This window comes from Pristiophorus japonicus, chromosome 5, assembly GCF_044704955.1.
Source record: "Pristiophorus japonicus isolate sPriJap1 chromosome 5, sPriJap1.hap1, whole genome shotgun sequence".
Lineage (NCBI taxonomy): Eukaryota > Metazoa > Chordata > Chondrichthyes > Pristiophoridae > Pristiophorus > Pristiophorus japonicus.
Window position 1 is genome coordinate 24,487,709 of NC_091981.1, and position 288,358 is coordinate 24,776,066.

The 288,358-nt window shown below is 45.8% G+C and overlaps 4 protein-coding genes and 2 pseudogenes across 9 annotated transcripts; all 6 read left to right on the top strand.

Moving 5' to 3' along the window:
• Positions 1 to 7,953: 7,953 nt before the first annotated feature.
• Positions 7,954 to 78,476, top strand: LOC139264058 (serpin B6-like; annotated as a pseudogene).
• A 20,756-nt stretch (positions 78,477 to 99,232) lies between these two features.
• LOC139264254 (leukocyte elastase inhibitor-like) lies at positions 99,233 to 123,193 on the top strand (annotated as a pseudogene).
• Positions 123,194 to 132,971: 9,778 nt separating this feature from the next.
• LOC139264253 (leukocyte elastase inhibitor-like) lies at positions 132,972 to 182,731 on the top strand. 3 transcript variants are annotated; one of them, XM_070880418.1, is made up of 7 exons: positions 132,972 to 133,012; positions 160,571 to 160,747; positions 162,752 to 162,889; positions 163,145 to 163,262; positions 174,487 to 174,629; positions 178,637 to 178,804; positions 182,165 to 182,731. In XM_070880418.1, exons 2-7 carry the CDS (start codon positions 160,580 to 160,582, stop codon positions 182,588 to 182,590), a joined length of 1,161 nt encoding a protein of 386 aa, XP_070736519.1. In that variant the 5' UTR covers positions 132,972 to 133,012; positions 160,571 to 160,579; the 3' UTR covers positions 182,591 to 182,731. The 3 variants fall into 3 exon arrangements, with proteins under 3 accessions (XP_070736519.1, XP_070736518.1, XP_070736520.1); XM_070880417.1 differs by lacking the exon at positions 132,972 to 133,012 and adding an exon at positions 154,932 to 155,012; XM_070880419.1 differs by lacking the exon at positions 132,972 to 133,012 and adding an exon at positions 154,975 to 155,023.
• Positions 182,732 to 212,085: 29,354 nt separating this feature from the next.
• On the top strand, positions 212,086 to 230,707 carry LOC139264256 (interferon-induced protein with tetratricopeptide repeats 5-like). Of its 2 annotated transcripts, none has more exons than XM_070880422.1 (2): positions 212,086 to 213,852; positions 230,687 to 230,707. In XM_070880422.1, exon 1 carries the CDS (start codon positions 212,109 to 212,111, stop codon positions 213,465 to 213,467), a length of 1,359 nt encoding a protein of 452 aa, XP_070736523.1. In that variant the 5' UTR covers positions 212,086 to 212,108; the 3' UTR covers positions 213,468 to 213,852; positions 230,687 to 230,707. The 2 variants fall into 2 exon arrangements, with proteins under 2 accessions (XP_070736523.1, XP_070736522.1); XM_070880421.1 differs by lacking the exon at positions 230,687 to 230,707 and adding an exon at positions 229,397 to 229,706.
• On the top strand, positions 214,309 to 237,530 carry LOC139264255 (interferon-induced protein with tetratricopeptide repeats 5-like). Its single transcript, XM_070880420.1, has 3 exons — positions 214,309 to 214,681; positions 230,675 to 230,811; positions 235,359 to 237,530. The coding sequence occupies exons 2-3, from the start codon at positions 230,807 to 230,809 to the stop codon at positions 236,809 to 236,811; spliced, it is 1,458 nt and encodes a 485-aa protein (XP_070736521.1). The 5' UTR covers positions 214,309 to 214,681; positions 230,675 to 230,806; the 3' UTR covers positions 236,812 to 237,530.
• A 27,815-nt stretch (positions 237,531 to 265,345) lies between these two features.
• LOC139264257 (interferon-induced protein with tetratricopeptide repeats 5-like) lies at positions 265,346 to 286,216 on the top strand. Of its 3 annotated transcripts, none has more exons than XM_070880424.1 (4): positions 265,346 to 265,480; positions 275,529 to 275,705; positions 279,374 to 279,498; positions 284,045 to 286,216. In XM_070880424.1, exons 3-4 carry the CDS (start codon positions 279,494 to 279,496, stop codon positions 285,495 to 285,497), a joined length of 1,458 nt encoding a protein of 485 aa, XP_070736525.1. In that variant the 5' UTR covers positions 265,346 to 265,480; positions 275,529 to 275,705; positions 279,374 to 279,493; the 3' UTR covers positions 285,498 to 286,216. The 3 variants fall into 3 exon arrangements, with proteins under 3 accessions (XP_070736525.1, XP_070736526.1, XP_070736527.1); XM_070880425.1 differs by lacking the exon at positions 265,346 to 265,480 and adding an exon at positions 265,817 to 265,881; XM_070880426.1 differs by lacking the exon at positions 265,346 to 265,480 and having other exon boundaries at positions 275,666 to 275,705; positions 279,362 to 279,498.
• Positions 286,217 to 288,358: the final 2,142 nt, after the last annotated feature.

A 288,358-nucleotide genomic window follows, 5' to 3' on the forward strand; every position in this document is an offset into this window, starting at 1 on the left:
CTTGTTTCCCCCTTTGCATAGAATCATAGAAACATAGAAAATATTGCAGGAGTAGGCCATTCGGCCCTTCTAGCCTGCACCGCCATTCAATGAGTTCATGGCTGAACATGCAACTTCAGTACCCCATTCCTGCTTTCTCACCATACTCCTTGATTCCCCAAGTAGTAAGGACTTCATCTAACTCCTTTTTGAATATATTTAGTGAATTGGCCTCAACAACTTTCTGTGGTAGAGAATTGCGGGAGAAGAGAGCACAGAACACCTGCAAGATGCAGCGAACCAGTGGTGACACTCCAATCACAACACCGCTCACTTCAGCAGAGGAGCTGAGCCGCGTTGCGGAGCTGCTGGAGGTGGGAGATGGAGAGAGGGGGACCTCCCAGCTACCTGGTGACAGAATTAAATATCACACAGCCACATGGCATACAACCATCGCTCATGTTGACTTGATGTCAGCAGCCTTTCAGATATGATCATGTACATAATGGTCACTTAAAACATTATCAATGGTTCTAATTCATGTCTTTACTCTCTATCAGGCAGAGTGTGGGGAGTTGGGGTGACAGGCACATCAGAATGTAGGGCAATGTGGCATTGTACTCAGCTTTCCTGACCTCATGAGATCATTAAAGCATTTCTGACACTGAATCCATGCTCTACCAACAGAACTTCTGCTGCTCACTTCTTCAGCCATGCAATCTCCAGCCATGCATTTTTCATCTGAGCAGCTGACCTCTTCCTCCCATCAGCAGCGAAGAGAATAGCCCTGAAATTGCGGTGTCTGTGATGGTGTACTCTCAGTAGGATACCCTTCATATTCACTTTGAAATGCCCCGCAACTTCCGCTGCACCTCGACAGATCATCCGAACCACCTGAAAACTTAGTATTGCGGGCGCAATTTGGGTTATTTGCTCAACAATTACCCAGCAATACCGCACGCAACTTTTATGGCTTGGGCCGAATCCGAGGACTGCTGTCTGCCTTTATTAAATTGGTAGAGCATGACCAATTCACTTCTCTCATAACTTGGCTTTCATCTCCTCCAGCCTTCAAGTGACATCTGTGCACTGCTCCTTTAAATAACTCAGCTGAAGTAGCGTCATCCACGTTGTCATCGGAGTCGCTCCAGTTAATTGGTCAGGAAACTCGAAGTTTGATTCAATGGTAGTGACTTTGTTAAAAAGCCACACCAAACGCGCCTCTCCAACTTCTGCGTCCCCGACATGATCCACGCCATGCCCCACCCCGCGCCGCTGCCATCCACACGCAGAGGTCAAAATTCTGCCCAATGTTTCAGGTCTGTGACTTTTCGTCAGAACACAGGTGCTACCCGACCTGCTGAGCATTTCCAGCATTTTCTGCTCATATTTCAGAATTCAAGCATCCGCAGAATTTTGCCTTACGTCGTGGTACAGCAGGTTTGCTCAGCATTAAGGTTCGAGCTTCAATGACGATGAAACCCCAAGAAGAGCACAGGCAGAAAGGCTGAAATCGATCTCCCACAGAAACAGACACTAATCCGGAAAAGACTTAGTCTAATTATTGTGTAGTGCCCTGTCTCTGTTCTCTTCTGCAAATTAAAAATTACAAATGCAATGCAGGATCAAACAAACTTCTGCATTTAGGTATACTATTTTAATCTGGCAGACACATACATTGTCTCTTTATTTCTAAGTTTTAGTACAGCACGATGCAATGGATTTATTTCGCTGAATACCCAATTTTGTTTAGCTTCGATAGTTGGGGTGAGGACTGGGCGATAGTCCGGTGATCCTGAAAAATAAAACTACCACTAACGCCGAAAATATAAAGTCTAGCCCTCAGGCTCATTCCCGACTCTGCTCTCTCCAAAGCTCAGGCTCCCCCTGCATACAGTCCCAGTTTACAGATATTTTCAATATTTCAGTTAAATAAAAAGTTATTTGCCTTCTGTTCGTACTGCTGTGCAGCATAAATTTCTTCTTGAAATGCTCACTGAATCCTGCCATAGAAAAATAAATAGCAAATCGGTGCCACACCCGACTCTGCTTAAAAACAGCTTGCGTTTATATAGCGCCTTTAACGTAGTAAAACATCCCCAGTTACTTCACAGGAGCGCAAAGCAGACAAAAATTGACACTGAGACAAAGGAGGAGACACTAGGACAGGTGACAAAATTGGTCAAAAGAGGTAGGTTTTAAACAAAGTCATAAAGGGGCAAGGGAGAGATGGCGAGGTGAAAGGTTTGGGAAGGAAATTCCAACTTTTAGACCTAAACGGCTAAAGGTATGGACACCAATGGTCGGATGAAGTCAGGGATGCACAGGAGACCAGAATTGGAGGAACGCAGATTTCGGTGGGTTGTGGGGCTGGAGGAGGTTACATAGATAGTTGGGGTAAGGAGGGGAATTTTAAGTTTCAAGCGTTGGTGGACCGAGATAATGTAGGTCAGTGAGACTGGGAGAGATTTAGAATACGGGCAGCAGAGTTTTGGATGATCTCAAGTTTATGGAGTGTGGAAGATGGGAGGCCGGCCAGGAGAGCATTGGAATAGTCGAGTCTGGAGGTAAAAAAAAGCATGAATGAGGTTTCAGTAGCAAATGTGCAGAGACAGGGTGGAGACGGGCGATATTACAGAATTAGAAGTAGACCCTCTTTGTGATGGAGAAGATTATGGGGTCACAAGCCAAGGTTGGTCAGTGAGCACAGGGGTACTCCATTAGCGACACTTGGGAGAGCACTTGAATACGGCCAGCAGAGTTTTTGATGATCTCAAGTTTATGGAGAGCGAAGGTGGGAGGATGGCCAGGAGAGCATTGGAATCGTTGAGTCTGGAGGTAACAAATGAAGGTTTCAGTAGCAGGTAGGCTGAGAAGGGGTGGGGATGGGCAAGGTTACAGAGGTGGAAATAGGCCCTCTTTGTGATGGAGAAGATTATGGGGCCGGAAGCTCAACGCAGAGTCAAATAGGACAAGGAGATTATGAACACTCTGATTTAGAACATAACATAAGAAATAGGAGCAGGAGTAGGCCATTAGGCCCCTCAAGCCTGCTCCGCCATTCAATAAGATCATGGCTGATCTGATCATGGACTCAGCTCCACTTCGCTGACCGCTCCCCATAACCCTTTACTCCCTTATCGCTCAAAAATCTGTCTATCTCCGCTTTAATTATATTCAATGACCCAGCCTCCACAGCTCTCTGGGGCAGAGAATTCCATAGATTGACAACCCTCTGAGAGAAGAAATTTCTCCTCATCTCAGTTTTAAATGGGCGACCCCTTATTCTAAGACTATAATCCCCTAGTTTTAGTTTCCCTATGAGTGGAAATATCCTCTCTGCCTTGTCAAGCCCCCTCATTATCTTCTAAGTTTCAATAAGATTGTTATGTATGTAACTATGTAATACTTGCCACCAGAGGGCTTGATTGTTGGAGTCCTAATGGTCACCTGCACACATGTGCAGGGCCAGTATAAAAGGTTGGCTGCCATGTTCTTTAGGCACTCTGCAGTTGTAATAAAGAAGACTACGGTCACACTAAGTTTAGTTCACAGTACTCAGCCTCGTGGAGTTCCTCTATACACAACAACTGGCGACGAGTAATAGAATACGAACCTTCATGCAACCATGGCTGCCATTGGAATATTAGAGAGATTCATAGAGGGTGATGATTGGGAAGCCTTCATTGAGCGTCTCGACCAGTACTTCGTGGCCAACGAGCTGGAAGGAGACACTAACGCGGCCAAGCGCAGGGCGGTTCTCCTCACCGTCTGTGGGTCTAAAATATACGGCCTCATCAAGAATCTGCTCGCACTGACAAAACCAACGGAGAAGGAATATACAGAGTTGTGCACGCTGGTTCGGGACCACCTCAAGCCGAAGGAGAGTATCCTCATGGCCAGATATCGTTTTTACATGCACCATCGCTCCGGGGGCCAGGACGTGGCGGATTATGTCACCAACCTGAGATGCCTCGTGGGACCTTGCGATTTTGGAGCTGCGTTGGGGCAAATGCTGCAGGACTTTTTCGTGCTGGGCATCAGCCATGAGGTCATTCTTCGAAAGCTGTTGGCTGTTGAAATCCTAGACTTGAGCGGGGCCATCGCGATCGCCCAGGTCTGCATGGCCATGAACAATAACATCAACAGATATCTTCTCAACATCGAAGCTCACCAACAAGTACTGTGCATAAAATGACATCACTAGCAGGCTGAACTGCACTTGGCAGGGCCTATACGTCTGCAAGACCTGTGATGACTCAGAGTCTGCCATTGGGGGTGAATGTGAATCCATTAGCACCGTGTTGGCACTGCTGGGGTAATCATTGGGCCCCATCAATGTCAATTCAAGCACTATGTGTGCAAAGGCTGCACGATGATGGGGCACCTCCAGCGAATGTGCAAACGTGCTGCGACATACCACGTGGCAGAGGATGATCGATCCAGCACGGATCAGATAGCACAGGCAATTCAACCTGAGGAAGAAGTGTATGGGGTACATACCTTCACCACCAAGAGCCCTCCTATAATGTTGAAAGTCAAATTAAATGGAGTTCCAGTATCCATGGAGTTGGACACGGGTGCGAGTCAGTCAATAATGAGCCAGAAGGCTTTCGAGAAACTGTGGGGCAATAAGGCACAAAAGCCCAAACTGAGCCCGATTAATGTAAAGCTGCGTACCTACACCAAACGGCTTATACCAGTCATTGGAAGTGTGGCAGTGAAGGTATCATATGATGGAGCTGTGCATGACCTATCATTGTGGATTGTTCCAGCCAATGGCCCAACGCTGTTCGGCAGAAGCTGGCTAGAAAAGATTAGATGGAATTGCAATGACATCAAAGCACTATCTTCAGTGGATGACGCCTCGTGTGCTCAAGTGCTGAGCAAGTTTCCCTCGCTATTCGAACTAGGCATCGGTAACTTCACAGGCACCAAGGTACAGATCCATCTAGGCTCTGATGCACGGCCCGTCCATCACAAGGCTCGGGCGGTTCCGCACATGATGAGGGAGAAAGTCGAGATCGAACTGGACAGACTCCAACGCGAAGGAATCATATCGCCAGTCGAGTTCAACGAGTGGGCCAGACCAATTGTTCTAGTGTTGAAAAGTGATGACACGGTCAGAATCTGCGGAGACTACAAGGTAACGATTAACTGAGTCTCACTACAGGACCAGTACCCGCTGCCCAAGGCGGATGACATGTTTGCAGTGTTAGCGGGGGGGAGGAAGTCGTTCACCAAGTTGGAGCTAACCTCCGCGTACATGACACAGGAGCTGGCTGAATCTTCGAAAAGACTGATGTGGATCAACACACACAAAGGGCTGTTTAAATACCACAGGTGCCCTTTCGAGATTCGCTCGGCCACAGCCATTTTCCAGAGAAACATGGAGAGTTTGCTGAGATCTGTTCCGCGCACCGTTGTGTTTCAAGATGACATCCTAATCACTGGTCGTGTCACCATTGAACATCTACACAACCTGGAAGAGGTTCTAAGTCGCCAGACAGAGTGGGACTCAGGTTGAAACACACTAAGTATGTTTTCCTGGCGCCAGAAGTCGAATACTTGGGGAGAAAGATTGCAGCAGACGGCATCAGGCCCACGGACTCAAAGACAGAGGCCATCAAGAATGCACCCAGACACAGAATGTGACGGAGCTGCATTCATTCCTGGAACTCCTCAACTATTTCGATAACTTTCTACTCGGGTTGAGCATGTTGTTAGAGCCTTTGCACATGTTGCTACGTAAGGGTTTGGGGCAAATCTCAAGACACAGCCTTTGAGAAGGCCAGGAATCTGCTATGTTCAAATAAGTTACTTGTACACTATGACCCATGTAAACGTTTAGTGCTAGCTTGTGATGCCTCATCGTACGGGATTGTCTGTGTGTTACAGCAAACCAATGTATCAGGCAACCTCCAAGTGGTTGCATGCGTGTCTAGAAGTCTATCTAAGGCTGAGTGAGAACATAATAAGAACATAAGAATTAGGAACAGGAGTAGGCCATCTAGCCCCTCGAGCCTGCTCCGCCATTCAACACGATCATGGCTGATCTGGCCGTGGACTCAGCTCCACTTACCCGCCCGCTCCCTGTAACCCTTAGTTCCCTTATTGGTTAAAAATGTATCTATCTGTGATTTGAATACATTCAATGAGCTAGCCTCAACTGCTTCCTTGGGCAGAGAATTCTACAGAATCACAACCTTCTTGGAGAAGAAATTCCTTCTCCACTCGGTTCTAAATTGGCTCCCCGTATTTTGAGGCTGTGCCCCCTAGTTCTAGTCTACCCGACCAGTGGAAACAACCTCTCTGCCTCTATCTTGTCTATCCCTTTCATTATTTTAAATGTTTCTATAAGATCACCACTCATCCTTCTGAACTCCAACGAGTAAAGACCCAGTCTACTCAATCTATCATCACAAGGTAACCCTCTCATCTCTGGAATCAGTCTAGTGAATCGTCTCTGTACCCCCTCCAAAGCTAGTATATCCTTCCTTAAGTAAGGTGACCAAAACTGCACGCAGTACTCCATGTGCGGCCTCACCAATACCCTGTACAGTTGCAGCAGGACCTCCCTGCTTTTGTACTCCATCCCTCTCGCAATGAAGGCCAACATTCCATTCGCTTTCCTGATTACCTGCTGCACCTGCAAACTAACTTTTTGGGATTCATGCACAAGGACCCCCAGGTCCCTCTGCACCGCAGCATGTTGTATTTTCTCCCCATTCAAATAATATTCCCTTTTACTGTTTTTTTTTTCCAAGGTGGATGACCTCACATTTTCTGACATTGTATTCCATCTGCCAAACCTTAGCTCATTTGCTTAACCTATCTAAATCTCTTTGCAGCCTCTCTGTGTCCTCTACACAACCCACTTTCCCACTAATCTTTGTATCATCTGCAAATTTTGTAGCACTACACTCTGTCCCCTCTTCCAGGTCATCTATGTATATTGTAAACAGTTGTGGTCCTAGCACCGATCCCTGTGGCACACCACTAACCACCGATTGCCAACCCGAAAAGGACCCATTTATCCTTGCTCTCTGCTTTCTGTTAGCCAGCCAATTCTCTATCCATGCTAATACATTTCCTCTGACTCCGCGTACCTTTATCTTCTGCAGTAACCTTTTGTATTGCACCTTTTCGAATGCCTTTTGGAAATCTAAATACACCACATCCATCGGTACACCTCTATTCACCATGCTCGTTATATGAGAGAGCATCGACCGCCTGAAAGACTCAATCTTTGACTCAAAGATGTTGGGGGGAGGTGATGTCATGTTGTAACCTTAACATAACTGTAACCTTTATGTAACAACACTGTACACTGTATACACCTGAGTAATGCACACAGGGGTTGAACTTGTGGGAGACACTCCTCACCTGGTCATCCAGGTATATAAAGGTCCCACGCAGGGTCAGAACTTCTTGGTCCTGGGAATAAAGGTTCAGGTCACGTAGTGACTTTGTCTGCAGTTCATGTCTCATGTGATTCTGTAGTAAGGTGTAAGGACACCACACAACCACTGTCTGTCCCACCTGTGACGGAGACTGTGGTTCTCGTATTGGACTGCACAGCCACCTAAGAACTCATGCTAAGAGTGGAAACAAGTCTTCCTCGATTCCGAGGGACTGCCTACGATGATGAGTGAGAAATGGTAGTGGGTCAGAAGATCATGATGTAGAATCAGTTTGGGTGGAGATAAGAATTAATAAGGGAAAGAGGTCACTGGTGGGATTGGTCTACAGGCCCCCTAGCTTAGCCACACTGTAGGACAGAGTACAATTTACGAAATAATGGAGGCTTGTAAGAAAGGTAATAATCATGAGCGATTTTAATCTTCATATTGACTGGGCAAATCAAATTGACAAAGGTAGCCTTGAGGAAGAGTTCATAGAGTGTACACGGGATGGTTATTGGAACAATACGTTGTGGAACCAACCAGGGATCAGACTATTTTAGATCTGGTAATGTGTAATGAGTCTGGATTAATTAATGATCTTGTAGTGAAGGAACTTCTTGGGAAGAGCGATCATAGCGTGGTAGAATTTCAAATTCAGTTTGAGGGCGAGGAAGCTAGATCTCAAACTAGTGTCCCAAACTTAAATAAAGGCAATTACAAAGGAATGAAGGCAGAATTGGCTAAAGTTGACTGGGAAAATAGATTAAAGGGTAAGACGGTGGAAAAGCAGTGGCGAACATTTAAGAAGATATTTCATAACTCTCAGCAAAGATATATTCCAGTGAGAAAAAAAGACTCTAAGAGAAGGACCATCTGTGGCTATCTAAGGAAGTAAAGGATGGTATCAAATTGAAAACAAAGGCATACAATGTTGCAAAGAATAGTGGAAGGCCAGAAGATTGGGAAATGTTTAGAAACCAGCAACAACTAAAAAATTGATAAACAGAGTGAAGATAGCTTATGAGAGTAAACTAGCAAAAAATATAAAAACAAACAGTAAGAGTTTCTACAAGTATATAAAAAGGAAGAGAGTAGCTAAAGTAAATGTTGATCCCTTAGAGGATGAGACTGGGGAATTAATAATGGGAAACAGGGAAATGGCAGAGTCATTGAACAAATATTTCGTATCAGTCTTCATGGTAGAAGACACTAAAAGCATCCCAATAATTGATAATCATGGGGCCATTAGGGGAGGGGAACTTAAAGCAATTACTATCACTAGAGAAAAAGTACTCGGCAAACTAATGGGACTAAAGGTGGACAAGTCCCCTGGACCTGATGGCCTGCATCCTAGGGTCTTAAAGAATTGGCTGCAGAGATAGTGGATGCATTGGTTGTAATCTACCAAAATTCCCTGAATTCTGGAGAGGTCCCAGCAGATTGGAAAACTGCAAATGTAACGCCCCCTATTTAAGAAAGGAGGAGACAGAAAGCAGGAAGCTATAGACCAGTTAGCCTAACATCTATCATTGACTAAATGCTGGAGTCCATTATTAAGGAAGTAGTAGCAGGACATTTAGAAAATCATAATGTAGTCAAGCAGAGTCAGCATGGTTTTATGAAAGGGAAATCATGTTTAACAAATTTTCTGGAGTTCTTTGAGAATGTAACAAGCAGGGTGGATAAAGGGGAACCAGTAGATGTAGTGTATTTGGATTTCCAGAAGGCATTCGATAAGGTGTCACATAAAAGATTACTACACAAGATAAGACTTCACTGTGTTGGAGATACTATGGGCCCAAGTTTCCACACGATAAAAAACGGGCGATTCTGGAGCGCCCTGCAGCTCCATGTCTGCTTGGCGCACCGCCCAGGGGGGCGGAGCCTACCACTCGCGCCAATTTTGTAAGTGGGAGGGGGCGGGTACCATTTAAATTAGTTTTTTTCCTGCCGGCAACCCTGCGCGTGCGCATTGGAGCGTTCGCGCACGCGCAGTGTGAAGGAAACATTGTCACTCGGCCATTTTTGTAGTTCTTTGTAGCTGTTTAATTTTTGAACATTTTTTAATAAAGGCACATTGCCATCAGCACTGAGGCTTCTTGCAGCAGTGAGAAGGCTGCAGGAAGCCTCAGAAAGTTGAGGCAGCCGTTTCCCGACGGCCTCCCCCCCTGCCATCGGGAATGGCTGCTCAACTTCTGAGGCTTCCTTCAGCCTTCTCACTGTCTCCTTCCCCCCCCACCGCCCGCCGTCTGGAACGGCTTCCTCCTCCCCCGCTGCGTTCGGTCGGTCGGTCGGTCGGGCCCGCACTCCCTCCCTCCCCCCCCCCCCCTCCCACGGGAACGGCTGCCTCAAATTGTGAGGCTGACTGCAGCATTCTCCGTGCCTGAAGCACTTTCACACAGGTAGGAAGATGGTTTATTTAATCTTTTCTTTGCTTATAAATTTTTATTCAGGTTGGATTTATTTGTATAATATTTGTATAAGTATAAATAAGGATTTATTATAGAATTTAATGACTTCCCTTCCCCCCCCCCACCTCGTTCTGGACGCCTAATTTGTAACCTGCGCCTGATTTTTTAATGTGTCGACAAGGTTTTTTCAGTTCCACAAAAATCTTCACTTGCTCCATTCTAAGTTAGTTTGGAGTACGTTTTCACTGTGGAAACTTTGAAATCAGGCTGCCTTTTGAAGAAAAAATTCTGTTCCAAAGTGAAACTGTTTTAACTGACCAGAACTGCAGAAAAAAAAATGTGGAGAATTGCGATTTCTAAGATAGTCCATTCTCCACCAGTTGCTCCTAAAAATCAGGTGCAAATCATGTGGAAACTTGGGGCCTATATTAGCATTGATAGAGGATTGGCTAACTAACAGAAAACAGAGAGTCAGGATAAATGGGTCATTTTCAGATTGGCAAACTGATTGGTAAATAGTGGGGTGCCATAGGGATCAGTGCTGGGGCCTCAATTATTTACAATTTATATTAATGATTTGGATGAAACATGTGAGTAAGAGCAGATGCTGGAGACAGGGACAACAGTGGAGAGTCCTCGTATGAGGATGCAGAGATGTAACAAAATCTTACTACGGTTTATTAAGAATGTGGTTATGATTTTGCTTCAAATAGTGCCCAGAGGAAACCTTTCCCTTCTATGTGTGTCAGCTGTTCATTTAGTACTGCGCATGTGCCAAAACACTGAGGTGCTCCAGGGGACCTGTAGTGTTTTAAGAACATAAGAACATAAGAAGTAGGAGCAGGAGTAGGCTATCTGGCTCCTCGATTCTGCTCCGCCATTCAATAAGATCATGGCTGATCTGATCTTGGCCTCAACTCCACTTCCCTGCTCTCTCCCCATAGCCCTTGATGCCCTTATTGTTCAGAAATCTGTCTATCTCTACCTTAGATATATTCACTGTCCCAGCCTCCATAGCTCTCTGGGATAGAGAATTCCAAAGATTCACAAGCCTCTGAGAGAAGAAATTCTTCCTCATTTCTGTTTTAAATCGGCGACCCCTTATTCTGTAACTATGCCCCCTAGTTTTAGATTCCCCCACAAGGGGAAACATCCTCTCCGCATCCACCCTGTCAAGCCCCCTCAGAATCTTAAACGTTTCAGTAAGATCACCTCTCAGTCTTCTGAACTCCAATGAATATAGGCCCAACCTGCTTAACCTTTCTTCCTATGACAAGCTCTTCATCTCAGGAATCAACCTCATGAACCTTCTCTGAACGGCATCCAATGCAAGTACATCCCTCTTTAAATAAGGAGACCAACACTGTATGCAGTACTCCAGGTGTGGTCTCACCAACGCCCTGTACAGTTGTCAGAGGACGTCCCTACTTTTATACTCCATCCCCCTTGCAATAAAGGACAACATTCTATTTGCCTTCCTAATTACTTGCTGTACCTGCATGCTAACTTTTTGTGTTTCACATACAAGGACCAACAGATCCCTCAGTACCGCAGCATTTGGTAATCTCTCCCCACTTAATAATAATTTGCTTTTTTATTTTTCCTGCCAAAGTGGATAACCTCACATTTTCCGACATTATACTCCATCTGTAAAATTTCTCCCACTTCTTAGCCTATCCATATCACTTTGCAGATTCTTTGCGTCCTCCTGACAGCTTATGTTCCCACTCATCTTTGTATTGTCAGCAAATTTGGCTACATTACACTTGTTCCCTTCATCTAAATCATTAATATAGATTGTAAATAGTTGAGGACCTAGCACTGATCCCTATGGCACCCCACTAGTTATAGTTTGCCAACATGAAAATGACCAATTTATCCCGACTCTCTGTTTTCTGTTCGTTAGCCAATCCTCTATCCATGCTAATATAGTACCTCCAACCCCGTGAACTCTTATCTCATGTAGTAACCTTTTATGTGGCACCTTATCGAATGTCTTCTGGAAATCCAAATACAATACATCCACTGGTTTTCCTGTATCCACTCTGCTTGTTACATTCTCAAAGAACTCCAGCTCTCTGGGGTAGAGAATTCCAAAGATTCACAAGCCTCTGAGCGAAGAAATTCTTCCTCATTTCTGTTTTAAATCGGCGACCCCTTATTCTGTAACTATGCCCCCTAGTTTTAGATTCCCCCACGAGGGGAAACATCCTCTCCGCATCCACCCTGTCAAGCCCCCTCAGAATCTTAAATGTTTCAGTAAGATCACCTCTCAGTCTTCTGAACTCCAATGAATATAGGCCCAACCTGCTTAACCTTTCTTCCTATGACAAGCTCTTCATCTCAGGAATCAACCTCATGAACCTTCTCTGAACGGCATCCAATGTCGTTGTTAAACATGATTTCCCTTTCATAAAACCATGCTGACTCTGCTTGACTACATTATGACTTTCTAATTGTCCTGCTACTACTCCCTTAATAATGGACTCCAGCATTTTGTCAATGATAGATGTTAGGCTAACTGGTCTATAGCTTCCTGCTTTCTGTCTCCCTCCTTTCTTAAATAGATGTGTTACATTTGAAGTTTTCCAGTCTGCTGGGACCTCTCCAGAATTCAGGACATTTTGGTAGATTAAAACCAATGCATCCATTCTCTCCGCAGCCACTTCTTTAAGACCCTAGGATGTAGGCCATCAGGTCCAGAGGACTTGTCCACCTTTAGTCCCATTAGTTTGCCGAGTACTTTTTCTCCAGCGATAGTGGTTGTTTTAAGTTCCCCTCCCCTAATAGCGCCTTGATTATCAATTATTGGGATGCTTTTAGTGTCTTCTACCGTGAAGACTGATACAAAATATTTGTTCAAAGTCTCTGCCATTTCCCTGTTTCCCATTATCAGTTCCCCAGTCTCATCCTCTAAGGGATCAACATTTACTTTAGTTGCTCTCTTCCTTTTTATATGCCTATATATAAAGAAGCTCTTACTGTTTATTTTTATATTTTTTGCTAGTTTACTCTCCTAAGCTATCTTCACTCTCTTTATCATTTTTGTAGCTGTTGCTGGATTCTAACAATTTCCCAATCTTCTGGCCTTCCACTATTCGCAACATTGTATGCCTTTGTTTTCAATTTGATACCATCCTTTACTTCCTTAGTTAGCCACAGATGGTCCTTCTCTTAGAGTCTTTCTTTCTCACTGGAATATATCTTTGCTGAGAGTTATGAAGTATCTTCTTAAATGTTCACCACTGCTTTTCCACCGTCTTACCCTTTAATATATTTTCCCAGTCAACTTTAGCCAACTCTGCCTTCATACCTTTGTAATTGCCTTTATTTATGTTCAGGACACTAGTTTGAGACCGAGCTTCCTCACCCTCAAACTGAATTTGAAATTCTACCATGCTATGATCACTCTTCCCAAGAGGTTCCTTGACTACAATATCATTAATTAATCCAGACTCATTACACATTACCAGATCTAAAATAGTCTGATCCCTGGTTGGTTCCACAATGTATTGTTCCAAGAAACCATCCCGTGTACACTCGATGAACTCTTCCTTAAGGCTACCTTTGCCAATTTGATTTGTCCAGTCAATATGAAGATTAAAATCGCTCATGATTATTACCGTACCTTTCTTACAAGCCTCCATTATTTCTTGATTTATACTCTGTCCTATAGTGTGGCTAAGCTAGGAGGCCTTAGACTACTCCCCCCAGTGAATTATTTCCCTTAATATTTCTTATCTCCACCCAAATTGATTCTGCATCATGATCTTCTGAGCTAATATGATTTCTCACTACTGCACTGATCTCATACTTTATTAACAGAGCTACCCCACCTCCTTTCCTTTCTGCCTATCCTTTGGAAAAGGCAAATACGCTTGAGTATCCAGTTCCCAGCCTTGGTCACCTCGCAAGCACTTCTCTGCAATGGCTATCAGATCATAACCATTTATTTCTGTTTGTGATATCAATTCATTCTTGTTACGAATGCTATGTGCATTCCGAAAAAGAGCTTTTAATGTTGTCTTTTTACCATTTTTCCCTAATCTGACCCAAATTTCTGATGCATTCATGGATATTTGCTCTGTCCCTTCCTGTCACACTCTGGTTCTCATTACCCCTATCGCTACACTGCACTTTTGCCTTCTCCTTTCTCTTTGACTTTTTTAATTTCCGCTCACCGGTTCCCTCCCCTGCACTATTTAGTTTAAAGCCTTATCTACAGCCCTAGTTATTCAATTTGCCAGAACACTCGTCCCAGCTTGGTTCAAGTGAAGCCTGTCCCAATGGAACAGCTCCCTCGTATCCCAGTACTGGTGCCAGTGCCCAATGAGTTGAAACCCATTTCTCCCACGACAATCTCTGAGCCACCCGTTCATCTCTCTGATCTGATTTACCCTTTGCAAATTTGCTCATGATTCAGGTAGTAATCGAGAGATTATTACATTTGTGGTTCTGCTTTTTAATTGAGCATCTATTTCATTAGCAGAATCTGTTTTTTTGTCCTACCTATGTCATTGATACCACGTGGACCACTACAACTGGATCTTTCCTCTCTCCTCCAAGTTCCTCTTCAGCCCAGAGGAGATGTCCTTAACCCTGGCACCGGGCGGGCAACACAGGCTTCAGGACTCACGCTGTCGGCTGCAGAGAACAGTATCTATAACAGAACTAACTATAATGTCCCCTACCACATTCTGTTTTATTACCCCAATTTGAATGGCCCCCTGTACCACACTGCTGTGGTCAGTTTGCTCATCCTTCCTGCAATCCCTGCTCTTGTCCACACAGGGAGTAAGAACCTCGTACCTGTTAGATAATTGCAAGAGCTCAGGCTTCTTTATCACTACATCCTGATTCCCCATACCTGCCTCACTCGTAGTCACACCTTTCTGTCTCTGACCACGGACCAGATTTGAATTATTTATCCTAAGGGGTGTGACTCTCTGCTGGAACGCAGTGTCCTGGTAACTCTCCCTCTCCCTGATGTGTCACAGTGTTTGAAGCTCGGACACCAGCTCATCAGCTCGGAGCCGAAGTTCCTCGACCAGCCAACACTTACTGCAGATCTGGTCGCCGTGGATCATACTGGTGGCCACCAGCTCCCACATGCTACAGCTGCATTGCCTGGCCTACCATCTCTAATGTATTTAATTTCATTAATTAAGTTTTCATGTTTTGAATGTTTCGTTTTTAATCCCGGCTCTTAATTTAAACCAATGCCCAAGAAAAATAGAAAGGCTTGGCTTGGCTTGGAGGTAGGAAGCAAAGGGTAATAATTGATGGATGCTTTTGTGACTGGAAGGATCTTTCCAGTGGGGTTCCGCAGAGCTCAGTACTGGGTCCCTTGCTTTTTGTGGTATATGTCAACGATTTAGATTTGAATACAGGGAGTATGATTAAGAAGTTTGCAGACGACACTAAAATTGGTTGTGTGGTTGATAATGAAGAGGAAAGTCATGGGCTGCAGGAGGATATCAATCTACTGGTCAGGTGGGCAGAGCAGTGGCAAATGGAATTTAATTCCGAGAAGTGTGAGGTGTTGCACTTTGGGAGGACTAATAAGGAAAGGGTATACACATTAAGAGGAAGGCCACTTAATAGATGAACAAAGGGACCTTGGAGTGCTTGGCCACAGATCCCTGAAAGAAGTAGGCCAGGTGGATAAGGTGGTTAAGAAGGCATTCAGAATGCTTGCCTTTATTGGCCGAGGCATAGAATATAAGAGCAGGGAGGTTATGCTTAAATTGTATAATACTTTGGTTAGGCCACAGCTGGAGTACTGCGTGCAGTTCTGGTCACTGTATTATAGGAAGGACGTGATTGCACTAGAGAGGGTGCAGAGGAGATTTACTAGGAAGCTGCCTGGGATGGAGAATCTTAGTTATGAGGACAGATTGGATAGGTTGGGTTTGTTCTCATTGGAACAGAGGAGGTTGAGAGGAGACCTTGTTGATATTGAGGGGTTTGGACATAGTGGATAGTAAGGGTCTATTTCCATTGGTGATGGGGTCTATTACAAGGGGGCATAGTTTAAGGTGATTGGTGGAAGATTTAGAGGGGATTTGAGGGGGGGCTTCTTTACGCAGAGGGTTGTGTGGATCTGGAACTTGCTGCCTGGAAGAGTGGTGGATGCAGAAACCCTCACCACTTTTAAGAGATGGTTGGATGGGCACTTAATATGCAGTAACCTGCAGGGTTTTGGACCTAGAGCTGGTAATTGAGATTGGACTGGATGAGCTTTCGTTGGACGCGCAGATATAATGGTAAGTACTGCAGGAATATTGTGTTCAGTTTTGGTCTCCTAATCTGAGGAAGGACATTCTTGCTATTGAGGGAGTGCAGCGAAGGTTCAACAGACTGATTCCTGGGATGGCAGGACTGATATATGAGGAGAGACTGGATCAACTGAGCCTTTATACATTGGAGTTTAGAAGGATGACAGGGGATCTCATAGAAACATATAAGATTCTGATGGGACGGGATAGGTTAGATGCGAGTAGAATGTTCCCTATGTTGGGGAAGTCCAGAACCAGGGGACACAGTCTTAGGATAAGGGGTAGGCCATTTAGGACTGAGATAAGGAGAAACTTCTTCACTCAGAGAGTTGTTAACCTGTGGAATTCCCTGCTGCAGAGAGTTGTTGATGCCAGTTCATTGGCTGTATTCAAGAGGGAGTTAGATATGGCCCTTACGGCTAAGGGGATCATGGGGTTTGGAGAGAAAGCAGGAAAGTGATACTGAGGGAATGATCAGCCATGATCTTATTGAATGATGGTGCAGTCTCGAAGGGCCGAATGGTCTACTCCTGCACCTATTTTCTATATTTCTACGTTTCTATGTAATATGGCCAGGGTGATCTCCTGGACTAGTTTCGATTGCCTGGATGGGTTGGAGAGGAATTTTCCCAGATTTTTTCTCCCAAAATTGGCCTGGGTTTTTATCTGTTTTTTGCCTTTCCCAGGAGATCACATGGCTCCGGTTGGGGTGGAGTGTCGAATGCTTCAGCATAAGGGGTGTCGCAGTTGTGTGAGGCGGATTGGTTGGGCTGGGTGCTCTTTGCCTTTCCGTCATTGTTCATAGGTTTATATGTAACCTTTAGGGCTGCTGACCATGGGCCATGCGGCTCTTTGTCGGCCAGTGCGGACACGATGGACCGAAATGGCCTCCTTCTGCGCTGTAAATTTCTATGTTTCTACTGACCAACCAATCACTTCCCTGCAGTGTCACACTTTGATTTCTTTTTACTTCTTAAACTCCCAGATTGGTTGGTGCTGCTCGCAGATAACTCCTTTAGCCCCTCTCTCCAATCTGCTCTCATGCTGTTTTCAGCTGCTCCTTTCATTTCCCACTCCGATCTGGTCACGAAAGGCGCTATATAAATGCAATTTTTCTCTCAATTTTCTCTGTTAGAGATCCCGTTGAATACTATAACTCCCATATTCCCCCACAACTAAATTCCATCATAAGTGGTATAATGGGCAACGTTTTTTTTAGAAAGAGAGCATGATTTTGTGTATTGGAACAAAAAACCACTGTATTGTTGGTGAAAACACACACAGCTTGCATTAATTTCAAAATTCAAATTTTAAAATGTCCTGGTCAGCATTTAACGGTCAATCACATTATTTTTTTGTATTATTTGGTCATTATCACATTGCTATTCGTGGGAGCTTGCTGTGTGCTAATTGGTGCTGTGTTACCCACATTATAACAGTGACTACAATTCAAAAGTACTTCATTGACTGTAAAGTGCTTTGGGACGTCCTGAGGTCACGAAAGTCGCTATATAAATGCAAGTCTATCTTTTCCTTTCAATACAAAATCTAAGTAGTTCAAAATAAATTTTCCAGACAGGTGCACAACACAGGCTAATACAGTAAATGTTGAAGTGACAGTTTTTAAAGGAGGGATATTTATCTATTCCCTCTAAACATCACGGGGGCCCAAGAGTTCAATAGGACATCGATGTAGGGACAAAAAAAGCATAGGCTCTGCAGTGTTGTAGAACTCTCGCCGCTGATTCCATCCCCCTCCCCGGCTACTGTCTCTGACTAAACCAGACTATTCATAACTTCTTGGTAGTGTTTGATCCCGAGCTCAGCTTCCGACGCCATAATCTTCTCCATCACATAGAAGGCCTACTTCCACCTCTGTAATATCGCCCACTTCAGCCCATCTGCTACTGAAACCGCATTCATGCTTTTGTTACCTCCTGACTCAACTATTCCAATGCTCTCCTGGCCGGCCTCCATTCTTCCACCCTCCATAAGATCATCCAAAACTCTGCTGCCCATATTCTAAATCTCTCTAAGTCTCGCTGATCTACATTCGCTCTCGGTCCACCAATGATTGAAATTTAAAATTCCCCTCCTCACCCCATCCTATCTCTGTAACCTCCCCCAGCCCCACAACCCACTGAAATCTGTGTTCCTCTAATTCTGAACATTTGTGCATCCCTGACTTCCTTCATCTCATTGTTGGCGTCTGTATCTTTAGCCATCTAGGCCTAAACCCTGGGATTTCTTCCCCAAATCTTTCACCTCTCCATCTCTCTCTTGCCCCTTTATGACTTTGTTCAAAACCTATCTCTTGTGACCAAGTGTTTTGTCACCTGTCGTAATGTCTCCTCCTTTGGCTTGGTGTCAACTTTTGATTGCTTTGTGCTCCTGTGAAGTGCCTTGGGGTGTTTTACTAGGCGCTATATAAATGCTGTTGTTTTTAAGCAGAGCCGGGAGGGGCATCAACTTGTTGTTTATTGATCTATGGCAGGGCTCAGTGAACATGATGAAGAAATTAATACCGTACAACAGTGCCAACAGAAGGCAATTAACATTTTATTTAACTGAAATATTGAACGTATCTGTAAACTGGGACTGTTGCAGGGGTAGCCTGAGCTTTGCAGAGAGCAGAGTCGGGAATGAGCCTAAAATGTATGTGTCCGTCAGATGAAATAGTAAACCTCCATTATAATCTGTAAATCCAGAAGTTTGTGTGATCCTGCATTGCATTTGTAATTTTTAATTTTCAGAAGAGAACAGAAGCAGAGCACGACACAATAATTAGACTAATTCTTTTCCGGATTAGTGTCTGTTTCTGTGGGATGTCGATTTAAGTGTCTCTACCAGTGATCTTCCTGAAGTTTCATTGTCACAGGTGGGGCAGATAGTCGTTGAGGGAAGGGGTGGGTGGGACTAGTTTGCCACACGCTCTTTCCGCTGCCTGCGCTTGATTTCTGCATGCTCTCGGCGATGAGACTCGAGGTGCTCAGCGCCCTCCCAGATCTACTACCTCCACTTAGGGCGGTCTTTGGCCAGGGACTCCCAGGTGTCAGTGGGGATGTTGCATTTTAGCAGGGAGGCTTTGAGGATGTCCTTGTAACGTTTCCTTTGCCCACCTTTGGGTCGTTTGCAGTGAAGGAGTTCCGAGCAGAGCGCTTGTTTTGGGAGTCTCATGTCTGGCATGCGAACAAGGTGACCTGCCCAGCAGAGCTGATCAAGTGTGGTCAGTGCTTCAATGCTGGGGTTGTTAGCCGGTTCGAGGACGCTAATGTCGATGCATCTGTTCTGCCAGGGGATTTGTAGGATCTTGCGGAGACATCGTTGGTGGGTATTTCTCCAGCAACTTGATGTGTCTACTGTACATAGTCCATGTCTCTGAGCCATACAGGAGGGTGGGTATTACTACAGCCCTGTAGACCATGAGCTTGGTGGCAGTTTTGAGGACCTGGTTTTCAAACACTCTTTTCCTCAGGCCGCCGAAGGCTGCACTGGCGCACTGGAGACGGTGCTGAATCTCGTCGTCAATGTCTGCTCTTGTTGATAAGAGGCTCCCGAGGTATAGGAAATGGTCCACGTTGTCCAGAGCCACGCCGTGGATCTTGATTACTTGGGGGCAGTGCTGTGTGGCGAGGAATGGCTGGTAGAGGACCTTTTCCTTACGGATGTTTAGTGTAAAGCCCATGCTTTCGTACGCCTCAGTAAATACCACTACGTAAGGCAAAATTCTGTGGATGCTGGAATTCTGAAATAAGAACAGAAAATGCTGGAAATGCTCATCAGGTCAGATAGCATCTGTGTTCTGACGAAAGTTCACAGACCTAAAACATGAGGCAGAATTTTGACCTCGGCGTGTGGATCGCGCGGGAATGCATAAGTTGGAGAGGCGCATTTGGAGTGGCTTTTTAACAAAGTCACTACCATTGAATCAAACTCCGAGTTTCCTGACCAATTAACTGGAACGATTCCGATGACAACATGGATGACACTACTTCAGCTAAGCTATTTAAAAGAGCAGTGTGCACATGTCACTTGAAGGCTGGTGAAATTGGGAGCCAGGTTGTGAGAGAAGTGAATTGGTCATGCTCTATCAATTTAATAAAACTTAGTCCTTAATTATGCAGGCTCAAAAGCAGAAAGCGGACCTCGGATTTACCCCAAGCCGTAAAAGTTGTTGGGCAAATAGCCCAAATTGCGTCCGCAATACTAAGTTTTCAGGTGGTTCTGGATGATCTGTCGAGGCGCACCGGAACCTGTGGGGCATTTCAAAGGGAATACGAAGGCATACTCCTGAGAGTACACCATCACAGACACCACAATTACAGGGCCATTCTCTTCCCTGCTGATGGGAGGAAGAGGCCAGCTGCTCAGATGAAAAATGCATGGCTGGAGATTGCATGGCCAAAGAAGTGAGCAGCAGCAGTGCTGTTGGTAAGACAACACTCAACAACCTCATGAGGTCAGGAAAGGTGAGTACAATGCCACATTGCCCTACATTCTGATTTGCGTGTCACCCCAACCCCCCTCACTCTGCCTTCCCAAGCCTATGCCTGCACAACACTCCTCACACTAACCTACCTTGCAGACGCACGCATCCCTCACTGTCTATGCACTTACTCACATCCCCATCTGACTATCCACCACTGACACTCATCCTCATCTTAATACAATGTAATGCCTCCACCTCATAGTCACTCTCAACAGATGCAGCCCGTCCATCCTTTCCACTCATTCCATGATCTCATCCAAAGGTTTCTTGTTTCCCTCTTTGCGGGAGAAGAGAGCACAGAACACCTGGAAGATGCAGCGAACCAGTGGTGACCCTCCAATCACAACACCGCTCACTTACCGTTACGGAGCTGCTGGAGGTGGGAGATGGAGAGAGGGGGACCTCCCAGCTACCTGGTGGCAGAATTAAATATCACACAGCCACATGGCATACAACCATCGCTCATGTTGACTTGATGTCAGCAGCCTTTCAGATATGATCATGTACATAATGGTCACTTAAAACATTATCAACGGTTCTAATTCATGTCTTTACTCTCCATCAGGCCCATCACGTGTACCCCTCCCCCAATGTCCAGCCATGGAAGAAGAGGACGACTCAGAGGAGGTCATGGTTTCTGAGGGTGCACTGTCACATGATCCACGCACACCAAGCACCAGCGCAAATACACACACCTCGGTGAGTCCAGTAAGTGAGAAAGTAGTGTTGTCACCTGGTGGCTCTCGGATCACATGTGAGTAAGAGCAGATGCTGGAGACAGTGACAGCAGTGGAGGGTCCTCGTATGAGGATGCAGAGATGTAACAAAACCTTACTACAGTTTATAAAGAATGTGATTATGATTTTGCTTCAAATAGTGCCCAGAGGAAACCTTTCCCTTCTACGTGTGTTGGCTGTTCCTTTAGTACTGCACATGTGCCAAAACACTGAGGTGCTCCAGGGGACCTGTAGTGTTTTAAGAACATAAGAACATAAGAAATAGGAGCAGGAGTAGGCCATCTGGCTCCTCGATTCTGCTCCGCCATTCAATAAGATCATGGCTGATCTGATCTTGGCCTCAACTCCACTTCCCTGCTCTCTCCCCATAACCCTTGACTCCCTTGTCGTTCAGAAATCTGTCTATCTCTATCTTAGATATATTCAATGACCCAGCCTCCATAGCTCTCTGGAGTAGAGAATTCCAAAGATTCACATCCTTCTGAGAGAAGAAATTCTTCGTTATTTCTGTTTTAAATCAGCGACCCCTTATTCTGTAACTATGCCCCCTAGTTCTAGATTCCCCACGAGGGGAAACATCCTCTCCGCATCTACCCTGTCAAGCCCCCTCAGAATTTTATACGTTTCAATAAGATCACCTCTCAGTCTTCAAAACTCCGAAGAATATAGGCCCAACCTGCTTAACCTTTCTTCATATGACAACCTCTTCATCTCAGGAATCCACCTCATGAACCTTCTCTGAACAGCCTCCAATGCAAGTATATTCCTCCTTAAATAAGGAGACCAACACTGTACGCAGCACTCCAGGTGTGGTCTCACCAACACCCTGTACAGTTGTCGGAGGACGACCCTATTTTTATACTCCATGCCCCTTGCAATAAAGGTCAACATTCCAGTTGCTTTCCTAATTACTTGCTGTACCTGCATGCTAACGTTTTGTGTTTCATGTACAAAGACCAACAGATCCCTCTGTCCCGCAGCATTTTGTAATCTCTCCCCACTCAATAATAATTTGCTTTTTTATTTTTCCAGCCAAAGTGGATAACCTCACATTTTCCGACATTATACTCCATCTGTAAAATTTTTCCCACTTCTTAGCCTATCCATATCACTTTGCAGATTCTTTGCGTCCTCCTGACAGCTTATGCTCTCACTCATCTTTGTATTGTCAGCAAATTTGGCTACATTACACTTGGTCCCTTCATCCAAATCATTAATATAAATTGTAAATAGTTGAGGTCCCAGCACTGATCCCTATGACACCCCACTATTTACCAATCAGTTTGCCAATCTGAAAATGACCCATTTATCCTGACTCTCTGTTTTCTGTTAGTTAGCCAATCCTCTATCAATGGTAATATAGTATCTCCAACCCCGTGAACTCTTATCTTGTGTAGTAATCTTTTATTTGGCACCTTATCGAATGCCTTCTGGAAATCCAAATACACTACATCTACTGGTTTCCCTATATCCACCCTGCTTGTTACATTCTCAAAGAACTCCAGAAAATTTGTTAAACATGATTTCCCTTTCATAAAACCATGCTGACTCTGCTTGACTGCATTATGATTTTCTAATTGTCCTGCTACTACTTCCTTAATAATGGACTCCAGCATTTAGTCAATGATAGATGTTAGGCTAACTGGTCTATAGCTTCCTGCTTTCTGTCTCCTCCTTTCTTAAATAGGGGCGTTACATTTGCAGTTTTCCAATCTGCTGGGACCTCTCCAGAATCCAGGGAATTTTGGTAGATTACAACCAATGCATCCACTATCTCTGCAGCCAATTCTTTAAGACCCTAGGATGCAGCCCATCAGGTCCAGGGGACTTGTCCACCTTTAGTCCCATTAGTTTGCCGAGTACTTTTTCCCTAGTGATAGTAATTGCTTTAAGTTCCCCTCCCCTAATAGCCCCTTGATTATCAATTATTGGGATGCTTTTAGTGTCTTCTACCATGAAGACGGATACAAAATATTTGTTCAATGACTCTGCCATTTCCCTGTTTCCCATTATTAATTCCCCAGTCTCATCCTCTAAGGGATCAACATTTACTTTAGCTACTCTCTTCCTTTTTATATACTTGTAGAAACGCTTACTGTTTTTTTTAATATTTTTTGCTAGTTTACTCTCATAAGCTATCTTCACTCTCTTTATCATTTTTTTAGTTGTTGCTGGTTTCTAAACATTTCCCAATCTTCTGGCCTTCCACTATTCTTTGCAACATTGTATGCCTTTGTTTTCAATTTGATACCATCCTTTACTTCCTTAGATAGCCACAGATGGTCCTTCTCTTAGAGTCTTTTTTTCTCACTGGAATATATCTTTGCTGAGAGTTATGAAATATCTTCTTAAATGTTCGCCACTGCTTTTCCACCGTCTTACCCTTTAATCTATTTTCCCAGTCAACTTTAGCCAATTCTGCCTTCATACCTTTGTAATTGCCTTTATTTAAGTTCGGGACATTAGTTTGAGATCTAGCTTCCTCGCCCTCAAACTGAATTTGAAATTCAACCACGCTATGATCGCTCTTCCCAAGAGGTTCCTTCACTACAAGATCATTAATTAATCCAGACTCATTACACATTACCAGATCTAAAATAGTCTGATCCCTGGTTGGTTCCACAACGCATTGTTCCAATAACCATCCCGTGTACACTCTATGAACTCTTCCTCAAGGCTACCTTTGTCAATTTGATTTGTCCAGTCAATATGAAGATTAAAATCGCTCATGATTATTACTGTACCTTTCTTACAAGCCTCCATTATTTCGTAAATTGTACTCTGTCCTACAGTGTGGCTAAGCTAGGGGATCTGTAGACCAATCCCACCAGTGACCTCTTTCCCTTATTATTTCTTATCTCCACCCAAACTGATTCTACATCATGATCTTCTGACCCACTACCATTTGTCAATCATCATCGTAGGTAGTCCCTCGGAATCGAGGAAGACTTGCTTCCACTCTTAGCATGAGTTCTTAGGTGGCTGTACAGTCCAATACGAGAACCACAGTCTCTGTCACAGGTGGGACAGACAGTGGTTGTGTGGTGTCCTTACACCTTACTACAGAGTCACATGAGGCATGAAGTGCAGACAAAGTCACTACCTGAACCTTTATTCCCAGGACCAAGAAGTCCTGACTCTGTGTGGGACCTTTATATACCTGGATGACCAGGTGAGGAGTGTCTCCCACAAGTTCAACCCCTGTGTGCATTACTCAGGTGTATACAGTGTACAGTGTTGTTACATAAAGGTTACAGTTATGTTAAGGTTACAACATGACATCACCTCCCCCCAACATCTTTGAGTCAAAGATTGAGTCTTTCAGGCGGTCGACGCTCTCTCATGGAGTGCCGCAGTTGGGGCTCTGGTGGTTGGGCCTTGGCATGCGTCTCTGTCGCCTGAGGTGATTCTGGCCTATCCGGGCTGGCCGCAGGGACTGTGCATGCTGGTGAATGTCATTGTTGCTCGTTCACTGGCAGTGGTGTGGGTGACATCTCATGATCTTCCTCAGGTTCCTCAGTGTCCATGCTGAACCTTTTCTTTACTTGGTCCAGATGTTTGCGGCATATCTGCCCATTGTTAAGTCTGACCACTATGACCCTATTCCCCTCTTTGCCAATTACAGTACCCTCAAGCCACTTGGGTCCGAAAGCATGATTGAGAACAAATACAGGGTCATCGATTTCTATGCATCTCCCCACTGAGTTGCGATCATGGCACTCGATTTGTGACTGGCGCCTGCCCTCAACAATGTCTGACAGAGCTGGATGAATGAGGGACAGCCGCATTTTAAGCGTGCGTTTTATGAGTAGTTCCGCGGGCGGGACTCCCGTAAGCGAATGCGGCCGGGACCTGTAGGCCAGCAGGAGGCGCGATAGGCGGTACTAAAGGGAGGGTCCTTGAATCCAGAGCATGCCCTGTTTTATGATTTGAACCGCACGTTCCGCCTGGCCATTGGAAGCCGGCTTGAACGGTGCTGTCCTGACGCATTTGATCCCATTACCCGACATAAACTCCTGGAATTCATAGCTAGTGAAACACGGGCCGTTGTCGCTAACCAGGATGTCCGGCAAGCCGTGGGTCGCAAAGATCGTATGCAGACTCTCCACAGTGGTGGATGTCGTGCACGAATTCAATATGATGCACTCGATCCATTTCGAGTATGCATCGACAACGATCAGGAAAATTTTTCCCATGAAATGGGCCCGCGTAGTCTACGTGAATACGTGACCATGGACTGGTGGGCCAGGGCCACGGGCTAAGTGGGGCCTCCCTGGGGGCATTTCCCAGCTGAGCACATGTCGTACACCTGTGAACCCAGTGTCCCAGTGAGTCAATTCCTGGCCACCATACATGTGACCGGGCAATGGCCTTCATTAGCAAGATGCCTGGGTGCTCGCTGCGGAGTTCCCTGATGAATGCTTCCCTTCCTTTCTGGGGCATGACTACCCGGCTGCCCCATAGCAGGCAATCGGCTTTGATGGAGAGCTCGTCCATCCATCTGTGAAATGGCCTGACCTCCTCGGGGCACGCTCCGTGTGCGGGCGCCCAATCCCTGGTTAGGACACATTTCTTTATCAGGGATAGGAGGGGATCTCTGTTGGTCCAGATTTGATCTGGCGGGCTGTGGTGGGGGAGCCTGCGGTGTCGAAAGCCTCAACGGCCATGACCATCTCCGCGCTTTGCTTCGACGCCCCCTCGGTGGTCGCCAGTGAGCGCAATTTTTTGTGCCTGGCCGGTGCTGTAAGGTGTCGTCATATGCAGCCAGCATGAGGGCCCACCACTGTATGCAAGCTGACGCATTGGCATTGACAGCCTTGCTGTGGGACAACAGGGATGTTAATGGTTTGTGATCCGTCTCTAACTCGAACCTTCTACCGAAAAGGTACTGGTGCATCTTTTTCACCCCGTAGACACATGCGAATGCTTCCTTTTCAACCATCCCATATCCCCGTTCTGCCTGGGAGAGCGACCTGGAGGCATAAGCCATAGGTTGGAGTTGGCCCTCATCATTACTCTGCTGCAACATACCCAAGCATCACACGTTAAAACCAGTTTCTTACAGGGGTTGTACAAGGTCAACAGCTTGTTAGAACAAAGCCGATTCCGCGCCCGATTGAAAGCCCGTTCTTGACAGTCTCCCCAAAACCATTCACAACTCTTACGCAGGAGCACGTGCAGCGGCTCCAACAATGTGCTTAAGTTCGACAGAAAGTTCCCGAAATAGTTCAATAGTCCCAGAAATGACTGCAACTCCGATGTGTTGCCGGGCCTGGGCGCACGACGGATCACCTCCGTTTTGGATTCGGTAGGCCGGATCCCATCTGTGGCAACCCTCCTGCCCAAAAACTCGACCTCTGGGGCCAAAAACATACACTTGGATTTCTTCAGTCGCAAGCCTACCTGGTCCAGTCACCGTTGGACCTCCTCCAGGTTGTGGAGGTGTTCTTCGGTGTCTCGATCCGTGATTAGGAAGTCATCTTGGAATACGATTGTTCCAGGGATGGATTTAGGCAAGCTTTCCATGTTCCTCTGGAAGATAGTGGCCACTGAACGAATGCCAAACGGACACCTGTTGTAAACGAATAGCCCCTTGTGCGTAGTGATGGTGGTCAGAAGCTTGGATTCTTCAGCCAGTTCCTGAGTCATGTAGGCTGAAGTGAGGTCCAACTTGGTGAACAGCTTGCCACCTGCCAGCGTGGCAAAAAGGTCCTCCGCTCTCAGAAGCAGGTATTGGTCCTGTAGTGACACTCGGTTGATGGTGGCCTTGTAGTCGTCACAAATCCTGACTGAGCCATCTGCTTTAAGGACATGAACGATGGGGCTTGCCCAGTCACTGAATTCAACTGCTGAGATTATGCCCTCTCTTAGCAGCCTGTCCAACTCACTCTCAATTCTCTCACACATCACATACGGCACAGCTCTGGCTTTGTGGTGCATGGTCTGGCATCCGGGGTGATGCGTATCACTACTTTGGTGCCCTTAAAAGCCCCAACACCTGGTTGAAAAAGTGGCTCGAATTTCTGTAGGACCTGTGAGCATGAACTTCGCTCCACAGATGAAATGGCGTGCACATCCTCCCATTTCCAGTTCATCTCGGCCAACCCAAGAGTCCTCCCCAAGAGTGCGCGACCATTCCCCGGGACAATCCAGAGTGGCAGCCGGTTCTCCGATCCATTGTGTGTGACCACCAAGTTTGCACTGCCTAGCACTGGGATGATCTCTCTGGTGTACGTCCGTAACTGCATGTCAATGCGTTCTAGTTTGGGCCTGTTAGCTTTGAGTGGCCATAGTTTTCAAATTGTTGGGCACTCATAAGTGACTGGCAGGCTCCTGTGTCCAGCTCCATGCGTACCGGGATGCCATTTAATAGAACTTTCATCATCATAGGTGGTGTTTCAGCGTCCATAGCTTTGCCCCAAGCATCACCCTGCCTTGCAGACCCCTCGTCTGGTTCCTCTGCCTCGTAAACTAGCCTCACTATGGGCTTTCTGCACATTCTGGCCAAATGTCCATTGAAGTTACAGTTTCTGCAGATAAATTGCTGAAACCTACAGGTTCTCGCAGCATGTCTGCCACCGCACCTCCAGCATGAGCTGAGATTGTTGTGGACAAAGGGACTGTTAACAGGCATTACTCTCTGATTGTCTCTTTGATTACTACTGAGCACTCTGTTGCAGAGTGTCAGTGGTCCCTTGTGATGGCGTGAATTGCCGATCCCCCTGCCATTGTCTCTGTTGCTGGCCCACCCTCGAACTTGTTGCTGCCTGGGCGGTGTCGAATTGCCCTTGCCTGCCTGCGGGGTTCTGAATCCCGTTTACAATGTTAACTCTCTGGTCCATCGCCACGTTGGAACCAGGGCTGCACGCATAAATTATCTTGGTCTCCTCTTCCCCTGCCATGAAGGTCTGAGCTATCAATGTTGTCCTTTCCAAAGTCAAGTCCTTGGTCTCAATGAGCTTCCTGAAAATCCCGGCATGACCAATGCCCTCAATGAAGAAATCCCTTAACATCTCCCCCCTGCAGACGTCTGTGAACTTACAGAGGCTGGCCAAACGCCGAAGGTCCGCAACGAAGTCCGATATGCTTTGTCCCTCCCGACGCCAGTGTGTGTAGAACCGGTGCCATGTGTATACTGCTCGGCGGTTTGAGGTGCTCACCGATCAGAGTGCTGAGTTCTTCAAAAGACTTGTCCGCCGGCTTCTCGGGTGCGAGCATGTCTTTCATCAGCGCATATGTCTTGGATCCACAGCTGGTCAGTAGATGCGCCCTCCATTTGCCAGCTGCTTCCTCTCCCAGCCAGTCCTTCGTGACAAAGCTCTGCTGGAACCTCTCAACGAAACCGTCCCAGTCCTCATCAACACAGTACCGTTCCTCTGTGCTACTGGTGGCCATCCTCGTGGGTCGTTGATTCCCGTTTCTCGTCACCAAATGTTGTGTCCTTACACCTTACTATAGAATCACACGAGGCATGTACTGCAGGCAAAGTCACTACATGACCTGAACTTTTATTCCCAGGACCAAGAAGTCCTGACCCTGCGTGGGACCTCCCTTTATATACCTGGATGACCAGGTGAGGAGTGTCTCCCACAAGTTCACCCCCTGTGGTCAAGGTGTGCATTACTCAGGTGTACACAGTGTACAGTGTTGTTACATAAAGGTTACAATTATGTGAAGGTTACAAACATGACAGGTTGAGGAAGGGTGGGCGGGGAGTCGGGTTTGCCGCACGCTCCTTCCACTACCTGCGCTCGATTTCTGCAAGCTCTCGGCGACGAGACTCGAGGAGCTCAGCGCCCTCCCGGATGCACTTTCTCCACTTAGGGCAGTCTTTGGCCAGGGACTCCCAGGTGTCAGTTGGGATGTCGCACTTTATCAGGGAGGCTTTGAGGGTGTCCTTGTAACATTTCCGCTGCCCACCTTTGGCTCAGTTGCCGTGGGCGAGTTCCGAGTAGAGCGCTTGCTTTGGGAGTCTCGTGTCTGGCATGCGAACAATGTGGCCTGCCCAGCGGAGCTGATCAAGTGTGGTCAGTGCTTCAATGTTGGGGATGTTGGCTTGGACAAGGACACTAATGTTGGTGCATCTGTCCTCCCAGGGGATTTGTAGGATCTTGCAGAAACATCGTTGGGGTATTTCTCCAGCAACTCGAGGTGTCTACTATACATGGTCCACGTCTCTGAGCCATACAGGAGGGCGGGTATTACTACAGCCCTGTAGACCATGAGCTTGATGACAGCTTTGAGGGCCTGGTCATCAAACACTCTTGTCTTCAGGCAGCCAAAGGTTGAACTGGTGCACTGGATGCGATGTTGGATCTCGTCGTTAATGCCTGCTCTTGTTGATAGGAGGCTCCCGAGATCAGGGAAGTTGTCCCTGTTGTCCAGGGCTGCGCCGTGGATCTTGATGTCTGGGGGGCAGTGCTGTGAGGTGAGGACAGGCTGGTGGAGGACCTTTGTCTTACTGATGTTTAGCGTAAGCTCCATGCTTTCGTACGCCTCAGTAAATACGTCGACTATGTCCTGGAGTTCAGCCTCTGCGTGTGCACAGACGCAGGCGTCGTCAGTGTACTGTAGCTCGACGACAGAGGTTGGGGTGATCTTGGACTTGGTCTGGAGACGGCGAAGTTTGAACAGCTTCCCACTGGTTCTGTAGTTTAATTCCACTCCAGCGAGGAGCTTGTCAAATGTGAGGTGGAGCATGGCAGCGAGGAAGATTGAGAAGAGGGTTGGGACGATGGCACAGCCCTGCTTGACCCTGGTCCGGACATAGATTGGGTCTGTGATGGATCCGTTGGTAAGGATCATGGCCTGCATGTCGTCGTGGAGCAGGCGGAGGATGGTGACGTACTTTTGAGGGATCCGAAACGGAGGAGGATGCTCCATAGACCCTCGCGGTTGACAGTATCAAAGGCCTTTGTAAGGTCGAAGAAGGCCATGTGTAAGGGCTGGCGCTGTTCCCTGCATTTCTCCTGCAGCTGTCGCGCTGCAAAAATCATGTCCGTTGTGCCCCGGAGGGAACGAAATCCGCACTGCAACTCCGGGAGGAGCTCCTCGGCCATGGGGAGAAGACGGTTGAGCAGGACTCTAGCGACGACTTTCCCAGTGGCTGATAGCAGGGAGATTCCTCTGTAATTGCCGCAGTTGGACGTGTCCCCTTTTTAATCCATCTAATCCTATTGCTCATTGACATCAATATAGCCCCAAAGCAAAGGGCCAGCAGAAGCAATGTCGTAAAAATGTCAATGCCGGGGCACTTAAGGTCCCAGCTAAGAGAGCCCTTTACAGTCAGCGCCTCACAGCTAATCTGACGTGCCTTGATGACCCCGAGACGCAGAATGCCCACAGCGCTTGATCTGCCTTCCAGGCCTCCATAACCAGCGCCTACAAAATGACACTCGGTCACTCAACCAGGAAACACTCGGCCTGGTTTGATGAGAATGATTAGGAGATTCAAGAGCTAATAGATTGCAAGCACAGGACATTTCTGAGCCTTAAGCAACAACCAAACCCGGGAGCAGCAAAGCAGCATTACAGACGGCTCAAGGCTAAGGTCCAATGAAAAACCCGGGACCTAAAGAACAGGTGGTGGGATGGAGAAAGCACAGTAAATACAGCAGCTGGCCGACAGCCATGATGTGCGAGGATTCTTCATCGCAGTCAAGGTCACCTACGGTCCAAACACCCAAGGCCCCACCCCGCCGTTGGCCAAGAACGGGGAAACACTCATCAAGGACACCGAGGCAGTCAGGGCCGTCTGGAAGGAGCACTTCGAAGATCTCCTCAATCGAGACTCTGCCTTTTACTCGAGTGTTCTCGACTCCATTCCGCAGCATGCTATCTGCCACCACCTCAGTGAGACTCCAACACTGCACGAGGTAGAATAAACCATAAGACAGCTAAAAAACAAGGCTACGGGAGCGGATGGAATCCCTGCTGAGGCACTGAAGTATGGCGGAGAGTGCGAATACATGACCTCATCTCTCTCATCTGGAGGGAAGAGAGCATGCCAGGAGACCTTAGAGATGCAGTGACCATCTTTAAAAAAGGGGACAGGTCTGGCTGCAGCAACTACAGAGGATTTGTCACTACTGCACTGATCTCATACTTTATTAACAGAGCTACCCCACCTCCTTTCCTTTCTGCCTATCCTTTGGAAAAGGCAAATACCCTTGAATATTCAGTTCCCAGCCTTGGTCACCTCGCAAGCACTTCTCTGCAATGGCTATCAGATCATCATCATTTATTTCTATTTGTGACATCAATTCATTCTTGTTACGAATGCTGAGTACATTCTGATAAAGAGATTTTAATGTTGTCTTTTTACCATTTTTCCCTACTCTGACCCCACTTTCTGATGCACTCATGGGTATTTGCACTGTCCCTTCCTGTCACACTCTAGTTATCATTACCCCTATCGTTACCCTGCACTTTTTCCTTCTCCTTTCTCTTTGACTTTTTAAATTTCCGCTCACCAGATCCCTCCCCACCACTATTTAGTTTAAAGCCCAATCTACAGCCCTCGTTATTCGATTTGTCAGGACACTTTTCCCTGCCTGTTTCAAGTGAAGCCCGTCCCGATGGAACAGCTCTCTCGTATCCCAGTACTGGTGCCAGTGCCCAATGAGTTGAAACCCATTTCTCCCACGACAATCTCTGAGCCACGCATTCATCTCCCTGATCTTATTTACCTTATGCAACTTTGCTCGTGGCTCAGGTAGTAATCGGGAGATTATTACATTTGTGGTTCTGCGTTTTAATTTAGCCCCGAGCTGCTCATACTCCATCAGCAGAACCTCTTTTTTTGTCCTACCTATGTCGTTGGTACCACGTGGACCACTATAATTGGATCTTTCCCCTCCCCTCCAAGTTCCTCTCCAGCCCAGAGGAGATGTCCTTAACCCTGGCACCGTGCAGGCAACACAGGCTCAGGACTCTCGCTCTCGGCTGTAGAGAACAGTATCTATAATAGAATTAACTATAATGTCCTCTACCACATTCTGTTTTATTACCCCAATTTGAATGGCCCCGTGTACCACACTGCTGTGGTCAGTTTGCTCATCCTTCCTGCAATCCCTGCTCTTGTCCACACAGGGAGTAAGAACCTCGTACCTGTTAGATAATTGCAAGTGCTGAGGCTTCTTCATCACTACATCCTGATTCCCCATACCTGCCTCACTCGTAGTCACACCTTTCTGTCTCTGACCACGGACCAGATTTGAATTATTTATCCTAAGGGGTGTGACTCTCTGCTGGAACACAGTGTCCTGGTAACTCTCCCTCTCCCTGATGTGTCACAGTGTTTGAAGCTCGGACACCAGCTCATCAGCTCGGAGCCGAAGTTCCTCGACCAGCCAACACTTACTGCAGATCTGGTCGCCGTGGATCATACTGGTGGCCACCAGCTCCCACATGCCACAGCTGCATTGCCTGGCCTACCATCTCTAATGTATTTAATTTCATTAAGTTTTCACTTTTTGAATGTAGGCCACTTAATAGATGAACAAAGGGACCTTGGAGTGCTTGGCCACAGATCCCTGAAAGAAGCAGACCAGGTGGATAAGGTGGTTAAGAAGGCATTCGGAATGATTGCCTTTATTGGCCGAGGCATAGAATATAAGAGCAGGGAGGTTATGCTTAAATTGTATAATACTTTGGTTAGGCCACAGCTGGAGTACTGCGTGCAGTTCTGGTCACTGTATTGTAGGAAGGACGTGATTGCACTAGAGAGGGTGCAGAGGAGATTTACTAGGAAGCTGCCTGGAATGGAGAATCTTAGTTATGAGGACAGATTGGATAGGTTGGGTTTGTTCTCATTGGAACAGAGGAGGTTGAGAGGAGACCTTGTTGATATTAAAGGGCCTAGACATAGTGGATAGTAAGGGTCTATTTCCATTGATGATGGGGTCTATTACGAGGGGGCATAGTTTTAAGGTGGTTGGTGGAAGGTTTAGAGGGGATTTGAGGGGGGGCTTCTTTACGCTGAGGGTTGTGTGGATCTGGAACTCGCTGCCTGGAGGAGTGGTGGATGCAGAAACCCTCATCACTTTTAAGAGATGGTTGGATGGGCACTTAGAGGGCAATAACCTGCAGGTTTATGGACCTAGAGCTGGTAATTGGGATTAGACTGGATGACCTTTCATTGGACGCGCAGATATAATGGTAAGTACTGCAGGAATATTGTGTTCAGTTTTGATCTCCTAATCTGAGGAAGGACGTTCTTGCGATTGAGGGAGTGCAGCGAAGGTTCACCAGACTGATTCCCGGCATGGCAGGACTGACATATGAGGAGAGACTGGATCAACTGAGCCTTTATACATTGGAGTTTAGAAGGATGAGATGGGATCTCATAGAAACATATAAGATTCTGATGGGACGGGACAGGTTAGATGCGAGTAGAATGTTCCCTATGTTGGGGAAGTCCAGAACCAGGGGACACAGTCTTAGGATAAGGGGTAGGCCATTTAGGACTGAGATGAGGAAAAACTTCTTCACTCAGAGAGTTGTTAACCTGTGGAATTCCCTGCTGCAGAGAGTTGTTGATGCCAGTTCATTGGCTGTATTCAAGAGGGAGTTAGATATGGCCCTTACGGCAAGGGGATCAAGGGGTAAGGAGAGAAAGCAGGAAAGGGATACTGAGGGAATGATCAGCCATGATCTTATTGAATGGTGGTGCAGGCTCGAAGGGCCGAATGGCCTACTAGTGCACCTATTTTCTATGTTTCTATGTAATACGGCCAGGGTGATCTCCTGGATTAGTTTCGATCACCTGGATGGGTTGGAGAGGAATTTTCCCAGATTTTTTCTCCCGAAATTGGCCTGGGTTTTTATCTTTTTGCCTTTCCCAGGAGATCACATGGCTCCGGTTGGTGTGAAGTGTAGAATGCTTCAGCATAAGGGGTGTCGCAGTTGTGTGAGGCGGATTGGTTGGGCTGGTGCTCTTTGCCTTTCCGTCATTGTTCATGGGTTTATATGTAACCTTTAGGGCTGCTGACCACGGGCCATGCGGCTCTTTGTCGGCCGGCGCGGACACGATGGGCAGAAATGGCCTCCTTCTGCGCTGTAAATTTCTATGTTTCTACTGACCAACCAATCACTTCCCTGCAGTGTCACACTTTGATTTCTTTTTACTTCTTAAACTCCCATGTTGGTTGGTGCTGCTCGCAGATTGCTCCTTTATCCCCCCTCTCCGATCTGCTCTCATGCTGTTTTCGGCTGCTCCTTTCATTTCCCACTCTGATCTGGTCACGAAAGGCGCTATATAAACGCAATTTTTCTCTCAATTTTCTGTTAGAGATCCCATTGAATACTATAACTCCCATATTCCCCCACAACTAAATCCCATCATAAGTGTGATAATGGGCAACATTTTTTTTAGAAAAAGAGCATGATTGTAGAAAAAACACTATATCGTTGGTGAAAACACACACAGCTTGCATTAATTTCAAAATTCAAATTTTAAAATGTCCTGGTTAGTATTTAGCGGTCAATCAACATTATTTTTTTGTATTATTTGGTCAGTATCACATTGCTGTGTTTCCCACATTACAACAGTGACTTCAATTCAAAAGTACTTCATTGACTGTAAAGTGCTTTTGGACGTTCTGAGGTCACGAAAGTCGCTATATAAATGCAAGTCTATCTTTTCCTTTCAATACAAAATGTAAGTAGGGCAAAATAAACTTTTCCAGATAGGTGCACAGCACAGGCTATGTTGAGGTGACAGTTTTTAAAGGAGGGATATTTATCTATTCCCTCTAAACATCATGGAGGCCCAAAGGCTCAATAGGACATCGATGTAGGAACAAAAAAAGTATAAGCTTTGCAGTGCTGTAGAACTCTGGGTCAAAGTTCCCTTGCCACTGATTCCATCTCCCTCCCTGGCTACTGTCTCCGGCTAAACCAGACTATTCATAACTTCTTCGTCGTGTTTGACCCCGAGCTGAGCTTCCGACCCCATAATCTTCTCCATCACATAGAAGGCCTACTTCCACCTCTGTAATAGTGCCCACTTTAGCCCATCTCCTACTGAAACTGCATTTGTGCTTTTGTTACCTCCTGGCTCAACTATTCCAATGCTCTCCTGGCCGGCCTCCCATCTTCCACCCTCCATAAGATCATCCAAAACTCTGCTGCCCATATTCTAAATCTCTCCAAGTCTCCCTGATCTACATTCGCTATTGGTCCACCAACGATTGAAATTTAAAATTCCCCTCCTCGCCCCATCCTATCTCTGTAACCTCCCCCAGCCCCAGCGAAATCTATTTTCCTCCAATTCTGAACACTTGTGCATCCCTGACTTCCTTTATTCCACCATTGGCGTCTGTATCTTTAGCCATATAGGCCTAAACGCTGGGATTTCCTCAGCAAATCTTTCACCTCTCCATCTCTCTCTTGCCCCTTTATGACTGTTTAAAATCTATCTCTTTTGACCAAGTGTTTTGTCACCTGTCCTAGTGTCTCCTCCTTTGGCTTGGTGTAAATTTTTGTCTGCTTTGCGCTCCTGTGAAGTGCTTTGCGATGTTTTACTAGGCACTATATAAATGCAAGTTGTTTTTAAGCAGAGCCGGGAGGGGCATCGACTTGTTATTTATTGTTCTATGGCAGGGCTCAGTGAACACGATGAAGAAATTAATGCTGTTCAGCTGTGCCAACAGAAGGCAATTAACATTTTATTTAACTGAAATATTGAACATATATGTAAAGTGGGACTGTTGCATGGGGAGCCTGAGCTTTGGAGAGAGCAGAGTCAGGAATGAGCCTGAGTTTGGGCTCTTACAGCGCCACCACTTGAGAAAATACATATTGCAGGCATTGCCTGTTGGTGATTATAGCTCGCACCCTCCATGTCCCCCGATCACCTCGTTGCGCCCTCCAGTTTGGGAAACTCTGCTCTCGAACATATACTTGAACTCTAGCAGCACGTGCATTGGACGATCAAATTTAATTTTTCAGACTGCTTTGCTTTGAAGAAACCTGATGACGTACAGGAGCTCTGCTCAAGCCTACTAGCACAAAAATGAAATTATTGTAGTAAATCAAAGGGAAAAGCAACAAATGTAGCACTACCTGACGCAGGTTTATCGACCCGAAACATTAACTCTGTTTTTCTCTCCACAGATGCTGCCTGACCCGCTGAGATTTCCAGCATTTTATGTTTTTATTTCAGATTCCAGCATCCGCTGTATTTTGCTTTTGTATTAATGTATTTTGACAGGAAATCAACCAATGCCAATTTGGTGAACATCTTTGTACAATTCCCCACAAAATAGCTGGTATGCTTTTCCCCAGTTGAGAATTGGGATTCTAAATCTAAAATTGGATTCATTTCTATTGATGACTTTTAATTTTATCTCTCTCAGGTGCTTGTTTTTGATGGCATACCAGACCTCCATTCTGAATTTTAGACACTGCAAGCTGCGATCAACAAGCCGAACACAAACTATCTGTTGAAACTAGCCAATCAGTAAGATTTTAACTGGTTGGGGTATTAAGTATAATAGGGCTGAATTGCACAGACCAGGAAAATACCAAGTTTGGTGTCAGATTTTGTCTTGAGTGCTAGTAGGAACCGTACACTTAGCCTGATGACCTTGGGATTTGGAAGGGAAAGTCAACCAAGTTCCTGCTCCCTATTATCTTGTTGAAATTGGCTGCGTGTGTAGGTGTCTGGGAATGGGCTTATGATTTCCTCTTTTCCCTTAGCATGGTTTGAACAGCCTGCTATGCTGTCTGCCTTACCCACGAAGAATTGGTACTTGGGCGAAGTACTGTCGGCAGAGTATTGAGGAGTCAAACATTTCAGGATTAAAGCATTAAGCCTTTCTGAGTCCTCAACTAAGGATGCAAGGAGAATATATTGTAGTAACTTAATGCAGCAATATTTGGAGTATTGGATTTGCAGTACTGATTTTCAAAAGGGCAGTATCATGGTAGGTACAATGAGTAGCAAGTTCAAAGGTGGCCCTGTTGTAGAGGCTTGATCTTGCACCAGATATAGTAGACATTTGGATGAATATAAAAATTATGCCCAGTTACAGGCTGAATTTTTAGAAAACAAGGAACTAGAAATGGTGTATTATGTGTTTGAAGATTAACTTTCACGGAATTACTACAATGTCAGAATGATTAATTAAATGCCCATCATTGCCATAAACCTATAAACACCATGTACAATAAATAACTTAGCTTCTGTGTATTTTGGGGATATTCTGAAAGCCATCCAATCGCCTGACAAAAATGATGTGCCTCAAACACTTTTTCATGCTGCAAATGTTACTTAGGATGAAATTGTGTAATTTAAAATGCTGTTGTCATTTTAATTTGATGATCGGTAAAAGTAACTAAAATAATGGGAGGCATAAATTCTCAATGCATAAGGTTAGCTCTCTGCACCTTGTAAACTGTGCTTTTTTTTAAAGACTGCACAGAATCACTTCTGGATAAGAGTTACTCTGAAAAATAGAGATTGGTGTGCATATATATGACCAGCATTCAGTTGGTGGTGAGCACTTGGAGATGGTGAGCTTGTAGAGTGCTACAAGTCTAGACCCACACTAAACTTTAATAACATCGCATGTGCTGTAAATCCACAGAGATATAACTTGGGAGAAAGGGTGGAAATCTTCCCTCTCTCCCCCCGCCCCCCCCCCCACCCAAAGAAAAAGAAATACTATATTATCACTCTATTCTAGTTGTGAAATGAATATCCTGCAATCCTTCAGCATTTCCTTGGGTCTAATCAGGCAGAGCTAGCCACTGTTGAGTTTGTAGATGGATGGTTCGAATCGCCCCCGCCATACGAAAGTTCTAGACCCGGGAATTATTATTCAGAGTGTATATGAAATGAGTCACGGATAGGAATGCTTCGGTGAAAAATCGTACTTATATTTATTTGGTCTAACATACACTGGCTAAACCATGCACTACTAAACGAAATCACCGTCTCGGTAGAGAATAAAATCCAGGTTACAAACATACATACGGTACAGAAATGAAACATACAGTAATTCCCTGGTGAATTCTAACTTCACCCCTACCAATGAATTGCCCAGTCGAAGCTTCCTCCCCAGAATAGCCGTGAAAAGCTTCACCTCTGAGAAAACCCTGAGCCCGTACACCTCACCCAGCTCGCCTGGGATATCTGGTTACTGGCTTGGGACACTCGCAACCATGCTCACCACCACCAGCAGCCGGTCTCGATCGCTCTTCTCCTGCGGAATTGTGGCTTCCTCCTTGGTGGCACGAGAGAGAGAGGGAGAAGAAGAAGCTCTCTCTCTCTTCCTTCCTTTCTTCTCGTACATCGATCTTGGTGGAGCGAGAGCGAGGGTGGGGGAAGAGAACTCTCTCTAGATACAAGCTGCAAGCTGCCAGCTACAAGCTTGACGCTTCACTCCAAGCTCAAAATAAAGTGGAAAGACCCTGTCTTTATGGGAATCTTGCTACCCCTATCTTTCCTGCCAATCTTTAAAATCCCTTTGTTTCTAAGCACTGGTACTTAGTCAGTGATGGGCCATCCAACCCATGTGTATTGGGCTGATGGCCCTTAATCTGAGCATCTCTCTCAGTCTTGTGTTGGGAAAGACCCAGCTCCTATTTGGCTGGCCAGGCTAGTGGGTTTATTGTTCTGCTCTTCTTCTGAGGTGGAGGTGAGAGGTGCTTTTGCATATTAGAGTGGCTTTGTCAAAGGCCCTCCTTCCTGGCCGACAGCTCTTTTGTCAATGGATGACTGACAGTTCTTTTGTCACAGCTAACTGCCATGCGGTCTCTGGAGTTTTAACAAAAAAGCAGCACAGGGAAAATGCACTCAGAAAAATGAAATCCACGAAATATTCGACTGAGTCCATTCTTTAAACAGAAACTTTGCGATCTCTTCAAGTTTGTCAATGCACCAGGTGAAGCCTGACACCAGATCAACTCTGGACAGCACAGACTAAAGGCAAGTGCTGCTGAATAATTCTTTCAATAATATATACAGAAACTCTGCTGCTTAGCTACCTGCCTAGAGTGGCTAATGCTTCCCAAAAGTGACTAGCAGAATTGTTAGTGCAGTAAGTGTTGTGCTAACTAGTCAATTGTGCCTTCTAAAAGTTGTATAAGGCTAGATCTAGGTTAAATGTCAGGAGGTGGTTCTTTTCACAGAGAATAGTAGACCTCTGGAACAAGCTGCCCTCTCATGTGGTGGATGCAGACTCACTGAACTCCTTCAAGCAAAAGCTGGATTTGTTTCTGGTAGTGGTGGAGATGAACTCTTATAGAAGGTAGGTACTGCAGGGAACGCAAGGGCAAGAGTGATCTCCTGGCCTAGTTTCAATCGCCTAGATGGATCAGAGAGGAATTTCCCCAATTTTTTTCCCCCCAATTTTCTCATTGGCCTTGGTTTTTTAATGTTTTTTTGCTTCTCCCAGGAGATCACATGGTTTGGGGTGGGGTGGAGTGTATATGTTGTGATGCACAAGGTATCGCAATTGGGTAGGACAGGCTCGATGGACCAGATCGTCTTTACCTGTCTGTCATTGTTCGTAAATTGTAATTAGTCCCATTTGAAATCTAGTTCCATCCATAGTTGTAAAGCATGAGGCTGTAAATAATATGCCAAATAACCTGTTTCAGAAACACAAATATCCTCGTCGTGAAGCTCCACACATTGTTGTGTCACGTGACATAAATACTTTTTGGTTCACAACTTTGTGGCCATTGCCATTCATTGGTTGTGTTTACTTTTTAATTGATCGTTGACCTGTTGTTGATGTAAGTAGTTCTCTAATTTTTCTCTTCAGGCAAGATCAAGAACTTAGTGGCTGAAGGAACTGTTGTCCTTGTGAACACCATTTATTTTAAAGAAAACTGGGACAAGAAATTTAAAGACTAACATATACGAGATGGACAATTCAGAATAAACCAGGTAATGTGGGAGTGGGAGAAAAACTGTTAGAGTGAGTGATGACTTGGCTACTATTTGATCAACATGGATTTTAATTGAAAGTTGAGCAGAATACTGCGCTTCTGCTGAGTACCCAAAATAAATTCCTGTCCTTCATGGCATAAATTTAGGTATTCTGGAAGAGTGTATTTGTCCTCGTCAGCTGGGTAGTTAAATGGAACAATGAGACCCGTTCATTATCAATGATGGTCGCCGTAACTGGTATAAAGTGCCTGCTTACTTTAATGAGATAAAGGGTTACAAATTCCAACTCTGTTCATCAGCACACGCTATTCTGGCCATTAAAATGATTGGATGAAAAATGTCAAGAGTGCTGAATTGGAATTTCTACCTCAAGACATTTTGATCAAAATGAAGCATTTTAAATGCTCAATCGAGATCCCGAGAGTTTGTTACGACATTTCATCACCACACCAACTTGTGTATCACAGACCTTCCCTTTTGTTCTTTCTTCTCCTCCTCCTTTCAGTGCTTGTTAAGAATCTGTTCTTTTCAAACACGCTCCAGTTCGGGTGAAAGGTCATCGACCCGAAACGTTAACTCTGCTTCCTCTCCACAGATGCTGCCTGACCCGCTGAGATTTCCAGCATTTTCTGTTTTTATTCCAGATTCCAGCATCCGCGGTATTTTGCTTTTATATCGAGCCTTTTAATGCAGTGAAACATCCCAAGGCGCTTCAAAGGAGCATTGTCAGACAAAATTTGATGCCGAGCCTTTCACAGCTTTGATTTACTCTGCTGGTTTCATAAATGCAGCACAGTGACTTCATTGGAAGAAGTGCAGTGCAGAATCACCAGAATGTTACCAAGGCTTCAAGAGTTAAATTACAAGATTACATTAACTAGGCTTGTATTCCCTAGAATATAGAAGGTTAAAGGGTGATTTGATTGAGATTTTTAGGAGTTTTAAAGGAATTGATATGGTCGATGTAGAGAAACTTTTTCCGTTGATGGGGGAGTCTCAGACAAATGCACATAACCTTAAAATCAGAGTCAGACTATTCAGGAGAGCAGTTTAGTGTCAGCTGTGGCTCAGTGGGTAGTACACGTGCCTCTGAGTCAGAAGGTTATGGGTTCAAATCCCACTCCAGGGACTGGAGCACATAAATCTGGCTGACACCAGTGCAGTGCCGAGGGAGTGCTGCACTGTCGGAGGTGCCATCTTTCAGATGAAACATTAAACTGAGGCCCCGTCTGTTCTCTCAGGTGGACATAAAAGATCCCATGGCACTATTTCAAAGAAGAGCAGGGGAGCTATCCCCAGTGTCCTGGCCAATATTTATCCCTCAATCAACATAACAAAACAGATTATTGGTCATTATTGATACGCTCATAATAAAGGATAAAACTGAGTACTGTGAACAATGAGTAAGTGTGACCTTAGCTCCTTTAATAAGACTCCAGGGTGCAGGTACCTCGTGGGTGGCCTGCTTATATACAGTGCTCCCAAAGGATGTTGGGATCCCTTGGGACTCCAACAGGTAGGCCCTCTGGTGCTGGTGTGATACAGGTTGCCAAGGGTTAAATACATAACAATGATCACATTGCTGTTTGTGGGAGCTTGCTGTGCGCAAATTAGCTGCCACATTTCCCACATCACAACAGTGACTACACTCCAAAAGGATTCATTAGCTGTAAAGCACTTTGAGATGTTCGGTGGTCGTGAAGGGCCCTATATAAATGCAAGTCTTTATTTCTTTTAGGAAACACTTATTTATATAAAGTGTGTGTGGAACTCTCTCCCAGAGATTGGTAGACCTTTTTCTAGCCAAGGGTACGAATATGCTGTAATTCTATATAATTCAATGTAATGGATATAGAGTCAAGGTGGGTGGATGGAGTTTGGATGTAGATCAGCCATGATCTCATTGAATGGCTGAATAGTTAATTAGTTAATGAAAAATTATTCATTCAGCTCTCCTCTCTCAAAAATGAATCCACACAATTAACTCCAATCTCATGAGAAAATGGGACTAAAATTCAGACAGAATCTATCGGAATGGTTTAGGATTAAGCTTAAAATGGGTTTGACTGAATTATTTGCATAAAAAGGGAAGTTGACCAACATTTTGCTTGACTTGATTTGTTTTCACAGATGTAATGTACATACATTCAAAACCATCCATCACTTGGGGTCCGAGAGTTATGAAGTTGCTGGGTGGTTTTGCTTTTAACAGGTTTAACTTGCTATAGTCCAGCAACAGCACTCTGACAGGGCTAGAAATTCATTATAATTTAGAAATGGGCGGTATAATTTTAAAAGTTGATGAATTAGTGGCAAACCGGAGAATTAGACTGCACGCAAAATTCGTGCTCACTGCTCAAAAGAAATGACTGGAGTCCTAATTCATTGGTGTTACATTCAAAGGGTGGACCAATATCAGGTGCAGTCTAATTGCAATTCATAATTGTTACAGGCTTTTTCCAGTTCTTAAAGGGGAGGTTCATTGAGGCTGCAGAACTTCATTCTCAGCATTGCTGGCTGTGATGTTGCCTCAGCAAGCAGTTACATCCAAGCAGGCCAAGGAGAAGGAGCCCGAGGAATGAAGCAGCTGTACTCATGGCAGATCCATGCCCCAGGGAGAGAGCCAGCAGGTTCTGCAATCAAGCATTGGCGATGTTGGTGTTTGCTGTGGAGAGACGGAGGGCGGTGCTCTACCCGGCAAGTGACCGGAGGCCCTCACCGCAAATCTCGTCACCATGTGGAGGGAAGTAGTGTAGCACGTCTCAGGCAGTGCTGTGGTTTCCAGGACCTACACACTGTGCCGGAAGAAATTTAACAACCTCACTCGGGTGGTTAGGGTGAGTGAATACTTCTACAAATGTTACGTACCATAATCTGAACCTTCACACACTGCCCAAAGCACCAGATGCCCAGCACTCACCCAACAATTTCTACTTACTAACACTCACACCCACAACTCACACATTGCACACAATGACAGCTATTCAACTACAGCAGGCACATCACCCAAACACACTGTTCCACACTCACTCACACACTTTCCTTTCTCTTGCAGGCCAAGGTAGCTCATATAAGGAGGGAGCAGGAGCACACATACAGAGGACAAGCCAACACACAACCACTGGCTGCACTAGAAAATAAAGTGCCGCAGATTATTGGGCGCCAGGTGGTGGGCAACGTGACTCCATAGGGGGCAACAACTGTATGTTCATCCCTACTTTTTCACACATCGCACTTCCCCCCTCACCCCAAAAGCTTTTTGCATTTTCCAGCTAATCATGCTGTATGCCCATTTCTCCCTTCCTGCCACTCTCCCCTCACCTTAACCAAACTCTTGTGCTTTTTTCAGATAATGCGCAAGCACCTGAGCAGCCTGTGCCCGAGAGCAAAGTAGAGTGCGAGGCAGGAGGAGGAGGACGAGGAGGAGGAGGAGGAGGAAAAACATACTGCATCATTGCATATCTCACCCGCAGGCATCAGCTCAGATACTGGCACTACGTGTTCTTTAGAGGCTAGATCTTCACGGGGTGAGACACCGGGTACGAATGGGCTGCAGCAAGGCCATGGAGAGGCGTTTATAAGAAGGGTGATGGGCATGCACATGGAGATGATAGGTGCAATGACAAGGATGCACGAGAGCCACTCGGCTTTGATAAGGAGCGTGAAGGAGTCCGCCTCCAACATTTACAAGGCTCTGCGCACACCATGGAGTCCATTATTTCCAGTCTGCAAAGGATGGTAGACTCCCAGAGACTGTGGTGACCCAGACCTGATGCCGCGTGTGATGGGCGATCTGGCAGCTTCCAGTGCAGCACAGGTGGAAGTGACGCAAAGTCTTAGTGCTGTAATGCAGTCTATGCTTGGTGGCATCCAATCTCAGACTGCTCTCATGCAGTCTCAGATGCACGCCACGCAAGCTCTGACTGCTGGCATAATGACAGGGTCTACCACCATTGACCAGGGCTTTCACAGCGTCTCAGCAGGCCAGAAATCTGTGCTCCAACAGATTTCTAGGGATGCTCAGGTGCTGCCCCGGGATAGTGGCAGTGGGTCAGCGGAGCAGGAACCTGCTGTCCTCTCTCAGATTGACAGCATTCCTGCTCCCACCACTGCCACTCTGCTATTGTTCTTGTCGCGGCCTGTTATTCAGCCGTCCATGCTGAGGTGGTGCCGTCTACAGCCGGGCCTTCCACAACTAGTCGAGGATACCCTGCGAGGCCATCTGAAGTCTCCAGCACAGAAACTCAGCAGTCTTCCACCAGCCCGACTGCAGCCACTCGGCCAACACTTCGTAGGAGCCCTAGAGTAGGCACAGTAACAGTATTTGTTGTAAATATATGTTCACTCATTGATAAATGTATTAATTCAGTTTGAATTCTTTTGTGGTGTCTCTTATTTTCACTTTGCGCTGTGATATGGCCTGTGACAGGGATGGAATCATGGGGATGTGGTGAGCAACAAGGATCTGGGGTTTAATTCATTCGAATTGCAGTTGGATGAGGCGATCACGAACCGCTCTTCCAGAAGGCCGATTGAGTGGCTACCTCCTCCCTCGCTCCTGTTCCTCCTCGTCTTCCTTTTGTCCTCCTCTCTCTCTTCCTCTTCCTGAGGTGATCCCGCAATCCCTGGTGGCAAGGGCTGGGCCCTCGAGATGCCAAGTTGTGGAGCATATAGCAGTCCACCACGATAAGAGATACCCACTCAGCCGAGTACTGGAGGACTCCTCCTGAGCAGTTAAGGCAACGGAACCGTTGCTTGAGCACCCCAATGGTCTGCTCGATGATATTCCTGGTGGCAGCGTGGCTCTCATTATATGATTGCTGGGCAGGAGTGTTGGGGTTGCGGAGGGGAGTCATGAGCCAGGTGGAGAGTGGATAGCCCTCATCTCCGACCAGCCAGCCACGAGCTTTACGTGATGGCTGGAAGAGAGTTGGCACACCTATCTGGCGCAGGATGAAGGTACTGTGGCTGCTGCCAGGATAGCAGGCATTGACATTGAGGATTCGGCTGTCTGTGGTCAAACACCGTCTGCACATTAAGTAAGCGATGGCCATTGCGTTTACGGAAGATCTCAGGATTGTTATGTGGCGCCCGCAAAGCCATGTAGGTACAGTTAATGGCGCCCTGCACCATGGGGAATCCCGCTATCCTGACAAAGCCAAATGCACACTCGTCCTGCTTCTCTCTGGTGTTGGGTAAGGAGATGTAGTCCCTTCTCCTACTGTAGAGAGCCTCTGTGACCTCTCGGATGCAGCAATGAGCGGCAAACTGCGAGATGTTAGCTATGCTTCCTGTTGCAGACCGGAAGGATCCACGAGTGAAGAAATTGAGGGCAATGGTGATCTTGGGGGGCTATTGGGAGAGCCGTGATCGCGCTGATCTGAGGCTGGAGGTCTGGTTGCAGGAGGTGGCAGAGTTCAGTGACCACCTCCTTGGTGAAGCAGAGCCTTCTATACATTGATACTCATTTAATTCGAGGTGGGAAAAGTGCTTTTGGAATACCCTCGGTGGGTAAGGCCTCCTGTTGAGCTCTCCTCCTCTCTCTGGCCACATGATCCAATCTTTCTCGCTCCCTCCACTGTAGGGAGGGTGAGATCGACTGCAAGTACAGCCTCCATTAAGGTAACCAAATGTAGCAGTTTGATTTTTTTCAAACAATAAATGTAGCTACTTTTTAGTTGCCTAAACACTCCAGATACTAAATAACCTTGAAATCACAGATTGAGACTGTTGTACTATGTGAAACTGACAAGAAATCACTGAAACTCCACTACCCTACAGCTGCGATTCATTACTGATGATCCCTTTAAACAATGTCCCTAGAAGCGGCTTCCTGGTGTTTCACGCCAGCTCTTCCTGTTGCTATTCCTCCAGGCTCTAAGGTAGGTGGAACAATAATTTTCATAACTGTGAGCGTTGCATACTCACGGACGTCACGATCCACCTGGTGTTGAGGCTCCTGGCGCAAACTGTTAGCGGATTCACCTCACCCTGGCAATCATGCTCCAGCATCCCATTAGCGCCATCTGCTGGCACTGAATTTTTCTCCCTGAATGTTCTCTTGTGTGTCCTTTCTACCATCCAACAGTTGTTAATAATCTCTATCTTCTTTCAAACCTCTTTGAAGAATGTGAATGTTGCCTCCATTTCTCCAGAAGAGCTTCTGAAGAGTATAAAATCTTGGGAAATGATTCTTTAATATAAAAAGTTTCCTCTGCTTGGTACAAGTCTGTATTACAAATGAAGAGTGTGCTCCAATTTTAAAATGTTGCAAAAAAACCTCCAGATCAGGCTTTCGTGGAACATGAGAATACTCTAGCTCAGGGGTTCACAACCATTTTTGCTTCTGAGGCCGCCCTCTCATGTTGTAATAATTCCACGGACTCCCTGTAACACAACACAAGTATTTTTCAGTATAACAATTAGTTATACAATTAACTATATATTTATTATTTTATTTACTCAATGTGAAACTTGTTGCTGGTGCTGAGCAACAATGATGCATTTTAAAATGAATGATATTCAGTGCAAAATTGGACAGACTACAGGGAAAATTCTGCAGCCGACCAGTCATGCCTGTAACTATTTAAAGAGCGTCCACTGCATTTTTTAAGGTGGAAATAACGCCATAAACAATAAAGTAAAGGAGGACACAAGGTTTTGGGGATAACTGATGCAATTTTGTATTACTCTACCAAAGCGCCAACACAGACACGATGAGCAGAACGTCCTCATTCTGTGCTGTTCTAAATTAAAGGGCAGCCATGCTAATTTACATTGCACATCAGCCATGCTGATTTTCCCAGGGGCAAGGCATCAGGACACTCCTGTTCAACTGCAAAAACTCCCCATCCAATTGTCTTATTGAAGGAGGCGAGGAGCTACCCTTCACATTCACCACATATCAGCTTCCTTAGAAATCCACCACAAATCACTGAATTCATTGACGTTCGAGGGTAACCAGTTTAAAAACTCTTCCATTGCACTTTAAAACCAACAGATTTGCTTGTTTAAATTTATCAGAAAAAATAAATGAGTGAACGGGAACTGCAGCAAATACTGTGAATAGTGGAGGGGTTAAATTATTATGGCAGGGGGATGGGAGCCTATGCAGGGAGACAGAGGGAAGTAAAATGGGGCAAAAGCAAAAGATAGAAAGAAGAAAAATAAAAATGGAGGGCAGAGAAACCCAAGGCAAAAATCAAAAAGGGCTACATTACAGCAAAATTCTAAAGGGACAAAGTGTGTTAAAAAGACAAGCCTGAAGACTCTATACCTCAATGCGAGGAGTATTCGTAATAAGGTGGACGAATTAATTGCGCAGGCAGCTATTAATGAATATATAATTGGGATTACAGAGACATGGCTCCAGGGTGACCAAGGCTGGAAACTCATCATCCAAGAGTATTCAACATTCAGGAAGGATCGACAGAAAGGAAAAGGAGGTAGGGTAACGTTGCCGGTTAAAGAGGAAATTAACGCAATAGTAAGGAAGGACATTAGCTTGGATGATGTGGAATCTGTATGGGTAGAGCTGTGGAATACCAAAGGGCAGAAAACGCTAGTGGGAGTTGTGTACAGACCACCAAACAGTAGTAGTGAGGGTTGTGGGGACAGTGGGGACAGCATCAACAAGAAATTAGGGATGCGTGCAATAAAGGTACAGCAGTTATCATGGGCGACTTTAATCTACATATAGATTGGGCTAACCAAACTGGTAGCAATATGGTGGAGGAGGATTTCCTGGAGTGTATTGGGGATGGTTTTCTAGACCAATATGTCGAGGAACCAACTAGAGGGCTGGCCATCCTAGACTGGGTGATGAGTAATGAGAAAGGACTAATTAGCAATCTTGTTGTGCGGAGCACCTTGGGGAAGAGTGACCATAATATGGTAGAATTCTTTATTAAGATGGAGAGTGACACAGTTAATTCAGGGACTAGGGTCCTGAACTTAAGGAAAGGTAATTTCGATGGTATGAGACGTGAATTGGCTAGAATAGACTGGTGAATGATACTTAAAGGGTTGACAGTGGATAGGCAATGGCAAACATTTAAAGATCACATGGATGAACTTCAACAATTGTACATCCTTGTCTGGAGTAAAAAATAAAACAGGGAAGGTGGCTCAACCGTGGCTAACAAGGGAAATTAGGGATAATGTTAAATCCAAGAAAGAGGCATATAAATTGTCCAGAAAAAGCAGCAAACCTGAGGACTGGGACAAATTAAAAATTCAGCAGGAGGAGGACAAAGGGTTTAATTAGGAGGGGGAAAATAGAGTATGAGAGGGAACTTAAAAACTGACTGCAAAAGCTTCTATAGATATGTGAAGAGAAAAAGATTAGTGAAGACAAATGTAGGTCCCTTGCAGTCAGAATCAGGTGAATTTATAATGGGGAACAAAGAAATGGCAGACCAATTGAACAAATACTTTGGTTCTGTTTTCGAAGGAAGACGCAAATAACTATCTGGATATACTAGGGGGTCGAGGGTCTAGCGAGAAGGAGGAACTGAAGGAAATCCTTATTAGTCAGGAAATTGTAATAGGGAAATTGATGGAAACTGAAGGCCGATAAAACCCCAGGGCCTGATAGTCTGCATCCCAGAGTACTTAAGGAAGTGGCCTAGAAATAGTGGATGCATTGATGATCATTTTCCAACAGTCTATCAACTCTGGATCAGTTCCTATGGACTGGAGGATAGCTAATGTAACACCATCTTTTAAAAAAGGAGAGAGAAAACAGGGAATTATAGACTGGTTAGCCTGACATTAGTAGTGGGGAAAATGTTGGAATCAATTATTAAAGATGAAATAGCAGAGCATTTGGAAAGCAGTGACGGGATCGGTCCAAGTCAGCAAGGATATATGAAAAGGAAATCATGCTTGACAAATCTTCTAGAATTTTTTGAGGATGTAACGAGCGGATAAGGGAGAACCAGTGGATGTGGTGTATTTGGACTTTCAAAAGGCTTTTAACAAGGTCCCACACAAGAGATTGGTGTGCACATGATATTGGGGGTAATGTATTGATGTGGATAGAGCACTGGTTGGCAGACAGGAAACAGAGAGTCGGGATAAACGGGTCCTTCTCAGAATGGCAGGCAGTGACTAGTGGGGTGCCGCAGGGCTCAGTGCCGGGACCCCAGCTATTTACAATATACATCAATGATTTAGATGAAGGAATTGAGTGTAATATCTCCAAGTTTGCAGATGACACTAAGCTGGGTGGTGGTGTGAGCTGTGAGGAGGATGCTAAGAGGTTGCAGGCTGACTTGGACAGGTTAGGTGAGTGGGCAAATGCATGGATGATGCAGTATAATGTGGATAAATGTGAGGTTATCCACTTTGATGGCAAAAACACGAAGGCAGAATATTAGCTGAATGGCGGCAGATTAGGAAAAGGGGAGGTGCAACAAGACCTGGGTGTCATGGTACATCAGTCATTGAAGATTGGCATGTAGGTACAGCAGGTGGTGAAGAAGGCAAATGGCATGTTGGCCGTCATAGCTAGGGGATTTGAGTGTAGGAGCAGGGAGGTCTTACTGCAGTTGTACAGGGCCTTGGTGAGGCCTCACCTGGAATATTGTGTTCAGTTTTGGTGTCCTAATCTGAGGAAGGACGTTCTTGCTATTGAGGGAGTGCAGCGAAGGTTCACCAGACTGATTCCTGGGATGGCAGGACTGACATATGAGGAGAGACTGGATCAACTGGGCCTGTATTCACTGGAGTTTAGATGAATGAGAGGGGATCTCATAGAAACATATAAAATTCTGACGGGACTGGACAGTTTAGATGTAGGAAGAATGTTCCCGATGTTGGGGAAGTCCAGAACCAGGGGTCACAGTCTAAGGATAAGGGGTAAGCCATTTAGGACCAAGATGAGGAGAAACTTCTTCACTCAGAGAGTTGTTAATCTGTGGAATTGTCTACCGCCGAGAGTTGTCGATGCCAGTTCGTTAGATATTTTCAAGAGGGATTTAGATATGGCCCTTATGGCTAAAGGGATAAAGGGGTATGGAGAGCAAGCAGGAAAGGGGTACTGAGGTGAATGATCAGCCATGATCTTATTGAATGGTGGTGCAGGCTCAAAGGGCTGAATGGCCTACTCCTGCACCTATTTTCTATGTTTCTATGAAACGATTTCCAATAAAAGTAGTTCAATATCAGGGCACCCTTGCACGGCATCCCACAAATAGCTTTAGAACATGTCCGTATGTTTGTTGAATCAGTTTGGATGGAGATAAGGAATAATAAGGGGGAAAAGTCACGGGTGGGCATAGTTTATAGTCCCCCAAACAGGAGCTATACTGTTGGATGGAGTATACATCAAGAAATAATGGAGGCTTGTAAAAAAGGAACGGCAATAATCATGGGTGATTTTTAACCTTCATATTGATTGGACAAAGCAAATTGGTCACGGTGGCTTTGAGGAAGAGTTCATAGAGTGTATCCGGGAAAGTTTCCTTGAATAGCACATTGCGGATCCAATCAGGGAGCAGGCTATCTTAGATCTGGTGCTGTGTAATGAGACAGGATTAATAAATGATCTCCTAGTAAAGGATCCACTAGGAATGAGTGACCATAGCATGGTTGAATTTCAAATTCAGTTGGAGGGTGAAAAAGTTGGCTCTCAAACCAGTGTCCTAAGCTTAAATAAAGACTACAAAGGTGTGAAGGTAGAGTTGGCTAAAGTGGACTGGGAAAATAGATATAAGTGAGGGATGGTTGATGAGCAGTGGTAGACATTTAAGGAGATATTTCATAACTCTCAACAAATATATATTCCAATGAGAAGGAAAGACTGTAAGAGAAGGGCTAACCCTCCGTGGCTAACTAAGGAAATAAGGGGTGGTATCAAATTGAAAACAAGGGCATACAAAGTGGCCAAGACTAGTGGGAGGCCAGAGGATTGGGAAACTTTTAAAAGACAGCAAAGAAGGACTAAAAAAAAATAAAGATGGGGGAAGATAGATTATGAAGGTAAATTAGCACGAAATATAAAAACAGATAGTAAGTATTTCCACAGGTACATAAAAAGGAAAAGAGTGGCTAAAGTAAATGTTGGCCCCTTAGAGGATGAGACTGGGGAATTAATAATGGAGAACAGGGAAATAGAGACGTTGAACAAATATTTTGTATCGGTCTTCACGGTAGAAGACACTAAAAACATCCCAATAGTGGATAATCAAGGGGCTATAGGGAGAGAGGAACTTAATAGAATCACTATCATTAAAGAAGTAGTACTCGGTAAAATACTGGGACTAAAGGCGGACAAGTCCCCTGGACCTGATGGCTTGCATCCTAGGGTCTTAAAAGAAGTGGCTGCAGAGATAGTGGATGCATTGGTTGTAATCTACCAAAATTCCCTGGATTCTGGGCAGGTCCAGCGGATTGGAAAACCACAAACGTTCCTATTTAAAAAAAGGAGGCAGACAGAAAGCAGGAAACTATAGACCAGTTAGATTAACATCTGTCGTTGGGAAAATGCTGAAGTCCATTATTAAGGAAGCAGTAGCAAGACATTTGGAAAAGCATAATTCAATCAAGCAGAATCAGCATGGTTTTATGAACAGGAAATTTTTGACAAATTTGCTGGAGTTCTTTGAGGATATAACGAGCAGGTTGGATCAGGGGGAACCAGTGGATGTGGTGTATTTGGATTTCCAGAAGGCATTCGATAAGGTGCCACATAAAAGGTTACTGCACAAGATAAAAGTTCATGGGGTTGGGGGTAATATATTAGCATGGATAGAGGATTGACTAACTAACAGAAAACAGAGAGTCGGGATAAATGGGTCATTTTCTGGTTGGCAAACAGTGACTAGTGGGGTGCCGCAGGGATCAGTGCTTGGGCCTCAACTATTTACAATCTATATTAATGACTTAGATGAAGGTACCGAGTGTAATGTTGCCAAGTTTGCTGATGATACAAAAATGAGTGGGAAAGCAAATTGTGAGGACACAAAAAATTTGCAAAGGGATATAGACAGGTTAAGTGAGTGAGCAAACATTTGGCAGATGGAGTATAATGTGGGAAAATGTGAGGTATCTACTTTCGCAGAAAAAATAGAAAAGCAAATTATAATTTAAATGGAGAAATATTTGCAGCACAGAGGGACCTGGGGGTCCTTGTGCATGAAACACAAAAAGTTAGTATGAAGGTACAGCAAGTAATCAGGAAGGCAAATGGAATGTTGGCCTTTATTGCAAGGGGGATGGAGTATAAAAGCAGAGAAGTCCTGCTACAACTGTGAAGGGTATTGGTGAGGCCACACCTAGAGTACTGCGTACAGTTTTGGTCTCCGTATTTAAGGAAGTATACACTTGCATTGGAGGCTGTTCAGAGAACATTCACTAGGTTGATTCCGGAGATGAGGGGGTTGACTTATGAAGATAAGTTGAGTAGGTTGGGCCTATACTCATTGGAGTTCAGAGAGTGAGAGGTGATCTTATCGAAACAGATAAGAAAATGAGGGGACTCGACAAGGTGGATGCAGAGAGGATGTTTCCACTCATAGGGAAAACTAAAACTAGGGGGCATAGTTTCAGAATAAGGGGCTGCCCATTTAAAACTGAGATGAGGAGGAATTTCTTCTCTCAGATGGTTGTAAATCTGTGCAATTCTCTGCCCTAGAGAGCTGTGGAGGCTTGGTCATTGAATATTTTTAAGGTGGAGATAGACAGATTTTTGAGCAATAAGGGAATAAAGGGTTATGGCGAGCGGGCAGGGAAGTGGAGCTGAGTCCATGATCAGATCAGCCATGATCTTATTAAATGGCAGCCTACTCCTGTTCCTATTTCTTATGTATATAACCTTCATGATTCACTCACCTCTAAATCAAAGTTATAAACATGACATGTTCCCAGCACCTCATTGCTTGGGAGGTTTATACAATTGGAATAGCTCGCAGCACATTTTAATAAAGATCCAGTGTTTGTCTGTATCTGTGCCTGACTTGGCATCAGCACTCCCTTTCAACTGAGCAAAAACTCTCCGTCCAATTGTCTTATTGGAGGAGATAAAAAACTACCCTTGAATTCACCACATATCAGCTTCCTTGGAAATCTTTGACCATTCACTGAATTCATTGAAGTTTGGTGCTAACAAAGTCTAAATTTATCAGAAAAAATAAACGAGTGAACGGAAACGGCAGCAAATACTGTGAAATGATTTCCAATAAAAGTAGCTCAATATCAGGGCACTCTTGCACAACATTACGTAAATAACTTCAGAACATGTCCATATATGACCCTTCATGATTCACTCACCTCTAAATCAAAATTATAAATTTGACAGGCTCCCAGCACCTCATTGGTTTGTATGGGTGGTTTATACAATTGGAATAGCTCGCAGCACATTTTAATAAAGATTATGGGCTAGATTTCCATTATTGTGCAGATCGCCCAAAAGTGGGCAATATTTCCAACGTTAGCATTTATATTGGTTTTTGAGATCGCCAGAATATCACCCATTTTCAAACTTGCTAGTTTCCACTTTTTAATTTGGCCATTAGTGAGAGCGATGTAAAATGGGCATTAGCAGTTTTTTCAGTTTTTTTCTGTTGTAAAAGGCCGGTGTCCATAGCAACAGTCTTTTCCCGCATTTCAGGTGGTCAGGGGTCATCAGCACATGTGCAGAACATAGAGAGAGGAGAGAGAGAAAGAGAAAGCTTGAGGAGATTGTCGTGGTGGTGACTTATAGTTGGAGTTTTTTTGTGAAAACTATCAACAGTTAGTGAATGAGAGTGATTACCAACATATCTAACAGAAAAATCAAAAGAATGGAGAGCATGGTGGAGGTGGAGGCAGTTGTTGTGGGCAGTGATATGGGTGAGGTGGGAGAGGAGATGGGTGGAAGAAAGAGAGCCAGGTGCTTTTCGGATGAGGCCAATGCTGCCCTCCTCCAAGAAGTTGAATCTTGTTGGGCCAAATTGACCCAGGGTGGGCGCGGCAAGCCAACCCCAAACATTTACCAGAAAATCTGGAAAGAGATCGCCGAAGTGGTGTCGTCGGCGACACACGAGGTCCGTGAGGCCAACCAGTGCCACAAGTGCTAGAACGACTTTGTTGGTTCCGGAAGAGTAAGTATTTCATTTATTTATATTGTAAGAATAAAAGTGTTTATTAATTGATTCTGTGTATGTATACATGTTAAAAGTGTAGGTTATACGGAAAGGCCTGTTTGTGTTGAGATAAAATGGAAGCCCACAGATTGCCTCCATGGGCTAAGTTTTGTAAGAAACAAAATGAAAGCCCCCACAGGTTGCCGCATGGGTTTTGTGTATTGGAAAGCCATTTAAACTAATCAGAGGCGGCTGAGTCAGACCAGACAGCCACATGTGTGAGGAGAGCCAATAAGGAGCTGCCCTGGAGCCAAGATCCAATCGGGAGGCTTTCTGAGGAGAATGGCCTTGAGGAATATAAAAAACGCAAGTCAGGAACTTTTCTCTCTCTCTTCTCTCTCTTGGACACACGGCACGAGACATCCTTGATGACCAGCTAAAACAGCAAGCCGTGTGTCCAAACCAGCCAGCAAAAGGGACGTAACATATATCACTCGTTATTATAACCTCATTGTGGCTCTGTTATAACATAATTGACAACTGTTGGTAATGTGCATATGTGTGTGTCTTTTTAAGATAACTGATTACTGCTACTAATGTGCATGTGTGTATGTTTTTAATAAACGCTTCTAATTGTTTGGAAAGAATCGTCTCACTATCAAATGTAAGCCCAGAGAGATTCAGAAATCTTACAAAATTGGTGGAGAATGCCGGCAGCTGGCGAGACAGCTTTTTGATGATTCTTTTGAACAATTGGAAATCTCGGGAGTTGCGATTCTAACCTGTGTTGCGATTATAATTGAAACAATTAAATGGATCGGGAGTTGCGTCTTAGGGGAGCAGTCGTCTCGATAGTTGTAACTGTTTAAGTGGGGTGGGTTGGAACTGTTTAAATGAGGACCCGCCAGTAGTTATATTCAAAAGACACAGGATGAAGGGATCAGTCATGGACAATAAAAAGTAATGTTGAGCTAGTTTATCAAGAGAGGTTGTCCAAAAAGCTCCCGATACAAGATGCAGAAGAGATAAGGGCACAGGCACAGCCTGAGGATAGACCTGCATCATTTGGGGAGATGGTGAAACTCATCCAGGAGAGAATAGATAAGAGAGAGCTGAGATCAAAATGGGCAAACAGTCTTGTGACGTTTAGCGCTTTTTATTGTGCCAGGAGGGATGAGGAATTAATGAGGCTGGACGCCAAAGTGATACAAGATTTGAAAGAATTGCAAGTAAAAGAGATTCAGTTAAAAGAAAGAGAGATTGAAGGTATAAAACAGCAAAAGGAAGAAGGCCTCCAACTTGTGAAGCAGTTAAAAGAAGGAGAAATACAGCATTTGAGATAAGAAATTGGCCATTTAAACCACAGTATTAAGCAATTAGAAAGAGGGGCCGAACAGGCAGCTTCACTGCTACAGCAACAAAGCCTTTCAAACTTAAATGCCACCGCAGCCGTTGTTGAAGCCAATGAAAACAAATTAGAGTTAAAAAAATATAAATTGGAAAACTTGAGGCTCCAGCAAGAGATAGAAGATGCTAGAGCTGCATTAAGAGAAGTCATTAAGAAGTCACATAGGGAAGCAGATCACTCCCAGTGCCAACTAGAAATAGTGAGGCTAAAAAGTAAGTTAGGGGAGCAGCAGGCCCTGGTATCCACAGTAACACGGGGAGCCATAACAGAGACAGCAGAAGGGGAAAAGGGAGAAACAGATTGGGAAAAGGAAGGAAGTCAATATAATCCCCAGGAGAGTGGTGTAGAATGGGATACCTTGGAGACACAAGAGCCAATCGTAGCCGTAGTAACTGTTTCTTCATGACGTAATGCGCGCGGCAACATCACCAGTAACTATACCAACTCACGGCCCATATCTGGTGCTGATGCCACCGCGTGTAGCCACGAGTTGGAGCCCATTAATGATGGGGACGACCCACTGAAAGTTAATAGGAAGTGGGCAAATTTCAGGAGGGGTCACCCCGAGTTGGAAGAGAGAGAGACTTAACACAAGTCCTCTTCTTGGCCTGTTCCACTTCCCTAAAAGATAATCTGCCAGAAGCAGTCCTCCAGGTTGCCGCAGCGGCCGATGCACTCATGACTGAGATCCTAAACTTGAACTTAGTGGCTCTGATTAATCAGACTAAGCAGCGCCCAGAAGAGACCCTAGAGCTTTCAGTAATCACCTATATGATATCTTATCAACATACGCAGAACCAGGCACCCGCAAATGCTACAGCAGGAAAGAATCAAACAATTTAAATCCATGTTCCTGACCCAACTCCACTCTTTAGTTAAAACCACCCTGGGACTAACCAATCAGTGGACAGATATAGAGACCAATGCTCAAATAGCCTGGGAGATGGTAAAAGACCAGTTAAAGGAGAAGTCACCACCCACTGCAAATAAACCAGTGTCAATGGTAGAAGGATCTCAAAACTACCCCTTTAAGGGACAGTGCTTTAATTGTAAGAAGATAGGCCACCTAGCAAAAGACTGCAGGAGACCGAGACCTGCACCGAACCATGATGCAATGCATAGATACCTCCCGAGGGATGAATCCAAGCACTCTGGGACAGATCAAAGATTGGGTAAATTGACAACCCTTATACAAACCCAAATTGCCACAGGGAGGATGAAAAGTTATTTACCGGTGCACATAAATCGACAATGCACACTCATTAGAGAGACCCATTCCAAGATCGACCCTATGACCCTATGACCCCAAAGATTGGTCGGAACTGGAGTTCCAACGTGATTCTAGCGGGAGACCAGTAGTCCTTGTTGTCTTAAAAGGGGGCAGACAGCAGATTACATTTATCGATACTAGCTCAGCCGTTGCCATCATCCACCACCCATATCCTGAACGCTATGCGGCGGCGGGCAAGGGTTGTCTGACCCTTAAAGGGTTTAACGGTGATACAACTACTGCATATACAGGGAAGGCCACTGAACTTCAGTTGGGAGGCCTCACCTGCAAGGTCCCAGCACCTATGCTGATGACCACCCCCGACGGAAGGTGATAGATTATAGTCAGGACTGTGTTTGGATGGGATTGAGAGATAAGGCAGGAGTGATAGAAATTTCAGAATCTCACTTGGTTTTTGCTATTAAAAAACCATCTGAGTATGACGCTCCAGGGAGCGAAAATGAAGCTATGGCGAAATTAATTCGGGAACACCTCGCGGTGTTTGCCACGTGCAAGCATGACCGTGATAAAATGGCAGGCGAGGAATCTATTGAGGGACCTCCCCCACTCATTCACTAAACAGTACCCCATCCCAAGGGAGTGTCACCCTTTCATCCGAGACACCATAAAATCCCTAGTCGAGCAGGGTGTTCTTAGGACAGGCACTTTCACAACCAATTCCCCCACATGGCCAGTTAAAAAGCCTGATAGCAGCTGGCGACTGACTATTGATTACAGAAAGTTAAATTCTGTAACACCAACCTGCTCACCGGTAGTAAGAGAAACTCCTACCATATTATCTCAAATTCCTGCTGGTTCCAAGTACTTCTCGACCCTCAACATCGCCAATGGATTCTGGAGTATCCCTGTTAAAGGGGAAGACCAGTACAAATTTGCATTCACATTTGAGGACCAGAGCGACACCTGGGCATGTTTGCCTCAGAGGTTCCACAATGCTCCCATGATATTCCACAAAAGAATGGCTGCAATTTTAAAAGACTTTTCCCGCCCTACCTGCTTGCTGCAGTACATAGATGACTTACTGCTGGCAACCGACAGCATGGAGGAGCATCTGTCCCTTTTGCACAAACTTTTGACATTGTTGGCTTCGGTGGGACCAAAGGTGAATCCCCGTAAGGCTCAATTAGTAAAATAACGGGTCACCTTTCTAGGAGTATCCATTTCTCCAGCGGGATCATCCCCCGACTCTCACAAGGTGGAGATAATACAGCGACTGCCACTTCGAAAACAGCCCTTCTTGGGTTTGGTGGGGTACCAAAGGAACTTTACCCCAGGCTTTGCAGAGTGTGCAAAGCCGCTGTATGATTTAATAAAACTGCAGGGTGATGACATACGCCCGGCATGGACTGATACCCACACCCAATCTGTGGCTAAATTTAAAAACTGCAGTGATACAGGCCGCAAGTCTGGTCCCTCCTGATCCCACGCAGCCCCTCCATTTGGAGGTCGGGGCCACAGAGCAAAGCCTCACTGCAGTTCTGTGCCAAATGCGAGCTGATCGACTGCAGCCCATTGCATATGCGTCTCGAATCCTGCAGGGGGCAGAAAAGACATATACTGCATGCGAGTGCCACCTACTGGCCGTCTCCTGGTCGGTACATTACTTTACCTTTATTACTGGGTTACAGGCTACAATCCTGCACAGCGGACACACACCTCTGAAACTACTGATGAAACCTCGCAGCGCCTCAGCAAATGGACATTGGAATTTATGGAAAGAGACATTGATACCATTTCCAAACCAAACTTGCTGCCACAATTTCTGATCTATGAGGGGGACCCGCATGAATGTCCGTTACCCCTGATTAACTTTGAGACTCATCCTGTGCAGAAAGAGCCCATACAGGGTGCCCCAGATGTCTACATCGATGGGTCCTCATATCACATTGAAGGATTCCCTCACACCGGATGTGCTGTGGTATTGCCAGAAAGAACCATCCAGTGAAGATGCAACAGACAGTCTTCACAATCTGCAGAAATTGCCGCACTTCCAATTGCTGTAAAGGAAACCTCAGATAGACTGAATATTTGGTCTGATAGTGCCTATGCTATACTCACCTTGCTCTCCTTGCCCCTATACCACAAAAATGACTATTGTACGATAGACGGTGAGGCCCTGGTCCATGGGCCGTGGTTACACCTGCTCTGGTCATACCTCAAACAGCGATCCCAGCTCTGCTTCATAGGAAAGGTAGCAGCCCATAGAAAAGGGGGTCCACAGAGTGAGGGAAATTCCAGAGCTGACAAAGCAGCCAAGGATGCTGCGATTGAAGGGGAGATAGAGGATATAGTTGTTGAGCCCTGCAATGCTGTTAGCAAGGCCTCCCCAACAGATCACCTAGATTTAAACACACTGCAACAGCAATACTGGCCATATGCTGTTGTAAGTGCCTGGCACGAGGAAGGCAGACCCCTTCCTCAATCAAAAGCCGGGCCTCCCAATACCATACTAGCCACTGCCCCTGGCTCAGATGAGCAGTTGCTGATGTTCAAAAGAAAGCCAAATGCCTGCCCGGTGGTGTGTGTTCCATCAGAGGTGGGTCAGGAACTGCTTTCCCTCCTTCACTCCCACCTCACAGCAGGGCACTATTCGGTTCTGGTAACCTTCTACAAGGTAGCATCCACAGCTTGGTGGCCTTCCATGAGGGAAACAATCGACCAATACGTGGCACGATGCCTACTGTGCCTGCAACACAATCCTTCCGCATGCACTAACCGAGCCTTTCTTCAAAGCGCACCCCCACTTCTAGGGCCATGGACTCACCTCCAGACAGACTTCATTGGGCCACTTCCACAGGTGCAAGGCAATTTTTAGCATGCCCTAGTGGTGGTGGATCAATTCATTAAATGGATCGAAGCAGTCCCCTGCCGTTCCAACACTGCAATCACAGCAGCCAAAACACTATTGAATCATGTGTTTTGTAGGTGGGGAGTACCAGTACAAATAGACAGCGATCAAGGTTCACACTATACCGGTAAAATTTTTGCCCACCTGCAGGAAATGTTGGGTATAAAACACAAATTACATATTGCTCACCACTCCCAGTTGTCCGGAGGATTCGAAAGGGGGAACAGGACCCACAAATTAATGTTAAAAAAATTGTGCGCGGACCATTCCACTCAATGGGCTAACATGCTGCCAATGTACTTAATGGCAATGAGGTCCGCACCTCATAGAACAACAGGGGTCTCCCCATATCAGGCCACGACGGGGAGGCTCATGAGAACACCAGGCCAGCTAACACTAACAGGGATGAGTCCCCTGACAATGAAAACATGTAGTTCCAAGTGGCTGGAACAAGTGCAAGTGATCGATTAATCTGATCGGAGTAATCTATTTGTGGCTGGCAAATTGGGGAAGTCAAAAAGACAAATTTAAAGGTACTTTGACAAGAAAGTACGTCCCTTTGAATATGAGGTGGGAGACTCAGTAATGATTCCAAATTATGGGAAAAAGAAGCTGCCTTTGAGCCCGGGTGGTGGGGACCACATACGATTATAGACCGATTGAACCCCACAGTTTATTTGATTCAGTCATCAGGGCAGAAGGGTATTAAGTACAAGAAGTAGTTTCACATTAATCTGTTAAAAACTGCCAAAGAGTAAATACTGCACTGATCTTGTTTCCCATAGACCATGTTACGGATCCTCACGATTGTCACGATGACACTGGCCAAAACCGAAGCCGAGGGAAAATGGAGAAGCAGGAGCTGCAGCATGGCTCACGAACATCATCAATCATCAATGTGCTTTGAGAAGCGACGATGCACTGACGATACGGGAAGGGGAGAGACTCCGCTGGAGATGTTATCGGACTTTTATTAAATCCCCTACACCTTACGAGGTGGGGACCAAGTCAAGCCATCCACTTTTCTTCCTCTCCCCCTCAGTGCTTACGATATATGAGGGGTCAATAAAGATATTTCCCCCTCAAGGTGGGGAGTTTGTAAGAATAAGTGTGTTTATTAATTGATTCTGTGTATGTATACATGTTAAAAGTGTAGAGTATACGGAAAGGCCTGTTTGTGTTGAGATAAAATGGAAGCCCACAGATTGCCTCCATGGGCTAAGTTTTGTAAGCAACAAAATGAAAGCCCCCACAGGTTGCCGCATGGGTTTTGACTATTGGAAAGCCATTTAAACTAATCAGAGATGGCTGAGCCAGACCAGACAGCCACATGTGTGAGGAGAGCCAATAAGGAGCTGCCCTGGAGCCAAGATCCAATCGGGAGGCTTTCTGAGGAGAATGGCCTTGAGGAATATAAAAAACGCAAGTCAGGAACTTTTCTCTCTCTTGGACACACGGCACGAGACATCCCTGAAGACCAGCTAAAACAGCAAGCCATGCTAGCAAAAGGGACGTAACCTTTATCACTCGTTATTATAACCTCATTGTAGCTCCGTTATAACATAATTGAGAACTGTTGGTAATGTGCATATGTGTGTCTTTTTAAGATAACTGATTACTGCTGCTAATGTGCATGTGTGTATGTTTTTAATAAACTCTTCTAATTGTTTGGAAAGAATCGTCTCACTGTCAAATGTAAGCCCAGAGAGATTCAGAAATCTTACAATATATATTTATATAATTGTAAGTGTAATGAGGCAATGATGAATTTAAATTCAGATCTGATGTATTGCAGTTAGACCGGTAATCATTTAATCCAAACCTACGTTTGCGGTGGACTACCATGTGTGTTGTGTAGCGTAATAATAGTAATAATATTAATAATAATTATAACATGATATCTGTCAGTAATGTGCTATGTATTGTATCAGTATCTGTAACAATACCGAGCAATGATCTTATGCCATGCTGTTGTCACCTTTTGCAGAAGAAACTTTCGAAGGATAGGGCCGAGCAGCAGTGCAAGGGTGACGGCCCACCGGTCCTTTGTGAGCTCACCGATATCGAGGAATGGGCATTGGCACTCGTGGGCATCCACAACCGATCGGCCACCCATGCAGCATCGGAACCTGTCCTCATGCCATGTGAGTAACGTATAAACCATTGGGTGATGTAAATTAAATTAATGCCACACCCACTCATATCCATATACTATATGATTGATGATATGATGTATTTTATTGATGCAATGTTATGTAATTAATGATGGGCTCATGAAAATCATAGTACAAACTCTGCATTACAAGCATGATGTTCATTAAATGTAATGCCTGTGATTATTTTTATAGCGGTAGTGCTGCTCTCGTGCATATACTGTGTGTAGCATTTGCATTCCCCTGTGACCCTAGCACCCCCTTCTCCTCTAATTTATGTTTTCTAGCTCAGCTAAGAGCGCAAGCCCTTCAAATTGAACCGAGGCAATCTATTGATCCGGCAGAGGTGGATTGTATTTCTGGGGGTGAGGAGCTCCGAATCTCGCCCGTCATACTACAGGTCCTCCTCTCCACTGACAACAGTGAAGAGGTGGAGGAGGAGCCTGCAGCAGCAACACCAGTACTTGCAATGCTCCTGCGGCCATGTCTTCCTCGACCGTGGAGGTAGTGGGCCCCAAGCACTTTGCCACAGGGCACCCCAAGGGACTCCATGCCGACAGTGACCCCGCGGAGGTTGGTTCGGCACAGTAGGACTGCTCCACAATCGGCAGATATGAGCGTGGACATGGTAAATTTGTCCAGAGGAGCGTTGAAATTGATCAGCAGCTCCTCCTGGCAATGGGCAGAATATCTGAACAGATGGCCACCCTATTCGCGAACATGAACGAAAGAATGACACAGATAGCGGTGGTAATAGCCAGGAACACTGGTACCAGAGGGCTATCAGCGTTCCCGGAATCCAGCACCGCATCCCAAGGTGCCGCAACCCCATTGCCAGAGACACATGCGAGCCAGGAAGAAGCTGTTGATTCTGGCTCAGAGAACGTGTCCTCAGAAACCTCCTCTCCATCATCGGGCCAAATAACGGATCTGCCGTCATCCCCCCCAATGAAGCAGCACTTGAGAAGCACTGCAGCAAAGTGGCTTGGAGTTGGTAGGGGAAGGGGAAGAGGTGGGGTAAAGATCCGGGGTGGGGGGGGGGGGGAGAGAAGGAGGGGCATGGCCGCAGGTAGGGATGGAGGGACGAAGGAAGTTGTAACACGTTTGCTTTAAAAAATTGTTTGTTGTTGTTGTCATCAAGTTTTTTAATGTTGGGATGGTTTGGGGGAGGGTAATTTTTATAATTCTTGTTGCATTTGTTATTGTTAAAATGTTCTAAATTTGTTGTGGGATGGGCGAGGGGGTACTGTTGTGTTCTATGTTTTTTGAATATGAAAAAATTCCGTGTTAGCATGAAAAAAAAATTATTTAACATAGCATTGTTGTGCAGTTTCTCAGATAGTGTAACATTAAACACTGGCGAGTCCATACCATGAAAGGGGATCATTAAATGCAATGTAAATCAACTTTAACTTTAACTGTCACCAAGGTAATGTACACCATTCATATACAACCTGCAGACACAACAGTCTTGCAGCTATGTAACTACCACCAACATTATTTCAAGCAAAGCGCTCCTTTATGAGCGCTGACGTAAGTCTTACAGCGGTGCAGCCACCACAGGCCCTTTCCTGCGGTCTAGAGTGGGGTGGGGGCCTGGTTTCAATGTCAGCCTGATTGTCTGCCCCGAGGTCATCGCCCATCTCATCTTCTTCCTCTTCTCCGCTCTCCTGAGGTGGACCGGCAGTCCCTTCTGGCAATTCTTGTCCCCTCCTGATAGCCAAGTTATGTAGCATGCAGCACATCACCATGAATTGAGTTACCAGCTCAGGGTGGTATGGTAACTCGCCTTGAGTGGTCCAGGCATCTAAAGCACTGCTTAAGCACTCCAATTGTCTTTTTCACGATATTGTGTGTGGCTATGTGGCTTTCATTGTATTGCTTCTCGGCTTCTGTCTGGATCTTACGCAAGGGGGTCATCAGCCAGGTGGTGAGGCCATATCCTTTGAAACCAAGCATCCAGCATCGACCTTGTGGCTGACTCTTAAACAGGTCCGATATAGTGCTCTCATGCAAGATGTGCGCATCATAGATGATGCCTGGAAATTTTGCATTTACTGCCATGATTATTTGCTTGTGGTCGACAACGAGTTGCACATTCAGGGAGTGGAATCCCTTTCGGTTCTGAAAAACCTCTGCATCCTGAAAAGGTGCTCGCATGGCGATGTGCGTACAGTCTATTGTTCCCTGCACCTTGGGGAAGTTTGCTATTCTCGAGAATCCTAGAGCCCTCTCAATCTGTGCCTCCCTGGTCATAGGGGAGTTTCTAAAGTTCATCCTGCGTGCGTAAAGGGCTTCAGTCATCTGTCGAATGCAGGAATGTGTGGCATGCTGAGAGATAGCGCAAAAGTCACCAGCTGAGGCCTGAAAGGAGCCCGATGCATAGAAGGAAAGTGCCGCAGTTACCTTGGCCTTAATGGACAGTGCGGTCCTGATGGTGCTGTTAGGCTGCAGATCTCCCTTACTGAGCTGGCATATCTCACTGATGACCTCCTTTCGGAAGCGCAGTTTCCAAGGCACGTGTTCTTGGACAAGTTCAGGGAAGACCGCTTCTCCCTGTAAGTACGTCGGATGTAAGTTCTCCTCCTCCTCAGTCTGCCACCTCTTTGATTGGGCACATAATGCTCTTCAATATACCTTCTCCCATCTCTAGTTTGTAGCATGTGAGTAGTCATCAATACAGGCTGAGAAATTACAGGCCCCATTACAATAACAATCATTATTATATCTAGTCTTCACAAACAATAAATTTTCCTATTAAAATTCATAAAATAAATTAAATTTGTCCACAATATAAGATGTTTGTTCAGATTTTCAAATCAACTTAAAAAAACTCACAGATTAAATCAAAACTCTGCAGAACTTGAAGCAGCCTTTTATATGAAAAGTCCTCCAATTTACAAAATGGCATCCATACCTGCTGGGTTAAGGTCAGGCGAGTGAAGCTTTTTTTCAGCATTTTTTTGGGCAAGCGATATTTTTGGCGATATATGGGTATTATGCCGAAAGTAACGCTCGCCGATATTATGGGCGATTTCTGAGTATTAGTTTCATTTATAAACTGTATTCTAAGCCTTTACGGAAAAAAAATATGGGCAGGCGGTTTAATTATTTCTCGCCGTTACCTAGATGCTGAAAGTAACGCTGGACGATAAATAAGTGATAAATGGGCGTTAGTTTCCATTTTTGGGTGAAATGGGCAATAAATGGGCGTTATATTTCATCTCAGCATTAAAATGGACGGTAAGTGGGCAGTAGTGAAACAAAACTGATGGAAAGACTAGCCCCTAGTGCCTGCCTGTGCCTGACTTGTCTTTATCATGTCAAGAGTTCTACGGAAATGTTGTGCTGGTAAAGGATCGGGGCCATCCAAAGCGCATCCGCTCTTAATATGGACAGTTTTAATAACCAAGTAAGAATTTAAATGAAAACTGACCCTATTTAGCACACAGATTTATTGAATGAGAATACAGTCCCAGACTGACTGTCTCCCAGACATGCTCAATGCTCACACTCATCAGTCTTGCCATTGTTATTTTCTTTCTGCTTGCCACGTGTCATCGGGCACTACCGATTGATTTGATTGTGCGCCGTTCTGTAGTTGGAGGCGGTGAAGTCACTTGCTGTTTCTCTGGAACTGAAATAAACATGATTTGTGAACATTGTATTCAAGTGTGCATTTTGCCTCAGCGTCTTCTGTCAAATAAAAGCGGACGATTTGTAGCCACAAAGAGCACTGCGGGGATGGTGGAGGCTTATTTCCAATCGGATTATTTTTGGCGGACCCCTTTAAGCCTTCTCACAGACCCCTAGGGCAGTTCAAAAACTTTTTTGGTCGAAGGACCCTTTTCAAATGGATTAGTAATCATGGACCCCCCCATCTAAGTTATAATATGTTCAACTCCTTGTATATTTACATTTATGAATGTAAAGATCATCAGTGTCCCTTTAAAGGGACTTGCATGACATTTCGCCAGGGCTGTCCGACATAGTGAACTATTGTGTATGAACAAAGAGTCTGACCAGATACTGTGAGCTCAAAGTAAAGTGTGACCTTAGTCTTTTATTGCAGGTCTCCAGAGTGCCTCTCCAGCCTGTGAGGCCTCCTTAAGTACAGGTGCTCCCAAGGGATTGTGGGATCCCTTGGGACTCCAGGGGATGAACCCTCTGCTGGTTAAACAAGATATTTACAGGTTTACATATATAACAACACTCACCCCCAAAGTCAATAGTGTAACTATTTACAAGGTGAATCGATCTGGAGCCTTTCTTTCCCTGGTTGATCGTCTTGGTGCAAATTATGGTTTTGGTGAATCGTTTGTTGGGCCATCGCTGGGCTGCTGTGCAGCTGGCCTTGCTGGGCTGCCTGGTGTGGTGAGTCCTGCTGGGCTGCTGCGGTTGATGGGTTCTGCTTCGTGGTCAACCGCTGTGTCAGTTGCCACTGGTGTGTGTGTTGGGGGGTCAAAAAAGGTAGGGTCTAATGTGGGTTGCTCTGGATAGTCCGTGAATCTGAGTTTTGTTTGGTCCAAGTGTTTCCTGTAGATGAGTCCATTTGAAAGTTTGACCCGAAACACCCTACTCCCCTCTTTAGCCACGACAGTGCCGGGAAGCCACTTGGGACCTTGTCCATAGTTCAACACAAATACAGGATCATTAATCTCAATTTCGCATGACACATTTGCGCTATCATGATATGTACTTTATTGAAGCCGCCTACTCTCTACCTGTTCGTGTAGATCAGCGTTGACTAACGAGAGCCTTGTCTTAAGTGCCCTTTTCATGAGCAGTTCAGTGGGTGGAATCCCAGTGAGCAAGTGGGGTCTCGTGCGGTAGCTAAGCAGGACTCGGGATAGGCGAGGCTGCAGTGAGCCTTCAGTTACCCTCTTCAAGCTCTGCTTGATTGTTTGTATTGCTCTCTCTGCCTGACCATTGGATGCTGGTTTGAACGGGGCAGATGTGACATGTTTGATCCCATTGCGGGTCATGAACTCTTTGAATTCGGCACTGGTGAATCACGGCCCGTTGTCACTCACAAGGACATCAGGCAGGCCGTGCGTAGCAAACATGGCCCGCCCATTTGGAGTACGCATCTACAACCACTAGGAACATTTTTCCCAAAAAGGGGCCAACATAGTCGACATGGACCCTAGACCACGGTTTGGCAGGCCAAGACCATAAACTTAGTGGTGCCTCCCTGGGTGCATTGCTTAACTGTGAACATGTGTTACATTTGTGCACGCAGGACTCTCTAAGTCCACATCGATACCGGCCACCACACATGGGATCTGGCTATCACTTTCATCATTACAATGCCTGGGTGGGTATTGTGGAGATCACTAATGAAAGTGTCCCTAACCTTTTTTGGTACCACTACCCAATTACCCCACAGAAGACAGTCTGCCTATATGGACATTTCATCTTTGCACCGCTGGTATGGCTTTATTTCTTCCTGCATTTCAAATGGAACACTGGACCAGCTCCCGTGAAGCACACAGTTTTTTTACTAAGGACAGTAAGGGGTCCTGGCTCCTCCAGGTTCTAATCTGTCAGGCGGTAACGGATGATTGCTCACTCTCGAATGCTTCCATTATCATCACTAAATCTGCGGGCTGTGCCATTTCAACCCGTGGTGGGCAATGGCAGCCTACTGAGAGCATCGGTATAGTTTTCTGTGCCTGGCTTGTGGCGGATGGCATAGTTGTATTCGGACAACATGAGCGCCCATCTCTGGATGCGGGCCGATGCATTTGTATTTATCCCCTTTCAGAAAAAAGGGATATCAGTGGCTTATGGTCAATTTTCAATCCAAATTTGAGCCCAAACAGATATTGATGCATTTTCTTAACCCCATAAACACACACACTAATGCTTCTTTTTCAATCATGCTGTAGACCCTCTCAGCCTTAGACAGACTTCTGGATGCATAAGCAACCGGTTGCAATTTCCCAGATTCATTAGCTTGTTGCAATACACACCCGATACCGTATGACGACGCATCACATGCTAGTACCAAGCACTTACATGGATCATACAACACAAGCAATTTGTTTGAGCATAACAGTTTTCTAGCTTTTGCAAAGGCATTTTCTTGGATTTTACCCCATACCCATTCTTCTCCTTTATGCAGTAAGGCGTGCAGTGGTTCTAACAGTGTGTTGAGACCCGGTAAGAAGTTATCAAAGTAGTTCAGGAGTCCTAGAAACGACCGCAGCTCCGTCACATTCTGTGGCCTCGGTGTGTTCTCGATTGCCTCCGTCTTCGAATCGGTGGGCCTGATGCCATCCGCCATGACTCTTCTCCCCAGGAACTCCACTTCAGGCGCCAGGAAAATGCACTTCGAGCATTTTAACCTGAGCCCCACATGATTAAGCCGACTAAGAACCTCCTCCAGGTTCTGCAGATGCTCGACTGTGTCCTGACCTGTAACCAAGATGTCGTCCTGGAAGACCACTGTGTGCGGGACCGATTACAGCAAGCTTTCCATGTTTCTCTGGAATATCGCCACCGCTGATCGAATCCCAAACGGGCATCTGTTGTAAATGAGGAGACCTTTGTGCATGTTGATGCAGGTGAGGCCCTTCGATGATTCCTCCAGCTCCTGCGTCATGTAGGCCGAGGTCAAGTCCAGCTTCGTGAACGTCTTTCCTCCCGCCAGCATCGCAAAAAGGTCGGTCTGCCTTTGGTAGTGGGTATTGATCCTGCAGGGAAAAATGATTGATAGTTACTTTGTAATCATCACAGATTCTGACGATGCCGTCTCCCTTGAGGGCTGGAACAATCGGACCGGCCCACTCGTTGAATTCGATCGGCGAAATGATGCCCTCTCTTTGCAGCCAGACCAGCTCAATCTCCACCCTTTCTCTCATCATGTACGGTACAGCTCTCGCCTTGTGATGGATGGGTTGCGCCCCCGGAATTAGGTGGATCTGCACTTTTGCTCCTTGGAACTTCCTGAAGCCTGGTTCGAACTGCAAGGGGTACTTGTTTAAGACCTGGACACACGAAGTGTCGTCGACGGGCGAGTGCGCTCGGACGTCGTCCAAATTCCAAGGTATCTTCCCCAGCCAGCTCCTGTCGAGCAGTGTGGGGCATCGCCCAGTACCACCCAGAGTGGCAACTTATACACCGCTCTATTGTAGGAGACCTTTACAGTAGCACTGCCGATTACGGGAATCAATTCCTTTGTGTAAGTTCTCAGTTTAGTGTGAATGGGAGTCAGGACTGGCCTTGAGGCCTTGCTGCACCACAATTTAATCGAAAGTCTTTTTGCTCATAATGGACTGGGTTGCGCCTGTGCCCAGCTCCATTGACACCGGGAGTCCATTTAATTCAACCTTCAGCATTATCGGGGGACACTTTGTGGTAAATGTGTGCACCCCATGTACCTCTGCCTCCTCGGTCTGAGGCTCTGGTTCGTCGTGATCCACCATGGATCTGTCCTCCTCTACAACATGGTGGTTTGCAGGATTAGCAGGGTTTGCAGCTCACCTGCACATATGTTGGAGATGTCCCATTGTTCCACAGCCCTTGCAAATGTATCCTTTGAAGCGGCATGAATGGAAATAATGATCATCCCCGCAGCGTCAAAAAGGTGTTAATGGCGTAGCATTCATCACCCTTGATGGTGGACTCAGACACCTGCGGACGTGCAGCTTCAGGCATGTGAGGCCTGCCCTGTACGTTACGATTCGAAAACAACATTACTTTGTTCACAGTACTTGTAAAATCACTCAATTGCTGAGAGATTTGCTTGGTATTGTCACTGGTGGCGATGAACGCCTGGGCTATCGCTATGGCTTTACTCAAGGTTGGGGTCTCTATAGTCAAAAGTTTGCGAAGTATTACTTCACGGCCAATGCCAAGTACAAAGAAGTCCCTGAGCATGTGCTCCAAATGTCCTTCAAATTCGCAATGTCCTGCAAGGCATCTTAGCTTGGTGACATAGCTCGCCACTTCCTGGCCTTCAGTCCTCTTGCATGTATGTGTAGAACCGGTACCTCGCCATAAGAACGTTTTCCTTTGGGTTAAGGTGCTCCCGGACCAGTGTGCACAAATTATCATACGATTTTTCTGTGGGTTTCGCTGGAGCAAGCAGATTTTTCATGAGGCCATACGTTGGTGCCCCGCAAATGGTGAGGAGAATCGCCCTTCGTTTGTTAGCGTTTGTTTCTCCTTCCAGCTCGTTGGCCACGAAATATTGGTCGAGTCACTCCACAAAGGTTTCCCAATCATCTCCCTCCGAAAATTTCTCCAGGATGCCACTCTTCTCTGCATCATTGCGGTGGGGCTCGTCTCTGTATCTCGTCGCCAGTTGTAGTGTATGAACAAAGTGTCTGACCAGATACTGTGAGCTCAAAGTAAAGTGTAGAATCCCTTAGGACTCCAGGGGATGAGCCCTCTGGTGGTTAAACAAGTTATTTACAGGTTTACATGTAACATGAACCTTGCTGTGAAAAATGTTATCTTCCCTTCAGCTGAAAGGTAACCCTAACCTGCCTGTTAAATACTTCACCACATGGCACCTCCCTGCTCTTCCTGGAGTGGAATTGGGCTCGGAGGTTCCTGTTGGGTTTCAGGTGAAACCCTCCACCGCCTGCCTACTCACTGCACAGCTGCAGAATGTTTCAGGGTTTTTCCCCTCCCTCTGTCTGTGCTGTAATATCGCTGACATGTGGCCTGGTGTACGGTAATTCTACCATCAGGACACCGCCAGGAACGAGGACTGGGGCTTTAGTCCGGGTCCACTCACAGGCCCAGCTGCCGTACTCAGTGAACAGAAGCTCAGCTTGATCATCATTCCAGACCCTTGGACAAGGTTGCCGTGGTGTTTCCTTCCTACCCTCCCCCAGCCCCAGCCCTGCCAATCCATTCCCGGTGTCTCTGGGGCTTCTCGTCTCCTCTCTTGGTATTCTCAGTCAGTCCGACACTAATCTGTGTACATGTCCCTTTCCAGAGTGGCCTCGTCCCCAGCGCCCGCCTGGCGATCGCTGCTTACCAGTGTCTCGGTGGGCCTGACATCGAACTCCCGGGGCGCGAGCTCTCGGCCGCCCAGCTCGAGCGTATGAAGGAAAGCAAAATAACGGTGAACAGCGCAGTGCCCCAATATAACGGCCAACGGCGCACGCGCCCCAAAATAACTTCCACAGCGCGTGCCCCAAAATAATGACCAACAGCGTGCGCCCCAAAATAACGGCCACCAGCGCGCGCCGCAAATAACAGCTAACAGCGCGCGCGCCTCAAAATAATGGCCAACGGCGGCACATGCGGCTCAAAATGACGGCCAACCGGCCCGCACCACAGCAGCAACCGGTCTTGTTCGCAATATTTCGTGGACCTACTGGAAAGTCTCTCTGAACCCGCCATGGGTCCGCAGTTATCCACTTTGGATCAGATAAATCTGCTTGTTTCCTTAATGGTAATACATTAGGTACCACGGATGAATAATGGGATTTAGGTGGCCATGTGTACTAGGGTTGCTAACACTGTTTGGAGGTATTCCCGGAGGTTTGACCATGTGACGACTGACCATGTTATTGCATTTACCTTGTAAAGTTTGGGTCCCTTGTAGTTGAGTAGCTTTGGTCATGGTTTCACACTAGGAGCTGTTGTGTGAGAAGTTACAAGGACCAAGAGGCCACCTGCAAACAGGTGAAGAAGGGAAACTGAGGGCAGTGAAGAGAGGAAACCAAAGGTGGAGTAGCGAGCAGGGGGGAAACCAAAGTTGGAAAGAAGTTTGATTCCACCAGTAACTAATAATAACTGCAGGGGTATCAAATAGAAATACTGGTAACATTCCAATCCCCCCTCATAACCAACAGTAATGCAATACTCAGTCTACATGTAAATGGTAGTAATAGATGTAAATGGTAGTAATACCTGTATCTAGTAGTAATCCTATAACATGTTGATATTCATGCTGCGGCTAAAGCTAGAATCTCCCCACACTGTCAGAACAAGGAGGCATAATCCTTAAATTAGAACTAGGCTATTTAGGAGAGGAAACACTTTTTTCATGCAAAGGGTAGTGGACAATCTGGAACTTTCCAAAAGGTTGCGGCTGCTGAATCAAGTTAAAAATTTCAAGACTGCAGTCGTTTATCTTTTAAATAGAGCTGGGGTATGGATCAGCCACGTTCCAATAGAATGGTGGAACAGGCTCAAGTGGTTGAATTGTCTACTCTTGTTCCTATGTACAGTTGCTGATGACATTTAGCCCGTGTGTCAGGCCTTTAAAACACATTGGGCTGGATTTTCAGTTTTTGGGACGCATCAGTAAAGTCGGCATAGCATGAGGATACGCGGCGCAAGCTGCGTGTTTTGGCAACGTTAGACTGGGGCCAATAGTGCTGTGAGAGAGGCCTTGATAGGGCGGGGGGAAACAAAACAAAAAAAAATTTGCAAAAAACATTCAAAAAAACCTTGCCTACTCAATCGCTGAAGAATAATTTAAAAAAATAAAAACTTTAACTTACCTTTTTGCAGGTCGTCATACTTACGGCTGCTGGCAGGTGCCTGAGGATCTCGCCGGCTGGGTTTTCACCGCAGAGAGTGAAATTGCGGCGAAAATCCATCCCTGCAGCTCAGTCTGTGCTCTTGAGACACTAACAAAGCTGCTTCCTCACTGGGGAGTGAATGTGTGCTATGTGAAAATGAGCTTTCTTTCAATTGAAATCACTGTTTTAGCCTCAAGTGTTGAAACTTTATCTTCATTGGCTGCTTAAGTGCATACCATGGAGCCTTGTGATCACATATCCAGTTTAATTCAACATTCACCTTAACTTGCATATATTTCAAGCTCGTGGTGAATAAATCCCAAATGAAACACCAGTGTGGCATAAGTGCTAAGAAGAACACTTCCCATATAGTCCTGCCCAAAAAAAGTTAAATGGACATCAGTCAGTGAGGAAAGCCTAAATGCAAACAGAGCATTAGTGGCTGGATTGATGGGGTTCAAGGGCCAGTTTTTACACTCCAGGACTAGAGCATGATTGCTTTATGATAATCCAGTGAATTTTGGTACAGCTGCGAGCTGTAATATTTGATTTTTGTTTTCAAACATTACCGGTAAATGTAAATGTGCATCCAGTTTGATTCCATCATACATGGAAATACTGTGGTTGTTTATTTTAAATTCTCTGCATTGCAACCTTGGTGTTATATTTGACCCCGAGATTAGCTTCCTACCACATCCGCGCCATCACTAATACCATCTATTTCCACCTCAGTGACATCGCCTGACTCCGCCCTTGCCTCAGCTTATCTGCTGCTGAAACCCTCATCCATGCCTTTGTTACGAGAGGTTGCAGCAGTTGGCGAGAGGTGGGAGCAGCGTCGGAGCGGCCTATAAAAGGCCCAGCGGGAGCTCGAGTACCAGCGGAAGTTGGCGAGAGGTGGGAGCAGCGTCGGAGCGGCCTATAAAAGGCCCAGCGGGAGCTCGAGTACCAGCGGCAGTTGGCGAGAGGCGGGAGCAGCGTCGGAGCGGCCTATAAAGGCCCAGCGGGAGCTCGAGAGCCAGCGGCAGTTGGTGAGAGGCGGGAGCGGCGTCGGAGCGGCCTATAAAAGGCCCAGCGGGAGCTCGAGTACCAGCGGCAGTTGGTGAGAGGCGGGAGCGGCCTATAAAAGGCGTACCGGTGCAGCTACAGCGGGAGAGAAAGCAAAATAGAAGTAGAAAGGAATCAAAAGGTGACGTCACAGCCAATGGGGTAAGTGATTGGCTGGTGATTGGTGAGTAGCTTTTCTTTTTATTTTTTATATCAGTAAGTGAACTGTAACATTGTTATTACCAATTTAAGTGTATCTAAGGGTTAAGGCATGGCAGGAGAGCTCGGTCACGTGATATGCTCCTCCTGTACCATGTGGGAACTCGGACACTTCCGGTGTCCCTGACGACTACGTGTGTGAGAAGTGTGTCCGCCTCGAGCTCCTGACGGTCCGTGTTGCGGAATTGGAGCTGAGGGTGGATTCACTCTGGAGCATCCACGATGCTGAGAATGACGTGAGTATCACGTGTAGTGAGTTGGTCTTACCGCAGGAGAAGGGTCCACAGCCAAATAGGGAATGGAAGACCAGCAGGAAGAGTAGTGCAAGGAAGGTAGTGCAGGGGTCCCCTGTGGTCATCCCCCTGCAAAACAGATACACCGCTTTGAGTACTATTGGGGGGGGATGACTCATCGGGGAGGGCAGCAGCAGCCAAGTTCATGGCACCGTGGCTGGCTCTGCTGCACAGGAGGGCAGGAAAAAGAGTGGGAGCGCGATAGTGATAGGGGATTCAATGGTGAGGGGAATAGATAGGCGTTTCTGCGGCCGCAACCGAGACTCCAGGATGGTATGTTGCCTCCCTGGTGCAAGGGTCAAGGATGTCTCGGAGCGGGTGCAGGACATTCTGAAATGGGAGGGTGAACAGCCAGTTGTCATGGTGCACATTGGTACCAACGACATAGGTAAAAAAAGGGATGAGGTCCTACGAAACGAATTTAAGGAGCTAGGAGCTAAATTAAAAAGTAGGACCTCAAAAGTAGTAATCTCGGGATTGCTACCAGTGCCACGTGCTAGTCAGAGTAGGAATCGCAGGATAGCGCAGATGAATACGTGGCTTGAGCAGTGGTGCAGCAGGGAGGGATTCAAATTCCTGGGGCATTGGAACCGGTTCTGGGGGAGGTGGGACCAGTACAAACTGGACGGTCTGCACCTGGGCAGGACCGGAACCAATGTCCTCGGGGGAGTGTTTGCTAGTGCTGTTGGGGAGGAGTTAAACTAATACTGCAGGGGGATGGGAACCAATGCAGGGAGACAGAGGGAGACAAAAAGGAGGCAAAAGCAAAAGACAGAAAGGAGATGAGGAAAAGTGGAGGGCAGAGAAACCCAAGGCAAAGAACAAAAAGGGCCACTGTACAGCAAAATTCTAAAAGGACAAAGGGTGTTAAAAAAACAAGCCTAAAGGCTTTGTGTCTTAATGCAAGGAGTATCTGCAATAAGGTGGATGAATTAACTGTGCAAATAGATGTTAACAAATATGATGTGATTGGGATTACAGAGACGTGGCTCCAGGATGATCAGGGCTGGGAACTCAACATCCAGGGGTATTCAACATTCAGGAAGGATAGAATAAAAGGAAAAGGAGGTGGGGTAGCATTGCTGGTTAAAGAGGAGATTAATGCAATAGTTAGGAAAGACATTAGCTTGGATGATGTGGAATCTATATGGGTAGAGCTGCAGAACACCAAAGGGCAAAAAACATTAGTGGGAGTTGTGTACAGACCTCCAAACAGTAGTAGTGATGTCGGGGAGGGCATAAAACAGGAAATTAGGGGTGCATGCAATAAAGGTGCAGCAGGTATAATGGGTGACTTTAATATGCACATAGATTGGGCTAGCCAAACTGGAAGCAATATGGTGGAGGAGGATTTCCTGGAGTGCATAAGGGATGGTTTTCTAGACCAGTATGTCGAGGAACCAACTAGGGGGGAGGCCATCTTAGACTGGGTGTTGTGTAATGAGAGAGGACTAATTAGCAATCTCATTGTGCGAGGCCCCTTGGGGAAGAGTGACCATAATATGGTGGAATTCTGCATTAGGATGGAGAATGATACAGTTAATTCAGAGACCATGGTCCAGAACTTAAAGAAGGGTAACTTTGAAGGTATGAGGCGTGAATTGGCTAGGATAGATTGGCGAATGATACTTAAGGGGTTGACTGTGGATGGGCAATGGCAGACATTTAGAGACCGCATGGATGAATTACAACAATTGTACATTCCTGTCTGGCGAAAAAATAAAAAAGGGAAGGTGGCTCAACCGTGGCTATCTAGGGAAATCAGGGATAGTATTAAAGCCAAGGAAGTGGCATACAAATTGGCCAGAAATAGCAGCGATCCTGGGGACTGGGAGAAATTTAGAACTCAGCAGAGGAGGACAAAGGGTTTGATTAGGGCAAGGAAAATGGAGTACGAGAAGAAGCTTGCAGGGAACATTAAGGCGGATTGCAAAAGTTTCTATAGGTATGTAAAGAGAAAAAGGTTAGTAAAGACAAACGTGGGTCCCCTGCAGTCAGAATCAGGGGAAGTCATAACGGGGAACAAAGAAATGGCAGACCAATTGAACAAGTATTTTGGTTCAGTATTCACTAAGGAGGACACAAACAACCTTCCGGATATAAAAGGGGTCAGAGGGTCTAGTAAGGAGGAGGAACTGAGGGAAATCTTTATTAGTCGGGAAATTGTGTTGGGGAAATTGTTGGGATTGAAGGCCGATAAATCCCCAGGGCCTGATGGACTGCATCCCAGAGTACTTAAGGAGGTGGCCTTGGAAATAGCGGATGCATTGACAGTCATTTTCCAACATTCCATTGACTCTGGATTAGTTCCTATCGAGTGGAGGGTAGCCAATGTAACCCCACTTTTTAAAAAAGGAGGGAGAGAGAAAGCAGGGAATTATAGACCGGTCAGCCTGACCTCAGTAGTGGGTAAAATGATGGAATCAATTATTAAGGATGTCATAGCAGCGCATTTGGAAAATGGTGACATGATAGGCCCAAGTCAGCATGGATTTGTGAAAGGAAAATCATGCTTGACAAATCTTCTGGAATTTTTTGAGGATGTTTCCAGTAAAGTGGACAAAGGAGAACCAGTTGATGTGGTATATTTGGACTTTCAGAAGGCTTTCGACAAGGTCCCACACAAGAGATTAATGTGCAAAGTTAAAGCACATGGGATTGGGGGTAGTGTGCTGACGTGGATTGAGAACTGGTTGTCAGACAGGAAGCAAAGAGTAGGAGTAAATGGGTACTTTTCAGAATGGCAGGCATTGACTAGTGGGTTACCGCAAGGTTCTGTGCTGGGGCCCCAGCTGTTTACATTGTACATTAATGATTTAGACGAGGGGATTAAATGTAGTATCTCCAAATTTGCGGATGACTAAGTTGGGTGGCAGTGTGAGCTGCGAGAAGGATGCTATGAGGCTGCAGAGTGACTTGGATAGGTTAGGTGAGTGGGCAAATGCATGGCAGATGAAGTATAATGTGGATAAATATGAGGTTATCCACTTTGGTAGTAAAAACAGAGAGACAGACTATTATCTGAATGGTAACAGATTAGGAAAAGGGAAGGTGCAACGAGACCTGGGTGTCATGGTACATCAGTCATTGAAGGTTGGCATGCAGGTACAGCCGGCGGTTAAGAAAGCAAATGGCATGTTGGCCTTCATAGCGAGGGAATTTGAGTACAGGGGCAGGAAGGTGTTGCTACAGTTGTACAGGGCCTTGGTGAGGCCACACCTGGAGTATTGTGTACAGTTTTGGTCTCCTAACTTGAGGAAGGACATTCTTGCTATTGAGTGAGTGCAGCGAAGATTCACCAGACTGATTCCCGGGATGGTGGGACTGACCTATCAAGAAAGACTGGATCAACTGGGCTTGTATTCACTGGAGTTCAGAAGAATGAGAGGGGACCTCATAGAAACGTTTAAAATTCTGACGGGTTTAGACAGGTTAGATGCAGGAAGAATGTTCCCGATGTTGGGGAAGTCCAGAACCAGGGGTCACAGTCTAAAGATAAGGGGTAAGCCATTTAGGACCGAGATGAGGAGAGACTTCTTCACCCAGAGAGTGGTGAACCTGTGGAATTCTCTGCCACAGAAAGTAGTTGAGGCCAATTCACTAAATATATTCAAAAGGGAGTTAGATGAAGTCCTTACTACTCGTGGAATCAAGGGGTATGGCGAGAAAGCAGGAAGGGGGTACTGAAGTTTCATGTTCAGCCATGAACTCATTAAATGGCGGTGCAGACTAGAAGGGCTGAATGGCCTGCTCCTGCACCTATTTTCTATGTTTCTATGTTTCTATGTTACCTCTAGTCTCGACTATTCCAATGCACTCCTGACTAGCCTCCCTCGTTCTACCCTCTGTAAACTTGAGGTCATTCAAAACACTGCTGCTCGTGTCCTAAATCACAGAAAGTCCAGCTCACCCATCTCCCCTCTGCTCGCTAACCTACATTTGCTCATGGTTAAGCAATGCCTCAGTTTTAAAATTCTCCAGGATAATATATAATCAATAAAATGCATGTTGTTGATGGTTTTTTAACATTAGATTCATTTTTATTTTCAGCTTCAAAATCAGCTCTCTTTTGATAATCTGATAGGCTGGACCAACCCAGATATAATGGATAATATGGAGGTTAATGTCGAACTGTGAAAATTCAAGCTGGAGGAGAAATATAACCTGAACTCAACCCTCACCCTAATGGGATGGTAGATGCTTTTAGTGATTCGCAAGCTAACTTCTCTGGAATGACTGAGAAAAATGATCTGCTTTTGTCAAAAGTTGTTCATAAATCCTTTGTAGAAGTGAATGAAGAAGGCACAGAAGCCGCTGCTGCCACAGCACCAATCCTTTTACTGCGAAGTGCAAGGAGAACAGCTGACTTTGTGGCTGATCACCCGTTCATGTTCTTCATCAGGCACAACAAAAGGCGCAACATTTTGTTTTTTGGAAGACTCTTCTCTCCTTAAACACAATGGCCGGGCCTGCAGCTACTGCAATCCAACCCCGGTTACGTCAGTTGGGTAATGTCTACACACGTGGTTTTCAAAGTGGAGTTAACAGACCCTGTGATAATCTGAGAGATTTCCAGGGGTCTGCAAGGTACCTACGAGAGTGGGGTTTAGTGGCAGTTGAGAGAAATGGGGTAGAATGAAATAAAATGCATGTATTGATTTTTTTTAAATGATTGTGAACACTTATTTATAAAATGATTGTAGTTTTATTTAATACTCTTCTATAAATTAAAACTTACTGGAGGGGCTCGGGTTGCAAATCACATTGTTTCAGTCCTATGGGAATGGGGGAGGAGGGGGGGGTCTCAAATATAAAAGCTTAAACTCTAGTCTGGACTTTTTTTTAAAGTCCTTTTATTTTTAAATATTTCCATTTATTTGATGTAATAAGGGGGCCAGAGTAACATGATCTTGGATAATCTGATCTTCGTTTTAGGTGCTATCCTATCTTGTTTAATAATGGTTTATGCCAAAATGGATTACAACATCTTAATTCATCCAGTCTAAGACAATACCCTTCCCCTCCACCCCCCATTTAACTGTTTCCTCAATGATTTGAGTTGTTATCTTCACTACTGTATCTAAAGCCTACTTTAAATGTTGATCAGTTTGTGAATAACTTGATAAATTTAGTCCTTTTATCAGTTTGGACCTGTGCCCGCTTATCTGAAATTAAAGTAGTATTCTGGATTAACCTCTTCTTGCATTCTCTTAACTATCTTCTACTTTTCTAAGATCACCTCAGATTCCTTATATCCAGGCTAAAATCTCCAACGATCAATGTGCTTCACAATGAATTATTTTTGAAGTGCGGTGATGTATATAGGCAAACAAGGTTTTACTGCAAGGAGTGTTCAAACTTTGAAGGAAAATCTGTTGAAAAATTAAAATCAAAGAGTTTTAATAATGTGTTTTTTGCAGTTTACCGTGCCGTTGTTTAGGCTTGACCTGTGTGTTAGAGGCTGCAATTTTTTTTGTTAATCAATAATGACCTATTTTAGTTCGATGCTGAAATAAAATGGTTTGCACTTGCCTCATGTTTTCTTCATTTGTTCACAACTATTGGGTATAGGAATCTATAAGACACCCTTTTAAGACATTTTGTTATTGTTCATGTTGTCTTACTCACAGCAAAAAAAGGTCGGTGTTCAGGAATTTCCTTAGTTCCCCATCAGGAGTTGTCAGCTACTTGCGAACCAGCAGCAAGAGTCTGCGGATAACGTTTCATTTGCTTTCAATAAACTTTTCACTCTTTCACAGTGGAGGAAATGAACAAAATACTAGTAGTACAAGGAAACCTAAAAATAAGTCAAGAGTAGGAACTTAATTGGATTTAATACAAGTGGAAAAAAAATCAAGAAAACAAAGGGACTTAAGAGAAACAATTCTTCAGGACCTGATGGATTCCACCCTACAGTATTAAAAAAAAATGGATGAGGAAATTGCAGATGTGTTAGTCATGTTCCAAAGTGCTCTAGTTTTAAGAATTGTGCCTTTTCAATTGGAAAATTACAAATGTTACTCCATTATTAAGAAGGGGTGGGGGAAAAACCAGGAAACTACAGACCTGTCAGTTTAAGATAATTCAATAGGGAAATTGCTGGCCCTATCATGGACGGTGAACATTTGGACAAGCTGTCACCTCGTCAAAGTATGGGTTTGTGAAAGATCAGGCAGGACTGACAAATCTAGAATTTCTTTGAGAGGTCACGCAAGGTGGATAGGGGAGTATCTATAGGGACTTCCAGTAGCTATTTGACATGGATATGCACGAGAGATTACTAGCAAAAGTGAGAGTGCAGGAAATTGTACGCAACCTTGTGAAATGGGTTGGTAATTGGCTGGGACATAGGAGACAGAGTAGGGATGAAGAGTTTGTTCTCTGGTGGGATGTGACAAGTGTTGTTCCCCAGGGAGATAGATATATTTATATATTATGGGGTTTAGAATTCTTTCCCCATTACCCCACCCTCTTTTCCCCTCTTCCCCTGCCCTCAGTTTCCCCTCACCGCATGCTCATGGGTGGCCTCCTGGTTCTTGGAACTTCTTGCACAACAACTGCTGGTGCAAAACCATGAGCAAAAATACTCAACTATAAATATAATATATTTGTAGAAGTCGTGATCAGATGTTATGTTAGACTGTCACGTGACTAGGAATGCCTCCACCGAGAGTTGGTAATGATACGATATGGGGTTTGATGTTGCGTTTAGCGCTGAACTGGACGGTAAGGTTATACAATGGTCCAGAATTTACGGTGAATAATATCAGTGAACGAACAACGTTTGCTGTCATTACCCCTTTGAAACAGACCGCATCTTCAGGATGTAGTGTATGGGCATCCTAATGGGGAAATCCTGAATTTACAGTCAATCATTCACTGCTCTGACACAGGCTGTGCTGTCCCACAGAGGCAGGAATCAGTGTAATCTGTCAAAACATAGAAACTGATGAAAGCTTCAGCTCTTCCGCTGTAATAACATTGTTAAATACCCCATTAAATGTTAGACCTTTTTTGGGTCAGGTGTAACCAGGGCTTTACCAACGTATTGACTGCTAAACAAAGCTTCTGGACTGGAAAAACTTAATTTAATTTTGTGGAGTGTAAAATGTATCCATTTTAACAAAAATTAAAATTCGTAAAACTTTAAAAATATGTAATGTTTGTTGATCTTTATTTCAGGTTTGCCTTTTCCCCATGAGAAAGCCCCAATCTTTGTTTTGCTCTCTAACATTTTTTAAAGTTCGAATTAAAAGAGCTTGCCCACTTCCTGGTTTGCTGCCAGTGAGAATTCTTCATTTTGATTGGCTGTTTAGACCGCTTGTTGACGTCACAGCAGCTCGCACGAGGGGCTCCCCATTAACATGCGATGATTTCAATTACACGTCGAAAAAAAACGAACTGCTCGCCACAGAGATCACGAGATCTTTGTGGGCCGCTTAATTCGGGGCCAGCGGCAAATACCTTTACTTCACCACTGACCACAAATTCCCGGCCATTGTCTGCTTCAACCTGAGTGAGCAGGCAGTAAGAGAGTTGGAGTCAGGAGCGAGGGTAATGAAGGATGAATTTCCACAGGGGTTCTCCTGCTCCTCCGCTCTAACTCTGGCGGCGGATCTGCAGAATCCTCAGGAAATGGCGTAACAGGTGTTTATACTGTTTTCTCTGGAGTTTCTGCTGCTCTTGAGTTGAGGCCCTTCAGGAGATACCCACAGCAATTCACCCCCTTAGTCTTTCAGCAGGTACCGATCAACATGATCGTGATTTTCGCTTTCAAAACAATTTAAGAACCAGGTTCAGCAAGAGAACAGCAATAGATATTCCCAATATTGAGCCCATTTGCATTCGGGGAAATCCCAACAATATTTACCAAAATCTTCAGCTACACAAGTGATGGAATGCTGGGTGTACCCAGGGCCGATTAACCCATAGGCTAATTAAGGCCTTAGGCCCTCACATTTTTTAGGCCCGCGACTTTGGGCCCTAATTTTTATATCATTAACCTTGTCATGTATGTAACCTTCATGTAACTGTAACCTTCATGTAACAACACTGCATACTGTATACACCTAAGAAATGCACACCTTGACCACAGGGGGTGAACTTGTGGGAGACATCCTCACCTGGTCATCCAGGTACATAAAGGGAGGTCCCACACAGGGTCATCACTTCTTGGTCCTGTGAATAAAGGTTCGGGTCACAGAGTGACCTCTGCAGAATGTGCCTCATGTGAATTTATAGTTGAGAGGGTCCAGCAGAGCTTTGTCACGAAGGACTGGCTGGGAGATGCAGCGGCTGACAAACGAAGCACGCATCTACTGACCAGCTGTGGACCTAAGACGTACGCGCTGATGAAAGACCTGCTCGCACCCGAGAAGCCGGCGGACAAAACCTTTGAAGAGCTCAGCAAACTGATCGGTGAGCACCTCAAACCGGCGAGCAGTATACACATAGCCCGACACCGATTCTATACACACCGACGTCGGGAAGGACAGAGCATACCGGACTTCGTTGCGGACCTTCGGCGCTTGGCCAGCCTCTGTAAGTTCACAGACGCCTGCAGAGGGAAGATGTTAAGGGATTTCTTTATTGAGGGCATTGGTCATGCCGGGATTTTCAGAAAGCTAATTGAGACCAAGGACTTGACTTTGGAAGCGGTGGCGTTGATGGCTCAGACCTTCATGGCGGGGGAGGAGGAAACCAAGATAATATACGCGCGCAACTCTGCTTCCAACGTGGCGATGGATCAGAGAGTTAACATTGTAAACGCGACTCAGAAACCCGCAGGCAGGCAAGGGCAATTCGACACCACCCAGGCAGCAACAGACTCTACAATGGGTCCTCAACAGAGACAATGGCAGGTTGAACGGACATTTACGCCATCACGGTGGACAATGCGTCCCGGGATGGGGCCATTGACACCCACTAACAGAGTGCTCAAGAGTAATCAAAGAGACAATCAGAGAGGAATGCCTGGTAACAGCCCTTTTGTTCACAACAATCTCAGCTAATGCGGAGGTGCGGGGGCAGACATGCTGCAAAAACCTGTAGGTTTCAACAATTTATCTGTAGAAATTGTAACTTCAGTGGACATTTAGCTAGAATGTGCAGGAAGCCCGCAGCGAGGCTAATTTACGAGGCAGATGAACCAGAAGAGGGGTCTGCAAGGCAGGTTGATGCTTGGGACAAAGCAATAGACGCTGAAGTTCAGCGGGTTCATGTGGCAAACATCCACAGCTCATATACCAAAACGCCACCTATGGTGATGAAAGTCCTATTAAACGGCATCCCGGTATGCATGGAGCTTGACACAGTGGCCAGCCAGTCACTTATGAGTGTCTAATAATTAGAGAAACTATGGCCACTCAGAGCTAGCAAACCCAAACTAGAACGCATTGACACGCAATTATGGACGTACACCAAAGAGATCATCCCAGTGCTCGGCAGTGCAATGTCGGTGGTCACACATAATGGATCAGAGAACCGGCAGCCACTCTGGATTGTCCTGGGAAATGGTCCCGCGCTTTTGGGGAGGAGCTGGCTAGCCGAGATGAACTGGAAATGGGGGGATGTGCACGCCATTTCATCTGTGGAGCGAAGTTCATGCTCACAGGTCCTACAGAAATTTGAGTCACTATTTCAACCTGGTGTTGGGACTTTCAAAGGTACCAAAGTAGTGATACGCATCACCCCGGATGCCAGACCAGTGCACCACAAAGCCAGAGCTGTGCCGTATGTGATGCAGGAGAAAACTGAGAGTGAGTTGGACAGGCTGCTAAGAGAGGGCATAATTTAGCCCATTGAATTCAGCGACTGGGCAAGCCCCATCGTACCTGTCCTAAAAACGGATGGCTCAGTCAGGATCTGTGGCGACTGCAAGGCCACCATCAACCGAGTGTCACTACAAGACCAATACCCGCTTCCAAGAGCGGAGGATCTTTTTGCCACGCTGGCAGGTGGCAAGCTGTTCACCAAGTTGGACCTCACTTCAGCCTACATGAACCAGGAACTGGCCTCAGAATCCAAGCTACTGACCACCATCACCACGCACAAGGGGCTGTTTGTCTACAACAGGTGTCCATTTGGCATTCGATCAGCGGCCGCTATCTTTCAAAGGAACATGGAAAGCCTGCTCAAATCCATCCCTGGAACAATTGTATTTCAGGACGACATCCTTATCACGGGTCGAGACACCGGCGTAGCACCTCCTCCACAATCTGGAGGAGGTGCTACGCCGACTGGACCGGGTAGGCCTGCGACTAAAGAAGTCCAAGTGTGTGTTTTTGGCCCCAGAGGTCGAGTTTTTGGGCAGTAGGGTTGCCGCAGACGGGATCCGGCCTACCGAATCCAAAATGGAGGCGATTCGTCGTGCGCCCAGGCCCGGCAGCACATCGGAGTTGCGTTAATTTCTGGGACTATTGAACTATTTTGGGAACTTTCTGCTGAACTTAAGCACATTGTTGGAGCTGCTACATGTGCTCCTGCATAAGGGTTGCGATTGGGTTTGAGGCGACTGTCAGGAACGGGCTTTCAATCGGGCGCGGAACCTGCTTTGTTCTAATAAGCTGTTGACCCTGTACAATCCCTGTAAGAAATTGGTTTTGACATGTAATGCATCATCCTATGGGGTTGGTTGCGTGTTGCAGCAGAGTAATGATGAGGGCCAACTCCAACCTGTGGCTTATGCCTCCAGGTCGCTCTCCCAAGCAGAACGGAAATATGGGATGGTTGAAAAGGAAGCACTCGCATGTGTCTACGGGGTGAAAAAGATGCACCAGTACCTTTTTGGCAGAAGGTTTGAGTTAGAAACAGACCACAAGCCGTTAACATCCCTGTTGTCAGACAGCAAAGCTGTCAATGCCAATGCATCAGCTCGCATACAGCGATGGGCTCTCACGCTGGCTACGTACGATTACATCATACGGAACCGGCCAGGCATCGAAAATTGCGCTGACACGCTCAGCAGGCTTCCACTGGCCACCACTGAGGGGGCAGCGGAGCAAAGTGCTGAGATGGTCATGGCCGTTGAAGCCTTTGACAGCGCAGGCTCCCCCATCACAGCCCGCCAGATCAAAATCTGGACCAACAGAGATCCCCTCCTATCCTTGATTAAGAAATGTGTCCTGACTGGGGATTGGGCGCCCGCACACGGGCTGTGCCCCGAGGAGGTCAGACCGTTTCACAGACGGATGGATGAGCTCTCCATCCAAGCCGACTGCCTACTATGGGGCAGTCGGGTAGTCATGCCCCAGAAGGGAAGGGAAGCATTCATCAGGGAACTCCACAGCGAGCACCCAGGCATCGTGCTAATGAAGGCCATTGCCCAGTCACATGTATGGTGGCCGGGAATTGACTCAGACCTGGAACACTGTGTTCGCAGGTGCACGACATGTGCCCAGCTGGGCAATGCCCCCAGGGAGGCCCCACTAAGCCCGTGGCCCTGGCCCATCAGGCCATGGTCACGTATTCACATAGACTACGCGGGCCCGTTCATGGGAAAAATGTTCCTCATTGTTGTCGATGCGTACTCAAAATGGATCGTGTGCATCATATTGAACTCGTGCATGACATCCACCACTGTGGAGAGTCTGCGTGCGGTCTTTGCGACCCACGGCTTGCCGGACATCCTGGTCAGTGTCAACGGCCAGTGTTTCACTCGCTATGAATTCCGGGAGTCGGGTAATGACATCAAACATGTCAGGACGGCACTGTTCAAGCCGGCTTCCAATGGCCAGGTGGAACGTGCGGTCCAAATCATAAAACAGGGCATACTCCGGATTCAAGGACCCTCCCTTCAATGCCGCCTATCGCGCCTCCTGCTGGCCTATAGGTCCCGACCGCATTCGCTCACGGGAGTCCCGCCCGCGGAACTACTCATGAAACGTACACTTAAAGCTCGGCTGTCCCTCATTCATCCAGTCCTGTCAGACATTGTTGAGGGCAAGCGCCAGTCCCAAAATGAGTGCCATAACTGTAACTCAAAGGGGAGATGTATAGAAATCGATGACCCTGTATTTGTTCTTAATCACGCTTTGGGGCCCAAGTGGCTTGAGGGTACTGTAATTAGCAAAGAGGGGAATAGAGTCATAGTGGTCAGACTTAACAATGGACAGAAATGCCGCAAGTATCTGGACCACGTAAAAAAAAGGTTCAGCATGGACACTGAGGAACCTGAGGAAGATCATGAGATGTTGCCTACACCACTGCCAGTGAACGAGCAACAGGAACATTCAGCAGCATGCACAGTCCCTGCGGCCAGCCCGGACAAGCCGGAATCACCATAGGTGACAGAGGCGCATGCCAAGGCTCAACAACCAGACCCCCAACTCGAGATAGCATCGACCGCCTGAAAGACTTAATCTTTGACCCCATAAGACATTGGGAGGGGGCAGGTGATGTCATGTATGTAACCTTCATGTAACTGTAACCTTCATGTAACAACACTGCATACTGTATACACCTAAGAAATGTACACCTTGACCACGGGGGGGTGAACTTGTGGGAGACACTCCTCACCTGGTCATCCAGGTACATAAAGGTAGGTCCCACGCAGGGTCATCACTTCTTGGTCCTGTGAATAAAGGTTCGGGTCACAGAGTGACCTTGTCTGCAGAATGTGCCTCGTGTGAATTTATAGTTGTGTGTAAGGACATTACAAACCCTAAATTGTTTTCTGAAGGCAAAAAGTGTGTCATGTTCTATGCAGGCTTCAATGATTGGAAGAATACTGCATACATAGATAATCATGCAATGAGTGAGCAGCATATATTGTCAGTGGGTGTATATAATGGCCGAAAGAATGTCAGTGGCACAAGTGATTATCAAATGGAAAAACATTTATTGGAAGCTCGATTGCATTGGAAGAATCTCCTGAGACGCGTAATTGAAACCATTGTTTTCCTTCCTGAGCATGGTCTGCCATTCTGTAGCTCAGATGAGACTATTCGATCGAAACACAATGGCAACTATCCTGGCATTCTGGAACTGATTGCTAAATTCGACCCTTTTTTGGTTCAGCACATCAATGAGCACAGAAATTCTGAAAAAAAAGTCCTTACATTATATTTATCAAAGACAATTTCTGATTAATTCATTGCACTTCTAACAAAGAAGACCCTATCAGCCATTGTTGATGAGATCAAGGATGCAGGGTACATGTCAATGCAGACTCAACACAGGTGTCACACACACATCAGCTCCCAGTCACCTTGCGTTATGTGCTACCCAGCGGACCAATGGAACGTTTCACGACCTTCATAAGCATCACTAGCCACATGGGAGAAACTTGCCTCATACCTACTTAACTTTCTCACCGAAAATGGTATTGATTCAGTCTTTGTCGTGGCCAAGCTACGATAATGCCTCCAATATGAGAGGTAAATATTCAGGGATGCAGCAAAGATAAAAAAAGCACAACTCTTTGATTGATTACATATCATGCGCAGCACATTCACTAAATCACGTTGGCCAGTCTGCTGTGGGCTGTTGCGTTGAAGCAGTTTCATTTTTTGGATTTGTCCAAGAATCATATATTTTTTTCACTGCATCAACCAGCGGTTGGAAGATTCTTACAGATTCACTACCAAAGGGATGTGTAGTGCCCAAATCACTCTCCAGGACATGGTGGAGTGCCAACCCTGAAGCTGTGAAGGCACTCATTCTGGGATATTGCAACATCCTCGAGTCCCTAGAAAGAATCAGATGATGAATCTCAAAAGTCAACAACAAGAAAAGATGCAAAGATACTGAGCGATGCAATGCATAACTTGGAGACTGGTATTTTGTGTGAAGTCTGGAGTGATATACTTCAACCACTCAACAGATGCAGTCTAAGTTTGCAAAGTAGCCAAATTGACCTGTCCACTGCTGTAAACTTAGTGAGGAGTCTTGGAACTGTTCTTCACCAAATGTGGGACAATTTTGATGAGTACGAGGCTCAGGGGGTTGCAAGGACAGCGAACCAGGAGTATAAATCAGGATGTCAACCCCTCCCCCCACCCCTCCTCCAGCCCACAGCAGCAGCCCTTGATGTGTTCTGCTGCAAGATGTCTTGGTCCTGTTACTCGGGGATTATGTGGGAAACTGGGGGTTACAACAAGGGGGGTTCATATTAGAGGAGGGAAGCATGGCCGCAGGTATGGGGGGGAGGGGGCGGGCAGCGTATATTTTTTTTTGTTTCTATTAAAATAAAATTGTTGAAAGTTGACTGTTGGGGATGGTGGGAGAGTGTTCTTGTTATATTGTGTTAAAAATGTTGTTCTCTGTTGGGGGTTGAGGAGGTTATATATGTTGGTTAAAAAAAATTAAAAGCAGCTGTTAAATTATAATTTTTAAAAATTTAACTTTACATTTCTTGTGAAGTGTCTTATAATAATGTAAGGTAAAACATCAATACAAGGGTTACAAACAATGGCCATGGCCAGGCCAGACAAAGATGAAATGTAACTGTCACCAACGTAACGTCACACAAAGCGTTCATTTATGAGCTACTAACGCAAGAGTTTTGCAACTGCATAACTACCACAAGGCTTTTCCAGTGGTGTGGAGGAGCATGGGAGCATTGGTTCATCGCCAGGCTGATTATCCTCCCCGAGGTCCTCGTCCTCCTCCTTGTCCTCCCCTTCCGCCTCCCCTCTCTCCTAAGATGGACCGCCAGTCCCCATCTGGCAATTGTTATCCTCGCCTGATAGCTAGGTTACGCAACATGCAGCATACCACAATGAACTCAGGGTGCTCAGGTTACTATTGTAGGTTGCCTCCTGAGTGGTCTAGACATCTGAAGCGCTGCTTTAGAACTGCATTTCACTTTTCGATGATATTGAATGTGGCTATATGGCTTTCATTGTCGCGCTTCCCGGCTTCTATCTGGGGCTTACGCAGGGGGGGCCTTGAGCCAGTTTGCAAGACCATATCCTTTATTCCGCAGCATCCAACTGTGACCTTGTGGCTGACTCTTAAACATGTCAGAGACAGTGCTCTCATGCAAGCTGTGTGCATCATGGATGCTCCCTGGAAAATTTGCATTTACTGCCATGATTATTTGCTTGTGGTCAACAACGAGCTGCACATCTATAGGTATGTGAAGAGAAAAAGATTAGTGAAGACAAATAAATGTAGGTCGCTTGCAGTCAGAATCAGGTGAATTTATAATGGGGAACAAAGAAATGGCAGACCAATTGAACAAATACTTTGGTTCTGTCTTCGCTAAGGAATAGCCTTCCGGAAATACTGGGGACCGAGGGTTGAGCGAGAAGGAGGAACTGAAGAAAATCCTTATTAGTCAGGAAATTGTGTTAGGCAAATTGATGGGATTGAAGGCCGATAAATCCCCAGGGCCTGATAGTCTGCATCCCAGAGTACTTAAGAAAGTAGCCCTAGAAATAGTGGATGCATTGGTGGTCATTTTTCAACTTTCTTTTGACTCTGGATCAGTTCCTATAGATTGGAGGGTAGCTAATGTAACCCCACTTTTTAAAAAAGGAGGGAGAGAGAAATCAGGGAATTATAGACCGGTTCGCCTGATATCGGTAGTGGGGAAAATGTTGGAATCAATTATTTAAGATGTAATAGCAGTGCATTTGGAAAGCAGGGACAGGATCGGTCCAAGTCAGCATGGATTTATGAAAGGGAAATCCTGCTTGACAAATCTTCTAGAATTTTTTGAGGATGTAACTACTAGAGCGGTCAAGGGAGAGCCAGTGGATGTGGTGTATTTAGACTTTCAAAAGGCTTTCGACAAGGTCCCACACAAGAGATAACTATGCAAAATTAAAGCACATGGTATTGAGGGTATTGTATTGACGTGGATAGAGACCTGGTTGGCAGGCAGGAAGCAAAGAGTAGGAATTAACGCGTCCTTTTCAGAATGGCAGGCAGTGACTAGTGGGGTACCGCAAGGTTCAGTGCTGGGACCCCAGCTATTTACAATACACATTAATTATTTAGACGAAGGAATTGAATGTAATATCTCCAGCTGGGTGGCAGTGTGAGCTGTGAGGAGGATGCTAAGAGGCTGCATGGTGACTTGGACAAGTTAGGTGAGTGGGCAAATGCATGGCAGATGCAGTATAATGTAGATAAATGTGAGGTTATCCACTTTGGTGACAAAAACAGGAAGGCAGATTATTATCTAAATGGTGACAGATTAGTAAAAGGGGAGGTGCAACGAGACCTGGGTGTCATGGTACATCAGTCATTGAAAGTTGGCATACAGGTACAGCAGTAGGTGAAGAAGGCAAATGGCATGTTGACCTTCATAGCAAGAGGATTTGAGTACAGGAGCAAGGAGGTGTTACTGCAGTTGTACAGGGCCTTGGTGAGGCCACACCCTTGAATACTGTGTACAGTTCTGGTCTCCTAATCTGAGGAAGGACATTCTTGCTATTGAGGGAGTGCAGCGAAGGTTCACCAGACTGATTCCCGGGATGACAGGACTGACATATAGAATGACTGGATCCACTAGGCTTATATTCACTGGAAATTAGAAGAATGAGAGGGGATCTCATAGAAATGTATAAAATTCTGACCGGATTGGACAGGTTAGATGCAAGAAAAAAGTTCCCGATGTTGGGGAAGTCCAGAACCAGGGGTCACAGTCGAAAGATAAGGGGTAAGCCATTTAGGACCGCGATGAGGAGAAACTTCTTCACTCAGAGAATTGTGAACCTGTGGAATTCTGTACCACAGAAAGTTGTTGAGGCCAGTTCGTTAGAAATATTCAAAAGGGAGTTAGATGTGGCCCTTACAGCAAAAGGGATTAAGGGGTATGGAGAGAAAGCAGGAATGGAGTACTGAAGTTGCATGATCAGCCATGATCATATTGAAGGGCCGAATGGCCTACTCCTGCACCCATTTTCTATGTTTCTATGTTTCATTCAGGGAGTGGCATCCTTTTCGGTTACGAAACACCTCTGCATCCTGTAAACGTGCTCGCAGGGCAATGTGCGTACAGTCTGTTGCTCCCTGCACCTTGGGGAAATTTGCTATTCTCGAGAACCCCAAAGTCCTCTCACTCTGTGCCTCCCTGGTCATAGGGAAGATAATAAAGTCCACCTGTCGAATGCAGCAATTTGTGGCGTGCTGAGAGATACCGCAAATGTTGCCAGCTGAGGCCTGAAAGGAGCGTAGAAAGTGCGGCAGTAACCTTAACCTCAATGGACAGTGCAATCCTGATGGTGCTGGTAGGGTGCAGATCTCCCTTAATTAGCTGGCATATTCCACAGATGACCTCCTTTTGGAATGGCAGCCTTCTAACACTCGTGTTATTGGACAAGTCCAGATATGATCGCTTATCCCTGTAAATGCGTTGAGTGAAAGGTTTTCTCCTTGTGAGCAGTCTGCCACCTCTTTGATTGGGCACATAATGCTCTTCAATAAACCTTCTTCCATCTCTATTCTGCAGCATGTGATTTGTCATCAATACTGGTTGAGAAATTACAAGCCCCATCACTTTCTTACTGCATTTGTACAGGGCCTTAGTGAGGCCTCTCCTGGAATATTGTGTTCAGTTTTGGTCTCCTAATCTGAGGAAGGATGTTCTTGCTATTGAGGGAGTGCAACGAAGGCTCACCAGACTGATTCCAGGGATGGCTGGACTGTCATATGAGGAGAGACTGGATCAGCTGGGCCTTTATTCACTGGAGTTTAGAAGGATGAGAGGGGATCTCATAGAAACGTATAAGATTCTGATGGGACTGGACAGGTTAGATGTGGGAAGAATGTTCCCGATGTTGGGGAAGTCCAGAACCAGGAGACATAGCCTTAGGATAAAGGGGTAGGCCATTTAGGACTGAGATGAGGAGAAACTTCTTCACTCAGAGAGTTGTTAACCTATGGAATTCCCTGCCGCAGAGAGTTGTTGATGCCAGTTCATTGGATATATTCAAGAGGGAGTTAGCTATGGCCCTTACGACTAAGGGAATCAGAGAGAGAAAGCAGGAAAGGGGTACTGAGGGAATGATCAGCCATGATCTTATTGAATGGCGATGCAGGCTCGAAGGGCCAAATGGCCGACTCCTGCACCTATTTTCTATGTTTTTATGTTTCTATGTTTCTACAAATCAATATAAATGCCCTACTCTCTCTTCTTAATTTGTCCTCAACAAATACAAATGTGATTAGATGATTGGCTAGATTCAAAAATGCCCTTAAAATCACACACAAATTGCTTCTCCTCCCAACCACGTCAAGCAGCCTTTTATTAAAGATCCTCTGAGTCACAAAATGTCATCCATAGTGCTGAGTTAAGGTCAGGTGATTGCAGCTTTTCTTGAGCATTTTTTTGGGCGAGCGATCATTTGGCAAATTATGGGCAAAATGCCGACAGTAGCGCTCAGCGATAATCTGGGCGATAACTGGCCGCTAGTTTCCATTATAAACTATTTTTGGGCTTGCATGAGGATGACATTTTTTTCAAAATAGGTCCGCCGATGCAACTCATTCCTGTATACCGAAAGTTGCGCCGACGATAAATGGGCGATAATCGGGCGTTAGTTTCCATTTTTCATCAAATATGGGCTATAGCCTGAATCTCAGCACTTATATGGCCCAACTAGTTATTTTTTCTGTCTTTCTGCAACTGCGTCTGTCGGGACTCCGCCCCCGATGCCTCCTGCCCGAACCTGAATCATTCCGACCACCCGCTGAGCGATCCCGACCCGAGCGGCCCCGAGCGCTGAGCGATCCCGACCCGAGCGGCCCCGAGCGCTGAGCGATCCCGACCCGAGCGGCCCCGAGCGCTGAGCGATCCCGACCCGAACGGCCCCGACACGGTGGGCGGCCAAGAGGGGGGGGGGGGAGAGAGAGAGAGAGCGCGTGAGCCGAGAGGGAGAGAGCATGTGGGGGGAGAGAGAGCGTGGGAGTTCGGGGGAGAGAGAGCGTGTTGGGGGGGGGGGGGGGGGGTTCGGGGGAGAGAGAGCGTGTTGGGGGAGAGAGAGTGCGAGCGTGGAGGGGGGGAGGGGTGGGAGAAGTGAGAGAACGTGTTGGGAGGGGAGAGAGCGCGTTGGGGGGAGAGAGATTGTGTTGGGGTGACTGGGGAGAGAGAATGTGTTAAGTGGCGGGAGATAGAGAGCGTGGGGGGCGTGAGGAAGAGAGCCTGGGGAGGGGAGAGAGGGGGTGGGGAGCGAGAGCGTGGGGGTGGGGGGGGGGGCGAGAGAGTGCCTAGGGGTGAGGGCGAGAGTGTTGGCAGGGGGGGGTGGGAGAGGGAGAGCCTGGGGAGGAGAGCCTGGGGAGGGGGGAAGAGCGTGTTGCGGGGGGAGAAAGAGAGAGTGTCAGGGTTGGGGAGGGGGTGAGCCGGGGGGTGGAGTGGGGGGAGGTGGCGGGGTGGGGATAGAGAGTCTGGGGGGACAAAGAGAGAGAGAGACACGGGTGGGGTGATCGAGGGGTGGAGTGGGGGGAATCGGAGGGGAGAGAGGGAACTTGGGGAAGAAGGATCACGTTGTTAAAACCCCCTACAAGGGACATCATTGGAGTGGATGAAATCCAGAAGTCACTACACTGTCACTATTCCCTTGATACCCAATAAACCTGTTAGTAATCTGTACACAATGCCCCATCCATGGTGGGGGGGTTTAAGGTCATGCACTTGCGATGGTGTAAGGGAGTTCAGCTGGGGGAGGCAGCACTTGCACTGTGGGGGCAAGGGTTTTGGCTGGGAGAGGGACACGCTTGCACTAGGGTAAGGGACTTTGGCTGGCATTTGGTGGCTTCTAGGGAGATGTGTCCTCTGTGGCTTCTGGATGTCAAAGTGGATCGAGTTGCAATTTGCGATGTCAGTGAGAACTTGGGACGGGCTGTTCCAGTTACACATTCCAGCGAAACTTCAGGATGTGGCTTATCCGCCCAGGGAAATCAGTGAAAAAGGGCGGCCATTTTTACAGTACAAATAAATTTTTGTTTGATATCGTAGTTTAAGCAAGGAAGAAACCAATCTGCTTGAATTGTATGCAATTTTTTTTATCTTCATACTTAGATTTTTGTAATTTGTTTGCCACAGTCAAGGCCACTGTAAAGTCCTGACTCTGCAGTACAGACTTACACGAGGCACATGCTGAAGTCAAGGTCACTCTGGACCTGCACTTTTATTTCACAGCTCTCGAGTGCCACACTTGCCTGAGACCTGCCTTTATGTACCTGTGTGGGACAGGTATGCAGTGTCTCCTGTAAGTGCACCCCTGGTGGTAAAGTAAGCTTGTGGTTACAGGTCATATCTAGTTACAGTCATGTATAGCATGGTAAGATACAGTTATATACAGTAGTGTGAGATACATGACATCACCCTCCCCCAAGGTCTTATTGTCTTTATAGATTCAGTCTCTCAGGTGGTCTACACTCTCGCGTGGAGCGTCTTAGTTGTGGTTCAGTTGTTTGCCTTGGTGCCTGTTTTCCTTCCGGTGTTATTGCTGGTATCTCGCCTGGGCTGTCTGTTTCGTTCAGTATGATTGCTGGTGTCTCGCCTCGGCTGTCTGTTGAAACTGCCCTTTCCTCAGTTTGTTCCCTCTGTCTGTCCACCAGGTGTGAGTTCCACATTGTAGTCAGTCTGCCTCTGGTTCTTCAGGGTTGTTGATGAATCTACTTTTTACTTGGTCTACATGCCTCCGGCAGGTTTGGCCATTGTCCATTTGTACAACCAGTAGCCTGTTTCCTTTCTTGCCTATTACTGTCCCTGCAAGCCATTTGGGACCCCTGCCATAGTTTAGCACAAACACTTTGTCCCCTATGCCATTCCACCTCCCCCTGGAATTTCGGTCATGGTACTCAGTTAGCTTCCGGCGCTTTGCCTCAACAATTTCATGCATGTCTGGGAGAATTAACGAGAGCCTAGTCTTTAAGGTCCGTTTCATCAATAGTTGCGTGGGGGGAACCCCAGTCAACGAATGCGGACAAGGTCTGTACGCCAGCAGCAATCGCGACAGGTGGCTCTGCAGTGTGGGACCTTGGATTTTTAGCATGCCTTGTTTAACAATTTGCATTGCTCGCTCCGCCTGGCTGTTGGAGGTCGGCTTGAACGGTACCATCTTAACGTGATTTATGCCGTGGTCAACTATAAAATCTTAAAATTCTGTGCTGGTGAAGCACGGACCATTATCACTGACCAATATTTCAGGAATTCCGTTCCGTTGCAAACATGGTTCTAAGGCTCTCTACAGCGGTAGAGGTGGTGCTCGAGTTTAAAATGGTGCACTCGATCCACTTTGAAAATGCATCGATGACTACGAGGAACATTTTGCCCATGAATGGGCCCGCATAGTCTCCATGCACCCATGACCATGGTTTGGTGGGCCAGGGGCTTAGGGGAGCCTCCCTGGGGGCATTACTAAGTTGGGCACAAATGGTGTACTGCCGGACGCAGAGCTCCAAGTCCGCGTCAGTGCCAGGCCACCAGACGTGGGATCTGGCTATGGCCTTCCTAAGGACGATCCCCGGGTGTTCGCGGTGGAGCTCCCGAACAAATGCCTCTCTGCCTTGCAAGGGCATAACTACTCGGCTGCCCCACATCAGGCAGTCTGCCTGTAGTGATAGTTCATGCATGCGTCTATGGAAAGGTTTGATTTCCTCAGGGCAGGCATCGCGAGCCTCTGCCCAATCACCAGTTAAAACACATCTTTTGATTAAGGATAACGTGGGGTCGCTGGCTGTCCAGGCTCTGATTTGGCGAGCCGTCATGGGCGAACCTGTGGATTCAAAGGTATTGATTGCCATGACCATCACACAGTCCTGTTCGTCGGACCCTTCCGTGGTCGCCAGGGGTAGCCTGCTAAGCGCGTCGGCACAGTTGTCTGTGCCTCGTCTGTGCCTTATTGTGTAGTCGTAAGACGCCAGCATGAGTGCCCACCGCTGAATGCGCGCCGAGGCGTTGGCGTTTATTGCCTTGCACTCTGATAGCTGGGACGTGAGGGGTTTGTGGTTGGTTTCTAACGCGAACTTGGCCCCGAAAAGGTATTGGTGCATCTTTTTGACACCGTACACGCACGCGAGCGTCTCCTTCTCAACCATACCGTACCCGCGCTCCACCCGCATCACATGTGAGAACTAGCTTTTTACCTGAGTCAAAAAAGGCTAAAACACTGTTGGAACATAGAAAGTTGCGTGCCTTATTAACGGCGGGTTCTTTTGCGTCCCCCCAAAACCAATCGCACCCCTTTCTGAGTAGCACGTGGAGAGGCTCCAGCAGCGTGCTCAAGTTCTGCATAAAGTTCCCAAAGTAATTGAGTAGCCCGAGAAAGGCGTGCAGTTCCGAGACATTCCGGGGGCCTGGGTGCCAGACGAATTGCTTCAGTTTTGGATTCTGTTGGGCGGATTCCATCAGCGGCAATCCTTCTGCCCAAAAAGTCAACCTCAGTCGCGAGAAACAGACACTTGGATTTCTTAACTCTTAGGCCTACCCAATCCAATCGACTTAGTACTTCCTCTAAATTGCGGAGATGGGAGTCGGTGTCCCTGCCCGTGATGAGTATGTCATCTTGAAACACAACCGTCCGCGGGATGGACTTAAGCAGACTCTCCATGTTGCGCTGGAATATAGCAGCTGCCGACCTGATGCCGAATGGGCATCGATTGTACACAAAAAGGCCTCGATGTGTGTTGATGGTGGCGAGTAGCTTAGACTCTTCGGTCAGTTCTTGCATCATATACACAGATGTGAGATCTAGTTTTGAGAAAAACTTTCCTCCAGCCAACGTGGCAAATAGGTCCTCCGCTCTGGGCAGCGGGTATTGGTCCTGTAGGGAGACTCTGTTTATGGTAGACTTGTAATCTCCACAGATTCGTATGGATTCATCAGGCTTCATGACGGGGACAATGGGACTTGCCCAGTCACTAAATTCCATGGGTGAGATAATGCCTTCCCGCTGAAGCCGGTCCAGTTCGTGTTCAATCTTTTCCCTCATTACATAAGGCACAGCTCTAGCCTTGTGATGGACTGGTCTGGCATCCTGTGTGATGTAGATTTTAACTTTAGCCCCTTTGAAGGTGCCCACACCTGGCTGAAAGAGATGTTCAAAACGATTTAGAGCTGTTGAGCAGGAGGTCCGTTCCTCTGACGACATGGCGTGAACATCATCCCATTTCCAATTTAGTTTTGCCAGCCAGCTTCTCCCCAACAGTGCTGGGAGATCTCCGGGGATAATCCACAGGGGAAGTCGGTTCACCGTCCCTTTGTGTGTGACTGAGAGCATGGCACTGCCAAGGACTGGGACGATTTCTTTGGTATAGGTCCTTAGTTTGGTGTCGATCCTTGTGAGTTTTGGTCTGTTGCTTTTGTGCGGCCACAGCTGTTCAAATTGTTGGACGCTCATGAGAGATTGACTAGCTTCCGTGTCCAGTTCCATGTTGACTGGTATCCCATTGAGTAGGACCCTCATCATTATTGGAGGCGTCTTGGTGTAAGAACAGTGGACATTGATTGTTTTGATCCGCTGTACCTCGGCATCCCGGGCACTGTCACCACCGTCTTCTGGTCCGCTTTCCGACCCTTCCGATTCGTATACCAGCCGAGCTGCTGTTTTTCTGCACGTGAGTTAGATGCCCTGTATAGTTACAGTTTCTGCAAACAGCATGCTGAAATCAACACCCCCTTGTTGAGTGCCTTCCACCACATCTCCAGCACAGACCGCTTCCATTGTTTCCGAAGGATGAGCTGCGTCTGTCTGATCTCCTTGAGCTTCTCTCAGTCTGTAGTTGATTATTCGCATTGTGGGTTGATGAGGTGTGAACGGCCGTTCATGTGGCCTTTGATGGCTTCTGCCTGCCTGCTGTTGGAGGCCTGCTCTCCTGCCTTTGTCTGTGTGTGGGGGTAGTGGCTTGTTTCACACTGTGAACCCCTTGTTCCGATGTTTCGTTAGTTGTCATACCCGCAGTATAGATCAACTTCATTTCTTCTTCTCCTGCCAAGAATGTCTGTCCGACCAGTGCTGTTGCCTCTAGGGTCAAGTTCTTGGTCTCTATAAGCTTTTGGAATATGCCTGCGTGGCCTATTCCTTCAATAAAAAAGTCTCTCAGTACTTCTCTCCTTAGTTCATCGGAGAACTCACATAAACTATCCAGCCTCTGAAGTTCCGCCACAAAGTTGGGTATGCTCTGGCCCACACTGCATCTGCAGTTATAGAACCTGTGTCTGACCATGTGTAGGCTGCTTGCTGGCTTCAGGTGATCTCTCACCAGTGTGCTCAACTCCTCAAACGACTTGCTTGCTGGTTTCTCGGGTGCCAACAGGTCCTTCATTAAAGCATATGTTTTCGAGCCACAGCTGGTCAAGAGATGGGCTCTTCTCTTGTCTGCCATATCGCGCCGAACCAGTCTTTGGTTACAAAGCATTGCTGGAGCCTTTCTATAAAGTCCTCCCAATTGTCTCCAGCATTGTATTTCTCATCTGAGCCGTTGGTAGCCATTCTGTGGATTTTGTGATCCCGTAACTCGTCGCCACTGTTAAGTCCTGACTCTGCAGACTTACACGAGGCACATGCTGAAGTCAAGGTCACTCTGGACCTGCACCTTTATTTCACAGCTCTCGAGTGCCACACTTGCCTGAGACCTGCCTTTATATACCTGTGTGGGACAGGTATGCAGTGTCTCCTGCAAGTGCACCCCTGGTGGTAAAGTATGCTTGTGGTTACAGGTCATATCTAGTTACAGTCATGTATAGCATGGTAAGATACAGTTATATACAGTAGTGTGAGATACATGACAGCCATGAACTTACCAGTATTTGTTTGAAAATATGTATTCAGCGAGTTTTGTTTGCTATCATAGTTTAAAGCCAGGAAGAAACCATTCTCTGTCTGAATTGTATGCTGTTTTTAATATACATAGCTTTGATTTTAGTTAGTTATTAAATTTGGATAAATACACAATTATATTTGTTTGATGATTTTATAAATTGTATGCAATATACAGTATATATATAGGGTCCTTCCCTCCTCGTAACCTTAGCCCCTCACAGCCTTAATCCGGCTCTTGGTGCACCTGCAGCTTTGGCGAGAACAAAGCTATGGCCTACTACACATCTGTCTGTCACAGGCTGGATTTGCGGTGTTACAGTTTTGGGGCTGTGTCAGCTTTTGGTAGTTTTCTAATTTCGCATGTACACTTCTCACAAGCTCTGCTGGTTTTAATTCCGCATCAACTTTTTAAAAATGAGGAAACCCCTTGGGTCCCCAGTAATAGGACCGCCTCCGCTGTGATGGATAACAGTCCAATCAATCCGGGGGTGGAAGGGCGGCTATTCCGGGTTAAAAGGCGACGCACAGAGCAAAGTGAAGACAGTGTTGGATGCTGAACGATAGCAGCGAATAAGGTTTTTATATCTCTGCCAGGGGTTTTAGTGGCACTACATTTCCGTGTCAGCGCTGCAAACCTTCGCTAACTTCCTTTTAGTGCAGCGGATAAACACCGTCCACTCCCCCCATGTGTAATCTGTCCTTTCTCTCTTGTACTGTACTGTGAACAAGCGCTACCGGGGAGAGTGAAATACACATGGTTCCGCTTTCGGAATTGTGATCGGGCTGTTCATTTCCGAGATGGGATAGATCATGTAAATTTGCAAACCTAAATTTGCCTGAGGATTCACAATACTTTTATAGTCCAGCAAAAGACTTGTCTTTTTTGAGGTTTCAGTCCCGTACTTTTTAGGAAAAGTGCAAAATGTTTCCTGGACAGCAAGGCACAGCATTGAAACTTGAGTCAGCTGAACGTAGATGGGCAGGAAGGAAGCCGGATCCACCATGAGACAAGATTATGGTTGAGGAACTAGTCAACAAGTAGGTCCCGACTGTGAGGCACACATGAACTGGAGACCAGGAATAAGTAGGCACTGGGGATACTTGAAAGGTCGCAGATTTATATTAACATATACATACATGATTAGGTATAAGATGGTAGAACGGTTGTGCAGGAATGTGGGGGAGGAGGAAGGATAACGCTGATTGTTTGCATAGCCAAATTGCATTCTGTATGGATGGGCCACATCCAGGTATGGTGACTTCTCTCTTCTCTTTCCCCCCATTGCAGTCTTGTGCCTAGTGCAGCAGCCTTCCGATTGGCACCTCCCTGCCCAGGTTCAGTGCAGCAGCCTTCCGATTGGCACCTCCCTCCCCAGGCTCAGTGCAGCAGCCTTCCGATTGGCACCTCCCTCCCCAGGCTCAGTGCAGCAGCCTTCCGATTGGCACCTCTCTCCCCGGGCTCAGTGCAGCAGCCTTCCGATTGGCACCTCCCTGCCCAGGTTCAGTGCAGCAGCCTTCCGATTGGCACCTCTCTCCCCGGGCTCAGTGCAGCAGCCTTCTGATTGGCACCTCTTCTCTTTCCCCCGCCCCGCCGGGCTTGTTTTCCAACTGAGCCCCTGTGTCCGGGCACGGGACCGATTCTGACAGCCGACGCTACGAGCTCCCCTCCAGCCCTGTTTGAAGACATTTTGTGGTGGCGTGTGAGTAAAAAAAATGAATATTTCAGAAATCCAAGAAACTTCCATGTAGTCCGTTGAAAGGTAAAAAAAGTTGAACTTTATTATGGATATTTCAAGTGTTAGAGACTCCCTCCAAAAACTTCGATGAAAAACAATAGCGTCTTTCAGTGCCAATTTTGCAATGTGCGCTGGTTTCTGTTAACTCACCTGAAGGTTTTTCGGGCATGACCAGATATGGCAACCTAGAATAAAATTTTTGGGGGCAAACTGCGAAAAGTGCTAAAACCTAGTGCGGATATGATGTCAAAAAAACTTAACGTAGAAAAATCGTAGCTAAAGGAGTTACGCCGGCGCAGATTCCAGGGGGAAACTTTGAATTAAATAATTACGCCAGAAAAACTGGATGCACGCCAAAAAATGGGCGCAAATGACCCGGGAAAATTGCACCTTGTGTCACTGGCCCTGAATTTGTGGTCGGCGGCGTAGCTAAGGAGCACACCGCCAACATCTGAATAAAATCCACACTTATCTGGTGCGAACTCCCCTTCCAGAACTTGCGCTGTGTCACTGCGGAGTTGGGCGCTGCGTCGTGGCCCACGGATCCCAGGGGCGCACTGTTGTGCGTAAGCGTACCTGGGATCACGTGGGGCAGTGCTCCTTTCACTAGCCAATCAGGAAACACATGTATTGTTATATAGTTACAACTTGTTTATTTAAACGGTGTGATACTAAGGGCTGAAAGTTCGGGTGTGCCCTGTTTGGGGGTGGTAATTCTCACAAGGTTACAGCCCCCAAACCTTGCGAGTGAAATTGGGGTTACCATCCCTGAAAGGAAGTGGTGCGCTAAATCAAGCACTCCACTTCCTTTCTGGGGCGGGAGTGGGACGCACAGCTCAGCAGCGCTCTGCCCTAGGCCGCGTAGAAGGGGCTCCTCCCTGAATTAAAGCGAACGGCCCAAACTCTGCATTAATGAAAGGGTCCTACCTGGACCACCAGGGAGTGGGTTCTTGAACTTTGAATGTGAACTGACTGTATTTTCTGAGGTTGGTGTTAAAACACTGAAATGGCACAGAGCAGAGAAAGCTTTACTCTCCATCTGACCTATTTAGCTGAACTAAATGGACTTGTGCTGAGAGTGAATGCCTGTAATTGGAAATTGCTCCATTCCCTCGCACTAACATGAAATATTCAATGTGAATATTTGCATATACTTGGATATACAGGGTATAATTTCCAAGTTTGCAGATGACACGAAATACAGAAATATCATCATAGGCAGTCCCTCGGAATCGAGGAAGACTTGCTTCCACTCTAAAAATGAGTCCTTAGGTGGCTGAACAGTCAAATATGAGAACCACAGTCCCTGTCACAGGTGGGACAGATAGTCGTTGAGGGAAAGGGAGGGTGGGACAGGTTTGTCGCACGCTCTTTTCACTGCCTGCGCTTGATTTCTGCATGCTCTCGGTGATGAGATTTGAGGTGCTCAGCGCCCTCCCAGATGCACTTCCTCCACTTAGGACGGTCTTTGGCCAGGCACTCCCAGGTGTCAGTGGGGATGTTGCACTTTATCAGGGAGGCTTTGAGGGTATGCTTGTAACGTTTCCTCTGCCCACCTTTGGCTCGTTTGCTGTGAAGGAGTTCCGAGTAGAGCGTTTGCTTTGGGAGTCTCGTGTCTGGTATGCGAACAGTGTGGCCTGCTCAGCGAAGCTGATCAAGTTTGGTCAGTGCTGGGGATGTTGGCCTGGTCGAGGACGCTAACGTGGTGCCTGTCCTCCCAGGGGATTTGTAGGATCTTGCGGCGACATCATTGCTGGTATTTCTCCAGCGACTTGAGGTGTCTACTGTACATGGTCCATGTCTCTCACCCGTACAGGAGGGCGGGTATTACTACAGCCCTGTAGACCATGAGCTTGGTGGCAGATTTGAGGGCCTGGTCTTCAAACACTCTTTTCCTCAGGCGGCCGATGGCTGCACTGGCGCACTGGAGGCGCTGTTGAATCTCGTTGTCAATATCTGTTCCTGTTGATAAGAGGCCCCCGAGGTATGGCAAATGGTCCACGTTGTCCAGGGCCATGTAGTAAACAATGAGGAGGATAGTAACAGACTTTAGGAGGACACTGACAGCCTGGTGAAATGGGCAGACACATGGCAGATGCAATTTAATCCAGAGCAATGTAAAGTGATATATTTTTGAAGGAAGAATGTGGAGAGGCAATATAAACTGAATTGTACAATTTTAAAGGGGGTACAGGGACAGAGACTCCTCGGAATATATGTACACAAATCTTAGAAGGTGGCATTACAAGTTGAGAAAGCTGTTTTTCGAAAAAGAAAAGCCTATGGGATCCTTGGTTTTATTAATAGAAGCATAGGGTACAAAAGCAAGGTAGTTATTCTAAACCATTATAAAACACTGGTTAGACCTCAACTGGAGCTTTGTGTTCAACTCTGGGTTCTGGGAATCACACTTTAGGAAGGATGCCAAGGCATTGGAGAAGGGGCAGGGATTTACTAGAATTGTACCAGGGAGGAGCGACCTCAGTTATGTGGAGAAGCTGAGGGTGTTCTCCTTGGAGTAGATGAGGTTAAGAGAAGATTTGATAGAGTTGTTGAAGGGTTTTGATAAAGTAAATAAGGAGAAATAATGGGGTCTTGCCTCTTATTTCATAAATGTTTCCAAATATTCAAATATTTTAGTGACGTATTATCTGATTTATTGGTAGTTAAGCAATTTCACTGGAATATACGGATTTAAAAGCTGGCTTTGCAAGATGAGCCTTGACACAGAAGTCACTGACCATCAATCAACTGTGTTGCTTTAGCACGTTGGTTAATGAGAAACAATAATATTTCAATCTTAGACATGTAGATAATAAAAACCTGAGTCCAATTCTACACAGGTTATAATTGTTTCATTGCAGACCATTGCATTTCTTCTTAAGGCAGTTCCTATCTTCAGTTGCAAACCCTGGTAATTCATTAAGTTTCTTGAGAACCTTATTGTACTAAAATCCTTCTGAAAATATTCATTTTTCTTGCAGTTTTAAACAATGGAGGACCTGAGCAAAGCAAATTGCCATTTCACCCTTGACCTATTCAGAAAGCTGGTTGAAAAGAATCAAGCTGGCAACATCTTTTTTTCTCCATTCAGCATCTCCAGTGCGTTGGCCATGGTTTATCTTGGAGCAAAAAATAATACTGCATCTCAAATGGCAAAGGTATGTATGAAATTACTCTGAGCAAAAGACATAGCTGAAATCATTTTTAACTGTCTTGAGTGTGCAATGTGTTTAAGTCCTTGCTTTTGCCAAACTCCTAATACGTGTAACTCCGTGGTAGCTATCGATGATTCCGATATTTGTCAGGATAAAATAGATTAAACGTAGCTTGTGTGTGCATTATGAATATCCAAAGTCCATCATTGTAGTTATATTAAAGGAGAATTCAACCCTATTTTATAACATTAACTGCATTCTGATCCAAGCACAGGAATGTTGTGGAGTTTATAACGAGCCATTCTTCTTTACACTGAGGAAGACTACCTTCCTTATTCATTGCATTCAGGGTGACAATCCACAGGGACCTCACTGCAACATGAAGCTTGTAGTTTTGCTTTACAACAGGGTTCAATATTGTGTTTGGTTCCTCCCCAGCCGCCTACTACAGGTGACTGACAATAGGATTGGGAAACCTGTGATTAATCAATTAACTAGTTGGCACAAAATATATTGCTGCCTTGTGACTGTAGGTAAGCATGACAAATGAATATCTAAGGTTTTCTACCTGTTTGGATAAAGCTTTTCCGTTTCCTTTCTATTTAGCTATAAATGCCCATAGGTAAGAGTTACATTTATATAGTGCCTTTCAGGGTCACCCAGACGTCTCAAAGTGCTTTACAGCCAAAGAAGTACTTTTTGAAATATAGTCACTGTTGTAATGTCAGAAACGCGGCAGCCAATTTGCGCACAGCAAGCTCCCACAAACAGCAATGCGATAATGACCAACGAATCTGTTTTAGTGATGTTGTTTAGGGATAAATATTGTCCAGGATAACTCTCCTGCTCTTCTTCAAAATAGTGCCATGGAATCTTTAAGTCCACCTGAGAGGTCAGAAGAAGCATTGGTTTAATGTCTCATCTGAAAGACAGCACCTGCGACAATGCACTGCTTCCTCAGCACTGCACTGGAGTGTCAGACTAGACTTTTGTGCTCAAATCTCTGGAGTGGGACTTCGTTATTTGGCAAATGGAGTTTATGATGTGTAAAATGGTTAGCCAGGTAGATGTGCACTATCACTGAGGCCTTTGAGCATACATTCAATTCACTTCACAGATTGATAATGCTGCATTGCTATGCTATGTCTGTACATTACGATGAGAGTGAACCCAACTTGAAAGTGCCTCCCAACAGTGTTAACTAAGATAATCAAATCTAGCAACTGTGATTTATGTCTATATCAAAATCGTCTTTATAATTTGAGTGACTTTTACACAGCAACATTTAAAATTGTGAAATACAATGAGCAGAACACGTGATTAAACAGCAGTAATGGACTCTAGCACAGAAGGGAACCAGGTTGATTTGGCAGACTCGAGTCAGCAGTGTTAACTTTAGACTGACCGACCCAGCCTCAATTCCCCAGTACACTGCAAATTATTCAGTGACCTCTGTTGTTCATGTGTGGATGTGCTGACAGCAGAATCTGGCTTAACAAACCTGCCCCTGTGGTGGAATAAGCTATTGACACTCACTCTCTAGGGTTAGACCTGAAGAATTGCTTTTTGGGTGAGATACTGGAGGATGATCATAATGTGTTGAATGGTATCCTAGCTACAGAATAAAAGACTTTTGGGAAGGGGATCAAAGATAATTGGGTTGAAAAAGAAATGACGGACATTTGAAACATGGATGATTATGACATGTAGCTCCCTTTTTCACTTTGTTGCTTGATGATTGTTGTGTCCATGTATTCTGATAACAGGCTCTCCACTTTGATCAAGTGGGAGATCTCCATTCTGGATTCCAGAAAATGCAATTAGACATTAACCGAGCTGATGTTTCATACCTGTTGAGAGTGGCCAATCGACTATACGGAGAGAAGACCTATAACTTCCTAGAAGTAAGTTGTGAGTAGGTCACCTACTCCCAGATTGTTCCAGTTACCAGAAACCAAGCTGGAAGACTCATGTCAGTTATATTGTTCTTGGATCCTATGTTGTTCTTGTATCTTCACCATAATCCGTTCAAAGGGCAGAAGTATACCTAATGCCATTGTTTTGACATTGCTGGTATATTCCCTTTTAACAATTCTGGTGATCCACTAATCATTTTTAAATAAGGTCTTCCAAACTGGACATTATAACTAATTTTCCCTGTATCCATTGTGCAGCAATTCTGTACATCCTCCATGCAATACTACAGGGCAGACATGTCTGGAGTTGATTTCCGAACTGCTGCAGATGAAACAAGACAGGAGATCAATAAATAGGTGGAGGCGCAGACTGAGGGTAAGTTGTCCTTCACATTCAGTTTCTCACACACTGGTGACGATGCACAAATTAATGTTTTTAAAAATGCAAAGAAAGCATAAATCTTTGCAGCAGCAATTTGCCCAGTGTATTAAACATAGTGTAGAATTTATGAATTAGCCCCCCAGCAACAGCAATGTGAACTTGTAAATATAGAATGAAACTGGATTCAGAAACCTAGAGTGGGGACCAAAAATAAATTAATCGTCTCAGACTTTAGCCAGAGCAGCCGTGTACCAATGTACTAGGGAGCCTTTATTGTTCCTAACCTGATGTACCAGCTCGGTACAGGTTATGCGGGCTGTACACAGTTGAGTGTTCTGGCTTTACCTAAACTTTAGATCACTTCTGTTCATGTACAAAAACATGCTCGATACATCCTGCGATAAGGGAGTCAAGGGTTATGGAGATTGAGCAGGGAAGTGGAGTTGAGGCCAAGATCATATTGAATGGTGGAGCAGGCTTTTGTGTTCTGCGCTGCCTGAATGTGAGTCTTCCTGCGCACAATGATGCTCTTTGTTGAAGAAAGCCCCGCCCTCCCCATGCATAAGCGCAGCAGACGCAAAATTCCTGAATTGATGTCAGTTGTGAACGAGCTGTAAATGGATCCATAAAATCTTATGCGCAACAGGATGCAAGGCCATTTTCCTGATGTTTTATTGCATTTTTTTCCTTTTCCGGTCTCTCTTCACAGAGACTGACAATGCATTTTCTTTGAATGCATCAGAAAGATTTGCATTCAAAATCTACCACAATTGCATTTTCTGAAAAATGTTGTGCCTAATGTGCAGAAATGAACACTTGATGACTTAAAGAAGGAATATGGCATAAGTTCTGTGCTTTCCTCAGGCCCTGATTGTTTACACGGATTGTTTTGCTCCGCTTTTTATATTTTGCCATATGCTAATGAGATACTCAGAATTTCAGCGTAATTCACCGATGGAAAGAGCAGAGTAAAATTGGGCGAAACTGACCATTTCAGGAAATGCCAGGCATTCATGTCTGGAGACTAGAGGAGTCAGACCTGTACTTGCAAGTCCAATGCTTGTCATAATAACAAGAAACAATGCCTTGTCTGATATTTGGCTCAGTTCCAGCTGTTACACAGAAACCAAGACCATTACGGCACTGCCTAGCTTGTGAATCTGACTAACACACTGGGTTAGCACATTGTCCTTCCACCACTGGGACCCGAGGTTTGAATCTGGCACAGACTAATGAGGTGAAATTCGCCACTTTTTGACCCAAAATCTCCTTGGGCTATCTCCAATCTAATGGGCATAGGCTCACAATGCAAACCTTGCCCCTAATTTGACAACATGGGGAAAAATTTCTGCAACAGTTCATCTGCTCGTTCACCATAACCTTGGAAAGACAGTGTTGATGCTATGTTTGTGGCAGTTTTCACGTTTTACCAGCTTTCCCGCTGAAGTTATGGCAGATGGGTGGGAGAACCTCTGCGGAAATTCACCCCCTATGTTGGTAATCTCACTAAGAAGCCATGGATATGGCTAATGTAAGAAAGGTATATTGTGCGGTAAAGGTTGTTCTTCTTCTGAGGTGAGGGGTTCAAGCACACTGTCGGGCACAATACAGGAAACTTGCCTCTCATCGAACCATGCTGACAGTGAATGGGGGATTGTCTTAAGGACAGATTGAGTAGACCAGGCCTATATTCACTAGATTTTAGAAAAATAAGAGGCGATCTCATTGAAATATTAAAAATTCTTCCAGGGCTTGACAGGGAGGATATGTCCTCTGGCTGAGGAGTCTACAACCAGGCATCACTGTCTCAGAATACGTGGTCGGCCATTTAGGACGGCGATGGTGGTGAATCTTTGGAATTCTCTACCCCAGAGGGTTAAGAAGGCTCAGTCTTTGAGTATATTCAAGACAGAGATCAGTAGATTTTTGGATATTAAGGGAATCCAGGGATATAGGGATAGTGCAGGAAAGTGGAGTTGAGGTAGAAGATCAGCCATGATCTCATTGAATGGCGGGGCAGACTCGAGGGGCCGAATGGCCTACTTCTGCTCCTAATTCTTATGCTGTTATAAATGCCTGAAGAGAAAATATTCGATTTCCCAACACTGAAGACCAATATATTAATGGAAGAAACCATCCCATCACCAGTGTCAACTCCAACACCAAAACATTAGCAACTGCATTTAATTTGATCGGCCTGTATTGGAATTTTCATTGGAGTTAAATTGGATAATGCTGTAAAACCCACGCAGGCACTGCATTCCGCCCATGCCCGTTGAATTCATGCTGCCTGCTATTTTACAGCATTGTAGCGCACAGCCCAGTGTGTTGTAGACAGGCTGTGTGCTCAGCAGGGGGCTGAACTTGTCGATGTTTGTGGGAAGCTTGCTTTACTTAAAACTGGCCTGCACTGTTTAAATGTAGTTTTCACCTAATTAAAGGTAAGCTGCCTTCTGGTGATGCAAAATGTTCAAAGTGTTTCAGCATTAACCCAAACAGTACAACAGGCCAGGGAAAGGCACCCAGGTCTCTGATGCAGCCCGAGGTCTTTCTGCAGGGGGTGAACACTGGAAGAGAGGTCCTCTAGCCACAGAGGTCCAGGAAGCCCTCCAGAAAGAAAGATCTGGGACCAGATTGTTGAGGTAGTCAATGGTAGCAGTGGCGTCCCCAGCACTTGGCTGCAGTGCCCGAAAAGTTTCATGACCTTAGATGAGTGGTCAAGGTCAGTGAATGCATCTTCAAAAGCCGTCTCCTATCAACTGCACCACTAGCCTCACACACACTTCCCCTCCCCACCCCACCAGCACTCACCTCGCAATAGTCTCCATCAAACACAAAGCACACCACATTCCTAGCTTCCCGACCAGAAAGGGTCTATCTGGTTTGCCGCCTTCCTGCTGCTTCCTCCTCCTCTTGCTCCTCATCATTCTGCGAGCAGCTTGTCCCCTTTGCTGCCTTTGCTCCATCTCCATATCATGCTGCATCCCAAGGAGGACTGCAACTAGAACCCTGAGGACTGGGAGCAAGTGGTGTTCTCAAAGGCCTTCCTTTAAAGGCCAAAGCCTTGCAAAAATCCAGCAGCACTCCTTGCACTCCCCACACACACTCTTTTTTTAACAACTTTTTTAATGTCTTGCACCAAGCCACTACTCCAATAAAATGTAAAGAAACCAGTACAATAGCAATAATCTAAACTTGCCTCAAGAAGCGCTGGTGGAGGTGTTCGCCAAGCAGCTGAACACACGGTCATTTGTGCGTGCTTCGGAGAGGACGTAAAGTCAAGCGGCGACGTCAACTCAGTGTTTCACGCTGATTGATTCACAATCTGACTGCCATTTTTGCAGCAAGTGTAGGCGGCGTCATCACTGCCAACCTGCCCGGAATAGCGGCCGTCACATTCCACACTTGAAGTGAGGTGGCCGCCATTTGTTTCTCCGAAACTGACCTCATCAGACACAGCTAAGGTGCCGAATTTCACGGCCAAAATCTTTTGAAACTGCTGGTTCGATCTTATCTAAGAGATTGACATCATGAATATTTTATCCAGTACATTTCATAATCATTAATCCTGCGGACGAATCCCTTTGCCCAAACTGGAGGAACAGCATCCGGGAAAGCGCTGAGCACCTCTAGTATTGTCGCCGAGAGCAAGCTGAAGCTAAGCGTAGACAGCGGAAGGAGCGGCGGCACCCCAGGCACCCACCCACCTGTTCCTTCAACCACCGTCTGCCCCATCTGTGACAGAGGCTGTGGGTCCCGCATTGGACTGTTCAGTCACCTGAGAACTCATTTTTAATGTGGAAGTAAGTCATCCTCGACTCCGAGGGACTGCCTAAGAAGAAGAAATTAACCCTATGTGACACCACATTTTTGGGTATGTTTCATTGTTGATCAGGGCCTTGAAGGTAAAGTGTAATTACTGCTCATCAACATGCTTCATTTCAGTGGTTTTGTTTGTAACCACTGAAAGTTTAGCAGCAAATGGTATTAAAAGAAAAATAAAGATAAGGAGGACAGGAAAAAGAAACACCGTTCATCTGGCCAGTCCGATCATTGGTACCTACTCCTAGGTCTTGGTCCAGTGGCAAGGGGTCCAAGACAACTGGAGACCAGGCACTGCTGTATGAGCCTAATTGCCTATGGCGAGATGTTGGCCGCAAGCTCGGCGCCAAGTAGCACCCTTGATGGTAGGTGACTCGAGGCTTGGTTGGGGGCAGGCATTAGGAAGGTCAGTTGTCTGCTGGAGTTCTGAGTGGGAAGTCAGCAAGGAGTGGGAGGGTGGAAGAGTCATAGCCGTGATGCTCACCAGTAGAAGAGGCCAGGTCACCAGTGGGGAAAAAGAGGTCCAGCCGTCGACGAGGAGAAGGATGTAGGCCCGCCACTGGAAGGATGAGAGTCTGCCGCTGGAGGAATATAGGCCCGCCGTAGGAGGGGCGGGGGCGGTGGTGATGTCCTGGTCGCCTGATCGGCGGCACACCTGCTCGCCGGACGTCGTCGTGAATAACTCTAGTTAGATTGGGGTACAGTATTCAATTCCTTAATAAAAAATTTTTTTTAAAGTCCTTGCTCAGCTAAACCCGTGCGGTGGCCGGTGTGCAATGGCCACCCCTCGTTAAAAGAACTCACTCACAGGTATCTTTCACTCTGTTAATTTGAAGTTCAGGAACTCGAACGTCAGGACCCTCATGGACAACTCCAACAACAGGCCGGAACGCCATATCGCCATAGTTGCCCGGGAACTTAAAGACGCTTTGACATCGACATCGCCGCCCGAAGTGAGACCCAGCAGGCAGGAGAAGACCAGCTCAAGGAACAAGGTGGAGGTTACATCTTTTTCTGGAAAGGAAAACCAGAGGAAGAACGGCGCCTTCACGGAGTCGGCTTCGCCATCAAAAATGAGCTGGTTGACCGCCTCAAAGACTCCCCATACGGGGTTAATAAAGGCCTTATGACTCTTCGACACATCCTATCCCGGAACCAATGCGCCACAGTCATCAGTGCGTACGTCCCAACACTCGATGCAATGGATAAGACCAAAGATGGTTTTTATTCCAATCTCTCAACATCCCTGTCCCGCGCCCCCGCGGGCGACAAATTGATCCTGCTAGGTGACTTCAAAGCCAGGTCAGCAAAGACACAGCCCTCTGGGGAGGCATGATTAGCAGAGAGGGGCTAGGGAAAGCCAACTCCAGTGGTACCCTATTCCTGACAAAATGTCTAGAACATGAACTTCTCATCACCAACACCCTGTTTCGCCAGAGGGACAAATACAAGGCATCGTGGCAGCACCCTCGCTCCAAACACTTGCACCTGCTCGACTATGTCATTATCCGAGCCAGAGATCGCAAGGTTGTGCGCATCACCCGCGCCAAGACAGGGGCTGACGACTGCTGGATGGACCACCTAATCCGATCCATCATCGACATTAACATAGGCCCAAAGCGGAGGGGACAGCAGAAGCAGTGCCGCAAAAAAGTCAATGCCGGGGCACTTAAAGACCCAGCTGAGAGAGCCCTATACAGCCAGCGCCTCACAGCTAACCTGGCATGCCTTGATGACCCTGAGATGCTAAATGTCCACAGCGCATGATCTGCCCTTCAGGCCTCCATAACCAGTGCCTGCGAAGAGACACTTGGTCACTCAACCAAAACACCAGGACTGGTTGGATAAGAATGATCAGGAGATCCAAGAACTAATAGATGGAAAACGCAGAGCATTTCTGAGCCTCAAGCAACAACCCAACTCGGGAGCTGCAAAGTAATATTACAGGCGGCTCAAGGCTGAGGCCCAACGAAAAACCCAAGACCTAAAGAACAGGTGGTGAATGGAGAAAGCACAGTAGATACAACAACTGACTGACAGCCATGATGTGCAAGGATTCTTCATCGCAGTCAAGACCAGTTACGGTCCAAACTCCCAAGGCCCCACCCCACTGCTGGCCAAGAACGGGGAAACACTCAAAGGACACCGAGGCAGTCAGGGCCCACTGGAAGGAGCACTATGAAGATCTCCTCAATCGAGACTCTGCCTTTGACTCGAGTGTTCTTGACTCCATCTTGAAGCATGCGACGTGCCACCACCTCAGTGAAACCCCAACGTTGCAAGGGGTAGGAAAAGCCATGAGACAGCTCAAGAACAACAAGGCTACGGGAGGGTATGGAATCCCTGCTGAGGTGCTAAAGTATGGCAGAGAGGCGCTGTTGGCGCGGATACATGACCTCATCTCTCTCTCTCCTGGAGGGAGTAGAGCATGCCAGGAGATCTCAGAGATGCAGTGATTGTGACCATCTTTAAAAAAGGGCACAGGTCCGACTGCGGCAATTACAGGGGAACCTCGTGCCATCAGCCACTGGGAAAGCTGTCGCTAGAGTCCTCCTCAGCCATCTTCTCCCTGTGGCCGAGGAGCTCCTCCTGGAGTCACAGTGCAGATTTCGCACCCCACAGGGCACAACAGACATGATCTTTGCAGCGCGACAGCTGCAGGAAAAATGCAGGGAGCAGAGGCAGCCCTTGTACATGGCCTTTTTCGACCTTACAAAGGTCTTTGACACTGTCAACTACGAGGGTCTATGGAGCGCCCTCCTCCATTTGGATGCCCCCAAAAGTTTGTCAACATCCTTCGCCTGCTCCACAACATGCAGGCCGTGATCCTTACCAACGGATCCATTACAGACCCAATCCACGTCCGGACTGGGGTCAAACAGAGCTGCTTCATCGCTCCAACTCTCTTCTCAATCTTCCTCGTTGCCATGCCCCACCTCAGTCAACCAGCTCCCTGCTGGAATGGAACTAAACTACAGAACCAGTGGGAAGCTGTTTAACCTTCGCCGCTTCCAGGCCAGGTCCAAGATCACCCCAACCTTTGTCGTCGAGCTACTGTACACGATCGCGCTTGCGTTTGCGCACATTCTGAGACTGAACTCCAGGATATAGTCGACATATTTACTGAGGCATAGGAAAGCATAGGCCTTACGCTAAACATTTGTAAGACAAAGTTCCTCCACCAGCCTGTCATCATCGCACAGCACTGCCCCGCGCTCCCCCCCCCCCCCCCCAATCATCAAGATCCACAGTGCGGCCCTCGACAATGTTGACCATTTCCAATACCTCTTATCAACAAAAGCAGACATTGATGCGGAGATTCAACACCACCTCCAGTGCGCCAGTGCAGCCTTCGGCCGCCTAAGGAAAAGAATGTTCAAAGTCCAGGCCCTCAAATCTACCACCAAGCTCATGGTCTACAGGGCTGTAGTAATACCCGCCCTCCTGTATGGCTCAGAGACATGGACCATGCATAGTTGACACCTCAAGTCGCTGGAGATATATCACCAACGATGTCTCTGCAAGATCCTACAAATCCCCTGCGAGGACAGGTGCACCAACATCAGCGTCCTCGTCCAGGCTGACATCCCCAGCATTGAAGCACTGACCACACTCGATCAGCTCCACTGGGCAGACCACATAGTTCGCATGTCAGACACGAAACTCACAAACCAAGTACTCTAAGCGGAGCTCCTTCATGGCAAATGAGCTAAAGGTGGGCAGCGGAAGCATTACAAGGACACCCTCAAAGCCTCCCTGATAAAGTGCGACATCCCCACTGATATCTGGGAGTCCCTGGCCAAAGACCGCCCTCAGTGGAGAAAGTGCATCTGGAAGGGCGCTGAGCACCTCGAGTCTCAACGCCGAGAGCGTGCAGAAATCAAGCGCAGGCAGCGGAAAGACCGTGCGGCAAACCAGTCCCACCCGCCCCTTCCCTAGACAACTATCTGTCCCACCTGTGACAGAGTCTGTGGCTCTTGTATTGGACTGTTCAGCCAGCAAAGAACTCACTTCAGGAGTGGAAGCAAGTCTTCCTCGATTGCGAGGGACTGCCTATGATGATGATGACCTGCTACTAAAATATAACTTGGAGATTGCTGAGGCTTTGTAAAATGATTTATTAGAACAAAATAATCTAATTTTAAGAATAACTGGGTGTATTATATTCCAACTCACATAGGATATACAGCGCAGAAACAGGCCATTCAACCCAACCAGTCCATGCCAGTGTTTATGCTCTAGTCAAGCCTCCTCCCAACTTTCTTCATATAACTGTCAGCATAACCCTCTATACCCTTCTCCCTCATATGCTTATCTAGCCTCCCCTTGCATCCATCTACGCTATTTGCCTCAACCATTCCCTGTGGTAGCGAGTTCCATATTCTCACCACTTTCTGGGTAAATAAGTTTCTTCTGAATTGCCTATTTGATTTCTTGGTGACTATCTTATATTGATGGCGTCTAGTGTTGGTCTTTCCTGCAAGTGGGAACATTCTTGCTGTAACTACTCTATCAAAACCTTTCATAATCTTAAGGACCTTCTACTAGGTTACCCCTTCAGGTTGGCATGCAGGTACAGCAGGCGGTTAAGAAAGCAAATGGCATGTTGGCCTTCATAGCGAGGGGATTTGAGTACAGGGGCAGGGAGGTGTTGCTACAGTTGTACAGGGCCTTGGTGAGGCCACACCTGGAGTATTGTGTACAGTTTTGGTCTCCTAACTTGAGGAAGGACATTCTTGCTATTGAGGGAGTGCAGCGAAGATTTACCAGACTGATTCCCGGGATGATGGGACTGACCTATCAAGAAAGACTGGATCAACTGGGCTGTATTCACTGGAGTTCAGAAGAATGAGAGGGGACCTCATAGAAACGTTTAAAATTCTGACAGGTTTAGACAGGTTAGATGCAGGAAGAATGTTCCCAATGTTGGGGAAGTCCAGAACCAGGGGTCACAGTCTAAGGATAAGGGGTAAGCCATTTAGGACCGAGATGAGGAGAAACTTCTTCACCCAGAGAGTGGTGAACCTGTGGAATTCTCTACCACAGAAAGTAGTTGAGGCCAATTCACTAAATATATTCAAAAGGGAGTTAGATGAAGTCCTTACTACTCGGGGGATCAAGGGGTATGGCGAGAAAGCAGGAAGGGGGTACTGAAGTTTTATGTTCAGCCATGAACTCATTGAATGGCGGTGCAGGCTAGAAGGGCTGAATGGCCTGCTCCTACACCTATTTTCTATGTTTCTATGTTTTCAGCCTTCTCTTTTCAAGAGTAAAAAGACAGAGTCTGTTCATCCTTTCCTGATCGGTATACCCTCGCATTTCTCGAATCATCCTTGTAAATCTTTTTTATACCCTCTCCAATGCCTCTATATCTTTTTCTTAATATGGTGACCAGTATCGTATGCAGTACTAAGTGTGGTCTAACCAAGGTTTGATACATGTTTGTCATAACTTCATTACTTTTCAATTCGATCCCAGTAGAAATAAACCCTAGTGGTTGGTTTCCTTTTTTAATGGCCTTGTTAACCTGTGGTGTTTGTAGAGATTTGTGTATTTGTACTCCCAGATCCCTTTGCACCTCTTCTCCATTTAGATTCTTATTTTCCAAGTAATATGTGACCTCCTTATTTTTCTTACCAAAATGTAATACCTCACATTTATCTGTGTTGAACTTCATTTACCAATTATATGCCCATTCTGGAAGTTTATTAATAATATCTTGTAATTTGTTGCAACCCTCCGCATTCTCTGACCATATTCATTAGTCTATTCTGCGGTACCTTATCGAAGGCCTTTTGGAAAACTAGATAAATTACATCTACTACATTACCCTTCTCTACTCTGTTACCAAATTCTTCAAAGAATTCAATGAGGTTGGTCAAGCAAGACGTTCCCTTTTGAAATCCATGCTGGCTATTCATTATATTTTTTGGTTTCTGGAGTTTTTTTTCCCCTTTCATAGGCATTCCAATATTTTCCTACCACTGGTGTTAAGATAGAAGTATTACGTCAGCTATTCGCCAGTCCTCTGCACTGCATCTTTTAACATTTTTTTTTAGTAATGTTTTGATACAAACTAATCCTTAACTGTACTAATTTAACATGGATATTAATCTATTTGGGAAATTGGAACATACACCCCAGTGAGTTGATGTTCTGTGGGAAAGACTCCTGCTTTATAACTAGTCCAAGGTAAAAAAATTTTAAAAGATGTAACCAAAAATGTTTTGCAACTATGAGTTTGATTATTTTTCTCTCTCCTTTATGAAGTTTAAATTTAGAATATAAATTACTGAAGATTAAGCCTTTCTTAACCTTTTTGCTGCTGTTGTGTACTATACAAATATCTTGAATCTATTTCCATTCAGGTAAGATCCAAAACCTGTTGGCTCCAGGTTTGGTTAGCAGTGCTACCACACTCGTGTTGGTGAATGCCATCTACTTCAAAGGAAGCTGGGCTGAGAAGTTTAATGAACAATTCACAAAGGAGATGCCATTCAGACTGAATAAGATATTTGAAGCAAAGTACCAGTACTGAACCCAGTTACTTTTCTCTTTTTAATTTTTCCCCATAAGGAAACATTCAAGTTTTGGTCCTGATTATTTGAATAGTAATATTAAATGACATTTGGAAATGTTACTGAACTTGGATCAACAGCAAATCAGCTAAACTGGAAACAAAATCATAGAATGGTTATAGTACAGAAGGAGGCTATTTGGCCTAATATCTACAAGTATATATAAAGGAAAACAAAGGACGAGAGTAGCTAAATTAAATATTGGACCTTTTAGAGGACGAGACAAGGGAATTAATAATGAGAAACCAGGAAATGGCAGAGACTCTGAACAAATAATTTGTATCTGTCTTCGTGGTAGACACAAAGCATCCTAATAATAGTAGAAAGTCAGGGGGCAAAAGGGAGGGAGGAAATGACAACAATCACTGTCACGAGAGGAATAAGTACTAGTCAAACTAATGGGAGTAAAGGCTGACAAGTTCTGATGGCCTGCAGAAATAGTGGATGCATTGGTTGTAATCTTCCAAAATTCCCTAGATTCTGGAAAGGTCCCAGCAGATTGGAAAATTGCAAATGTAACGATCCTATTCAAGAAAGGAGGGAAATAGAAAGCGGGAAACTATAGGCCAGTTAGCCTAACATCTGTCATTGGGAAAATGCTGGAATCCATTATTAAGGAAGCGGTAGCAGGATATTTAGAAAATCATAATGCAATCATACAGAGTCAACATGGTTTTATGAAAGGGAAATTGTGTTTGACAAATTTATTAGTTCTTCAAGGATGTAACGAGCAGGTTGGATAAAAGGAACCAGTATATGTACTATGTTTGGATTTCCAAAAGGCATTTGATAAGGTGTCACATAAAAGGTTACTACACAAGATAAGACCTCATGCTGTTAGGGGTAATATATTAGCATGGATAGAGGATTGGCTAACTAACAGAAAACAGAGAGTAGGGATAAATAGGTCATTTTCAGGTTGGCAAAATAACTAGCCATGTGCCACAGGGATCAGTACTATTTACAATCTATATTAATCACTTAGATGAAGGGACAGAGTGTATTGTAGCCAAATTTGCTGCCAATACAAAAATAGGGGGCAAAGCAAGTTGTGAGGACGCAAAGAGTCTGCAAAGGGATATAGATAGGTGAAGTGAGTGGGCAAACATTTGGCAGATGGGGTATAATGTGGGAAAATGTGAGGTTATCCACTTTGGTTGGAACAATAGAAAAGCAAAATAATATTTAAATGGAGAAAGACTACCAAATGCTGCTATACAGAGGGATCTGGGTGTCCTCGTACATGAAACACAAAAAGTTAGCATGCAGGTAGAGCAAGCAATTAGGAAAGCAAATGGAATGTTGGCCTTTATTGCAAGGGGGATGAAGCTTAAAAGTAGGGAAGTCTTGCTACAACTGTACAGGGCATTGGTGAGACCACACCTGGAGTACTGTGTAGAGTTTTAATCTCTTTATTTAAGGAGGGATATACTTGCATTGGAGGCAGTTCAGAGTACGCTCACTAGGTTGATTCCTGGGATGAAGGGGTTGTCTTATGAGGAAAGCTTGAGCAGGTTGGGCCTGTACTCATTGGAGTTTAGAAGAATGAGAGGTAATTTTATTGAATCATAAGATTCTGAGGGGGCTTGACAGGGTAGATGCTGGGAGGATGTTTTCCCTCATAGGGGAATCTAGAACTAGAGGGCATAGTTTCAGAATAAGGGGTCACCCATTTAAGACGGAGATGAGGAGGAATTTCTTCTCTCAGGGTCATGAATCTTTGGAATTCTCTGCCCCAGAGAGTTGTGTAGGCTAGGTCATTGAATATATTCAAGGCTGAGATAGACAGATTCTTAACTATTGGGGAGTCGAGGGTTACGGGTAACAGGCAGGAAAGTGGAGCTGAGGCCAAGATCAGATCAGCCATGATCTTATTGAATGGCAGAGCAGAACCGTATGGTCTACTCCTGCTCCTATTTCTTGTTCTTATGGCCCATCAAGCTTGTGCCAGCTCTCTGCAAGAGCACTTCAGCTAGTTCCACTCCCCCACCCTTTCCCTGTAGCCCTGTCATTTATTCTCCTTCAGGTACTTATAATATTCCCTTTTGAAAGCCACGATTGAGTCTGACTCCACCACCCTTTCAGGCAGTGCATTCCAGATCCTAACTTACTCGCTGCGCAAAAGGTTTTTCCTCATGACGCCTTTGGTACTTTTGACTGTCACCTTAATTCTGTGTCCTCTGGTTCACGACCCTTCTGCCAATGGCAACATTTGCTCTCTTTCTACTCTGTCTAGACCCCTCATGATTTTGAACGCCTCTGTCAAATCTCCTTTAAGGAGAACATCCCCAGCTTCTCCAGTCTATCCAGGTAGCTCAATCTATTTCCATTCAGGTAAGATCCAAGGCTTGTTGCCTTCAACAAGTAAGTTTGTTTTGAAGGATATGGGGCATGGCAGCATTTCTCTCAGTGTGAGACATGAGATGGTGACAGTCTGAAACAAAGACCGTCAGATAACATTGTGTATTTCAAGCCCGGAGACTTGTCAATCCACAGTGACGTGTCTAGATAACAACATTCTACGTTTAGGGAATTTAGAAGAATCACATTTGTTTTTTGATATAATGATTGATTTTAAGTGACCTAATGCCAGGATACCAGAATAAAGATAACCATATTTTAGAACCAGGAAATGTTCTGAACTACAAGTGGGCCTTCTCCCACAGTGTTTTGTTTATTCAAAGCCAACAATGAATTTTGATCAGTCGAGAGATGTAAATTAATAACATGGTTCAGTGACTAAATGATCTACAGACTATATTTTGTTGCATCTTTCAGAAGAGTGAACACCACACACACAAGCATATGTACAGTAAGGAGTAAACTTGATTGTTTGTAGAGCATCCTTACTGCTTACAGCAATATAGCAGTGAGTACTCTTGTCAACCTTTGCGCAATTCTGATGGTCTCTTTCGGACTAGTGCACGAAAACATGATACAACATAGTGTCTATTTTGCAGGTTACAGCATCATACTTTTATCTTGTGCCTTGTTTTGTTTCTTTTAAATAATTCCCGTACATGTCTCCTTCGACGCTATCTTTGAATAGTTTAAATTACAAAAGAATTACATGCAATGAATGTTACTGTTTATAGAATGAAAGCAGGCCAGTGAAAATAATGTACCAAAAGGAGGAGTTCCTTATCCGTCACGTACCTGAAGTTAAGATTCAAGTTCTTGAGCTTCCATACGTTGATGAAGAACTAAGTATGATCATCTTGTTACCAGATGACATCATGGATGATTCCACAGGTCTCCAAAAGGTATTGTATCTTTTTAGGCTGTAACTATTTGTAACACCAGAGTTCTGATTGGTCCCCTTCGAGGACAAGACACACCGAGCAGTTTGTCTGTAATGTGCAATTAGATCCTGCCTGCCTGAATAATCGAGATCTTTGCAATGTGTGATTTGATCCATTATACAACTGCTAACACTACTCGGAGAACAGACTTGGCTCACCCTCCCGGGATAGGTACACTCGCATTGTCGAGTTCAGATAGGTAGGGGTGAGGCCATGGACAGATTTTATCATGAGGTTGAGAATTTTAAATTCAAGGTGTTGGTGGACAGTGTTCCCCCTAATTTATTTTTGTTAAACGGGCTGCAGAGGATCTCCAGACAGCTGCACAAGGATGATGGGTGAATGGGACATGCTGCGTGTTAGGATGCGTGCAGCAGAGTTTTGGATGAGTTCCCATTGAGGGTGGAAGGGGGGCGGAGGGGAGGAGAGTGATAATGTGGTGCAGGTGTAAAGGGGGTGGGGGAGGAAGAACGTGATTCAGGCCTAACAAAGGGCGGGAGAATGCGATCTATCTTCCCATCTGGATCATGTTCTTGCTCTCATCCCCTCTTCTCCCTCCCCCCCCCCGCCCATCCCCAGCCCCATTTGGTCCTGGATCATGTTCTTCTCCCACCCAGGTCCCCACTGTGCTCTCTTTCCTCCGCAATCCCCCTCCCCCACAAAATGTTCCTGACCTTCTCTCCCCTAGTTCCTGACCTTCTCGCCCCCACCCGATCCCCTGACCTTCTCACCTCCCCTCCCCCTGAGCTCCTGACATTCTCGCCCCCACCCAAGCCTTCTCGCCGCCCCCATTTTGTTCGTGGCCTTCTCCCTCCCCCCTCTCCGATCTCTCCCCACCCTTTGTTTCCCCCTTCGATTCTCTCTCTCTCTTTCCCCCTTCGATGCTGTCTCTCCCTACCTTCGATCCTCTCTGCCGCCTGGCCACCAATGAATCCCCTGACCGTCTCCACACTGAGCCGAGGGAAGTGTGGCGGTGCCGGCTGCAGCTGCCACACCGTTTGGGGCTGTGCATGTGTGACTGGATCAAGTGCACAAGTGTGACCGGATCGAGTCCGCATGCAGATTACGAAACAGGTGCACATGCACAGAGAGAGTCAAAAATGCATTGCAAATAATCACTTTGGTCTTTTTATGATTAAAAGTGTTGACATACATTTACGTAGAGTGAGAGAGTTCACATGTAGATGCAGAAACTCCTTACTCTGTGAATTGCTTGAAGCTTGACTGCTCTTGAATTTGCAACAGTTCTCAGATATTCTTGGAAATGAGAGTATTTATAGAGTCACTGAATGGTTTCTGCTGTTAAATCATTGGTTACAGAGATCTGGTTCACAGATGTCCACAGACATTTACTGGGATGCCCCCACTCATTTCTTGGTCCATTTGTGAACAAGCATCACTACTTTACAGTCCCAGCCTGGCAAAATGGCAAATTGGTGAGGCAGTGACCCAGAGCAGTTAGGATTCCTCTTTATCCACAGTCCTATATTTTAAACTGCCTTTGATCACACAATTTATTGGCATTATCTATGGTAGCTCCGATGTGCTCTGCTTTCTAAAACTGGGCACTTTGGCAGAATATAAACATGGATTGAGGAGCTAATAACCACGATCACTTGTAATTCACACTGGATTTTATTGTAAGAGATGAATTTCATACCTGAAGGGAGTGCTCCAGTATAAACTTTACACTGCTTTTACACTCATTATCTGCCAGTTTCAGTCTTGTATTTAGAATAAATGTATTTATATTATTTTGAGGTTCACCACAGCAAATGCTTCAATGGCTGAACAAGTTAATCCATTGAGTAGTTATACCATACAGACCAGGACTAATCTCTGCTGCATGTGCTAATTGCAACCAAGGTCAAATAAGTACACTAGAATTCACCGACACCCTGTTACTGTATAATGCACTATTTTTATAGAATGCCTTTCTGTGAAATGATAACTCAACCCTGGACTAGGAAAGGAAAATCAGGCAGGAATTCTACCTGTGATTGATATCCAGCACACCCTCAAAGCACGTGTGGATACCAATCAAAGTCCCAATCTGACTTGGCTGAGATGCTTTCCAGTCAGTTTGCCCACACTTGATGTTCAGGCTTGCATGTGAATAATGGCTGTATAGCCAGTGTGAAACCAGCACTAGGAACATTGCCCAGCACAGAAGCAGCACCTTCAGGAGAGGAGGGCGGAAAAAAATTAAACCACAAGATGGCTGGCTTCCCATTCAGGGACACAACCTTTTGTCATGTATCCTACATAGAAAATAGGTGCAGGAGTAGGCCATTCGGCCCTTCGAGCCTGCACCGCCATTCAATGAGTTCATGGCTGAACATGCAACTTCAGTACCCCATTCCTACATGGTTACTGCTTGTATTATTACAAGGTGTGCCACCAGAGGGCAATGCAGTGAGAGACTTGTAGGTTACCTGTACAGGTGTGCCAGGCCCAGCATAAAATCCTCACTCTGGAGTTACATTAAGTGGACTAAGGTCACTACAGTTCAAGCACAACACATTGTCTCGTGGAGTCATTATTAGAGCATCTGAAGACATAACACCTTTCAACACTTCTGACAGACTGGAAAGGACTCTTTGGTCCATCCAGCCTGTCCCACACAATTGTGGCACCTTGTATCTCACAATATATACACTCTCCACCAGTGTTCCTGTGCATCAGTCTGGAACTCCTGTGTAGGCCACTCACCGGCTTTTAAATGGAAAAATTGTGCATGCACGGAAATGTGAATGGGCCGCACAGCACGATGAAGGGGCCATGCACCTAATAAAAATTTAGAGGGAACATTGCTCTCCATCCCACCCAAAAATCATGTGATTTCCTGGGGGAGGCTAAAAAACAGATTTAAAACCCAGGCCAATTTGGTGGAAGAATCTGCAAAATTGCTCTCTGATCTTCCCATGCAATCAAACCCAGTCCAGATCACTCCTGGCCTTTTCTATGTAACTGCGCTTTTCTTGTTTTGGCCTCTAACTGATGTTTGCTGTTTTGGTCTATCAGCTGGAGCAGGAACTTACATTAGAAAAGCTGCAAGAATGGACACTTCAAGACCGTATGGAAAAAATGGATGTTCAGGTTCGTCTGCCCAAATTTAAACTGGAAGATGACTATGAGCTCAACTCACCTTTGTCCAGTTTAGGCATGCGAGATCAATGGTTCGAAGGCAGATCTATCTGGAATGTCTGAGGCTCATGACTTATTTGTGACCAAAGTTATTCATAAGTCTTTTGTAGAAGTGAATGATGAAGGAACTGAAGCAGCAGCTACAGCGGGGTTGGTAATGCTGGGCTCAAGCATGTACTCACAGCCCGAGAAGATTTTCACTGCTGATCATCCCTTCCTCTTTTTCATTCGACACAACAAAACAAATAGCATTCTGTTCTTTGGTAGATACACTTCTCCCAAACCCGACACTTCTCCCAAACCTGGGACTAAGTAACGCTGCATGACAAAAAGCTCAAAAGCAAAATGTTGAAATCAGCTTCATGGTATTTTAAAGATCTGTTAGATTAATGTATTTTACTTTTTTAATGTCCTTTAGCACAAAAATTTTAAATAAAAAAAAAACATTAAAATGAATACAAAATATGATTCAGTGATTATTGTTTTAGAATCTTTAAGGTTAGATTTATCACTTTCTGTTAACTTTTATCTGAAAATAGTATATGAACTGGTAATGAAAACCGATAATAAATTAACAAAATGCAACTGCATTTGTATTAATGGTGTGTTTCAGTAACTCACTGGTCAGTTACCGTAACTCCAGATTACGATTGAAAAAACCACCGATGTAAAATGTACTGCAAAGCCTGGCACTTAGGACCTACCTTCAATCCTGACTTTATGCCCTAAGTATTGGACTACGAGTCGTTTATCAACAGGTATAGCGTCTAATGTTTCTTTTTTTCTGCAATGACAATTACAAATAGCTTAAATGTGGATTTTTACAGTGTGCAAATTTTTTTTAGCCAATCCAATTTTGCCAGTTCTCTGTCCTAAAAAATAGCAAAGGTGGGGTGAAGGGTTGGAAATAAAAGATGTAATTCTCTTTCTTTTTTTTATAAAGGTTATCTGCTCTATTTCCAATATAGACCAACATTCCTGCTTTTGAGTTTTAAGTTTCAAAGGAACTTTTATTTTGGGAATAAAGAATAGAAAATAGTAGATCATTAAATGCAAAAGAATAACCTTAATGTTGATTAAAGATATGTTAGATGAACATATTTTACTTGTTATATCTTCTGTATCCCCAAAAAATGCTTTCAAATAAAAATATTGATTAAATCAATACAACATGTGGTTGTGATTTATTGTTTTGGAATCTTTAAAGATAGATTGATTGCTTTCTGATTTTAAAGATTTAAATCTTTTTGCTTATTTTATATAAAGCTCTATTTGCAATGTAGACCAAAATCCCTGCTTTGGGGTTTTCAATTTCAAAGGAACTTTTTTTTTGGAATAAAAATAGAAAATACTGGAAATAAATAGTAGTTTAGATTTATCAATTTCAGACGTAAGAATGGTGCTACAGATTGGAAACACTGTTTTAAATGCTGATTGACGCACTAACCTAAAGACAGGTTAATTTCATCAGAATTTACATGGGAATAGGAGTAGGCCACTCAGCCCCTCGAGCCTCTTCCACCATTCAATTAGATCTGTATCTTAACTCCATCTACCCACCTTGGTTCCGTAACCCTTAATACCCTTGCCTAACAAAAATCTATTAATCTCACTTGAGAAATTTTCAATTGACTTCGTCTCAATAGCTTTTTGGAGATAAGTGTTCCATATTTCCAGTACCCTGTGTGTGAAGAAGTGCTTTCTGACATCACTCCTGAACAGCCTCGCTCTAATTTTAAGGCAATGCCCCCTTGTGGACTCTCCCACGAGGGGAAATAGTTTCTCTCTGTCTACCCTATCAAATCCTTTAATCATCTTAAACACTTCAGTTAGATCACCCGAAACCTTCGATATTCAAGGGAATACAAGTCTAGTCCATGCAACCTGTCCTCATAATTTAACCATTTAGCCGCAATATCATTTGGTGAACCTGTGCTGCAACACCTCCAAGGCCAAGATATCCTTCCTGAAGTGCAGTGCCCAGAACTGAATGCAGTGTCCAGATGGGGTCTAACCAGAGCTCTGTACAGCTGTAACATAACTTTGTATCCAGCCCTCTTGCGATAAAGGCCAACATTCCATTAACCTTTAAAATTATTTTTTCGTACCTGTCCTATATCTTGTAGTGATTTCTGTACGTAGACCCCTAAATCTCTCTGCTCATCCACTGTACCTAGCTTCTCACCATTTAGCAAATACTCTGATCTTTCTCTCTTGGGTCCAAAGTGGACGACTTCACACTTTTCCACATTGAACTCTATCTGCTATAATTTTGTGCACTCACTTAATCTCTCAATGTCCCTTTGCAACTTTCTGCTCCCATCTACACTATTTATTGTGCAACCTGACTGAGTGTCATCACCAAACTTAGATATACGGCTCTGTATTCCTTCATCCAAGTCATTTGTAAATATAGTGTAAAGCTGTAGCCCCAGTACAGATCCCTGGGGGACACCACATCCTGCCAATTTGAGTACATACCCATTTCCCTACTCTCTGCCTCCTATCTCTGAACCAATTCCCGATCAAATAAGGTGCCATGAATTCCATGCGATTTCATTTTTATTAAATGTGGAACCTTATCAAATGCCTTCTGGAAGTCCATATAAATAACATCCATAAGCACTTCCATAACTACGTTAGTTATCTCCTCAAAAAATTCAACTAGGTTCATTAGACCTGACTTACTCTTACCCTCATGTTGCCTCTGGTTCTTTTGCCAATCACCTTAAACCTGTGCGCTCTCGTTATCGACCCTTCAGCCATTGGAAACACTTTCTCTTTATTTACTCTATCCAAACCCTTCATGATTTTAAACACCTCTATCAAATTTCCTCTTAGCCTTCTCTGCTCTAAGGAGAACAACCCCAGCTTCTCCAATCTATCCACATAACTGTAATCCCTCATCCCTGGAATTCTAGTAAATCTCTTCTGTACCCTCTCAAAAGCCTTCACTTCTCTCCTAAAGTGTGATGCCCAAAATTGAACACAATGCTCCAGCTGGGCTGAAATAGTGTATTATATTGGTTTAGCCTAACTTAGAACATAAGAAATAGGAGCACGAGTAGGCCATACGGCCCTCGAGCCTGCTCTGTCATTCAATAAGATCATGGCTGATCATCGATCTCAACTCCACTTTCCCGCCTGATCTCCATATCCCTCGATTCCCCTCGAGAATCTATCTATCACAGCCTTGAATATATTCAGAGACTCAGCATCCACAGCCCTCTGGGGCAGAGAATTCCAAAGATTCATAACCATCTGAGTGAAGAAATTTTCCTCATCTTGGTCATAAATGGCCTACCCCTTATCCTGATACTGTGCCACCTAGTTCTAGACACTCCAGCCAGGGGAAACAACCTCTCAGCATCTACCCTGTCAATCCCCTTCAGAATCTTGTATGTTTCAATGAGATCACTGCTCATTCTTCTAAATTCCAGAGAGTATAGGCCCACTCTACACAATCTCTCATCATAGGACAGCTCTCTCATCTCCGGAATCATTCCAGTGAACCTTCGTTGTATCGCCTCCAAGGCAAATGTATCCTGTGCACCGTACTCCAGGTGTGGTCTCCTGTACAATTGTAGCAAGACCTTTTTACTTTTATACTCCAAACCCCTCACAATAAAGAACAACATGCCATTTGCCTTCCTTATTGCTTGCTGTACCTGCATTCTAGCTTTCTGTGTTTCTTGGACGAGGACAACCAAATCTCTCTGAACACCAACATTTTTAAGTTTCTCACCGTTTAAAAAATATTCTGTTTTTCTATTCTTCCGACAAAGTGAATAACCTCACATTTCTCTCCAATATACCCGATTTGCCACCTTTCTGCCCACTTAGTCTATCCAATTCGTTTTGCAGATTCTGTGTTCTTCTCACAGCTTACTGTCCCACCTAGCTTTGTATTGTCAGCAAACATGGATACATTACACTTGGTCCCTTCATCTAGGTCATTAATATAGATTATAAATACCTGAGGCCTCAGTGCTGATCCTTGCGGCACCCCACTAGTTACAACAGCCTGCCAACCTGAAAAAGACCAGTTTATTCCTACTCTCTGTTTTCTGTCCGTTAACCAATCCTCTATCCATACTAATTCATTACCTACAATCACATGAGTCCTTAGCCTTTAGGATTAAAGCAAGTATTGTCTTCATTTTATTTAGATCTGTTTTCCCCTTTTCCTTTTTTTAAATCGCAGCCATTTTGACCAAAGCATCATCTTCAGCCAACAGATTAGGTAGATGATCGCTTCCCAGGACTTTTCCATAAATGCTGCTCTGAAACAGGTTCCCACAGGGGAGCATTGGAGTGACCTTGGACATCCCTCCATCCAGTCTCCCATCTTTCACAGCAAGCAGTACTGTCTAGGCTCCATTCAGCATCACCCCACCTATCCTCAGCCATGGCAAAAATTGAACTTGCATCCTTCCATTCTGTGATATAGCATCAGCTTTGGCTCAGTGGGTAGCACACATGCCTCTGAGTCAGAAGTTTGTGGGTTCAAGTCTCTCTCAGGGTCTTGAGCACATGAATCTAGGCTGACACTCCATTGCAGTGCTGAGGGAGTGCTACACTGTTGGAGGTGCCATCTTTCGGATGTGACGCTAAGCCGAAGTCCGGTTTGCTCTCTCAGGTGGATGTAAAAGATCCCATGGTACTATTTCGAAGAAGAGCAGAGAAGTTCTCCTCGGTATCCTGGCCAATATTTATCCTCAATCAACATAGCAAAAACAGATTATCTGGTCATTATCACATTGCTGTTTGTGGGAGCTTGCTGTGCACAAATTGGCTGCCACGTTCTCCACATTACCACAGTGGCTACACCATTAAAAAAAAGTACTTCATTGGCTGGAAAGCGCTTGGAGATGTCCGGTGGTCATGAAAGGCACTATATAAATGTAAGTTTTTCTTTAGCTTGTGTAATAAGCTTTTTATGTGGCACATTATCGAATGCTTTTTGGAAATCCAAATATACTGCATCCACTACTTCTTGGCTTTTGTAGACTATGGGGTTGAAATTTGGAACTGCCATTTTTGAGGCGTTGTGACCGGCTGAGAGAAATTTTTAACACCAGGCATTATTACGAAATTCAGTTTTGCCGCCTAAAGAGTGGATAGCAGTGTTAAATCGTGGCGTTGCACAATTACTCTGGAGGCGATAAGTGGGCCGTTAAGTGTGTGCTCAACATTCGGGCATTGGGCAGTATTTGGAGCTGTATCACAGACATAGTGGCTCCACCTAGATTGCATTGAGTTATTGCTTGGGTGCCTCAATGCCTCGTGGTTATATTTGCTTCCTACGTACTCAGTCAAAATGGCAGACCTTGCAGCAGCAGCTTGTCAGCGTGCCCATCAATTCTCGGATACCGAGCTGGATGCGCTCCTTGATGCAATGTAGAGGTTCGGCAGGTGCTCAGGACAGAGACTGGGAGGAGACCACAATCCCAAACGTACCGAATGCTATGGAGGGAAATAGCAGACGAGCGTCTGCAAGTGACATGGTGCCCAGGACAGCAATGCAATGTAGAAAAAAGTGGAACGACCTGACGCAGCTAGTGAGGGTGAGTATCTTTATTTTAAAACTTCAATATGCTATCCTCTGACCTCAATGTGCAGTCTCTGCTCAATGTAGTGTCTCGGAATCCATGCTCTAAGTTGATGAGGCCATAGTCAAGGTTCCCATTTGCAGCCTCACCCACTGCAAGGGCCTACATGCGCTGTTGATCTTACGACTCGGTGTTGACCCACCTCTCATGTTGTTAACTCCTCAGTCTTCATATGTGTCCCCATTACTGTTAGATCCTGCCCCCCTAATTCAAGCATTGGCACAGCAAGTCCACACCGCGAATGGTAGTTACTCGAGCCGTGAAGACTATTATTGAGTGAAATATACTAAAAATCGATCTGTGAGGACTCTCATCGAGTAGCATGTGCTAAATATGTAAGGCACTTGGGACACACTGAAAGAAGGCCTTTAACTCCGACGTGCTCTTTAATGTTACAGGCGAAGCTCGCACACAAAGGGAGCAAATGCGGACCGGTGGAGGGGAGCCAGACCTCCCAAGTGCACAGTCAGTTAGAGGAACGGATAGCTGCGCTGATGGGTGTTCAAGTTGGTGCGATGGCAGTGAGCTCAGCCAACGCCCCTCGGGATCGTGACGGTATGTTGAGTTCCTTTGCAGCAAACTGCAGGACACATGGCCCTCACACCATCATCAATCTGCTCTTTCAATGAGACTAGCATTCACGAATGCCTTTTCCGCTCCTGGCCCTCTCCCCTGCAGGTAACCGCTCTTGTGCTTTTAGATGATCAACCAGATCCACCGGGGCTTTTTCAGGTGCCTTCCACGGGTACAGATGGTGGTGAGGACAAAGGAGCAGGAGGACATCGCCTTGTTCGACCTCACACAGGAGGGTGCGTGGTCTGAGAATGGGGCCAGCAGCGCTGTTGACGAAGGGCTGTTGGGGAGGCAGAGGTAGGTGATGCTACAGGACCCAGTGGCCTCCAGCAATGCCACAGCAGGGTGGGGGGCGGGGGGGGCGGAAGGCCAGGGGCCAGCTCCCCAGAGGGTGAGTGCGTGTCTGAGTGATGTTCAGCAGCACTCTGACGATGGGCCCAACCTAGAGGTTGAAGCAAGACAATCCCTGCAGTTGCACAGCGATCTGCTGGGTGCACGAGCAAGCATGTCACTGAGTCTTGATGCACTACCTGTGAGGATGGAGGAGTCCATCTCAACTATTGCTCATGCCTCTCGGAAGCCCATTAAGCCCATCCTTGGTAGATGCCAATGGACGCTGGATGCAAACAGTGACCATGCGGTCCCAGACATGGTGGCACAGGCTTTGGGTGACGTTGCAGTGGCCATCAAGCACCAGGCCAATGATATTGTAGGCCTGAATACTCAAATGTCATCAGTCCGTTGTGTTCTGAGTCAGCTCTCTGGTGTACTGCAGTCGCAGTCACTCTTAATGCAGAGGCAAATAGATTCAACGGACGCACTGACTGCTGCCATCTCGTCTGGGGCCCCATCAATTCAACGGGGACCTAACCTAGCCGAACCAGGGCAGCAATCTGACCTCACCCAGATTGTTGCAGATGATGATGCTCTGCCCCAGGGGAGTAGCAGCCTGTTGGAACGTGATGTCATTTCTCAGCATATCATTCCGCCTTCACAGCTGCCGCTTTCCGCAACCCATCCACAACAGAGTGCTGCTGCCTATGTTGAGGTTATGCAGTCCGCAGTTGGGTCTTCCAAGGCCCGAGCTGGTCCTGCTGGGCTATCATGTGTGGCTGCGGCTCCAAGTCAGCAACCAACTATCAGTCTTGCTCAAAGTCCTGAGACTCTATTGAGGAGGAGCAGTAGGCGGGAGGGGAGAGAAGGGAAAAGGTGGTAAAGCACTCTTCAAGACAAAGTAAAGACCTGTGGGAAGGTGGCCACATATGCTGACCTTGTTTAGGTATGAACTTTTATAACTAATTGCACTTGTATGACCCACCAAACACTTGCTTGATAATTAACAGACCTGAGATACGAGTACTGAATCTGATGAGTCAACAGCAGTACGACGCCAACTCCCTACTGTCTGTGCGAGCATCAAACACAGCACCGACCGAGACCTCTGAGCCCTGGCTGCAACTCCCTTTAAATAACGCCCCGGATTCGTTTCTCCACCTTGTGCAGTTCAACTTTTTCGTCATCAACGCCAGCCATTAAGGTGGCAAAAGTGAATGTGGTGAGAAGGGCGCCAGGGAGACGTTGTACGCATACTGACGTCATGATTTCCATGGCCTTAGCCAGCAGTACATTATGTTTTAACGCCCTTAAAAACGAACACCGAATTCTGCAACGGGCGTTAGCAGCATCCAGCGCCAGTCTGAACCACCTGACGCCCAGTTAACACCTAACACGGTGTTATCAGCAAGTGTTAGCAATCGAATTTCGACCCCATGCTTCTATTTATAAAGCACAGGATCCCATATGCTTTATTAACTGCTGTGTTAGCCTGTCCTGCCACATTCAGAGATTTGTGCACAAACAACCCCAGGACTCTCTATTCTTACACCCCCTTTAAAATTGTACCATATATCTTGTATTGTCTCTCCTCATTCTCCGTACCAAAATGCATCACCTTACTTTTCTGTGTTGAATTTCATTTGCCATATATCTGTCCATTCCACCATCCTGTCTATGTCCTCTTGAAGTCTATTACTATCTTCCTCAGTGTTTACTACACTTTCAAGTTTTGTCAGAATGTCACATAAAGAAACCTCCAGGAAAGCCTCTACCCAGAGTTGCCGTCCGTTGCTCTGGGTGACGGATAGGCTATGGGGTTTGAAGTTGAGTTCAACATCCAACTGGATGGCAAGGTTATATATTGCCGAATTCAACCTGAGTCAGCAGCCAGGGAGAGAGTTGAAGTCAGAGGTGAGGGTGACAAAGGGTGAATTTATGCAGGAGTAACTCTGCTCTAACTTTGGCGGAGGAGCTGCAGCAACCTTTGAAAATGCCCTAAAGGATGTTTATGCTGTTTCCCTGGGGTTTCTGCTGCTCTTGTGTTGAGCTGGACCTTCAGGATAAGAATGATCTCATTGAATCAAATAAGATTCTGAGGAGGGTTGACGGGGTAGATGCTGAGAGGTTGCTTCCCCTGGCTGGAGAGTCGAAAACTAGGGGTATAGTCTCAGGATAAGAGGTCGGCCATTTAAGACGGAGATGAGGAGGAATTTCATCGCTCAGAGGGTTGTCTTTGGAATTCTCTACCCCAAAAGGGTGTGGATGTTGAGTCATGGAGCATATTCAAGGCCAAGATAGAAAGACTTTTGCAATCTAAGGGAGTCAAAGGATATAAGGATCGGGTGGAAAAGTGTTGAGTTCGAAGATCTGCCCTGATCTTATTGAAGGGGACCGTATGGCCTACTCCTGCTCCTAATTCTTATGCTCTTATTAAACGCCGCAGCAATTCATCCCCTTAGTCTTTCAGCAGGTGCTGAACAAGATGATTTTGATTTTCCTTCCAGTACAAAAGAAGAATCAGATTTAGCAAGAGAATAACAATACATCATTCACAATATTGAGCTTATTTGCATGAGGCGAAATCGCCACAATGTTTGCTACAATCTCCAGCTACACGTGTTGGAATGCTAGGTGCACCTGCAGCTTTGGCTGTAACCAAGCCATGCACACTCAGTGTAACTACCTGTCACAGGTCTATATTCGGGTGGGGGGGAAGGGGCGGGAATTACATTTTTTGGGGCTATGTCAGCTTCTGCTATAACAAAGCCAGGCCCTACTACGGGGGTTCTCAGCTGGGGGTCCGCCAAATTGGACTCGGAACTCCAGAGCAAAAGTGCCCAGCCGCAGCGCCCCAGAAGTGCTGACAGTTGAACTGAAAATCAATCACCGAGGCAACATGACTGGTGCACCCGCAGATGGCAGCCTTGATAGGTCTGCCTCGCTAGGTCTCTGGGTCCGCCACCCGGCTTCCTGGTGACCAGCTGGGTTGGTTCCGGTATCACTGGGCGCACCTTCGCTTGGTACTGCCCTCCCCATCTCAGCAAGCCCTCTCACCCGACACAGTACTGGAGTCGCCGTTTCACCCTCTTCCCTTACTCGGAGTCAGTGCGGCCAAACAGCACGCACAGCTGTGGGCTACAGACCCCTTCAGTGACAATATTGAAGTTATACTGCCACCCTCTGTCCCATCAAACCTATTAGCTGTGTCATTGACAAGTTTCACATGAAGTAAAACAAAAATAATAATAAATATATATGTTTAATTGTATAATTCATTTTTATACAGAAAGAATACTTGTGTTGTGTTATAGGCAGTGGGTGGAATTTTTATAACACAGAGGGGCCTCAGAAGTTGAAAGGTTCAAAACCCTGCCCTACTGCACACTCAGTGTAACCACCTGTCACAGGCTGTATTCAGGGGGTTACAGTTCTTGGGGCTATGTCAGCTTTTGGTAGTTTTCTAATTTGACATGTACACATTTCACAAGCGCTGCAGGTTTTAATTCCGCATCAACTTTTTGAAAAATGAGGAAACGCCTTGTGTCCCCAGTAAGAGGACCGCCTCCGCTGTGATGGATAACAGAGCAGTCCTGTCAATCCGGGGTTGGAGGGTTGGCTGCTCCGGGTTAAAAGCCGCCTCACAGGCAACGCACAGAGCAAAGTGAAGACAGTGAGAGGAAGTGTTGGATGCTGAATGATAGCAGCGCATAAGGTAATTGTCTTTATATCTCTGCCAGGGGTTTTAGTGACACTACATTTCCGTGTCAGCGCTGCAAACCTTCGCTAACTTCATGATCAATTCCCTTTTAGTACAGCGGATAAACACCGTCCACTTCCCCCATGTGTAATCTGTCCTTTCTCTCTTGTACTGTACTGTGAACAAGCGCTACCGGGGAGAGTGAAATACACATGGTTCCGCTTTCGGAATTGTGATCGGGTTGTTAATTTCCGTTATGGGCATTCTTGCACGACATTATGTAAATAACTTCAGAACATGTCCGTATATAACACTTCATGATTCACTCACCTCTAATTCAAAATAAGTGACAGGTTCCCAGCACCTCATTGGTATGTATGGGCGGTTTATACAATTGGAATAGCTCGCAGCACATTTTAATAAAGATTATAGAGCTAGACTTTCCATTATTGTGCGGATTGCCCAAAAGTGGGCGATATTTCCAGCGTTAGCGTTTATATTGGTTTTTGAGATCGCCGGAATATCGCCCATTTTCAAACCCACTAGTTTCCACTTTTTAATTTGGGCGTTAGCCAGAGCGATATGAAATGGGCGTTAGCAGTTTTTTCAATTTTTTTCTGTCGTAAATGGCCGGCGTCAGTAGCAACGGTCTTTTCCAGCATTTCAGGTCAGCGGTCATCAGCACATGCGCAGAACATAGAGAGAGAAGGGAGATAGAGGAGAAAGCTTGTAGCGGTAGTGACTTATATTTGGAGTTTTTTTGTGAAAAATATCTATAGTTAGTGAGTGAGTGATTGATTACCAACATATCTAACAGAAAAAACAAAAGAATGGAGAGCATGGAGGAGATGCGTGTTGAGGTTGTGGAGGTGGAGGAGATTGGTGAGGGCAGTGATATGGGTGAGGTGGGAGAGGAGATGGGTGGAAGAAAGAGACCCAGGCGCTTTTCAGATGAGGCCAACGCTGCCCAGTACCTTGCAGTGCTCCTGCGGCCATGTCTTCCTCAACAGTGGAGGTAGTGGGCCCAAGCACTTTGCCGCAGGGCACCCGAAGGAACTCCATGCCGGCGCCGACCCCGTGGAGGTTGGTTTGGCGCAGTAGGACTGCTCCACAATCGGCAGATCTGAGCGTGGACATGGTAAATTTGTCGAGGAGGAGCGTTGAAATTGGTCAGCAGCTCCTCCAGGCAATGGGCAGAATATCTGAACAGATGGCCAACCTATCCGCGAACATAAAAGAAAAAATGACGCGGATAGCGGTGGCCCCGGAGGTAATAGCCGGGATAGCCAGAGGGCTATCAGTGTTCCTGGAATCCGGCATTCCACCCAATGTGCCGCACCCCCATTGCCAGAGACACATGTGAGCCAGGAGAAAGCTGTTGCTTCTGGCTCGGAGGACGTTTCCTCGGAAACACCTCTCTAGCATCGGGCCAAATAACGGATCTGCTGTTATCCCCCCCCCCCCCCCCCAATGAAGCAGTGCTTGAGGAGCACTGTGGCAAAGCGACTTGGAGTTGGTAGGGGAAGAGGTGGGGTAAAGACCCACGGGGGTTGTTGTCATCATCAAGTTTTTCAACATGGGATGGAAGGGGGGAGATACTTTTTATAATCTTTGTTGTATTTGTTATTGTTAAAATGTTCTAAATTTGTAGTGGGGTGGGGGAGGGGGTACTGTTGTGTTCTTTTATGTTTTTTGAATAAGAAAAAATTCCATGTTAGCATTCAAAAAAAATTATTTAACATAACATTGTTGTGCATTTTCTCAGATAGCTGTAAAGCTAAACACTGGCGCGTTCATACCCTGAAAGGGGATTAAATGTTATGTAAATCAACTGTAACTTTCACCAAGGTAATGTACGCCATTCACGTATGAGCTGCAGACACAATAGTCTTACAGCTGTGTAACTACCACTAACGCTATTTCAAGCAAAGCGCTCATTTATGAGCTGCTGACGTAACAGTCTTGCAGCTGTGTAGCCACCACGGGCCCTTTCCTGCAGTCTAGAGGCGGGTGGGGACATGGTTTCAACGTCAGCCTGATTGTCTGCCCGAGGTCATCATCCATCTCATTTTCTTCCTCTTTTCCTCTCTGCTGAGGTGGACCAGCAGTCCCTTCTGGCAATTCTTGTCCCCTCCTGATAGCCAAGTTATGCAGCATGCAGCACACCACCATGAATTGAGCTACCTGCACAGGGTGGTATTGCAACTCGCCTCCCGAGTGGTCCAGGCATCTAAAGCACTGCCTAAGCACTCCAATTGTCTTTTTGACAATATTGTGTGCGGCTATGTGACTTTCATTGTATTGCTTCTTGGCTTCTGTCTGGGTATTACGCAGGGGGTTCACCAGCCAGGTGGCGAGGCCATATCCTTTGTCACCAAGAATCCAACATTGACCATGTGGCTGACTCTTAAAACAGGTCAGATATAGTGCTCTCATGCAAGATGTGCGCATCGTTGATGTTGCCTGGAAATTTTGCATTTACTGCCATGATTATTTGCTTGTGGTCAACAACGAGTTGCACATTCAGGGAGTGGAATCCCTTTCAGTTCCGAAAAACCTCTGCATCCTGAAAAGGTGCTCGCATGGCGATGTGCGTACAGTCTATTGTTCCCTGCACCTTGGGGAAGTTTGCTATTCTCGAGAATCCTAGAGCCCTCTCAGTCTGTGCCTTCCTGGTCATAGGGAAGCTTATAAAGTCCATCCAGCGTGTGTAAAGGGCTTCAGTCACCTGTCGAATGCAGCAATGTCTGGCATGCTGTGAGATAGCACAAATGTCGCCACCTGAGGTCTGAAAGAAGCCCGATACATAGAAGGAAAGTGTCGCAGTTACCTTGACCTTAACGGACAGTGCGGCATGAATGGTGCTGTTAGGCTGCAGATCTCCCCTTATGAGCTGGCATATCTCACTGATGACCTCCTTTCAGAAGCGCCATCTCCTAGGGCACATGTTCTCAGACAAGTTCAGGTAAGACCGCTTATCCCTATAAGTATGTTGGATGTAAGTTCTCCTCCTCCTCAGTCTGCCACCTCTTTGATTGGGCACATAATGCTCTTCAATATACCTTCTCCCATCTCTAGTTTGTAGCATGTGAGTAGTCATCAATACAGTCTGAGAAATTACAGGCCCCATTACAATAACAATCACTATTCACAAACAATAAATTTTCCAACTAAAACTCATAAAATAAATTACATTTGTCCACAATATGATAAGATGTTTGTTCAGATTTTCAAATCAACTTAAAAGAACGCGCAGATTAAATCAAAACATCCCAGAACAGCCTTTTATATGAAAAGTCCTCCGATTTACAAAATGGCGTCCATATCGCTGGGTTAAGGTCAGGTGAGTGCAGCTTTTTTACAGCGTTTTTTTTGGCGAGCGATATTTTCGGCGAAATATGGATAATATGCTGAAAGTAACGCTCGCCGATATTATGGGCGGTTTCTGAGCGTTAGTTTCGTTTATAAACTGTATTGAGTCTTTATGGCAAAATAATATGGGCGGACGGTTTAATTATTTCTCGGCATTACCCAGATGCCAAAAGTAAGGCTGGGTGATAAATGGGTGTTAGTTTCCATTTTTGGGTGAAATGGGCGATAAATAAGCATTATACTTCATCTCAGCGTTAAAATGGACAGTAAGTGGGCGGTAGTGAAACAAAACTGATGGAAAGTCTAGACCCTAGTGTCTGACTTGTCTTGTCATGTTAAGAGTTCGCCGGTAATGTTGTGTTGGTAAAGGATCGGGGCCATCCAAAGCGCATCCGCTCTTAGTATGGGCAGTTTTAATAACCAGTTTTAATAACCCAGACTGACTGTCTCCCAGACATGCTGAATGCTCACAGTTTGCCATCAGTCTTTCTGCTTGCCACGTGTCATCGGGCACTACTGATTGATTTGATTGTGCGGCGTTCTGTAGTTGGAGGCGGTGAAGTCACTTTCTGTTTCTCTGGAACTGGAATAAACATAGAAACATAGAAAATAGGTGCAAGAGTAGGCCATTCGGCCCTTCGAGCCTACACCACCATTCAATAAGATCATGGCTGATCATTCACCTCAGTACCCCTTTCCTGCTTTCTCTCCATACCCCTTGATCCCTTTAGCCATAAGGGCCAAATCTAACTCCCTCTTGAATATATCCAACGAACTGGCATCAAAAACTCTCTGCGGTAGGGAATTCCACAGGTTAACAACTCTCTGAGTGAAGAAGTTTCTCCTCATCTCAGTCTTAAATGGCTTACCCCTTATCCTTAGAGATTTGTGAACATTGCATTCTAGTGTACGGTTTGCCTCAACGACTTCTGTCAAATAAAAGCGGACGATTCGTAGCAGCAAAGAGCAGTGCAGGGACGGTGGAGGCTTATTTCCAATTGGGTTATTTTTGGCGGACCCCTTCATGCATTCTCGCAGAACCCTAGGGCAGTTCACAAACTTTTTTGGTCTTAGGACCCTTTTCAAATGAATTAGTAATCATGGACACCCCATCTAAGTTATAATACATTCAACTCCTTGCATATTTACATTTCTGAATGTAAAGATCATCAGTGTCCTGTTAAAGTGACTTGCATGACATTTCACCAGGGCTGTCCGATGTGAACCCTGCTGTGAAAAATGTTATCTTCCCTTCAGCTGAAAGGTAACCCTAACCTGCCGATTAAATACTTCACCACAAGGCACCTCCCTGCTCTTCCTGGAGTGGAATTGGGCTCGGTGGCTTCTGTTGGGAACACGGCACCGTTTCAGGTGAAACCCTCCACCGCCTGCCTACTCACTGCCGAATGTTTCAGGGTGTTTTCCCTCTTCCTGTCTGCGCTGGAATATCACCGACATGTGGCCTGGTGTACGGTAATTCTACCACCAGGACACCGCCAGTAACTGCAACCAGGGCTTCAGTCCGGGTCCACTCACAGGCCCAGCTGCCATACTCAGTGAACAGGAGCTCACAGCAGTTTGATCATTGGACAAGGCTGCCGTGGTGTCTCCTTCCTACCCTCCCCCAGCCCCGCCAATCCATTCCCGGTGTCTCTGGGGCCTCTCGTCTCCTCTCTTGGCATTCTCAGTCAGTCCGACACTAATCTGGGTACGTGTCCCTTTCCAGAGCGGCCTCGTCTCCAGTGCCCGCTCGGCGATCGCTGCTTACCAGTGTCTCGGTGGGCCTGACATCGAACTCCCGGGGCGCGAGCTCTCAGCCGCCCTGCTCGAGCGCATGAAGGAAACCAAAATAACGGCCAACGGCGCAGCGCGCCCCAAAATAACGGCTAACAGTGCGCGCGCCCCAAAATAATGGCCAACGGCGCAGCGCGCCCCAAAATAACGGCTAACAGCGCGCGCGCCCCAAAGTAATAGCTAACAGCGTGCGCGCCCCAAAATAACGGCTAACAGCGCGCGCGCCCCAAAGTAACAGCTAACAGCGTGCGCGCCCCAAAATAACGGCCAACCGGCCCGCGCCACAGCAGCAACCGGTCTTCTTCGTATTATTTCGTGGACCTCCTGGAAAGTTTCTCTGGACCCGCCGGAGGTCCGCGGTTATCCATTTCGGATCAGATAAGTCAGCTTGTTTCCTTAATGACGCTAGATTAGGCACCGCGGATGAATAATGGGATTTGGGTGGTCATGTGTACTATGGTTGCTAACACTGTTTGGAGGTATTCCCGGAGGTTTGACCATGTGACGACTGACCATGTTATTGCATTTACCTTGTAAAGTTTGGGTCCCCTGTAGTTGAGTAGCTTTGGTCATGGTTTCACACTAGGAGCTGTGTGTGAGAAGTTACAAGGACCAAGAGGCCACCTGCAAATAGGTGAAGAAGGGAAACTGAGGGCAGTGAAGAGAGGAAACCAAAGATGGAGTAGCGAGCAGGGGAAAACCGAAGTTGGAAAGAAGTTTGATTCCACCAACAACTAATAATAACTGCAGGGGTATCAAATAGAAATACTGGTAACATTCCAATCCCCCCTCATAACCAACAGTAATGCAATACTCAGTCTACATGTAAATGGTAGTAATAGATGTAAATGGTAGTAATACCTGTATCTAGTAGTAATCCTATAACATGTTGATATTCATGCTGCGGCTAAAGCTAGAATCTCCCCACACTGTCAGAACAAGGAGGCATAATCCTTAAATTAGAACTAAGCTATTTAGGAGAGGAAACACTTTTTCATGCAAAGAGTAGTGGAAAATCTAGAACTCTCCAAAAGTCTGTGGCTACTGAGTTAATTTAAAATTTCAAGACTGCACTTGTTTATCTTTTAAATAGAGCTGGGGTATGGATCAGCCACGTTCTAATAGAATGGTGGAACAGGCTCAAGTGGTTGAATTATCTACTCTTGTTCCTATGTACAGTTGCTGATGACATTTAGCCCGTGTGTCAGGCCTTTAAAACACATTGGGCTGGATTTTCAGTTTTCGGGGCGCATCAGTAAAGTCGGCATTGCACGAGGATTCACGGTCAAACCGCGAGTTTTGGCAACGTTAGTCCGGGGCCGGTAGCCTTTTGAGAGAGGCCTTGAGATGGGGGGGGGGGGGGGGTAAACAAAACAAAAAAAATTGCAAAAAAACATTCAAAAAACCCTTGCCTACTAAATCGCTGAAAAATAATTAAAAATAAAAACTTTAACTTATCTTTTTGCAGGTCTTCATACTTACGGCTGCTGGCAGGACTACACTGACCGGTTTGACCCTGTCAGTATTCTGGGCATGGCGTAAGGGTCGGGAGAGAGTCGCAAGTCCGACAGTAACGCAATCTGCGTCGTTGCACACCGGCGCACCTCTCCCCGGCGGTACTTGGAAGTGCCGCCGCAAAGAGATGCCCGAGGATCCCGCCGGCTGGGTTTTCACCGCGGAGGGTCAAAGTGCGGCGAAAACCTGGTCGCAAAGTCAGTGAAAGTCCATCCCTGCAGCACCGTTTGTGCTCTTGAGACACTAACAAAGCTGCTTCCTCACTGAGGAGTGAATGTGTGCTATGTGAAAATGAGCTTTCTTTCAATTGAAATCACTGTTTTAGCCTTAAGTGTTCAAACTTTATTGTCATTGGCTGCTTAAGTGCATACTATGGAGCCTCGTGATCACATATCCAGTTTAAATCAACATTCACCTTAACTTGCATATATTTCAAGCTCGTGGTGAATAAATTCCAAATGAAACACTAGTGTGGCAGAAGTGCGAAGAAGAACACTTCCCATATAGTCCTGCCCAAAAAAAGTCAAACGGGACATCAGTCAGTAAGGAAAACTTAAATGCAAATAGAGTATTAATGACTGGATTGACGGGGTTTAAGGGCCAGTTTTTACAGCCCGGGGCCAGAGCATGACTGCTTTATGATAATCCAGTGGATTTTGGTACAGCTGCGAGCTGTAATTTTTGACTTTTTTCAAACATTACCGGTAAATGTAAAAGTGCATCCAGTTTGATTCCGTTATACTTGGAAATACTGTGGTTATTTATTTTAAATTCTCTGCATTGCAACCGTGGTGTTATATTTGACCCCGAGATTAGTTTCTGACCACATCCGTGCCATCACTAAGACCGTCTATTTCCACCTCAGTGACATCGCCTGACTCCGCCCTTGCCTCAGCTTATTGCTGCTGAAACCCTCATCCATGCCTTTGTTACCTCTAGTCTCGACTATTCCAATGCACTCCTGACAAGTGTAGCGGGTGGTGGATCTGTCAAGCTTCACCGTCTGACCTTGAGCGGTTCGAATCGCTCCCACTCCCAGGTTCTAGACCCTGGACTTATTAGTCAGGATGTAATAAAGAGCAGCAGACAATTGTTTTGGTGCAAAAAAGAATCCTTATGTTTATTTTAGGATGACAACATGGCACTTCAAGATTATATAGAAACTTCAATACTTAGAGTAGAAGGGGAAATATTACAGGTGGAAAAACACACACCCAGTCTTGCCTCCCACCTCCCACTTCTAACTATCTAAGCTGGAACTCTGGGATTACAGGGATTATGCTCACCAAATGATCCCTTGACAGTTGAGCTGGTTCGTGGTTTCGGGGTTCGCGGGATGTGGTGGTTGGTGCCTGCTGTACCCTGGACATGGTAGAGGACTTCCAACTGCGCACCTGGTCAGTCTTCGTGAGTCTGCTGATGTGGTTGGGCGCGTTTTGGAAATGTACTTGATGAGTACCTGATTTCCCTGCTCTAGCTGTAGTTTCTGGCCCCTTTAGGTAAATTTGACCCCATTGGTCGTTAGGAATCGGTTGTGGTAGTCGGGTTTTGGTCGGACCTCGGTTTTTCCTTTGGTCTTTTCCCTCCTGCGTCGATTTGTTGCTCGTGGTGTCCCTGTTGCCTCGTGGTTGCTGGGATGGAAGATGGTGGCTTCTTCTCAAGTTTCTTAGTTTCCTAGCTTCTCAGCTTCTGTTCTTTTTCTTCCTTTATTTTCTTTTCGCTTTGTACGGCCTCTAGTTATACTACTGAGGGGCGTGCTAATCTTGGCGCCAGATCTCAAGACTCCTTTGTTCTGTCTTCGTTGGCCCATTGATTCTGATGTGTGTCCTTTGTTAAATTTGGTGTGCTCGTTACCTTTTGATTAGAGTTAAATGGTTGGACTAGGCGTCAATGGAACTCAGAATTTCTGCATTTATTTTAGATGGGCTGCCGAGCCCTTGTCATTGTCATATTTCTCTGTTGGTTCCAGGAGGTCTGGCTGAGGCCAGAGATTTCTATGGGCTTGCCTCAGTATCACTGTGGGGTGTGGGCACTCTGCTGTGGGCTGGTTGTTTAAGATGCTAATGTACTTCTGGGAGCTGACTAGGTTAACAGCTTCCAAAACAGCCTTTGATCAATACAATATCCAAAGTCCAAATTACAGAGGTAATCCCACCACCCTTCTTGCAGCTTTTCATTTCACAGGCCTAACATCTTAGAGAAACACTGGGATTTTGTGACCCTTACACTAGCCTCCCTCGTTCTACCCTCTGTAAACTTGAGGTCATTCAAAACACTGCTGCCCGTGTCCTAAATCGCAGAAAGTCCAGCTTACCTATCTCCCCTCTGCTCGCTAACCTACATTTGCTCACGGTTAAGCAATGCCTCAGTTTTAAAATTCCCCATGATAATATATAATCAATAAAAGGCATGTTGTTGATGGTGTTTTAACATTAGATTCATTTTTATTTTTAGCTTCAAAATCAGCTCACTTTTGATAATCTGATGGACTGGACCAACCCAGATATGATGGATAATATGGAGGTTAATGTTGAACTGCCCAAATTCAAGCTGGAGGAGAAATATGACCTTAAAACAACCCTCACCCTTATGGGGATGGTAGATGCTTTGAGTGATTCGCAAGCTATCCTCTCTGGAATGACTGAGAAAAATGATCTGCTTTTGTCAAAATTTGTTCATAAATCCTTTGTAGAAGTGAATGAAGAAGGCACAGAAGCCGCTGCTGCTGACTTTGTGGCTGATCACCCGTTCTTGTTCTTCATCAGGCACAACAAAAGTCGCAACATTTTGCTTTTTGGAAGACTCTTCTCTCCTTAAACACAATGGCCGGGCCTGCAGCTACTGCAATCCAACCCCGGTTAGATCAGTTGGGTAATGTCTACACACGTGGTTTTCAACGTGGAGTCAACAGACCCTGTGATAATCTGAGGGATTTCCAGGGGTCTGCAAGGTACCTACGATAGTGGGGTTTAGTGGCAGTTGAGAGAAATGGGGTAGAATGAAATAAAATGCATATTGATTTTTTTTTAAATGATTGTGAACAATTATTTATAAAATGACTGTAGTTTTATTTAATACTCTTCTATAAATGAAAACTTACTGGAGGGGCTCGGGTTGCAAATCACATTATTTCAGTCCTATGGGGATGGGGAGGAGGGGGGTCTCAAATATAAAAGCTTAAACTCTAATCTGGACTTTTTTTTAAAGTCCTTTATTTTTAAATATTTCCATTTATTTGATGTAATAAGGGGGCCAGAGTAACATGATCTTGGACAATCTGATCTTCGTTTTAGGTGCTATCCTATCTTGTTTAATAATGGTTTGTGCCAAAATGGATTACAACATCTTAATTCATCCAGTCTGAGACAATACCCTTCCCCTCCACCCCCCATTATAGCATTTAACTGTTTCTTCAATGATTTGAGTTATTATCTTCACTACTGTATCTAAAGCCTACTTTAAATGTTGATCAGTTTGTGAATAACTTGATAAATTTAGTCCTTTTATCAGTTTGGACCTGTGCCCGCTTATCCGACTCACATGTTAAAAAAAATTAAAGTAGTATTCTTCATTAATCTCCTCTTGCATTCTCTTAACTATCTTCTACTCTTCTAAGATCACCTCAGATTCCTTCTTTCCAGGCTAAAATCTCCAAAGATCAATGTGCTTCATGATGAATTATTTAGGCAAACAAGGTTTTACTGCAAGGAGTGTTCAAACTTTGGAGGAAAATGTGTTGAAAAATTAAAATCAAAGAGTTTTTTGCTGTGTACCGTGCCGTTGTTTAGGCTTGACCTGTGTGTTAGAGGCTGCAATTTTTTTTGTTAATCAATAATGACCTATTTTAGTTTGATGCTGAAATACAATGGTTTGCACTTGCCTCATGTTTTCTTCATTTGTTCACAACTATTGGGTATAGGAATCTATAAGACACCCTTTTAAGACATTTGGTTATTGTTCATGTTGTCTTACTCACAGCAAAAAAAGGTCGGTGTTCAGGAATTTCCTTAGTTCCCCATCAGGAGTTGTCAGCTACTTCCGAACCAGCAGCAAGAGTCTGTGGATAACGTTTCATTTGCTTTCAATAAACTTTTCACTCTTTCACAGTGGAGGAAATGAACAAAATACCAGTAGTACAAGGAAACCTAAAAATAAGTCAAGGGGAGGAACTTAATTGGATTTAATACAAGTGGAAAAAAATCAAGAAAACAAAGAGACTTAAGAGAGACAATTCTTCAGGACCTGATGGATTCCACCCTATGATATTAAAAAAAATGGATGAGGAAATTGCAGATGTGTTAGTCATGTTCCAAAGTGCTCTAGTTTTCATAATTACAAATGTTACTCCATTATCAAGAAGGGGTGGGGAAAAACCAGGAAACTACAGACCTGTCAGTTTAAGATAATTCAATAGGGAAATTGCTGGCCCTATCATGGACGGTGAACATTTGGACAAGCTGTCACCTCGTCAAAGTATGGGTTTGTGAAAGATCAGGCAGGGCTGACAAATCTAGAATTTCTTTGAGGAGGTCATGCAAGGTGGATAGGGGAGTTTCTATAGGGACTTCCAGTAGGTATTTGACACGGATATGCACGAGAGATTACTAGTAAAAGTGAGAGTGCAGGGAATTGTACGCAACCTTGTGAAATGGGTTGGTAATAGGAGACCGAGTAAGGATGAAGCGTTTGTTCACTGGTGGGATGTGACAAGTGGTGTTCCCCAGGGAGATATATATATTTATGTATTATGAGGTTTGGAATTCTTCCCCGCCCCCACTTTCCCCATTACCCCACCCTCTGTTCCTCTCTTCCCCTGCCCTCAGTTTCCCCTCACCGCATGCTCATGGGTGGCCTCCTGGTTCTTGGAACTTCTTGCACAACAACTGCTGGTGCAAAACCATGAGCAAAAATACTCAACTATAAATATAATATATTTGTAGAAGTCGTGATCAGATGTTATGTTAGACTGTCACGTGACTAGGAATGCCTCCACCGAGAGTTGGCAATGATACGATATGGGGTTTGATGTTGCGTTTAGCGCTGAACTGGATGGTAAGGTTATACAATGGTCCAGAATTTACGGTGCATAATATCAGTGAACGAACAACGTTTGCTGTCATTACCCCTTTGAAACAGACCGCATCTTCAGGATGTAGTGTATGGGCATCCTAATGGGGAAATCCTGAATTTACAGTCAATCATTCACTGCTCTGACACAGGCTGTGCTGTCCCACAGAGGCAGGAATCAGTGTAATCTGTCAAATCATAGAAACTGATGAAAACTTCAGCTCTTCCGCTGTAATAACATTGTTAAATACCCCATTAAATGTTAGACCTTTTTTGGATTAGGTGTAACCAGGGTTTTACCAACGTATTGACTGCTAAACAAAGCTTCTGGACTGGAAAAACTTAATTTAATTTTGTGGAGTGTAAAATGTATCCATTTTAACAAAATTAAAATTTGTAAAACTTTAAAAAAAATTTAATGTTTGTTGATCTTTATTTCAGGTTTGCCTTTTCCCCATGAGAAAGCCCCAATCTTTGCTTTGCTCTCTAACATTTTTTAAAGTTCGAATTAAAAGTGCTTGCCCACTTCCTGGTTTGCTGCCAGTGAGAATTCTTCATTTTGATTGGCTGTTTAGACCACTTGTTGACGTCACAGCAGCTCGCACGAGGGGCTCCCCATTAACATGCGATGATTTCAATTACACGTCGAAAAAAACCGAAATGCTCGCCACAGAGATCACGAGATCTTTGTGGGCCGCTTAATTCGGGGCCAGCGGCAAATACCTTTACTTCACCACTGACCACAAATTCCCGGCCATTGTCTGCTTCAACCTGAGTGAGCAGGCAGTAAGAGAGTTGGAGTCAGGAGTGAGGGTAATGAAGGATGAATTTCCACAGGGGTTCTCCTGCTCCTCCGCTCTAACTCTGGCGGCGGATCTGCAGAATCCTCAGGAAATGGCGTAACAGGTGTTTATACTGTTTTCCCTGGAGTTTCTGCTGCCCTTGAGTTGAGGACCTTCAGGAGATACCCGCAGCAATTCACCCCCTTAGTCTTTCAGCAGGTACCGAACAACATGATCGTGATTTTCCCTTTCAAAACAATTTAAGAACCAGGTTCAGCAAGAGAACAGCAATAGATATTCCCAATATTGAGCCATTCGCATTAGGGAAAATCCCAACAATATTTACCAAAATCTTCAGATACACAAGTGATGGAATGCTGGGTGTACCCAGGGCTGGATTAACCCATAGGCTAATTAAGGCCTTAGGCCCTCACATTTTTTAGGCCCGCGACTTTAGGCCCTAATATTTATATCATTAACCCTAAATTGTTTTCTGAAGGCAAAAAGTGTGTCATGTTCTATGCAGGCTTCAATGATTGGAAGAATACTGCATCCATAGATAATCTTGCAATGATTGTCAGTGGGTGTATATCATGGCCGAAAGAATGTCAGTGGCACAAGTGATTATCAAGTGGAAAAACATTTATTGGAAGCTCGATTGTATTGGAAGAATCTCCTGAGATGCGTAATTGAAACCATTGTTTTCTTTCCTGAGCGTGTTCTGCTATTCCGTAGCTCAGATGAGACTATTGGATCGAAACACAACGGCAACTATCCTGGCATTCTGGAACTGATTGCTAAATTCTACCCTTTTTTGGTTCAGTACATCAATGAGCACAGAAATTCTGGAAAAGTCCTTACCTTATATTTATCAAAGACAATTTCTGATTAATTCATTGCACTTCTAACAAAGAAGACCCTATCAGCCATTGTTGATGAGATCAAGGATGCAGGGTACGTGTCAATGCAGACTCAACACCAGATGTGTCACACACACATCAGCTCCCAGTCACCTTGCGTTATGTGCTACCCAGCGGACCAATGGAACGTTTCATGACCTTCATAAGCATCACTAGCCACACGGGAGAAACTTGCCTCATACCTACTTAACTTTCTCACCGAAAATGGTATTGATTTCAGTCTTTGTCATGGCCAAAGCTACGATAATGCCTCCAATATGAGGGGTAAATATTCAGGGATGCAGGCAAAGATAAAAGAGCACAACGATTTGATTGATTACATATAATGCGCAGCACATTCACTAAATCATGTTGGCCAGTCTGCTGTGGGCTGTTGCGTTGAAGCAGTTTAATTTTTTGGATTTGTCCAAGAATCATATATTTTTTTCACTGCACAGCAGTTGGAAGATTCTTACAGATTCACTACCAAAGGGATGTGTAGTGCCCAAATCACTCTCCAGGACACGGTGGAGTGCCAATGCTGAAGCTGTGAAGGCACTCATTCTGGGATATTGCAACATCCTTGAGTCCCTAGAGAGAATCAGATGATGAATCTCAAAAGTCAACAACAAGAAAAGATGCAAAGGTACTGAGTGATGCAATGCATTACTTGGAGACTGGTATTTTGTGTGAAGTCTTGAGTGATATACTCCAACCACTCAACAGATGCAATCTAAGTTTGCAAAGTAGCTAAATTGAACTGTCCACTGCTGTAAACTTAGTGAGGAGTCTTAGAACTGTTCTTCACCAAATGTGGGACAATTTTGATGAGCACGAGGCTCAGGGGATTGCAAGGACAGCGAACCAGGAGTATAAATCAGGACGTCACCCCCGCCCCTCCCCCCCCCCCCCCACCCCGCGCCCCCTCCAGCCCACAGCAGCAGCCCTTGATGTGTTCTGCTGCAAGATGTCTTGGTCCTGTTACTCGTGGATTATGTGGGAAACTGGGGGTTACAACAAGGGGGGTTCATATTAGAGGAGGGAAGCATGGCCGCAGGTATGGGGGGGAGGGGGCGGGCAGCGTATATTATTTTTTTGTTCCTATTAAAAAAAAATTTTGAATGTTGACTTTTGGGGATGGTGGGAGAGTGTTCTTGTTATATTGTGTTAAAAATGTTGTTCTCTGTTGGGGATTGAGGAGGTTATATATGTTGGTTAAAAAAAATTAAAAGCAGCTGTTAAATTATAATTTTTTAAAAATTTAACTTTATAATTGTTGTGAAGTGTCTTCTAATAATGTAAGGTAAAACATCAATACAAGGGTTACAAACAATGGCCATGGCCAGGCCAGGTCAGACAAGGATGAAACGTAACGCAAATGTAACTGTCACCATCGTAACTTCACACAAAGCGTTCATTTATGAGCTACTAACGCAAGAGTTTTGCAACTGCATAACTACCACAAGGCTTTTCCAGTGGTGTGGAGGAGCATGGGAGCATTGGTTCATCGCCAGGCTGATTGACCTCCCCGAGGTCCTCGTCCTCCTCTTCCGCCTCCCCTCTCTCCTAAGATGGACCGGCAGTCCCATTTGGCAATTGTTATCCTCGCCTGATAGCTAGGTTATGCAAAATGAAGCACATGACAATGAACTCAGGGTACTCAGGGTAATATTTTAGGTTGCCTCCTGAGTGGTTCAGACATCTGAAGCGCTGCTTTAGAACTCCATTTTGACTTTTCGATGATATTGCATGTGGCTATATGGCTTTCATTGTCGCGCTTCTGTCTGGGGCTTACGCAGGGGGTCATGAGCCAGCTTGCAAGACCATATCCTTTATCCCGCATCTGTGGCTGTTGTGGCTGACTCTTAAACATGTCAGAGACAGTGCTCTCATGCAAGATGTGTGCATCATGGATGCTCCCTGGAAAATTTGCATTTACTGCCATGATTATTTGCTTGTGGTCGACAACGAGCTGCACATCTATAGATATGTGAAGAGAAAAAGATTAGTGAAGACAAATGTAGGTCCCTTGCAGTCAGAATCAGGTGAATTTATAATGGGGAACAAAGAAATGGCGGACCAATTGAACAAATGCTTTGGTCCTGTCTTCACTAAGGAAGACACAAATAACCTTCCAGAAATATTAGGGGACCGAGGGTTGAGCGAGAAGGAGAACTGAAGAAAATCCTCATTAGTCAAGAAATTGTGTTAGGGAAATTGATGGGATTGAAGGCTGATAAATCCCCAGGGCCTGATCGTCTGCATCGCAGAGTACTTTAGAAAGTAGCCCTAGAAATAGTGGATGCATTGGTGGTCATTTTCCAACATTCTATAGACTCTGGATCAGTTTCTATGGATTGGGGATTGCTAATGTAGCCCACTTTTAAAAAAAGGAGGGAGAGAGAAAACAGGGAATTATAGACCTGTTAGCCTGATATCGGTAGTGGGAAAAATGTTGGAATCAATTATTTAAGATGAAATAGCAATGCATTTGGAAAGCAGTGACAGGTTCGGTCCAAGTCAGCATGGAATTATGAAAGGGAAATCCTGCTTGACAAATCTTCTAGAATTTTTTGAGGATGTAACTAGTAGAGTGGACAAGGGAGAACCAGTGGATGTGGTGTATTTGGAATTTCAAAAGGCTTTTGACAAGGTCCCACACAAGAGATTGGTGTGCAAAATTAAAGCACATGGTATTGAGGGCAATGTATTGACGTGGATAGAGAACTGGTTGGCAGAGTGGAAGCAAAGAGTAGGAATAAACGGGTCCTTTTCAGAATGGCAGGCAGTGACTAGTGGGGTACAGCAAGGTTCAGTGCTGGGACCCCAGCTATTTACAATACACATTAATGATTTAGATGAAGGAATTGAATGTAATATCTCCAAGTTTGCAGATGACACTAAGCTGGGTGGCAGTGTGAGCTGTGAGGAGGATGCTAACAGGCTGCAAGGTGACTTGGACAAGTTAGGTGAGTGGGCAAATGCATGGCAGATGCAGTATAATGTAGATAAATGTGAGCTTATCCACTTTGGTGACAAAAACAGGAAGGCAGATTATTATCTGAATGGTGACAGATTTGTAAAAGGGGAGGTGCAACGAGACCCGGTGTCGTGGTACATCAGTCATTGAAAGTTGGCATGCAGGTACAGCAGGTGGTGAAGAAGGCAAATGGCATGTTGGCCTTCATAGCAAGAGGATTTGAGTATAGGAGCAGGGAGGTCTTACTGCAGTTGTACAGGGCCTTGGTGAGGCCACACCCTTGAATATAGTGTACAGTTTTGGTCTCCTAATCTGAGGAAGGACATTCTTGCTATTGAGTGAGTGCAGCGAAGGTTCACCAGAATGATTCCCGGGATGGCAGGACTGACATATGAAGAATGACTGGATTGACTAAGCTTATATACACTGGAATTTAGAAGAATGAGAGGGGATCTCATAGAAACGTATAAAATTCTAATGGGATTGGAGAGGTTAGATGCAAGAAGAATGTTCCTGATGTTGGGGAAGTCCAGAACCAGGGGTCACAGTCTAAAGATAAGGGGTAAGCCATTTAGGACCGCGATGAGTTGAAACTTCTTCACTCACAGAATTGTGAACCTGTGGAATTCTGTATCACAAAAAGTTGTTGAGGCCAGATCGTTAGATATATTCAAAAGGGAGTTAGATATGGCCCTTACGGCTAAAGGGATCAAGGGGTATGGAGAGAAAGCAGGAATGGGGTATTGAAGTTGCATGATCAGCCATGATCATATTGAAGGGCCGAATGGCCCACTCTTGCACCTATTTTCTATGTTTCTATGTTTCATTCAGGGAGTGGCATCCCTTTCGGTTCCGAAACACCTCTGCATCCTGTAAAGGTGCTCGCAGGGTAATGTACATATAGTCTGTTGCTCCCTGCACCTTGGAGAAGTTTGCTATTCTCGAGAACCCCAAAGCCCTCTCACTCTGTGCCTCCCTGGTCATAGGGAAGTTTATAAAGTCCAATTGTCGAATGTAGCAATGTGTGGCTTGCTGAGAGATACCGCAAATGTTGTCAGCTGAGGCCTGAAAGGAGCGTAGAAAGAAAGTGCCGCAATAACCTTAATCTCAATGGACAGTGCGATCGTGATGGTGCTGGTAGGGTGCAGATCTCCCTTAATTAGCTGGCATACCTCATAGATGACCTCCTTTCGGAATGGCAGCCTTCTAACACTCGTGTTATTGGACAAGTCCAGGTATGATTGCTTATCGCTGTAAATGCGTTGGGCGTAAGGTTTTCTCCTCGTGAACAATCTGCCACCTCTTTGGGCACATAATGCTCTTCAATAAACCTTCTTCCATCTCTATTCTGCAGCATGTGATTTGTCATCAATACTAGTTGAGAAATTACAGGCCCCATCATTTTCTTACTGCAGTTGTACAGGGCTTTAGTGAGGTCTCACTTCACTTGGAATATTGTGTTCAGTTTTGGTCTCCTAATCTGAGGAAGGACGTTCTTGCTATTGAGGGAGTGCAGCGAAGGTTCACCAGACTGATTCCAGGGATGGCTGGACTGTCATATGAGGAGAGACTGGATCAACTGGGCCTTTATTCACTGGAGTTTAAAAGGATGAGAGGGGATCTCATAGAAATGTATAAGATTCTGACGGGACTGGACAGGTTAGATGTGGGAAGAATGTTCCCGATGTTGGGGAAGTCCAGAACCAGGGGACAGTCTTAAGGGGTAGGCCATTTAGGATTGAGATGAAGAGAAACTTCTTCACTCAGAGAGTTGTTAACCTGTGGAATTCCCTACCGCAGAGAGTTGTTGATGCCAGTTCATTGGATATATTCAAGAGGGAATTAGATATGGCCCTTACGGCTAAGGGGATCAAGGGGTATGGAGAGAAAGCAGGAAAGGGGTACTGAGGGAATGATCAGCCATGATCTTATGGAATGGCGGTGCAGGCTCGAAGGGCCGAATGGCCTACTCCTGCACCTATTTTCTATGATTCTATGTTTCTATAAATCAATATAAATGCCCTAATCTCTCTTCTTAATTTGTCCTCAACAAATACAAATGTGATTTGGATGATCGGCAAGATTCAAAAAGGCCCTTAAAATCACCCACAAATTACTTTTCCTCCCAACCACATCAAGCAGCCTTTTATTAAAGATCCTCCGAGTTACAAAATGTCGTCCATAGTGTCGAGTTAAGGTCAGATGATTGCAGCTTTTCTTGAGCATTTTTTTGGGCGAGCGATCATTTGGCCGAATTCTGGGCAAAATGCCAACAGTAGCGCTTGCCGATAATCGTGCGCTAGTTTCCATTATAAACAGTATTCTGGGCCTTGCATGAGGATGACATTTTTTTCAAAATACGTCCGCCGATGCAACTCATTCCTGAATGCCGAAAGTTGCGCTGGCGAAAATCAGGCACTAGTTTCCATTTTTCATCAAATATGGGCTATAGCCTGTATCTCAGCACTTATATGGCCCAACTAGTTATTTTTTCTGTCATTCTGCAACTGTGTCTGTCGAGATTCCGCCCCCGATGCCTCCTGCCCGAACCTGAATCAATCCGACCACTCGCTGAGCGCCCCGACCCGAGCAGCCCCGAGCGCTGAGCGCCCCGACCCGAGCGGCCCCGAGCGCTGAGCGCCTCGGCCTGAGCAGCCCCGAATGCTGAGCGCCCCGACCCGAGCAGCCCCGAGCGCTGAGCGATTCTGACCCGAACGGCCCCGACACGGCGGGAAGAGGGGGGAAGAGAGAGAGAGCAAGCAAGCGGGGGGAGAGAGCATGTGGGGGGAAGAGAGAGCGTGTTGGGGGGAGCAGGGGAGAGAGAGCGCGTGTTGGGGGAGAGAGCTTGTGGGGGGGGGGAGTGGGGGAGAGAGAGCATGTTGGGGGAGAGAGTGTGTTGGGGGGGTGGGGGAGAGAGAGTGTGTTGGGGGAGACAGCGTGTGGGGGGTGGGGAGAGAGAGCATGTTGGGGGAGAGCATGTGGGGGGAGGAGCGGGTAGAGCCTGGGGAGGGGAGAGAGTGTGTGGGGGGGGGGGTGAGCGGGGGAGAGCATGAGGGGGGGGGTTGAACGGGTAGAGCCTGGGGAGGGGAGAGAGTGCGAGCGTGGGGGGCGGGGGGAGAGAGAGAGAGAGAGAGAGCGGGGGAGGGGAAGTGAGAGCGCGTGTTGCAGGGGGGGAGAGAGCCTGTGGGGGGGGAGGGAGAGAGAGCATGGGGGTGGGGGAAGAGAGAGAGAGCGTTTGGGGGGAAGAGAGAGAGAGCGTTTTGGGGGGGAGAGAGAGACCGTGTTGGGGGGCGGGGGAAGAGAGAGAGAGTGTTTTGGGGGGGAGAGAGAGCATGTTGGGAGGGGAGAGAGAGCATTGGCGGGGAGAGAGAGTGTGTTGGGGGGCTGGGGAGAGATAGCGTTGGGGGAAGGGGGAGAGAACGTGGGTGGGTGGGAGGAAGAGAGCCTGGGGAGGGAGGTGAGAGCGTGGGGGTGGCGAGATAGAGCCTGGGGGTTGGGGGGAGAGAGAGCATTGCGGGCCGGAATGTGTTGGGGATGGGGGAGAGGGAGCGTGTTACAGGGGGAGAAAGAGAGAGCGTCGGGGGTGGGGGGAGAGAGAGTCTTGGAGGGGGGAGAAGAGGGAGCCGGGGGCGGGGTGGTGGGGAGTAAGAGTCCAGGGGGACAAAGAGAGAGAGTCCGGGGGAGGGGAAGAGAGAGAGAGAGAGAGAGAGAGAGACAGAGGGGGTGGGGGGGGGGGGGATCGGAGGAGAGAGAGGGAACTCGGGGAAGAAGGATCACGTTGTTAAAACCCCCTATAAGGGACATCATTGGAGTGGATGAAATCCAGAAGTCACTACACGGTCACTATTCCCTTGATACCCAATAAACTTGTTAGTAATCTGTACACAATACCCCATCTATGGTGTGGGGGGGTTTAAGGTCATGCACTTCATTGCGAGAGGGATGGAGTACAAAAGCAGGGAGGTCCTTCTGTAACTGTATAGGGTATTGGTGAGACCGCACCTGGAGTACTGCATGCAGTTTTGGTCACCTTACTTAAGGAAGGATATACTAGCTTTGGAGGGGGTACAGAGACGATTCACTAGGCTGATTCCGGAGATGAGGGGGTTACCTTATGATGATAGATTGAGTAGACTGGGTCTTTACTCGTTGGAGTTCAGAAGGATGAGGGGTGATCTTATAGAAACATTTAAAATAATGAAAGGGATAGACAAGATAGAGGCAGAGAGGTTGTTTCCACTGGTCGGGGAGACTAGAACTAGGGGGCATAGCCTCAAAATACAGGGGAGCCAATTTAAAATCGAGTTGAGAAGGAATTTCTTCTCCCAGAGGGTTGTGAATCTCTGGAATTCTCTGCCCAAGGAAGCAGTTGAGGCTAGCTCATTGAATGTATTCAAGTCACAGATAGATAGATTTTTAACCAATAAGGGAATTAAGGGTTATGGGGAGCGGGCGGGTAAGTGGAGCTGAGTCCACGGCCAGATCAGCCATGATCTTGTTGAATGGCGGAGCAGGCTCGAGGGGCTAGATAGCCTACTCCTGTTCCTAATTCTTATGTTCTTATGTTCACTTGCGATGGTGTAAGGGAGTTCATCTGGGGGAGGCAGCACTTGAACTGGGGGGGGCAACGGCTTTGGCTGGGGGAGGGACGCACTTGCACTAGGGTAAGGGACTTTGGCTGGCATTTGGTGGCTTCTAGGGAGATGTATCCTCTGTAACTTCTGGATGTCAAAGTGGATCGAGTTACAATTTGCGATGTCAGTGAGAACTTGAGACGGGCTGTTCCCGTTACACATTCCAGGGAAACTTCAGGGTGTGGCTTATCCGCCCAGGGAAATCATTGACAAAGGGCGGCCATTTTTACAGCACAAATAAACACATCCATAATTTTTTGTTTGATATTGCAGTTTAAGCAAGGAAGAAACCAATCTCTGCTTGAATTGTATGCAATTTTTTTATCTTCATACTTAGATTTTTGTAATTTGTTTGCCACAGTCAAGGCCACGAACTGACCAGTATTTGTTTGAAAATATGTATTCAGTGAATTTTGTTTGATATCATAGTTTAAAGCCAGAAATAAACTATTCTTTGTCTGAATTGTATGCTGTTTTTAATATACATAGCTTTGATTTTAGTTAGTTGTTAAATTTGGATAAATACACAATTATATTTGTTTGATGATTTTATGAATTGTATGCAATATATAGTATAGGGTCCTTCCCTCCTAGCAGCCTTAGCCCCTCACAGTCTTAATCCGGCTCTGGTTGCACCTGCAGCTTTGGCTATAACAAAGCTATGGCCTACTACACATCTGTCTGTCACAGGCTGGATTCACGGTGTTACAGTTTTGGGGCTGTGTCAGCTTTTGGTAGTTTTCTAATTTGGCATGTACACTTCTCACAAGCTCTACAGGTTTTAATTCCGCATCAACTTTTTAAAAATGAGGAAACCCCTTGGGTCCCCAGTAAGAGGACCGCCTCCGCTGTGATGGATAACACAGCAGTACTGTCAATCCGGGGGTGGAAGGGCGGCTATTCCGGGTTAAAAGGCGACGCACAGAGCAAAGTGAAGACAGTGTTGGATGCTGAACGATAGCAGCGAATAAGGTTTTTATAAGGTTTTTAGTGGCACTACATTTCCGTGTCAGCGCTGCAAACCTTCGCTAACTTCATGATCAATTCCCTTTTAGTGCAGCGGATAAACACCGTCCACTCCCCCCATGTGTAATCTGTCCTTTCTCTCTTGTACTGTACTGTGAACAAGCGCTACCGGGGAGAGTGAAATACACACGGTTCCGCTTTCAGAGTTGTGATCGGGCTGTTCATTTCCGCTATGTGATAGACCATGTAAATTTACAAACCTAAATTTGCCTGAGGATTCACGATACTTCCGCGTAGAAGGGGCTCCTCCCTGAATTAAAGCGAACGGCCCAAACTCTGCATTAATGAAAGGGTCCTACCTGGACCACCAGGGAGTGGGTTCTTGAACTTTCAATGTGAAATGCATTTTCTGAGGTTGGTGTTAAAACACTGAAGTGGCACAGAGCAGAGAAAGCTTTACTCTCCATCTGACCTATTTAACTGAACTAAATGGACTCGTGCTGAGAGTGAATGCCTGTAATTGGAAATTGCTCCATTCCCTCGCATTAACACAAAATATTCATCATGAATATTTGCACATACTTGGGTATAATTTCAAAATTTGCAGATGACACAGAGTACAAGAAATGTCATCATCATAGGCAGTCCCTTGGAATCGAGGAAGACTTGCTTCCACTCTAAAAATGAGTCCTTAGGTGGCTGAACAGTCCAATACGAGAACACAGTCCCTGTCACAGGTGGGACAGATAGTCGTTGCCCGAAAGGGTGGTTGGGACTGGTTTGCCGCATGCTCTTTCCGTTGCCTGCACTTGATTTCTGCATGCTCTCGCCGATGAGACTCGAGGTGCTCGGCGCCCTCCCGGATGCACTTCCTCCACTTAGGGCGGTCTTTGGCCAGGGACTCCCAGGTGTCAGTGGGGATGTTGCACTTTATCAGGGAGGCTTTGAGGGTGTCCTTGTAACGTTTCCTCTGCCCACCTTTGGCTCGTTTGCCGTGAAGGAGTTCTGAGTAGACCGCTTGCGTTGGGAGTCTTGTGTCTGGCATGCGAACAATGTGGCCTGCCCAGCGGAGCTGATCAAGTGTGGTCAATGCTTCAATGCTGGGGATGTTGGCCTGGTCGAGGGCCAGGTCGGGATGCTAATTTGGTGCGTCTGTCTTCCCAGGAGATTTATAAGATCTTGTGGAGACATCGTTGGTGGTATTTCTTCAGCGACTTGAGGTGTCTATTGTACATGGCCCATGTCTCTGAGCCATACAGGAGGGCGGATATTACTACAGCCCTGGAGACCATGAGCTTGATGGCAGTATTGAGGGCCTGGTCTTCACACTCTTTTCCTCAGGCAGCCGAAGGCTGCACTGGTGGACTGGAGACGCTGATGAATCTCGTTGTCAATGTCTGCTCTTGTTGATAAGAGGCTCTCGAGGTATGGGAAATGGTCCACATTGTGCAGAGCCATGTAGTAAAAATGAGGAGGATAGTAACAGACTTTAGGAGAACGCTGACAGCCTGGTGAAATGGGCAGACACATGGCAGATGCAATTTAATGCAGAGCAATGTAAAGTGATACATTTTTGAAGGAAAAATAAGGAGAGGCAATATAAACTGAATTATACAATTTTAAAGGGGCTGCAGGGACAGAGATCCCTCAGGGTATATGTACACAAATCTTAGAAGGTGGCATTACTAGTTGCAAAAGCTGTTTTTCCAAAAAAAAAGCATATGGGATCCTTTGTTTTATTAATAAGAACATAAGAATTAGGAACAGGAGTAGGCCATCTAGCCCCTCGAGCCTGTTCCGCCATTCAACAAGATCATGGCTGATCTGGCCGTGGACTCAGCTCCACTTACCCGCCCGCTCCCTGTAACCCTTAATTCCCTTATTGGTTAAAAATCTATCTATCTGTGACTTGAATACATTCAATGAGCTAGCCTCAACTGCTTCCTTGGGCAGAGAATTCCACAGATTCACAACCCTCTGGGAGAAGAAATTCCTTCTCAACTCGGTTTTAAATTGGCTCCCCCGTATTTTGAGGCTGTGTGCCCTAGTTCTAGTCTCCCCGACCAGTGGAAACAACCTCTCCGCCTCTATCTTGTCTATCCCTTTCATTATTTTAAATGTTTCTATAAGATCACCCCTCATCCTTCTGAACTCCAACGAGTAAAGACCCAGTCTACTCAATCTATCATCATAATGTAACCCCCTCATCTCCGGAATCAGCCTAGTGAATCGTCTCCGTACCCTCTCCAAAGCCAGTATATCCTTCCTCAAGTAAGGTGACCAAAACTGCACGCAGTACTCCAGGTGCGGCCTTACCAATACCCTATACAGTTGCAGCAGGATCTCCCTGCTTTTGTACTCCATCCCTCTCGCAATGAAGGCCAACATTCCATTCGCCTTCCTGATTACCTGCTGCACCTGCAAACTAACTTTTTGGGATTGAGTTTCATGCACAAGGTCCCCCAGGTCCCTCTGCACCTCAGCATGTTGTAATTTCTCCCCATTCAAATAATATTCCCTTTTACTGTGTTTTTTCCCAAGGTGGATGACCTCATACTTTCCGACATTGTATTCCATCTGCCAAACCTTAACCCATTCGCTTAACCTATCTAAATCTCTTTGCAGCCTCTCAGTGTCCTCTACACAACCCACTTTCCCACTAATCTTTGTGTCATCTGCAAATTTTGTTACACTACAGTCTGTCCCCTCTTCCAGTCATCTATGTAAACAGTTGTCCCAGCACCGATCCCTGTGACAGACCACTAACCACCGATTTCCAACCTGAAAAGGACCCATTTATCCCGACTCTCTGCTTTCTGTTCGCCAGCCAATTCTCTATCCATGCTAATACATTTCCTCTGACTCCGCGTACCTCTATCTTCTGCAGTAACCTTTTGTGTGGCACCTTATCGAATGCCTTTTGGAAATCTAAATACACCACATCCATCGGTACACCTCTATCCACCATGCTCGTTATATCCTCAAAGAATTCCAGTAAATTAGTTAAAAATGATTTCCCCTTCATGAATCCATGCTGCGTCTGCTTGATTGCACTTTTCCTATCTAGATGTCCCACTATTTCTTCCTTAATGATAGTTTCAAGCATTTTCCCCACTACAGATGTTAAACTAACCGGCCTATAGTTACCTGCCTTTTGTCTGCCCCCTTTTTTTAAACAGAGGCGTTACATTAGCTGCTTTCCAATCCGCTGGTACCTCCTCAGAGTCCAGAGAATTTTAGTAGATTATAACGAATGCATCTGCTATAACTTCCGCCATCTCTTTTAATACCCTGGGATGCATTTCATCAGGACCAGGGGACTTGTCTACCTTGAGTCCCATTAGCCTGTCCAGCACTACCCACCTTGTGATAGTGATTGTCTCAAGGTCCTCCCTTCCCACATTCCTATGACCAGCAAATTTTGGCATGGTTTTTGTGTCTTTCACTGTGAAGACCAAAGCAAAATAATTGTTGAAAGTCTCAGCCATTTCCACATTTCCCATTATTAAATCCCCCTTCTCATCTTCTAAGGGACCAACATTTACTTTAGTCACTCTTTTCCGTTTTATATATCTGTAAAAGCTTTTACTATCTGTTGCGCAAGTTTACCTTCGTAATCTATCTTTCCTTTCTTTATTGCTTTTTAGTCATTCTTTGTTGTTGTTTAATATTTTCCCAATCTTCTAGTTTCCCACTAACCTTGGCCACTTTATACGCATTGGTCTTTGATTTGATACTCTCCTTTATTTCCTTGGTTATCCACGGCTGGTTATCCCTTCTCTTACCACCCTTTTTCACTGGAATATATTTTTGTTGAGCACTATGAAAGAGCTCCTTAAAAGTCCTCCACTGTTCCTCAATTGTGCCACCGTTTAGTCTGTGTTTCCAGCCTACTTTAGCCAACTCTGCCTTCATCCCACTGTAGTCCCCTTTGTTTAAGCATGGTACGCTCGTTTCTGACAAACTTCCTCACCCTCAATCTGTATTACAAATTCAACCATACTGTGATCACTCATTCCGAGAGGATCTTTTACTAGGAGATCGTTTATTTTTCCTGTCTCATTACACAGGACCAAATCTAAGATAGCTTGCTCCCTTGTAGGTTCTGTAACATACTGTCCTAAGAAACAATCCCGTATGCATTCTATGAATTCCTCCTCCAGGCTATCCCGTGCGATTTGAGTTGACCAATCGATATGTAGGTTAAAGTCCCCCATGACTACTGCCATTCCTTTTTCACATGCCTCCATTATTCCCTTGATTATTGCCCGCCCCACCGTGAAGTTATTATTTGGGGGCCTATAAACTACGCCCACCAGTGACTTTTTCCCCTTACTATCTCTAATCTCCACCCACAATGATTCAACATTTTGTTCATTAGAGCCAATATCGTCTCTCACAACTGCCCAGATATCATCCTTTATTAACAGAGCTACCCCACCTCCTATCCCTTCTTGTCTATCTTTCCGAATCGTCAGATACCCCTGTATGTTTAATTCCCAGTCTTGGCCACCCTGCAACCATGTTTCTGTAATGGCCACCATTTGTAATGATTTGTGCCGTCAACTCATTTACTTTATTTCAAATGCTGCGTGCGTTTAGGTAGAGTGTTTTAATCCTAGTTTTTAAACCATGATTTTTAGTTTTGACCCCTCCTGCAGCCCCTTTACATTCAGTGGCCCTTTTTGTTTTTTGCCTTGGGTTTCTCTGCCATCCACTTTTACTCATCTCCTTTCTGTCTTTTGCTTTTGTCTCCTTTTTGTTTCCCTCTGTCTCCCTGCATTGGTTCCCATCCCCCTGCCATATTAGTTTAACTTCTCCCCAACAGCACTAGGAAACACTCCCCCTAGAAGCATAGGATACAATAATAGAAGCATAGGATACAAAAGCAAGGTAGTTATGCTAAACCTTTATAAGACACTAGTTAGGCCTCAACTGGAGCTCTGTGTTCAATTCTGGGAATCACACTTCAGGAAGGATGCCAAGGCTTTGGAGAAAGTGCAGGGGAAATGTACTTGAATTGTACCAGGGAGGAGGGACCTCAGTTATGTGGAGAAGCTGAGGGTGTTCTCCTTGGAGTAGATGAGGTTAAGAGAAGATTTGATAAATATGTTGAAGGGTTTTGATAAAGTAAATAAGGAGAAATAATGGGGTCTTGCCTCTTATTTCATAAATGTTTCCAAATATTCAAATATTTTAGTGACACATTATCTGATTTATTGGTAGTTAAGCAATTTAACTTGGCTCACTGGAATATACGGATTTAAAAGCTGGGTTTGCAAGATGTGCCTTGACACAGTCACTGACCATCAATCAACCGTGTTGCTTTAGCATGTTGGTTAATGAAAAATGATTATATTTCAATTTTAGACATGCAGAGAATAAAAACCTGAGTCCAATTCTACACTTAAGGTTATAACTGTTTCATTGCAGACCATTGTGTTTCTTCATAAGGAAATTCCTATCTTCAGTTGCAAACCCTGGCAATTCATTAAGTTTCCTGCGAGCCTTATTGTAATAAAATCTTTCTGAACATTTGCACTTTATATTCATTTTTCCTGCAGTTTTAAACAATGGAGGACCTGAGCAAAGCAAATTGCCATTTCACCCTTGACCTATTCAGAAAGCTGGTTGAAAAGAATCAAGCTGGCAACATCTTTTTTTCTCCATTCAGCATCTCCAGTGCGTTGGCAATGGTTTATCTTGGAGCAAAAAATAATACTGCATCGCAAATGGCAAAGGTATGTATGAAATTACTCTGAGCAAAAGACATAGCTGAAATCATTTTTAACTGTCTTGAATGTGCAATTTGTTTGATAAGTCCTTGCTTCTGGCAAGCTCCTCGAGTCCGATATTTGTCAGCATAAAATAGATTAAACGTAGCTCGCGTGTGCATTATGAATATCCAAAGTCCATCATTGTAGTTATTCAACCCGATTTTACAACATAAATGTATTCTGATCCAAGCATAGGAGTGTTGTGGAGTTTATAACCAGCCATTCTTCTTTACACTGAGGAAGACTATTTCCCTTAATTCACTGCATTCAGGGTGATAATCCACAGGGACCTCACTGCTACACGAAGCTTGTAGTTTTGCTTTACAACAGGGTTCAACGTTGTTGTGTTTGGTCCCTCCCCAGCCGCCTGCTACAGGTGACTGACAATAGGATTGGGAAACCTGTGATTAGTCAATTAATTAGGTGGCTGAAAATATATTGCTGCCTTGTGACTGTATGTAAGCATGACAAATGAATATCTACTAAGGTTTTCTACCTGTTTGGATAAAGCTTTTCCGTTACCTATGTGCATTTATAGATAAATAGAAAAGAAAGACTTACATTTATTGTAAAGTCCTTACTCTACAGCATGAAACCACACAAGGCACATTCCAGGGACAAGGTCACTCTGTGACCTTAGCTCTTTATTACAGGACTCCAGAAGTGATAACCCTGCGTGGGACCTCCCTTTATTTACCTGTGTGATCAGGATCAGGTAAAGAGTGTCTCCCACAAGTTCACCCCCTCTGGTCAAGGTGTGCATCTAAGTTGAGTGTATACAGTAATACAGTGATGTTACATTGTAGTTACAAACATGACATTTGTAATAGTGTCTTTCAGGGTCACCGGACATCTCAAAGCGCTTTACAGTCAAAGAAATATTTTTTGAAGTGTAGTCACTGTTGTAATGTCAGAAACGCGGCAGCCAATTTGCGCACAGCAAGCTCCCACAAACAGCAATGCGATAATGACCAACGAATCGGTTTTAGTGATGTTGTTTGAGGGATAAATATTGTCCAGGACACCCAGGATAACTCCCCTGCTCTTCTTCAAAATAGTGCCATGGAATCTTTACGTCCACCTGATAGGTCAGAAGGAGCCTCGGTTTAATGTCTCATCTGAAAGACAGCACCTGCGACAATGCACTGCTTCCTTAGCACTGCACTGGATTGTCAGACTAGACTTTTGTGCTCAAATCTCTGGAGTGGGACTTCGTTATCTGGCAAATGGAGTTTATGATGCGTAAAATGGTTAGCCAGATAGATGTGCACTATCGCTGAGGCCTTTCAGCAAACATTCAATTCACTTTACAAGTTGATAATGCTGCGTTGCTGTGCTATGTCTGTACATTATGATGAGAGGTAATGCAAGTTGAATGTGTCTCCTCCCAGCAGCGTTGACTAAGATAATCAAATCTAGCAACTTTGATTTATATCTATATCAAAATCATCTTTATAATTGAGTGACTTTTACACAGCAACATTTAAAATTATGAAATACTATGAGCAGAACACGTGACTGAACAGTTATAATGGACTCTAGCACAGAAGTAAGGGAACCAGGTTGATTTGCAAGACTCAGGTTAGCAGTGTTAACTTTAAATGACCGACCCAGCCTCAATTCCCCAGTACACTGCAAATTATTCAGTGACCTCTGTTGTTCACGTGTGGATTTTGGCTGAGAGCAGAATCTGGCTTAACGAATCTGCCCCTGTGGTTGAATAAGCTATTGACACTCACTCTCTAGGGTTAGACCTGAAGAATGGCTTTTTGGGTGAGATACTGGAGGATGATCATAATGTGTTGAACGGTATCCCAGCTACAGAATAAAAGCCTTTTGGGAAGGGGTCAAAGATAATTGGGTTGAAAAAGAAATGATGGACATTTCAAAAATGGATGATTATAACTTGTAGCTCCTTTTTTCACTTTGTTGCTTAATGATTGTTGTGTCCATGTATTCTGATAACAGGCACTCCACTTTGATCAAGTGGGAGATCTCCATTCTGGATTCCAGAAAATGCAATTAGACATTAACCGAGCTGATGTTTCATACCTGTTGAGAGTGGCCAATCGACTATATGGAGAGAAGACCTATAACTTCCTAGAAGTAAGTTGTGAGTGGGTCACCTGCTCCCAGATTGTTCCAGTTACCAGGAATCAAACTGGAAGGCTCATGCCAGTTATAATGTTCTTGTATTCTCACAGCAATCCCTTCAAAGGACAGAGGTGTACCTAATGCCATTGTTTTGACATTGCTGGTATACACAATGTACCAATTCTGGTAATCCACTAATTGATTATTTTTAAATCGGGTCTTCCAAACTGGCTATTATAACTAATTTTCCCTGTATCCATTGTGCAGGAATTCTGTACATCCTCCATGCAATACTACAGAGCAGACATGTCTGGAGTTGATTTCCGAACTGCTGCAGATGAAACAAGACAGGAGATCAATAAATGGGTGGAGGCGCAGACTGAGGGTAAGTTGTGCTTCACATTCAGTTTCTCGCACACTGGTGGCGATGCACAAATCAATGATTTTTAAAATGCAAAGAAAGCTTAAATCTTTGGAGCAGCAATTTGCCCAGTGGAATTTATGAATTCGCGCCCCAGCAACAGCAGTGTGAACTTGTAAATACAGAATGAAACTGGATTCAGTAACCAGAGTGGGGACCAACAATAAATTAATTGTCTCAGACTTTAGCCAGAGCACTCTTGTACCAATGTACTAGTGAGCCTTTGTTGTTCCTAACCTGATGTTTACCAGCCGGGTAATACGATATGCTGGCTGAGTGTTCTGGCTTTTCCTGAACTTTGGATCACTTCTGGCATATGCAAAATCATGCTTGATACATCCTGCGATAAGGGAGTCAAGGGTTATGGAGAGCGAGCAGAGAAGTGGAGTTGAGGCCAAGATCATATTGAATGATTATGTTCTGCGCAGCCTGAATGTGAGTCTTCCTGCGCACAATAATGCTCTTTGTTAAAGAAAGCCCCCCCCCATCCCATGCATAAGCACAGCTGACGCAAAATTCCTGAATTGATGCCAGTTGTGAACAAGCTGTAAATGGATCCATAAAATCTTGTGCGCAACAGGACTCAAGGCCATTTTCCTGATGTTTTATGGCCTTTTCCTTTTCCGGTCTCTCTTCACTGAGACTGACAATGCATTTTCTTTGAATGCATCAGAAAGATTTGCATTCAAAATCTTCCACAATTGCATTTTCTGAAAAATGTTGTGCCTAATGTGCAGAAATGAACACTTGATGACTTAAAGAAGGAATATGGCATAAGTTCTGTGCTTTCCTCAGGCCCTGATTGTTTATACGGATTGTTTTGCTGCGGGTTTTAAGTTTTGCCATATGCTAATGAGATACTCAGAATTTCAGCGTAATTCACCGATGGAAAGAGCAGAATAAAATTGGGTGAATCTGACCATTTCAGGAAAGTCCAATCATTCATGCCTGGAGACTAGAGGAGTCAGACCTGTACTTACAAGTTCAATGCTTGTCATAATAACAGGACACAATGCCTTATGGGCCATTTGGCTCAGTTCCAGCTGTTACACAGGAAACAAGACAGTTACGGCACTGCCTAGCTTGTGAATCTGATGACCGTACTGGGTTAGCACATTGTCTTTCCACCACTGGGACCTGGGGTTTGAATCTGGCTCAGACTAATGGGGTGAAAGTCTCCACTTTTTGACACCAAATCTCCTTGGGCTGTCTCAATCTAATGGGCATAGACTCACAATGCAAACCTTGCCCATAATTTGACAACATGGGGGAAAATTTCTGCAACAGTTCATCCGCTCGTTCACCATAACTTTGGTTAAGGAGGAGCAGAAACCTTGGAAAGACAGTGTTGATGCTTTGTTTGTGGTAGTTTTCACGGTTTTTCCAGCTTTCATGCTGAAGATATGGCAGACGAGTGGGAGAACCTCTGCAGAAATTCACCCCCACGTTGGTAACCTCACTGAGAAGCCACGGATATGGTTAATGTAAGAAAGGTATATTGTGCGGTAAAGGTTGTTCTTCTGAGGTGAGGGGTTCTAGCACACTGTTGGGCAGAATACAGGGAACTTACCCCTCATCTCACCATGCTGACAGTGTCCTTGGAGAGATTGAGTAGACTAGGCTTATATTCACTAGATTTCAGAAAAATGAGAGGCGTTCTCATTGAAATATTCAAAATTCTTACAGAGCTTGACAGGGTAGATGTAGGGAGGATGTGTCCTCTGGCTGAGGAGTCTACAACCAGGGGTCACTGTCTCAGAATAAGTGGTCGACCATTTAGGACGGCGATGAGGAGAAACTTCTTCACTCAGAGGGTGGTGAATCTTTGGAATTCTCTACCCCAGAGGGTTAAGGAGGCTCAATCTTTGAGTATATTCAAGACAGAGATCGATAGATTTTTAGATATTAAGGGAATCCAGGGATATGGGGATAATGTAGGAAAATGGAGTTGAGGTAGAAGATCAGACATGATATAATTGAATGGTGGAGCAGACTCGAGGGGCCGAATGGCCTACTTCTGCTCCTGATTCTTATGCTCTTATAAATGGCTGAAAAGAGAAAATATTCGATTTCCCAACACTGAAGACCAGTATATTAATGGAAGAAACCATCCCATCACCAGACCATCACCTGTGTCAACACCAACACCAAAACATTAGCAACTGCATTTACTTTGATCGGCCTGTATTGGAATTTTCATGGCAATTAAATTGGATAATGCTGAAAAACCCACACGGGCACTGCATTCTGCCCATGCCCGTTGAATTCATGCTGCCTGCTACTTTACATCATTGTACCACACATCCCAGTGTGCAGTGGACAGGCTGTGCACTCAGCAGGGGGCTGAACTTGTCGATGTTCCTGGGAGGCTTGCTTTACTTAAAACTGGCCTGCACCGTTTAAAGGCAGTCTGCACCTCTTAAAGGTGAACTGCCTTCTGGTGATGCAAAATGTTAAAAATGCTTCAGCACTAACCCAAACAGCTCAACAGGCCAGGGAAAGGCGGCCAGGGAAAGGCACCCAGGCCTCTGATGCAGCCCGAGGCCTTTGTGCAGGGGGTGAACACTGGAAGAGAGGTCCTCTAGCCACAAGGGTCCAGGAAGCCCTCCAGAAAGAAAGATTTGGGACCAGATTGTTGAGGTGGTCAATGCTAGCAGTGACGCCCCCAGCACTTGGTTGCAGTGCCCGAAAAGTTTCATGACCTTAGATGAGTGGTCAAGGTCAGTGAATGCATCTTCAAAAGCCGTCTCCTATCAACTGCACCACTAGCCTCACACACATTTCCCCTCCCCACTCCACCAGCACTCGCCTCGCAACAGTCTCCATCAAACACAAAGCACACCACATTCCTAGCTTCCTTGGGTCTGTCTGGTTTGCCACCTTCCTGCTGCTTTCTCCACCTCCTCCTCATTCTGCGAGCAGCTTGTCCCCTTTGCTGCCTTTGCTCCATCTCCATGTCATGCTGCATCCCAAGGAGAACTGCAACTAGAACCCCCAGGACTGGAGCAAGTGGTGTTCTCAGAGGCCTTCCTTTAAAGGCCAAAGCCTTGCAAAAATCCAGCGGCACTCCTTGCACTCCCCACACTTTTTTTAACAACTTTTTTAATGTCTTGCACCAAGCCACTACTCCAATAAAATGTAAAGAAACCAGTACAATCGCAATAATCTAAACTTGCCTCAAGAAGCGCTGGTAGGGGAATTCGGCAAGCAGCTGAACACACGGTCATTTGTGCATGCTTCGGAGAGGGCGTAAAGTCAAGCGGCTACATCCGAAATAGCAGAACTCGCGTCAACTCAGTGTTTCGCACTGATTGATGTCACAATCTGACAAATTGCCTTTTTTGCAGCGAGTGTAGGTGGCAGTAGTGCTGCCGATCTGCCCGGAATGGTGGCTGCCACATTCCACGCTGGAAACGAGGTGGCCGCCATTTTTTCTCCAAAGCTGGCCTCATCAGCCACCGCTAAGGTGCTGAATTTCACGGCCAAAATCTCTTGAAACTGCTGGTTAGATCTTATCTCAGGAGATTAACATCATGAATATTTTATCCAGCACATTTCATAATCATTAATCGTACGGATGAATCCCTGGCCCAAGACCGCCCAAACTGGAGGAACAGCATCCGGGAAGGCGCAGAGCACCTCGAGTCTCGTTGCCGAGAGCAAGCTGAAGCTAAGCGTAGACAGCGGAAGGAGCGGCGGCACCCCAGGCACCCACCCACCTGTTCCTTCAACCACCGTCTGCCCCATCTGTGACAGAGGCTGTGGGTCCCGCATTGGACTGTTCAGTCACCTGAGAACTCATTTTTAGTGTGGAAGTAAGTCATCCTCGACTCCGAGGGACTGCCTAAGAAGAAGAAATTAACCCTATGTGATATTATGTTTTTGGGTACATTTCATTGTTGATCAGGGTCTTGAAGGTAAAGTGTAATTACTGCTCATCAACATGCTTCATTTCAGTGGTTTTGTTTGTAACCACTGAAAGTTTAGCAGTAAATGGTATTAAAAGAAAAATAATTATATGGAGGACAGGAAAAAAAAAACACCATTCATCTGGCCAGTCCTGTCATTGGAACCTGCTCCTAGGTCTTGGTCCAGTGGCAAGAAGGTCCAAGACAACTGGAGACCAGGCACTGCTGTATGAGCCTAATTGCCTACGGCGAGATGTTGGCCGCAAGCTTGGCGCCGAGTAGCGCCCTTGATGGTAGGGGGCCCGAGGCTTGGTTGGGGGCAGGCATTAGGAAGGTCAGTTGTCTGCTGGAGTTCCGAGTGGGAGGTCAGCAAGGAGTGGGAGGGTGGAAGAGTCATAGCCGTGATGCTCACCAGTAGAAGAGGCCAGGTCACCAGTGGGGAAGGAGAGGCCTAGCCATCGATGACGAGAGGGATGTAGGCCCGCCACGAGAGGGATGTAGGCCCGCCACTGGAGGGATGTAGGCCCGCCACAGGAGGTGGGGGGTGGGTGGGAGTGATGTCCGGGTCGCCTGGTCGGAGGCACACCTGCTCGCCGGGCATTGTTGTGAGTAACCCGGTTTCAAATGACTGAAAATGATCCTAATAAAACACACCAAACTATTTTCTAGTTAGATTGGGGTACAATATTCAATTCCTTAATAAAAATGTTTTAAAGACCTTGCTCAGTGAAGCCCGTGTGGTTGCCGGTGTGCAACGGCCACCCCACGTTAAAAGAACTCGCGCACAGGCATCTTCCACTCCGTTAATATGAAGTTCAGGACTTGGAACGTCAGGACCCTCATGGACAACTCCAATAGCAACAGGCTGGAACGCCGCACCGCCATAGTTGCTCGGGAACTTAGACATTTTGACATCGACAGTGAGACCCGGCGAGCAGGGGGAAGGCCAGCTCGAGGAACAAGGTGGAGGTTACACCTTTTTCTGGAAAGGAAAACCAGAGGAAGAACGCCGCCTTCACGGAGTCGGCTTCGCCATCAAAAATGAGCTGGTCGACCGCCTCAAAGACTCCCCCTGCGGGGTTAACGAACGCCTCATGACTCTTTGACTCACCCTATCCCGGAACCAATGTGCCACAGTCATCATTGTGTACGCCCCAATTCTCGATGCAACGGATGAGACCAAAGAGGGATTTTATTCCAACCTTGAAACATCCCTGTCCCGACAAACTGATCCTCCTAGGTGACTTCAACACCAGGGTCGGCAAAGACACAGCCCTCTGGGGAGGCGTGATTGGCAGAGAGGGGCTAGGGAAAGCCAATTCCAGCGGTACCCTACACCTGACAAAATGTCTAGAACATGAACTTCTCATCACCAACACCCTGTTCCGCCAGAGGGACAAATGCAAGGCATCGTGGCAACACCTTCGCTCCAAACACTCGCACCTGCTCGACTATGTCATCGTCCGAGCCAGGGATCGCAAGGATGTGCGCATCACCCGCGCCATGACACGAGCTGATGACTGCTGGACAGACCACCACCTAATCCGATCCATCATCGATATTAACATAGCCCCAAAGCGGAAGGGACAGCAGAAGCAGTGCTGCGAAAAAGGTCAATGCCAGGGCACTGAAAGACCCAGCTAAGAGTGCCCTATACAGCCAGTGCCTCACAACTAACCTGGTGCACCTTGATGACCCTGAGATACTGAATGCCCACAGCGGTTGATCTACTCTCCAGGCCTTCATAATCAGTGCCTGCGAAGAGACACTTGGTCACTCAACCAGAAAACACCAGGACTGGTTTGATGAGAATGATCAGGAGATCCAAGAACTAATAGATCGCAAGCGCAAAGCATTTCTGAGCCTCAAGCAACAACCCAACTCGGGATCTGCAAAGCAACATCACAGGTGGCTCAAAGCTGTGGTGCAAAAAAAACCCGGGACCTAAAGAACAGGTGGTGGATGGAGAAACCACAGGAGATACAACAACTGGCCGACAGCCATGATGTGCGAGGATTCTTCATCGCAGTCAAGGCCACCTACGGTCCAAACTCCCAAGTCCCCCACCCCACTGCTGGCCAAGAACGGGGAAACATTCATCAAGAACACCGAGGCAGTCAGGTCCCGCTGGAAGAAGCACTTTGAAGATCTCCTCAATTGAGACTCTGCCTTTGACTGAGTGTTTTCGACTCCATCCCGCAGCATGTGACATGCCACCACCTCAGTGAAACCCCAACGTTGCACGAGGTAGGAAAAGTCATAAGACAGCTCAAGAACAACAAGGCTACGGCGCGAGGCGCTAAAGTATGGTGGAGAGGCGCTGTCGGCGTGGATACATGACCGCATCTCTCTCATTTGGAGGGTAGAGAGCATGCCAGGAGATCTCAGAGATGCAGTGATCGTAACCATCTTTAAAAAAGGGGACAGGTCCAACTGCGGCAATTACAGGGGAATCTCTCTGCTATCAATCATTGGGAAAGCCGTCGCTAGAATCCTCCTCAACCGTCTTCTCCCTGTGGCCGAGGAGCTCCTCCCGGAGTCACAGTGCGAATTTCGTCCCGTACGGGACACAACGGACATGATCTTTGCAGCACGACAGCTGCAGGAAAAATGCATGGAGCAGCGGCAGCCGTTATACATGGTTAGTTTTCGATCTTACAAAGGCCTTTGACACCGCGAGGGTCTAAGGAGCATCCTCCTCCGTTTCGGATGCCCCCAAAAGTTTGTCAACATCCTTCGCCTGCTCCACAACGACATGCAGGCCGTGATCTTTACCAATGGATCCGTTACAGATCCAATCCACGTGCGGACTGGGGTCAAACAGGGCTGCGTCATCACTCCAACTCTCTTCTCAATCTTTCTCGCTGCCATGCTCCACCTCACAGTCAACAAGCTCCCCGCTGGAGTGGAACTAAACTACAGAACCAGTGGGAAGCTGTTTAACCTTCGCCGCCTCCAGTCCAGGTCCAAGATCACCCCAACCTCTGTCGTTGAGCTATAGTACGCGGACGACCTGCATCTGCGCACATTCTGAAGCTGAACTCCAGGATATAGTCGACGTATTTACTGAGGCATACGAAAGCATGGGCCTTACGCTAAACATCCAAAAGACAAAGGTTCTCCACCAGCCTGTCCTCACCGCACAGCACTGCCCCCCAGTCATCAACATCCACGGTGCGGCCCTCGATATCGTTGACCATTTCCCATACCTCGGGAGCCTCTTATCAACAAAAGCAGACATTGATGCGGAGATTCAACACCGCCTCCAGTGCAGCCTTCGGCCGCCTGAGGAAAAGAGTGTTCGAAGACCAGGCTCTCAAATCTATCATCAAGCTCATGGTCTACAGGGCTGTAGTAATACCCGCCCTCCTTTATGGCTCAGGGGCATGGACCATGTACAGTAGACACCTCAAGTCGCTGGAGATATATCACCAACGATGTCTCCGCAAGATCCTACAAATCCCCTGGGAGGATAGGATCACCAACATCAGCGTCCTCATCCAGACTAACATCCCAGGCATTGAAGCACTGACCACATTCGATCAGCTCCGCTGGGCAGGCCACATAGTTTGCATGCCAGACACGAGACTCCCAAAGCAAGTGTTCTATGCGGAGCTCCTTCACGGCAAATGAGCCAATGGTGGGCTGCGGAAGCGTTACAAGGACACTCTCAATGCCTCCCTAATAAAGTGCGACATCCCCACTGACACCTTGGAGTCCCTGGCCAAAGACTGCCCTAAGTGGAGAAAGTGTATCTGGGAGGGCGCTGAGTACTTTAAGTCTCAACGCCGAGAGCGTGCAGAAATCAAGTGCAGGCAGCGGAAAGAGCGTGCGGCAAACCAGTCCCACCCACCCCTTCCCTCAACGACTATCTGTCCCACCTGTGACAAAGTCTGTAGCTCTCGTATTGGATTGTTCAGCCACCAAAGAACTCACTTCAGGAGTGGAAGCAAGTCTTCCTCGATTGCGAGGGACTGCCTATGATGATGATGATGATGACCTGCGACTAAAACATAACTTGGAGATTGCCGAGGTTTTGTAAAATGATTTATGAGAACAACAGAATCTAATTTTAAGAATAATTGGGTGTATTATTTTCCAAATTACATATGATACACAGCGCAGAAACAGGCCATTCGGCCCAACCAGTCCATGCCGGTGTTTATGTTCCACTCGGCCTCCTCCCGACTTTCTTCATCGAACTCTGTCAGCATAACCCTCAATTCCCTTCTCCCTCATATGCTTATCCAGCCTCCCCTTACATAGAAACATAGAAACATAGAAAATAGGTGCAGGAGTAGGCCATTCGGCCCTTCTAGCCTGCACCACCATTCAATGAGTTCATGGCTGAACATGCAAATTCAGTACCCCCTTCCTGCTTTCTCGCCATACCCCTTGATCCCCCTAGTAGTAAGGACTTCATCTCACTCCCTTTTGAATATAGTTAGTGAATTGGCCTCAACTACTTTCTGTGGTAGAGAATTCCACAGGTTCACCACTCTCTGGGTGAAGAAGTTTCTCCGCATCTCGGTACTAAATGGCTTACCCCTTATCCTTAGACTGTGACCCCTGGTTCTGGACTTCCCCAACATTGGGAACATTCTTCCTGCATCCAACCTGTCTAAACCCGTCAGAATTTTAAACGTTTCTATGAGGTCCCCTCTCATTCTTCTGAACTCCAGTGAATACAAGCCCAGTTGATCCAGTCTTTCTTGATGGGTCAGTCCCACCATCCCGGGAATCAGTCTGGTGAACCTTTGCTGCACTCCCTCAATAGCAAGAATGTCCTTCCTCAAGTTAGGAGACCAAAACTGTACACAATACTCCAGATGTGGCCTCACCAAGGCCCTGTACAACTGTAGCAACACCTCCCTGCCCCTGTACTCAAATCCCCTCGCTATGAAGGCCAACATGCCATTTGCTTTCTTAACCGCCTGCTGTACCTGCATGCCAACCTTCAATGACTGATGTACCATGACACCCAGGTCTCGTTGCACCTCTCCTTTTCCTAATCTGTCACCATTCAGATAATAGTCTGTCTCTCTGTTTTTACCACCAAAGTGGATAACCTTACATTTATCCACATTATACTTCATCTGCCATGCATTTGCCCACTCACCTAACCTATCCAAGTCACTCTGCAGCCTCAAAGCATCCTCCTCGCAGCTCACACTGCCACCCAACTTAGTATCATCCGCAAATTTGGAGATACTACATTTAATCCCCTCGTCTAAATCATTAATGTACAGTGTAAACAGCTGAGGCCCCAGCACAGAACCTTGCGGTACCCCACTAGTCACTGCCTGCCATTCTGAAAAGTACCCATTTACTCCTACTCTTTACTTCCTGTCTGACAACCAGTTCTCAATCCATGTCAGCACACTACCCCCAATCCCATGTGCTTTAACTTTGCACATTAATCTCTTGTGTGGGACCTTGTCGAAAGCCTTCTGAAAGTCCAAATATACCACATCAACTGGTTCTCCCTTGTCCACTCTACTGGAAACATCCTCAAAAAATTCCAGAAGATTTGTCAAACATGATTTCCCTTTCACAAATCCATGCTGACTTGGACCTATCATATCACCTCTTTCCAAATGCGCTGCTATGACATCCTTAATAATTGATTCCATCATTTTACCCACTACTGAGGTCAGGCTGACCGGTCTATAATTCCCTGTTTTCTCTCTCCCTCCTTTTTTAAAAAGTGGGGTTACATTGGCTACCCTCCACTCCATAGGAACTGATCCAGAGTCAATGGAATGTTGGAAAATGACTGTCAATGCATCCGCTATTTCCAAGGCCCCCTCCTTAAGTACTCTGGGATGCAGTCCATCAGGCCCTGGGGATTTATCGGCCTTCAATCCCATCAATTTCCCCAACACAATTTCCCGACTAATAAGGATTTCCCTCAGTTCCTCCTCCTTACTAGATCCTCTGACCTCTTACATCCATCTATAGTATTCGCCTCAACCACACCCTGTGGTAGCGAGTTCCATATTCTCACCACTCTCTGGGTAAAGAAGTTTCTTCTGAATTGCCTATTTGATTTCTTGGTGGCGATCTTATATTAATGGCCTCTAGTGTTGCTCTTTCCCGAAGTGGAAACATTCTTGCTCTATCTACTCTACCAAAACTTTTCATAATTTTAAAGACCTCTATTAGGTCATCCCTCAGCCTTCTCTTTTCAAGAGAAAAGCGATCTAGCCTGGTCATCCTTTCCTGATAGGTATACCTCACATTTCTCGTATCATCCTGGTAAATCTTTTTTACACCCTCTCCAGTGCCTCTATATTTTTCATAATATGGTGACCAGTATTGTATGCAGTACCATGTGTGATCTAACCAATGTTTGATACAAGTTTAGCATAAACTTCAATACTTTTCAATTCTATCCCACTGGAAATAAAAGGAAATCTAGTGATTGGTTTCCTTTTTTAATGGCCTTGTTAACCTGTGGTGTTATTTGTAGTGATTTGTGTATTTGTACTCCCTTTGCTCTTCTACTCCATTTAGATTCTTATTTTCCAAGTAATATGTGACCTCCTTATTTTTCTTATCAAAATGTAATACCTCACATTTACCAATTATATGCTCATTCTGCAAGTTTATTAATAATATCTTGTAATTTGTTGCAGTCCCCTGCATTCTCTGACCGTATTTCGTCTATTATGTGGTGTCTTATCAAAGGCCTTTTGGAAATCTAGATAAATTACATCTACTACATTACCCTTTTCTACTCTCTCTGTTGCCAAATTCTTCAAACAATTCAATGAGGTTGGTTAAGCAAGGCTTTCCCTTTTGAAATCCATGCTGACTATTCATTATTATATTTTTGGTTTCTAGAGTTCTTCTATTTTTTTCCTTGCGTACGCATTGCAATATTTTCCTACCACCGGTGTTAAGATATAAGTATTATGTTAGCTATTCGCCAGTCCTCTGGCAATGCACCTTTAAAAAAAAATTATTTTAGTAATGTTTTGATACAAACTAATCCCTAACCATACTAATTTAACATGGATATTAATCTATTTGGGAACTTGGAACATACACCCCAGTGTGTTGATGTGCTGTGGGAAAGACTCCTGCTTTATAACTATTCCAAGGTAACTTTTTTTAAAGATGTAACCAAAAATATTTTGTAACTATGAGTTTGATATTTTTCTCTCTCTTCTTCTGAAGTTTAAATTTAGAATATAAATTACTGAAGATTAAGCCTTTCTTAACCTTTTTGCTGCTGTTGTGTACTATACAAATATCTTGAATCTATTTCCATTCAGGTAAGATCCAAAACCTGTTGGCTCCAGGTTTGGTTAGCAGTGCTACCACACTCGTGTTGGTGAATGCCATCTACTTCAAAGGAAGCTGGGCTGAGAAGTTTAATGAACAATTCACAAAGGAGATGCCATTCAGACTGAATAAGGTATTCAAAGCAAAGTACCAGTACTGAACCCAGTTATTTTGTCTTTTTAATTCTTCCCCATAAGGAAACATTCAAGTTTTGGTCCTGATTATTTGAATAGTAATATTAAATGACATTTAGAAATGTTACTGAACTTGGATCAACAGCAAATCAGTTAAACTGGAAATAAAATCATAGAATGGTTCTCGTACAGAAGGAGGCTATTTGGCCCAATAACTACAGGTATATAAAAAGGAAAACAAAGGAAGAGAGTAGCTAAAGTAAATATTGATCTTTTAGAGGATGAGACAAGGGGATTAATAATGAGAAACAAGGAAACGGCAGAGATTTTGAACACATAATTTGTATCTGTCTTCGTGGTAGACACAAAGCATCCCAATAATAGTAGAAAACCAGGGGCAAAAGAGAGGGAGGAAATGACAACAATCACTGTCACTGGAGGAAAAAGTACTAGGCAAACTAATGGGAGTAAAGGCTGACAAGTTCTGATGGCCTACAGAAATAGTGGATGCATTGGTTGTAATCTTCCAAAATTCCCTAGATTCTAGAAAGGTCCCAGCAGATTGGAAAACTGCAAATGTAACGCCACTATTCAAGAAAAGAAGGAAACAGAAAGCGGGAAACTATAGGCCAGTTAGCCTGACCTCTGTCATTGGGAAAATGCTGGAATCCATTATTAAGGAAGTAGTTGCAGGACATTTAGAAAATCATAATACAATCAAGCAGAGTCAACATGGTTTTATGAAAGGGAAATTGTGTATGACAAATTAATTAGAGTTCTTCAAGGATGTAACGAGCAGGTTGGATAAAAGGGAACCAGTATATGTAGTGTATTTGGATTTCCAAAAGGCATTTGATAAGGTGTCACATAAAAGGTTACTACACAAGATAAGAGCTCATGCTGTTAGGGGTAATATATTAGCATGGAGAGAGGATTGGCTAACTAACAGAAAACAGAGAGTCGGGATAAATGGGTAATTTTCAGGTTGGCAAACTGTAACTAGTGGGGTGCCGCAGGGATCAGTGCTGGAGCCTCAACTATTTACAATCTATATTATTCACTTAGATGAAGGGATCGAGTGTATTGTAGCCAAATTTGTTGCCAATACAAAGATAGGTGGCAAAGTAAGTTGTGAGGATACAGAGTCTGCAAAGGGATATAGATAGGTGAAGTGAGTGGGCAAACATTTGGCAGATGGAATATAATGTGGGAAAATGTGAGGTTATCCACTTTGGTCTGAACAATAGAAAAGCAAAATATTATTTAACTGGAGAAAGACTACCAAATGCTGCTATACAGAGGGATCTGGGTGTCCTCGTACATGAAACACACAAAGTTAGCATGCAGGTAGAGCAAGCAATTAGGAAAGCAAATGGAATGTTGGCCTTTATTGTAAGGGGGATGGAGTTTAAAAGTAGGGAAGTCTTGCTACAACTGTGCAGGGCGTTGGTGAGACCACACCTGGAGTATTGCGTACAGTTTTGATCTCCTTATTTAAGGAGGGATATAATTGCATTGCAGGCAATTCAGAGAACATTCACTCGGTTGATTCCTGGGATGAAGGGGTTACCTTATGAGGAAAAATTGAGCAGGTTGGGCCTGTACTCATTGGAGTTTAGAAGAATGAGAGGTGATTTTATTGAATCATAAGATTCTGAGGGGGCTTGACAGGGTAGATGCTGGGAGGATGTTTCCCCTCATGGGGGAATCGAGAACTAGGGGGCATAGTTTCAGAATAAGGGGTCACCCAGTTAAGACGGAGATGAGGAGGAATTTATTTTCTCAATGTCATGAATCTTTGGAATTCTCTGCCCCAGAGAGCTGTGTAGGCTGAGTCATTCAATATATTCAAGGTTGAGATAGACAGATTCTTGAACTATAAGGGAGTCGAGGGTTATGGGTAACAGGCAGTAAAATGGAGCTGAGGCCAAGATCAGATCAGCCATGATCTTATTGAATGAAAGAGCAGAACCGTAAGGTCTACTCTTGCTCCTATTTCTTATGTTTTTATGGCCCATCAAGCTTGTGCCAGCTCTCTGCAAGGGCACTTCAGCTAGTTCTACCCCCCCGCCCTTTCCCCGTAGCCCTGCAATTTATTCTCCTTCAGGTACTTATCATATACCCTTTTGAAAGCCACGATTGAGTCTGCCTCCATCACCCTTTCAGGCAGTGCATTCTTGATCCTAACTACTCGCTGCATAAAAGGTTTTTCCTCATGTCGCCTTTGGTTCTTTTGCCTGTCACCTTAATTCTGTATCTTCCCATTCTCGACCTTTCTGCCAATGGGAACAGTTGCCCTCTATCTATTCTGTCTAGACCCCTCATGATTTTGAATGCCTCTGTCAAATCTCTTCTCAACCTTCTCTGCTCTAAGGAGAACAACCCCAGCTTCTCCAGTCTATCCACGCAGCTCAATCTATTTCCATTCAGGTAAGATCCAAGGCCTGTTGCCTTCAACAAGTAAGTTTGTTTTGAAGGATTTGGGGCATGGTGGCACTTCTCTCAGTGTGAGACACGAGACGGTGAAAGTCTGAAACAAAGACAGTCCGATAACATTGTGTATTTCAACCCCGGAGACTTGTCAATCCACAGTAACAATGTGTCTAGATAACAACATTCTATGTTCAGGGAATTTAGAAGAACCAAACTTGTTTTTTGATATAATGATTGATTTTAAGTGACCTAATGCCAGGGTACCAGAATAAAGGTGACCACATTTTAGAACCAGGAAATGTTCTGAACTACAAATGGGCCTTCTCCCACAGAGTGTTTTGTTTATTCAAAGCCAACAATGTATTTTGATCAGTCCAGAGATGTAAATTAGTAACATGGCTCAGTGACTAAATGATCTAGGGACTATACTTTGTTTCATCTTTCAGAAGAGTGCACGGCCCACACACACAAACATGTAAAGGGTAAAATTGATTGATTGTTTGTAGAGCATCGTTACTGCTTACAGCGATATAGCAGTGAGTACTCTTGTCAAACTTTGGGCAATTATGATGGTCTCTTGGATGTGGATATATGTGAGGTTATCCACTTTGGTGGCAAAAACAGGAAGGCAGAATATTATCTGAATGGTGACAGATTAGGAAAAGGGGAGGTGCAATGAGTGGGTGTCATGGTACATCAGTCATTGAAAGTTGGCATGCAGGTACAGCAGGCGGTGAAGAAGGCAAATGGCATGTTGGCCTTCATAGCGAGAGAATTTGAGTATAGGAGCAGGGAGGTCTTACTGCAGTTGTACAGGGCCTTGGTGAGGCCACACTTTGAATATTGTGTACAGTTTTGTTCTCCTAATCTGAAGAAGGACATTCTTGCTATTGAGGGAGTGCAGCGAAGGTCCACCAGATGGCAGAACTGACATATGAAGAATGGCTGGATCGACTAGGCTTATATTCACTGGAATTTAGAAGAATGAGAGGGGACTTCATAAAATTCTAACAGGATTGGTCAGATTAGATGCAGGAAGATTGTTCCCGATGTTGGGGAAGTTCAGACAGGGGTCACAGTCTAAGGATAAGGGGTAAGCCATTTAGGACTGAGATGAGGAGAAACTTGTTCACTCAGAGAATTGTGAACCTGTGGAATTCTCTACCACAGAAAGTTGTTGAGGCCAGTTCGTTAGATATATTCAAAAGGGAGTTAGATGTGGCCCTTATGGCTTAATGGATAAGGGGTATGGAGAGAAAGCAGGAATGGAGTACTGAAGTTGCATGATCAATCATGATCATATTGAATGGTGGTGCAGGCTCGACGGGCCGAATGGCCGACTCCTGCACCTATTTTTTATGTTTCTATGTTTCTTTCGGAGTAGTGCACTAAAACATGATACGGCAATGTGTCTATTTTGCAGGTTGCAGTATCATCTGTGTTTTTACCTATACTTTTATCTTGTGACTTGTTTTGCTTCGTTTAAATAATTCCCGTACCTGTCTCTTTGACAGTATCTTTGAATAGTTTAAATTACAAAAGAATTACATGCAATGAATGTTACTGTTTATAGAATGAAAGCAGGCCGGTGAAAATGATGTACCAAAAGGAGGAGTTCCTTATCCACCACGTACCTGAAGTTAAGATTCAAGTTCTTGAGCTTCCATACGTTGATGAAGAATTAAGTATGATCATCTTATTACCAGATGACATCATGGATGATTCCACAGGTCTCCAAAAGGTATTGTATCTTTTTAGGCTGTAACTATTTGTAACACCAGAGTTCTGATTGGTCCCTTTTGAAGGACAAGACACACCCAGCAGTTTGTCTGTAATGTGCAATTAGATCCTGCCTGCCTGAGTAAACGAGATCTTTGCAATGTGTGATTTGATCCATTATACAACTGCTAACACTACTCGGGAGAACAGACTGGGCTCACCCTCCCGGGATAGGAACACTCGCATTGTCGAGTTCAGATAGGTAGGGGTGAGGCCATGGACAGATTTTATCATGAGGTTGAGAATTTTAAATTCAAGGTATTGGTGGACAGTGTTCCCCCTAATTTATTTTTGTTAAACGGGCTGCGCGGGATCTCCAGACAGCTGCACAAGGGTGATGGGTGAACGGGGCATGCTGCGTGTTAGGATGCGTGCAGCAGAGTTTTGGATGAGTTCCCATTGAGGGTGGAAGATGAGAGGCTGGCCAGGAGAATATTGGAACAGTTGAGTCTGGAAAATAACACACAAATGTAATGTTATGCATGTTGTAGGACCAATACAGAATATCCTTATATTTTTTAATGCATTTATTGTCCATCCCTAGTAACCTGTGGGAGGGTGGTAGTGAGCTTCTTTCTTGAATCGCTGTGGTCTGCAGGCGGAGTTCGGGGGGTGGGGGTGGCAGAGGAGAGGGATAACGTAGTGCAGGTGTAAAGGGGGTGGGGGAGAAAGAACATGATTCAGGCCTAACAAAGGGTGGGAGAATGTGATTGATCTTCCCATCTGGATCATTTTCTTGCTCTCATCCCTTCTTTCCCCCCGCCCCCCCCCTTTGGACCTGGATCATGTTCTTCTCCCACCCAGGTCCCCACTGTGCTCTCTTTCCTCCACACACCCACCACCCCCCCCCCCCCCCAACATGTTCCTGACCTTCTCTCCCCTAGTTCCTGACCTCCCCCTGACCTCCTGACATTCTCGCCCCCACCTAAGCCTTCTCGCCGTCTCCTCTTAGTTTGTAGCCTTCTCCCCCCTCTCCGAGCCCCTCTGATCTCTCCCCACCTTTGTTCCCCCTCTCTTCCCCCCCTTTGTTTCCCTTTTTCTTCCCCTTCGATTCTCTCTCTCTCTTTCTCTCTCTCTCTCTTACCCCTTTGCTTCTCCCACTCTCTCTTTCGCCCTGTTTCTCCCTCTCCCTCTCTCTCTCTCTCCCTCTTTGATTTCCCCCCAATTGCTCTTTCCCCCTTTGTTACCCCCTCTCTCTCTACCTTTGATCCCCTCTCTCTCCCCCTTTGATTCTCTCTCACTCTCTCTCTCTCCCCCCCTTTGATTCTCTCTCTCTCTCTCGTCCCCCTTTGATTCTCTCTCTCTCTCTCTCTCTCTCTCTCTTACCCCTTTGTTTCTCCCACACTCTCTCTCTCTCTCTCTCTCTCTCTTTCCCCCTTCGATGCTGTCTCTCCCTACCTTCGATCCTTTCTGCTACCTAGCCACCAATGAATCCCCTGACCATCTCTACACTGAGCCGAGGGAAGTGTGGCGGTGCAGGCCGCAGCTGCCACACCGTTTGGGGCTGTGCATGTGGGACTGGATCAAGTGCACAAGTGTGACCGGATCGAGTCCGCATGCAGAGTACGAAAAAGGTGCGTATGCACAGAGTCAAAAATGTATTGCAAATAATCACTTTAATTTTTTTAATAATTAAAAGTGTTGACATACATTTACATGGAGTGAGAGAGTTCATATGTAGATGCAGAAACTCCTTACTCTGTGAACTGCTTGAAGCTTGACTGCTCTTGAATTTGCAACAGTTCTCAGATATTCTTGGTAATAAGAGTATTTATAGAGTCACTGAATGAATTAACGGCAGAAACCATTGGTTACAGAGATCTGGTTCACAGCATGATGCTGTAAGGCTGCTTAACAAATCACAGGTGTCCACAGACATTTACTGGGATGTCCCCACTCATTTGTTGGTCCATTTGTGAACAAGCATCACTACTTTACGGCCCCAGCCTGTCAAAATGGCAAATTGGTGAGGCAGTGACCCAGAGCAGTTGGGATTCCGCTTTATCCACAGACCTACATCTAAAGTGCCTTTGATCACGCAATTTATGCTCTGATGTGCTCTGCTTTCTAAAACTGGGCACTTTGCAGAACAACATAAACATGGATTGAGGAGCTAATAACCGAAATCACTTGTAATTCACACTGGATTTTATTTATAGAGATGAATTTCATACCTGAAGGGAGTACTCCAGTACTTTTCACTGCTTTTATTCTCATTATCTGCCAGATTCAGCCTTGTATTTAGAATAAATGTATTTATATTATTTTGAGATTCACCACAGCAAATGCTTCAATGGCTGAACAAGTTCATCCATTGAGTAGTTGTACCGTACAGACCAGGATTAATCTCTGCTGCGTGTGCTAATTGCAACCAAGGTCCAATAAGGACGCTAGAATTCACCGTCACCCTGTTACTGTATAATGCACTATTTGTTATAAAGTGCCTTTCTGTGTAATGATAATTCAACCCTGGACTAGGAAAGGAAAATCAGGCAGGAATTCTACCTGTGATTGCTATCCAGCACACCCTCCTCAAAGCACGTGTGGATACCAATAAAGGTCCCAATCTGACTTGGCTGAGATGCTTTCCAGTCAGTTTGCCTACACTTGCTGTTCAGGCTTGAATGTGAATAATGGCTGTATAGCCAGTGTGAAACCAGCACTACTGGGAGCATTGCCCAGCACAGAAGCAGCACCTTCAGGAGAGGAGGGCGGAAAAAGTTACAAGGGGAAAAAAATAAAGCACAAGATGGCTGGCTTCCCATTCAGGAACACAACCTTTCAGCACTTCTGAGGCAAGGTGAAGAAATGTGAACCTTGTAGTTACTCCCAGCTCCCAACACCATTCATGGTTTAATATTATTATACAAACATATAAACAATGACAGACAGGAAAGGACCCATTGGTCCATCCAGCCTGTCCCACACAATTGTGACACCTTGAATCTCACAATATATACACTCTCCACCAGTGTTCCTGTGCAGCGGTCTGCAACTCCTGTGTAGGCCGCTCACCGGCTTTTAAATGGAAAAATTGTGCATGCGCGGAAATGTGAATGGGCCGTGCAGCACGTTAAAGGAGCCACGCACCCAATAAAAATTTAGAGGGACCATTGCTTTCCATCCCACCCAAAAATCATGTGACCTCCTGGGCAAGGCAAATTTAAAACCCAGGCCACTTTGGTGGAAGAATCTGAGAAATTGCTCTCTGATCTTCCCGTGCAATCAAACACAATCCAGGAGATCACTCTGGCCCTTTTCTTTGTAATTGAGCTTTTCTTGTTTTGGCCTCTAACTGATGTTTGCTGTTTTGGTCTATCAGCTGGAGCAGGAACTTACATTAGAAAAGCTGCAAGAATGGACACTTCAAGATCGTATGGAAAAAATGGATGTTCAGGTCCGTCTGCCTAAATTTAAACTGGAAGATGACTATGAGCTCAACTCACCTCTGTCCAGTTTAGGCATGCTAGATCTTTTCGATGGTTCGATGGCAGATTTATCTGGAATGTCTGAGGCTCGTGACTTATTTGTGACCAAAGTTATTCATAAGTCTTTTGTGGAAGTGAATGAGGAAGGAACTGAAGCAGCAGCTTCAGTGGGGATGATAATGGTGGGCTCAAGCATGTACCCGCAGCCTGAGAAGATTTTCACTGCTGATCATCCCTTCCTCTTTTTCATTCGACACAACAAAACAAATAGCATTCTGTTCTTTGGTAGATACACTTCTCCCAAACCTGGGACTAAGTAACACTGCATGACAAAGCTCAAAAGCAAAATGTTGACATCATCTATGCTGATTTAAAGATCTGTTAGATGAACGTATTTTACTTCTTTAATGTCCTTTAGCACAAAATGAAATTTCAAATAAAAAATATCCATTAAAATGAATACAAAAGATGGTTCAGTGATTATTGTTTTAGAGTAAGGATAGATTTATTACTTTCTGTTAACTTTTATCTGAAACTAGTACACGAACTGGTAATAAAAGCCGACAATAAATTAACAAAATGCAACTGCATTTGTATTAATGGTGTGTTTCAGTAACTCACTGGTCAGTTACCGTAACTCCAGGTTACGATTGATAAACCACCGATGTAAAATGTACTGCAAAGCCTGGCACTTCGGACCTTCCTTCATACCTGACTTTATGCACTAATATTGGGGTATGAGTCGTTTATCAACAGGGAAAGCGTCTAGTGTTTCTTTTTCTGCAATGACAATTACAAATAGCTTAAATGCGGAGTTTTACAGTGTGCACATTTCTTTTTAGCCAATCCAGTTTTGCCAGTCCTCTGTCCGAAAACAAAATAGCAAAGGTGGGGTGAAAGGTTGGAAATAAAAGATGTAATTCTCTTTCTTTTTTGAATAAAGGTTACCTGCTCTATATGCAATGTGGACCAAAATCCCAGCTTTTGGGTTTTCAATTTCAAAGGAACTTTTTTTTTTGGAATAAAAATAGTGGAAATAAATAGTAGCCTAGATTTATCAATTTCAGACGTAAGAATTGTGCGACAGATTGGAAACTCGAGGTTAGTGAGTCCATCAGCATTTCAAACATGAAGGCTGGTTAATGTCATCAGATTTTACATGGGAACAGGAGTATGCCATTCAGCCCCTTGAGCCTCTTCCACCATTCAGCCCCTCGAGCCTCTTCCACCATTCAATTAGATCTGTATCTTAACGCCATCTATCCGCCTTTGTTGCGTAACCCTTAATACCAATGTCTAACAAAAGTATATCAATCTCACTTGTGAAGTTTTCAATTGACCGAATCTCTTTTGAGGGAGAGAGTTCCATATTTCCAGTACCCTTTGTGAGAAGTGCTATATTTAATTTTAGCTCAGCTTTAATTTTAAGGCAATGCCCCTTTGTGGACTCTCCCACTAGAGGAAATAATTTCTCTCTGTCTACTCTATTAAATCCTTTAATCAACTTAAACACTTCAATTAGATCACCTTAAACCTTCTATATTGAAGGGAATACAAGTCTACTCCATGCAATCTGTCCTCATAATTTAACCATTTAGCTGCAATATCATTCAGTAAACCTGTGCTGTAACCCCTCCAAGGCCAAGATATCCTTCCTGAAGTGCTGTGCCCAGAACTGAATGCAGTGTCCAGATGGGGTCTAACCAGAGCTCTGTACGGTTCTAACATAACAGATGAAGTATAATGTGGATAAATGTGAGGTTATCCACTTTGGTGGTAAAAACAGAGAGACAGACTATTATCTGAATGGTGACAGATTAGGAAAAGGGGAGGTGCAAAGAGACCTGGGTGTCATGGTACATCAGTCATTGAAGGTTGGCATGCAGGTGCAGCAGGCGGTTAAGAAAGCAAATGGCATGTTGGCCTTCATAGCAAGGGGATTTGAGTACAGGGGCAGGGAGGTGTTGCTACAGTTGTACAGGGCATTGGTGAGGCCACACCTGGAGTATTGTGTACAGTTTTGGTCTCCTAACCTGAGGAAGGACATTCTTGCTATTGAGGGAGTGCAGCGAAGGTTCACCAGACTGATTCCCGGGATGGCGGGACTGACCTATCAAGAAAGACTGGATCAACTGGGCTTGTATTCACTGGAGTTCAGAAGAGTGAGAGGGGACCTCATAGAAACATATAAAATTCTGACGGGGTTAGACAGGTTAGATGCAGGAAGAATGTTCCCAATGTTGGGGAAGTCCAGAACCAGGGGTCACAGTCTAAGGATAAGGGGTAAGCCATTTAGGACCGAGATGCGGAGGAACTTCTTCACCCAGAGAGTGGTGAACCTGTGGAATTCTCTACCACAGAAAGTTGTTGAGGCCAATTCACTAAATATATTCAAAAAGGAGTTAGATGAGGTCCTTACTGCTAGGGGGATCAAGGGGTATGGCGAGAAAGCAGGAAGGGGGTACTGAAGTTGAATGTTCAGCCATGAACACATTGAATGGCGGTGCAGGCTAGAAGGGCCGAATGGCCTACTCCTGCACCTATTTTCTATGTTTCTATGTTTCTATGTTTCTATAACATAATTGGAAAATGGTGACATGATAGGTCCAAGTCAGCATGGATTTGTGAAAGGGAGATCATGCTTGACAAATCTTCTGGAATTTTTTGAGGATGTTTCCAGTAAAGTGGACAAAGGAGAACCAGTTGATGTGGTATATTTGGACTTTCAGAAGGCTTTCGACAAGGTCCCACACAGAAGATTAATGTGCAATGTTAAAGCACATGGGATTGGGGGTAGTGTGCTGACATGGATTGAGAACTGGTTGTCAGACAGGAAGCAAAGAGTAGGAGTAAATGGGTACTTTTCAGAATGGCAGGCAGTGACTAGTGGGGTAACGCAAGGTTCTGTGCTGGGGCCTCAGCTGTTTACACTGTACATTAATGATTTAGACGAGGGGATTAAATGTAGTATCTCCAAATTTGCGGATGACACTAAGTTGGGTGGCAATGTGAGCTGCGAGGAGGATGCTATGAGGCTGCAGAGTGACTTGGATAGGTTAGGTGAGTGGGCAAATGCGTGACAGATGAAGTATAATGTGGATAAATGTGAGGTTATCCACTTTGGTGGTAAAAACAGAGAGACAGACTATTATCTGAATGGTGACAGATTAGGAAAAGGGAAGGTGCAACGAGACCTGGGTGTCATGGTACATCAGTCATTGAAGGTTGGCATGCAGGTACAGCAGGCGGTTAAGAAAGCAAATGGCATGTTGGCCTTCATAGCGAGGGGATTTGAGTACAGGGGCAGGGAGGTGTTGCTACAGTTGTACAGGGCCTTGGTGAGGCCACACCTGGAGTATTGTGTACAGTTTTGGTCTCCTAACTTGAGGAAGGACATTCTTGCTATTGAGGGAGTGCAGCGAAGATTCACCAGACTGATTCCCGGGATGGTGGGACTGACCTATCAAGAAAGACTGGATCAACTGGGCTTGTATTCACTGGAGTTCAGAAGAGTGAGAGGGGACCTCATAGAAACGTTTACAATTCTGACGGGTTTGGGCAGGTTGGATGCAGGAAGAATGTTCCCAATGTTGGGGAAGTCCAGAACCAGGGGTCACAGTCTAAGGATAAGGGGTAAGCCATTTAGGACCGAGATGAGGAGAAACTTCTTCACCCAGAGAGTGGTGAACCTGTGGAATTCTCTACCACAGAAAGTAGTTGAGGCCAATTCACTAAATATATTCAAAAGGGAGTTAGATGAAGTCCTTACTACTCGGGGGATCAAGGGGTATGGCGTGAAAGCAGGAAGGGGGTACTGAAGTTTCATGTTCAGCCATGAACTCATTGAATGGCGGTGCAGGCTAGAAGGGCTGAATGGCCTGCTCCTGCACCTATTTTCTATGTTTCTATGTTTCCATCCCTTTGTATCCAGCCCTCTTGAGATAAAGGCCAACATTGCATTAACCTTTTAGATTATATTTTCGTACCTGTCCAATATCTTTTTGTGATTTCTGAACGTGAACCCCTAAATCTCTCTGCTCATCCACTGTGCCTAGCTTCTCACCATTTAGCAAATACTCTGATCTATCTTTCTTGGGTCCAAAGTGGACGAGCTCACACTTTTCAACATTGATCTCGATCTGCTATAGTTTTGTGCACTCACTTAATCTCTCAATGTTCCTTTGCAACTTTCTGCTCCCATCTACACTATTTAGTGTGCGACCTGATTGAGTGTCATCACCAAACTTAGATATACGGCTCTGTATTCCTTCATCCAAGTCATTTGTAAATATAGTGAAAAGCTGTAGCCCCAGTACAGATCCCTGGGGGACACCATATCCTGCCAATTTGAGTACATACCCATTTCCCTACTCTCTGCCTCCTATCTCTGAACCAATTCCCGATCAAATAAGGTGCCATGAATTATTAAGTGTGGAACCTTATCAAATGCCTTCTGGAAGTCCATATAAATAACATCCATAGGCACTCCCATAACTACCACGTTAGTTATCTCCTCAAAAAATTCAACTAGGTTCATTAGACCTGACTTACTCTTACCCTCATGTCGCCTCTGGTTCTTTTGCCAATCACCTTAAACCTGTGCGCTCTCGTTATCGACCCGTCAGCCATTGGAAACACTTTCTCTTTATTTACTCTATCCAAACCCTTCATGATTTTAAACACTTCTATCAAATCTCCTCTTAGCCTTCTCTGCTCTAAGGAGAATAACTCCAGCTTCTCCAATCTATCCACATAACTGTAATCCCTCATCCCTGGAACCATTCTAGTAAATCTTCTGCATTCTCTCAAAAGCCTTCACTTCTCTCCTAAAGTATGGTGCCCAGAATTGGACACAATACTCCAGCTGGGCTGAACTAGTGTTTTATATCAGTTTAGCATAACTTAGAACATAAGAAATATGAACACGATTAGGCCATATGGCCCTCGAGTCTGCTCTGCCATTCAATAAGATCATGGTTGATCATCGACCTCAACTCCACTTTCCCGCCTGATCTCCATATCCCTCAATTCCCCGAGAGAATCTATCTATCACAGCCTTGAATATATTCAGAGATTCAGCATTCACAGCCCTCTGGCTCAGAGAATTCCAAAGATTCACAACACTCTGAATGAACAAATTCCTCCTCATCTCGGTCATAAATGGCCTACCCCTTATCCTGAGACTGTGCCACCTAGTTCTAGGCACTCCAGCCAGGGGAAACAACCTCTCAGCATCTACCCTGTCAATCCCCTTCAGAATCTTGTATGTTTCAATGAGATCACTGCTCATTCTTCTAAACTTCAGAGAGTATAGGCCCATTCTACACAATCTCTCATCATAGGACAGCTCACTCATCTCCGGAATCAATCTAGTGAACCTTTGTTGCACCGCCTCCAAGGCAAGTATATCCTTCCTTAGATAGTAGACCAGAACTGTGCACTGTACTCCAGGTGTGGTCTCCCCAACAATTGTCGCAAGACTTTTTTACTTTTATACTCCAAACCCCTCACAATAAAGAACAACATGCCATTTGCCTTCCTTATTGCTTGCTGTACCTGCATTCTAGCTTTATGTTTCTTGTACAAGGACACCCAAATCTCTCTGAACACCAACATTTTAAAGTTTCTCACCGTTTAAAAAATATTCTGTTTTTCTATTCTTCGGTGAATAACCTCACATTTCTCTCCATTATACTCCATCTGCCATCTTACTACCCACTGACTTCGTCTATCTATATCGTTTCGCAGACTCTTAGAAACATAGAGAAACATAGAAAATAGGTGCAGGAGTAGGCCATTCGGCCCTTCTAGCCTTCACCGCCATTCAATGAATTAATGGCTGAATATGCCCCTTGATTCCCCTAGTAGTAAGGACTTCATCGAACTCCTTTTTGAATATATTTAGTGAATTGGCCTCAACAACTTTCTGTGGTAGAGAATTCCACAGGTTCACCACTCTCTGGGTGAAGAAATTCCTCCTCATCTCGGTCCTAAATGGCTTCCCCCTTATCCTTAGACTGTGTCCCCTGGTTCTGGACTTCCCCAACATTGGGAACATTCGTCCTGCATCTAACCTGTCTAACCCCGTCAGAATTTTAAACGTTTCTATGAGGTCCCCTCTCATTCTTCTGAACTCCAGTGAATACAAGCCCAGTTGATCCAGTCTTTCTTGATAGGTCAGTCCCGCCATCCCGGGAATCAGTCTGGTGAACCTTCGCTGCACTCCCTCAATAGCAAGAATGTCCTTCCTCAGGTTAGGAGACCAAAACTGTACACAATACTCCAGGTGTGGCCTCACCAAGGCCCTGTACAATTGTAGCAACACCTCCCTGCCCTTGTACTCAAATCCCCTCGCTATGAAGGCCAACATGCCATTTGCTTTCTTAACCACCTGCTGCACCTGCATGCCAACCTTCAATGACTGATGTACCATGACACCCAGGTCTCTTTGCACCTTCCCTTTTCCTAATCTGTCACCATTCAGATAATAGTCTGTCTCTCTGTTTTTACCACCAAAGTGGATAACCTCACATTTATCCACATTATACTTCATCTGCCATGCATTTGCCCACTCACCTAACCTATCCAAGTCACTCTGCAGCCTCATAGAATCCTCCTTGCAGCTCACACTGCCACCCAACTTAGTGTCATCCGCAAATTTGGAGATACTACATTTAATCCCCTCGTCTAAATCATTAGTGTACAGTGTAAACAGCTGGGGCCCCAGCACAGAACCCCACTAGTCACTGCCTGCCATTCTGAAAAGTCCCCATTTACTCCTACTCTTTGCTTCCTGTCTGACAACCAGTTCTCAATCCATGTCAGCACACTACCCCCAATCCCATGTGCTTTAACTTTGCACATTAATCTCTTGTGTGGGACCTTGTCGAAAGCCTTCTGAAAGTCCAAATATACCACATCAACTGGTTCTCCCTTGTCCACTCTACTGGAAACATCCTCAAAAAATTCCAGAAGATTTGTCAAGCATGATTTCCCTTTCACAAATCCATGCTGACTTGGACCTATCACATTACCTCTTTCCAAATGCACTGCTATGACATCCTTAATAATTGATTCCATCATTTTACCCACTACCGATATCAGGCTGACCGGTCTGTAATTCCCTGTTTTCTCTCTCCCTCCTTTTTTAAAAAGTGGGGTTACATTGGCTACCCTCCACTCGATAGGAACTGATCCAGAGTCAATGGAATGTTGGAAAATGACTGTCAATGCATCCACTATTTCCAAGACCACCTCCTTAAGTACTCTGGGATGCAGTCCATCAGGCCCTGGGGATTTATCGGCCTTCAATCCCATCAATTTCCCCAACACAATTTCCCGACTAATAGGGATTTCCCTCAGTTCCTCCTCCTTACTAGACCCTCCGACCCCTTTTATATCCTTTTATGTTCTTCTCACAGCTTACTGTCCCACCTAGCTTTGTATTGTCAGCAAACATGGATACATTACACTTGGTCCCTTCATCTAGGTCATTAATATAGATTATAAATACTTGAGGCCCCAGTACCGATCCTTGTGGCACCCCACTAGTTACAGCCTGCCAACCTGAAAAAGATCAGTTTATTCCTACTCTCTGTTTTCTGTCCGGTAACCAATCCTCTATCCATACTAATTCATTACCTCCAATCCCATGAGTCCTTAGCCTTTAGGATTAAGTCGAGTATTGCCTTCATTTTATTTAGATCTATTTTCCCTTTTTCTTTTTTTAATCGCAGCCATTTTGACCAAAGTATCATCTTCAGCCAACAGAGTAGGTAGATGATGGACTCCCAGGCCTCTTCCATAAATGCTGCTCTGAAACAGGCTCCCACAGGGGAGCATTGGATGACCTTGGACGTCCCTCCATCCAATCTTCCCTCCTTCGCAGCAAACAGTACTGTCTGGGCTCCATTCAGCATTCCCCCGCCCATCCTCAGCCATGGCAAAAATTGAACTTGCATCCTTCCATTCTGTGATGTAGTGGGTAGCACACATACCTCTGAGTCAGAAGTTTGTGGGTTCAAGTCCCACTCAGGGTCTTGAGCACATGAATCTAGGCTGACACTCCAGAGCAGTGCTGAGAGAGTGCTGCACTGTCGGAGGTGCCGTCTTTCCGATGAGACACTAAGCCGAGTTTCCGTTTGCTCTCTCAGGTGGATGTAAAAGATCCCATGGTACTATTTCGAAGAAGAGCAGAGGAGTTCTCCCCGGTGTCCTGTCCAATATTTATCCTCAATCAACATAGCAAAAACAGATTATCTGGTCATTATCACATTGTTTGTGGGAGATTGCTGTGTGCAACTTGGCTGCCACGTTTCCCACATTACCACAGTGGCTACACTACAAAAAAAAAGTGCTTCATTGGCTGGAAAGTGCTTTGAGACATCCGGTGGTCATGAAAGACACTATATAAATGTAAGTATTTCTTTAGCTTGTGTAATAACCTTTTTATGTGGCAACTTATCGAATGCTTTTTGGAAATCCAAATATGCTGCATCCATTACTTCTTGACTTTTGTACTCTATGGGGTCGAAATTTGGTACTGCCATTTTTGAGGCACTGTCACCGGCTGAGAGAAATTTTTAATGCCAGGCGTTAGGCATGGACCCCGATTACGAAATACAGTTTTGCCGCCTAAAGCGTGGATAGCAGCGTTAAATCATGGCATTGCACAATTACCTGGAGGCGATAAGCAGTGCTAAGTGGGCCGTTAAGCGTGTGCTCAACATTCGGGCATTGGGCAGTATTTGGAGCTGTATCACAGACATAGTGGCGCCTCCTAGATTGCATTGAGGTATTGATTGGGTGCCTCAATGCCTCGTGGTTATATTTTCTTCCTACGTACTCAGTCAAAATGGCAGACCTTGCAGCAGCAGCTCGTCAGCGTGCCCATCAATTCTCGGATGCCGTGCTGGATGCGCTCCTTGATGCTTCGGCAGGTGCTCAGGACAGAGACTGGGAGGAGACCACAATCCCAAATGTACCGAATGCTATGGAGGGAAATAGCAGAACGAGCGTCTGCAAGTGACATGGTGCCCAGGACAGCAATGCAATGTAGAAAAAAGTGGAATGACCTGACGCAGCTAGTGAGGGTGAGTATCTTTATTTTAAAACTTCAACATGCTATCCTCTGACCTCAATGTGCAGTCTCTACTCAATGTAGTGTCTTGGAATCCATGCTCGAAGTGGGTGAGGCCATTGATATGTATTGTCCAGGTACACTAATATATAAGTACGCCACAGAGGGCGCTGTGGTGGGAGACCTGAAAGTACCTGCGAGACAGAGTATAAAAGGCTACCTACAACACCTGGGAGACACTCTGGAGTTAGACAATAAAGGACCAAGGTCGCAGCAGTTACAACAACACCAGACCGTGTGGAGTCAGTGATTTGAGTGCTACATACATTACATTGGCGACAAGGACACGGACGAACTTCACGCATCACGCAACTATGGCTACTCTGGGCTCGTTAAAGGATTTTACAGTGGAAAATGATTGGGAAGCCTTTACGGAAAGGCTCGAGTACTACTTCACAGCAAACGACCTGATGGGGCACACGGACGCACTGAGAGAGAAGCGATATTACTTTCCAGCTGTGGCGATGAGGTTTACTGTCTCGTCAGGGATTTGCTGGCACCCGGGAGCACCAGGGACAAGTCATATGAGGAGCTGGTCGTACTCATTCGTGACCAACTTAAACCGAAGGAGAGCATCCTCACGGCCCGGTACAAATTCTACCACCACTGCAGACCTGAGGGCCAGGATGTCACCAAACATGCTGCGGACCTGAAGAGACTCGCGGCGCCATGTGATTTTGGCACACACCTTGAAGACGCGTTGCAAGACGTTTTTGTTATGGGGATTGGTCACGAGGGTCTCCTTCAGAAGCTGCTATCCACGGAACCTACAGTCACCCTGAAGCAAGCCATCACCACCAGCAGGGCGATTATGGCTTTGACTTGCAGCACCAGGTAAATGATCCAGACAGTCTCGAACCCGGCAGACACTGTCCACAGGATAGCGCCCACCATGGACAAAACTGCAGAATGTGGTTTTGTCCAGGGCAGAGAGCACGGACCTCGGGGTCCTGGAACTCAGAGTCCGCCGAGGGGGGCTAATCGAGCAGCACCATGCTGGCGCTGCGGTGGAAGCCATGGGGCTCACCGGTGCAGGTTTGCGGAGTATACGTGCAATACCTGCCACACGAAAGGCCACCTTCAGCGTATGTGTAAAAGACACCTGACTCACCGTGTGTATGAGGAGATGACAGAGGGTCCAGAGGGTCCATTTTCTAGCGAGGAGCAGGCAGAAAAAGACGAGGCGATGTTTGGACTGTATACGTGCATCGACGATTCGGCCCCGGTGGTTACGGAGGTCAAGATTAACGGAGTCCCAGTGAGTATGGAAGTAGATACTGGCTCGGGTCCGTCGTTGATGAGTCAGGAAACTTTTGAAAAACTGTGGGTTAACCCAGCTGCACGACCCAAGCTGGTCCCAGTCTCGACGAAGCTGCGTACCTACATCAGGGAACTGATACCCGTTCTTGGCAGAGCGGAGGTGCAGGTATCTCACGGGGGCGAGACACACGGTTTACCTTTGTGGGTCATTGCAGGCGATGGGCCAACGCTTCTTGGCAGAATGTGGATGGGAAAGGTCTGTGGTAGCTGGGAAGACTTCACTCCTCCACAGACCGCTGTCCCCCGGGTCCCCAAAGAGCAGCGCCGACCGAGTTGGAGAAGAAATAAGCAGTTCATCATAAGCAGTCTAAATTCCACAGGCCACAGCAACCCTGCAACCCCAACCCTGGAAGAGCAGCTTTTCAACCCGGCAGCCCCAACCCTGGAAGAGCAGCTTTTCACGCACGGGGCCGATCGCTGAGTAGCGAGCCGGCGATGCGCTGCGGGCGATGAACGGAAGGCCCATCGATGGCCGACAAATCCAGGGGGGGCCTACGGGGAGGAAGAGTGGGAGGAAGAGTCAAGAGTCGGGCAGTGGTCACGGCTATGGTGGAGGCCGGGACAGCGGCGGCGGTGGGGGCGGCCATGGCGGCTGCAGGAGCGGCGGCAGGTACTGGAGCAGGAGCAGAGGCCACAGGAGAGGCGGCACCAGCGGCAGGAACAGAGGCTGCAGCGGTGGTGGAGGCTACGGAGGCGGCAGGTATGACTCGGGAGAACGCGATTACTCGGACAGATGCAGGAGCCAGAGCAGATGCAGGAGCCAGAACAGACGAAACGGCCAGATTCAAGATCATGTTTTGGCTGTTTTCTTTCCTTCTTTCATCGTTATTTCTTCTTTTCCAGAGAGTAAAATGGCAGGCCAGCAAGCTCAACATGGTGGCAGCAAAGCTCTGCAAAGAACAAAGGCAAGCAGTACAACTAAAATGGCGGCGCCCAAGGGAAGCCTCGTGGGAACCACAAGGTGGCGTCTTAAAAGGGAAATGCACCCGGGAGCCATAAAAGGGCCTTACACTGTTGGCGGCCCTCACAAAAAGACTTTTGTAAGGCAAGAGCGAGTCTAATTGTGTAATGTGATTCATATGATGCAGTGATTTTGGATAAGAAGTGATATTTTGATGCTGAATGGTTACTGTGTTTAAAATGATGTATGATGTATGAAAGGAGTTAATACCACGAGACACAAGCAAAAGAGCCCATGGATCTGTGACTTTCAATGCCTAAGGGGCCAGTGCGATTTTTGATTTTACGTGATTCATGCAGGGGTTCAGCAGCTGCAGATGAGCCGTCAAGGCGACCACTGAGAACAGAGGCAATGCACTCATTGCGATACCCTGTCTCAGCGCAGCTCATACCTCGGGCAAAAAGGGGCAGTACACTGCCACCGTACCTCACCCAGTGGAGCTGGGATTAAATAACTGTTTAGTGCATCTGCAACCTTTTGACATAACATCTGTACCATATATCATTGTACCATACAAATGTACCGTCCATGCATACCTATAATCTGTTGGAGGTTATACTCGTGTACTTCATCAACCACGTAAGGACTGCAAATACCACGTGCTTGCACCAAATCACAAGCATTATCTCAACATGAACTGAGGGAAATCCTTATTAGTCAGGAAATTGTGTTGGGGAAATTGATGGGATTGAAGGCCGATAAATCCCCAGGGCCTGGTGGTCTGCATCCCAGAGTACTTAAGGAGGTGGCCTTGGAAATAGCGGATGCATTGACAGTCATTTTCCAACATTCCATAGACTCTGGATCAGTTCCTATGGAGTGGAGGGTAGCCAATGTAACCCCACTTTTTAAAAAAGGAGGGAGAGAGAAAACAGGGAATTATAGACCGGTCAGCCTGACATCGGCAGTGGGTAAAATGATGGAATCAATTATTAAGGATGTCATAGCAGCGCATTTGGAAAGAGGTGACATGATAGATCCAAGTCAGCATGGATTTGTGAAAGGGAAATCATGCTTGACAAATCTTCTGGAATTTTATGAGGATGTTTCCTGTAGAGTGGACAAGGGAGAACCAGTTGATGTGGTGTATTTGGACTTTCAGAAGGCTTTCAACAAGGTCCCACACAAGAGATTAGTGTGCAATGTTAAAGCACATGGGATTGGGGTTTGTGTGCTGATGAGGATTGAGAACTGGTTGGCAGACAGGAAGCAAAGAGTAGGAGTAAATGGGTACTTTTCAGAATGGCAGGCAGTGACTCGTGGGGTACCGCAAGGTTCTGTGCTGGCGCCCCAGCTGTTTACATTGTACATTAATGATTTAGACAAGGTGATTAAATGTAGTATCTCCAAATTTGTGGATGACACTAAGTTGGGTGGCAGTGTGAGCTGCGAGGAGGATGCTATGAGGCTGCAGAGTGACTTGGATAGGTTAGGTGAGTGGGCAAATGTATGGCAGATGAAGTATAATGTGGATAAATGTGAGGTTCCACTTTTTGGTGGTTAAAAACAGAGAGACAGACTATTATCTGAATGGTGACAGATTAGGAAAAGGGGAGGTGCAACGAGACCTGGGTGTCATGGTACATCAGTCATTGAAGGTTGGCATGCAGGTACAGCAGGCGGTTAAGAAAGCAAATGGCATGTTGGCCTTCATAGCGAGAGGATTTGAGTACAGGGGCAGGGAGGTGTTACTACAGTTGTACAGGGCCTTGGTGAGGCCACACCTGGTGTATTGTGTACAGTTTTGGTCTCCTAACTTGAGGAAGGACGTTCTTGCTATTGAGGGAGTGCAGCGAAGGTTCACCAGACTGATTCCTGGGATGGCGGGACTGACATCTCAAGAAAGACTGGATCAACTGGGCTTGTATTCACTGGAGTTCAGAAGAATGAGAGGGGACCTCATAGAAACGTTTAAAATTCTGACGGGTTTAGACAGGTTAGATGCAGGAAGAATGTTCCCAATGTTGGGGAAGTCCAGAACCAGGGGGCACAGTCTAAGGATAAGGGGTAAGCCATTTAGGACCGAGATGAGGAGAAATTTCTTCACCCAGAGAGTGGTGAACCTGTGGAATTCTCTACCACAGAAAGTTGTTGAGGCCAATTCACTAAATATATTCAAAAAGGAGTTAGATGTAGTCCTAACTACTAGGGGAATAAAGGGGTATGGCGAGAAAGCAGGAATGGGGTACTGAAGTTGCATGTTCAGCCATGAACCCATTGAATGGCGGTGCAGGCTCAAAGGGCCGAATGGCCTACTCCTGCACCTATTTTCTATGTTTCTATGTTAAGTTGTTGAGAAACCCCAACACAATAGGACTGTAAGAAACCTTTTGTGGAAATGGAAAACCACACAAACTGTAATCAGAAGAGAAACCCCAACACAATGGAAACTATAGTGACTGTTGAGAAACCTTTTGTAGACATGTAAATACCGATACCGACCAAACCTTTGTAGAAATGTAAACACCGATACTGAAAAAAATGAGGTCCACTAGACTAGACAATAGGTCAGTTACTGAAGTGCTAAAGGCGTGCTCACAAAGAAGATAGATCAACGATGGATCAAAGGAAGGATTCGATGAGGAACAGATAGCCATGGAAACACCTGAGAAAAGGCAGAGACAAAACACACAAATGAAGGGACAGTAGCCGGCAGTCGTCAGAGAAAGTTGACGTGATCAGAAGTTGTGCTCCACAAACCCATCAGACCACCGGTTCGATCGTGAGTGCGCAGGGAAACAGGCAGAGATTCAACAAAGATGAATGGGAACACGGCTGCCGTCAAGGAAGGGTGACCTGGTCAGTCACCAGAAGACACGCATCACGTCACGTCAGCGGACCACTGGGACAATAATGAGCATGCAGGGAACTGAGGAACTTGTAATTATAACGTAGCGTAGCAGCTCAAGGGACAGACTGATATGTGTAATGTTAATAACTGGTTGATCAATACTCAGTAAAGACTGCCACCCACAGTGGGAACTATACTTATTGGTGTCTTGTCATTAATTTCCAGAGTCGATCTCTGAGAAGTAGCCGGTAGTGTTAACTAATTGTTCTTGCCCGCTACGAATTAATCTGGGAGGAAACCATCATCCTAGGTATTAGGTGTGTGCGCTGGAAGTATGCAGAGTGTGCAGGCCATGCCGTGAATCAGCATGCAACGCCTTGCCACCGGCGCTGCCATTTCCATCTTCGACACTGAGGCTAATTCCCTTAACCTCGCACAGTTGAACATGCATTCAGCAGCAAGCAGGAATCCCCACCAGAGTTATTTAAAGGGAACATCACCTGCTTTCAGGTTACTTGCTGATTAATTACTACTTGCTCTGTGTAAGTTTGTAGAAGTCTTTGGTGCTTTCCAGAGTTGGTTAAAATTGGTAAGGTGACAGGGAATGGTGCTGCAAGTGGGGAAGGCCTTGGTTCTGACTTAAAGGGTACTGGTCAGACCAGTTGCTCCCAGTCAAGGGTGGTCTATCTCTCATCCTCCTTGACCTGCAGCATGACAGGGAGATGGAGCAGAGGCAGCAAAGAAGAGGACAAGCTGCTCACAGAGGGAGGAGGAGGAGAGGGAGTTGGGTTTTCAGCAGGAAACATAGAAATATAGAAACATGGAAATTAGGTACAGGAGTAGGCCATTTGGTCCTTCGAGCCTGCACCGCCATTCAATAAGATCATGGCTGATCATTCTACCTCAGTACCCCTTTCCTGCTTTCTCTCCATACCCCTTGATCCCTTTGGCCGTAAGGGCCACATCTAACTCCCTTTTGAATATATCTAATGAACTGGCCTCAACAACTTTTTGCGTTAGAGAATTCCACAGGTTAACAACTCTCTAAGTGAAGAAGTTTTACCTCATCTCGGTCCTAAATGGCTTACCTCTTATTCTTAGACTGTGACCCCTGGTTCTGGAACTCCCCAGCAACGGGAACATTCTTCCTGCCTCTAACCTGTCCAATCCCGTCAGAATTGTATATGTTTCTATGAGATCCCCTCATTCTTCTAAACTCCAGTGGATACAAGCCCAGTTGATCTAGTCTCTCCTCATATGTCAATCCTGCCATCCCGGGAATCAATCTGGTGAACCTTCGCTGTACTCCCTCAATAGCAAGAACATCCTGGAGACCAAAACTGAACACAATATTCCAGGTATGACCTCACCAAGGCCCTGTGCAACTGCAGTAAGACCTCCCTGCTCCTATACTCAAATCCCCTAGCTATGAAGGCCAACATGCCATTTGCCTTCTTCACCGCCTGCTGTACCTGCATGCCAAACTTCAATGACTGATGTACCATGACACCCAGGTCTCGTTGCACCTCCCCTTTTCTTAATCTGTCACCATTCAGATAATATTCTGTCTTCCTGTTTTTGCCACCAAAGTGGATAACCTCACATTTATCCACATTATACTGCATCTGCCTAACCTGTCCAAGTCACCCTGAAGCCTCTTAGCGTCCTCCTCACAGCTCACACTGCCACCCAGCTTAGTGTTTTCTGCAAACTTAGAGATATTACATATTTGGAGGCCTTATTCATCTAGTGTATTCCGAGAGGAATTCTCTTACCTCATCCTGAGACAGGATCAGTGTGCATGGTGTTTGAGCTTTATATAGGAGATGTTCACAGAACCTCTTGCAAACAGCCTCACACCAGGGCAAGGACAGCGTTGCCAGTGGCTTGAAGGTGACTGTGGCCCTGAATTTTGTCATATTGGGATCCATCCAGACTGGAGCAGGCGACATCTGTAAAAGTACCCAGTTCACCATCCACCACTGCATAAGAAAGGTGACAGCTGCTCTTTATACCAGGAGAGGGGAGTTCATTGTCTTCTTTCTAACTAGATGGTGCAGGGTGCCATCCACTATACGTATGTGGTTTTGCAGGCACAGCATCTAAATGCTGAGATGTATCGCAACCGCAGTTTTCCACTCACTGAATGTGCATCTGGTGTGCGACCATGCTCAGCACATCATGATGGAGAAGACTTGGCATCCTGGCAGCAGTGTTGATGCTTTTATTCTGTGCCAGTCCGCTGTTCCCTCAGTCTTTGAGACACCATGTCAAACCGCAGGCTGGCTGATGGGCGGCAAAGGCTATCTCTTCACCGCCTGTCTCATGATTCTGCTCCACAACCCAATCATATGTGGCCAGCATGTGTACAACGAGAGCCATGCTGCCACACTAAACATCATAGAGCAGATCTTTGGGATGCTGAAGCAATTGTTCTCTGCCTGGACTGCTCTGGAGGAGCCCTGTAGCACTCACCAGAGCATGTGTCCAGGTTCGTCATGGTCTGCTGCATGCTCCACAACCTTGCCATCATGAGGGCACTGCCCTTGGCACCAGTCATATGGCGATCAGCTGAGAAGGAGGAGTCAGAGCAAGAGGAGGAGAAGGAGGAAGGGGAATTGGAGGAGGACCGAGCGGATGATGAAGCGGAGGGAGGAGGCAATCCAGAGAGCCTCTTTCTGCCTGGGCTGTCCTTGATCATCCGACTGCTGTTCCAGTGAAAGCAACCCCAATTCCACATTTACCAATAGTTCCACACCTTGCCTTCACTTTGATATCGACCATCACAGCATCTACTTGGTCACATTGCTGAAATGAAAGCCACCACAAAACAAAATATTTGAATCCAACTTTATACTTCATTCATAAGAACATAAGAAATAGGAGCAGGAGTAGGCCATATGGCCCCTTGAGCCTGCTCCTTCCAATATTACATTGAAATATCAACAAATCACCGTGTGCATTCCCTAAGTGCCTGTCTTCCTTGTGCTTTTGCCTGTCATGTTGCTCCTATGATGTGCTAACCCCAGTGGCTGCAGCATGGCTAGTGGAAAGCTGCAGAATTTCCGTGGGGGAAGACTACAGATGGCCTTGCAGGATAACTTCGAGCAGTTCGTAGCCTAGAATACCTAGCTGCAGACTGCACCACCTCGACACGGAGACAGCAGTCTGGTCTGGTAGGGTGACAAGGGCACTGGCGGAGCGGTATAGGTGAGAGGATGAATGCTATCATCCTGACAGCAGGTTCATGCTCCACAGAGCCAATGCCATTCCCCTAGGACAGTGCCGCAGCAATCCTAGTAATCTGTTGGAGGATATATTGCTGGACTGATGTGACACCCTGCAAGCCATTAAAGCAGAAGTCTGAGCATGCATGGCAGCAAGCTAATCATGCATGAGAGCCCTTTCATGCGGTCTACAGGGGGGCGGGGGCATGACTTCAGCGTCAGCCTGATTGTCTGGGCCGATGTCAGTGTCCGCCTCCTCGTCCTTCTCTTCCTCTCTCTGGTGAGGTGGACTGTCAGACTCAGCAGGCAATTCTTGTCCCCTCCTGATAGCCAAGTTGTGCAGCATGGAGCACACCACCATGAATTGAGCTACTTGCTCAGGGTGGTATTGGAGCTCGCCTCCTGAGTGATCCAGGCATCTAAAGCGCTGTTTAAGCACTCCAATGGTTTTCTCCACGTTATTGCGAGTGGCTCTGTGGCTCTCGTTGTATCGTCTCTCGGCTTCAGAGTGCGTGTCACGCAGGGGGGTCATCAGCCAGGTGGCGAGGCCATACCCTTTGTCACCAAGCATCCAGCATTGACCTTGTGGCTGATTGTTAAACAAGTCAAATACAGTGCTCTCACTCAGGATGTGAGCATCATGGATACTGCCCGGAAATTTGGCATTCACTGCCATTATAACTTGCTGGTGGTCGACAACGAGTTGGGACATTCAGGGAGTGGAATCCTTTGCAGTTCCTGAAAACCTCTGCATCCTGAAAAGGTGCCTGCATCGCGATGTGCGCACAGTCTATTGCTCCCTGCGCCTTGAGGAAGTTTGAAAATCTGGAGAATGCTAGAGCCCTCTCAGTCTGTGCCTCCCTGGTCATAGGGAAGCTGACCAAGACCCTCCTGCATGCGTACAGGGCTTCAATGACCTGTCTAATGCAGCAATGTGTGGCATGCTGAGAAAGTCCGCAAATGTTGCCAGCTGTGGCTTGAAAAGCACCCGACACGTAGAATGACAGTGCCGCGGTGACTTTGACCTTGACGGACAGTGCGTTACTGATGGTGCTGCCAGGCTGCCAATCTCCCCTTATGAGCTGGCATACCTCAGTGATAACCTCTTTGTGGGAGCGCAGTCTCCGAAGGCAGGTGGTGTCGGGCAAGTCAAGGTAAGACCGCTTGTCCCTGTACTTGCGGGGGGGTGTAATGTCCGGTCCTCCTCATCAGTCTGGCATGTCTTACATTGGGAACATAATGCTGTGGAGCGTATCTTCGGCCATCTCGAATCTGCAGCATGTAATTGGTCATCAAGAGAGGGTGAGAAGGGACAGGCTCCATTGCAATAACTTTCCGTTTTCCACTGATTGGTCACAAACAATGAATGTCCTGGCGAAGACACCTATTAAACTACAATCGGTCACAGTATGGTCAAGATATTTATGCAGATGTTCACAGCAACTCCAACGACCTCAAGAGTACATCCGAACTCCCCCGAGGTTGAAGCAGAGCATCCTTTGATGTAGAAAATGGCGTCCATAACGCTGTGATTAGTTCCGGTTACTTCCACTTTTTCTGGGCGAGCGATATTATGGACGATATGTGTGCGAGTTGATGAAAGTGACGCTGGGCAATCTGATGGCCGCTAGTTTCGGCAAATATGATCTTTACGACAAAAAAAAGTGTCCAGGCAGTATTACTGAATCTTGGCGTTAATTCCGCGCGGAAAGTAACGCTGGGCGATGAGATGGGCGTTGATTTTGCCCATTCTGATGATTCCACCCAAAAAAAGTGGGCGGGTGGTATTTTTTCCCGGCATTACGCACATGGGGAAAGTAACACTCGGTGATAAGTTTCTGAAAAATGGGTGTCAGTTTCCATTTTGTGGCTAAATGGGCGATATATGGGCATTAGATGGCATATCAGCGGTAAAATGGATGTTAAGTGGGCGTTAAGCATGCAAAAAAAGTGGAAAATCTAGCCCCATGTGTTACCCCTTTAAGGGACAGTGTTTTAATTGTAAGAAGGTAGGCCACCAAACAAAAGACTGCAGCAGACCCAGACAGGCACTGTACCACTGTGCAACGTATAGATACCTCCCGAGGGACGAATCCAAGCCCTCTGAGACTGATCAACAATTGGACCAGTTGATAATCCTCATACAAATCCAACTTGCCATGGGGGAGATGCAAAATTATTTACCAGTGCATGCAATCGCCGATGCACATTCATTAGAGAGGCCCCTTTAAGGATCCATCCTATGATGGGGTCTGGTCCCCAACGATTGGTCGGAAGTGAGGTTCCGACGTGATGGTAGCGAGAGACCAGTAGTCATTTTTGTCTTACAAGGGGGCCTATAGAGACTGTAGAGGGACGTGATTGGGACCCAGGGGAGGCGTGAGTTCGGGGCCAGGGGCCCCGGGGCAGCACGGGCCAGCCCACACTGCGATATGTGTGCGCACTAGGTCCGTGCAGCAGAGCTGGTCTCCAATCTTCTTGGGTAATCCTTGCCACTGGACCAAAACCTAGCTCTATTAAGCCCGTGTGGTGGCTGGTGTGCAACAGCCACCACACATTAAAAAAATCCACGCACAGGCATCTTCCATCCTTGAGGATGTAGTTCGGGTCCTTCATTCGAATCACCTATGAACTCATCCTTTTTTGGCGTGGAAACAAGTCATCCTCGTTTCGAGGGACTGCCTATGATGATGACAAGGAGGCCGGCAGCAGATTATGCTTATTGATACTGGCTCAGCTGTTACCATCATCCACACTCCATACCCTGAACGCCATGCAGCGGCGGGCAAAGGTTGTATGGCACTTAAAGGGTTTAATGGTGATACAACCACCGCATATACAGGGAAGGCCACTGAACTTCAGTTGACAGGCCTCACCTATGAGATCCCAGCGTCGATGCTGATGACCACCCCTGACGGAAGAGAAACTGTAGGGACCGATGTGTTGGATCAGTATGGTGCAGTGTTAGATTACAACTGGAACTGTGTTTGGATGGGATTGAGAGATAATGCAAGAGTGATAGAAATTTCAGATGCTCACTCGGTTTTTGCTATTAAAAAGCCATCGGAGTAAGGGAGAGAAAATGAAGCTGTGGCAAAATTATTCAAGAACACCCAGCGGTGTTCGCCACATGCAAGCATGATTGTGGAAAAATGGCAGGCGAGGAATCTATTGAGGAACCCCACCCCCCCACCGCCACCCACTCATTCACTAAACAGTACCCCATCCCAAGGGAGAGTCACCCTTACATCCGAGACATCAGAAAATCCCCAGTCGAGCAGGGTGTTGTTAGGACAGGCACTTTCATGACCAATTCACCCACATGGCCGGTTAAAAAGTCCGATAGCAACTGGCGACTGAAGATTGATTACAGAAAGTTAAATTCCTAAGACCAGCCTGCTCACCGGTAATAAGAGAAACTCCCACCGTATTATCTCAAATTCCTGCTGGTTCCAAGTATTTCTCGACCCTCAACATCACCAATGGATTCTGGAGTATCCCTGTTAAAAGGGCAGACCAGTACAAATTCGCGTTCACATTTGAGGACCAGAGCTACACCTGGACATGCCTGGGATTTCACAATGCCCTGATGATCTCCCACAAAAGAATGGCTGCAATTTTAAAAGACTTTTCCCGCCCTACTTGCTTGCTGCAGTACATAGATGACCTACTGCTGGCAGCCAACAGCAGAGAGGAGCATATGTCTCTTTTGCATGAATTGTTGACATTGTTGGCTCAGGCGGGACTAAGGTGAATCCTCGAAAGGCTCAATTAGTAAAAGAACGGGTCACCTTTCTCAGAGTGTCCATTTCTCCAGCGGGATCATCCCCTGATTCCCACAAAAATGACTATGGTACGATAGACGGTAAGGCCCTGGTGAATGGGCCCTGGTTACGCCTGTTCTGGTCATACCTTAAACAGCGATCCCAGCCGTGCTACATCATCAGCATCATAGGCAGTCCCTTGGAATCAAGGAGGACTTGCTTCCACTCCCAAAGTGAGTTCTTTGATGGCTGAACAGTCTGATATGAAAGCCACAGACCCTGTTACAGGTGGGACAGACATTCGTTGGGGGAAGGGGTCGGTAGGGCTGGTTTGTCGCACGCTCCTTCTGCCTGCCTGCGCCTGGCCTCTTCATGCTCCTCGCGTCGAGATTCAAAGAACTCAACACCCTCCCGGATGGACTTTCTCCACCTCGGGCGGTCTGCGGCCAGGGTCTCCCAGGTGTCAGTGGTGATGTCGCACTTTAGTAGGGAGGCTTTGAGGGTGTCCTTATAACGTTTCCGCTGTCCTCCTTTGGCTCGTTTACCATGAAGGAGCTCCGCATAAAGCATTTGCTTAGGGAGTCTCGTATCTGGCATGCGTTCTATGTGGCCTGCCCAGCGAAGCTGATCGAGTGTAGTCAGTGCTTCAATACTGGGGATGTTAGCCTGGTCGAGGACACTGATGTTGGTGCGCCTGTCCTCCCAGGGGATTTGCAGGATCTTGTGGAGACATCGTTGGTGATATATCTCCAGCGGCTTGAGGTGTCTTCTGTACATCGTCCATGCCTCAGACCCATACAGAAGGGCAGGTATTACTACAGCCCTGTAGACCATGAGTTTGGTGATAGATTTGAGGGCCTGGTCTTCAAACACTCTTTTCCTCAGGCGGCCGAAGGATTTGCTAGCGCACTGGAGGGGATGCTGAATTTCCGCATCAATGTCTGTCTTTGTTGATAAGAGACTCCCGAGATATGGGAAATGGTCCACGTTGTCCAGGGCCGCGCCGTGGATCTTGATGATTGGAGGGCAGTGCTGTGCGGTGGTGACAGGCTGATGAAAGACCCTTGTCTTATGGATGTTAAGTGTAAGCCTATGCTTTCATGTGCCTCAGTGAATACATTGACTATATCTTGGAGTTCAGCCTCTGCTTCATAGGAAAGGTAGCAGCCCATAGAAAAGGGGGTCCACATAGTGAGGGAAATTCTAGAGCAGACAGAGCAGCCAAGAACATTGCGATTGATGGGGAGATAGAGGATATAGTTGTTGAGCCCTGCAATGCTGTTAGCAAGGCCTCTCCAACAGATCACCTAGATTTAAACTCCCTGCAACAGCAATACTGGCCATATGCTGTTGTAAGCGCTTGGCATGAGGAAGGCAGACCCCTTCCTCAACCAACAGCCTGGCCTCCCAATACCACACTAGCCAGTGCCCCTGACTCAGATGAGCAGTTGCTGATGTTCAAAAGAAAGCCAAACGTCTGCTCGGTGGTGTGTGTTCCAGCAGAGTTTGGTCAGGAACTGCTCTCCCTCTGTCACTCCTACCCCACAGCAGGGCACTACTCGGCCCTGGTAACCTTCTATAAGGTAGCATCCGCAGCTTGGTGGCCTTCCATAAGGGAAACAATCAACCAATATGTGGCACGATGCCTACCATGCCTGCAGCACAATGCTCCCGCATGCACTAACCGAGCCTTGCTTTAAAGCATGCGCCCACCTCAAGAGCCATGGACTCACCTCCTGATAGACTTCATTGGGCCACTTCCACAGGCGCAAGGCAATTTGCAGCATGCCCTAGTGGTGGTGGATTAATTCACTAAATGGATCGAAGCATTCCCTTGCTACTCCAACACTGCAATCATGGCAGCCAGAATAGTATTAAATCATGTGCTTCATAGGTGGGGAGTACCAGTACAAGTAGACAGCAATCAAGGTTCAAACTTTACCGGTAAAATTTTTATCCACCTGCAGGAAATGTTGGGGATAAAACACAAATTACATGTTGCTCACCACCCCCAGTCGTTCGGAGGTATCGAAAGGGGGAACGGGACCCTTAAGTTAATGTTAAAAAAATTGTGCGCGGATCACCCCACTCAATGGGCCAATGCTGCCAATGTGCTTAATGGCAATGAGGTCCACACCTCATAGAACAACAGAGGTCTCCCCATATCAGGCCATGATGGGAAGGCTCATGAGAACACCAGGCCAGCTAACACTAACAGGGATGAGTCCCCTGACAATGAAACCATATAGTTCTGAGTGGCTGGAACAAGTGGTAGATCACACCAAATAGTTGAATCGATTTGTGATCACCAAATTGTGAAAGTCAAAATGACAAATTAAAAGGTACTTTGACAAGAAAGTACGTCCCTTTGAATATCAGGTGGGAAACTCAGTAATGATTCCAAATTATGGGAAAAAGCATACCTTTGAGCCCAGGTGGTGGGGACCGCATACGATTATAGACCAATTGAATCCTGCGGTTTATTTGATTTAGTTACCGTGGGAAAAGGATGTTAAGTACAAGAAATGGTTTTACGTTAATCAGTTAAAAACTGCCAAAGAGTAAATACTACACTGATCTTGTTTCCCACAGACCATGATATGGATCTTTATGATTGTCGGGATGACACTGGCCACGACTGAAGCCGAGGGAAGATGGAGAATGCAGGAGCTGCAGCATAACTTACGAAGACCATCAATGTGCTTTGAGAAGTGAAGATACAGGAAGGGGTGGATCTCTGCTGGAGATGTTATTGCACTATAGTAAATCCCCTATGTGTGGGATACACCTTACAAGATGAGGACTGAGTCAGGCCATCCACTTTTCTCTCTCTCTCTCTGTTTAAAACCCATTATACAGCGGTCATCCACCTCACAGAAACATAAATGGCAGAGCTATCAGAACACTCTCAATGTTTATGATATGTGAGCCCTGAGGAGATAAATAATATGAGGAGTCAGTAAGGATATTTCCCCCTCAAGGTGGGGCGTCTGTAAGAATAAAAGTGTTTATTAATGATACAATTGATTCTTTGTATATGTTAAAAGTGTAGATTATACAAAAAGACAAGTTTGAAAGAAACAAAATGGATAACTTCCCCAAGTTAATGTCTCCTCTGGCTGGGCAGAGCCCAAGGAACAAAGGAAAGATGGCTTTGAAACTCAACAACCTAGAAAGCCATTAACCTAATCAAGGAATGGCACTGGCCCTCCAGCCCTGGAACCAAGACCCAATCCTGAGGCTTTCTGAGAAACAATGGACTTAAGGGGTATAATACCCTGAACAAAGATTGCTGGGTCTCTCTTCTCCTTAGCACATGGGAAAGCAGGAACCTCCCTCCACAGCAGAAGCAAGGATGAGTGCCATGTGCTTTGCCAGAGGGAAGTAAAGTGTACCTTTTTATAAATCATTATTGTAACATCATTGTATCTGTTGTAAGTAAGTAGATCCGTAGGATAGCTGACGGTTGCTGATAGATGTGTGTGTTTAATAAACTATTCCAAACTGTTTTAAAAGGATCGGCCTTACTGTCAATTTAATGCCAGAGATTTAGAAATCTTACATGTGCTGCAATGGAAGCTGAGTCATCGGCCATCAGACCCTGCATCTTGGTTGGGTCCACAAGTGTGCTAATGGAGTTGGCCATCACTTTCATCCTCGAAATCATGGGCTTCAAGCTCTGTTCAAAGTCTGTGCACGGTTGCTGCTGAACTCCTCCATACCCCTTGACATTGCACTCAGGCTTTCTGGCAGGCCTGCCAATGCACCAAGCATTTCATTGTGCATACCCATCAGCCTTCTTCTGTATGCCGTCCCATCAAAATTCTCATCTGAGTCCTCTGTAGCAGAATCCATGTGCGACCTCGCCCTGCTGGAAGCTGGCAGATGCACTACCCTTTCTCTCTGCTCTGGCTGCAGGCCATTTATGCCCAGAGTCTCACCACATGCAGATCTCGCAACTAACCTATCCGATAAATTTCTCAGTGTCAGTATCTGAACTGGTGGCTGGGAGTGTGATATTGAGTAACGCTGTGTCTTCATGACCACCAGTGTGAGGCCAGTTTGCAGTTCTTGGGTATCTGAAAGGAGAACGACAAAGGGTGAAGTTGGGGTGAAGGGTGGGGGAGAAAGCAAGACGTGCATGCTTACACCATCTGCAGCTTGTAAGTCAGAAGAGATTGAGGGATGAGAGGGAAGTGGGATGTGAGAAGGAGGATTATGTATGAGGGTATCTTCATCTTGGATCACTTCAGCCCCGCTGCTGGCCATTGCCTCAGAGATTGCCCTCTCAAGAATGCCCCACACCGTCTCCGCCATGGGTGTGTAATTATGCAGGCGTGCCTGTGCCCCTTTAGGTTGGTTCCTGCTGCCTCTGATTGTGAACCACCTTGTCCTACAAGGGAAAGGGAAGTGCGTCAGTGAGTGTGGTCCCCGGGGCTTGAGTCCTGGCATTGAATGCCATCGCTATCTGCTCTGAGCATGTGCCTGGAGTGCTTCCTGGCCCGCTGTGGTTACAGCACATCTCCTCCTCCACCAAGTCCTCCAGTGCAGCATCACACAATCTTGGAGCCCACTCTCTCCCATGTTGTACCATTATTGAGTCTTTTCCAGGTCAGAATCAGTTGTAGAGGTGAAAGCTAGCTTTAAGCAGTGCAGGCTACCTTTAACTGGTGCTAGCAAGGTGCGATTCTGGGCCCGCTGCTGATGCGTGCAGCCAATCAACAGCACACTTAGTGCTAGCTGCACGCTGCCATCATGCTAATCAACAAGCAGCATAAAGTTGGCGTGCTGCCTGCATCACATGGAACGGGTGCAGAGAAAATCCCCACTGTCTCTGCCAACTGGCTCCAGACAGCCTACACAACCCTCTAAGGGGCTTCCAGTTTCCAACAATCTCCCTGTTCTGATCTTGACTTCACCACGGATGCATCCAAGAAACTAGGTGCACTTCCTCACACTCACCCCAATGTTCCCGTTAAACTGGGTGGTCGTGCAGCGGTCTGGAGATCACAGGCAGGCCGTTCACCGGCTTTTAAATAGAAATAAACTTGCATTTGCAAAAATTTGAATGGGCCGCTTAGCCCGTTAAAGGGGGCATGCACCCAAAATAAAAATTAAAGGGGATTTTGACTGACGCCCTCAGCCATTCTTCCAACAAAGTAACTGGCTTCAGCCTTATAAAGGGTATGAGAAAGATGGAGCAAGTTATCAGGGTAATGCCATTGAAGCAAATATTGTAAGTGGGTTCAGAAGACAACTGGAGGGACTGAAGGAAATGGTGAGCAAGCAGAGTTGAGATCAACCAAAAAGGTTGGGCTGTTTGGGTCAAGTGATCTTTTTCAGCTGCTAAATCGGCCTATGTTTATAATAGACACCATTGAGTTCAGTGACAGCACACAATGCTATTTCTTGGAAACCACATTGGTTCTTAGTTTCGGTTTCTGGGTTTAGTTTCTATTCACATTCAGGAACTGACTGAAAGCAATTAATGACTGGACAGGATAAATGAGCTGGAAATCCACACCCCAAACATTCTTCTCGATCAATTCGGTTGGAGCTGACAAAGAAATTCAACACATTTTGCATCCAATCAGCATTATGAGGTAAAGATCATTGTAATTTCTTCTGTATTTAAACTTACATGTAAGCTATTGAACAAGGAACTAGTTTTCAGAAATATGGTAGCTTACATTACAAAGCAGTTGAAATGCATAGAGCTGGGATTATGTGTTCACAGTGAGACACACAGATAAGGGTTTACTGCTGCACCAAGACTGGTGATAGTCAGTGAACATGAGACAAAAGGTAAATCTGTTCATATTATGTCAGGTCATAATTCAAAAAAAAATTAAAATTGGTTTCCACTCAGACTTTGTTGAAAGTACAAAGTTTAATTTGAATTTTATACTGTCGTGGAAAGGCATATTCTGTAAGTGGCCTCAGGTCAGATGTAGAGTTTGAAGAAAGAAAGTTTCACTTTGTGATCCATGGAATCTATAATGTAAAATAGTGATTTTCAGTATTTTCATATATCCAAACTAAAGCAATCTGAACTCTAAAGCAAAGGGAGAATACAGCATGGACTGGGATGGGGGGATGAACGCAGCATGAAATGCAGGAGAGTGCCAGCTTAAAGTGGGTAGGAGAAGGTAAAGTGCTGACTTACATTGAGAATGGGGGCGGGGGAGATGAATGCTGACATGAACCGGGGGAAAGGACAGGTGCAGCAGTTTGAACGGAGCAGCAAAGGGAGGAAAGCCACCACGAACTGGGGCAGGGGTAAGAATGACAGCTTGGATTGTGGGGGAAGGGAGACGAGTGCCAACAGGAACAAGAGGCAGGCGGAGTAGAGTGCAAGAATAAGCTGGGATGGCTGGGGGATGAAGTGTAACAACGTGAATTTAACAGGAAGAAAGAAAGAATTTGTATTGATGTAACACCTTATCACACCTCTCAGAAATGTCCCAAAGTGCTTCACATTCAGTGAATTACTTTGTAGTGCAGTCACTGTTGTTTTGTAGGGAAATGTGACAGCTCGATTTGCACAACAACAACTTGCATTTATATAGCACCTTTAACCTAGGAAAACATCCCAAAGCATTCAAAGCAACATAATTAAATAACAATGAACACCGAGGCAAAGAAGGAGCTATGTAGAGGGTGGAGTAGATTTTAAGCAGATCTTAAAGGAGGAGAATGAGGTGGAGAGGTTCAGCGAGTGAATTCCAGAGTATCGGGTCTGTCTGGGCTGATGGCTCGGCCACCGTTGGTGAGTGAAGTGGGGAATGGACACGAGCCCGAGTTAGAGGAATGCAGAATTCTCGGTGGGTTTTAGGGCTGAAGGAGTTCACGGAGATAGGGAGGGGTAAGGCCGTGAAAGGATTTGAACAGTAGAATGAAAATGTTAAATTTGTTACATTGGTGGATCAGGACCCAATGTAAGTCAGCGAACAAAAGGATGGGTGAGTGGGGCTGGTGCAGTTAGCAGAGTTTTAGATGAGTTGAAGTTATGAAGGGTGGAGGATGGGAACCCGGCCAGGAAAGCATTGGAGTAACCGAGTCTGGTGGTGAAATTAGAATGGATGAGGCCGGGGTGGATCAGGTGATGTTACAGAGATGGATGTAGACGGTCTTTGCGATGGAGAGGTTTTGGGCTCGGAAGCTCTGCACACAGCAAGTTCCCAAAAATAGCAACAAGATGAAAGACCACCCAATCTGTTTCTGGTGGTGTTGCTTCAGGGAAGAATATTGGAAAATACAACTCCCTGCCTTTTTTCAAATAGTGCCATAGAATCTTTAATGTCCCCCTGAACCACTGAGACAGGCAGATGCGACCTTGGTTTAACATCTTACCAGGACAATGGCATGGTGGAACATTTTCAGCACGGTAAGTCAGGAATGCTGAAAATACCATTGTAATGGGCCTTCTTTTCTGTTTTATGGTTGAGTTCTCTTCTGCATGTTTGAGTGGACAATGATCTAGGTCACAGCCAGCAGGGTCCCTGTGGAGGACCAGGTTGACGATCTGTTTAGTGGAGAGTTACTTGGACTACCGATATGAGAGGGAGCGTTTTAGAATTAGCTCTGACTTTTTTAGTGAGGAGACTCCCATTTTGGAATGGAGTACAAGAATGAGAAGGAGATATAATGGGTGAACTGAAAGGCAGACTGAGTACTTCAACCAATGTTCCTGTTCATATCATTGGGAGTGGGGGTGTTTGAGGAGTTGCTCCACATTGGGTGAGATGACTAAGGGCTAAAAATTTGCTTACCTTGCGCCCGTTAAAAACAGTGAACCGGGAAATTCGGAGAAGTCTTGCACCGGCGGTTTTTAAGTTCCGCTGGGGAGAGGATTGCTGGCATGCAAGACTCGAAATTGCGCTTTCGCCAAAAATTTGGCTCACAGTGCACCCCATAGTTAGGACAAAAGAAAGCGTGGGGAAAAAACCTGCGTTGCAGCCCTTGGCACAGCGGTAGGTATGAAGACCTGCAAAAATGGTAAGTTAAAGTTTTCATTTTTTAATTCTTTTGCAGCAATTCGATAGTTATGTGTCTTGTGAATGTTTTGTGATTTTTTTTTATTTTTGTTTTTTGAAAATTCTTTTTCCGGTGTTTGTCGCCTTCCCAAGGCCTCTCTCGCAGCCGTATCGGCCTCGGAGAAAAGTTGCAGAAAATTTGCGGTGTGTGCCATGAATCCTCATGCAACGCCGATTTTTACCATTGGGCGAACTGAAGCCCGAATTTTAGGCCTCTTAGCCTTTTAGTGGAGTCTGCTGTCACCAAAATGGAATTTCTAGCCCTAAATGTCCAGGAGCTAGGACATCAGCCAGCATGAAGGAGACAGTGTAAGTACAGTTGAGATTTGCAGTCATACCCTTTACCTTTGCAGTGGTTTTTGCAGAGGTCATCATTGTGTTACCAGAATTTTCATGGTCAGTGGGTCCAGGAGTTGGGAATCGGCCTCAGTTAAAGAAACCAGACAGAGGGGAGGGGTGACTCAGCCAGTCTGAGATGGATTTTGATGAATTTTGTTCTCTTGCAGCAACACACAGAAGGATTTGTTGAAAGTGAGGCTCGGCGAGCTTCAATGTCACTTCACGTGGGGCCCACAGAAAGAAATCATTGACTTGGACGACATGAAGTATCGATTGCAAGATTCCATACAGGCTGGTGTGAAATATCAGGCCATGTCTTACAACCACCTCGCTTTTGTAAACTGTCTGCAAGGCAACTGTGAAGAGGCAATTCAAAACTTAAGGGAAGCTGAAAAGATTCTGAGGGAGAATCATGAACATGAATTTGAAAGAAGAAGCATCATTACCTATGGAAACTATGCCTGGGTATATTATCACATGGGCCAACTGACAGAGACCCAGTCCTACCTCGACAAGCTGGAGATGATCTGTAAACAATTTACTGATGGCTCTCGGTATACAGCGTTGATACCTGAAGTATACGGGGAGAAGGGTTGGTCACTGTTGACTTCTGCTAGTCAATATTATGAAGAGGCAAAGGAATGTTTTCAGAAGGCTCTGGAGGAAGATCCTGATAACACTGAATGGAATGTTGGCTATGCGACTGCCCTGTTTCGTCTGGAATGGTTTTCTGGTACCCCAGAGAGTCGTGGACCCAGTCAATCAATGAAGCAGTTACGACGTGTGCTAGAGCTTGATCCAGATGACACTGTAGCCATGGTGCTGTTGGCTCTAAAACTCCAACAGTTCAATCAAAAGGCGGAAGCACTCAAATTAGTTGAACAAGCATTGCAGATGTCCCCTGATCTTCCATATGTAACTCGTTACGCAGCAAAATTTTACAGATCAAAAGGAGATGATGGAAAAGCTGTGGAGCTGTTGAAGAAAGCATTAGAAATTACCCCAACCTCTACCTTCTTACACCACCAAATAGGTCAGTGTTACAGAAACAGACTATTTCAACTGCTGAAATATCCAGGCAGCAAAGACCCTCGCAATCCTGCTTTTCAACAGAAAGCTGAGTTGATCGAACTCTGCAAGTACCATTTTGGAAAGGCATTTGAGCACCGCCCACTATCATCTATTAAGGCACAACTGGATTTTGCAGCAATTCGTTCATTAAACAGTGAATATCTCAAAGCAGAGGAGACCTACAGAAATCTATTGAAATTAGAAAATACTCGTCCAGAAAATAAGCAGCAAATATGTTTAGCGGCCGGATTATTTGAACTGCACCAAAAAAGTTCTGAATCAAATGCCATCAGCTATTTTCTGCAAGGAGTGAAAGTCAAATATGACTCAAAAGAATGGAGAAACTGTCACAAAAACTTGGAGAAGATAGCAAACAGGCGACTTCGCAGGAATTCAAGAGACAGCAAAGCCCTTGGTGTTCTTGGGTTACTGCACCAGCTGGATGGGAAGAAGTGCAAAGCTATTGAATGCTTTGAAAAGGCCTTGGAGTTTGATTGTCACAATGAAGAATATCTAAATGCGCTCACTGAATTACGCCTTTCTACCTAGGCAATGCTGACGTTTCCAGCAAAACCAACACATTTTTGAAGGATGCATTAATACTCTCTGATCTATGAGTAGGTTTGGTAGGGTACTGGCTTCACATATTATGGGCTCAATTTTTCCCAGTATTTGCTCTGTTTTTTTTTTGAGTAGGTTGCTTTTTCTGGCCTAACTTAAAAATCCGCAGTTTCCCCAATCAATTTGCACCACGAGTTACGTTTTTTTTTTAGGTATGTTTTTTTTTGCTCAAAAGGGGGCGTTACCAGCCACCTACGTTAGTTCTGGCCATTTAGGCAACCGTGGCCAGCTAATAGTTACTCCATTTCTACTTCGGTCAGTGTATGTGGCCACTCGAGAAAACCCTTGCGGAGAGTTAAAGAAATCGGTGAAGGTAAGTTTATCGGAGGTCATTCGGCCAGGGCTAGGGGTGGGAAGGGGAGAGGACCTGGAGCGACACGCACTTGGGACTGGAGAGGCTGGGGGGGGGGAGGGGAGGGAGTGAGCGAACTGGCCGGCATCGGGCGGGGACCACACAGCGAGCGGCGGGAAGACACCGGAGAGAGTGGGGGGCGGGGGGTTGGAGGGAGTGAGCGAACTGGCCGATATCGGGCGGGGACCACACAGCGAGCGGCGGGAAGACACCGGAGAGGTGGGGGGCGGGGGGTTGGAGGGAGCGAGTGAACTGGCCGATATTGGGCGGGGACCACACAGCGAGTGGCGGGAAGGCACCGGAGAGAGTGGGGGGGGGGGGGGGGAAGGCGTAGGGAGCGAGCGAACTGGCCAGCATCGGGCGAGGACCACACAGCGAATGGTGGGAAAGCACCGGAGAGGCTGGGGGGGGGGGGCGAGGGTACTCACTGCAGCGGACCAAGAAGACAACTCATTCAGAGCTTTGACATTAGCTTTGCCTTATGGCGGCTCTCTGCACTTGAATATTCCCCCTTGTTACTTGAAGACCCTGACCAGAACACTTCCTCCTCTGACTTGTATTCGAAGCCCTTCTGCACATGCACGGCTATTTCAGAGATGTCAGGAACGTCACTTTTTCCCACCGCGCATGCGCAGAAGTCCCGGCACATTTTTTTCAACGCAGGCTCCACCCCCCGAGGCGACTGGCCACGCCTGCGCAGCTGCAGGGTACAGGCCAAACATCGGGGAAACTACGAAGATTTTTTTCCTGGCACATCTACTGACATAATGAAGCGGCGCAACTCGGGCAAGTATGCCAGAAATCGAGCTCGGTGAAAATTGAGCCTTATATTTTGCTGGCACTCTCTTTCGAATCAGCATTTTACTCATGTGTGTATAATTTTCATGTGATTATCTTATTGTAATTATTCTAAATCCCTGTGCTTCAATCAACAATATTAGCACCACTGGTGCACTAACCAAATACAATTTGTTTCCGTATCCTTGGACATTTTGCTATGTGTGGAATGAAACAAAATAACGTGGGTTTTGGGGAATTAGAGTTAATTGAGTCAATGGGACAGAGCCACAATAGTTGGTTATGAATTATAGGAACTGTTTTTAAACAATAATACACATTACATGGGTCCGATTTTAACTCCAGAAGGGTTTTGGGTGGGTGAGCGGTGAGGGGAGTGGGAAACTCACCCTTTGCTGCAGATATCGGGCCCGTGGTATTTTAAATATTGAACTTCATGATCGTGCGGCCAGTCCACTTCCCGCCCACAGAGCGTGCAGGTCGGGGCATCGAAGGTGGTTCTGGGAGGATCTCGGGGGATGGAAGGGGGGACGTGGGGAGTCTGGGGCAGGGGAGCCCTAAACTTTCATTTGGGGCCTGGCGAGGCATTCCTGCACAAAGGAAAGTCAAACACTTACCCCTTGACAACCTGATTCTCCTCAGAGCTGCTTCGGCCTGTTGGAAAAGATGCAGTGGCTTCCCCCGCCCAGGCCAGAGTTAACGTCGCAGTCAGGGCCCGATGATGTCACCACACCCTGGTCCGTGTGTGATGTCACCACACCCCAGTCCGTGTGTGATGTCACCAGACCCCGGTGTGTGTGATGTCACCACACCCCAGTCCACGTGTGATGTCACCACACCCCAGTCAGTGTGTCATGTCACCAGACCCCGGTCCATGTGTGATGTCACCAGACCCCGGTCTGTGTGTGTCAATGAGGACCCCGCCCACTTTGGGCGAGCGGCTTAGCCTAATTGCTGCCAAGTGGGCATTTTTAAATCATTGCATGAAGTTCTTATATAATCTAGAAAACTGATGGACACCAAATATATATGAAAACTATGTTCCATTTTGATCATCATCTGTTTAGGATGTTTTAAAAGCAATGCAGGCAAAGCATTATAGCTGGAGGTGCATAAGCTTCAGTGCACTCTGAGCATGTGACTTATACTCTTTTTATGGTCATGGATTGGATATAATAAATATCCAATCCAGCCCATAGAGGGTGTAATAAAAACACTCTGTCGACCTATCTTTCACTTGCTGCCTCTTCACAATAAAGTCCCCCATCGGGTGAAAGGCTTTCCATGTGTGACAGTTGAGAAAGGGCCAACGACCACTGCAGGTCCTTCAAATAAATCATCAGCTTGATTCTGTTGTTCTGAAGCTTTGCTGACAGACGATTGCACACCCATCTAGAGCGTTCATTCAGATCTCCGCCTCTGTCAGTGGGAGTCTCCCTGCCCTGTAACTTGTCAGCTGCACCAGCTCTTCATCAAACCTTCTGAGTCCCTCATTGGCCAACAAGAGCAGCTTGGACAATACTCGGGAAAGTCCACTTTCTAGAGACTGTCACCACCGTGGCGAAGGGAAATGCAGTAGAGGGAGGAAAGCTAAAGGATATAGAATTAGGCTAAAATGGGTTAAAAAGAACAAAACACAATGGCTGCTGACACTGATCCAGATTTCAATTTTAATTGTAATATCAGAGATTGAATATTAAAATAATCAATAAAATGAAACTGTGGCAAAGATTTGTGTTGTTGATCTGTGTGAATGCGGATAGTTAGTGCGGTACAGAACATGATGGGAAAAACCTGCAAGATAATTTCTGGTAGTCGGTAATGTTTATGGCTACTTGCACCATTTGGTGAACAGCAATTCGTACATTTCTTTTTGATCAATACAGAGCAGATTGGGCCAAAGCTGAGAAGAAGTCCATTTTATCTCAGCTAAAGGAAGACATAGTAGAGGGAGGAAAGCAAAGAGGATATAAGATGAAGTTCAAAATAATTAAAACTTCATAATTACAGACAGGATTTTGTCAACAGAAGTCATACACGCCAATGATGTTTGCCGGCTGGAACCCAGACTGCAATGATCCTCTGCCAGTGAGGATGGTTTCCAGTCCCCCATTTGTCTATTTGCCAATTTTTTTAAAGGCAAAGTAAAGTTCATTGTAACTTTTTTATTCCTCCTAGTAATAGATTCTCTGCTGCTGATGAGAAAAATAAGTTTTAAAAGGTAAAAAATGAATCAATTTCTAAAGGGAAAATAGAGAATAATTTGCATGAAAATAGAACAAATGTTCCTTCATTGTTAGTCAAAATATTAAAAATAAATTCAATGCCCGTGCTCATTATAGAATCCGAAATCTCAAAAACGCACCAAATAAGTTGTTAGAAAAGCAATTTTATGTGTTCTCACCTTTTTTGGAGTCTGTGTCAGGTTCTTTGAAAGTTTTGGTAAGCTTTTGCTAGTTATTTATGTTTGGAAAGTATGGGAAATGCATATGGTTGGCTGTTGAAGGAAGACAGGATGGACAATGGTGTGGTGTCCCACATAGTCAAATGCCCTGCTACAGTAGATGGTCTCCGCATCAATAATGGGCCCCTGGGTGAGGTACTGGAGGGCAACCCACTGCCCATGGGACTGTGCCCCACTAGGGAGTCAACATCTTTTAGGAGAGGAGGAAAGAGCAACAAATAGCAGAGAAAACAGGTAGGAAACATAAACCTTTCAGGTTACTGGGTGCTTCCAGGTCCCAGAATGTATTTTTTGGCACTGCACAGGCGTCGTATCCACCTCTAACCCAAGGTGACTGGTCAGATGCTCTGGAAAATTTGCAGTGCAGAGCAACAGTGTGAGTGAGAGCCACAATGTGCTACGATTGTTAGCTTCCTCAGTGCATTACCATGGAGCCTTCCTTCCTCCTTTCTTCCCTTGGTGTGGAAGAAGTACTTCCTGATTTCTCTCCAAATAAATGTAGCTAATTATAAGATTCTGCTCCTTTGTTCCGGATTCCCCCACCAGAGGAAATAGTTTCTCTGTATTGACCCAATCGAATCCCATTATCATTTTAAACACCTTAATTAGCGGTGAGGCCTTTGAGGGACTTGAAAACAAGGATGAGAATTTTAAAAGTGAGGCATCGTTGGACCTGGAGCTAATGTAAGTCAGCGAACACAGGGGTGATGGGTGAATGGGACTTGGTGCGAGTTAGGATACGGACACAGAGTTTTGGATGAGCTCAAATTTGCAGAGGACGCAAGGTGGGAGGCCGGCCAGGAGAGCATTGGAATAATCGAGTCGAGTGTTAATTAAAGCGAGGATGAATGTTTCAGCAGCAGATGAGGTGAGGCAGAGTCGGAGACGGGTAATGATACAATATTACAAACAATGCTAGTTCCTGTCCAGAGGGAACGCCTGTTTTACATTTCTCTCATTGGGTTCAAATGAAATTAAATCAGGAGAGATGTTTAACGGGCCGCTGACTCATTACTATCCGGTTAACACAATCGCTCAATGTCAAGATCACTCCCAGCGGTTTCTGGCGGGAGTCGGAGCTGAACTATTGAAATGAGGTCTGGGAGTTAAAATGGCCCAGGCCTCACACCGAGGAGTCTGTGGGGATTTCCCTCTCACCTCAGGCCCCAGGGCCCGAGTTAAAATCGGGGCAATTGAATCCTGTTATGATGTGGAAATGAGAATTCTACAAGTGCCCTGAACCTCTTTTCAGGCTTTGAAGAAGGGTCTATTCTGTGACCCATGGTAATCTAGCAGGGACTTACTAATGTCAACTGGTGAATTTTAGCACATTCTGATGAACAGCCCAAAGCAATCACAACTGCATTTACCATGGCAATAGAAAATAAACACGACTATAAAATCCTGCCCAAGGTCCCATGGAATTTGACTGCACTTACTGTTGATTCACAAATACAACCAACCTCCAGTTGTAACAAAATCAGATATTGTTAGTTTGACTTTCCAGGTCCAGTTTCTGAGTTGTCAATTCTGGTTGGAGGCATTACTGGAGGTTTGATCATGTGACATTCTGACCACATGCCACCTGACCATGTGATGCCTGACCATATGGCATCTGGCCACATGACATCTGATCATGTGATGCGTGATCACATGACATCTACAACTACTATTGCTCTTACCTTATAAAGGTTGGGTCCCCTGTAGTTGAGTATTTTTACTTGTGGTTACATGGCAGCAGCTGTTGTGCGACAAGTTCCAAGAACCAGGAGGCCACCCATGAGCAGACAAATAAAGGAATCCGAGGGTGGAAAAAGGGGGAATCCCAGGATGAGGAATTGGGGAAACCCAGGGCTGGGAAAGGGGGAACCGACGATGGAGAAAAGGAGAAACCGAGCATGGTGGAGCAATTCGCAGAGGGGAAAACAAAGGTCAAAAGATTTTTTTTCCACCAGTAACTAATGGTAACTCACTGAAATTGTTGTGATGACTAATAGTAATACTGGTAACACTCAGATTCCCCTCATAACCAAAAAAATACAATGGGCTAGAACCTCCATTTTTTTGCATGCTTAACAACCACTTAACGGCCATTTTACCGCTGAAATGACGTATCACGCCCATATAACGCCCATTTTGGCACAAAATGGAAACTGACGAGCATTTTTAGGAAACTTATCGCCGAGCGTTACTTTCCCCATGTGCTTAACGCCGGGAAAAAATATTACTGCCCGCACACTTTTTTGGGGGGGGAATCAGCAGAATGGGCAAAATCAACGCCCATAATATCGCCCAGCGTTACTTTCCACACTGATTTAACGCTGAGATTCAATATTAACGCCCGCCCACTGTTTTTTGTCGTAAAGAGTATATTTACTCAAACTAGCGGCCATGGAGTTCACCCATCGTCACTTTCACCATATCGCACACATATTGCCCACACTATCGCTCGCTCAAAAGAATGCCCACAAAAAGTGGAACTAGCCAGTACAAACGTCAGCGGTATGGCTGGCATTTGGTAAATCCCATTCTTATGTGAGGAGCTGATATCTGAAAAATTTGCCTGAAAGAGCGTTGATGTGAGTGACAACGCTGACACATTGCTGTGTGTGCGCAGCTCAGACATCAATGTGCCCATCACCTTGCTGCCAGTTAAACTTTAACCAGTTAAGTTGTATTTAACCCTTTCATGGTAAGGAACCAAAAGTGTGTAACGGTCCAGCTATCTGAGACAATGCGCAACAAGATTATGTTCAATAACAAAAATTTAATACCGACATTAGTCTGAAATCATAAGTATCACAGCCATTAACACCCAACCCCCGCCCACACCCCACGTTTTCCACCATTGACATGAATCACATGTTCAACATGTCCAGCAACACACAATACAAAGGCAAAGCAAGAGCATGGTCCCTAGCCCCCATACATTGCAACAAATTGCATACACCCAGATGGAGATATAACGCAGCCATCACCTGCACACATGCACCTCACTTTCCTTCCCCCATGTCATGCTCCTCCTGTGCTATGTGGGAAGTCAGGGACACTTCCAGTGTCCCTGACTTCCAGTGTCCCTGGCTACTATGTGTGCGGGAAGTGTGTCCAGCTGCAGCTCCTGACAGACCGCATGACGGCACTGGAGCTGCGGATGGGCTCACTCTGGAGCATGCGCGATGCTGACAATGTTGTGGATAGCATATTTAGTGAGTTGGTCACACCGCAGGTAAGGGTTAGGACAGAAAATGAATGGGTGACCAAGAGACAAGGCAAGACAGGAAGGTAGTGCAGGAGTCCCCTGCGGTCATCTCCCTCCAAAACAGATATACCGTTTTGTTACTGTTGGGGGAGATGACTTACCAGGGGAAGGGACCAGCAGCCAGGTTCAAGGCACCATGGGTGGCTCTGCTGCACAGAAGGGCGGGAAAAAGAGCGGGAAAGCTATAGTGATAGGGGACTCTATTGTAAGGGGAATAGATAGGAGTTTCTGCGGCCGCAACCGAGACTCCAGGATGGTATGTTGCCTCCCTGGTGCAAGGGTCAAGGATGTCTCGGAGCAGCTGCAGAGCATTCTGGAGAGGGAGGGTGAACAGCCAGTTGTCGTGGTACATGTAGGTACCAACGATATAGGCAAGAAGTGGGAAGAGGTCCTCCAAGCTGAATTTAGGGAGCTAGGAATTAAATTAAAAAGTAGGACCTCAAAGGTAGTAATCTCTGGATTGCTACCAGTGCCACGTGCTAATCAGAGTAGAGGGAGCAGGATAGTTAGAATAAATACGTGGCTTGAGCAGTGGTGCAAGAGGGAGGGATTCAAATTCCTGGGATATTGAAACCAGTTCTGGGGGAAGTGGGACCTGTACAAAAGGGACAGTTTGCACTTGGGCAGGACTGGAACTGATGTCCTGGGGGTAACATTTGCTAATGCAGTTCGGGAGTGTTTAAACTAATATGGCAGGGGGGTGGGAACCTATGCAGCGAGACAGGGCAAAGTAATATGGAGTCAGAAACAGATGGTAGAAAGGTAAAAAGCAATAGTGGAAGGCCGAGTAAACAAAGGCAAGAAACAAAAAGGGCCACACTACATCATAATTCTAAAAGGACAAAGGGTGTTAAAAAAACAAGCCTGAAGGCTTTGTGTCTTAATGCAAGGAGTATCCGTAATAAGGTGGATGAATTAACTGTGAAAATAGATGTTAACAGATATGATGTGATTGGGATTACAGAGACGTGGCTCCAGGATGATCAGGGCTGGGAACTCAACATCCAGGGGTATTCAACATTCAGGAAGGATAGAATAAAAGGAAAAGGAGGTGGGGTAGCATTGCTGGTTAAAGAGGAGATTAATGCAATAGTTAGGAAGGACATTAGCTTGGATGATGTGGAATCTATATGGGTAGAGCTGCAGTACACCAAAGGGCAAAAAACATTAGTGGGAGTTGTGTACAGACCTCCAAACAGTAGTAGTGATGTTGGGGAGGGCATCAAACAGGAAATTAGAGGTGCATGCAATAAAGGTGCAGCAGTTATCATGGGTGACTTTAATATGCATATAGATTGGGCTAACCAAACTGGAAGCAGTACGGTGGAGGAGAATTTCCTGGAGTGCATAAGGGTGGTTTTCTCGACCAATATATCGAGGAACCAACTAGGGGGGAGGCCATCTTAGACTGGGTGTTGTGTAATGGGAGAGAATTAATTGGCAATCTCATTGTGCGAGGCCCCTTGGGGAAGAGTGACCATAATATGGTGGATTTCTACATAAGAACATAAGAATTAGGAACAGGAGTAGGTCATCTAGCCCCTCGAGCCTGCTCCGCCATTCAACAAGATCATGGCTGATCTGGCCGTGGACTCAGCTCCACTTACCCGCCCGCTCCCCATAACCCTTAATTCCCTTATTGGTTAAAAATCTATCTATCTGTGATTTGAATACATTCAATGAGCTAGCCTCAACTGCTTCCTTGGGCAGAGAATTCCACAGATTCACAACCCTCTGGGAGAAGAAATTCTTTCTCAACTCGGTTTTAAATTGGCTCCCCCGTATTTTGAGACTGTGCCCCCTAGTTCTAGTCTCCCCGACCAGTGGAAACAACCTCTCTGCCTCTATCTTGTCTATCCCTTTCATTATTTCAAATGTTTCTATAAGATCTCCCCTCATCCTTCTGTACTCCAATGAATAAAGACCCAGTCTACTCAATCTAGCATCATAAGGTAATCCCTTCAACTCCGGAATCAGCCTAGTGAATCGTCTCTGTATCCCTTCCAAAGCTAGTATATCCCTCCTTAAGTAAGGTGACCAAAACTGCACACAGTACTCCAGATGCGGCCTCACCAATACCCTGTACAGTTGCAGCAGGACCTCCCTGCTTTTGTACTCCATCCCTCTCGCAATGAAGGCCAACATTCCATTCGCCTTCCTGATTACCTGCTGCACCTGCAAATTAACTTTTTGGCATTCATGCACAAGGAACTGCTCCTGGGCACGGCCAAGGGTGCCATCAGCCGGTCCAGGCAGCGGGCGGTCGAGGGGGTCGTTCAACCTGACTGCCTGCCTCTCTTCCGCTCTTACACCCGGTCCAGGGTGTCCTTGGAGATGGAACACGCGGTGTCCACCGGTACGCTCGCGGCCTTCCGCGAGAGGTGGGCACCGGAAGGACTGGAGTGCATCATCACGCCCGGCAACCAAATTTTAATTTGATTTTACGTTTTAAAGCTTAATTTGTTTTAATTGCCGGTGCTTTTAGTGTCCCCCTCCCCTTTTATAGGGGGCACTTGGAAAAATGTGATCTTAGCGCCCAAAAAAAAAACAAAAAAAAGAAAGAAAAAAAAACACAAAAAAAAGGAGGAAAAAAAAAGGGGCCTTGAAAATGTCTGCTGTGTCACCCAGGCGGATGGCACGGTTTAATGTTTTTTTTTCAGGTAAACTCAAAAGAGTTTCATGCACAAGGACCCCCAGCATGTTGTAATTTCTCCCCATTCAAATAATATTCCCTTTTACTGTTTTTTTTCCCCAAGGTAGATGACCTCAAATTTTCCGACATTGTATTCCATCTGCCAAACCTTAGCCCATTCGCTTAACCTATCTAAATCTCTTTGCAGCCTCTCTGTGTCATCTACACAACCCGCTTTCCCACTAATCTTTGTGTCATCTGCAAATTTTGTTACACTACACTCTGTCCCCTCTTCCAGGTCATCTATGTATATTGTAAACAGTTGTGGTCCCAGCACTGATCCCTGTGGCACACCACTAACCACCGATTTCCAACCCGAAAAGGACCCATTTATCCCGGCTCTCTGCTTTCTGTTAGCCAGCCAATTCTCTATCCATGCGAATAATTTCCTCTGACTCCACGTACCTTTATCTTCTGCAGTAACCTTTTGTGTGGCACCTTATCGAATGCCTTTTGGAAATCTAAATACACCACATCCATCGGTACACCTCTATCCACCATGCTTATTATATCCTCAAAGAATTCCACTAAATTAGTTAAACATGATTTCCCCTTCATGAATCCATGTTGTGTCTGCTTGATTGCACTATTCCTATCTAGATGTCCCGCTATTTCTTCCTTAATGATAGCTTCAAGCATTTTCCCCACTACAGATGTTAAACTAACCGGCCTATAGTTACCTGATTTTGTCTGCCCCCTTTTTTAAACAGAGGCTTTACATTAGCTGCTTTCCAATCCGATGGTACCTCCCCAGAGTCCAGAGAATTTTGGTAGATTATAACGAATGCATCTGCTATAACTTCCGCCATCTCTTTTCATACCCTGGGATGCATTTCATCAGGACCAGGGGACTTGTCTACCTTGAGTCCCATTAGACTGTCTAACACTACCTGCCATTCTACATTAGGATGGAGAATGAAACAGTTAATTCAGAGACCATGGTCCAGAACTTAAAGAAGGGTAACTTTGAAGGTATGAGGTGTGAATTGGCTCGGATAGATTGGCGAATGATACTTAAGGGGTTGACAGTGGATGGGCAATGGCAGACATTTAGAGACCGCATGGATGAACTACAACAATTGTACATCCCTGTCTGGCATAAAAATAAAAAAGGGAAGGTGGCTCAACCGTGGCTATCAAGGGAAATCAGGGATAGTATTAAAGCCAAGGATGTGGCATACAAATTGGCCAGAAGTAGCAGCAAACCCGGGGACTGGGAGCAATTTAGAACTCAGCAGAGGAGGACAAAGGGTTTGATTAGGGCAGGGAAAATAGAGTACGAGAGGAAGTTTGCAGTGAACATTAAGAGGGACTGCAAAAGCTTCTATAGATATGTAAAGAGAAAAAGGTTGGAAAGACAAACGTAGGTCCCCTGCAGTCAGAATCAGGGGAAGTCATAATGGGGAACAAAGAAATGGCAGACCAATTGAACAAGTACTTTGGTTCGGTATTCACTAAAGAGGACACAAACAACCTTCTGGATATAAAAGGGGTCAGAGGATCTAGTAAGAAGGAGGAACTGAGGGAAATCCTAATTAGTTGGGAAATTGTGTTGGGGAAATTGATGGGATTGAAGGCCGATAAATCTCCAGGGCCTGTTGGCCTGCATCCCAGAGTACTTAAGGAGGTGGCCTTGGAAATCACAGATGCATTGACAGTAATTTTCCAACATTCCATAGACTCCGGATCAGTTCCTATGACTGGAGGGAAGCCAGTGTAACCCCATTTTTTAAAAAAGGAGGGAGAGAGAAAACAGGGAATTATAGACCGGTCAGCCTGAAATCGGTAGTGGGTAAAATGATGGAATCGATTATTAAGGATGTCATAGCAGCGCATTTGGAAAGAGGTGACATGATAGGTCCAAGTCAGCATGGATTTGTGAAAGGGAAATCATGCTTGACAAATCTTCTGAAATTTTTTGAGGATGTTCCCAGTAGAGTGGACAAGGAAGAACCAGTTGATGTGGTGTATTTGGACTTCCAGAAGGCTTTCGACAAGGTCCCACACAAGAGATTAATGTGCAAAGTTAAACACATGGGATTGGGGGTAGTGTGCTGACGTGGATTGAGAACTGGTTGGCAGACAAGAAGCAAAGAGTAGGAGTAAACGGGTACTTTTCAGAATGGCAGGCAGTGACTAGTGGGGTACCGCAAGGTTCTGTGCTGGGGCCCCAACTGTTTACATTGTACATTAATGATTTAGACGAGGGGATTAAATGTAGTATCTCCAAATTTGCGGATGACACTAAGTTGGGTGGCAGTGTGAGCTACAAGGAGGATGCTATGAGGCTGCAGAGTGACTTGGATAGGTTAGGTGAGTGGGCAAATGCATGGCAGATGAAGTATAATGTGGATAAATGTGAGGTTGTCCACTTTGGTGGTAAAAACAGAAAGACAGACTATTATCTGAATGGTAACAGATTAGGAAAAGGGGAGGTGCAACGAGACCTGGGTGTCATGGTACATCAATCATTGAAGGTTGGCATGCAGGTACAGCAGGCGGTTAAGAAAGCAAATGGCATGTTGGCCTTCATAGCGAGGGTATTTGAGTACAGGGGCAGAGAGGTGTTACTACAGTTGTACAGGGCCTTGGTGAGGCCACACCTGGAGTATTGTGTGCAGTTTTGGTCTCCTAACTTGAGGAAGGACATTCTTGCTATTGAGGGAGTGCAATGAAGGTTCACCGGACTGATTCCCGGGATGGCGGGACTGACCTATCAAGAAAGATTGGATCAACTAGGCTTGTATTCACTGGAGTTCAGAAGAATGAGAGGGGACCTCATAGAAACGTTTAAAATTCTGATGGGTTCAGACAGGTTAGATGCAGGAAGAATGTTCTCAATGTTGGAAAAGTCCAGAACCAGGGGTCACAGTCTAAGGATAAGAGGTAAGCCATTTAGGACCGAGATGAGGAGAAACTTCTTCACCCAGAGAGTGGTGAACCTGTGGAATTCTCTACCACAGAAAGTTGTTGAGTCCAATTCACTAAATATATTAAAAAAGGAGTTAGATGTAGTCTTTACTACTCGGGGGATCAAGGGGTATGGCGAGAAAGCAGGAATGGGGTACTGAAGTTATATGTTCAGCCATGAACTCATTGAATGGCGGTGCAGGATAGAAGGGCCGAAGGGCCTACTCCTGCACCTATTTTCTATGTTTCTATGTTTCCCCTAATTCTCCCTACCTCTACCCCTTCCCCTCCTCGCTCCATGGTGCCTGGCCGAGGAGCTCCTCAGGCGGAGCCTCAGTTGGGGGGGTGCTGAAGGAAGATGCAGTCGTTGCACGGGTACGGGAGCGGGGGCTGCTGAGGGGGCAACATTCTCTGATGCAGAAGCAGGATCTTGGTCCTTGCTCTCATCTGTCATTCGCAATGGTGGTGCGGAACCTTGGGGTGGAGTGTCACGTTCGGGGACCACTGGAAGCCCTCTGCCACCAGTGTTCCTGGCTACCGGCTCCAGGGCCTCCTCCATCCCTTCCCTCTTATAGCTTATTTGTTGGACAAAAAAAACTCGGTGCCAACTATGTTCTTGGTATTTCGTAGGCTTTTTGCGACTGGTGAATCTCCATCGTGCCTCCCACAACAGTCAGACAAGCACACACCACAGCCATACACACTTACAGTGCCTCTGAGCTCCCTCTCACTCTGTCTCCTCTTCTGCACATGTCATCATGACCCTTGACCTCCTGAATCGCGGGAATCGTGCGTTGCCATGCTGTTGTTAAGGGCGGCCACACTTTACGGCAGTAGGTCAAAAAACTTTAACGCTACTTCCCATTTGATATCGCTCGCGGTAGTGCCCATTTTCAAAACTGTAAACTAGGTGTTTTGAGAAAGGGCGATGAGCCGTTGATCTGAAAACCCTTTTTTAACACCCACGCCGGAAATAATGCCCATTTTTGGGCGATAAGCACAAAAGTGGAGGTTCTAGCCCATAAACACATTGATAGTTTATATGCATCTAATAGTAATAGGTATCATGTCTCAATATCCTACGTGTAACTAGCAGTAATACTTTAACTCACTGATACTCACCCTGAAACCATCGCCAGAATCCCCCTGCACTGCACCAGGTGAGGTCAGTCTCTCCAGTTGATGCCACTTATAACAGGCCCGATCTCTCTCTCTATCTCCTTGGAATCTGGTTTGGACTCCGGTTCTGTGTGAAGGTGACAATTCTGAACTGCGAACCTCAGTCTGAGCTGATCTGTACTTGGTCTTCACATGTCAAACCCGGTCGGCACAGACCAACCGGAACCAAACCGAGAGATTGCGCAAAGGGCAGTGAGCTGAGTGTTTGGGGCACTTCTCACAGGTCACATTGTCCTAAACTCAGCTCAGTACCAACATTTCTAAACCGCTCCATGTGCTCGGTCTCAATAAATGAGGGATGGGAACCTATGCAGGGAGACAGAGGGAAGTAGAATAGGGGCAGAAGCAAAAGATAGAAAGAAGAAAAGTAAAAGTGAAGTGCAGAGAAACCCAAGGCAAAAATCAAAAAGGGCCACATTACAGCAAAATTCTAAAGGGGCAAAGTGTGTTAAAAAGACAAGTCTGAAGGCTCTGTGCCTCAATGCGAGGAGTTTTCGTAATAAAATGGATGAATTAACTGCTCAGGCAGCAATTAATAAATATGATATAATTGGCATCATGGAGACATGGCTCCAGGGTAACCAAGGCTGGGAACTCAACATCCAGGGGTATTCAACATTCAAGAAGGATAGACAGAAAGGAAAAGTAAGTGGGGTAGCGTTGCTGATTAAAGAGCAAATTAACACAATAGAAAGGAAGGACATTAGCTTGGATGATGTGGAATCTGTATGGGTGGAGCTGCTGAATACCAAAGAGCAGAAAACGCTAGTGGGAGTTGTGTACAGACCACCAAACAGTAGTAGTGTGGTTGGGGACAGCATCAAACAAGAAATTAGACATGCGTGCAATAAAGGTACAGCAGTTTTCATGGGTGACTTTAATCTACATATAGATTGGGCTAATCTAACTGTTGCAATACGGTGGAGGAGGATTTCCTGGAGTGTATGAGGGATGGTTTTCAAGACCAATATGTCGAGGAGCCAACTAGAGGGCTGGCCATCCTAGACTGGGTGATGTGTAATGAGAAAGGACCAATTAGCAATCTTGTTGTGGGGTGCCGCAGGGCTCAGTGCTGGAACCCCAGCTCTTTACAATACACATCAATGATTTAGATGAAGGAATTGAGTGTAATATCTCTAAGTTTGCAGATGACACTAAGCTGGGTGGTGGTATGAGCTGTGAGGAGGATGCTAAGAGTCTGCAGGCTGACTTGGACAGGTTAGGTGAGTGGGCAAATGCATGGCAGATGCAGTATAATGTGGATAAATGTGAGGTTATCCACTTTGGGGGAAAAACACGAAGGCAGAATTTTATCTGAATGGCGGCAGATTAGGAAAAGTGGAGGTGCAACGAGACCTGGGTTTCATGGTACATCAGCCATTGAAAGTTGGCATGCAGGTACAGCAGGCGGTGAAGAAGGCAAATGGTATGTTGGCCGTCATAGCTAGAGGATTTGAGTATAGGAGCAGGGAGGTCTTACTGCAGCTATACAGGGCCTTGGTGAGGCCTCACCTGGAATATTGTGTTCAGTTTTGGTCTCCTAATCTGAGGAAGGACATTCCTGCTATTGAGGGAGTGCAGAGAAAGTTCAACAGACTGATTCCCGGGATGGCTGGACTGTTATATGAGGAGAAACTGGATTGACTGGGCCTGTATTCACTGGAGTTCAGAAAAATGAGAGGGGATCTCATAGAAACGTTTAAAATTCTGACGGGTTTCGACAGGTTCGATGCAGGAAGAATGTTGCCAATGTTGGGGAAGTCCAGAACAGGGGTCACAGTCTAAGGATAAGGGGTAAGCCATTTAGGACCGAGATGAGGAGAAACTTCTTCACCCAGAGAGTTGTTAACCTGTGGAATTCCCTACTGCAGAGAGTTGTTGATGCTAGTTCATTGGATATATTCAAGAAGGAGTTAGCTATGGCCCTACAGCTAAAGGGATCCAAGGGATATGGAGAGAAAGCAGGAAAGGGGTACTGAGGTGAATGATCAGCCATGATCTTATTGAATGGTGGTGCAGGCTCGAAGGGCCGAATGGCCTACTCCTGCACCTATTTTCTATGTTTCTATGTTTCATCGAATTATAGAAATGACTGCACAGGAGGAGACCATTCAGCCTCAGAGCCTGCACTCTCTTCTGTAACCTCATTCCCCCAGATCTTTTTATATTCTTACTTTTCAAATATTTATCCCATTCCCTTTAGGTTTTGGACTCTACCTCAATAGCTACATGTTGTGAAGGACTCCACGGTCTAATAGCCCTCAATCAACAACATTCCTCCTCCCTCCCCCCCTTGTTTTTTCCAGTGAGAATCCTTGGTTTCCATTTCCTAGTTCCCCATTCAGCCAGCACTGGAAATAATCTTTCATTATTTACCCACAGTAAGGTCCCCAGGTTTCACTCACCCCTTTACTGGCTTCTCCTCTCTCAGTGCCACTCCCACTCACCATGCTGTTGCTAGTGCTCCCTGATCTGCGGGAAATTCTGGACCTCACTCTCACCCAATTCTGGAGACTCCCTTTCTTTCTGAGCCCCCATTCCCCCTCTCCCCTCTCCCCCATTCCCCAGTCTCCCTCTCCCCCATTCCCCAGTTTCCCTCTCCCCCATTTCCCAGTCTCTCTCCCCCCGAGCCCCCATTCCCCACTCTCCCTCTTCCCAAACCCCCATTCCCCAGTCTCCCTCTCCTCCATTCCCAGTCTCCCTCTCCCCGAGCCCCCATTCCCCAGTTTCCCTCTCCCCCATTCCTAGTCTCCCTCTGTCCAAACCCCCATTCCCCACTCTCCCTCTCCCCGAGCCCCCATTCCCCACTCTCCCTCTCCTCAAGCCCCCATTCCCCACTCTCCCTCTCCCCGAGCCCCCATTCCTCAGTCTCCGTCTCCCCGAGCCCCCATTCCACAGTCTCCCTCTCCCCCATTCCCAGTCTCCCACTCTCTCACTCCCCCATTCCTCAGTCTCCGTCTCCCCGAGCCCCCATTCCCCAGTCTCCCTCTCCCCCATTCCTCAGTCTCCGTCTCCCCCCTAGCCCCCATTCCCCACTCTCCCTCTCCTCGAGCCCCCATTCTCCACTCTCACTCTCCCCGAGCCCCCATTCCCCACTCTCCCTCTCCCTCTCCCCGAGCCTCCATTCCTCAGTCTCCGTCTCCCCGAGCCCCCATTCCTCAGTCTCCGTCTCCCCGAGCCCCCATTCCCCACTCTCCCTCTCCCTGAGCCCCCATTCCCCACTCTCCCTCTCCCCGAGCCCCCATTCCTCAGTCTCCCTCTCCCGGAGCCCCCATTCACCAGTCTCCCTCCCCCTGAGCCCCCATTCCTCAGTCTCCCTCTCCCCAAACCTCCACGTGGTCGCTGCTCTCGGCTGCGGTGATCAAGTGACATCACCGAGCCAGAGGTTCCACTGAGCAACAGCCGGTGAGGTCACGGAGCGGGGGAGGGGAAGGGAGGAACTAACCACTAGATGGCTAGTTTGGTCAGTTTCACTTTCCAGTTTCACTTTCAGGAACCAATTCCTCAAAATCAGGTGATCCCAGTGGCTATAAAAATATTCAGGAAGACAAACATTGCACAGTGTTTCGGCTGATCTGCTGACTGAAGTACAAGTGAAATCCAGATCACCATCATGAGGTCAGTAATCACTTTGCTTTACACAACATTATTAGATGTACTGACATTTTAAGGAAATAACAGTGACATTGACCACGATATTAACGCAGAGACGGGATCAGAGTGCGGGTGAGGGAGGGGCGATGGCGGGCGACCAAAGCACAACATCGTGGAACATGTGCAAATATCCTATTCAATGGGGGATTCCTCTTTATCATTTTACTTCCGGCTTTCGTGTCCCTAATGCACGTGAGCGGGCGTGACACTGACCTGCATGATGCGATTTCACCTCGACCACTGACAGGGCCAGTTCACAGAGGCAGTGGAGGAGGAGGTTTGCAGTTAGCTACATTGGGCTGGAAGGAGTGCAGGCAGAGTTATGGAAGGAAGGAGGACAAAGACTGCACCCAGGTTTAATCAGGCGTCCCTGGATGTCATTGGAATCCTCATCTGATGAGGTGTGCTGAGCGGCTTGTTCCTCTTCACCTTTAGTTCTCGCTGCTGTGCTGTGTTGTGCAGAATGCAGCTCACCACGATTATGCTGGAGACCCTCATTGGTGAGTACTGAAGGGCGCCTCCAGACCTGTCCAGATACCTGAAGCGCAACTTGAGCATAGCAATGGCTTGCTCAATAACACATCAGGTTGACAAATGGCTCCTGATGTAACGCTCCTCAGAGGTATCATCAGGCAGGTTTGAGGGGGATATCCTTTGTCACCTCGCCCTTAAGGCTGGTTCCAGGTCTGAACATGTTGAGGATTCTGGGCTGCCGCAGCATGATAGCACCTCCCAGGGAATCTGGCGCAGACCTGCATGAACCTTTTTTTGTGGTTACATACCTGCTAAACATTGATGTAATGGAATCCCTTGCGGTTGACAAATACTCCTGGTTAATCTGTGGGGTGCTCGGATTGCCACGTGTGTGCAGTCGATGCCAGCCTGCCCCTGTGGGAAGCCAGCCAAAGATGTGAATCCGAGTGCCCGCTGATTCTGGCTATTGTCATCACAGGGGAAGTTTATATGCCTCCAGCACTGACAAACAACCCATCAATCACCTGCCTGATGCATTTACTTGCAGCCGACTGCGAGATCCCATGCATGTTGGGTTAGGGCTACGTTTCACGTATTTGACTGTTTGACTTCTCCGTGACCCTCTCCCAGGTGTGAGGGGTTAATATCAAAGCCATTGATTTCAAACCCACTGAAATGAGTGGAGCTGGACCTATCTGTTTATAGCTGAAACATGTTTACAGCAAGGCAGCTGCCTCAGGGCAAACTCCTTCCTAAACCTGCCTCCCTGTGACTGCTGCAATGAAAATAGAACATTTCTCACAGCAGGAGACTGGTGACGGTGGAATTACTCTCTCTCTGTCTCTCTCCACTCCCTGTATTTCCTCCCTCTCTGTGAGAGCTGGGACTGGTGCATGCAATAGGTTCCAGAGGGTGGCAGTGTAGGGTTATTAGTTGCATGCATTGCTACTGTACAAATAGATTGTGCATTTTATAAAAGACACAATCAGCAATCTCGAAGTGTGTTGCTAATGGTTACTCAAAGGATGTGCTGTTTTATAACAATAAACATGTATCATTGTCAGTGTGCCGCTGGTTTATGAAAACAGAATCAGTCAACTTTCATGTGAGTGCTCGGGGGAAGGGTTTGGGATCTGTCCCTGGGTCTGTGAGCACTCGGGGAAAGGGTTTGGGATCTGTCGCTGAATCTGAGAGCACTCGGGAAGGGTTTGGGATCTGTCCCTGGGTCTATGAGCACTCAGGGGAAGGGTTTGGACCTGCCCCAAGTTAATGTTGTCTGCTCTCTGCAGTAACAGAAAATGTGTCCAAGCAATGTCCAGAACTTTAAGTTTTTGCTGTCGATATTTTCGCTGAATCTTACACTAAGTTATGTGGCACAGTAAATAATACAGATGGGATTAGACAGTTGCAAAGGCACATTGATAAATGAAATGATTACGAAAAACTAGCAGATGGAGTTCAGTGTGGGGAAATGTGTGCTCATCCACTTTGGAGCCAAGAAATATCGGAATATTTTCCAAATGTGACAAGCCTGGAACTGCGGAGGAGCAAAGAGATTTAGGGGACCATGTACAGAAATCATTAAATCTAGTGAACAGGTACAGTAAATAATGAAAGGGGTGAATGGATTGTTTGCCTTGATCTCAATGGGGCTGGAATACAAAGGGTAGGCGTTATGTTAATGTTGTATAAAGCTCTGGTTAAACTACATCTGGAGTAATGCATTGAGTTCTGGGCACCTCACCTCAGAAAGGATATATTGCTCCTGCGGCGGGTGTAGTGCAGATTCATTAGAATTTTACCAGGGCTAAAATGGTTATATCATGAGGACAGCTCACATAGACTCGGCTTGTATTCCCCCAGATATAGAAGATTAAGGGGTGACCTAATTAAGGTGTTTAAGATGATTGAAGCATTTGATTGGGTAGGTAGAGTAAAACAATTTCCTCTGATGGGGGAGACCAGAACAAGGGGGCATCAGCTTGAAGTTAGAACTCAGCCAGTCAGGGGTGATGTCAGACAACACTTCTTCACACAAAGGGTAGTGGAAATCTGGAACTCTCTCCCCCAATAAGTTGTTGCGGTTAGGCCAATTAAATATGTCAAAACTGTGATGATAGAATTTTGTTAGGCAAGGGTATTAAGAGTTACAGAACCAGGGTGGGTAGATGGAGTTGTGATACAGATCAGCCATGATAAAGTGAATGGTGGAACATGTTCCTATGTTCCGACCTATGTTCATATTAAGGGATAATCGTGGATTTCTGCTGGCACTCATGAGCCAATTGTTCATTTTGTGTTGCCTCCAGGACCCTTACGGGATTTCTAGAGGTTTCCCCCAAACTGAGCGAAACCAGGCAGTCAGGCTGCAGGGAGGTGTTCTGTGCCCACGTGCACTGACCTGCACATCTGTTCTGCTATTGTGACTTTACCAGCATTGCTACATTGATTATATATGAGCTATAAATGTAAGTTAGATACACATAGCGGATGCATTGACAGTCATTTTCCAACATTCCACAGATTCTGGATCAGTTCCTATGGAGTGGAGGGTAGCCAATGTAACCCCACTTTTTAAAAAAGGAGGGAGAGAGAAAACAGGGAATTATAGACTGGTCAGCCTGACCTCAGTAGTGGGTAAAATGATGGAATCAATTATTAAGGATGTCATAGCAGCGCATTTGGAAAGAGGTGACATGATAGGTCCAAGTCAGCATGGATTTGTGAAAGGGAAATCATGCTTGACAAATCTTCTGGAATTTTTTGAGGTTGTTTCCAGTAGAGTGGACAAAGGAGAACCACTTGATGTGGTGTATTTGGACTTCCAGAAGGCTTTCGACAAGGTTCCACACAAGAGATTAATGTGCAAAGTTAAAGCACATGGGATTGGGGGTAGTGTGGACATGGATTGAGAACTGGTTGTCAGACAGGAAGCAAAGAGTAGGAGTAAATGGGTACTTTTCAGAATGGCAGGCAGTGACTAATGGGGTACCGCAAGGTTCTGTGCTGGTGCCCCAGCTGTTTACATTGTACATTAATGATTTAGACGAGGGGATTAAATGTAGTATCTCCAAATTTGTGGATGACACTAAGTTGGATGGCAGTGTGAGCGCGAGGCGAATGCTATGAGGCTGCAGAGTGACTTGGATAGGTTAGGTGAGTGGGCAAATGCATGGCAGATGAAGTATAATGTGGATAAATGTGAGGTTGTCCACTTTGGTGGTAAAAACAGAGAGACAGACTATTATTTGAATGGTGACAGATTAGGAAAAGGGGAGGTGCAATGAGACCTGGGTGTCATGGTACATCAGTCATTGAAGGTTGGCATGCAGGTACATCAGGCGGTTAAGAAAGCAAATGGCATGTTGGCCTTCATAGCGAGGGGATTTGAGTACAGGGGCAGAGAGGTGTTACTACAGTTGTACAGGGCCTTGGTGAGGCCAGACCTGGAGTGTTGTGTACAGTTTTGGTCTCCTAACTTGAGGAAGGACATTCTTGCTATTGAGGGAGTGCAGCGAAGGTTCACCAGACTGATTCCCGGGAAGGCGGGACTGACATATCAAGAAAGACTGCATCAACTGGGCTTGTATTCACTGGAGTTCAGAAAAATGAGAGGGGATCTCATAGAAACGTTTAAAATTCTGACGGATTTCGACAGGTTAGATGCAGGAAGAATGTTCCCAATGTTGGGGAAGTCCAGAACAGGGGTCACAGTCTAAGGATAAGCGGTAAGCCATTTAGGACCGAGATGAGGAGAAACTTCTTCACCCAGAGAGTGGTGAACCTGTGGAATTCTCTACCACAGAAAGTTGTTGAGGCCAATTCACTAAATATATTCAAAAAGGATTTAGATGTAGTCCTTACTACTAGGGGGATCAAGGGGTATGGCAAGAAAGCAGGGATGGGGTACTGAAGTTGCATGTTTAGCCATGAACTCATTGAATGGCAGTGCAGGCTCGAAGGGCCGAATGGCCTACTCCTGCACCTAATTTCTATGTTTCTATAAGATGGGCTTTGATTATTTTGTTCTCTTACAGCAACACACTGAACGATTGTTTGAAAGCGAAACTCGGCGAGCTTCAATGTCAATTCACGTGGGCCCCACAGAAAGACAGTATTGACTTGGAGGACATGAAGTATAGATTACACAATTTAATACAGGCTGGTGTGAAATATCAGGCCATGTCTTACAACCACCTCGCTTTTGTAAACTGTCTGCAAGGCAACTGTGAAGAGGCAATTCAAAACTTAAATGAAGCTGAAAAAATTCTGAGGGAAAATCATGAACATGAATTTAAAAGAAGAAGCATCATCACCTATGGAAACTATGCCTGGGTATATTATCACATGGGCCAACTGACAGAGGCCCAGTCCTACCTCGACAAGCTGGAGAGGATCTGTAAACAATTGACTGATGGCTCTCGGTATACAGCGCTGATACCTGAAGTATACGGGGAGAAGGGTTGGTCACTGTTGAGTTCTGCTGCTCAATACTATGAAGAGGCAAAGGAATGTTTTGAGAAAGCTCTGGAGGAAGATCCTGATGATACTGAATGGAATGTTGGCTATGCGACTGTTCTGTTTCGTCTGGAAGGAGGTCCTGGTATCTCAGAGAATGGTGAACCCAGTCAATCAGTGAAGCAGTTGCGACGTGTGCTGGAACTTGATCCAGATGACTCTGTCGCCATGGTGCTGTTGGCTCTAAAACTGCAAGAGTCCAAACAAAAGGAGAAAGCACTGCAATTAGTTGAACAAGCATTGCAGAAGTCCCCTGATCTTCCATATGTAACTCGTTATGCAGCAAGATTTCTGAGAAAAGAAGGAGATGTGGAAAAAGCTATGGAGCTGTTGAAGAAAGCATTAAAAATTATCCCACACTCTTCCTTCTTACACCACCAAGTAGGTCTGTGTTACAGAAACAAAGTATATCAGTTGATCAAACATCCAGGCAGCAAAGACCCTCGCAATCCTGCTTTTCAACAGAAAGCTGAATTGATCAATCAATGCAAGTACCATTTTGAAAAGGCATTTGAGCAGAAGCCATCATTTATTTTTGCACGATTAGATTTTGCAAAAATCTGTTCATTAAATGGGGAATATCTCAAAGCAGAGAAGATCTACAGCGATTTCCTGCAATTAGAAGATAATCATCCTGATAAGCAGTCAGTATATTTGCAGATTGGGTTATTTGAACTGCACCAGAAAAGATCGGAATCAAATGCCATCAACTATTTTCTGGAAGGACTTAAATTTCAACGTGACACAAAAGCTTGGCAATTGTGTCATGAAAACTTGAGAAAGATTGCAACAAAACAAATTGACAGGAATCCCAGAAACAGCAAGGCCTTTGGTGTTCTTGGGTTACTGCACCAGCAGGATGGGAAGAAGTGCAAAGCTATTGAATGCTTTGAAAAGGCCTTGGAGTTTGATTGTGGCAATGAAGAATATCTAAGTGCTCTTTGTAAATTACGCCTTTCTATCAGTCAATGATGACTAACCCAGCTAAAACTAAACACATTGGGTGGAGTTTCTGCTTTGGCGCAATTGGGAACTTAGTTGTAAATTACGCTACATAGGTTACAGTTCAAGTTTCCGCTAGAATGCATTTGCATACTCACAGACATAAAATCTTTAATGAACCAGCCTTTCACCTGCGGGAAACCTGATTTTAAATGACTGAAAATGACTTAAAGGTAGATATACAGAACCATTTATTAGTTTCATTGTTGTACACTAGTCAGTTTGTAAGTAAATTAAATATAATAATTTGTAAAACTTTTAAATCATGCCTACTAGTGCCCAGGGGCCTAAGAAAATGAGCTCAATTTGAAAACCCTCCTCAAACGGGCGCAATTGGCAGAAACTCGCCATCCTCGTTATTTCGATCTGTGGGCGGGGCCAGTTTTGTAGATTTTTAAACCAGCGTTAAAGATCACGGAATACTTGATTTACGCTTGATGTAAATCTTGCTCGAGTTCCCGTGATCTTTTGTGCTGGTTCGGCAGATTTCACCTGGATTGTACTGATAAAACGAGGGCAAATTAGCAGAGGCTCTATCCCAGTGTTTGAAAGATGCTGTGATGCTCTCTCATCTATGAACAAGTTTGGCAGGATACTCATCCAACTTATATTATTTAATATACACTGTTAATACTTTCAGTCGAAGCGGCCTTTTGTTTGTAAATGCATCGATATTTGTGAGTACAGTCCCCACCGATTTCTCTGCTTTACACAGGATGGCCGGTATCACGCGTGAAGAAGGATTATTTTCTCTCTCTCCCTGTAACGAGCCGCCCGCAGCTCCCTGATTTCTAGCCCCTTCAATGGAAGCAGTTAATTTCCATCGGGTGACTTATGGCTAAAGGATATAATAATAGATTTAAATGGCTAAAATTAATAAAGCTTAATAGTTGCAGATATAGATTTTCCAACCAGAATTATTAATTTGCTGTAATATCAGAGACTGTGTTAAAATAACCAATAAAAAGAAACTGTAACTAAAATGATATTTGTGTTATTGATCTGTGCTAATGCTGACAGTAAGTGTCACTCATAGTCCATACTTTGTGATGGTGAACTGTACCAGCTCTGTAAGGAACATTCAGACCAGCCTTTAACACAGCTGTTGATTGTGGAGTGAAACATGGCCCTTGCACTGCTAGCTGTAGCCATAGTGCTATTAGAGAAAGGTTAGGAAGAAATGGTTGGGAAGGTCCAGAGGAATGGGACAATGGGAGAACCTAACATTGGGAGAGGCTGCAGACGCCTCACATCATATTTAGACTTATTGGTAAAGCAGCCCCTGAAGGGTTCAGCCCTTCTGTGAAGGTATTGTTTCAGCTCTGTGCAATGTTGGAAACTAATTTTTTAAGACATTGGAGATGTTACACAGACAGCTGAGGGACTAAATTGGAGAGCCCTGAAGACATAAGAACAAAAGAAATAGGAGCAGGAGTAGACCATTTGGCCCTTCGAGCCTGCTCCGCCATTCAACAAAATCATGGCTGATCTACTACCTCAACTCCACCTTCCCGCACTATCCCCATATCCCTTAATTTGCTTTGTTCCCAAAAATTTAGCTACATCTATCTTGAATATAATTAAAGATTGAGGGCTAGACTTTCCGTTATTTTTGCATGCATACCACCCACTTAACGTCCATTTTAATGCTGAAATGAGGTATAATGCCCACAATATCGGCGAGCGTGACTTTCAGCACCTTGCACACATATTGGCCAAAATCTCGCTCGCTGAAAAAATTGCTGTGAAAAAATTGAACTGACATGAAGTAATCACAGCGGTAAGGACCCCATTTTGTAAATCACAGGTCGCTCCATTTAAAAGGCTGCTTCAACTTCTGGGGAGTTTGGATGTACTCTGGAGTTCTTTTAATTTATATGAACATCTAAACAAACATCTTATCATACTGTGGATGATTGGAATCTACTTTAGGTGTCTTATTGCTTGTGAACAATCGGTATTATACTAATAGTTACTGGAATGGGGTCAGCCATTTCTCAGCTTGTCTTGATGACACCGCAGATGCTGCAGGCTAGAAATGGCAGAAGGTATATTCGATAGCATTATATGCCCAATGTAAGACGTGCCAGACTGATGAGGAAGACAAGATCATACACTCACCACACTTACAGGGAGAAGAGGTCTTACCTCAACTTATCCGAGAACACCTGCCTTCGGAGACTGCGCTTCCACAAAGAGGTTACCAGTGAAATATGTCTGCTCATCAGGGGAGATCTGCAGCCTTCCAGCACCATCAGGACCGCACTGTCCTTCAAGGTCAAGGTGACCGTGGTACTGTCGTTCTACGCGTCGGGTTCCTTTCAGGCCTCCGCTGTCGACATTTGCGCTGTATCTTAGCAAGCCACACATTGCTGCATTAGACAGGTCACTGAAATGCTGTAGGCATGCAGGATGGACATTATCAGCTTCCCTATGACCACGGAGGCTCAGACTGAGAGGGCTCTAGGATTCTACCGAATTACTAAATTCCCCAAGGTGTAGGGAGCAATAGACTGTACACACATCGCCATGCGGGCACCTTTTCAGAATATAGAGGTTTTTCAGAACCAAAAAGGATTTCACTCCCTGAAGGCGCAATTCGTTGTCGACCACAACCAGATAATTATGGCAGTGAATGCCAAATTTCCAGGCAGCATCCATGATGCTCACATCCTGAATGGGAGCTCTGTATCTGACATGTTTACCAGTCAGCCACAAGGTCAATGCTGCATGCTTGGTGACAAAGGATATGGCCTCGCCACCTGGCTGTTGATCCCCCTGCATGACACCCACACAGAAGCCGAGAAGCGGTACAATTAGAGCCACAGAGCCACATGCAATATTGTCGAGAAAACCATTGGTGTGCTCAAGCAGCGCTTTAGATGCCTGGACCACTCAGGAGGTGAGCTACAATACCACCCTGAGCAGGCAGCTCAATTCATGATCGTGTGCTCCATGCTGCACAACTTGGCTATCAGGAGGGGACAAGAATTGCCAAAAGGGACTGACGGTCCACCTCAGGAGAGGAGGTGGACGCTGACCTCGGGCCAGACAATCAGGCTGACGATGCAACTGTGCTCACGCCCCCCTCCAGAGCGCAGGAAAGGGCCTATGGTGGCTAAAATAGCTGCAAGATTCTTACGTCAGCAGCTTATAAATGAGTGCTTTGCCTGACAGAATGTTGCAATTATTTACAAAGCTGACACACTACTGTGTGTGCAGCTCAGACATCAATGGTGGACATCACCTAGGTGCCAGTTAAAGTTTAAGTTGATTCAAGTTAAATTTAATTATACCCTTTCATGTTAAGGAATCACCAGTGTGTAACAGTGCAGCTATCTGAGACAATGCGCAACAAGGTTATGTTGAATAAAAAACATTTAATCTGACCATTTGTGTGAAATCATAAGTATAACTGTCAAAACTACACTCCACCCCCACCTCATCCCACAACACATTTATAACATTGACATCAATAAAATGGTCAACATTTCCAGCAACACAGAACACAAATGCATGCCCTTGTTTTTAATTGGATACCATCCTTTATTTAATTAGTTAGTCATGGATGGCTATCTTTTCTTTTACACCCTTTTCTCCTCACTGGAATATATTTTTCTTAATAGTTGTGAAATATCTCCTTAAATGTAATCCATTGTTGATCAACCGTCCTACACTTTAATCTATTTTCCCAGTCCACTTTAGCCAACTCTGCCCTCATAACTTCATCGTCTCCTATATTTAAGCTTAGTACGCTGGTTTGAGATCCAACTTTCTCACTCTCCATCAGAATTTGAAATTCAACCATGCTATGATCACTCATTCCAAGTGGTTCCTTTACTAGGAGATTGTTTATTAATCCTGTCTCATTACACAGGACCAGATCCAAGAGAGCCTGCCCATTGGCTGGTTCCATTACATACTGGTCAAGGAACCCTTATGCACTCTATGAAAGATGAGGTGCTGTTCCTCAAACTTGCATTGAGCTTCACTGGAACATTGTAGGAGACCGAGCACGGAGAGGTCAGAGTGGGAATGGAGTGGGGAATTAAAGTGACAGGCGCTTAGAAGCTCAGGGTCACCCTTGCGGACTGAACGGAGGTGTTCCGCAAAGTGTTCACCCAATCGACGCTTGGTCTCCCCAATGTAGAGCAGACCACATTGTGAGCAGCAAATACAGTATACTACATTGAAAGAAGTATAAGTAAATCGCTGTTTCATCTGGAAGGAGTATTTGGGACCCTGGATAGTGGGAAGGGAAGAGGTAAAAGGTCAGGCGTTGCATCTCCTCTGCTTGCACGGAAAGGTACCGTGGGAAGGGGAGGGGGTGCTGCGGTTGACTGCAGAATGGACCAGAGTGGCCGCGGGCGGAGCGGTCACTTCGGAATGCTGAGACGGGAGTGGAGGGGAAGATGTGATTGGTGGTGGGATCACGCTGGAGGTGGCAGAAATGCCAGAGGATGATCTGTTGAACATGAAGGCTGGTGAGGTGAAAGATGAGGACAAGGGAACCCTGTCATGGTTCTGAGAGGGAGGGGAATGGGTGAGATCAGAGGTGTGCGAAATGGAACAGACACGGTCGAGGGCCATGTTAACCACGGTGTGGGGGGAAATCCTCTGTTGAGGAAAAAGGAAGACATGTCAGAGGCACTAGTGTGAAAGGTGGCGTCGTCAGAGCAGATGCGATGGAGACGGAGAAACTGGGAGAATGAAATGGAGTCCTTACAGGATGCAGGGTGGGAGGAAGTGTGGTCCAGGTAGTTTAACATTAGTATAGGCAAGATGCGTGAAAGAATCATAAGTGATGCAATATATCAATACTTGGATAGAGAGGGACATATTAGGAACACCCAACATGGCTTCAAATAAAAGAGGTCATGTCTCACAAATCTAATTGTAATTTTTGAAAAAGTTACGAAGTTGGTGGAGGAGGGAAGCCCAGTAGACATTGTCTACTTAGATTTCCAAAAAGCTTTTGACAAGGTACCGCATAAGAGGCTTCTCTATAAGTTCGGAGCCTCTGGTATTAGTGGAAATATATTGAGTTGAATTCAGAACTGACTGGCAGGACGCAGGCAAATAATAGTTATAGATGGATTTGGATTTGTTTGGAGGCCGGTCACCAATGGTGTCCCGCAAGGATCGGTGTTGGGACCGTTGCTTTTTACTATTTTTATGAATGATCTGGATTCAGCGGTTGGCGACACAATTTACATACTTGCAGATGATACCAAGATCTGTGTGACTGCTAGAACTGTAGAAGAGGCTCGTCTGATTCAGGCAGATCTTAATGTGTTGGAAAATTGGGCTCAAGACTGGAAAATGTTGCCTTAGATAAGTGCAGTGTTATGCATGTGGGCAGGGCAAATGCTCAACATTCATACACTCTCCAGGGAAAGATATTAAAGATGGTGGAGATAGAAAGAGATTTGGGCATTCTCGTGCATACATCCTTAAAGGTACACGAGCAATGCCGTGCAGTGATAACTGGAGCAAATAGGATGTTGGGGTGTATCCATATGACGATTGAGTGTAAGACGAGGCGTACTGTTTTGTCTTTGTACAAGACCTTCATCAGGTTGCGCTTGGAATACTGTGTCCAGTTTTGGTCCTCAATTGGTGGGTGATATTGATAAGGCACTGGAAAGGTGCAGAAGAGGGCCATTGGACTAATTCCAAGTCTAATGCATCTTAGTTATTAAGATAGGCTAAAAGAGTTGGGACTCTATATCTTGGAGCAGCATAGATTTAGAGGGGGTATGATTGAGGTTAATAAGATAATGAAGGGAATAGAGAGCATTCCAGTGGACAGTTTATTTCCATTAAATAGGTTAGGCAGGACCAGGGGGCACAAATTTAAGTTGTATAGGGCTAGATCTAGGTTAGATGTCAGGAGATGGTTCTTTTCCCAGAGAATAGTAGATCTCTGGAACAAGCTGCCGTTTCACGTGATGCATGCAGACTCACTGAATTCCTTCAAGTGAAAGCTGGATTTGTTTCTGGCTGCGGCGGAGTTGAACTCTTACAGAAGATAGATACTGCAGGGAATTTAATGGCCAGAGTGATCTCCTGGACTAGTTTTGATTGCCTAGATGAGTCAGAGAGGAAATTCCCAGATTTTGTTTCCCAAATTGACCTGGGTTTTTAATGTTTTTTTGCCTCTCCCAGGAGATCACATGGTTTTGGGTGAGGTGGAATGTATATGTTGGCTTGATGGACCAGTCCGTCATTGTTCGTATGTTCATATCTTCATATTCTAACCCTCCAGAATTGTCTTGGAGTCTCCATATATTGATGATTAATCTCCAACACACTCCTGTGAGCAACTGAGGAGAACATTCACGGGGACATGAAATAAATTGAGTGTTCTTAAAATTTTCTTTGAATCCTTTTGTTTATTAGTAATATAAGTATTGGAGGTGGGGAAAAAGGCTGTTTGACTAACAGTTAAGAATCATCCAATCAGGTACTGAAGAGTCTGTTTGCTTTCCAATTGGTGCGGGAAGGCGGGGCGACGCGATGATGTGCGTATCTGGTGATCAATTGCGGGAGCTCGGGGGTGGGGCTATTGGAGGTGAGAGTTCATGTGACAAAACCTCCAGGAATACGCCCAAACAGAGTTGGCAACACTACTTCAACCATCCCAGCAGTTTTTTTCATAATATCTTTGTTGTATCATTATGTCTTCCTGAGCTGGGTTTTCCTCCAGGAAGGGTTCATGTCAGAGGTGGGTCAAGCGGGACTTCTACTGAACACTCTGACCCACGTGAACGGACCCATTTTCCCAGGTTAGAGCTCATTAGACCTGCAGGGCAGGCTCCCAGCAGGATCTCCGTTACACTTCAAGGAGCCACCGCTGATAGCCAGGGAATGGTGGCATCGCACAGCAACACCAGAAAGAGGAAGATCCGCCATTAACTGGGACAGAAACACTCCAAAGATTAGCAGCACAATTTTACTTACCGCTTGTGAATCAGCTGGCGTTTGTATAAACTTAGTGACTGTGGACAGAAGAGAGGGAGAGGTGCCCACTGTTGGGCACTGTTGCCCACTGTCCATAAGGGCGTTCTGCTACTTCCCTTGTTGGCCACGGTTGAGCCACCTTCCCCATTTTATTTTTACGCCAAACAGGGATGTACAATTGTTGAAGTTCTTGCATATCGTGGCTGTCGGCCAGTTGTTGTATCTCTTGTGTTTTCTCCATCCACCACCTGTTCTTTAGCTCTGGGGTTTTTTGTTGGACCTCTGCCTTGAGCCCTCTATAACGCTGCTTTGCTGCCCCCGAGTTGGGTTGTTGCTTTAGGCTCAGAAATGCTCTGCGCTTGCGATCTATTAGTCCTTGGATCTCCTGATCATTTTCATCAAACCAGTTCTGGTGTTCTCTGGTTAAGTGACCAATTATCTCTTCAGAGGCACTGGTTATAGAGGCCTGGAGGGTACACCAAGCGCTGTGGGCATTCAGCATCTCAGGGTCTTCAAGGCACGCCAGATTACTTGTGAGGCGCTGGCTGTATAGGGCACTTTTAGCTGGGTCTTTAAGTGCCCCGGCATTAACATTTTTGCGGCACTGCTTCTGCTGCCCTTCTGCTTTGGGGCTATGTTAATGTCGATGATGGATTGGATCAGACGGTGGTCCGTCCAGCAGTCGTCAGCTGCTGTCATGGTGATCCCTGGCTCAGACGATGACATAGTCGAGCAGGTGCCCGGGTTTGGAGCAAGGGTGTTGCCACGATGCCTTGTATTTATCCCTCTAGCAGAACAGGCTGTTGGTGATGAGGAGTTCATGTTGCAGACATTTTTTCAGGAGTAGGGTACCGCTGGAGTTGGCTTTCCCTAACCCCTCTCTGCCAATCGCACCTCCCCAGAAGGCTGCGTCTGCTGACTCTGGCATTAAAGTCACCTAGGAGAATCAATTTGTCGCCCATGGGGACGCGGGACATGGATGTCTTGAGCTTGGAATAAAAACCCTCTTTAACCTCATCCGTGTTTGGGCGTATGCACTGTGGCACATTGGTTCCGGGATAGGGTAAGACTAAGAGTCATGAGGTGTTCGTTAACCTCGCAGGGGGAGTCTTTGAGGCGGTCAACCAGCTCATTTTTGATGGCGAAGCTGACTCCATGAAGGCGGCGTTCTTCCTCTGGTTTTCCTTTCCAGAAAAATGTGTAACCTCCACCATGTTCCTTGAGCTGGCCTTCCCCTGCCCGCGGGTCTCGCTTAGGGCGGCGATGTCGAAGTTAAAACTTCTAAGTTCCCGGGCAACTAATGGCGGTGCGGCATTCCAGCCTGTTGCTGTTGGAGTTGTCCATGAGGATCCTGACATTCCAGGTCCCGAACTTCATATTAACGAAGTGGAAGATGCCTGTGCGTGAGTTGTTTTAATGTGGTGTGGCAGCTGCACACCGGCAACCATACAGGCTTAGCTGAGCAAGGTCTTGGTCCAGTGGCAAGGGGGTCCAAGACAACTGGAGACCAGGAACTGCTGTATGAGCCTAATTGCCTACGGTGAGGTGTTGGCCGCAAGCTTGGCGCTGAGTAGCGTCATTGATGGTAGGTGACCCGAGGCTTGTTTGGGGGGGCAGGCCTTAGGAAGGTCAGCTGTCCGCTGGGGTTCTGAGGGATGTTTTAAAAAGTTTCTTCCAAGTTTTCCAAAGTTATTTAAAAGTTTCTCCAAAGGTTTCCAAGTTGATTAAAAGTTGAAAAGTTTTAAAGTATTTCCAAATTGTTTAAAAAGTTACTCCGGTTGATTAAAAGTTTAAAAAATAGATTAAGAGTTGATTAAAAGTTGATTAAAAAGTCTAAAATGTAACTCAGTAGTAGATTATAAAAGTTTTCCCAAATTGTTTATAAGTTTAAAAGTTGATTAAAAGTTTAAAAATTGATTAAAAGTTGATTAAAAATTTAAGATGTCAGTCAGTAGTAGGAATTCTGGCCCCCGAAGAAATTACGACAGCTTGGTCACTTCGGCCGGTTCAGCGCAGGTACCGGACTCTCTTCGATCGGTTCGACGCCGACTCCAGAGTCCCTTCGGCAGGTTTTAAAAAGTCTTGGAGGATGTCCCGTGAAGGCTGCAAGCCCCGAGCAGGAGCCACAGGCCGGTGCAGGGGTCGCTCCGGCCTGGGATAGAAGCGGACCGGTGCAGGGGTCCCTCCGGCCTGGGATAGAAGCGGACCGATGCAGGGGTCCTTTCGGCACAGGATAGAAACAGGCCGGTGCGGGGTCCCTTCGGCGGGGTCCTAGGAGGTTATCCACATGTCTTGTTCAACTGGCGGCAACACCAGAGTAGGCTGTACGTGCAGATCAAAGGCATGTAATGGAAAAAGCACCTCAGCTCACCTACATATCAAATGAAGGGATGGGGGGGGGGACCTTTCTGGTGGCGCTCTGAGGAGTGAGGTTCTGAAGTTCGCCTTCCCTACCCGATTTTCCTCCCAACCCGATTTTGGATGGTATAGCAGAAGTAAATCCAGACCCTTGTTGCTCACTCAGTGGTGGATGTGTGAGTTGACTGCCATTTCATTGTTAATTCTATAGTCACCATTTCTAATTCTACCAATCGGGAGATCACTGCGAGAAATGTTATTAATTTGCGGAAAAACAAAATATAAAGGTCTAGAAATTTGTTAGTCCCCGATAACAGGTACAGAAATCGCGATATGCGATCAACCCACGCCAGTTGAGGGGAATGCAGGCAGAAAAGAACTTCATACTGCCTGCTCATTTCCATGATTATGGCATTCAGCCCAGTGCCGAATGAGCTGCTGAGTGGCTGAATGCTCAGCAGGGGACCCAAGCTCGTGCGAAGCTAGTACCACATAAAGCTACTTAAAGGCAGTCTATATTTCTGAAAGGGGACGTGCATTCTGTCTGCAGCAGCTTACTGAACTGGCTGGGGATGACAAACCACATGGCTGATCACTACAGAATGGAGCAGGGGATGCAGGACAAAGTAGTTGGTAATCTTCGGCTGGGTAGCCAAGTACCAAAAAGGGGAACTGAAGTGGGGCTTTTGCGCTCTGTTATAATGAAAGGGTTAAGAATGGGTCTCGGGACTTAAATAAGCTAATAGGCTTTTGCAATGGTCAACTTGTTAGGTAGCTTAATGGGCAGTTGAGATAACATTAGGAATAACATGTTGACTTTGCAATGACCAACGGATGTAAGCTGTGTGACTTGGAGACTGAACCACAGGGGCCGAGGAGGGCAAGACAACAGAACAATGGGGCAGAAGTAAAATGTTAACAGGATACTATCTGGCCTGAGCAAAGGTCATAGTAGCATATTGTGGTCACATCAGTCTTATACTTCTTCGGTAATGGAGGTATACCTTATGTTACGCGAGCTAGGCATAAAACATAGGCGAGTGATTATGTGACGTGGAAGGCAAGTAACCAATCAGGCACTGTGCACGCGGGCTTTAGGCTAATCAAACTGTGCCAAAGGATTGTGCACGAGGCTGAATATTTATGATTAAGTGTATAAAAGGTTGTCTGAAACTACATATCGTTGGACGGTGACCTGGCTAGACCTATAGCAGGTCACCTCCCCACCGGTGCGAATAAAGACTGCTTGAATCTTCGATCCCACACCTGGAGTTGAGTGCTTATTTCAAATACTCCACTATAGTCTCAACTCAGCTTTCTCCCTCACCCATGAGTTCACTGCCCTCCTATCCTCCCTTAATCTCTCCCTCCATATAAACTCCCCTACCCATATTCACAGCCCCTGTCCCAACCTTGCCAGCTCACTTGGCCTCACTGCTCCCACCATGTCAGTCACAGATAAGGCCATCTCTGATCACTTCCATGTATTGCTCATCACGCACTTCCACCTTTCCCCTCCCGACTCCACATACTTCTGTGTCCACCCCTGGAAAAAAACTCTCCCCAAGTCACTTGCAATTTCAAATTCTCAGTTGTCTAGCCTTTGGTCCTCCATTCACCACGACAGTTGTACAGCTACTGATCTGCTAAATCACACCCTTAGCTTTATATTTGATGCTCTTGTCCCCAATATAAACAATTCTCTATTTCTCCCTTGTTATTCTCCCTGATATAGCATTCATCGCTGGTCCTTTAAGTCCAAGGGACACAGACTTTTGACATTTTATGGCAGACAAATCGTTTCACTATTCATCGCCAGATCTGACTGGACCATATCAAGCATTATCAGACACTCTCTCCTTGGTCAAAAAATGTTCAATTTTCCAAAATCATCCTGGAACCCAATGATAAACCCTGGCTTCTATTCTCCTTGACAATCTCCTTCAATCCCTCTCCCTGTCTCTTCCACCCTCATCTCCAATAACAACTGCGAGGAAGTCATGGACTACTTGGTCACGAACATTGAGACCATCTGTTCAGCTGCGTCTGCTACTTACGTCCTTTGATCTAGCCCACCAGGACAAACTTCACCTCTGGTTTCCTTTTGCCAAAGCCCTGAACTTGCAGCTTTCTCTAGTTTCTCTCCAATCACGCCTCATGCCTGCTCCATGCTCACCTTGTTCAATGGATCCACCTCCTGCTCACTCGAACTCTATTTTCACCAAATTGACAACCACCCAACTTCCTTTCCTGGCCCCCATATTAGCTGATATTGTTAAATCTTCTCAGGTACTGTCCCCCTCCCTTTCACATCTGCTGTCATCACCTCTCTCCTCAAAACAATCATCCCTTACACCTCTTTCCCTGAAAATCACAGACCAATCTCCAAACTCCTTTTCACTCCAAAGTCCTTGAATGTGCCATTGCCTCCCAAATCCATGCCGATCTTTCCCGCAGTTCCATTTTTGAAACCCTGATATCAGTTTTCCTCCGCTGCTACAGTACTGAAACAGCCCTTATCAAAGTCACAAATGACATCCTGTGTGACTGTGACTGTGGTAAACTATCCCTCTTCATAGTTCTCGACCTATCTGCAGCCTTTGACACGGTTGACCACAACACCACTTGCAACGCCTCTCCTCCCTCCTCCAGCTGGGAGGGACTGCACTCGCCTGGTTCCATTCTTATCTATCCAGTCATAGTCAGACAATCACCTGCAATGGATTCTCTTCCCGCAGCATTACCTCTGGAGACCCCCATGGATCTATCCCTGGCCCCCTTCTTTTCTCTTCGTCATGTTGTCCCTCGGCGACATCATCCCACAACACATATTCAGGTTCCATATCTATGCTGACAACAGCCAGCTCTACCTCACTACCACCTCCCTCAACCCCTTCACAGTTTCTAATTGTTCACATTGTCCACCTCGGTAACGTCACACAACTGCACTCCTGCCTCAGCTCAGCTGCTGCTGAAACTCTCATCCATGCCTTTGTTAGCTCTGGCCTTGACTATTCCAGCGCTCTGCTGGCCGGCTGCCCATCTGCCACCCTCCATAAACTTGAATTCATCCAAAACTGCTGCCCGTATCCTAACTCACACCAAGTCACATTCACACATCACCCCTTTGCTCACTGACATACATTGGCTCCCAGCCTGGCAACGCCTCAATTTTAAAATTCTCATATGGTGAGAAGGCAGATTATAAAACAGTAACAGTTAATTTTGTTTACCAGGTTCAGTTTCTACTTTCACATTCAAGAAACCAATAATCAGGAAATGACAACACACCGCGTACTGTGCTCGGTCAACTCTCCACTGGAGGTAAAGTTGATGAAGGAATTTGTCGATTTTTTTATACAAACACTATTATGAGATTTAGATCATTGTAATTCCTTCTGTATTTAAATTTGCATTTAGATTATTGAACATGGATTGCTTTTCCAGAAATAAAACAGCATTTGCAGCAATTCAGTTGCCAGCTCTGTTACCCCTTTGTAACTGACTTTGTGGTCCCGATTTTAACTCCCCATACTTGGCGGAAACCAGCAGGCAGGCAGTTAAAATGGAGTGGGGTATTTGCTATGTAACCAGGCCTATGGTACTTGAGTTCCCCTGTGTCCATTCGCGTGAGCATTTTGTCTGCCGCTCCGGATCTGAACCCATCACATCTACTTGCCCTTTTTACTACCACAATTTTTTCTTTGCTATTTATACCTCCTATATTCAAAAGGGAATTAGATGTGGCCCTTACAGCTAATGAGATCAAGGAGTATGGAGAGAAAGCAGGAATGGGGTACTAAAGTTGCATGATCAGCCATGATCATATTGAATGGTGGTGCAGGCTCGAAGGGCCGAATGGCCAACTCCTGCACCTATTTTCTATGTTTCTAGACCCACCCCTTTCTTTTGTTATAAGAGCATAACATAAGAACTCAAGAAATAGGAGCAGGAGTAGACAATTTGGCCTCTAGAGCCTGCTCTGCCATTCAATAAGATCATGGCTGATCTGATCTTGGCCTCAACTCCACTTCCCTGTCCGCTGCCCATAATCCTTGACTCCCTTATCATTCAAAAATCTGTCTCTCTCTATCTTAAATATATTCAGTGACCCAGCCTCCACAGCTCTCTGGGATACAAAATTCCACAGATTCACGACCCTCTGAGAAAAAATTCCTCCTCATCTCTGTTTTAAATGGCGAGCCCTTATTCTGAAACTTTGCCTCCTAGTTCTAGATTCCCCCATGAGGGGAAACATCCTCTCTGCATCTACCCTATTAAGCCCCCTTATAATCTTACACATTTTAATATAATCACCTCCATTTTTATAAACACCAATGAGTATGGACCCAACCTGCTCAACCTTTCTTTATAAGACAACCGCTTCATCTCAGGAATCAACCTAGTAAATCTTCTCTGAACTGCCTCCAATGCAAGTACATCCCTCTTTAAAACTGTATGCAGCACTCCAGGTGTGGTCCCACCAACGCCCTGTACAGTTGTAGCAAGATCTCCCTACTTTTATTCTCCATCCGCCTTGCAATAAACGCCAACATTCCATTTGCCTTCCTAATTACTTGCTGTCGACGTGTCTCCTATCATTTCTCCCCTCTCGGGTACTCGGCCCTCCCAATTCCCTACTCCAATCCGACAGCTCACCTCCACCTTCCTACACTCATGCCACCATCAGAAGCTTGATCTTAGAGAAGACTATAGCTTCCCTCTGTGCCTTGCTTGGCATTCTCTGAAGAGCCCAACAAGACACTCAATATCCTCTCCTTATGTGCAGCAACTCAAACTATCTCATCCTATTCTTTCGCCAGCCTTACTGCTCAGTGCGAGAGCTGGGCACTAACCTTTCCAATTTCCATCCCGTCCCACTCACCCCGCCCAATGCTAACCCTGTGGATGATTGCTGCGACATCATGGCCTTGACGGAAACCAGGCTGATGATTGAAGGCGCCTTCCCCCTAAATGAATCTTCCCTGCCTGGCTATACCTTTTATCACTGGCCTCACCCAAACAATTGCTGACGCGGTGTGGCATTTATCACCAAATCACACCGTGGTTCGTCTCCGTACTCCTCTGGCACCTTCTCCTCCTTTGAACATCTCACCCTGTTCGACCTCTTTCGTATCCCATTTAAAATCCTTGTTCTCCACGTCCAGCCAAATACCAAGCCAACTTTCCCACCGCGATATCTTCACTGCCCTCCTCCCTTAACCACTGCATTGAGTGATTTCTCATCTACAGTGATTTCAAGTACATCTCAACTCAGCATTCTCGCCCAGCTCTGAGTTCACTCCACTCCTATCCTCCCTTAATCTCTCCCTCCATATAAACTCCCTTACCCATACTCACGGCCACCCCCTCGATCTTGCGGCACCTCAGCTGTTCTCGCTGCTCCCACCGTTTCAATCACAGATCAGGCCATCTCTGATCACATCCTTGTATTGCACATCACCCACTTCCCCCTTTCCCCTCCAAACTCCCCTCAAATTCTCAGCTGTCCCTCCATTCATCACAACATTTCTACAGCTACGTGTTATGTATTGATGTGTGTATCGTCCTGGTATCTTAAATGTAATGTAAGCACAATGGTATACCACAGAGGGCACTGTGGTGGGAAACCTGAAAGTACCTGCAACAGGCAATATAAAAGGCTGACCACCACACCTGAGCGGCACTCTGGAGCTGAACAATAAAGGACGAAGGTCACAGCAGTTAGACTTACACCAGACTGTGTGGAGTCAGTGATTTGTGTGCTACATACACCACATTGGCGAACAAGGAAGCGAACGAACTCCACGCAACCATGGCTACTCTGGGCTCGCTAAAGGATTTTTACCGTGGGCAATGATTGGGAGGCCTTTACGGAAAGGCTCGAGTACTACTTCACAGCAAACGACCTGACGGAGGACACGGACGCAATGAGAGATAAGCGTAAGGCGATATTGCTCTCCAGTTGTGGAGATGAGGTTTACTGTCTCGTCAGGGATTTGCTGGCACCCGGGAGCGCCAGGGACAAGTCATACGAGGAGCTGACTGAACTCATTCGTGACCAGTTGAAACCGAAGGAGAGCATCCTCACAGCCAGATACAAATTTTACCATCACTGCAGACCTGAGGGCCAGGATGTCACCAAATATGCTGCGGACCTCAGGAGACTCGCGGCGCCGTGTGATTTTGGGGCACAACTTGACGAGGCGTTACGGGACGTTTTCGTTATGGGGATTGGCCACGAGTGCCTCCTTCACAAGCTGTTAGCCACGGAACCCACAGTCACTCTGACAAAGGCCATCACCATCAGCCGGGCACATATGACCTCGACTTGCAGCACGAAGCAAATAATCAACACAGTCTCGAACCCGGCAGGCACTGTCCACAGGATAGTGCCCACCACGGACAAAACTGCAGAACGTGGCTCTGCCCGGGGTAGAGAGCACGGACCATAGGGTCCTGGAACTCAGTGTCTGCCGAGGCGGGTAAATCAAGCAGCACCATGCTGGCGTTGTGGAGGAAGCCATGGGGCTCACCAGTGCAGGTTTGCGGAGTACACGTGCAATACCTGCCACACGAAAGGCCACCTTCAGCGTATGTGTAAAAGAAATCGGACTCACCATGTAGCTGAGGAGATGGGGGATGATCCACCATCCAGCGAAGAGCAGGCAGAAGATGATGAGGTGTTGGGACTGTACACGTGTACCGACGATTCGCCCCCAGTGATAAGGGAAGTAAAAATCAACGGAGTCCCTGTGAGTATGGAAGTGGACACGGGCTCGGGTTCATCGTTGATGAGTCGGAGAACTTTTGATAAACTGTGGATTAACCCAGCTGCACGACCCAAGCTGGTCCCGGTCACGGCGAAGCTGCGTACCTACACCAGGGAACTAATACCTGTTCTTGGCAGAGCGATGGTGCAGGTATCCCACGGGGACGAGACGCACGGTTTACCTTTGTGGGTCGTTGCAGGCGATGGGCCGACACTCCTCGGCCGGAGGTGGATGGGGACGGTCCGTGGGAGCTGTGAAGACTTCACCACTCCACAGGCTGCTGCTCCCCGGGGTGATGCCGTGCCCCGGGCCCCCAGAGAGCAGCGCCAACCGAGCTGGAGCTGCAGCCTCAATCGACCCACAGGCAAGTCCCAGCCCCGGACCTCACACAGAGATCCTGCAGCCTCAGCCCCCACAGGCAAGTCCCAGCCCCGGACCTCAAGCCACAGAGATCCTGCAGCCTCAGCCCCCACAGGCAAGCAGCGCTGCAGAGAGGGGCCTAGTGGGGGGTGGGGGGGTGAGCTGGCAGGGCGCTGCGGGTGGGGTGCGAGGGATCCAGGATGGCGGATCGGAGGGGCCAATGCAGAGGGAGAGTCGGACGGCGGCAGCAGCTGGAGGTCGGCGGCCACGGCGGCCGCAGGGGAGGCCGCTACGGAGGTCACGGGGGGAGGCGGCAAGTGCGGCCGCTGAAGAGGCCACGACAGCCGCAAGTGCGGCCGCTGAAGAGGCCACGACAGCCGCAGGGGAGGCGGCTACGGTGGCCGCCGGAGAAGCGACCACGACAGCCGCAGGAGAGGCGGCAAGTCAGGTGGCAGCGGAGGGATGGTGGAGGCTGCGGCGGCGGAGGAATTCTGGAGCGGCGAAAAGCAAGATGGCGGTGGCCTCGTGTCCAGAGCAGCAGAGCATCAAAGATGTCAGCGCCCAAGGCGAAGCCTCGTGGAATCCTCCTGCATCAAAGATGGCGCCTTAAAAAGGAAATGCACCCGGGAGTCTTAAAGGGGCCTTACCATGTGGTGGTCCCCACAAAGGACTTCTGTAAGGCAGAGCGAGTCTAAAATGAGTTATGTTAATGTGAGATGGCGGATTTATAATAAGAATTAATATTTTAATGCTGAATGGCCACTGTATTTGTGTAAAATAATGAATATGAAGCACAATTAATGATAAGAGCTAACAAGGAAATCAGGGATCCGTTACCAGTCAATAACTAGTTTATGTACCAGATAACATGTACCATACTAACGCACTGTCTATGCCTACCTGCCTTCCGTTGGACAAATGTGATGTTATGTATTGATGTGTGTATCGTCATCCTGCGTCCTGGTGGGGGGGAAGTGTGATGTTATGTATTGATGTGTGTATTGTCCTGGTACCTTAAATGTAATGTAAGCACAATGGTACACCACAGAGGACGCTGTGGTGGGAAACCTGGAAGTACCTGCAACAGGCAATATAAAAGGCTGACCACCACACCTGAGAGGCACTCTGGAGCTGAACAATAAAGGACAAAGGTCACAGCAGTTAGATCAACACCAGACCGTGTGGAGTCAGTGATTTGTGTGCTACATACACCACACTACTTATCTGCTCAATCACACCCTCACCTCCACCTTTGATGTTCTTGTCCCCATTTAAACCATTACTGCATTACTGTCTTTCACCCTGGTTATTCTTCCTGGTATGGTCCTAACCATTGCTCCATTAAGTCTAAGGGACGCAGACTTGAACTTTTATGGAGGACAAATGGTTTTGCTATTCATTGTCAGATCTGACTGCAATGCATAAAACATTATCGCACCCTTCTCTTCTCTGCCAAAAATGCTCACTTTTCCAGGATCATCCTGGATTGCAATGATAACCCCTGGCTTCTATTTTCCATGACAAATAGTCTTCTTAAATCCCTCTCCCTGCCTCTTCCACCCTCATCTCCAGTACCAAGTGCGAGGACATCATGGACTTCTCGGTCATGAAAATTGAGACGATCCATTCAGCCGCGTCTGCCGCTTCCGTCCCTTCACCTAGCTCACCAGGACAAACTTCACCTATGGGTTCCCACTGACCTAACCCTGAATATGCAACTTTCTCTCTATTGACTCCAATGTCTCTTCATGCCCCCACCAAGCTCACCTTGTCCTTGAGACCCAAATCCTACTCACTCGAGCCCTATTTTCACCAAGTTGATGACCACACAACTTTCTTCCTGGCCCCCATATTAGCTGATATCGTTAAATCTCCTTAGGTACTGTCCCCCACCCCTTCAAATCTGCTGTCATCACACCTCTCCTCGAAAAAAATCATCCCCAACTCCTCTGTCCTTGCAAACCATAGACCCATCTCCAAACTCCTTTGCTCTCCAAAATCCTTGATTGTGCCACCACCTCCCAAATCCATGCTGATCTTTCCCGATCTCAGCCCTCCCAATTCCCTACTTCAATCCAACAGCTCACCTCCACCTTCCTTCACTATCACAGGCTTGACTGCATCTTAGATAAGCCTACAGCTTCTCTCTGTGCCTTGCTTGTTGTAAAGTCCTGTCCCCTCAGTACAGATTCACACGAGTCATTTAGTGAAGCCAAGGTTTATTTCACAGTTCTGGAATGCTGCACTTGCCTGAGACCTGTCCTTATATACCTGTCTCTTGCAAGTGCACCCCTGGTGGTAAGGTATGCTGGTGGTTACAGGTCTTATCTTATTACAGTCATGTATAGCATGTTAGGATACAGTTATATATAATAATGTAAGATACATGACATCACCCTCCCCCAAGGTCTTATTGTCTTTATAGGTTCAGTCTTTCAGGTGGTCTACGCTCTCGCGTGGAGCGTCTGAGGTGTGGTTCAGTTGTTTGCCTTGGTGTCTGTTTTTCTTTGGGTGTGGTTGCTGGTATCTTGCCTGGGCTGTCTGTTTCAATTGGTGTGATTGTTGTTGACTCGCCTGGGCTGTCTGTTGGGATTGCCCTTTCCTCAGGTTGTTCCCTCTGTCTGTCCACCAGGTGTGATGTGAGTTCCACATTGTAGTCTGCCTCTGGTTCTACAGTGTTGTTGGTAAATCTGCTTTTGACTTGGTCAACATGCCTCCGGCAGGTTTGGCCATTGTCCATTTGTACTACCAGTAGCCTGCTTCTTTCCTTGCCCGTTAATGTCCCTGCAAGCCATTTGGGACCCCTGCCATAGTTTAGTACAAACACTTTGTCCCCTATCTCATTCCATCTCCTCCTCGAATTTCTGTCATGGTACTCAGTCAGCTTACGGCGCTTTGCCTCAACGATTTTGTGCATGTCTGGGTGGATTAATAAGAGCCTTGTTTTTAAAGTCCTTTTCATCAACAGTTGCGTGGGGGGAATCCCAGTCAATGAGTGCGGACGAGATCTGTATGCCAGCAGCAGTCGCGACAGGCGACCCTGCAGTGTGGGACCTTGGATTTTAATCATGCCTTGTTTAATGATTTGCACTGCTCTCTACGCCTGGCCGTTGGAGGCCGGCTTGAACGGTGCCATCTTGACGTAATTTATGCCGTGATCAATTATAAAATCTTGGAATTCTGCGCTGGTGAAGCACGGACCATTGTCACTGACCAATATGTCAGGGATTCCGTGCGTTGCAAACATGGTTGCGAGGCTATTCTCAGTGGTGGAGATTGTGCTCGAGTTTAAAATGGTGCATTCATCCATTTTGAAAATGCATCTACAACTACGGGGAACATTTTGCCCATGAATGGGCCTGCATAGACTATGTGCACCCACGACCATGGTTTGGTAGGCCAAGGGCTCAGGGGAGCCTTCCTGGGGCATTGCTGAGTTAGGCACAAATGGTGCACCATCGGACGCAGAGCTCCAAGTCCGCGTCAATACCAGGTCACCAGACGTGGGATCTGGCTATGGCCTTCATGAGAATGATCCCCGGGTGCTCGCGGTGGAGCTCCCGGACAAATGCCTCTCTGCCTCCCAGAGGCATGACTAATCAGCTGCCCCACATCAGGCAGTCCGCTTGTAGTAATAGCTCATGCATGCGCCTGTGAAAAGGTTTGAATTCCTCGGGGCAGGCATCGCTAGCCTCTGCCCAGTCACCGGTCAGGACACATCTTTTTACTAATGATAACGTGGGGTCGCTGGCCGTCCAGGCTCTGATTTGGCGAGCCGTCATGGGCGAACCTGTGGACTCAAAGGCATTGATTGCCATGACTATCTCACAGGCCTGTTCGTCAGACCCTTCCGTGGTCGCCAGGGGTAGCCTGCTGAGCGCGTCGGCACATTTGTCTGTGCCTCGTCTGTGCCTTATGGTATAGTCGTAGGACGCCAGCATGAGTGCCCACCGTTGAATTCGCGCCGAGGCGTTGGCGCTTATTGCCTTGCTCTCGGATAGGAGGGACGTGAGGGGCTTATGGTCGGTTTCTAACGCGAACTTGGCCCTGAAAAGGTATTGGTGCATCTTTTTGACACCGTACACGCACGCAAGCGCCTCCTTCTCTACCATTCCATACCCGCACTCCGCCCACGAAGTGACCTGGAGGCATAAGCTATGGGTTATAATTTGCCCGCACTATTGACATGTTGTAAAACACACCCGACCCCATACGCTGACACATCGCATGTGAGACCTAGCTTTTTACCTGGATCAAAGAAAGTCAAAACACTGTTGGAACACAGAAGGTTGCATGCCTTATTGAAGGCGCGTTCCTGGGCGTCCCCCCAAAACCAATCGCACCCCTTCCTGAGTAGCACATGGAGAGGCTCCAGCAGCGTGCTTAAGTTCTGCATAAAGTTCCCAAAGTAATTGAGTAGCTCGAAAAAGGCGCGCATTTCTGAGACATTCCGGGGCCTGGGTGCCAGGCGAATTGCTTCTGTTTTGGACTCTGTTGGGCGGATTCCATCAGCGGCAATCCTTCTGCCCAAAAATTCAACCTCGGGTGCGAGAAACAGGCACTTGGATTTCTTAACTCGTAGGCCTACCCAATCCAACCGCTTTAGTACTTCCTCCAAAGTACGGAGATGGGAGTCGGTGTCCCTGCCCGTGATAAGTATGTCATCTTGAAATACAACCGTCCCCGGGATGGACTTGAGCAGACTCTCCATGTTGCGCTGGAATATGGCAGCTGCCGACCTGATGCTGAATGGGCATCGATTGTACATGAAAAGGCCTCGATGTGTGTTGATGGTGGTGAGTAGCTTGGATTCCTCGGTCAATTCTTGCGTCATATACGCAGATGTGAGGTCTAATTTTGAGAAAAGTTTACCTCCAGCCAATGTGGCAAATAAGTCCTCCGCTCTGGGCAGCGGGTACTGGTCCTGTAGGGAGACTCTGTTTATGGTAGATTTGTAGTCCCCACAGATTGGTACGGATCCATCAGGCTTCATGACTGGGACGATGGGACTTGCCCAGTCGCTAAATTCCACAGGTGATATAATGCCTTCCCGCAGAAGCCTGTCTAGTTCGTGTTCAATCTTTTCCCTCATCACATAGGGTACAGCTCTGGCCTTGTGATGGACCGGTCTAGCATCCTGTGTGATGTAGATTTTGACTTTGGCCCCTTTGAAAGTGCCCATACCTGGCTGAAAGAGATGTTCAAATCACTTCATAACTGTTGAGCAGGAGGTCCGTTCCTCTAACGACATGGCATGGACATCATCCCATTTCCAGTTTAGTTTTGCCAGCCAGCTTCTCCCCAGCAGTGCTGGGGGGTCTCCGGGGACAATCCACAGGGGAAGTCGGTTCACTGTCCCTTTGTGTTTGACGGAGAGCATGGCGCTGCCGAGGACTGATACGATTTCTTTGGTATAGGTCCTTAGCTTGGTGTCGACCCTTGTGAGTTTTGGTATGTCTCTTTTATGCGGCCACAATTGTTCAAATTGTTGAGCGCCCATGAGAGATTGACTCGATCCCGTATCCAGCTCCATGTTGACAGGTATCCCGTTGAATAGGACCCTCATCATTATAGGAGGTGTCCTGTTGTAGGAGCAGCGGCCATTGATCGTGTTGACCCGCTGTACATCGGTGTCCCGGGTACTGTCCCCACCGTCTTCTGGTCCGCTTTCCGACCCATCCGATTCGTATACCAGCCGAGCTGTCGTTTTTTTGCACATGCGGGCCAAATGCCCTGTATATTCACAGTTCCTGCAAACAGCCTGCTGAAATTGACATCCCCTTGACAAGTGCCCACCCCCACACCTCCAGCACAGACCGCTTCCATTGTTTCCAAAGAATGAGCTGCGTCTGGCTGATCTCTCTTGAGCTTCTCTCAGTTTGTAGTTGATTGCTCGCATTGTGGGTTGATGAAGTGTGAACGGCCGTCCCTGTGGCCCTTGATGGCTTCTGGCGCCATTGCCTGCTGTCGAGGGCCTGCTCTTCCGCTTTTGTCTGTGTGTCGGGGTGGCAGCTTGTTTCATGCTGTGAACTCCTTTTTCCGATATTTCGTTAGTTGTCGTACCTGCATTGTAAATCAACCTCGTTTCTTCTTCCCCTGCCAAGAATGTCTGTGCAACCAGTGCTGCTGCCTCTAAGGTCAGGTTCTTGGTCTCTATGAGCTTTCGGAATATGCCTGCGTGGCCTATTCCTTCAATGAAAAAGTCTCTCAGCATTTCTCTCCTCAGTTTCATCGGAGAACTCACATAAACTAGCCAACCTCTGAAGTTCCGCCACAAAGTCGGGTATGCTCTGGCCCACACAGCATCTGTAGTTGTAGAACCTGTGTCTGGCCATGTGTAAGCTGCTCGCTGGCTGACCTTTGAAGCATGGCATTGGTCACCTGAGTGATGCATCTGTGGACGGCCGACTGCGAGATGCTGCAAATGTCTGCTGCAGATCCCTGGAAGGAGCCTGAGATGAAGAAGTTGAGGCCCATGGTGAATTTGACAGTCACTGGTAAGGCATGTCCACTAGGTTCTCTGGGCAACAGGTCTTGTTCCAGCAAGCTACAAATATCTGCGTTGAACTGACGTAATAGCCTGAGCCTCAGGTCGGTGAGAAGAGACTGCTGGTGTAGTTGCTGCAGCTGCTGGTGTGGCTGGTGTTGCTGGTGCTGAGACTCACCCTGGTCCAATTCTGAGGATCAAGGTGAGACAGCATAGTGGCACCCATGCTGATCTAATAGATGCCAGGTAACGTGGAGATCAGAGGCACAATCCTCCAGTGTACTGAGAGTGACTAGCAATGTGGTGAGAGTAGCTTCCTAGGTTGCAGAAATGACCTGTGAACTCCTGAAAGTGAAATCTCTGAACAAAATGGTGTCAGCCAGAGCCTTCCGCTTAGGCAAGGTGTGAGTATTTATGTGTTTTTTCCAGCTGTCACTTAATGGACTCGCACAATGGCCACCGAGCTCCCGCCTCCCCTGCACAGACGATGTCCCGAGGGGTATGAGTAGCTTATCAGCGGGTATAGCTTCTTGTGGGGTATTTTTCTGCAATGACAATTACAATAGAACTTAAATGCTGAGTTTTACAGAGTGCAATTTTTTAGCCAATCCAATTTTGCCAGTTCTCTGTCCGAAAACAAAGCAGCAAAGGTGGGGTGAAGGGTTGGAAATAAAGGATTAAAAACATATTTATTTTTGTGTTTAGATGACCTGCTCTGTTTGAAACGTTGACCAAGATCCTTGCTTTTGAGTTTTAAGTTTCAAAAGAACTTTTATTGGAATAAAAAATAGAAAATACTGGATCATTAAATGCAAAAGAATGGTGATTAAAGGTATGTTAGATGAACGCATTTTACTTGTTAAATCTTCTGTAACCCCACCCCCCAAAAGAAATTCAAATAAAAATATCGATTAAATGAATACAAAATGTGGTTCAGTGATTTATTGTTTTGGAATCTGTAAAGATAGATTGATCGCTTTCTGATTTAAAAGATTGAAATCTTTTTTCCTTATTTTGTATAAAGCTCTATTTGCAATGTAGACCAAAATCCCTGCTTTTGGGTTTTTAATTCCAAAAGAATTTTGCTTTTAAAAAATAAATAGAAAATCCTGGCAATAAATAATAGTCCAGATTTACCAATTTTAGGCATAGGTATGGTGCTACAGATTTAAAAACTCTGGGCAGTTAATTAATCAGCACCTAAACACATATTATGGGCTAGAATTTCCATAAAATCCACCACCGCCGAATTGCCGTCCAAAAAAACGCTACGATTATTAAATTAATGCTGATGAAAAATTGCACAAAAGAGGAAAAAATTCTGCCTGGCGGGAAAAATGGGACTTACATGCAGATTCTGGGTGGAAAACACAATCCTGGGCAAATTGGGCGGTTCTTTATCAAATTGGTCGTTACTTACTCAAATATAGTCCGAGGCTGCGGTTTGGGCCTAGGGAGGGGGGAAAACACAAAAAATATTTTTTCCAAAAAACCAAAAATCAGAAAACATTCCCAGGACCCTTTTCCACTTAATCGCTGTAAAATGAATTTTAAAACAATTTAAAAAACACTTTAACTTAACTTTTTTTGCCGGGTTTCATACCAACTGCCCTGGCTGGTTTCTCGTGGGCATTTTTTTCCTACTCACCTACGGGTCACCGCTGAGACCAAACGTGAATGGTGGGGTTTTTTTCGGCGGTGCACGCTAGCGGTCCGCTCCCCAACAGTATTTCGAGACCGCCGGCGGAACTCTTTGTGGAAATTCTCGCCGGGTGGTTTCTCGGCGAAAACGAGCATTACCACCGAAAATCCCGGTGGAAATGGTGTGGAAATTCTAGCCCAAAGACAGGTTAATTTCATCAGAATATAAAATCTAACATGGGAACAGGAGTAGGCGATTCTGCCCCTCGAGCCTCTTCCACCATTCAGTTAAATCTGTATCTGAATTCCATCGAACCACCTTGGTTCCGGAACCCTTAATACCCTTGCCTAACAAAAATCTATCAATCTCACTTGTGAAGTTTTCAATTGACCGAGTCTCAACAGCTTTGTGGGGGAAGAGAGTTCCAGGTTTCGAGTACCCTTTGAGTGAAGAAGTGCTTTCTGACTTCACCCCTGAACAGCCTAGCTCTAATTTTAAGGCAATGCCCGCTTGTGGACTCTCCCACCAGAGGAAATAGTTTCTCTCTATCTACCCTATCAAATCCTTTAATCATTTTAAACACTTCAATTAGATCACCCTAAACCTTCTATATTCAAGGGAATACGTCTAGTCCATACAGCCTGTCCTCATAATTTAACCATTTAACCGCGATATAATTCAGTAAACGTGTGCGTAACCCCCTCCAAGCCAAGATATCCTTCTTGAAGTGCAGTGCCCAGAACTGAATGCAGTGTCCAGATGGGGTCTAACCAGAGCTGTAACATAATTCCCACCCCTTTATAAGTTAAAGGCTAACATTTCATGTCTTTTTAATTATTTTGTACCTGTCCAATATCTTCTAGTGATAGGAACATAAGAAATAGGAGCAGGAGTAAGCCATTTGGCCTCTCGAGCCTGCTCCACCATTCAATAAGATCATGGCTAATCTGATCTTGGCCTCAACTCCACTTCCCTACCTGCTTCCCATAATTCTTGACTCCCTTAACATTCAAAAATCTGTCTATCTCCACCTTAAATGAATACAATGATCCAGCATCCACCACTCTCTGGGGTAGAAAATTCCAAAGTTCACCACGCTCTGAGAGAAGAAATCCCTCCTCAATTCCGTTTTAAATGGGCAAACCCTTATTCTGTAAATATTCCCCTAAGTTCTAGATTGGCCCACGAGGGGAAACATCCTCTCTGCATCTACCCTGTCAAGGCACCTCAGAATCTTATACGTTTCAATAATTCACCCCCTTAGTCTTTTAGCAGGTACTGAAAAAGATGATTTTGATTTTCCCTTCCAATACAATTGAAGAATCAGCTTGAGCAAGAGAACAGCAATTCATGATTCACAATAATGAGCCCATTCGCATGAGGGGAAATCACCGCAATATTTGCCAAAATCTTCAGCTACACAAGTGTTGGAATGCTGGGTGCACCTGCAGCTTTGACTATAACCAAGCCAGGCCCTACTGCACACTCAGTGTAACTATCTGTCACAGGTCTATATTCAAGGGGGTTACAGTTTTGGGGGCTGTGTCATTATTCTCTGTAACAAAGCCAGGCCCTACTGCAGGGGTTCTGAACGTGGCGGGACAAATCGGATTCGGAACTCAAGAGCAAAAGCACCCAACTGCAGTGGCCCAGAAATGCTGACAGATGAACTGAATATCAATCACCAAGGCAAGGTGACTGGTGCACCTGCGGATGGCAGCTTTGGTGCTTGTGATTTGAGCAGGTCCGCCTCGCTAGGTCTCTGGGTCCGCCACCCGGCTTACCGGTGACCGACCAGGCAGTTTCCGTTATCTCTGGGCACACCTTCGCCCAGGCGAGCACAGATGACGCACCCGAGTGACAGTGGGTGGGTGGGTGACGGGCCTGCAGATTTATCAGTCTGAAAGCAATCTCGTGCTTTACTGCTGTCCCTGCGTCCTGGCAAAGGTGTAGCCTCACAGGCTGGGTACTGCCCTCCCAATCTCAGCAAGCCCTCTCACTCGGCTCAGCACTGAAATCGCCATTTCACCCTCTTCCCTTGCTCGCTCGGGGCCAGTACGGCCAAACAGAACGAACACCTGGGGGCAACAGACCCCTTCAGTGACAATATTGAAATTATACTGCCACCCTCTGTCCCATCAAAGCTATTAGACCTGTCATTGACAAGTTTCCCATGAAGTAATTAAAATAAAAATAATAAATATATATGTTTAATTGTAAAATTAATTTTTATACAGAAAAAATACTTATGTTGTCTTATAGGGAGTGGGTGGGATTTTTATAGCACATGGGAGCCTCAGAAGCAGAAAGGTTCTTTGAGGATGTACCGAGCAAGGTGGATAAGGGGGAACCAGTGGATGTGGTGTATTTGGATTTCCAGAAGGCATTTGATAAGGTGCCACATAAAAGGTTACTGCACAAGATAAACGTTCACGAGGTTGGGGGTAATATATTAACATGGATAGAGGATTGGCTAACTAACAGAAATCAGAGAGTTGGGATAAATGGGTCATTTCCTGGTAGGCAAACAGTAACTAGTGGGGTGCTGCAGGGATCGGTGCTGGGTCCTCAATTATTCACAATCTATATTAATGACTTGGATGAAAGGACCGAGTGTAATGTAGCCAAGTTTGCTAATAATACAAAGATGGGTGGGAAAGCAAATTGTGAGGAGGACACAAAAAATCTGCAAAGGGACATAGACAGGCTAAGTGAGTGGGCAAAAATTTGGCAGATGGAGTATAATGTGGGAAAATGTGAGGTTATCCACTTTGGCAGAAAAAATAAAAAAGGAAATTATAATTTAAATGGAGAAAAATTGCAAAGTGCTGCAATTCAGAGGGACCTGGGAGTCCTTGTGCATGAAACACAAAAAGTTAGTATTCAGGTACAGCAAGTAATCGGGAAGGCAAATGGAATGTTGGCCTTTATTGCAAGGGGGATAGATTATAAAAGCAGAGAAGTCCTGCTACAACTGTACAGGGTATTGGTGAGGTCACACCTAGAACCCTCCATATTTAAGGAAGGATATACTTGCTTTGGAGGCTGTTCAGAGAAGGTTCACTAAGTTGATTCCAGTGATGAGGGGGTTCACTTATGAAGATAGGTTGAGTAGGTCAGCCTATACACATTGGAGTTCAGAAGAATGAGAGGTGATCTTATCGAAACAGATAACATAAAGTGGGGGCTCGACAAGGTGGATGCAGGGAGGATATTTCCACTCGTAGAGGAAACTAAAACTAGAGGATAGTCTCAAAATAAGGGGCTGCACATTTAAAACTGAAATGAGGAGGAATTTGTTCTCTCAAATGGTTGTAAATCTATGGAATTCTCTGCTCCAGAGAGCTGTGGAGGCTGGGTCATTGAATAAATTCAAGGCGGTGATCGACAGGTTTTTGAGCGATAAGGGAATAAAGAGTTATGGAGAGTGGGCGGGGAAGTGGTGCTGAGTCCATGATCTGATCAGCCACGATCTTATTAAATGGCAGAAGCGGCTCGAGGGGCCAAATGGCCTATTCCTGCTCTTATTTCTTATGTTTATATTTCTTATGTAATCCTTCTCTTCAGTTGCAAACCCTGGTCATTCGTTACTTTCTTGATGGTCTTATTATACTAAAATCCTTCTGAACATCTATGTTTTGTATTCATTTTTCTTGAAGTTTTAAATAATGGAGGACCAGAGCAAGGCAAATTACTTTTGTTCTCGTGGTCTACTCCTACCCTCCTACACACTGAGTGTAACCACCTGTCACAGGCTGGATTCAGGGGGTTACAGGTTTGGGGCTGTGCCAGCTTTTGGTAGTTTTCTAATTTTGCATGTACACTTCTCACAAGCTCTGCAAGTTTTAATTCCGCATCAACTTTAAAAAAAGAGGAAACGCCTTGTGTTCCCAGTAAGAGGACCGCCTCCGCTCTGAGGGATAACAGAGCAGTCCTGTCAATCCGGGGGTGGAGGGGCGGCTGCTCAGGATTAAAAGGCGCCACACAGGTGACGCACAGAGCAAAGTGAAGACAGTGAGAGGAAGTGTTGGATGCTGAACGACAGCAGCGCATAAGGTAAGTGTCTTTATATCTCTGCCAGGGGTTTTAGTGACACTACATTTCCGTGTCAGCGCTGCAAACCTTCGCTAACTTCATGATCAATTCCCTTTTAGTGCAGCGGATAAACACCGTCCACTCCCCCCATGTGTAATCTGTCCTTTCTCTCTTGTACTGTACTGTGAACAAGCGCTACCGGGGAGAGTGAAATACACATGGTTCCGCTTTCGGAGTTGTGATCGGGCTGTTCATTTCCGCTATGGGATAGACCAATATGTCAGAGATACCTGGACAGTAACTAAAGTCAATCCTGTGGCTGGGGGAAAACTACAGAATGATCCACTCTGGGTGGAACTCTCAAGCGTTGTATCCGAGCCAACACGAGGGTATAATACAGAAACCCAGACGAACGTAAAAAGGTCAGATTGCTCGATTAAGAAATAGGGAAGATATGCAAGAACAGGAAGGTTAATTTAATGGAAGACGTCAATCAACCAAATAGAAATACCTGAGTTCTTTCCATTCAGAGTTGGTAAATGTGCGAGCCTTGAATTGGTATTCGCACAGGATCCAGACCAGTTATAGCACACCTGGGGGCCATCACCTATAGTGGGTAAAGTTTGACATGAACTAGGAGTGAGATATATCCAAGACCAGCAGCTTGGTGTATAACTTTACGAAGGATCAATTCAATGAAATAAGGGGAAAATTACTGCCTATGGAATGGTGGAGAATGTTCAACAACATTTCAGTGGAGGACAACTGGAATACCTTTAAAGGTGTAATGCTGAAAGTGCAGGATCAAGACACACTGATCCTAAAGCTCAGGCTGAACAAACCTGTCCCAACATTGATTAACAAACAAACAGTAAGAGGACAGTCAGGGAAGAGGTATAAAACATGTAAGCAGAACCATAACGGAGGATTGTCAATATTGTGTGATTACTTCCTGCAAGTATTCCCATGGGAGGGTCTGAGAAACATGCGCACTCCAGAGTGAAGCAAAGTAACACTAACGACTCTTTGATATGAATGAGATGAAGTCCTAGACAAGCTGAAAAGGCTCCCAATGAATAACTCACTGGGGTCTATGGTATATCCCCAAAGTGCTGAAAGAGCCTGAGGAGGAGATATGAGGCACTGGCCACCATTATAAGTGATTTGCTGGACACTGGGGAGACACCAGTAGATTGAAAGCAGGTCAGTGTGGTGCCCATGTTCAGAAAAGGGGATAAAACGGACACAGGCAACTACAATCTTTATTCAGTGTAAAATACTGGAATCAAATCAGCAGGAATCAATATCTGGAGCATCTGTCTCACATTATCCGAGAGAACAGTAGGCTCCGGATTCAGAAGGGGACGATCCCACCTCAAAAAACCTATTTGTCCTCTTTGAGGATGAACCATCTCAATTGCACTTTGTAAAGTATTATGCTATGCTGTACTTAGACTTCCAAAAGGCACCTCATAAAGTCCCTCATGTAAAGTTTGTAAATCAAACTCAATGCTGTGGGAATTCATTATAAATCCTAGAAATGGATAATAAACAGGTTGATGAGTCGAAACAGCTGGAATATAATTCAAAAGCAGAGAAGTCATGTTAAATGTATATAGAACCTGGGTTAAACCAAACTTGATGTGTTTTGCACAGTTCTCGTATCCACATATATTTTTTTAAGTATAGAAAAACAGTGGAGACGGTGGGAAAAAGATTTACAAGAATGATACCAGAACTGAGTGTGCACAACTATCTGGAAAGACTGGGGCTCCTTTGTCTAGAAAATAGGAAACTGAGGGGTGACCTGACAGAAGTCTTTCAAATTATGAAGCAGTTTTATATGGTAAATGTACTGAAGATGTTTCCACTTGCGGGGAGTATAAAACTAACAGACATAATTATAAAATAGTCACTAATAAGGAATTCAGGCGTAACTTGTTTATTCAGAGTGTGGTGAGAATGTGGAACATGCTACCACAGGGAGTGGTTGAGGTGAATAGCATTCAAGGGGAAGCTTGATAATTAAATGTAAGATAAATAAGAACATAAGAATTAGGAACAGGAGTAGGCCATCGAGCCCCTCGAGCCTGCTCCGCCATTCAAAAAGATCATGGCTGATCTGGCCGTGGACTCAGCTCCACTTACCCGCCCGCTCCCCATAACCTTTAATTCCCTTATTAGTTAAAAATCTATCTATCTGTGACTTGAATACATTCAATGAGCTATCCTCAACTGCTTCCTTGGGCAGAGAATTCCACAGATTCACAACCCTCTGGGAGAAGAAATTCCTTCTCAACTCGGTTTTAAATTGGCTCCCCCGTATTTTGAGGCTGTGCCCCCTAGTTCTAGTCTCCCCGACCAGTGGAAACAACCTCTCTGCCTCTATCTTGTCTATCCCTTTCATTATTTTAAATGTTTCTATAAGATCACCCCTCATCCTTCTGAACTCCAACGAGTAAAGACCCAGTCTACTCAATCTATCATCATAAGGTAACCCCCTCATCTCCGGAATCAACCTAGTGAATCGTCTCTGTACCCCCTCCAAAGCCAGTATATCCTTCCTTAAGTAAGGCGACCAAAACTGCACGCAGTACTCCAGATGCGGCCTCACCAATACCCTATACAGTTGCAGAAGGACCTCCCTGCTTTTGTATTCCATCCCTCTCGCAATGAAGGCCAACATTCCATTCGCCTTCCTGATTACCTGCTGCACCTGCAAACTAACTTTTTGGGATTCACGCACAAGGACCCCCAGGTCCCTCTGCACCGCAGCATGTTGTAATTTCTGCCCATTCAAATAGTATTCCCTTTTTTTGTTTTTTTTCCCAAGGTGGATGACCTCACACTTTCCGACATTGTATTCCATCTGCCAAACCTTAGCCCATTCGCTTAACCTATCTAAATCTCTTTGCAGCCTCTCTGTGTCCTCTACACAACCCGCTTTCCCACTAATCTTTGTGTCATCTGCAAATTTTGTTACACTACACTCTGTCCCCTCTTCCAGGTCATCTATGTATATTGTAAACAATTGTGGTCCCAGCACCGATCCCTGTGGCACACCACTAACCACCGATTTCCAACCCGAAAAGGACCCATTTATCCCGACTCTCTGCTTTCTGTTCGCCAGCCAATTCTCTATCCATGCTAATACATTTCCACTGACCCCGCGTACCTTTATCTTCTGCAGTAACCTTTTGTGTGGCACCTTATCGAATGCCTTTTGAAAATCTAAATACACCACATCCATCGGTACACCTCTATCCACCATGCTCGTTATATCCTCAAAGAATTCCAGTAAATTAGTTAAACATGATTTCCCCTTCATGAATCCATGCTGCGTCTGCTTGATTGCACTATTCCTATCTAGATGTCCCACTATTTCTTCCTTAATGATAGTTTCAAGCATTTTCCCCACTACAGATGTTAAACTAACCGGCCTATAGTTACCTGCCTTTTGTCTGCCCCCTTTTTTAAACAGATGCGTTACATTAGCTGCTTTCCAATCCGCTGGTACCTCCCCAGAGTCCAGAGAATTTTGGTAGATTATAACGAATGCATCTGCTATAACTTCCGCCATCTCTTTTCATACCCTGGGCTGCATTTCATCAGGACCAGGGGACTTGTCTACCTTGAGTCCCATTAGCCTGTCCAGCACTACCCCCCCTAGTGATAGTGATTGTCTCCAGGTCCTCCCTTCCCACATTCCTGTGACCAGCAATTTCTGGCATGGTTTCTGTGTCTTCCACTGTGAAGACCGAAGCAAAATAATTGTTTAGGGTCTCAGCCATTTCCACATTTCCCATTATTAAATCCCCCTTCTCATCTTCTAAGGGACCAACATTTACTTTAGTCACTCTTTTCCGTTTTATATATCTGTAAAAGCTTTTACTATCCGTTTTTATGTTTTGCGCAAGTTTACCTTCGTAATCTATCTTTCCTTTCTTTATTGCTTTCTTAGTCATTCTTTGTTGTCGTTTAAAGTTTTCCCAATCTTCTATTTTCCCACTAACCTTGGCCACCTTATACGCATTGGTTTTTAATTTGATGCTCTCCTTAATTTCCCTGGTTATCCACGGCTGGTTATCCCTTCTCTTACCACCCTTCTTTTTCATTGGAATATATTTTTGTTGAGCACTATGAAAGAGCTCCTTAAAAGTCCTCCACTGTTCCTCAATTGTGCCACCGTTTAGTCTGTGTTTCCAGTCTACTTTAGCCAACTCTGCCCTCATCCCACTGTAGTCCCCTTTGTTTAAGCATAGTATGCTCGTTTGAGACACTACTTCCTCGCCCTCAATCTGTGTTACTAATTCAACCACACTGTGATCACTCATTCCGAGAGGATCTTTTACTAGGAGATCGTTTATTATTCCTGTCTCATTAAACAGGACCAGATCTAAGATAGCTTGCTCCCTTGTAGGTTCTGTAACATACTGTTCTAAGAAACAATCCCGTATGCATTCTATGAATTCCTCCTCCAGGCTACCCCGTGCGATTTGATTTGACCAATCGATATGTAGGTTAAAATCCCCCATGATTACTGCCGTTTCTTTTTCACATGCCTCCATTATTTCCTTGATTATTGCCCGCCCCACCGTGAAGTTATTATTTGGGGGCCTATAAACCAAGCCCACCAGTGACTTTTCCCCCTTACTATCTCTAATCTCCACCCACAATGATTCAACATTGTGTTCATTGGAGCCAATATCGTCTCTCACAACTGCCCTGATATCATCCTTTATTAACAGAGCTACCCCACCTCCTTTCCCTTCTTGTCTATCTTTCCGAATCGTCAGATACCCCTGTCCCAGTCTTGGCCACCCTGCAACCACGTTTCTGTAACGGCCACCAAATCATACCCATTTGTAATGATTTGTGCCGTCAACTCATTTACTTTATTTCGAATGCTGCGTGCGTTTAGGTAGAGTGTTTTAATACTAGTTTTTAATCCATGATTTTTAGTTTTGACCCCTCCTGCAGCCCCTTTACATTCAGTGGCCCTTTTTGTTTTTTGCCTTGGGTTTCTCTGCCCTCCACTTTTACTCATCTCCTTTCTGTCTTTTGCTTTTGTCTCCTTTTTGTTTCCCTCTGTCTCCCTGCATTGGTTCCCATCCCCCTGCCACATTAGTTTAACTCCTCCCCAACAGCACTAGCATATATAAACAAATAGAAGGATATATTGACGGGGTGAGATGAAGTAGGGTAGGATGAGACTCATGTGGAGCATAGACCAGTTGGTCTGAATGTCCTGTTTCTGTGCTGTAAAATTCTATGCAACACTGGTACCTCATGAATGGCACTGAAATAGCTAAGACTGATCTAAAAAGAGACCTAGATATCTTGGTAGACTCAATACTAAACATATATAAGTAATCAACAGAGCTACTAGAATGTAGAACTACATCACCAAAACAGTTGAATATAAATCAGAGGAAGTCAATGATCAAACCATAACTGCTCTGGTTAGATCACATTTCAAGTATTATGTTCAATTCTGGTCACCAAGATACAATTGAGAGCTTCTAGTGCTGGAGGCAGCAGAGAGAAGATCAATGAGACTGATCCTTGGTTGCTGTGGTCTGAGATATGAAAAAAGACCAGTCTGGAAAGGAGGAGTCTGAGAGGTAATATTACAGAGTCAAAAGAAATAGTAAATGTTGTGGAAAAGGTAAATGTGGGAGTAAAACAAGGAGACAAAGGTTCCAACTCGTAAAAGATAACTTTAGGACTGATATCAGGACGTTCTTTTTAACATAGTGAGCAACACTTGGTTTAGATTTCCAGATGGAGTCGTACAGGTGAAAACCTAGGTTGCATTTAAGAAAGAATTCTATAATGAAATGGGAGGATTGTAGAGCACCTGTGGATGGATGAACTAATGTGGGTCAAATGGTCTTCTCCTCTGGAATTATCTTGTGATCTGTCAATACATCTATCCCTATAATAGTTTGTGCACAAGGACAAATATTTGAAAGTAGTGATGGAAAGCTCATTTAAACTATCAGTGTATGTTGAGGAATATATATTTGCCTTTGTAGTTTGTTCTATGAACGCAAGGCAAAATGGCTGCTGCAAGCATTATGGGTAGGATAAAATGCAGGATAAAATGATGCAACATGGGTGAAGACAGTTAGTCTAAGAAAGTGATGCACACTTCTGCACGTAGCCTTTAGAACCCCGAGGGCTAGATTTTACACTTTTGTGCAGATCGACCAAAAATGAGTGTTATTTCTGGCATGGGTCGTAAAAATGGGTTTTCAGGTCGCCGCTTGTCGCCCATTTTCAAAGCCCTTAGTCTCCATTTTAAAAATTGGACGTTATCGCGAGCGATCTGAAATGGGCGTTAGCGTTAAATTTCTCTGACCTTCTGCTGTAAAGTGTCACCGTCCTTAGCAACGGCATGGCAACGCTCATTTCCCGTGATTCAGGAGGTCAGGGGTCATCCTTATATACGCAGAAGAGGAGACAGAGAGAGAGAGGGAGCAGAGAGGGACTGAAACGGTGAGTGGGTGTGGTGTGTGCTTGTTTAGCTGTTGTGGGAGCCACAAGGGAGATTCACCAGCAGCAAAAAGCCAACTAAGTACCAGGAACATAGCTGGCACTGAGTTTTTGTCCAACAAATAACACATAACATGGAAGGGATGGAGGAGGCCCTGGAGCTGTTAACCAGGAACACTGGTGGCAGAGGGCTCCCAGTGATCCCAGAGCGCGGCACTGCACCCCAAGATGCTGCACCCCCATTGCCATGAGAGCCAGGAGCAACATCTTGCTTCTAGCTAGGAGCACATTCCCACCTTGGGACCATCCTCTCATGTATCTGTCGAAGCAGCGGTTCGGCCGTCATCCCCCTCGCCCCAATGAAGCAGCATCTGAGGAGCTCCTCGGCCAGGCAGCTTGGAGGCAGGAGGGGAAGGGATAGAGGTGGGGAGAGAAGCAGCAGGGGCGGGGTGGGGGGGAAGGAAAGTGAGGTGCATGGCCGCAGGTGTTGTCTGGGGCATATTTTTAGGTTGCTGCTGCTATTTTGGGGGGAGGATCGGTGCAAGGGGCGAGGGGACTACCTTGTTGGTTTGCATTTGTGTTCTATATTGTGGGAAATGGGGACCATTGTAATGATGTAAATGTGACAAATTTGTTGTGGGCTGGGGCGGGGGTGGGGTGGGCTGGTTTTTACAGATATACTTATCATTTCAGACAAATGGTCAGAGTAAATGTTTTTTATTTAACATAACCTTGTTGCGCATTGGCTCAGCTAGCTGCACTGTAGACACACTGGTGATTCCTTAATATGAAAGGGTATAATTACACTTAACTTCAATCAACTTAAACTTTAACTGTCACCAAGGTAATGCACACCATGGATGTATGACCTGCACACCCAGCAGTGTTTCAGCTTTGTAAATACCACCAACGTTATTTCAAGCAAAGCGCTCATTTATGAGCTCCTGACATCAGAGTCTTGCAGCTATGATGCCACCATCTCCCTTATGAGCTGGCATACCTCAGTGATAACCACTTTGTGGAAGCGCAGTCTCCTAAGGCAGGTAGTGTTGCACAAGTTGAGGTAAGACTGCTTCACCCTGTACTTGCGGGGGGTGTAACGTCTGATCCTCCTCATCGGTCTGTCACGTCTTGCATTGGCCACATGATGCTGCCGAGTGTACCTTCTGCCATCTCGCGTCTGCAGCATGTGAGTCGTCATCAAGAGAGAGTGAGAAATGGCAGGCACCATTCCAACAGCTATGTGTTTTCCACCGATTGTTCACAAAGAATAATGCCCCTACTAAGACATCTAGTAAATTCCAATCATCCACAGTATGAAAAGATGTTTGTTCAGATGTTCACAACACCTCCAATCACCTCCAGAGTAAATCTGAACTCCCCCAAGGTTGAAGCAGAGCAGCCTTTTAAATGATGCGACCTGCGATTTAGAACATGGCGTCCATACCGCTGTGAGTAGTTCCGGTTAGTTCAACTTTTGAGCAGCATTTTTTTCGGTGAGCGATATTATCGGTGAAATGTGTACGAGATGCAGACAGTTAGTTTTGGCAAATGTGGTCTTTATGACAAAAAACAGTGGGCGGTCAGTATTATTAAATCTCGGTGTTAATTACGTGCCGAAAGTAATGCTGGGTGATATTCTGTGCGTTGGGATCGCCCATTCTGATGATTGCGCCCCGTATTATTTTTTTCAGCGGTACGCACATGCGGAAAATAACACTCGGCGATAAGTGACCGAGAAATGGGAATCAGTTTCCATTTTGTGGCTAAGTGGGCGATATATGGGTATTGCACCTCATTCCAGCGTTAAAATTGATGTTAAGTGGGCGGTATGCATGCAAAAATAATGGAAATTCTAGCCCCTAGCCTCAAGATGACATATCTGGAGCACACCAGACAAACGCCCGTTTTACTTAGTTTCCCCTTAACCGCCGAGAAAACCGATGAGAATAATGGTGCAAGACCCATTTTCTCGCCGGGTGATTAGTTTCAATTAGTTTTAACTTAAAAGTGAAAATTTTCACCAGCATTACTTACCAAACATTAGTGTTTTTTCTGGCCGGGCAGTCGGGTGTTGAGGGGCTCTCTAGGAAAGTCTAGCCCTTAAACATTTTAAATGGCTTAATTTACCAGCTGTGCAAGACAGTATTTCAGATTAAATGAGGATAGAGACATGGATAATGGAAGGTGGCTGACTGTCAAGATGTTTTTAGACAATGAAACAGAATCTGTTAAGGATGAGGCCTGTATGGTTGTGTAAGTTCAGCAATCTGTTCGATGACCTAGAGTCATAAGCTACCTGCAGAAGTTAAACCCAACAAACTCGGTGTCACAAATTCAGCCATGATCTAATCAAATAATTAATCAGGCTTGAGGGGCTGAATGGCTCCTAGGGCTTCTGTTCCAGGGGCTGCACTAATCTTCCTGACTGGATGAGCTTTGTCAATTGCTATCTCGGCTATATCGATCCATATGTGTGAGTGTTGCAGCGTGGAAGAGCAATGAGTAGCAAAAGGCTGCCAATTATTATTAATAACTTTTATTTATATAGAGCCTTTAACATAGTAAAACATCGAAAGGTGCTTCACAGCAGTGTTACAAGACAAAACAGATACATTTGACACCGAGCCACAATAAAATATGGCAGATGACCAAAAGATTGGTTAAAGAGGCAGGTTTTAAGAAGCGTCTTAAAGGAGGAAAGAGAAGTTGAAGGAAGGAATTCCGGAGCTTAGGGCCTTAGCAGCTGAAGGCACGGCTGCCAATGGAGGAGCAATTAAAATCGGGCTGCTCAATAGGGCAGAATTGGAGGAGCGCAGATATATTGGAGGGCAGTAAGGCTGAAGAAATTTAGAAATAGGGAGGGGTGAGGTCATGGGGGGATTTGAAAAGAAGGATGAGAATTTTAAAATCAAGGTGTTGCTTAACTGGGAGCCAATGTGATGGGTGAACAGAACTTGGTGTGAGTTAAGACGTGAGCAGCAGAGTTTTGGAGACTCCAAGTTTACGAAGGGTAGAACGAGGGAGGCCGGCCAGGAGTGTGTTCGAATAGTCAAGTGTAGAAGTAACAAAGGAATGAATGAAAGTTTCAGCAGCAGGTGGGCTTAGGCAGAGGGGCAGTCAGGCGGTGTTACAGAGATGGAAATAGACAGTTTTCGTGATGCAATATATATCAGACAACTTTCTCCAGGGAGCTGTGCTGAGGCCTTACCATTTCCCTTTGTTTTATAATTTTTCCAAATATTGTACATATCTTGGTTTTGCTAGAGATGCCTTGAGACCGAAGTCTTTGTTTCACTGATGTTCATCAATCAACCGAGGTTGTTTCAGCACGTTGGTTAATGAGAAACAATAATATTTGAATCTTAGACATGTAGAGATTAAATAACTTGAGACCAATTCTACAGAGAAGATTGTAAATGTTTCACTGCAGACCAACACTCAGTTTGCGATTCTTCATAAGCCAATTTCTCTGTTCAGTTGCAAACCCTGGTAATTCATTAACTTTCTTGAGAACCTTATTGTACCAAAATCATTTTGGATATTTGTTTTATATTCATTTTTCCTGCAGTTTTAACCAATGGAGGACCTGAGCAAAGCAAATTGCCATTTCACCCTTGACCTATTCAGAAAGCTGGTTGAAAAAAATCAAGCTGGCAACATCTTTTTTTCTCCATTCAGCATCTCCAGTGCGTTGGCCATGGTTTATCTTGGAGCAAAAAATAATACTGCATCTCAAATGGCAAAGGTATGTATAAAATTACTCTGAGTAAAAGATGTAGCTGAATTTTTTTTAACTGTCTTGTGTGTGCATTTTGTTTGATAATATCAGTTTGCCAGAAGCATGGACTTATGGGCTCGACCTTCCACTTCAGATCGCTGGGCTAGTGCCCATATATCGCCCAAAATGGCAGGCTATCGCCCATTTTGATTAAAAAGTGGAAAGTTGGGCCAGAACAGCGCCGGAAAATTGCTGGCCCAACTTTCCTGTCACATCGTTGAGGTGATCGCCCGCATCGCCCAGCGCAACTTTCAGCACATCGCCCACACATCGCCCGGCTTATCGCTCACTGAAAATATCACTGGAGAAAAGCTGCTATTAACTGGCCTTCCTCACAGAACTCAACACTACGGACGCCATTTTGAACATTGGAGGAAGTGAGGAGGCAGCTTACACAAGGGGCTTATCATTTGTGAGTTATTTAAGGGTCGTTTACTGATAGATCCACTCACATTTATATTTATATTTATATGTATATTTATAATTTATATTTTATATTTTCTTTAGTATAAAGGGCATTTATAACAACAGTGATAGTGATAATAGTGATAATGATGGAGCCTGTAGCTTCTCTACCATTATTTGGTAGATTATAACGAATGCATCTGCTATAACTTCCGCCATCTCTTTTCATACCCTGGGATGCATTTCATCAGGACCAGGGGACTTGTCTACCTTGAGTCCCATTAGACTGTCCAACACTACAGCCATACACACTTACAGTGCCTCTGAGCTCCCTCTCACTCTGTCTCCTCTTCTGCACATGTCATCATGACCCTTGACCTCCTGAATCGCGGGAATCGTGCGTTGCCATGCTGTTGTTAAGGGCGGCCACACTTTACGGCAGTAGGTCAAAAAACTTTAACGCTACTGCCCATTTGATATCGCTCGCGGTAGTGCCCATTTTCAAAACTGTAAACTAGGTGTTTTGAGAAAGGGCGATGAGCCGTTGATCTGAAAACCCTTTTTTAACGCCCACGCCGGAAATAATGCCCATTTTTGGGCGATAAGCACAAAAGTGGAGGTTCTAGCCCATAAACTCATTGATAGTTTATATGCATCTAATAGTAATAGGTATCATGTCTCAATATCCTACGTGTAACTAGCAGTAATACTTTAACTCACTGATACTCACCCTGAAACCATCGCCAGAACCCCCCTGCACTGCACCAGGTGAGGTCAGTCTCTCCAGTTGATGCCACTTATAACAGGCCCGATCTCTCTCTCTATCTCCTTGGAATCTGGTTTGGACTCCGGTTCTGTGTGAAGGTGACAATTCTGAACTGCGAACCTCAGTCTGAGCTGATCTGTACTTGGTCTTCACATGTCAAACCCGGTCGGCACAGACCAACCGGAACCAAACCGAGAGATTGCGCAAAGGGCAGTGAGCTGAGTGTTTGGGGCACTTCTCACAGGTCACATTGTCCTAAACTCAGCTCAGTACCAACATTTCTAAACCGCTCCATGTGCTCGGTCTCAATAAATGAGGGATGGGAACCTATGCAGGGAGACAGAGGGAAGTAGAATAGGGGCAGAAGCAAAAGATAGAAAGAAGAAAAGTAAAAGTGAAGTGCAGAGAAACCCAAGGCAAAAATCAAAAAGGGCCACATTACAGCAAAATTCTAAAGGGGCAAAGTGTGTTAAAAAGACAAGTCTGAAGGCTCTGTGCCTCAATGCGAGGAGTATTCGTAATAAAATGGATGAATTAACTGCTCAGGCAGCAATTAATGAATATGATATAATTGGCATCATGGAGACATGGCTCCAGGGTAACCAAGGCTGGGAACTCAACATCCAGGGGTATTCAACATTCAAGAAGGATAGACAGAAAGGAAAAGTAAGTGGGGTAGCGTTGCTGATTAAAGAGCAAATTAACACAATAGAAAGGAAGGACATTAGCTTGGATGATGTGGAATCTGTATGGGTGGAGCTGCTGAATACCAAAGGGCAGAAAACGCTAGTGGGAGTTGTGTACAGACCACCAAACAGTAGTAGTGTGGTTGGGGACAGCATCAAACAAGAAATTAGACATGCGTGCAATAAAGGTACAGCAGTTTACATGGGTGACTTTAATCTACATATAGATTGGGCTAATCTAACTGTTGCAATACGGTGGAGGAGGATTTCCTGGAGTGTATGAGGGATGGTTTTCAAGACCAATATGTCGAGGAGCCAACTAGAGGGCTGGCCATCCTAGACTGGGTGATGTGTAATGAGAAAGGACCAATTAGCAATCTTGTTGTGGGGTGCCGCAGGGCTCAGTGCTGGAACCCCAGCTCTTTACAATACACATCAATGATTTAGATGAAGGAATTGAGTGTAATATCTCTAAGTTTGCAGATGACACTAAGCTGGGTGGTGGTATGAGCTGTGAGGAGGATGCTAAGAGTCTGCAGGCTGACTTGGACAGGTTAGGTGAGTGGGCAAATGCATGGCAGATGCAGTATAATGTGGATAAATGTGAGGTTATCCACTTTGGGGGAAAAACACGAAGGCAGAATTTTATCTGAATGGCGGCAGATTAGGAAAAGTGGAGGTGCAACGAGACCTGGGTTTCATGGTACATCAGCCATTGAAAGTTGGCATGCAGGTACAGCAGGCGGTGAAGAAGGCAAATGGTATGTTGGCCGTCATAGCTAGGGGATTTGAGTATAGGAGCAGGGAGGTCTTACTGCAGCTATACAGGGCCTTGGTGAGGCCTCACCTGGACTCCCTTTCTTTCTGAGCCCCCATTCCCCCTCTCCCCTCTCCCCCATTCCCCAGTCTCCCTCTCCCCCATTCCCCAGTTTCCCTCTCCCCCATTTCCCAGTCTCTCTCCCCCCGAGCCCCCATTCCCCACTCTCCCTCTCCCCAAACCCCCATTCCCCAGTCTCCCTCTCCTCCATTCCCAGTCTCCCTCTCCCCGAGCCCCCATTCCCCAGTTTCCCTCTCCCCCATTCCTAGTCTCCCTCTCCCCAAGCCCCCATTCCCCACTCTCCCTCTCCCCGAGCCCCCATTCCTCAGTCTCCGTCTCCCCGAGCCCCCATTCCACAGTCTCCCTCTCCCCCATTCCCAGTCTCCCACTCTCTCACTCCCCCATTCCTCAGTCTCCGTCTCCCCGAGCCCCCATTCCCCAGTCTCCCTCTCCCCCATTCCTCAGTCTCTGTCTCCCCCCTAGCCCCCATTCCCCACTCTCCCTCTCCTCGAGCCCCCATTCTCCACTCTCACTCTCCCCGAGTCCCTATTCCCCACTCTCCCTCTCCCTCTCCCCGAGCCTCCATTCCTCAGTCTCCGTCTCCCCGAGCCCCCATTCCTCAGTCTCCGTCTGCCCGAGCCCCCATTCCCCACTCTCCCTCTCCCTGAGCCCCCATTTCCCACTCTCCCTCTCCCCGAGCCCCCATTCCTCAGTCTCCCTCTCCCGGAGCCCCCATTCACCAGTCTCCCTCCCCCTGAGCCCCCATTCCTCAGTCTCCCTCTCCCCAAACCTCCACGTGGTCGCTGCTCTCGGCTGCGGTGATCAAGTGACATCACCGAGCCAGAGGTTCCACTGAGCAACAGCCGGTGAGGTCACGGAGCGGGGGAGGGGAAGGGAGGAACTAACCACTGGATGGCTAATCTCAGACTTGGTCAGTTTCACTTTCCAGTTTCACTTTCAGGAACCAATTCCTCAAAATCAGGTGATCCCAGTGGCTATAAAAATATTCAGGAAGACAAACATTGCACAGTGTTTCGGCTGATCTGCTGACTGAAGTACAAGTGAAATCCAGATCACCATCATGAGGTCAGTAATCACTTTGCTTTACACAACATTATTAGATGTACTGACATTTTAAGGAAATAACAGTGACATTGACCACGATATTAACGCAGAGACGGGATCAGAGTGCGGGTGAGGGAGGGGCGATGGCGGGCGACCAAAGCACAACATCGTGGAACGTGTGCAAATATCCTATTCAATGGGGATTCCTCTTTATCATTTTACTTCCGGCTTTCGTGTCCCTAATGCACGTGAGCGGGCGTGACACTGACCTGCATGATGCGATTTCACCTCGACCACTGACAGGGCCAGTTCACAGAGGCAGTGGAGGAGGAGGTTTGCAGTTAGCTACATTGGGCTGGAAGGAGTGCAGGCAGAGTTATGGAAGGAAGGAGGACAAAGACTGCACCCAGGTTTAATCAGGCGTCCCTGGATGTCATTGGAATCCTCATCTGATGAGGTGTGCTGAGCGGCTTGTTCCTCTTCACCTTTAGTTCTCGCTGCTGTGCTGTGTTGTGCAGAATGCAGCTCACCACGATTATGCTGGAGACCCTCATTGGTGAGCACTGAAGGGCGCCTCCAGACCTGTCCAGATACCTGAAGCGCAACTTGAGCATAGCAATGGCTTGCTCAATAACACATCAGGTTGACAAATGGCTCCTGATGTAACGCTCCTCAGAGGTATCATCAGGCAGGTTTGAGGGGGATATCCTTTGTCACCTCGCCCTTAAGGCTGGTTCCAGGTCTGAACATGTTGAGGATTCTGGGCTGCCGCAGCATGATAGCACCTCCCAGGGAATCTGGCGCAGACCTGCATGAACCTTTTTTTGTGGTTACATACCTGCTAAACATTGATGTAATGGAATCCCTTGCGGTTGACAAATACTCCTGGTTAATCTGTGGGGTGCTCGGATTGCCACGTGTGTGCAGTCGATGCCAGCCTGCCCCTGTGGGAAGCCAGCCAAAGATGTGAATCCGAGTGCCCGCTGATTCTGGCTATTGTCATCACAGGGGAAGTTTATATGCCTCCAGCACTGACAAACAACCCATCAATCACCTGCCTGATGCATTTACTTGCAGCCGACTGCGAGATCCCATGCATGTTGGGTTAGGGCTACGTTTCACGTATTTGACTGTTTGACTTCTCCGTGACCCTCTCCCAGGTGTGAGGGGTTAATATCAAAGCCATTGATTTCAAACCCACTGAAATGAGTGGAGCTGGACCTATCTGTTTATAGCTGAAACATGTTTACAGCAAGGCAGCTGCCTCAGGGCAAACTCCTTCCTAAACCTGCCTCCCTGTGACTGCTGCAATGAAAATAGAACATTTCTCACAGCAGGAGACTGGTGACGGTGGAATTACTCACTCTCTGTCTCTCTCCACTCCCTGTATTCCCTCCCTCTCTGTGAGAGCTGGGACTGGTGCATGCAATAGGTTCCAGAGGGTGGCAGTGTAGGGTTATTAGTTGCATGCATTGCGACTGTACAAATAGATTGTGCATTTTATAAAAGACACAATCAGCAATCTCGAAGTGTGTTGCTAATGGTTACTCAAAGGATGTGCTGTTTTATAACAATAAACATGTATCATTGTCAGTGTGCCGCTGGTTTATGAAAACAGAATCAGTCAACTTTCATGTGAGTGCTCGGGGGAAGGGTTTGGGATCTGTCCCTGGGTCTGTGAGCACTCGGGGAAAGGGTTTGGGATCTGTCGCTGAATCTGAGAGCACTCGGGAAGGGTTTGGGATCTGTCCCTGGGTCTATGAGCACTCAGGGGAAGGGTTTGGACCTGCCCCAAGTTAATGTTGTCTGCTCTCTGCAGTAACAGAAAATGTGTCCAAGCAATGTCCAGAACTTTAAGTTTTTGCTGTCGATATTTTCGCTGAATCTTACACTAAGTTATGTGGCACAGTAAATAATACAGATGGGATTAGACAGTTGCAAAGGCACATTGATAAATGAAATGATTACGAAAAACTAGCAGATGGAGTTCAGTGTGGGGAAATGTGTGCTCATCCACTTTGGAGCCAAGAAATATCGGAATATTTTCCAAATGTGACAAGCCTGGAACTGCGGAGGAGCAAAGAGATTTAGGGGACCATGTACAGAAATCATTAAATCTAGTGAACAGGTACAGTAAATAATGAAAGGGGTGAATGGATTGTTTGCCTTGATCTCAATGGGGCTGGAATACAAAGGGTAGGCGTTATATTAATGTTGTATAAAGCTCTGGTTAAACTACATCTGGAGTAATGCATTGAGTTCTGGGCACCTCACCTCAGAAAGGATATATTGCTCCTGCGGCGGGTGCAGTGCAGATTCATTAGAATTTTACCAGGGCTAAAATGGTTATATCATGAGGACAGCTCACATAGACTCGGCTTGTATTCCCCCAGATATAGAAGATTAAGGGGTGACCTAATTAAGGTGTTTAAGATGATTGAAGCATTTGATTGGGTAGGTAGAGTAAAACAATTTCCTCTGATGGGGGAGACCAGAACAAGGGGGCATCAGCTTGAAGTTAGAACTCAGCCAGTCAGGGGTGATGTCAGACAACACTTCTTCACACAAAGGGTAGTGGAAATCTGGAACTCTCTCCCCCAATAAGTTGTTGCGGTTAGGCCAATTAAATATGTCAAAACTGTGATGATAGAATTTTGTTAGGCAAGGGTATTAAGAGTTACAGAACCAGGGTGGGTAGATGGAGTTGTGATACAGATCAGCCATGATAAAGTGAATGGTGGAACATGTTCCTATGTTCCGACCTATGTTCATATTAAGGGATAATCGTGGATTTCTGCTGGCACTCATGAGCCAATTGTTCATTTTATGTTGCCTCCAGGACCCTTACGGGATTTCTAGAGGTTTCCCCCAAACTGAGCGAAACCAGGCAGTCAGGCTGCAGGGAGGTGTTCTGTGCCCACGTGCACTGACCTGCACATCTGTTCTGCTATTGTGACTTTACCAGCATTGCTACATTGATTATATATGAGCTATAAATGTAAGTTAGATACACATAGCGGATGCATTGACAGTCATTTTCCAACATTCCACAGATTCTGGATCAGTTCCTATGGAGTGGAGGGTAGCCAATGTAACCCCACTTTTTAAAAAAGGAGGGAGAGAGAAAACAGGGAATTATAGACTGGTCAGCCTGACCTCAGTAGTGGGTAAAATGATGGAATCAATTATTAAGGATGTCATAGCAGCGCATTTGGAAAGAGGTGACATGATAGGTCCAAGTCAGCATGGATTTGTGAAAGGGAAATCATGCTTGACAAATCTTCTGGAATTTTTTGAGGTTGTTTCCAGTAGAGTGGACAAAGGAGAACCACTTGATGTGGTGTATTTGGACTTCCAGAAGGCTTTCGACAAGGTTCCACACAAGAGATTAATGTGCAAAGTTAAAGCACATGGGATTGGGGGTAGTGTGGACATGGATTGAGAACTGGTTGTCAGACAGGAAGCAAAGAGTAGGAGTAAATGGGTACTTTTCAGAATGGCAGGCAGTGACTAATGGGGTACCGCAAGGTTCTGTGCTGGTGCCCCAGCTGTTTACATTGTACATTAATGATTTAGACGAGGGGATTAAATGTAGTATCTCCAAATTTGTGGATGACACTAAGTTGGATGGCAGTGTGAGCGCGAGGCGAATGCTATGAGGCTGCAGAGTGACTTGGATAGGTTAGGTGAGTGGGCAAATGCATGGCAGATGAAGTATAATGTGGATAAATGTGAGGTTGTCCACTTTGGTGGTAAAAACAGAGAGACAGACTATTATTTGAATGGTGACAGATTAGGAAAAGGGGAGGTGCAATGAGACCTGGGTGTCATGGTACATCAGTCATTGAAGGTTGGCATGCAGGTACATCAGGCGGTTAAGAAAGCAAATGGCATGTTGGCCTTCATAGCGAGGGGATTTGAGTACAGGGGCAGAGAGGTGTTACTACAGTTGTACAGGGCCTTGGTGAGGCCAGACCTGGAGTGTTGTGTACAGTTTTGGTCTCCTAACTTGAGGAAGGACATTCTTGCTATTGAGGGAGTGCAGCGAAGGTTCACCAGACTGATTCCCGGGAAGGCGGGACTGACATATCAAGAAAGACTGCATCAACTGGGCTTGTATTCACTGGAGTTCAGAAAAATGAGAGGGGATCTCATAGAAACGTTTAAAATTCTGACGGATTTCGACAGGTTAGATGCAGGAAGAATGTTCCCAATGTTGGGGAAGTCCAGAACAGGGGTCACAGTCTAAGGATAAGCGGTAAGCCATTTAGGACCGAGATGAGGAGAAACTTCTTCACCCAGAGAGTGGTGAACCTGTGGAATTCTCTACCACAGAAAGTTGTTGAGGCCAATTCACTAAATATATTCAAAAAGGATTTAGATGTAGTCCTTACTACTAGGGGGATCAAGGGGTATGGCAAGAAAGCAGGGATGGGGTACTGAAGTTGCATGTTTAGCCATGAACTCATTGAATGGCAGTGCAGGCTCGAAGGGCCGAATGGCCTACTCCTGCACCTAATTTCTATGTTTCTATAAGATGGGCTTTGATTATTTTGTTCTCTTACAGCAACACACTGAACGATTGTTTGAAAGCGAAACTCGGCGAGCTTCAATGTCAATTCACGTGGGCCCCACAGAAAGACAGTATTGACTTGGAGGACATGAAGTATAGATTACACAATTTAATACAGGCTGGTGTGAAATATCAGGCCATGTCTTACAACCACCTCGCTTTTGTAAACTGTCTGCAAGGCAACTGTGAAGAGGCAATTCAAAACTTAAATGAAGCTGAAAAAATTCTGAGGGAAAATCATGAACATGAATTTAAAAGAAGAAGCATCATCACCTATGGAAACTATGCCTGGGTATATTATCACATGGGCCAACTGACAGAGGCCCAGTCCTACCTCGACAAGCTGGAGAGGATCTGTAAACAATTGACTGATGGCTCTCGGTATACAGCGCTGATACCTGAAGTATACGGGGAGAAGGGTTGGTCACTGTTGAGTTCTGCTGCTCAATACTATGAAGAGGCAAAGGAATGTTTTGAGAAAGCTCTGGAGGAAGATCCTGATGATACTGAATGGAATGCTGGCTATGCGACTGTTCTGTTTCGTCTGGAAGGAGGTCCTGGTATCTCAGAGAATGGTGAACCCAGTCAATCAGTGAAGCAGTTGCGACGTGTGCTGGAACTTGATCCAGATGACTCTGTCGCCATGGTGCTGTTGGCTCTAAAACTGCAAGAGTCCAAACAAAAGGAGAAAGCACTGCAATTAGTTGAACAAGCATTGCAGAAGTCCCCTGATCTTCCATATGTAACTCGTTATGCAGCAAGATTTCTGAGAAAAGAAGGAGATGTGGAAAAAGCTATGGAGCTGTTGAAGAAAGCATTAAAAATTATCCCACACTCTTCCTTCTTACACCACCAAGTAGGTCTGTGTTACAGAAACAAAGTATATCAGTTGATCAAACATCCAGGCAGCAAAGACCCTCGCAATCCTGCTTTTCAACAGAAAGCTGAATTGATCAATCAATGCAAGTACCATTTTGAAAAGGCATTTGAGCAGAAGCCATCATTTATTTTTGCACGATTAGATTTTGCAAAAATCTGTTCATTAAATGGGGAATATCTCAAAGCAGAGAAGATCTACAGCGATTTCCTGCAATTAGAAGATAATCATCCTGATAAGCAGTCCGTATATTTGCAGATTGGGTTATTTGAACTGCACCAGAAAAGATCGGAATCAAATGCCATCAACTATTTTCTGGAAGGACTTAAATTTCAACGTGACACAAAAGCTTGGCAATTGTGTCATGAAAACTTGAGAAAGATTGCAACAAAACAAATTGACAGGAATCCCAGAAACAGCAAGGCCTTTGGTGTTCTTGGGTTACTGCACCAGCAGGATGGGAAGAAGTGCAAAGCTATTGAATGCTTTGAAAAGGCCTTGGAGTTTGATTGTGGCAATGAAGAATATCTAAGTGCTCTTTGTAAATTACGCCTTTCTATCAGTCAATGATGACTAACCCAGCTAAAACTAAACACATTGGGTGGAGTTTCTGCTTTGGCGCAATTGGGAACTTAGTTGTAAATTACGCTACATAGGTTACAGTTCAAGTTTCCGCTAGAATGCATTTGCATACTCACAGACATAAAATCTTTAATGAACCAGCCTTTCACCTGCGGGAAACCTGATTTTAAATGACTGAAAATGACTTAAAGGTAGATATACAGAACCATTTATTAGTTTCATTGTTGTACACTAGTCAGTTTGTAAGTAAATTAAATATAATAATTTGTAAAACTTTTAAATCATGCCTACTAGTGCCCAGGGGCCTAAGAAAATGAGCTCAATTTGAAAACCCTCCTCAAACGGGCGCAATTGGCAGAAACTCGCCATCCTCGTTATTTCGATCTGTGGGCGGGGCCAGTTTTGTAGATTTTTAAACCAGCGTTAAAGATCACGGAATACTTGATTTACGCTTGATGTAAATCTTGCTCGAGTTCCCGTGATCTTTTGTGCTGGTTCGGCAGATTTCACCTGGATTGTACTGATAAAACGAGGGCAAATTAGCAGAGGCTCTATCCCAGTGTTTGAAAGATGCTGTGATGCTCTCTCATCTATGAACAAGTTTGGCAGGATACTCATCCAACTTATATTATTTAATATACACTGTTAATACTTTCAGTCGAAGCGGCCTTTTGTTTGTAAATGCATCGATATTTGTGAGTACAGTCCCCACCGATTTCTCTGCTTTACACAGGATGGCCGGTATCACGCGTGAAGAAGGATTATTTTCTCTCTCTCCCTGTAACGAGCCGCCCGCAGCTCCCTGATTTCTAGCCCCTTCAATGGAAGCAGTTAATTTCCATCGGGTGACTTATGGCTAAAGGATATAATAATAGATTTAAATGGCTAAAATTAATAAAGCTTAATAGTTGCAGATATAGATTTTCCAACCAGAATTATTAATTTGCTGTAATATCAGAGACTGTGTTAAAATAACCAATAAAAAGAAACTGTACCTAAAATGATATTTGTGTTATTGATCTGTGCTAATGCTGACAGTAAGTGTCACTCATAGTCCATACTTTGTGATGGTGAACTGTACCAGCTCTGTAAGGAACATTCAGACCAGCCTTTAACACAGCTGTTGATTGTGGAGTGAAACATGGCCCTTGCACTGCTAGCTGTAGCCATAGTGCTATTAGAGAAAGGTTAGGAAGAAATGGTTGGGAAGGTCCAGAGGAATGGGACAATGGGAGAACCTAACATTGGGAGAGGCTGCAGACGCCTCACATCATATTTAGACTTATTGGTAAAGCAGCCCCTGAAGGGTTCAGCCCTTCTGTGAAGGTATTGTTTCAGCTCTGTGCAATGTTGGAAACTAATTTTTTAAGACATTGGAGATGTTACACAGACAGCTGAGGGACTAAATTGGAGAGCCCTGAAGACATAAGAACAAAAGAAATAGGAGCAGGAGTAGACCATTTGGCCCTTCGAGCCTGCTCCGCCATTCAACAAAATCATGGCTGATCTACTACCTCAACTCCACCTTCCCGCACTATCCCCATATCCCTTAATTTGCTTTGTTCCCAAAAATTTAGCTACATCTATCTTGAATATAATTAAAGATTGAGGGCTAGACTTTCCGTTATTTTTGCATGCATACCACCCACTTAACGTCCATTTTAATGCTGAAATGAGGTATAATGCCCACAATATCGGCGAGCGTGACTTTCAGCACCTTGCACACATATTGGCCAAAATCTCGCTCGCTGAAAAAATTGCTGTGAAAAAATTGAACTGACATGAAGTAATCACAGCGGTAAGGACCCCATTTTGTAAATCACAGGTCGCTCCATTTAAAAGGCTGCTTCAACTTCTGGGGAGTTTGGATGTACTCTGGAGTTCTTTTAATTTATATGAACATCTAAACAAACATCTTATCATACTGTGGATGATTGGAATCTACTTTAGGTGTCTTATTGCTTGTGAACAATCGGTATTATACTGATAGTTACTGGAATGGGGTCAGCCATTTCTCAGCTTGTCTTGATGACACCGCAGATGCTGCAGGCTAGAAATGGCAGAAGGTATATTCGATAGCATTATATGCCCAATGTAAGACGTGCCAGACTGATGAGGAAGACAAGATCATACACTCACCACACTTACAGGGAGAAGAGGTCTTACCTCAACTTATCCGAGAACACCTGCCTTCGGAGACTGCGCTTCCACAAAGAGGTTATCAGTGAAATATGTCTGCTCATCAGGGGAGATCTGCAGCCTTCCAGCACCATCAGGACCGCACTGTCCTTCAAGGTCAAGGTGACCGTGGTACTGTCGTTCTACGCGTCGGGTTCCTTTCAGGCCTCCGCTGTCGACATTTGCGCTGTATCTTAGCAAGCCACACATTGCTGCATTAGACAGGTCACTGAAATGCTGTAGGCATGCAGGATGGACATTATCAGCTTCCCTATGACCACGGAGGCTCAGACTGAGAGGGCTCTAGGATTCTACCGAATTACTAAATTCCCCAAGGTGTAGGGAGCAATAGACTGTACACACATCGCCATGCGGGCACCTTTTCAGGATATAGAGGTTTTTCAGAACAAAAAAGGATTTCACTCCCTGAAGGCGCAATTCGTTGTCGACCACAACCAGATAATTATGGCAGTGAATGCCAAATTTCCAGGCAGCATCCATGATGCTCACATCCTGAATGAGAGCGCTGTATCTGACATGTTTACCAGTCAGCCACAAGGTCAATGCTGCATGCTTGGTGACAAAGGATATGGCCTCGCCACCTGGCTGTTGATCCCCCTGCATGACACCCACACAGAAGCCGAGAAGCGGTACAATTAGAGCCACAGAGC

Coding starts and splice junctions, on each gene's coding strand:
- LOC139264253 (XM_070880418.1), top strand. CDS start 160,580: ATGGAGGACCTGAGCAAAGCAAATTGCCATTTCACCCTTGACCTATTC. Junction 162,890..163,144: donor AGACCTATAACTTCCTAGAA/GTAAGTTGTGAG, acceptor TCCATTGTGCAG/GAATTCTGTACATCCTCCAT. Junction 178,805..182,164: donor ATTCCACAGGTCTCCAAAAG/GTATTGTATCTT, acceptor TTGGTCTATCAG/CTGGAGCAGGAACTTACATT.
- LOC139264256 (XM_070880422.1), top strand. CDS start 212,109: ATGAAGTATCGATTGCAAGATTCCATACAGGCTGGTGTGAAATATCAG.